This window comes from Phlebotomus argentipes, unplaced genomic scaffold, assembly GCF_947086385.1.
Source record: "Phlebotomus argentipes unplaced genomic scaffold, Phlebotomus argentipes genome assembly contig_33, whole genome shotgun sequence".
Classification (NCBI taxonomy): domain Eukaryota; kingdom Metazoa; phylum Arthropoda; class Insecta; order Diptera; family Psychodidae; genus Phlebotomus; species Phlebotomus argentipes.
Genome location: NW_026776167.1, coordinates 1 through 241048, shown reverse-complemented (window position 1 = coordinate 241048; position 241048 = coordinate 1). Strand labels below are relative to the sequence as shown.

General features: G+C 38.9%; 12 protein-coding genes and 1 long non-coding RNA gene across 31 annotated transcripts; 6 read left to right on the top strand and 7 right to left on the bottom strand.

Moving 5' to 3' along the window:
• Nucleotides 1–3130: 3130 nt before the first annotated feature.
• Nucleotides 3131–30767, top strand: LOC132256980 (phosphatidylcholine:ceramide cholinephosphotransferase 1-like). Of its 9 annotated transcripts, none has more exons than XM_059753632.1 (7): nt 3131–3312; nt 6715–6776; nt 27154–27307; nt 28204–28414; nt 28491–28765; nt 29253–29320; nt 29390–30767. In XM_059753632.1, exons 2-7 carry the CDS (start codon nt 6765–6767, stop codon nt 29651–29653), a joined length of 984 nt encoding a protein of 327 aa, XP_059609615.1. In that variant the 5' UTR covers nt 3131–3312; nt 6715–6764; the 3' UTR covers nt 29654–30767. The 9 variants fall into 9 exon arrangements, with proteins under 9 accessions (XP_059609615.1, XP_059609610.1, XP_059609611.1 ...); XM_059753627.1 differs by lacking the exons at nt 3131–3312; nt 6715–6776 and adding exons at nt 19844–19951; nt 23091–23243; XM_059753628.1 differs by lacking the exons at nt 3131–3312; nt 6715–6776 and adding exons at nt 19855–19951; nt 23114–23243.
• LOC132256982 (uncharacterized) lies at nt 4183–16264 on the bottom strand. 2 transcript variants are annotated; one of them, XM_059753635.1, is made up of 3 exons: nt 16164–16264; nt 4536–5268; nt 4183–4472 (listed from the first exon to the last, which is right to left on the bottom strand). In XM_059753635.1, exons 2-3 carry the CDS (start codon nt 5153–5155, stop codon nt 4265–4267), a joined length of 828 nt encoding a protein of 275 aa, XP_059609618.1. In that variant the 5' UTR covers nt 5156–5268; nt 16164–16264; the 3' UTR covers nt 4183–4264. The 2 variants fall into 2 exon arrangements, with proteins under 2 accessions (XP_059609618.1, XP_059609617.1); XM_059753634.1 differs by lacking the exon at nt 16164–16264 and adding an exon at nt 16003–16077.
• Nucleotides 30768–30955: 188 nt separating the features above from the next.
• Nucleotides 30956–39660, bottom strand: LOC132256923 (irregular chiasm C-roughest protein-like; the record flags this gene model as incomplete). The annotated part of the gene is made up of 10 exons (XM_059753532.1): nt 30956–35145; nt 35907–36184; nt 36445–36811; nt 36890–37307; nt 37809–37936; nt 38159–38261; nt 38337–38513; nt 38787–38987; nt 39152–39303; nt 39366–39660. Coding segments are annotated over 10 exons (2481 nt in total), but the record flags the coding sequence as incomplete, so codon positions are not given.
• Nucleotides 39661–39731: 71 nt separating this feature from the next.
• Nucleotides 39732–67512, bottom strand: LOC132256912 (uncharacterized). The gene is made up of 4 exons (XR_009468230.1): nt 67468–67512; nt 54784–54809; nt 44215–44282; nt 39732–39823 (listed from the first exon to the last, which is right to left on the bottom strand). It is a non-coding gene; the product is annotated as an uncharacterized LOC132256912 (long non-coding RNA).
• Nucleotides 67513–119305: 51793 nt separating this feature from the next.
• On the bottom strand, nt 119306–178907 carry LOC132256922 (hornerin-like). The gene is made up of 4 exons (XM_059753531.1): nt 178779–178907; nt 126758–126868; nt 126662–126716; nt 119306–123472 (listed from the first exon to the last, which is right to left on the bottom strand). The coding sequence occupies exons 1-4, from the start codon at nt 178905–178907 to the stop codon at nt 119541–119543; spliced, it is 4227 nt and encodes a 1408-aa protein (XP_059609514.1). The 3' UTR covers nt 119306–119540.
• A 17029-nt stretch (nt 178908–195936) lies between these two features.
• On the bottom strand, nt 195937–200636 carry LOC132256844 (uncharacterized). Its single transcript, XM_059753414.1, has 5 exons — nt 199454–200636; nt 196837–197536; nt 196655–196775; nt 196313–196597; nt 195937–196251 (listed from the first exon to the last, which is right to left on the bottom strand). Exons 1-5 carry the CDS (start codon nt 199933–199935, stop codon nt 196154–196156), a joined length of 1686 nt encoding a protein of 561 aa, XP_059609397.1. The 5' UTR covers nt 199936–200636; the 3' UTR covers nt 195937–196153.
• A 1175-nt stretch (nt 200637–201811) lies between these two features.
• LOC132256904 (uncharacterized) lies at nt 201812–205194 on the top strand. Its single transcript, XM_059753499.1, has 3 exons — nt 201812–202168; nt 203474–203717; nt 204171–205194. Exons 2-3 carry the CDS (start codon nt 203488–203490, stop codon nt 204982–204984), a joined length of 1044 nt encoding a protein of 347 aa, XP_059609482.1. The 5' UTR covers nt 201812–202168; nt 203474–203487; the 3' UTR covers nt 204985–205194.
• Nucleotides 202500–206618, bottom strand: LOC132256905 (vascular endothelial growth factor A). 2 transcript variants are annotated; one of them, XM_059753501.1, is made up of 6 exons: nt 206508–206618; nt 205421–205605; nt 205217–205319; nt 202895–203424; nt 202727–202786; nt 202500–202659 (listed from the first exon to the last, which is right to left on the bottom strand). In XM_059753501.1, the coding sequence occupies exons 2-5, from the start codon at nt 205583–205585 to the stop codon at nt 202754–202756; spliced, it is 831 nt and encodes a 276-aa protein (XP_059609484.1). In that variant the 5' UTR covers nt 205586–205605; nt 206508–206618; the 3' UTR covers nt 202500–202659; nt 202727–202753. The 2 variants fall into 2 exon arrangements, with proteins under 2 accessions (XP_059609484.1, XP_059609483.1); XM_059753500.1 differs by lacking the exon at nt 202727–202786.
• On the top strand, nt 206611–209805 carry LOC132256903 (F-box/LRR-repeat protein 4). Its single transcript, XM_059753497.1, has 5 exons — nt 206611–206683; nt 207537–207836; nt 207907–208506; nt 208569–209525; nt 209632–209805. Exons 2-5 carry the CDS (start codon nt 207588–207590, stop codon nt 209710–209712), a joined length of 1887 nt encoding a protein of 628 aa, XP_059609480.1. The 5' UTR covers nt 206611–206683; nt 207537–207587; the 3' UTR covers nt 209713–209805.
• A 1153-nt stretch (nt 209806–210958) lies between these two features.
• LOC132256956 (E3 ubiquitin-protein ligase Ubr3) lies at nt 210959–233386 on the top strand. The gene is made up of 13 exons (XM_059753570.1): nt 210959–212036; nt 216951–217435; nt 217954–218217; nt 218470–218698; nt 219035–219447; nt 219547–219702; nt 227678–230498; nt 230559–230765; nt 230831–231063; nt 231132–231515; nt 231594–231725; nt 231934–232073; nt 232139–233386. Exons 1-13 carry the CDS (start codon nt 211805–211807, stop codon nt 232254–232256), a joined length of 5814 nt encoding a protein of 1937 aa, XP_059609553.1. The 5' UTR covers nt 210959–211804; the 3' UTR covers nt 232257–233386.
• On the bottom strand, nt 220115–226567 carry LOC132256957 (uncharacterized). Of its 9 annotated transcripts, XM_059753571.1 has the most exons (7): nt 226399–226567; nt 226001–226328; nt 225530–225850; nt 221662–222159; nt 221339–221559; nt 220888–221268; nt 220115–220827 (listed from the first exon to the last, which is right to left on the bottom strand). In XM_059753571.1, the coding sequence occupies exons 2-7, from the start codon at nt 226259–226261 to the stop codon at nt 220509–220511; spliced, it is 2001 nt and encodes a 666-aa protein (XP_059609554.1). In that variant the 5' UTR covers nt 226262–226328; nt 226399–226567; the 3' UTR covers nt 220115–220508. The 9 variants fall into 9 exon arrangements, with proteins under 9 accessions (XP_059609554.1, XP_059609557.1, XP_059609556.1 ...); XM_059753574.1 differs by lacking the exons at nt 225530–225850; nt 226001–226328; nt 226399–226567 and adding exons at nt 222277–222878; nt 223892–224380; XM_059753573.1 differs by lacking the exons at nt 225530–225850; nt 226001–226328; nt 226399–226567 and adding exons at nt 222277–223009; nt 224010–224380.
• Nucleotides 233387–233665: 279 nt separating the features above from the next.
• On the top strand, nt 233666–237078 carry LOC132256959 (kelch-like protein 26). The gene is made up of 4 exons (XM_059753580.1): nt 233666–234135; nt 234251–234402; nt 234952–235854; nt 235917–237078. Exons 2-4 carry the CDS (start codon nt 234312–234314, stop codon nt 236750–236752), a joined length of 1830 nt encoding a protein of 609 aa, XP_059609563.1. The 5' UTR covers nt 233666–234135; nt 234251–234311; the 3' UTR covers nt 236753–237078.
• Nucleotides 237079–237104: 26 nt separating this feature from the next.
• On the top strand, nt 237105–239010 carry LOC132256960 (oocyte zinc finger protein XlCOF6-like). The gene is made up of 2 exons (XM_059753582.1): nt 237105–237546; nt 237613–239010. Exons 1-2 carry the CDS (start codon nt 237169–237171, stop codon nt 238741–238743), a joined length of 1509 nt encoding a protein of 502 aa, XP_059609565.1. The 5' UTR covers nt 237105–237168; the 3' UTR covers nt 238744–239010.
• Nucleotides 239011–241048: the final 2038 nt, after the last annotated feature.

The following is a 241048-nucleotide window of genomic DNA, read 5'->3' as shown; positions in this document are numbered from 1 at the left end:
TGATCGTCTCTTTCCGTACCATCAAGATCTCACCTCTCTCGCGCTGCTCTAACCAATTCATTCAGCCAATTCCATCGTGAGCGCCAAGAAGCCAACAATACCGTCATCTCACTTGCCCCGCCGTGACCAAGTCATCACTGAATTTCCACTTTTCACACACCATCCAACTCACACACACACCCCAGCACCAATTTTGTTGGCTGAGGGCATTCTCGGACGTACAGGTCCAATGCGCTCTAACGATCTCTCTCACTCACGCGGCGAATGGATATCAAAAGCTCAAATTGAGGTTACACGTTGAGATAAATTTCAATTGAACACAACATACACCTGAGAAGAGAAGGAGGATAAGTAATACATTTGAAAGTCCAACTCATAATATTTATGACTCAGGAATTTATTAATTGGGATTAAAAGAAAATCGATCATAGAAGTTAATTACTTGAATTGACAGAAATAAGAATTGCGTAAAGGAATAAAGTTAAGAAGAACCGAGCATAAAGTTAGAAGAAAAACTCTAAAAAGGACCTCAAAATCTTTGAAGATTGGAATTAAAGCCTTTAATTTTTGAATCCGAACTATTTCATAACAAAATTGCTCGATTTTCAGCAATTGATCGCCCTCTAAATCATCTCATGATGCTCATAGTCTTCTCTCGCCAGTAAATGTGTGCTAAGGTGAGAGAGCACGAAAGACATCTGTGGAGGTGAAAGAGAAGACACAAAATCATGTTGAGACAGTGACTGTGTAGATTTCTAACGTAACTGCAGCCAGTGAACTTCTTCAGAAACATTTTAATGCATAAATTCAACAATGATTCTCACTTCATGATTCCTCCTGATGCTTAAAATTACAACCTCCTCTTTTTCTCTATTGAAAAGCTATTCTCGTGTAAGAAAATACCATACATTGGCTGTTTTTGCGTCCCTCACGCGCCCTTTTCATAGTCAATTCGAACAAGTGACTCTAAATATTCAAGCACTCGGCGCGCGCATTAACCAAAGTGAAATCCATACCCAGAGAGACTGAGAAGAAATGCAATTGTTCCTCTATATTGAAATACATATTCATATTGTGGATATTTCTGAGCACATAAATGAATTATACCGAAAAAATACCCAGTGACAGATTAATTTTGGGATGGCACAAAATGCGTGCGAGAAAACGCAAGATGAGAGATTAATTAATTGTGATAATTTGTTGGCACCTCTGTTTTGTCTTTCGCCCTCTTTCACTTGGTAACCCAGGTACATTTTATGTGTAAAAGTATCCCACACAATTAATGTAGACAATTCCCACGAAGATGATGAATATATTTGGTATTTCCGTTGCTCTTGAGCATTCAGCCAACCCGACCAAATAGATGAATCCAGTGAAAAAACTATCCATGGAAACTATGTAATTATACCTGTGACTTTGTTAAGCGGTATAAAATGTCACTCATACAGAGAATTGGGGAGTCGAGGGTATATTACACTTTGTGATTATAAATTGAAATTCGCCCGGCCAGACAAAATACCCGAAGAGAGACAACTCACACATCTCATTTTAATGTGCATACTGAAATTTTATAATAAATTCATTTGAGTTCAGTACTCAGAGAAGCTGGTATCACATGTAATTCTCCGACGTCCAAAGAAGTCGATGAAACTTTATGCGATAGAAGGTTGAAAAAATGAAGAAGACACCAAAGAAGATATTCAGGCAAGAGGACCACAGAAAACCTGTTTTCTCTCACTTACTCCTTTGCTCACCTCCCTGGAGCATCACTCGAGTGCTTCTTCATCTCTCTGATCACATGAAAATGCCGTGTAATATAAATTTTCGAGTTTTATTCCCTCCAATCATTGTGGACCCACAAGAAACATCATCACCCAGCGAATCCCCAACTGCACTCACACATGCGAACATGTGGGAAGCTTTTGAAAATTACGCCAGGTGGGAAAAGCTGCACATGGTGCTTGTCTCAGCTGAAAAGGCTTCACTTCAGTGAGGTAAATTCACTCTTTGCGAGACACTGTCGCGCCTAAAGTACATCAACTGTCTGAAAAGTGGCTGCGGGTAAGCAAGGTGCAATGCATGCAATAAATTCAGTAGCAATCATAAGGTTAAAACGAAAGATATCAACTGATTGTGATTGAGTGTCATTAAAATTTAATGGCATACTCTTTTCAGTGTCACACTCGTCTGAAATTGTTATTATGCATACTTCTTATGGGAATAAAGCTATATAATGCTTTCTTCTAAAGACTTGTGCTCTCTAATAAAATATATTAGATTATTTCAACATAGAAAACAGAAATCAACTCACGACACATTTATATTAGCGACATTTCCTGTGGTACTCTTCACATGACCCAATCATATGAGCAGCAGAACATTTCACTCTGTGACTCTAGATTTTGACTTAAATACAGATAAACACCCACAGCTTCTTGTCAATCGATAAAAGAAAATCACACAAGGTAATTTTGGAGATGAGGAACCACAGGGAGGTGAAAATCACGGAAAAATTTCAAGTTACACAAATTACTGTTGTTCCTGGAGGCAGTCATAAGTAGCACTGGTCCATTCTTGTTCTTCTCGCGACACCCAAACGAACATCCATCCACTGTCCCCCATTGCCATGTCCATTCCCGGCTGCGTGAATCCATCATCGTTTGCAGCAAGAGTCACATAAATGCGGATATTGGTAACTTTCGTATACACAAATGTACTTTATTGTAGTGCCTCTTCTTCTTCTCAATTCTTTTCACTGTATTTTGCCCACTACAACACTTCTTTTGGACCTCTTCACCACTTCTTACAGGGCAGTTAAATAGTAAAAATTGCCGTCATTTGCTGTTCATTGTTATATTAATGAAATATTCTCAAATCAGGCGATTTTTAAAATGAATTTCATGCCTCACGGGTGATTTTTTCATATTAACAATGAACATTTGCACACACAATAGTAGCGAAACGCCATAAGTGGGCGAAGAAGTCACAAATTCACTACACAAGCTTGCAAAATTTACTCACTTGTAAACACGAGTTAAATGGCCCACAATAGGGAACTTATCAATGTATTGACGCGCCCCATGAACAAATCAGAGGGAAGAAAATTGGCCTGACAATTGCACACCACCACCATTTGTGAAGTGATCTTGACGGAAGCTGACGATCGCGGATAAAGAGACTGCCCAGCGTGTCAACAAAATTCTCCAAGTGACAGAATGTGCAATGATACTTTCCAGACAACACAATCATCTGCCTCCACCACAAGCAAGAAGTACAGGAGACACCACAGGTGACCGCATCTCTGTAAGCCAGGTAAGAGAGAGTGAGCAGGAAAATAAAGGGAAAACAGGCGCTTCTTGCACGACAAAATTATACAAAATGAATCAACTGTATCTGTCACAAACTGGTTCAGCTTGATTTTGTGTCTTTCTCAATTTTTACACAATATTCATATATACTTACGCAAGAATATTAGGTGTAGTGCAAGAACCGATTTTCCCCATCCCTACGATCGAAATGCTATATAGTAAATGACACATAAGAATGCATTGGTATAGACGTCGATCAATTAGCCATCTCAATTTTCTACCCGAAAATCCACAGCATGTAATTTAAAATCATCGTCCCCAACGTTATCTTCAACACACTGGCGAAAAGCGAGCGTTCAATACAGATGAGACAGTTTGCAGAAGACAGAAGTGTATATATACATTGACAAAAATGCACCAATAAACATAGTGTTAATGATGATGATGGTGATGTTGGGAGGAAAAATGAAAATTACAAACAAGCAAATGACATCCGATTAATGTTTCATTACACTCGTGCACATTTGTAAAGCAGCGACGCAAATTATACTTTAAGAGTGCAGTGTATGCATATAAAGTGATAATTTTCATGAGAAATAACATGACACTTGAGAGACGATCTTAAGTGAAACTCCTCAGCTAGGCGATCTCAAGCAGATCAACGCGAGTCTTTCGCGCGGTGATTTAAAAGCTGTCGAGTTCATCTGACGGTCACGTACTTGACCATCGCTGGCACGATTGACCAAAAAAGGGTGACTTTCTCCTATCTTCATCTCCATCTCTGTGATTTTTGAGCAAATTTTTTGTGTGCATGACGCAAAGTGGGGATAAAATTAATCAAAATTTCCACTTTGCGGCTTTGATTTCTCCCTCCGATAGCAGTGGGTGATAAAAATTGATTATACACTTTACCGTGACTACTCGTGTCCCTAGAAGCATTTTCTCTTCTGATGAATTCACTCACCTGTTGATGACTGAACACTACGCCGCGATCCTCTGCCACGCAGCGGTAGTGTATAGATGGCCGTAGCCTTCTGGAAGCGATGCATCCTGGAGTAGGAACGCTGCTCAGGCGGCGAATTGCTCTGTGGCTTCCTTGCCAACTCCTGCCTTGGACTGCGACACCGCGAAAGTCGCCATGAGGGTGGGGCGGAAAGAGAGGCGCTGGAAACGTAACCGGAAGTGAGAAATGAATTAATTGAGACACCGCAATAATAGTCGTCTTACTCCATGGCCTTCTTGTAGCGACAGAAGAAGTCAGGCCTGATGCGATGCTTGTACAGGAACATCTCGCATGCTCGGAGGATGTCCAAATTGGTGTGCACGGAATTGGTCTGATGAGGCTCTTTGGAACTATTCTCAGGACGCGTGAATGGCCTGAGCGGTTGACCGCAAAATTCGGGGATGTTGTTGAAGAAATTTGTTGTCCTCTCAAAGTCCTTCGGTGAATTAGATCTCGAATGATTTTCTGTCGTTTTAATTTTCTCTTCTCCCTGCAATAGATCATCATCACACTCTCCCGATTCGTCATAATCGTCTTCTGTGTCGTCATTCCTTGTCTGATCAGACGATGATGTCGCCGATAATTCAATTGATCTCCTACTAATGGCACATTCGCTCTCAATCGCTTCACCGCCATTATCCATGCTTCGATGTGGCTCATGTCTATCTTCACCATGACAATCGCCTTTAGATGACTCTTCAATTGGTCTCTTAACATCAATTAATAATATTTTCTTCGCCACTTCAGATGACTCGAGCTCGAGCAGTTTTTTCAGATGTCCTATTGAGGCCACAATTTCTTGGCCACTTAAAACCTGTTCGTATGTTTGATCAGGAAGCAACATATCTCCATTGCACTACATCAAATCACTGAACCGATAGTAGATGTCTTTCTCTCCTCCTCATGATAATTTCAGGCGACAAGGAAACTATTTGCGATTAACACTTAAGATTGAGTCTGAAAATACAGAAGGAGAAGGAAAAACAACACGGTTATTTCATTTCATATGGTTTAGCGGAAATTTTTCGAATAATTCTTTTTAAATAAAGCCGCAGATCTTTCAGCAAAATACCGTATAATCACGAAAGAAAGAAAAAAAGGTCCCAGTTCTAAAAACATTGACATATAATCATAAATCATCGGCAAGTCTAGAGGAAGTGATAACAATAAGACTTGAATACCACCTTAAATTCCACCTCCTAATTGCTCTTTATGTGCGCTTTTTGTTCAATTATAAACCAAGCTTTGGAGAGTCACATTTCATGACAGAGCAACAATATGACAATTCCCTGAGTGATTTATTCAAACAAGTATTATCGGAAAGTAGCAAAGAACTCCGCGAAGATGTAAATCTCATGAAATAATAAAATACCGAAGGGAAGAGAGAAATATTTTGAGGTAAGAGGCATGACTCAGAAGCCTGTTTAATCTTTCTCGTTCAGATAAATTGATGTACATCTGAAATTATCGTAATTAGAGGCGCACACAGGTAGATTTAGGCATAATTGCACACCTCATCGTCGCAATTACATACTCAATTGTTGCAAACATAATGTAATTTCACTCATCTTCAACTGCCAGTAAATTGAGTGCTTATGCACGACTTATTTGCTCTTCAATTTGTCAGAAGTATTTCTACAATTCACACACATACTCAACAAATTTCACCGTTCACTTTTCTAAGTCAAATAAACGGATAAATTTTGATCACCACGCAAAGAACTCAAATTACATCTGGCCCGAAATTCTTTATGTGAGCAAGAATTTCAATAAAAATAACTTCATATGCATTGAAGGAAGTTGTTTTCCAGGTAAAAGTTTTCTCGTGAAGATAAAGGTAACATATTTCCTATTGGGAATTTTAATTTCTCTCTCCGGAATGAAATCTCCCATAGAAATTCTTCCATATGTGTAAAGCCATCCTGGAGAGAAGTAAACGATAAATCAATTAGAAACCACATTCATTCCATTCATGGTGAGCGGATCATTGGTATAGAGAAGTGTTGTCTTCAAATGTCTGTATTTACTCCCATTCCGGACAAAAAAGCGTGCGTCTGATTGCACATCTTACAAAGGAAAAGTGATGAGATTGCATAATGGTCCGTGCACGGACATCACGCATAATCATATTGCTGATTGAGATGACTTTCAATGTGACTTGAATTGTTATCTGCCATCTACCTCCGCATTCACTTCACCTGCACTATTTTATGCATTCTGCCAGTCTAACTGTACCACAATGCACCTTTCGTTGAACCATCATCAAAATGCAATCGTACTTTTTCAACTCGGCACTCATGAAGCACGCCATACACAATTTGTGAGTGGAAAAAGTATGATTTTAGCCCATTTATCCACATTCCTTGTTCTTTACTCTCCCATTTCACTTCATTTTCATTTCAGAGGCACCCAGGAAAAGTGAGACGATCGGAAAGCTAATCAAGAAACTCAGTATGTCAATTCCAGTGAGTGAAACAATCAATCAATTATACGCAGTTATTTGTTAATCCGTCGTGAGTGAATCAGAACAAAATTGTAAACAGTAGAAGAAGGTGATCTATAGGGTGGCAAAAGTATCAAACTGTCACGTCTCATTTCCAAAGAAAAAATGAAGAAATCTTCTTGTCAAGATGATGACAAAGACAAGGCATTTCTAGTTGAACATTCTTGACCTTAAAAGTCACCTGATTTGTACAGTTAAGAATAAAGTGATTCCTCAGCAACTTATTCATTTACTACGGTCAATCTTTTGAATTTAGTCATGATAAGCAAATCCTAATCTGTGTAGTCAATTGCCCAAAGCATTTCCAAGGGGGAGATATGATTAGTAAGGTCGCACGAAAATATTCTATTTCTTTGATATACATACATGTATGTATGTGTGAGATTGTGTACAAATTGGAAGCCTGAAGATTTCCCCCTTGGTAATCTTTTGATCACATTTGAGAGATTAGAAGTGTACACAAAAGCAACACAAAACACCCATAAAGATCCCACAAAGCGGAAACTCAAGATCGCTCCTCGAGAAAAAGAATATTCCAAAGAAATCATGCTGTAAAAAGACATGTAAAACCAGAAAGAGACGAAGTTAATAGCTCTGAAAGAAAAAAAAATACGAGACTGGATAAATTAAATTAAATGTTGGTGAAAAAAGCCAGAATGGCTGTCTCTTAGTCGTATGGCTGCCTCTGCAGTGGAGTTATTAATTTTATCTTTCATATTATTCATGACTATCTCCACCCCCACAAGCTTTGAAAAATTCTTTTGGGCGATCGCTGAGGCACTAAAACGCCTTCTCGTGCAGTGCTCTAAAAGGTGTACTCAAATCCTAATGATCACTATATATGTATAACACAAAGAGACTCTCCATATAACTTCAATGCTGCCCAATTGAAGTCTGCACAAGAGAGAATTCAATATAGTCTTACTTGAGTACACACCAAAGGTATAAATGGAATCTTCATGTTGTGTGTAGTCTCCTTGTTAGACAAACATAAATTGCAACAATTGAAGCTAAACAAATCGTTCTATATAAATCTCCCTTTGCCTTTGCACTCCACTTCAGGCTTATGTGCACTGGAAGAGGAAGCTTTTCTGCACTGTAAATTTATCTGCCATGAAACGCACAACAGAATGGCCAACAAATCGCACGATATCTTCACCAATTTGACAAATTCTCCGGAGGAAACAACAAAATGTCTTGTGACTTCCTATTTAATTGTGATAAATTGGCCAAATGGAAGGTGTACAAAGGGGAAAGACTAACAATCTTGCCAACAATATTATGTGCAGATGTATGTTTAAACACAAAATCTGAGCACTGTAAATCATATAAAGTGACTATGATGAAATTTCTGGGAACATTTTCACGGAGAGACTCAATGAAACCGTCACAGCTCGAGAAGGAGTGGAACGACTAAGCGGATCATTTTAATCCACCCCATCAAACCATCAATCTGTGACCAGCTTAAGAATACCCCTGAGGAGCCGCACGGGAATGCATCTCAAGGAACTCCAGCACTAGCTCAATTTGGTGCTTATTGTCGGCTGGCGAATGCCAGAATGATCACCTCTTCTCAGGTAAGTCCGTGGCAAACGACGATGGCTGTGCTCGGTATAAAATACGCGAGAGATGACTTTTCTTTTTGCCATGCCTGGAAGAATAAATCGTGCCGCTGCAATTATTATTAAACATAGTCTTCCACGTCGAAAAAGAGACTCCATGGCCTCTATGCTTCCCCTTCTCCTTGCATTTCGCCCGCAACAATTTCGAACAGTGCGATTCCTCACCCGCGATTTTCTCCTCGTGTTTTTCGTCTGAGTGTGCAATTTATCAGCATATTCTATCTATAATGCTGGATTGTGCCAAAGGATCTGGAATAGGAAGAGATGCATCCATTCACGCTGTAAGATATTTGCGATGCCATTTGTTAAAAAGGTATGAATTTCCTAATTAGTAGGTCACAACACTGCGTATCTATATGCAAGGACAAATTGAATAACATTGAAAATTCCTATCGAATTCCTATCTTCTCCCTTCCATTTTTGCATCTTCTCCTCAATCACCCGGAATCTCTTAACGTTTCCTTTCCACCTCCGATGCAACACACGCAGATCACGATTTCCAATTATGGGATTTATGCGTGAGAAAATCCATTGCCGATTTTACCTCATAGCATTTTCAATCTTGTGGTTTTCATCCTTCTTTTTTACCTATTCACATCTTCCCTTTCAGCTATGCGCAATATTCTTAACAATTCAATAAAACAATTGGCGTTTCGTGTACTTGGCCACTTATGGTGCATATATTAAATTGTGGCTAATATCAAGATCGAACTGCAAAGGAACACCCACAAAATGAATCTCTCTGTGAGAAAAGTGCTGGACAAAGACGGTGGAAAAGGAAATTCCTTAATGGTGTCTGGTATGAGTGGCAAAAGTGATGCCTGTAAAATCTACAAAGGCACACAACTAACTTCTGCACATGCAGTAAAAATTAATTGCTCAGCTCTATAACAACCAGAATTCACTTCATGCACACTTTTCATTACTTCATTGACTGAACTTTCTTGCTAAAAATGTTTGACTCTTCTTTGCGCCGACAAATTCAATTTTAAAAGGCTACAAGATAATAAATGCACACATCTGATGAATTTCTGATTCAGAATATTCAAAGATCTCTTTGAAAACGTCTCAAACTAAATTTATTGTCCCTTTTAAGAAACACTTAAGCAGCGAATGAAATAAGAAGGAGAAGTTAATATCAGTGCAATTAATTTTATGGTGAATTTTATATACGACGCTTTAATCGCGTGACGATATCAGGCGTAAAAATCAATATAAAACTCATTTTATTATTGTCTCACCATCAACTCACATGGCATGAAATTCAAATCACCATGGCAAATATATATATTTCCCCAGGGAAGACACCAATAAGCAAATGAGATAAACTGAAGAGGATGAGAGAGACTTCCTCGGCGCGACAAGAAGGTGCAACAAACTACCCATTACGAGATAGCTCACAAACAGTCCTGTCGAATTAATAATCAATAAATTTTCCCACCCAAAGTCACAACCGGCGAAGGAAATCTCTGGACAGAGGCAATGCAGCGCACTCAAGAGAGCTTTTTAATGTGCCACAACGATTACGGTCGGATTGATATAGGCCCAGTATGAGTCCGGCCACCCATGAACTGAACAATACATCCAACGCTAGACTCTTCCTCTATCACCCAAACACAAGATAATAATTTTTCACTAACCCACATAATCTTCACACTTCAGACTCTTCACACGACACCTGGGAATTTTTGCCTCATAGAGTGATTATATATATATTTTTTTTTGGCAAATTTCATACTCAGATTTCTACTCCTCACGCTATAAATTCCAATTAAAAATTCCACCTGTAACATATAGAGATATTTTACGAAAATTTAAGATATTTTCGTCATCTCATTCCTTCTAGGTGGTCATGCTTCACATAAAAAATACTTTCGGATGTCATACTCGACAGTTATTGCCTGAGAAATATGATACTCTAAGGTGATTTCGTTGGAAGTTCTCTCAGGGTTCTAGACAGATTTCTTCACGAATATCTTTATCCCATAAATATGACTAATCTTTTGCTTTAAAACTTCACTTGAAGGAGTTTCAAATATTTCAAGGAGTGTAATATAACAATAAACATTGCATTTCTGAAAGATCATAAATCTAAGCATGGCTTTTACCATCAGCACTAATCATCGACTGATTCGTTTTACTTCTGTGCTGTATGGAAAGGAAAAGACAGTAAAAATTCCCGAAAAAAAATTTAATCTTTCAAACAGGGAAAATTTTGTGCAGTTTTTTATGTTGGTTTTTCTTGAATCAAATTTTATTTCAAGCCTTGTAGTGAGCAAAGCAAAAACGTTAGATAGTTTCGTTATAAGGTGAAAGAAGTGAGTCTTCTCAGAAAGGAGATCACAAGCATTAAGTTTTCCGGAAATCGATGGTTTTTTGGGATTACTTATTGTGAGATGACACACTTTTCTCATCATTATATCAGGATATAAATGCAAAGTCATCCAAAGAAATCATGCGCAATAAGACATTAATAGAGACACAATTGTAGGAAAACTGACAAATACGGAGGTGTAGCACCACGCATAACTGTCTCAAAGACAACCCATTCACGTCAATTGACGATAATATCTACTCAATGAACCACATTTCCCTCGCACTCCAATCACCTCAATTCACATAATGATCATTTTCGTGCTAAGCTAATACATTTCGTGCCGCCGTCCAATTCCAATTCATACTCAAAATAATAATCATGAAGCAAATTAAGTTATATTAGACGCAAAGTACATCATCAATTAAAGTGGGAGTACACTTAATGTGGATTTATCTATGGGAATTCCAATTTCTTTTTATGATATTAACCAAATTGAGGAGGTGAGAAATGGGTAAAATATATTAGCCTTAATCGCCACAAGATCTGGTTAAATCCGCAGCAGTGCAATTGAAACTGTACAAACATCAATTTTGCACATCATCCATTATATGATTGCTCTACACATCTCAAGTGTGAAATTGTTCACCTCTCTGTGGGACAGAGAAAATGGAGCAATTCTATCATCACATATTTATGCGACTAATGCCAAACAAATAAGTTGCCTGCAGTGAGTGAACATGAGAAGTTAATTAAGGACAAGTCGTCAGAAAAAATACGAGCGAAAATATTAAGAGATACATATTAGTAGTATTGGTTGTGTGTTATCCATATATGAAGTATTACATATAATAGTTCAATGACTTAGTATAATATTCGATAAGTATCTCTTTCTCATATTCTGCACACTATCTTCTCTTCCAGCGGCACGTTGCAATGGATTTTATGAGCTCGAAGCAGAAACCCATTCTCACATTTGCACTCGCAACGTGCTTATGGACAAAAATTCACATGGGACAATTGCGGGAAAAATACATCCAAGGGATGCACTTGTGGCACACCAGAACAGCATGGAAATGTTTAATGTTCAATGGGGATAAGGAAATTCAACAAATTAATGATCCAGCCTCCCGCAAGAGTCCAATCGAATTGCAAAGAAGGATATTCTCTGCAGACAACATAGTATAAGACTAAATGGCAATTAAGAACTATTTGCAATCTGTACGAGATCAAAATCAATTTGTAGCAATGTTGCGCAAATAAAGTATTGACTCATTGCCAATAAGAGAAAATGTTTTATGGGAAGCGCGCACAAGGAATTGTCTGGGCGAGAAGAGAGCGAAAAGAACTATTGTATCAATAATCTGGATAGTTGAGTAAGTATAACAGGTTTCTGGCTGGTCTGTGCAGATGAAAAATTCCTAAAGATTATGATTGCAGATTTTATAAGTTTTTCCTCACACCACTTGCTTCTCTTGGCACTCACATCCCCTTGAAAGGATCCATTCGCGTATTGTGATTAATATTCAATATTCTCTTTGGAATATGCTACACTTCTGACGTCACGTCCGATGGAGAAATATAGGTTTAAATGGTTGCAAGGGAAAGTAAAATAAAGTTCTCTCCATTATGTGTTAAGAGATAGACTATGTCAAATGATCTTGACGCAAAATCTGTGATTTTATAAGATGAAATTTCCTCTCATACCAGAATTTGTATCATTTCTTCTGTTTCTACACTATTTGTCTTTCATTTTCATTCATTGCATGTTGTCTGCAAAGAAGTGTGAGATCAAGTAAAGAGGAATTGAAGATTCTGATGGCAATTATGAGATATTCCAGCGATTTTCACGGCCACGCAGAAATGCACTTAATTTGTCCTGAAAACTACAGTCGAGGAGCATTTATAAAGAAACGATTAAATTGATATAATTTCGCGTAAAAATTCTTTAGAATACTTTCTTGGTGTACATATATATATATATATATATATATATATATATATTCGTTGAACATCATCAGTTCAAAGGATGCTATCTTTTCAGAAATTTTATCTAAAGTTTCAAGTAAATGAAAGATCGCTAGAAATGCAAATGCCAAATGCCATGTAAAGTCTCACGTGGAATTTCTGCAATATGAAGAATGGTGTGGAAAGTTGTAAAATATTTTTTAGCATCACGTTCTTACGCTAATCTCCCACTTTAAAATCCCTAAGATGCATTGAATGTGTGAGCATAACAATACATAACGCCACTGAGATGTATAATTAGATGATTTTAGAAAGATATGTTAGGAGTAAATGAAAACACAAATGGTTTAATTTTTATTATTATTCCATTCACTCGTTCTTATAGTCTTCGAGCACAATTTTATGATATTTTCCTTGTCCCTTAATTAAGATGTTTAATGTCATATTTCGCACACTTGCATTTCACCCATTGTTAGGTAAAAAAGATGGGAGAAATTCACATTTCCATCAAAACGTTGAGCGTATGAAACAAGGTGTGAGCAAAAGATGGGCAAAAAATGCTTAATATTACAAGGCACAGTGTGAATTTATTTTTCTTCCAATAGACAAACAATTGACGAATGGAATGCATATGGAAAACACCGGGGAATTCGAGAGAAAGAACATTTATATTTCTTTAATTGTCTTTGAGGACGTGAGAACTCCTCGCGGTGATGATTTGTGAAATTATCAGGTATGATGAACGTATTAATGATACGTATTTTGAGCAAATACAACATTTAGTGCTTTATTACTTAGAGGGCAGGTCCCGGTTCGGCCTAGCAAATAAATCAGTCACTCGCGCTGAAGCCATGGGCGAAAATCCCAGCAGCAAACAAGAGTTGGCAAAGGTGCAATAATGACCAGTAGCAGAGATGTGACGCTTTTGAAATGCACTGCAACAAGACCGCGTCTGACCACATGCGGCAAACTTGAGACGCATCTCGCAATATACTCATCAATTAACTCCAATCAAATACTATAATTATTATTCACTTTACTCTCAGAAGATTCTTGTTGAAGGAACTTCACCGCGCTTCTTGTGTATTTTCTTATAAGGAAATACTTTCTTCTTTCTCCGCCACTGAATTGCACCTCCTACTCGAAGCAATTGCGCTGTGTTGGCTTAATTTCATTGAGTGTGGAAGTTAGTACCCAGAGATCATTGTTGGACTATTAAGACAGATTACGATGCAAAATTGGCATGAGCATAGGATGAAACTTCACCACCACGAGAGGAAAATGCCAATTCACTCTGGATCCATTTGATGACCACTGATGAATGGCACATCGTCATCTTACATCGCGGTATTTTCATCTTTCCAGCCAACACACAGAAGGAGCGAGAGAAGAAAAGAGATTTAAGATTGGAAGCCACGGATGTCAAGAAATATTCATTCAATGAGCTGTTCACTGCATTCGAAAACAGAGTTGATCATGCCAAAAAGCGATGATTGAGATTAAGATCTTGATGATCTTGGATGGACCGTGCTGTTCTTAATATAAAAGTTATCTTACTTACTGATTGTGAGTCGATTTTGTAAATTTACATTTGAAAATTTTGATTCCATTCGCTTTAAATCTATAATTTTTTCAACTCTTCTCAGCCCATGATAAAGAAAAAGAACTGCATTTCTTCCCTCAGCCTCCGTCCTCGCCTCTCGCTCCACCATACCCAGACAATATAATAAATAAAGTATAAGAATAGAGTAAACGGCTAAATAGGCGCCTAATTATCGCTGGCGGTCAGATTGGATTCTCAAGCCAGATGGCGGAAGACGAAGTATTTTCACAGCATCAAAAAATTGTTTGATTTAACAATTTCTTCCTCCAAACAAGTGTTTAGTGCGATATATGTATATATACACACACAATGTGAACTGATAATAAGCGGAGTGAGACAAAAAAATTTAATTAACCCTTTTTACACGAAAGGTACGGATAATGACGATATAGATGGCTGAGAAAAGTTAAACTCACTGATGTTAATAATGTTATAGGAAAAAGGAGGAAAATGTTGGTTTTTTTTCTCTCCTGGTAAGTAACAAAGCATGGCAAGGCAAAGTTGAGAATGGCATGAGAGCAGAGAATTCTGAACATTCTTCACTTGTTTTCGATCGATTCAATTAAGAAGCTGCCAAAGTGAAATACTGATTACACAACACTCTTAACACTTCTTCCACAATTCAATTGCCTCTGTGCTTCACCTCCGGTTAAACGCAACATCTCACTTTACTCATATGGCCTCTCGAAGTATCGCCTCATCCAATTAGACAAAAGAAAGCAATCAGAACCGCTGAGAGAAGAATAATTTGTGACGCTGAACATCTCTATATCGACAATATTCACTGATGCGGAATGAAGCGCGTTGTTATAAATTCACTTGCACAGTGTAAATAACAATTAGTACTTGCTCCACTAATGACTCTCTTTTTTCCCTAACTGGCAGCCAATAAATTTAAATATACGATTTGTTTAATTTTCGTGCGCAATTCATTGGAATTTTCATGCTTTTACGCCCCATCGTGAACACTAAAATTATCCACTAAATGCAAATTGACCACAATTAAAAGGTACAATTAAAATAAAATGAGAGAACAACACATACACACCATTCCAGCGTCCAATAGAGGATTTACCACGTATGGACAGTGAAATGTATTTAAAGTTGGCAATTCTTCCTCACATTTAATCGGACAACCACAATCAGCACCCAGAGCACTGCACTTGTAACTTGAGATGTTATGCTTCTGTTGCTGGAGCCTCTCTCTCTCTCCCTTCTCCCATGTCGTTTTTGTCCACACGCTCATACAACTATTATTACATACTTGTGACACTACTGTTAAACTCCTGCCATGGCATGTATGCATATTTCATGCAACTAAGGGATTGGATTTTGACTACACATTGGGGATTTAAACATGATTAAATTCCTCACTAAACCGTGCACTACAAAATGACCAATGAAAACCCTTTCATATTACTTTCCAACTCCATTTCTTCACCATCTCCCGCTCTCTCTCTCTCTCTCTCTGTCTCCCTCTTTTAGATCTGAGTTCTATTCACAGAGCAGTGACACGAATCCCAAGAAAAATTGAGGGAAATTAAAAATTCGACAACCTTATTAATTATTTAGAGTAGAATAGAGATAATGACACCTGCGAGAAGAGACACTCGAATGCCAAGAAATGTTGGACAAGATATTTTATTGAGATCACATGTGTCATGGTGAAAAACTTGCTCACCCAAATTATATGTTTTAGTGTGGAAAAATTCTTAATTGTGCCCCTGCGGCTCAATTAACACAATCCTCGGCATTTAGTATGTTTCTCATGCCACTACTCGTCTTCATTAAACCGACACTTCAAGCAATTTTCACTAGATTATTATTATAATTAGAAATTACCGACAGGTAATGCGCACAAGTCTTCATAAAGCTGCACCGCCTAAAATCACTTTTGCCAAGTCACTTTCAGAGTTTGTTTTTATTGACATTTTTTCCACCGTATTTTCATCTAAGTTTTTCACGCACTGTATTTACTAGATGAGTGTAAAATCAACGTGATTCATCTTTGGCTTCTCAAGAACAACAGTACACATTTTTTCCACCACACAAAAACCACATGTGAAATCCCCGTGAAAGCCGCGTGATAAGCACGAAACGAGTGAGAATCCTCAGCTAATGCCATTGAAGACGTCCAACCAAAGCGGAGTCCGAAGACTGTCTGATTTTATAATTCCTCCTCTTTGATTTCTTCAGTTTGAGTTGAACATTGTGTATTTGTAGGCAGAGGTAGCACATATATACATATGTACATATATAGTGGTATATCGCGTCTTGTTGAAAATGCTTTTCGCTCTGTCTTTTGTGACTTTAGCTTCCTCAGCTGCTGCCTCGTAACTCTTCTTTTTACCTTCTGATTCTCCCGGATTTTCTCCCAGCAAACTTCAGACGGTTCATAGCGATTTCCTTATATTCTTGTACTGCCATCCTGTTGCCCAGCAAAAGGAAGCTAATGTCACCCAATCATTGGCAAAGCGAAGGAGTAAGTATGATCCATGTCAAGTAGATCACGAAAAACATGTTTGCCTTCCTCACTCAACCGTCTAGTCCGGCTCAGAAAGGCTTATGCAGCGAAAGACTGGTTAGAGATTTGCAGTTTAAATAAATCTAACATTTTCTTTTTCAAAAATATCCACACTAAGTTGCTGATTAATTTATAATATTGAATGGTTAGTAAATTTTCTTTATTTTTTATGCTTGATGTGAAGTGTTGTTATATCTTGTTAAAATATTTGTAAAAAAAAATCCTTGATTTTCTGAACTTTTAAGTATTTGTAATTGAAGGCAAAATATATTAAAAAATACAGATATTAAGAAAAATTTTAGAGTTGATCTTTAACTATACCTGGTTATATTCCAAAAAATAAAATATACAAAATTTTTTGTTATAACAGTGTAACTTTATAGAATTGTAGAATAAAATTCAGAATTGTTTTTCTAGCGTATAGATCAAAAAAGAGCTTCAAAATTGAAAACATCACTATGTGGCTGTCTGTTTTGATAAGCCGTTTCTAAATTAAGATATTCGAGGAGACATTTGTTTATTATAATTAAACTTATTTATGCAAATCTCTACACATTCAAAAAGATTTTCTATTGATTGACAGCGAGCCGCGATGTCGAATGAGTGGCGAAACGTAGATAACTAATATTTGGCTGTCCAAGTACCTAATCTTCACTAATCACAGCGTTGTGGATAAAATCAATAAATCAGTCCTAAAAGGCTGATGCATTTTTAATAAATTCAACATTGCACGAATAGTGTGTAAACATCGCCCATATGTCTCGATTGCGTGTCTCACATAATCAAGTTGGAAGCCTCAATCATATAGGATGTTTGGACGTCCAGTGAGGAATCAATTCAATATTATATAGGTGGTGGAATATTGAATCTCCCTCCTTTTATGGACTCTTTCTCATAAATCGAGTGCTACACCTCAAGAGAAATTCACTTTCACCCTCTGTGGTCAGTGACTTGTACAATTTCAGCGTATGCTGAACTTGGAACTTTCAATTGCCGAATTATTTGGACTCCCCAATTGCCATGAGCCATCGTGACTCTTTTCACCCTTACTTAGGTAAGTTAATCGCCACACTTCGAGGCAAAAACAAACCATTTTTTATCCAAAAACTGCGCCGCAATTTCTTAGAGTAACATCCGCGAGACTCGAGAAAGAAACCAGAAAAGTTTTTGTCAAGGTTTTTGTCTACACAAAACATGGCAAGAAAGAGTTGTCCAAAAAAGTAAAACCGCATCAAGCTCACCTTCATTAAACGAACGAGAAAATTTTCATAAAAGATTAATGTTGGATGAATTTGTAGTACCACAACTGTCAATCTGTCTTCATACAATACCAGATAGGACAATAAACAGAAAAAAATATTTCTCATTCATATGCACATAGTATTTGGTTGGCAAATAAGAAGTAGTACAAAAAGTATCAATCAGTGAGGATTAACTTTTAATCCACTCTGACACATCTCTTTCTTTCTGGCCTCAGGAGATGACCGTAGAACAGGAATCACTTTATGAGATACAAAATCTGTCGTGCATGAGGTTTTTATCTATAAATCTTGAGCTTCGTGTAGGTGAAACACCTGAATATATTCAAATAAATCTCGCCTTGTCTACTCGTCGCATCTCCTTTTTGATATGATTGACTCAAATCTTGAAAATATTTTGACCCAGTCCACAAAGAAGTTTCATGGTGTCTGTGGAAATATTTCCATCTCTTCTATTGCCTTTAGAGTCTTCACATCAATTGTTATTGGAATTAATATGAAAATATATAGTATGGATAAGAAATTCTTCAAATCAAGATCGCAGTGTCACTACTATTTTGAAGATCCACATGAAAATTGCTGACTGGCAACATTGTTTCCTACTATAATACAATCATTAAAAGGTGTCCGTGGAAGTGCGAAAAGCAAATACAAATTCCCCAGCCAAATCGGAACTGATCTCCATCTGAGAGCATCGTGCAACATAACTATTTACTCACACGACATACCGATTAATTATTCTCGCAAAGACGCGGAAAAAGCGTATGTATGTAAAAATTTTCACATACCTCCGATGGGTCGATACGATAAGTTCACATCGTCATCATTTGTATAGCATTATGGGAGAGATTTCGTGGCTAAACGTCTTGAAGATTTCCACCTCATGTTTTCCATCGGCTGAATAGTAACATTAATATTCTCGCGTTTTGCCGGGAAGTTGGCCGAGGGATAAAAAGTCCACAGTGATAGATGATTCAAATCCAGACTATGTAAATTTTCCCTCGATTCTCTCTCTTGGTTTCCCAACCGACACCGCGCGCCTGACGATTCATATCTTGGCATTTATCTATCGACCAGACGGAAATCTGAGAGAATGGAAATCAATAATAGTTCTCCACTTTGTTTTCGTCCGCCTCTGTGTCTTTTTAAGTGCTATTCTATGGCGAAAATGAATCTTCGTTGAAAAAGACATTTCAGATCAATTTTAATGAATTTTTTCGTCCATCTAAACAAACACTCATTATAATTCCAACTACCTTAATCGATTAAAGCCACTTAAAACTGTCCTTGGTCGATCAGGTGAGTCGTAAAACTTTAAATTATGTGTCTTCAATTAATGTGACCGTTTAGCATACACCCCTTCCAGGGATTGAGCTGGGCGAAGCACACTCTATTCATGTGTCTGAATGCCTTTGTAATTATTCCTACTTTTCTTATGCGACAGACATTATACATATATATTTTGGGAGTGAGAAATTTCCCTTCCTAAACAAAGACCATACACAATTTTACTTTAATTTCCTCCAATTAAAGTTAGGTTGAAACAAATCATAATATCAACTGCTGTTTTTTCAAATGCTTTAAACCTCACTCTCTTGACCAGCTTTGGGCGCAGAGCTTTCAGCTTGTCGATAAAGCAGTATTCACCTGTTAACGCGGAGAAAGTGCTCATGGCGTGAGCAATCAGAGTGGGGAGACGACCTCAGAACCCCAACGAGCGCTTCTACTAACTCTCCTTTCAGTTGAAGTCGACTCTTGGTCGTGTGAGTGTGTAATTTTCAGTTCGATTCTTCTTTCTTTCGCACCAATCCACATGTTTTGACGCCTCAATTGTCATCAAGTGTGGTGTATGATTTGTGTATTGAATAAGATATTAATAAAACTGTGCAAAAATCTGTCGTGATTTCCTGAAAAGTCCTGTGGTCAAGGTTCTGCAATCGTGAATTAGTGGACTTACACAGGCAAATTGTATTAGTCATCGATCTTTTTGTGAATTAGATCAATCATTTTCTTCGTGTCCAATCTGTGTGACATTTCTCAGGCACATCCGTTTTAGTCACACACTTCCAAATTTACACTTTAATCAGATTCTGTATTTAGTGAGGCTTAATTACGAAAAATATGGTGCCATCTTAAAGCACATTCTCACAATTCAAATTAATTTGTTTTATATATCTCGTGACTCATATTCTCACTCTCCCAATTACTCAAGATAGTCAATAACACTCATTAGTTTTTATATCTGTTTGTGGCCAAGCTGAAGTATTCTAGATGAGCCAGACAATCTTACATATTTGCTCTCAAACAACAACAGAAGAATTTATATAAGCTGTCCAGTACAAATTTTCCCGACCTACAATACTGTAATTTTTGCATGTGTGTAATTGTCGGAGAAAAGTCAATAAATTTTCATTTGTGGTGTACTTCGAGGGTCGCAGACGTCACAGTCACATTTTACGCCGCCTCACCCGTTCTGTGGATTTCCTGTGTTATACAAATTGAATTAAATTCACGAAATACCTCAGATGGGGAGCAAAAAAGAAAGTTAGGTGTGTCTTTCCGTTTTTCTCACCCATTAATACGGTTCTCCCAGCGTATAGAGAGGGTGGCTAAAAGGAACAACACGGTAACATATCGTGCAACTCTTGGCTTTGTTGCTTCGGCGGAAAACTTCATAACACACTATACCAAGAAAAACACACCGCTGCCCTAATTTAATACGTCAAGGTTTTCCACCTATTAACTCTTCTCGGCGAACCCCTGAAAACCTCCCCCTCGGAAACTCCAGTTGTATTGAGTTCTCCCGTCGCGACATCGTTTTTCCGCCCCGAGCAGGGAAAGTGTATAAATAAATTATGTATAGAACTCTCACTTAACACAAACAATATCATTACATCGCATTAATGAAAGTTTTTGTTGTTTGCTCGGGTAGTTTTTCCTCACAGAATACTCTCGTAGGGCGCAGCATTATTGTTGAATTATTAAAATTCAATTTTGCAAACACACCCAATTGTTTCATGGAAAAGGAGTGCAATGAGTTTAATTAAAAGTTACAGCGTGGAAATTATAGGGAAATGCGGGGTAGTTTTAATTCTTTCAACTATCATGATTGGTTAGACACTTGATTAAGCAAGTATAACTGAGATCCTAAATTGTGACTGTGTAACATATTCAAAAAATACGAGTCCATATTGTTTTTTAACCCTTTAACAAAAAAGCATTGGACTGAAGATCAAGTATACACAATTGTCTTCTCTCTGCCTTAGTGCCGTTCCCTTGCTTCGCGATTATCTAATCATGAGGCTAGAGAAGGAGAACTGGCAGAAAGTAATAACGTCACGCAATTTCAATTACGTGTTGCCTCGCGAGGCTCACAATTGTGGGAGGATTTCGACCATCAGGGAGTCACTCTTCCCACTCTCTCTGTATAATTGTGTGTTGTCTATTTCCACCCTGTTGCGTGTGCAAAAATGAGCGAAAGCCATAGGGATATAGCAAAGGATGAAGTGCCATAAAAGCACCACGCGTATGTCATTTGCTTTTCATAGAGAAAATTTCTCATCCCTCTCAACACAACTCTCAATGTCACTCTTGAAGTGGACTTTTACTGGTGGAAAAAGAATACTTTAGTACATCCTAAATTTATTATTAACTTATGCTAAAAGTCATTGGCTTTTTCCTTCTGTGCTGTTATCAACGAAGCTCGCAGTGTTTGAACAAACATATTAGTCACTATTTTGAGGTCGACCCTATTTATGTAAATACACCGGCGTGTATTTTTATATTGAAACTACGAAACAGTCACACATATTTTCCTTATCATAGAATTTTCACATCATGTCATTTCTGTTCTTCCCCTCTCTGTGCATGTGTTTGTGTACACACCATTTACACGGTTGACCAGACTGAGCACAGAATTAAGTTAATACAATATTGAAAGAAGGAAATTACATGTTGACAAAAGACATTCTTTAACAATTGTGGGCGAAAATGAAGTTTCCAAAATAACATGAAAAAATCTGTCCAAAGAGATGAAAATAGAAATCGTTTTATTTGATCAAGGCTCGACAATTTTATAAATATAATATTAACTCTTTTGCCTTGGGACCGGCAATTTTCAATTTTATAGTAATCATGAGGAGTTTGAAAGAATTGGGCTGAACAAAAGACATAGAAAATAACAAAGGATGTGTTGATACTTTTGTCAGTCACTGTGTAAAGCAAAACTACATGGATTGCATGTGATGCATATTATCGGAAATTTCATGTCAGTCCGTATAAAACACGAAGCACTTTCGTATCGTTTACTCGAGTGTCTGCTAAATGTCTCAACCTCGGACTTCTTCATATTTAACCATTCATTCTTAACTCCTCGCGTCATTGAATATTTAAGATACGTTGCTTTTTTTATAGCACAATGAAGACATTGCAAAATGAATCTATATCAAGCGAATTGCTCATTAATTAACCTTATTATCTACCTTCAAAGTCTTATCACTTATGTATAATGTATGTCTATCGCCTTGTCTATCGTTCACTTTGCTATGCAGACTGAGCGGAAAATTTTACCAATCAGACTAAATAGAGTCCCTATCATTGCAGAAAGAAAGTCAATGCTATAAAGAAAACCGGCGGAATTCTACCAAAGTATATGACGAAAAAACCGCAAAATCTCAGCAATACCAGTGGCTTTTTCTATATGCGAGACATCGCAATGTTTTCCGAAAGAATATGTAATATTCCCATTTAAGTCCCTGCAGATTTTGCATTAAAATTTTGACACACTTCAAAATTTATTATCACCCTTTTAAGTGCTTTCGTGTTGGGTACTTTATTGTTGATTTGTTATCTTCGGACTGTAGCATTGAGAATTCATAGAGCTCTCTATAAGTTTAACTGCTTCAGGACGGCAGGAAAACACGACATTTCTGCACACACTATAATTAACGTAAATAACTTTCAAACAATCATAAAAACAAATGAAAGGTGTAAAATACTCTGCTGAACAGTTACAGTTAATTAAGTGTGATATATAATAAATTTGGAAGGAAAATAAGAAAATACGTGATTTCTATATAAAAGTGAGAGCACAGGAAATAATTCAGCCTCAAAATGACTATCCAAAATCGAGATAAAGAGGTAAGTTTGGAATTAAGACACTCTAAATAATTCATCATAACAATACCGACAAAATTCATGAAATATTCACTGAGAGAGGAGTTTTAGGGAATTTTGGAAAACAAGCTTTCTCGTCAAAGTTCTACTCACACATGATGATTTTTTTTGTTGATTTACAATGAACAATACGGACAATATCAGCAAATTTGTTGGTGTTTGCTAACAGTTTTATGATCGTTCTTATTGCATTGAAATTATCTAATCACCCAAAATTTTACGTCTCCCACAATTTATATCGATTGATTGTGACTATTTATGATGAGCAGTGTGTGTAATTTGGGCAATCGCAATCGTGATAGTGGAATTCTTTTCCCCTAAACCCGTAGTACTTCTTCGCCTGCGTCCTTCAATGTTCATTTGCCTTCGTTCAAACTTCATGTACTTACAGATAGCACTGTGAATTTTTGCACGCGCCACTTGAACGTACTTATATTTCAGGTCAGAGTAAAAGTTCGTGATGTTATCTAAAATTTCTCGATAGCAGCGAATTGGAAGAATCTTGAGAAGGAGGAAATCACGACGCTAGTAAAACCGCAACATGTTTCCTGCACTCTCGCTATCGACATCCAAAAAACATGTCAATAAATGGAAAAGTTTTGTGCATTTGTGTGCAGACTTGATTAGAACTCTTACAAAACTTTACAGTTTCTTCACACACGCATTGGATATTTTCTTTGGTTTGTTGAGTGCTCTAAAAAACACACACTAAAAGAATGCATACTCTTTGGTTTTCTTGATTTCTCTGCGTCTCGGCAAATAAAACCACGTCAAAATTACTCTCTCTCTCTCTCACTCTCATACTGGTCATGTACATTTTCTACACTACACATTGTACCACGAATGGTGTAAAGCGTGTGTTCGTGAGACTCCCCATTTCAATACAATTGAACACGGTGAAACAGAAAGTCTCTCAGAGGCAACACAAGCACGAGAACTGAACAGTGTTTTAGGTTTAGTGTGTAAGTTACAATCAGTTGAAAGACATCCGTCGGACGCCACAAACGTGTTTTGTGCTCATTTTTTGAATAGTGGAATCTGTCCCATAGATTCTCCAGATCCAACTCTTTCTCCGAAAAGAAGGTTTTGAGACAAGCAAAAGACGTTGAACACAATGCAAAGTTGAGTTTTAATCACCGTGAACGGTTTAGTGAAGTTACCAGAGATTAAAAGAATGCCCACAGTCACGATTCATGGGCATTGACGACTCAAGTACAGTGAGACTGATCAGTGCGAGTTTGACTAGTTTGACTTCTTGCAAATTGTTTCGTTTGCCAAAAAATTCGCAACGAAAGAGTGAAAAGATTGTCTTTGTCGCGAAGACGCTGTTTTTCCGAAATGGCAAGCAATGGACTACTGTCGCAAGGCTTGACTAGACTAAATAAGCCCTTCTGCAACTACTCGTCCTGGATGCGAAGAAGACAATATGAAGTATGTAGATAATTGTCTTATGTATGTAGCTTTCATGCTCAACTTCACAAGAGGGTTCCATTGAAGGAAAAAAGAGTGACTTAGCAATTGGGTTTAATTTTTCCATTCTGTCCGTGTGTCTCTCTCTCTCTCTTCACACCATTTGGCTACACTTTGCTTGGTAGAGTCAACAAGAAATGTGCCCTCCCGGAAAGTCATATGACATCGTGCTCCTCATCTGAGACTGTGGAATAACACTATCAAGCCATAAAGTGCTTTTTTCGCGCATTAGTTTCGCAATTTGTCCGGCTCAGAAGAAAATTTTCCAAGGGAAAAGTTTTTCCCGCCACTTTTCACACCAAATATACTATGCGATTGAGTACGCAATGGATGAAATGAAATCATAACCTTTCCGCCTTCTCTAGCCACCACTCTTGATCATGTGGAAATATGCGGACAATTTAACAATAATGAACTAAAGTAGTAGAAAACTAGACATGGTAAAAAAAAAGATAATTTCAACATGACGTCGTTGCATAACACCGCACTGCAAATTGCACTTTCATGAGTACACATCATCATCGATAGGCGACAAAATGTTATGCCTTTATCTCTCCTTTATTATCAAATTTACAGCCTTCTCGCTGAACAGATTTTTCCTGGTTGGCGAGAAAAACATTGGTAACAGAAAAAAGTCAAATCACTGTCTCGGCAGAGAAGCTAAATTAAGCGCACATCATCTGTCTCTTTCGGTATTTTTCTCTCTTTCAAATGAACTGCGTCTTTCGCAAATTAATATCAAAGAGTGGGGAGATGCCAAACAAGCCTCATAGACGACATACTATTACTCCAACAGTAGGCGAGTGCACGTGAACTTGAGAAACATCCGAAATTGCCTCTCATTCTTAACTGTGCGCATTACAAGAGGATTAAGAGTATAGAATTCAATGCAAATATTGCCATTTCTCGCGTTTGTGTGCAATTTGTCTTGAATTTCATTGCAGTGAATAATGTGTGCTTGAAGGCTTCATCAGCACAGCGCGAAGTGAAACATTTGTGACTTTGTGGAAGAAAAAACTCCGGAAGGAATGCAATAAATGTGGAGGGGAAAATGACGAATGTTGACACACAATTGGATTTTGATGGAGAGAAAAATGTGTCGAATCATCCGAAAAGCGTAAAATCACTACTAAATATAGAGATTCACTCGGAAGTGGGTATTACTCGATGGTATAAATATATCTGGTAATCCAAAGAGGACAATGACTGTGTGGATAGACGCAAAATTCGTTTAGCGTTGTATAATCTTGTGGAAATGTGATGTCAAAACTTCAGTGACGTCGGAACTTCTTGGAAAGCAATCCGTCTTGAGTTGTGCCAATTTGACGTGACGATTTTAACTGAAAACTCACTGTAAATACGCAAATTTCTCGTATGCTTTCAAATGTATTATGTATCAATAATAACGTGTACATCCTAAAATAATTAAATTTTCATCGTTTTAAAACAGCATTTTTAACCACTTCGACTGGAATGAGTTTTAATTAATTAATTAATCTTTTGTGTGGTGGAAATTGTATGTAAAAGAGTTACGTAAATTCTCTCCTAATATCTGCAACCTCAGAGGTTCTTAAGTTTATTCACGATTTAATCAAATTACTAAGCACCACTGCAAAGTGTACATTTTAATAGTCGAGAAGAATGAAATTGCATAATTCAACTACGAAATCTTCCATCTGACTTATCTCTCCATGTGTGTTTGCTTACATTGGCACAGAGTGAAAAATAATGCTAATTGACTGAGACTGAATAACAAACTCTCCTCGAAGTGGCATCCAGAGCAATGTCATTGAGTCATGAGTCAATCTTCAAGAATAATTAATCAATTTGGATGGAGAAATTTTCCTCAATAAATCAATGAGGAGAAAATTATGCTTTACGTGTGGCACACCCTCAAATTACAGACTGGCTCGAGCCATCTGAAATTCTTTTTCTCACAGTCCAGACTCGCGCGTACTTTCGCTCTTTCACTCAAGTGCACAATCAGGGGTGTTTTTTAGGTGTGTTTTATGTTGCTGGAAATTCGATGCTTTATCTTTGACACCCACGAGTTTGGCTTCTCTCATATCGAAATACAACTGCGTCACATATCTTCTTATCATTTGACGCTATCACGAGGTGGAAAAGCATTTGAAAAAAAGTGAATTGAATATCTCTAAAACTTGATGAATCACGCTCGAGTGGAACTCATGGTCAAAATCTTATGACTTCTCTTCACTTCTCGTCTCGTGCGCGCCTTTCGCAAGAGCCACAAAGTATCGGAATCGGAGAAAAAATTCAAATGCCGATAAGGGAATCATATTATGATAACGCGCAATGAGTACACGATTCCACCATATTTTACACCTCTAATTAATAGTCGCGCAAAGTGATCGAATAACAACACAACTCTTTCTTTTCGCAGGAAGTACCTGACGAATTCGAGCTGCCTTACCACAACAACCATCAAAGTGAAATTGTCGATTCTAGCGGTCAACCTGTTATGATCAAAATAGACGTGCCAGTGCCTTTACGTGATGAACCGCGATTCCCGAAGGAAAAGTGGAAAACATTTTACTGTGAGTCAATCTAATGTTGCTCTCAATCAATGTATTCTAATTCCCCACCATTCGTTATCTTGAATCAAACATTCCGATATTTTGTTTCCTGTTTCGTCTCGTTGCCACAAATTGCTCAAATGCATTGAGTGTCATTGTGCAAGTGCAGAGAAGAAGTGTTTATTCTCTGTACAATTTAATAAATTGACAGTGATTTAGCGGTTTTCGGTTGTATAATTTGTTGTAATTTGTTCCAAAATAGAATGACGATTACGAGGAAAAAGCTCTTGATTGTATAGTGAACGAGTTCATGAAATAAAAAAACTGTCAATGTTCTGCTATGACGATTCTGATGTGAGTCATTCTGCCAGTTAACCAAATAAACAATTATTCTGCAAATTGAGCAACAAAAGCGCGTTACAAAAATTGTGATTATTTATTCAAGTTTATCAACATTTTCACAGTAGAATGGAGTGAGTTTTTAGTACAACTGCCAATCTCTTCTCCTGTGAAGCGGAAGAAAAGGTTAAATTCTACACTCAATATGCAAAATATTTACCACTTGTTCGATGCAGAAAAAAAACTTCATTCTAGAGCGTATTTGAATTATTTGGTTAATTGCTGAGAAACGTAATGCAATCCAACATGAAAACTTGTACAGCTTCAGAGCTGTATATAGATTGAATTTTGCAACTTTTCCTTTTTCCGTCTCACATTCACATAATGACGAAGAAGGTGGTTTTTAAATTGTGAATTATCTTTTTACGCTGACTTTGTGGCGACTTATTGATTTTCCGCTATTCAATTTTAAAGTAGTGAAGGAAGCACAAGCCATGGACAGTATCAATGTTGTGTGTTGAGTGGTGGAAATTCACACAGAAGGCTTTGTCTATAATAACACATTCATCTCTTCACAGCATTTGTGATATTAGTCGTCAACTTCATCCTGGCCACTGTATCACTGTCGCTCGTGCACGAGAGACTGCCGGATCGGGAGAAGTATGCGCCCCTGCCGGACGTTGTGCTGGACAATGTGCAGCAAATGGACTGGGCGCTGGATGTCAGTGAAATTCTCATCATGCTCGGCGTGAATTCCTGCATCCTCCTTATCATATTCCACAAACATAGGTAACACTATCGCAACCCCAAAACCCTCTTATCAAGCAATATAATTTATAACCTCTCGTTTTTTCCATCTCTCTAGGTTCATTGTAATGCGTCGCGTTTTCCTCCTGATGGCACTTCTCTACCTCATGCGCTCCATCACAATGTACGTTACGGTCTTGCCGGTGCCCAACACGACGTACTTCTGCAGTCCAAAGTCCAATTCAACGACGCCGCTCTTGATCGCCAAGCGCGTCTTTCAGCTCCTCTCCGGCTTCGGGTTGTCCATCAACGGCAAGCACACCTTCTGCGGTGACTACATTTACAGCGGTCACACTGTCATGCTTGTTCTTGCCTATCTGATTATCAGCGAATGTAAGTCGTCAAATCATGGGAATTTTCTTTCAAATGATTCATCAGTGATTTTTACGACATGCCATTGAAATTGGTCATTGTGAAGCACAGACAATTGTTTAGCTGAAGATTGGATGAATGAAGCCATAAACGTAGAGACTTAGCTTAATGATAAACATCAAGATAATAACTTTAAGACTACTAGAAGAATTTGGAGAGTTTTTTATTTTTAAATTGATACAGAACGCCATGAAATCCTGATTTTACTCTCAACGGAGTCATTTTTCAGAACTCGCAAGTTTTCAATTTCACAACTATGAGACTCATTTACGTAATCACAGCTCTTTAGGTCAGAAAGATATTGTCGAGGTCAGTTCTAATGATAATTTCCATTGAGAATTTTTACTATTTTCTCTGTTGTGTATTTTATTCAATCTTTTAAGACGGCAATGCAGAAATTATAATGAATTTTTTGGAGAATCTTATTCACATGCTGTTTTTGTTCTAGATTCGCCGAAGCGCTTCTACATAATTCATTGGGCGGCTTGGCTGAATGCTCTTGTCGGAATTATAATGGTAAGTCTTTCTGTCAGAGTCCACTTCTTAGCTTAGTTTCTGATTGTCTCCTCCTTGTCACCTTCGCAGGTTCTTCTGGCGCATGGACACTACACGATCGACGTACTTATTGCATACTTTGTGACAACGCGCCTCTTCTGGCTCTACCACACGCTGGCCAACAATGGCCAACTCCTCAAGCAATCCCCCAACAACTACCTGTGCCGCGAGTGGTGGTTTCCCTACTTCCGGTACTTCGAGAAGAACATTAGAGGTCCCGTTCCGCGACAGTATGACTTTCCCGTCTCGTGGCCGAGGCGATTCTTCAGCAAACTACCGAGTCGCGAGAGTTAACACGCGTCTGTGCCACGATTCTGAAGACAATGTGATGAAATTGTGTGATGCGTGGAACGATTTTCGTCTGTTTGCCGCATAAAATGGGAGAAGGTGTGCCACAAAAGTTAGAATATGGAATAGTAATTAAGTATAATGTCTCTAATAATTGTGAAAGTGAGACAAGAAAATTTTCTTTGCAAAAAATACTTCATTATTTAGGTGACAAATTGTAAAAAGAATTAGAGAGAGGTTCCAAGTCATTGTTAAGCTATAGCTTCGAGCTCTTATTTTCCAAATATCCAGACTTTGGGCGATTCTTACGTTGTGCAAATTTGAATTAAATCTTCTTTAAACTGTGGAAAAAATGTGCAAAGTATTTTTGACGCCTTTTTCAATGCTTTGAATGGAGAATATGAGCTTGACGACGCTTCGCAAGAGGCATTTTCTACCTCAAAGAACATCCTCAAAGATATTCTGATGCAATTGATAGAGAGAGAAAAAAAGAAACAATGGCAGTTGTTAAGGAACTCACAAAGTCTGAATTTATTTTCTAGTATTTCCGCCTTAAATTTGTAATGCTAGCCGTAAGTAGATATACAAATAAACTTGTTATAGATATTTAAAAAGAGATACTTTGTATATCTTTTAAGAAAGACAAAGATCATAATTTTATAAGGAATTGTAAATAGGATAAGAAAGAATTATATATGTTAATTTGGGAAGTGAAAGAAGATTTGGAAAAGTGATTGAGAGATACAAATTCCTCTTGTGAGTTAAGAAAGCTTTAGTCTATGTATATATCAGTCTTACAAAAATGTTCAAGACACAATTTTATCGTGATTCAATTGACCAAAATGACGAAATCTTCATCTACATTCTTATAATGTCTGTACAGGTTATCATAAAATGATCAGCAAATATGTAAAACATTAATTGAGAGATAATCCTGAAGTAAATGTGCAATTATGTTAGGAAAAGAATTGATGGTGCAACCAAAAATATTGTCATTGACTCACCTCAAGTTCATAATAATCTTTATGAGAAAATTACCTTGTCATCTCTTCATCTAACATTTTTGTTAATAAGAGATTCTGTATAAATAAAGTAAAATAGTATGCATTTCAAACATAAATGTTTCATGCTTCGTTTTATCAACGAGTGCAAAATCAGGTAAGTTTTTATATTTATTTGATAATCTGTCTACACATTTTGTAATCCCTTCGAAGGATCTCAATGATTTCATATCTCTTAAATTCACACTTGCGGTCAGTTAACGTCCAATGGCTGTTTCAGCCTCTGTTTCCAGACAGATCTTCAATCAAGTGGCACAATCGATTCAATTATGAAGTCGAAAACCATGCTCTGTCATTCTCGAGAAGTTCCTTGACCTCGACCTAGTGTGTTCAATTAGAGAAGAAAGGAAAAAAAAGAGAATGAAGGGAAATCTCAATAACAGTCGTCTGAAAAATATTCATGTTGAGTACCGAAATCGCCCACAAGAGGTCAGCCAGTTCTAGCCAAGACACATACCACATTATTATAGTAAAGCTCTGAATAGCTCTTTTCCTATGAGCTTTTGGGTTTGAAAAGCATCAATCCTGAAGAAGAAACGAATCATCATTGAGTAAAATACAGTTGGTTCATTTTATAATGATTTTATTATATAATATTTCTTTTCTCAACTTTTTATTCGTAAATTATGATTATTCTTTTAAAGGTAAATCTAACCAGAAAATTTTCTTTATCCTTATTCTAAAGCATTTATTAGCTAAAAATCTAAATTTTATGTATGACTTTTTATATGATTCAATTCACGATTTTCTTTTAACATCCCTTTTTTTATTTTAAAGTGATATTCTATATACAAAGTCTCCTAAATTCTCTATATTAAAATTATTTTGTTTACTCCTCTTAGTCAAACAATAATTGATTCGTATAGAATTGACTTATGTGTAATGAAATGGATCTTAATATATACATTATAAGAAAATTTCTTCTTTCTTTCTTCCTCCATGAGAATGGAGAATTATATACTCTTTAGTATCTTCCGTAAACATTACTCACGCTTATGCGGTAGGTAATAATATAAAATCGATTTCTTAAGAAATACACATTATTAATAGAACTCATTAAAAAAGTCTATCTACATTTTGCATTCCTTATCTTATGTACATTATATATCATTTTATTTTAAATCTTTTTCACAAATCAGTCGAGTTGTTTCTTTAATATGTATTCTAAGCAATTATTTATAATAGAATTGAGGGAAAAATTCGTAGAATAGTTTCTTGTTACAAAGATCTCTGTACATTGTGTACAAGAAGTAATATCAAATGCCTAGATTCTAAATTAAAATATTAAAGCAATCATAATGTTTCTAGGAAACCTAAATGTTAGGTTAATCAGTGTGACAAAAATGCTCGTTGACATGTTTGGAATTGAATTTTAATTGTTATACCGAATGAAGAGTGTGTAATTTTTGGCTTATTGGCAATCATATGACAAGTTCGTAGTTGAAGCCTTATGAAATAATTTATGTATGCGCCTAAAACTGTCCTACTTTTGAAAATCGATTCAGAACTTTCGCAAATATCGACAGATTTACATAACAGTAAAAAAGTGGATTTATGTATAAGGAAAACTGCATATGCAATGTTGAAATTGACTCAATAAAAATTTTATCATCAGAATTTTTGTTATGAGAGCCCTCAAAGTAATGCAACGTAACGTGCCAAACATACATATGTTTTCACATTCACATACTTTTGTCTAGTTGCAATTTGCTTGTAAATGGAAAAAATCTGTTTTGGTCGATAATTCTGAATTTTTCATCAACAAAGTTTGTCATTTTGTGAAATTCAATCAGAAGTATTACACTATCATTCTGCTGTTATCTCGCCCTTTGCACTCATCGAAGACCACGCATAATGTATAAGCTAAAGAGCCTAAGATATTTGTTCTTCCAATCCTAACTATAACGTTAAAGTAATGTAAAGCACACGATGATGATTTCAAGTATTTAAAAACTTTCTTAATTTGTTCAAGTCTGATATGAGACAATGTATATTATAAATGTTTCGACAATATTCGATTCAATTTTTCTTCCTTTTCTGTCTATTTTAGAATCACATTATCTGTTTTTAGTAGTCGAAGAAATTAGCAGTGAGGAGGCAACACGAGATTTCTTGTTTTAAATTTCTTTATCTCATTTTTCCTAGTAATTTTTCTTATGTACATATTTACAATACAGGTTTTTTTCTCAAAAATTCTGTCAGATTCTTTTTTCTACTTAAAGGAGAAAATTTAATTTTCTTCTCAAATGGTAACAATTTATTTTTTCATACTGTCCAAAAAAAATGAAGGGTTTTCTTTTCGGGTGAATTTGTTATTTTTTCTTACAATACCTGCAAAGAATATACTTTCAATGAAATCTCAAACATTAAATCCAATAATTCATCTAATATAATACTCATCAATTTGTAGATAAAATACTTTTTCGTCATAATCCTTAACAAAGGCCACGCAAAACTCTTGCTGAAGTTTTTTAGTTTCAATTATTCTTTTCCATTTGTCTGTTATTTTGCTGCTTCAATCCTGTGAGAAATGGAAGGACTTTTTCTTTGCAAAAAATATTTTTGCACAAAAAGCATTCTATGCTCCTTCATGTGTAAATTCGAGAGAAAGTAATTTCCTTCAAATTGACACACTTTCAAAATCGCCTGTTATGTTCATTTTTTTCTCCTTATTGCAAAAATTGTGAATAAATGTCTGTTGTAAAACCTTTCAGAATGACATATCATCAATTTTAACATAAAATTTCGATGACTTTATCAATTCGCTATCATTGTGATTCAAATGACAATCTCGTTGATATGAACCAACATGCTTGATTAATAAATTTTTAATTTACTTGGCAGAACTGAATTGAATGTATATACATTAGTATTAAGGCCACATGACAATCTTTCTTTATGTAGTACATCCATCTGCATACATATTCACATTACGTCGTTTCAATAAATAGGGGATATTATGTACAGACATTACATTACTTTAACCGATAAGCACACGATTATACACTTAATCCTTACAAACTCGTTCGTCTTAAATTTCACCGAGATGTTCTATATTTCCTTGACCTTGATAAAGTCAATGGAAATGCACGAAACACTTAAAAATCGAGATATTAAATGATGCACTTACATTACACGCACACGATCTTGTTCATAAGCATCGCCTATTTACGGTTCGGATTGAAATATTGCAACATTTAATTAAAGAAAATATTACCTAATGCAAGATTCCTTACGAATAACATTTGTTCTCTTTTTTTGTTAATTAGGAAATGAAGGAAATATCACTCTACGCACTGAAGTTTTCTTTTCGAACATTTTTTGGCATTCCTTATCCAGCTGAATAATAAATAGGTCCTTATGCAGTAATGAAAAATATATAATCTGAACTTTATGCTTCAATTTTCCATTATTTTAAAAATTTGGGAAATTATTTATATTGTGTATACTTTTAGTTTTAAATACGATTTAAATAAATTGTGTGAAAGATTTTTTATAATTGAAATCTATTTCAATCCGGTGTAGTTCGTCATTTATTTTTCTTCCATTGTCAGATCGAGGCATACAAGAGAGAGAAGAAACGTTTTCGAAAAACGGTTTTCTCTCTATTTTCCTTACTTTCTTGCTTACAAATTCATATGATTCTAAATCACGCGAAAAAGGTGATTTTTGTACGTTTGCCAGCTGTTTTCAATCACGATTTTTGGAATTCTTGAAAAATTGGCAAAATTTCCCGAAAATACTTGATATTCTTGAAACAATACTTACATTTCTGGATATTCGCAATTTTTGACGAGAGAAATATTCGAATATCAATGAATTGGAAACGTTAATCATTCTCCTCTGTAATGTACGCACTTTCTCTGCTGGACGAAAGAACAACGATTTCTGTCAATTCGTCGACTTTCTAGTCTTTTTGCATTCGGACCTCTGTATGGAATTTCAAGAGCACACGCGACGCCCTTGGGCGCACAGAAGGACCTCCTCAGAAGTTGACCTTAGTATTGTCTTTGACACAGATTAAACCACTCAATAGCGCTAATGCTATTATCACATATCGACTTTAGCTGGGCTTTTAGACGTGCGTCGCGAGCGCGCCGGTCTTCTTCAGGTTGCCGTTGGCCGGCAGGATGAACTGACCCGAGCTGCTCGCCGACACTTGGCTGGGAAGGAGAGTTGTTGTGCTGCCGCCGCCCAGGCTGCCCACGCTGCCGAGACTGATGCCACTGGAGCCAGATGTGGTCGTGGTGGGCGGCGTCGCCTGTGTGAGCCGCGTGGCGGCATTGTATGGCGGGGGCGCCGGCGTTGCGGCGGGATTAGCCGTACTGGGCGGCGGGAGGGGCGGGAGAGAGGCGTTCGATGTCCGAAGATACGGATTTCCGTATGTGGCACTGTATCGTGGATCTATACTAAGGCCGTTCTGCAGAAGTGGTTGTCCTGCGCATGGAAAAGCGTGTGAATTAATTAGTCCATCAGCTAAAGGAGAGGTTGAATGTTTATCAGTTAAAGTGTCGCTGTGTTTATATAAATTATCGGGCAGAAAGGGTGAGTTTTATGTAATTATCCAGCCCAGTAGTGAACGGAGCATTTTACAATCGGGTCGGATAATGAATGAACAAGTGAATTTATTCTTTGTAAAAATAAAAATTAATGTCATTGGGTCACTTTGCCTCATTCCACCCTGCGAGGTTAACGTATTCATAAAAATTATAAAGTATAAAACATTGTGTTTGTAAACTTTTATGGACAATCTGTACATGAATATTTAACGTCAAATTGAATGAAAATATTTGAGGAGAATTTGAATAACAAGGCAACAATCAGAGAATTTAAAGGCTTTGAACGGTTTGAGCAGCAAATAAAGCTTTCTATGGTGGAGAGCAGCATAAGGGTTATTTTGCAGGGTGGCCGAGCATTCATAGTTTTGCATATGGGCACGAAGCATAAACACCTCATTGTTGCCCCACACTTTGTTCGCCACATTCCGTTGAGTGTGCGATCTCAAAAGTGGAAATTGAACCCAAGTTTTGAACGTGTTGGTGTGCCAACTTCAGCTGACTCAACAAGGATTTTCTTGCCAAACACAGAGTGAGACGAAAGTCATTTTCATGCTTCCCGTTTCTATTCTGCGTGTTGGAATACACCAAATGTTGGTGTGCATTCATACAATCCATCTCTCGTCCACATTGCATACTTACCGAGAAAACCATTCGGGAGCGAATTCAGACTATTCTGGACACTCGGTAGTCCATTATCTTGGCGCAGCTCCGTGGCTCTGTGGCGATTCAAACTGAAAGTGCCACCAGTTGGCAATTGGCCGTTCATGGCGGCACTCGATGTCCTAAGCGCCGTGAGAGTCTGCGGTGGTGGACTATAATCTCGTGCATAATCCACATAAGGTACATAGCCATTGTTGTTCTGGCCAGACTTCAACTGTTGCAAATGTCCTAATGGGTCCGTGTAATCTCCAGAGTACCTATAAATATACATTGGTGATTTCAGAGGAGCCACAACATCAGACAGTGTGCAATACTGCATGCCGTATACTAAGATAACACAGCATAATTATTAATACAGGATTGGCATTGGAGAAATCCCCTTTGTTCTCAATGAGATATGTAACTAAATGCACATATGGCAACGGTATCTCATCGTGCATGTTAAGCATACACAGTGTATCAATCGATACTACTCAGGAGAAAAATCCAACTGGAGGAATTTCAAAGATCGTCTCACCGATAGTCGTTGGGGATTTTGACTGGACCAGCGAGCGGAACGCCTCCGACTGTCGTTGTTCCTTGATTGGAGCCCAGAATGTTGGCTGCGAGGCGAGTGGCGATGCTGTCAGAGCCGGAGCATGTCTCTGAGTAGTCAGGCTCGCAGGACCCAGACCGAATGTCCACTTTTAGGTCACTTATGTTGGAAGAGCGGTCACTCTCTTTGCACCCCTTCTCAGAAATGTGGTGCTCAGGAATCACATCGGCCGGTGGCAGTTTCTTCTTGCCACGCTTCAGGAAGATACACAGGAAGATGACGACGAGAATTGTTATCGCCACCGACAGTCCCACACACACGATAATTATCAGGGAGGGTGCTATCGTTTCTGCATAATGATATCCAATTAGTCACGTTTTGTGCGGTTCAGCTAGAGCTGATATGATGTAAACGGGGTTATACTTACGTGGCAGGAGGTCAATTTCCAAGATATCATTGCCATAGTCATTCACAACGGTGCAATTGTATCGACCGAAGTGGCGTGATTGACTCTCACGGATTATCAGGGTGGATTTGATGCCTTCCGGAACTGGGTCTTCCAGTATTGAGTAGTCCTGATCGTTGCTCGTGTTGATTTCTCGCCCATTGAATGTCCACGAGACGTGGCGAGCCTTGGGCACTGAGAATGCCACACACTCCAGCCTCGCATTGTCCCCCACAATGCCATGCTGACGCTGGGCTGACGATATCACTGGCGGTCCCTTCAGGTACACCGTGGCTTCGGCCCCAATCTCCGGGAAGCCCATCACGCTCGCCTTGCAATAGTATCGCCCGGCGGTCTCTTGTGTCACGGTAACAGTGAAATTCGACGATGTCCGCACGACCTGAGGAAGAAAATTTACCTTTTTCACCAATAAACACGCATCAGTGCAAGAGTCATTGCAAGAATCCGAGAGAAATTCGTTTAAAATAGTTCTAATTTGAGGAAAGGTTAAAGCTGTCCTTTGGTTTAGATCTAAAATTTAAGTTTTCTTAGAAGAAGTGTACACAGAAACTGAAGGCATCTTGATTTAGGTCAAATTGCACTTCAAGAATAAATATGCAGAAAACGTTGAAAATGTGTCTTTATCTTATTTTACTCTAACAGAAGGAAGACAAACACAAATTTTGTATGAATAAACAACTAAAAGAGTCGTGAAGAATGTGGAAAATGTTATTTTATAGTCAGCTTCCAAATAATGAATGCCACAGTTATTGCTATGCATAAGCAAATTTCCTTTCACAAGTTGTGCCATAAGTGAATTTGTGAGCATCTCTTTGATTTCCAGCATTCATCATATGGTAGCTTGATGTTATGCTTTGTTAAATCATTCAGGGAAACTTACTCGATCCGCCGGATCGTGGATCCACACAATATCCGGAGTCGGATTGCCGTCAACGTCACAGAACAGTGACACCTCTGTGCCAACGTCGGCCTCCACGGACTTCGGGCGCGTCCTGAACGCTGGACCATCTGTATGGAGAGAAGCGGGGGACAAAATGTGAGCTATATGAGAATGATGAGTTTGCCAATTAATTATGGTGGGTTTCCACGCAATATCCCTCTAGCATGTGATGTTTACAATAAACACAAATGATGAGAAATGGACTGGGACGGGAAATCATCCCCAATTTTAGGGGGCGCACTTTGTGAGAAATGCAAATCAATTGGTGACACACCATCCCCGACACTTACAGCTAATATCCAGAGTTTCGCTCTCCTCGCTCTTCCCAACGGCGTTGTGGACTTCACATTTTACAATGGCATCGTGAAATTTGCGCGTGATGTTGTGGATTAGCTGGAAATAGTTACGAAAGAGGGACAGCATGAGTGACCAGGAACAATTTTATTTGAGTAAAATGCCGTTTTATACCATTTCGGTCGTATAGTCGCCCACCACAAGCTCGTCATTGATGTACCACCGATACGTCAGATCGTTGGGATTGGCGTCCGCGTGACAAGACAATCGCACTTCCGCGCCCTCGGGAATCCGACCGCCAGCTAGAGCGCCTCCAATCACAGAAACTGTCACTTTTGGTGCATATTTCACCTGCAAAAACACAATTCTATGGTCAATATTAACGCCAGACAAGATTGTTTTTTTCTTGCCACTGATGAGATCATTTCTGAGCTTTCAACGGGAAAAGTGTTAATCGAGGAATAACATATTTGTGTATGAACATCATTGGCCCCTGACTTTTTTCCCCATCCTGATGGTGTAACTATTCTGTGCAAATTGAAATTCCAGAGGAGTGATATGTGTGCACATTTAGTGGTTTTCCTTCGTCAAGCTACATGTAATGGATTGCACATATGTACGTACCTCCAATTTCAATTTAGCCGCTCGATATGTTCGATCGGCGGTGTTTTGCGCTTGGCACGTGAATGTTGTGTTATGATGCTCCTTCTTTGGAGTCAATTTCAACACTGATTTCGCAGTGAAGCGTCTCGAATCCGGCAGTGGTTCCTTCATGTAATCTATTCCGGCCGTGAGTACGTTTCCCAAGCCATCAATCCACGTAATCTAAATATTTCATAGAGAGAGGGAGGAAAATCGAGATGAGCAAAACACTTGAATGGCTATATCAACGTGAGAGGAAATTCTTATCACAGGAATTCATGTTCTCGCCTCCCTGGCTTCTGGACTGGATGTGGATATCGGGTGTCTGTGAGCAAAAGTTCAATTACCTCAGCCGCTGGCTTTCCCCCAATAGAGATGCACTCTAATTCTATTTCACGATCTTCTGTGGTCACCATAAAATCACCTTGAATTATTTTCGGTGGCTCTGGCGGCACGAGAACCGTCAATGTGGCAAAACGTGAACGAATTCCCAATTGACCTGCAGGCAAAACACCAATATTCAGCGACCACTATATCTATAGCAAGGGGCAATAATCATACCATCTGCACCCGGTCCGACTTGGCACTGATACTTGGCGTCATCGTCCAACATAACGGGATACACGTCCAGCGAATAGTCACCCTCCTCATCGCTACCCACCATCGAATATCGGTCGAAGCCGCTCAAGTTGCGATGGGTGCCCAGGCCAAAGTCGTCCTTTGTCCACTGAAGCATGCCCACCTTGTCAATCACGCGACACGGAAGCGTCACGCGTGACCCGACGATGGCAGTCTGGTCCTGTGGCTCCATGGCGAAGCGCTGTCCATGCGACTTCCCATTGGTGCCCACCTTAGCGCCCCACGTCGTCCGCAGGAGCAGCACCAGCAGCAGGATGGCGCCACAATGAATCCTCACGAATCTCTCACGTTCAGTCGCAAGCATCTTAATGGTCTAGAAAATCCCTTCGTTGACTCTGAGAATAGCACTTTTCCCCGATAAATGCTCTTCACCGTTGGAACTGGAATTGAGGAGAAGACGGAATACAATTTGATGTACATATTATGTATGAATGTAGCAGAAATACATAATTTCAAATGCAAATTTAATGTTCTCGTGTAGAGTTTGGTAAACCTAAAATATTAAACTGAATCTTATCTGTAAGATAATGACAGTGAAGCAAAACTTATTGATTTATACCATGTTATAACAAAATTTCCTTTTTGATTTGTAAATTACGAACTATTCCTAAATAAACTACACGATATATACTGGCAAAATCTGCACCAAATTTCATTGACTTTAAATTGATCTTCTGAGAATTTATAGAGCTTTTTACTAATCCTTTATCTAACTAGTGTATTCGGACAATATTATTGAGATGTTCCGAGAATTGCAATCATACTTTGGCTATTAACCCAGTAATGACGGTTCAAAGTTTGTATCCAACTTTCAATGAAATCTGCCACAGCTTGAATTGGTCTCCAAATTCCCATGAGCTTATGCGCAGCGAGTACTAAACTACAATTCTATTTAATATAATAACCTTTTCATGACTTGTGACAATTGCAAATTTGAAAATGTTGAACATCTAAATCAAATCATAGCCGTATTTCAATGCCTTTGATGTGCAAAATCCTCTATGGGGAAATATATAGAAATATTAATTAAGCTCTACACTCGTGATGGATGACCATAATCCGATTATGGAGATAATATGTCAGAAACTGGTTGAGCTTAAGTATTTCTACGAGAGCCAGTGTGTTGCTCTAAACAGTGACGGAATAATATTCTCTCCACTTTCCTAATAACCTTTTAACTGGACCTGGAAGATTTATGCAGATGCATCGGTGGTGGGTTTTGGGGGTTTCGGGATGGTTCGGAGGATGCACAGCTCCTCACTCGTATCGTATGCAGAATTGTGAGTTTAATTAAATTCAATCAGAGCTTAAGCTCTCTCCGCACACACAAATATAGAGACTTGCAAGGGCTCATCTTCCCCGTCTCGCACTCCTAATAAATTAGAGTTAACACCAAAGTGTTACAATCGACAAGATATTTTCTCCCATCTCAAATGAAGGAATTGGGGATTTGTACGGAACCCACGTGAATACATGTATGAATTTCTCACATCTCCCTTCACTTTATCCTATTCCAAAAACAAGAAATTCCATCGACTTAATATATGATTATGGTCGTTCACCGCACAGCATACATACATACATATGTATGTGCGTCTTTTGAGGTGGTGTTTGAGACTACCTGGAAAGTCGAGAGGGTGGCTGAAATATATTTTCATGGATCGATAATCTACATACAGTGAGAGAAAAATCACCTCACCTGGCGGACAAAAAAAAGAGAAGTAAAAATGCCACACAGTAGAATAAAGCAAATAAAATGGGAGGAGGAAAGTCTTATAAAGGCCTAAATGGAAAAATGTGGGTTGCTCATGACATGAATGCGCTACACACTCTCTTACCATCCGTTTTATTGTACTAAAATACAGCACATCAGGGGTTTTAGGACACACAAATCGCTTGCTGTGCCCTGAGCTTTTAAGTAATGTACGTTCTGGCCTTTTGTCGCACTCTTGTTACACTATTGTAACAACACGTAATTTCATAGACACTTCAAGAGATTGCGAATCAATTGTTATTGTTTATCACACGAAGGAATTCGTTAAAACTTTTCAGCATTTTATCACTTTTTTTCATGATGTATTCAGCTTTCACGCTTGCCTACATAGCATTGTAAATTAATATTTTTTTATTGGCATTAGCCCTCGTGTGGGTGTGCTTTGGGGGCGGCCATCCACTTACAATCCCTATCTTTTTGCCAGACGATCCACAATTGAGGTGCGTTCTGAGCAAAACACGAAATACATACAAGCTGAAATTATGCTGTGGCAATTAATATTCTTCGTGTTTTTGCCAAAAAGAAAATCAATTTTCATTATATTTTGAGGAAGAGAATGAAAAATGGAAGGAAAACCATGTGAGAAAGTAGGGGTGGCAAAACGAGCTTTCGTGACGAGCTAATTGGAGAAAATTTGCATTTTATCGCACATTTCCCTGATAGAATAAAGAAATACACTTATATACACTCATTTAAGTGGAATTGTCGAATTTAGGATGCATCGTAGATACACAAAAGCATACATAAGTGGTGAGAATGTACGAAAAATAAATAGAAAGGAGGAATTAGTTCTCAAATTTAACTCTTCTTGTATGTGCGGTGAGAATTGTTTGCTGATAAAATAATACGCATAATATACATTACAATATATTGCTCTTTGTCATATAAGAACCATATTACCCTTCACTTTTCTATATGTATTTGACAAATATTTGATCACATATATATATAAAAAAGGCCTTATTGGTAAATATTTTTATTTTCACCCCATCGGAAATATTGTGTTGAGGAAAATTTATATGTAGTCTCACAAAATGTGCCACACTAAATGGGACTTAAATCTTTTGGCATCGCATTGAATATTCATATACATATCATCTCGAGCACATCGAGAATTTTGTTTGTTTGGATGTGCTTTCAATATCAAAGTATAGTGTGTATTTGAGTATCATATCAATTTTCAAATTTTGTTTACTACCACGATTCTTCGATGTATATTTTAAGTAGGGTGTGTGTGCATAATACATGGAATTCATCTGTGGGAAGATAAATTCTGCTGAACTCATTCCAAGCACACGTGCCTCTCATTTTTAGCACGGACAATATCACCAAGAGGATCACTTACACACAAGCTCACGTGTTCCTATGGGGATTGAAGGGTTACAATTGTGATACTTCTTGCGCTCGATATCAAATTCCTTTCCAAAGCTAAGCTGGGAAGCGTAGATAATATGCATCATGAATCATATTTGTTAGTTGTATGTAAATTCTCACCCATTTGCTTTCCTTTCGCATTGTGTACACACTTGGTGGGGGATTTTAAGGGGTCGACAAGAGATAATATTCTGGATAAACTATTTGTATGTAGTCAGACAGCAACAAACAGGGTGTCTTAATACAGCTTGTCAACGGTCAAATCCTGTTCTATATTGCTCGGGAAGCTTATAAAATTCATCAATCTACGGCAGACATCTTTGTCATGCACGATAAGACTTATCAAGGGCCAAAACAGCCGCACAGGACGCAGGAAATATTTAAAAAATGCAAATTGTTGCGCTTCTGCCAGTGCGTAAGCCATGAAAATATTCACGCGGGGTCACGTAGATAAATCAGCGATGCTATGAGTGACATTTGCATATTGAAGGGGTGTGTGACTCCGAGGAGGGCTCTTGGCTTGAAAAATGCACATTGTTTGACATGTTATTCACATAAATCAAGTGGTTGCTGGTTCTTGTGTTATTTACCATGATATAACAATACCATGAACCAAAAATCTCATGCCAGTGGAGAGTTTTCGATGTCATCGCATCGCGATGGCATCATTTGGTTTGTTTTACCCATTCTCGAAAGCTTTCATCCCTCTATCGTGCACAAGAGTGTACATATGTCCATATATATATATATGGTTGAATTGAACATCAGCGGCGACAGAGTTTGCATTTTTAAATCGCACAACATCGGCATGACGGAATGGAGAACATGTTGGGGCCGCCGTAGGGGAAAAGGTTGAATGGAAAATATATTCTCTGAGCCACATTATGTATGGATAGGGAATGTCGAAAAAGGGATTTTCCACTTGAAGAGTCTATGGAAGAATGTCAACAGTAGTTGTTGTGAAAAACAAGACAAAAAGCAAAAAGCTCTACGTGTTACCTCTCCAATGAGCAATTTTAAAGTGTCCCGTTCTGCTTCGGTGACTTATCTGAAGCTTATGAGACTAGGATTGCAAATTCGAATCAAAATGCTACAAAACATACGTATATTGGGATATACAAATACATTCAGTACAGCGCGTGGCTAAAAATTGGGCAACTTCTGTTGGTTGGAAAATACTAGATTGAACAATAAATTCTGAATACACCCTCATAAAATCAAATCACATAGTTTTCTTCTAAACATTTCTATACGAAACTATCTTCAAATTCCCTGCATACCTATAGCTAACTATATTTTTACGTTCAATTTTACAGTAAAGTTACAAAGTTGTTAGAAGGATTCTGGAATTGTCAGATCATGAATTCAAGGAAATTTAATTACTAATCACTCTGATTTTCTATGCACAGTATAAATATTACTTTACATAATCAATTGAAATTTTTGAGTGCTTCATCGGTCGTGAAAAGTTCTCTTGAAATCGCCAGATGAGACCAAAAAAAAGTATTTAAAATATAATTCACTTAACTTCAACTTCTTGTGTTGTGAAAAAATTCGAGGAATTAAAAAACATTTTTTGAACATAGAACATTCAGAGCAAATGTTTTTTTTGGTCAAACTTACCGTAATTGATTATCATATAATGAAGTTTAGATCATTGCATTCTATCATCTCTAAGAGCCGCAAGAGATCTGAAAAGAAGAAGGACAATTTTAAAATCGCTGTTTTTAATTCACAAGTGAATCATCAGCACAAATTAAGTATATACAACATATTTAGGAGAGTCATGACGTGTTATCTTGAATCAATATAGGAATAGTTCACTTCCAAGAATACAAATATCTGTTGCTTCTTTAGAAACAAAGAAATTAGTTCCAAAAATTCACCTGTCAAACACAATTATATTTCATTCACAATTTACATATAAATCCATATATGCACATATGGAATTGTGTACATTTCTATGTATATGTATTCTCATAGAATATTAAGCAACCTTGCATTTTCATGTGACTAACGAATGAGAAATGTAATAAAAAGAAATTGCACACCCTTACGAGTTGGTGGAAAAAATTAACGCAAGAAATGTACGAAATGAATTTAACTTTAACAAGTTCCATTTATAGCTGTAAACAAAGTTTACTTCACTGGAACTTTCTTCCCATTCACCTTGTCGCTTGCACCATAACTTTCCTCTAGCACTGTCGCTTCGCTTTCCGCTTTGCCCCAGTCCAACACCTTCCCCAATGGCGAATATAACTCTGAGTGGGCTTCTCTTCCGTTACCTAAAACTGTGACAATTTGTCGGCTACAATGCGGAATAATTTCCGACTCATGGCTTGAGTGGTGATAGAGGCGGGGAGTTAGATGCAAGGCTAAAAAAGCCCCTTGTGAGTCATATCACAGCGAGGTGGGCAGATTTATTTGCACTTCACTGTCATTTAAATATTTTCAGGACTGTCTATCATGCTAGAAAAAAAACTGAATAAGCAGTATGATTGTTTTTTGCTGCCATTAGACTATTTGATGACAACTTAGAAAAGTCTCGCACCAAATATGAGTAAAAATGTGCATGTCGAGGAGTAAAAAAAATAGTAACAAGAGTTCCCCATTTATACATTGCACATTTTACATAAGCTATATAGAGTATATACGTACATATGTGCTCATAGGACAGGGAAAAAGTTCATCTTCTTCTTGTTATGCTATATATATATACAAATAACTTTTCAGCTCATTTTCACCATTGAGAAGTGGGATAAAAGGGAAGATTTCTCTAGGGTTGTGGCACAATTTTAATATTTCAGAGTGTTATAATTTACATAAAGATATATTCTCTTTAAATTAATTTTTCGAATGGCTGTCGGAAGGGTTCGCTCGCCCCATTGTTGCTCAATTGAGATTTGTGACACAAATTAAATTGTAAATTTACTGGAAGAAATCCTTGACTGATAATGTCATGTCTCAGCCCCTTTAATATTCGGGGAAGAGCTCCTGATTTGAACTGGAGAAATTTTCACAGAGCTCAGGAAAACGGATGACATTGCAATTAGTTTAAGCTTATCATTTTCGTTTTTTCCACGTCATCATTTTACTTTGGTTGAGTGACTTATTGTCACAGACACGAGAAGAAAGGAAAACTCCTTCAGAAAACTTACAGCGTCAGACAATATTGAATTGCTAATAAGACGAACTGTTATTTTCTTAAAACATGACTTTAACGAAGATGCTGAAATTGGAGATTTTGCAGCAAAAAAAGTGGAAAAGTTCGGCAAATATCTTCAAGCATCAAAGGATCAATTGAGTTGCCGCCCTATTAAGACGCAACTTTGTTGGCTGAACACTGGACATACAGATGCGAAAGGGCAAGGCCAACAAGTTCATAACAATAGTATTTTGATTTTATGACGCTACAATAAATATACGCACATTGAAGTAAAACAACTTTTGCTGAAGTTGAGTCATTCAAGAAGACAACTCATAGTCTGAATTGAGTTGTCATCATTCTGACAAAACTCTGACCCACTCACCCTGCCTCAACCCCTGCTTCTGGCGACTGAACCACAGATGCCTGTTGTCAAAGTGTCGTTCACTCTCCAATCATACTAAAGGCACACCATATCGTGCCTTCACTTGGATAAATTGTTGTTAGAAAGTACTTTGGCAATAAGTTTTGTTCAACTACAATGAGCCAAAATGAGAGTCTATTCGACATAGGAAGTTCAAATATATAGACATGCATATTAAAGTTTGCCAAGCAAAAATTTATACAAGTTGATTTGTCATTTGATTTTGTTCAAGAACTCCGTTCGTGCTAACGGAACTTGTTTGTGGTGAAAAGCTGCTAATTTATTTCCAACTAATTCTATACATAGAATAAATTTCTCTTCCATTCCTACGCGTTATGAACAATGTTCAATATTTTGGGGATTAAGTTAATCAGCTCTTATACACTTTCTGAAAAGTTCCGAATGGATATCTGCACTCTCGAAATTTTAATACAGAGCTGTTTGTAATAACGATAAAGCGTAAATAACTTCCACTTTCATCCCATCAGGCGTTCAGGATAATACTTATAAGGCAAACTACTAATAAGTAAGGCGGCTTTCATTGAAAATTTAGTTCAGAGCAACATTCTGTGAGACTGTCGCAACATGAGATAAGTATTATGAGATTTTCAGCGGGTAAATTTTCCACATAATACACTATACAAAAACAGTACAAGATATCAGGACATTCCTATTGAAATTAGGCATGAACACTATACAGAAACACTGTCAAAATTGTGACAAGTTGTATCGTTGACAGTGTCGGTTGACCAGTTTGCGATTGCAGGTCATACACAGTAAGTTTATCTCAAGAGATTACGTTCCCATTTCATTTAGAGTAAATTGACATTTGAACTTTATAGTCTGTGTTGGAGGAACCAGAAGCACCCAGAGTTCTGACATCATCTCCCCGAACCCAAACTTAATTTCTTCACGAATTTATTCATATTGTTGAATTTCCCCTGCTGACTAGCGAAATCTCTTCTGAATTTCACAGGGATTTCATGTAATATAATTTTCGTTTGTATTATCTTTTTCCCTCACTGGGTGTTCCATCCTCTCACATTCACTTTTGCAAATATGTTTTATGATTATGTCACAGCGGAGATGCGATGCTTCTGCCATGGTGGGTGTGTACCTTAGGGACAAAGGAGGAAAAAAGACGTTGCCAAAGTAATTGTCTTTCACCCACATTTAGCTTATTGGATGGCACATAAAAAAGGGACCCCGAAGAAGCACCCTTGCAAAATGCGTACGCCAAAAGATTGAGAGGTGGAATTGGTGGGGCAAAGGAGGCCTGGTAAAGATATACTTAACAAGAAGCCAGAGAGGTCTCTTTATTTATTAAAAAATTCGTTTGTTCCCTTATTTTCTAACAAATTGTTTCATCCACTTATACCCCCAGTTCATATTGAAACGCGAGAACGTTCTGTGCTTTGAAAACACCTTCGGATAAACTCTCATGTACAGACTGAATTTGATAAATCATGCAACAGTTGTATGTAAATAAACGCCAAAAAAAGATTCGATACAAAGAGATGGAAAAGAAATCAAAAATATCATTAATAACAGCATTAGTATATTAAATCATAGGGAAATATGTACATACATATGCACATATAACTCATGTGCTCTAAAATTAAACTCTCGCCTTCTATGTGCGTGAGGCAATTGGCAATCTGTCCTTTTCCGTATATATTAAATATAATCTGGATATCATAAAACGTTTTTTATATATATTTTGATCTGCCTAATTGTAAAATAAATATATAAAATGCTGTGTGGCAATATTTATCCGTGCAGAAAATACCGCATCTTTTACAAATCGCAAACTTTGCAGTGGAGAGAAAACTGGAAAAGGAAGAGAAATCGTGTGGCTTCAAAAATTTCCTTAAATCCGACAAATCGATAGAATATACTCAGGAAATCAATTATTCTCTCGAGACCCCTCAGGCATTGGCAAAGTCAGAGAATTCAGTGCCATCAGAGTCTCTGTCGTATGCAAACAGGACAAAATATTAGCCATTTTCCACTTTTCTCTATATTTGTAATCCAACAATTTCTCCATAGAACTTTATCAAGCTTTTTGAGTGGTTGAATTGTAAATTTAACTTATTCCATATTCTATCTTTCATTTTCTATAAAAATTCGTTCACCAGTGGCTTATTTACAAATTTTGCTCACGTTTCACCTTCGCCATGAATTTCCAGTATATTGGACAGGGAGTTCAGTGTAGAATGCTCATTTTCTCCCTCAGTTCTTCACAAACTATTCTTGGATATTCCCAAATAATACTGGGGCTCTTGTATCATTGTTTTCGTACATATTTCGATAGTCCCTGCTCTTATTCAATGGCTTAGGAATGTGCTTTCTAGCGAAATAGCAAAATTTGTCAAAACATTGTATGCTATATGATCTCGCCTCGATGAATTCTTTAGTGCAGAAACGTGCCAAGATGTGACTACGAAATATTCATGTGAATAATATGTATTTCCAATGGACAAGGGATGATTTCAAATTTTTTTTCACCCACGTGTCCAATTTGGTGAATAATTTTCGAGATATATCCTAAGCACTCAGCATGTTTTGCATTCTGAATGAGACGAAGGTTCAAATGAACAAAAGACTGGTGAAAAAGAGATTGACAAAGAGGTCTGAAGAATTCTCAACATGTGCACACTCATTAAAATCATAAAGTACTGCACATTGCCTTCAGAAGAAACACAAGGGGCGGATTACAATTCCTATTCAAGTATTCGGATTCCTATTGTGAATTTCATCATCTTTTGCCAATGTAATGTTATATGCGCGAGTTATTAAAGGCCCTTTTAGGCATTTAATGAAACACAGCGTGGGTGGGCGTCAAAGAGGAAGCAATGAAATTGGAATTAACGATCAATTTATACAGAAAGGCATCTCTTGAGGGACGCAACAGTGAATTGTACGATTTTTAAATAAAATTCTACAATACGCATTCTTTCTCAGAGACACTATATATACAATACTCTTGTAGGTATTACATATGTACATCATTCGCTGAGAATAATGGGTTTATTTTGAATTTTTCATCAACTCTTTTTCGGATCTCACTCTCGAAAGGTTTCAAAATTCACTCATTAATTCATCATGAGCTTCTTCGTAATGATTGAGTGTTGCTCAGACCTTGAAAGACCATTTCTCGTTGACTGAGTGGAAGCCCATTAGAATTAGAACTGAGAGGAGAAAGAGGGACACGCGAGTTGTCTGTTTAGTTATAAAAAATGTACAACACAAAGTTCACTTGCCTGCAATTCACCAAGTAATCATAGAAAATGAGGAAATCGTTGTGTCACAATAATGAGTATATAAAGGGTTTAGCTGATGTACTACAGATTTTTTATCACACAATAAGGAGTAAAGAATTAAGGACACAACTTCGTTTTCATTTCAACAAGAGAGTGTTTCACCCAAGCATTTTTACTGGATCTTTTCATGATACATTCGGGGAGGTTTTGGGGTGAATTTAATGCGAAATCACTGCATGAATTGCGTGTTTTGTGTGTCAGCTTGATAAATGCACATGTCCTCCATCTAATATACTCACCATAGTGTCCTGAGCTTCATCTTTCACAAGGCCGCACGTGAAAATCCAATAGTGACAAGTATATATTTCCCGTTAGCTCTACAAGTCTTATATAAATCTGGGTACTTAAGTGTATGGTGCATACAGCTCGGTGTAATTTGCATTTAGCATTTCTCCCCCACAACAATTCCCTAATACACAAGTTGAGTACTGAGGCAGAAGCAAAAAAATGAAATAAGCAAGGCATGTGACACCATTATGTGATTATTTACGTAATTCGCTGCCTTTTCTCATTCACTCAATTTGAGGAACAATGAAAAATGTATAAGTCACAAATTCTGCGCATTTCTCAAATGTGTCTTTGTTAGTAAATATTTTTATACAGCATAAAGGTGTAAGCATAAAAAAGAGAGCTTCTCGGTGAGATTGTGAGTAAATTCAAACCGTAAAGGAGATAAGGGTAGAAGTTAGACTATAATGTAATATTGAAAACGTTTGACTTGGCTTTCTTATTCAGTTATTCGCTCTGCAATTTTCTCATCTTCCTCTCTTCCAATGAGATGCAAATATATGTAAAATGTACAAAAATACATGGGGGAAAGGGAGTGATGGGAAGAGCGGATTAAAATAACGATAAGGGAGAGCGCTGCAGGAAATAGGAAAAAAAATTAACGAGTTCCACTCCATCGAAGAGTAGTCAAAATACGAAAGAACCGATCGAAAATGCAAAATATCCCAAATTTTCATCTCTATTTAAATTGAAATTTTGAAGACCTGTAACATGATTTTCTATAAACAGAAAAATACTAATTTTTAATATAATGATGCTGGACATTCATATTTCCAGAAGTGTTTCTCTTTGTTATTGTTGTTTAGGAAAACTGAATTGTATATCGGAAGATGTTTTTGAGAATAAAAGATGGTTAGGGCTCGGCCATAACGAAAGGTTTATTTGAAAGGATAAATAACAATAAAGGACAAATTAAGGATAACAATAAAGGAAAATTAAGGAATTCCGTTGACTGCGTCACGTACCCATTTAACGGCGTCCTCATTTGAGGGGATCATCTTCTCTCACTCTCCCTTCTGTCACACATTTATCCCACCGTTCTGGTTAGGATATGGATGTTGGCAGCAAACGGAGAGAGGAGGAACACTGTAGGGGTGTTGGAATGCTTCTCACTCGCACAATTTCCTCCTAAATTCGCCCCAAAATAGAGTGGCGTCATAAAAAGGAGGAAAACCACCTGGTAATTCGCTAATTCGCGATTTCATTAATTTTCCACCCCCTTCGCGCAGCTAAAATGATCTCTTTTCCCAGGAAAGCACGCACATTTCCAAGTGCTGACTGTGAAGGTGCGTAAATTACAGATCAATTTACTTTATACTGTTGGAAGGGAGGCTTTTTTCTCTCTCAAGTATTTCCTACGTAATGTCTCGTTAGGAAATAGTTTTAGATAATTTTGATAATATTAGAATAATCCCCTTAATTGCCACTGCCAAAGGGAAGTTGCAAATCTCTTTAAAAGATTGTCTATGAATGAGAAACAGAAAAGGGTAGCAAAATATCTAACCAAGTTTTTCCGATTCTCACAACTAAGTGAATTAGAATACATTTTCATGCTAAATCGCAATTTGCCTGTTTAATATCCGAAGTAGGCTTCACAGCAGAACAAGTGCCATTTTCTCTCTCTAGTTGACGTTGAGATTGTTCAATAATTCTTCTAATAACTGGGCAGATTCCTTTCAAAGAGGCTTATCTCAAAATCCCTTTAAGTCGTAGCAGTATGCATATTTAAACATTAAGTGTGCATGTACTAATATTCATAAGTTATCCGAAAATGTATATAATAATCCCGGTATATTCTTTTGCCCTTTGACCGTGTCGACAGTGTTAAAACTGCCCAAACGACCGCATTTCGGCAGGCTGTGAGCTAATTTTCCACCACATAGTGAGCTTATATGTTGTATATATGTATGTCACCACCCTCCGAGGTTGACGAGTCCGAAAAGTATATCCACGTAGAAAGTGGTTGTTGAAAAAAAAGGGGATAATGTCATGAACATACACCACAAATTCTGTATAGCATTCTGCCGCAAGATTTAAGAGGGTTGTGTGGGTTTAATGAAAACGGACTTGATAATTTTTTACCCTCTGTCTTGGGATCATTAGACCGAGGTGAGTATGACAGACATTGAGGTGACTCAATTTTTTCTACGCCCTTTATTCATCATTTCGCCGCCACTCTTTGTACACATGCACGAATGTTCATGAATATATTTCCAGAGAATTTATGCAAGAAGATTTATGGAAGCCATAAGAGATTTATGGTATTTGCATCATGCACTTTCAATCCATCTATAGCTGCTTTTCCTACTCTGTTCCTCACTATATACTTTTTGTTTGCTCACGATTTCAAAGGATAATATCCTTTGAATAATATCTGTCGATACTTTTTCAATTTCAATTTTTAAAGCCACCAAAATGTCACGTCACTCTCACTCCCCTCTCAAGTGCCTATTATTTTTCACATTCTTAATTGGATTTTGCTCAAATGCTTTGGTCAAATGTCTGAGATAAAGGAAAATTGCGGGAAATGTGCGAGTGTCTAAATGGAAAATTACTTTCTGACATTTACTGGCAGAGACTGTGGAACTGAGTAACCCTTTCAGTGTTCAGCATTCCAGCCCCTAAGCAAAATGGGGTGGCGGCATAGCGTAAATATGTTTGGGGAAGTTGTAATTATAATCTAATTATAGTCATAGCTATTGTTGGTCGTTATCATTGTGGCACGTACAACAAATGGTTTATGTGCAGAAAAAAAAACTCAGCATTACATAATAAGCAATGAATAAAAATGAACTTCCTCAAGTTTCCAGGTCTAGAATATTTGCAGGGTTTCTTGAAATAAATATCTTAGCTATACATATACGCACGTATGCTCCCATTGCATGTGTGATACTTATAGTATTTTTTAACTAAAAATTCTAATAATGTAATTGTTAGCCACCTACTTAATTAGGACCTTCTCTGAACGTGAAGGTGGCTTCGTGTGTCTAGCAGGTCGAAAGGAGGACTTACATTATCTACGGGGAGAATTAGTGTAAAAATTCTATTGTGTGGCATTAAATTTGTGATGAGTAATTGTCACCAATTAGTCAGTGACTGTCGTCTAACACGTTAAAGAGAGAGAGGGAGCATGACGGAAGGGGAATGCAGACACACACAGGGTAGCGTGATGGTGAAGGAGGAAAAAAGGGCGGGAAACACACCCTTCACATTTGTATGTGAACCATTTAGTCCACCCCCGTCCTCTGGAGGCACATAAATACGTTCCTGTGGCACATCTTTCCCGCCAGCTTTTAAATATGATTCATACGCGGAATGAATGGCATTTTGTTTCCATTTAATTTTGGGGTTTCTCATACAACAAGACAGACAACGATGGGTACTCTCCGCTCATGTCGGTGGATGAGATTCAGCAGGGGGTGGCGAATGTTCGGAAGAAATGGCTTTGCAGATCATTTGTCAATGTAGACCCGTCGAAAAATCATTAAATCATCCAAACGCCACTGAGTCGGGGGTGAATTTGAATTAAACTGCGATTACTTCAAATGGATGGAGGATGATGGAAGAGCCGGCATCGATAACCCCTCAAAAAAGTACCCCAACACATCGCTTCATCGAGCCACCCACCATTTTCCATTTGCCCGGGATTCTCTCGTACAGAGGAGAGGCTCTACCGAAAAATTACTCAAAAGAAATCCTCTCGAGAGGAAAATTTCTCTCTGTATTCCTTCACTCCGCATGCCATACGGAAAATCCACCCAGTTATACACGTAGAACTTAATCACAACATCAAACTTCTCCATTTTATCCCCTTGATACTCCCTATTTTTGTTGTTTCTTTTTTGCTGGCAAAATTGCGCTGTTTTATCTCACACTCTCCTGCATGCCTTTCCTGGGAATACATCAGCATCATAACCCTCTTTGCAATCTACCGCGAAGACAATGAGTATGTGTGGTGGGAAAAACACATAGAACTTTCTGCCTACCCAGTGGCTCCGTTTTTTCCTCGATGGTAAAAATAGGATTTGATTAAAATCGTGTTATATGTATGTGTATACAAGTACGTATGGATGTGTATGAAAGGAAAAATCTCATAATATTTTCAATCTCTTCAAGAAAAGTATGAGGAGTTTGGGTGGTGATTTTTTCCACCTCTTATACGTGAGTCGTTCGACATGTTCTCTAGTGTTGAGAAAGCCTGGGAGAAAGCTTACAATGCTTTTATACTCCAATAACATGGGTTTACAAATATTAATCATTGAACAAAAATAAAGCGTAAAACGTTTACTTTTCCTCGTAAAAGAGCGAAAAATGTTCATTATTTGGCAGGTGTAAATAGATAGAATTTCATATAATATAAAATATACAAAATTACGTAATGCAAGTGGCAAATAGGGATATGCATAAGCCTATAACTTTGCTTCAATTTGGAACCCAATTTTTGCTGATTTTTACGCCAAATTGCATGTAAACACGACATAATTGGGCCAATTTGGAAAAGTGAGGTAGTTTTTAAAAAGCTGTCAGCATTTCCATCAATTATCCCAAAGTAGCTCCATTTATTGGAAGGACGATCGAGAGGAGCAATAAGTTGATCTAAAACTTGAACTTTGGCAAATACTTTTTTCCACTGCCATTTGTAGTGCCACAGAACATAAGAGTTGACCCCAACCGAGTGTTTTTCTCGGTTTTTTTTTTTACTTTTCTCCACACAAGTCGAGGAAATTGAAAATGTGAAAAAATATTTCTACTTCTGGTCACAATGGTGCTTCGTCATTCTGAGTTGTGGAAAAATATACTTTTGGTTTTAACTAGCAGAACTGAATGGAGACATCACAAACACTTTTTATCAATAACACTATTTTTCACGAAAAATGTCACCCATGCGGTGATGGGGAAATTCACAATAACAAGGCAATACTCAAGCGTCGTCCAATATCGCAAGAATATCAATTTGGAATTCCATGAAATGTGGAGTGAGTGTCAAAATAGTTTAGATTAAATGTTCTTACCAAGAGGTCTCGGCGGCAGAGATAATCTGGAAATAAATGGAGAAGAGAAATAAAAATTGCTGATATGTGTATTTTATCACAATTTTTCATGTTAATTCGAATGGTAGCTTCTCGTGAGAGATCAATGTCTCCCCAAGTGGTGGCATTGGGAGTCAAAGCAACGGAAGTACCTAATGAGATGTCAGGAGTTCTTGTATCTCGCTCTGCCACTCATCATCGCGTCTTTAAGAGATTTGTGCAATAAAATTTAAATTGGGAATTATTTCGAGTGAAATGTTAAAAATGCGTGACTAAATGATGCTACACTCTCTCGGGTATTTATTGGATGGCTGTAAAAGCCTTGATTGGTTCCCATCAAGGTCGATCCAATTGCTAATTTAATTAATTAAATTGTTTCCACCAGATTCCTCACCAGCGCGTCAACCGGCTTTCAGAATCTGCCGAGAGCTAATCGAGATGGGGATTAGTGGCGAAAATTCCTCAGACACATTCATAGTCCGCACCATGCAAACTCTCCTCGTCACATGCTTCAAATTTCGCACTTTGTGGAGTGAATTGAGTTTCCTCGCGTGAATGTTATTTTCACTTTTCTCTCCTCATGTCGGAAATTGTGCGGATTCTTTTTTATGCATCGCAACATCGACAAAGTATAAAGCAGAAGATGTGAAAATGAAAAAGGGGAGAATTTATATATAAAATGAATATTCCACGACGCGAGAGACGAGAGGACGCGTCGCTCTTTAGGAATTGCGTATGGATGCGGGTCTTTGGTGTACAATGACGACGACGGCGACGACTCTAAAAATAATGACACGGAAATTCAAAGGAGAGAAAAAAAGGAAGATTGTTAAGCGCACAAATAAAGAGCAGACAGACAAACATTTGGGAATTCGCACGAGATTGCTAGGGGAGAGTGCTTGAGAGGAGGCAAAAAATGGAGACAGAAATGCAGCCAATGAATATTCCCCAAATGTCTCACGCTCCCAAATTGCAACGTCTCCACCATATGGCCAATATTCCAAATAAGCTTCATTCACTGTTTGGTCCACCAGTGAAATTCCTCCGTGTGAATAAGTAATTTACATGCTATCATTAAAAACGACCATTTTCATATCTGAATCTCTCTTCCGGCGCTCACACGAGGATGGTTAAAAATATAACACGAAATCCAGAGGAATATGCAATGAGCGGAGTAGAAGAAAAATGTGTCTAGTTCGTATTAAATATTTAAATCCATTTGGATAAAAGCCACCGTCAGTGAATGCAAAGTACACAAGACACGAACTTTAACCTATTTTGCGGTATGCGTCGTGACGCTTTGGAGAAAATATAATTTGATAGAATTGGGTACACCACATTTTCTTGTCACATACACTTATTCGCCAGCCAGAAGATGATAATATAGAATGCAGTATGTCTACCTTTAATCCGCATTCTGATTCAGCAAGACAGAGAGCGTGTCTCTTTCAGACCAAGCTCAAGGGTAATAGTTTTCTTGTGCAATTTCTGTTGTAATTGACACTCAAATGACGAAATCGATGATGGCGTGAATTGGACAATTCTCAAGAATCATCATTGACACACCGAAAGTAAATTCTATCACTGCTGTACTCATACAAGCTGTATATAGCAGAGAAATTCCTCCACATAATCCTAGGTGAAGGAGCTTAGACACAGCAGTGGGTGGGAAGGGTAAGAAAAATAACAAACCACAGAGAATCGATTGAGCGACGTAGAAAATAAGTGTCATTGTCGGATATTTTCCACCCAACAATTCATTCGGAACACTTCTTTGCAGCCCACTTTCCACCCCTCACTCAGGTCGCCCTAATGCTCTCCATCAATCTGCAGAGACCAAATATCCTCAATATTGTTTTGCACTGGCTCCAAAATGAGGGAAGTTGTCGATAGAGAAATTATGATGAGCAAACACAGCACAAAGCTTAGTCCGGAGAAACAATCCCCAAGTCCAGCAAATCCCCCTGAGAAATGAATCACGGTGGAAAGAAAAAGGGTCGCTTCTAGGAGGATGATTTGCGGCATATATAGCAAATATATGTACATTATTGGCGTCGATATGTATGAAAGCACAGCTGATTTATTATTGGGATGGTGAATCAAATATTTTCCATTCACTGCCATGTTTGATTATCTCTTTCTGTGACGGGTAACACTTGTCATAATTTCACATTTTTTCGGTAGAAAATCTGTAGAACGTCAGAAAGAATTAATAGAATTTTTAATAAACGCTCGGAGAACAGTGTTAATAATTTGATTTTCAGTCAACCTCATAAGTGCATTACCATGAAAGTTGCAAAATATTCTGAATTCAACACACAGCCAAAAAGCTCTGTTTTCCACAGTGAAGTATAAAATATATAAAATTACTAAACTCTTTCATGTGGCTTAAAGTACAGAAGGGTGTCAGGAAATTAATATTGTGAAGTCTCATATCTTCAACTGCTTCAGCATTTATTACATTGTCTGCCACTCTTATAAAGAGTCCTCTTGAGCGTGTGTCTGCCAGAGTGGGAAAGTTGATGATGGCATTTTCCGCTGTACAGGCTGTACATACGCATGTATGTATGTCTGTACATAAGTCTTGAAATATGCTTTTTCTGCAATTTACAAAACAAATATGTCGAAACGTGGGAACAATAGACACCCATCGCTTCACAGAATCGTCGGCGTCGTGTCCTTTTGAGTCACTCGGCATCGCAGGATGAGGGCGTCGAGTTTGGAAAAAGGGGCGCCCCCGCACCTTGCTGTCTATGCTATTATTCTGTCGCCAAAGAGGATATGAGTCAGCCAAAGTGAATGAATCACTGTAGAAGAAAACAATAAATTTCCGAGGGGCTGAATTCACATTACAACTTTTCATGTGTATATTTTCACCACCCCAATCCGTCTGAAAGTGTATTTGAATACTATACGAATAATTGGGGTAGTTTTTTTTGCTTCTCTCCATGAGTTTCATTATTTTTGCACAATAATGAGTCATGCTCGATTATATTTTTAATGCATTTAATAGCATTTAACTAATTGGGTCAGTTTACTTTAATTCACATCTTTCTATGACACTTTGTAGCATTATTGTTGTGTGAAAAATTTCATGTTATTTCATCCTTTTCCCACTTGTGAACCAATTTTACGTTGTGGGTTGACATTTGTGAAATTCAATTATATTAAATGGCTGTCTTATATAGTAGCTAATTGCTCCTAATTTCCAACATAATTCATAAGATATTATTCTTGTGTATAGCTTAGGTGATATGAATTCTCCGCCAAAGTGTGTAGAACCAGAGAAGAGTGACATTCTTAAGCATACACAATGCCTCTGAAATCGCCCTTCTCTCATTTCGGGGCTTTGTATGAGGTTAATTAGAGCTCAAATAATAATTAGTTGAAGTTAGTCACTTTATTTGCCACTTGTCGTTTCTGGCTCTCGATGCTCGAGATATGCTACAGAAATCGTGTTCGGAGAAGAAAGAGAAGGAGTGGTCATAATATGGTCTCCGAGTCAATTTAATGGGTGGGACAAGATTCGACAGCATTTTCTAGTGAAATGGTTAATTAAAATAATTGAAATTTATACATTTTAATTACTCAGGCCTTTAAGTATTTTCACCCCCAGAAACATGCATTTTGTGACTCTTTCGCTACATGTTAGGCGTTTCCGCCTTTTGTGATAGCGAGGCGAATGACCCTCGATATCATCATCATTATATGCAGCGTGGAAAAAGTTATTTGTTGGGGGCATCGCGTTGCGCTGCACCAGCTCTTACATGCATTGAAAATGCAATTAAAATCCCTTTTTTCAGAGATTCTCAACATGATTTGGAAAAATGTAAAATCTCTCTCGAAAATCAACATTGAGGAGTAAAAGTTAACAGGGCGATAATTAAGGCAATGGAACGATGACACAAATGGTGAATTTGTGAAAAGACGAGAGTCAGTGTTAACACCCTGGCGGCATTAACTCGAGGGTGTAACCACACATGAGGTGGGTGGAACTGGGCTCCACATTAAGTGCTCCACGATCGTCCATTTGGACCCCACTAGCATCGGCAGGAAATAGACATCAGCCACTGAACAGAGATACATTTGATGAGAGGTCATGTGGCTGATTTCTGGGCTACAATTGCTGGAGGGATTAGGTTGTGGCGCGTAGGAGGCAACCATTAATGTATCGGAACTAATTTTCCACTACAAGTTCTTTATCGCTTGATTCATCAAATCATTATGTTTCGCTCGTGAGATGGAGTTATGCTTCTGCTCCTGCGGCAATACCGTCTGCGGCTGGTGGAGTGGAAATGGAAGGGGGATGAACAGAGTGCACTTGACTATCTCTCTGAGAACACTTCTCCAGGCATTGACTTTTAATTGAATAAATTAAACATTTAATAGTCTCTTGTGTGAGAGGGAAAATCAATTTGTCGATTAGTCCTTTACACGTCCATCAGAGCTCTCAAAGTGTCCACAGTGGCCACCCATCTATATTTTTCATGCTGCCCATGTATTCACTGGATTGTGTTCAAGTGAATGGACGGAAATTAAATAAATAATTTCACTTGCCGTCCTCTATTCATATCACCATGTCTGTTGTGGGGAAAATTAGTGCAATTCCACGAAAATGGGGAAACGGTGATGAAAAAACCATGAAATGACATTGGATTGGTGCAGTGGCTGTGAAACTTTTATTCCTGCGAGTGAAATATTACATTTCACACATAATTTTCGTGTTGCCGGAAAAAATGATTGAAGTTTCATTGATGAATTCTCTGTGAAATTTTACACTATCACCCAGTGTTTGTCCTTCGACATGTGCAATTTAGTGATATTTGCCGCTGACCATTAAATTAATACTTTCCACAAAGTGAAATTGACCACCCCAAACTCACTCTGCACTTCACAATAAATGGGCACTCTCGAAGTGCAGCAAGAAAAATGATGCACTTGCCACAGAATATACTTTTCTCAAGAGGATTCATCGCACAATAGAAATGAAAATCCATTTCGCCAAAGCTCAAGTTTTCTGTGAAAATGGATGAACTTCAGAACGCAAGAAGTGCAATCACAAATTTAGTTTTCACCCAATAACCTGAAGGAGTGGAGAAGAGGAGAGAAAATATGTCACAACCAGAAGTGGTCAGATCTCAATATCCCGTAAATAGAACTATAAACGCCTCATCCTAAGGCATCGTTAAGGACTTCTTATGACTGCTTATGTATTTTATCTGGTCACGAGTCAGCCAATTGAACCGAAAGTGCATGAGTTTGTTGAGAAAGCAGAACTGTTGAATGTGAAATCAGGAATGTGTTTAATTGACTGGCTTCCGTATTACTTTTGCGTAACCCGCAATTAGTATAAAGTTCAAATATTCATTCGCGTGAATGGTGTAGAGCAAAAAAGCCCATTAGAGACATTAAGATGAAATGGTTTGAGGAAAAGTACAGCGCGCGCAAGAAAACATGAACTCGTCACTCATTCTGTCCAGAGAGTTCAGTCCACCGATATGGATGTGATAATTTGTAAGAATGCTCACAAATCCAGAACGCTGGCAGTTCGATTCGTTGGCAATTGGGAGCATGGGTGGAAAAAAGGCAACATTAATGTGTATATCTCTTTTTCACCTTTCCTCGCGCGCTCTTCATTCCTCAATTTTCATCATACAAGTGTCAATGTGTTGTTGTACTAACAGTTTCTCGGACAACTTGTCGCTTTTTGCTCAAGTTTATTCTGCTCTTTCCGGTTGATTAATTCGACTGTTGGCTGAAGAAACATCTCGAGATATTTTTCACTATACACCGAAATTTCTTGATTTGCTTCTTTTTCCATCCAACCAACTTCACAATTTCTACTAAAAACTTCCATTTCAGGTTGGATTGTGGAAAAAAGATTTAATGTACCGACCATATATGTATTTCCTCAGCTTTTTGGCCGGTGAACACGAAGGAAGTTCTTTGAGAGAAAAGTTCAGTGGAAATAGCGCGCACGGTGATTTTGAAATATCGTATGTTAATGATGCAAATGACTTTTGGATTTGAAACTTTTAAAACATGATGGAAGATGAGAGGTTGAAAAAGTCTTCCCAATTAATTACACTTAAAGGCAAATTCAAGAGATTATATCTTAATTAATTTCTCTCATATCACCTTCATCGTCTATCATTATTTTATTTCATCCAATTCGCCGATGTGCTGCTTGATGGCGAGATGCTAATACTCACAAAAGATCCCATTGTCGGGACTGAGAATCAAACAATCGATTGATGATGAAGAGATTGATAATGGCCAACGGAAGAAGGCATTCCACTGCGAGTGCTCCAATTTGATATTCAAGACACATAAAAGCGCTACGAAACATCATGTCAAAAGTACGATTTACACAAAGAAGACACACACCGGTCGCTACATCAAAATTCCACACCAACGGTACACACACTGGGCTCATTGAAGTTCAGCTTCGGTTCACTATAATCATGCTGTAATGTGCTTTCTGCGCGGGTTTGTGCATTTTGTCTAAGTGAAATCACTTCAATTCCCTTGAATAGCATTCTGATTTCAGCCAAAGAACAAATCCTGTCAATTGGGCCACACTGTTATCAAGATTCCATTAAATTCTTTAAAAGAATGTGAGCAAAGTGAGCGGATTGCAGAACAGTTGATTGCTTCATTCATTCACCTTAGCAATAAATACAAAAGTGCATGTATCGAATTAAGTATGAAATGTTGCGTCTTTATTGGTGTCTTACTGATAGATGTCGGCAATTGATTCGATGTCTCTTGCCAATGCTGCAATTTTACAGAAGTCAGTCAATTGAATATCCGCCAAGTCATATGTAGATGAACACATCAACCGTCCATGGCCACAAATTCGAACAAATCTCGCCCATATTAAGTCTATACTGCCAAACTAAACCCGTATCATTCCACATGTTCTCAAGTATTTATTTCTTTTATATGCAAAATACAATCAAATATTGTCTGAATGGACAAATGATGGGCAAAATGTTCAGAATGATAAATGATGGAGGCTCTCAGGATCCTCAAGACGAGAAATACACGCATATAAAATATAAAATATAAGGTGATATACTCTTTCGGACACCATTGTTGACCAATGTTTCATTGTATTAAAAGGGATTGAAGAATTCAAGTCACATTCGAAGATAAAGAGGAAAAATAGATTCAGTTGGAATGTTTTTAGTTCACACAACTTGAGAACAAATCCTAATCGTTCGACTTACAATGGGCAAATTCTTTCATCCAAATGTTTTGGATCTTCAATCTTGGCGGTTAATTGAGGTATTAGAGAGAAGAAGGGAGGGGCCGAAGCAAAATATAGATAAAGTCTTCAATAGAGATATTGGAGTACACGATATTATCGTTGATATTGCAATACTAATTTGATCCAAATTTACTTTTCTTGTTTCACTATCACTTCACTTCCAAACCACTTAATATCATTATATCACTTCGTTTCGTGTAATTTGTTGCTCGCCGTCAGATATTGTTGGGTGTTTCGTGAATGACCAAACTCAGCCTAATCATTGCATTTGGATGAGAAAAAAGAAGAATTAGGGAGGAGAGAAGAAATGAACCGGCATTTAATTCAAAGGACTGAGAACTCTTCAACTCGAAAATATTGGATCTCTCTCCATACCTGTCCTATACGGTCCCAGGAAGCTGACGATTTCGTGGGCCATTAGGGACAGCCAAAATAACGCCGCCTATATATTCTTTTCTTACATATATACAAAGTGTCTGACATCAGAAAAATTGAGACAAGATGGGAAATTTGTGTTTTTTTTCCTCATCGTCCACAAAATTTCTCGTAATTGTACTGGAAATTACACGTGATGGCGAAGAAAAAGGATGGATAAAGATAGTTTCATGTTTGTTTCGATAAATAATGTAACATGCGTGCTATTAGGTTGATTTGTGTGTCTGTGTGTGTATGTAAATAAGTCCAAAATCAACTAAAAAGAGCCAACAAAAATCGAAATATAAGAGGGAACAAGTAAATTTGTGGCCTCACGCAATGGATTTATACATATGCACGTCTCAAATTACAATTATCAGATTGGGCATTTTAATTTGTCATCTATCTCCAGAGAGCGAGCGCCAAGCGTGATGATAATTCATGATTTCCTCTCTTTCACGAAAACATTTCACGTCACTATAGGTGGTCATCATCAGTGATTAACAAGTTGAAATGTGTCTATAAAAACGATTTTGATTTGAACGCAATGCATTAATGGCAATTTTACTACTCACGCCGAGTCGAGGACGGTATGCTTCGGTGGAAAAGTGAGAAAAGTACTCCTACACTGAATGTCCCAAGCGCTGGAGCACCATTGGGAGTTGTTGTGAATCGCTGTGATTTGAGGCATGCTCGAGAGTTGAGAAACAGAAGATAAGGCATCCATTAAATCAATTCGATAGAGTGCAGATTAATTTTACGACATGGACCATCCAAATTTCTCCCTCTTCCACCGTACGGCAAAAGTCATTGATTTTCCTTAATCCTCTAGGGTTCACTTACAATCAATTTCACCACTTACTAGAACGTGTGTCATTTTTACACACAATTTGCACTGACATTCGCATTGTTCACAATGCTTAGCTTCTGTTTCCATTGAGCTACAATCCATTTCAATAAAATAACACCAATTTTGATCGAGAGACTGCAAATGACAGAGATAATACTATTTGTTTCAATTTAGCATCTATAGATAATTGAGAATTTGCTGTAATAGCTTCCGGACTTCAGCTCATCAATCATTTTCATGAGAATATATCAATATTGTGCTCTATAGAGACAGACTTTTAACCTATTTGACAGAAATTTTGTACAAATTACTCTAGAAAATTTACAATAAAGTCTATGTCATTCCCATTTCCATAAAGTTAAAGTCATAAAATCTTCTGAGTGCTGAGGAAATTTAATAGACATTTCTCCCACTTAGTTTGACAAACCTTTCACCCTAAATTTATTATAGTTCTGAGCAAATGTAAACCTCCAAATTGTAGTTGTTTTTACATATTTTCATTACCTGTAAGCATATCTAAAAATACCCATTTGCATTTAATGGACTTTCTGGGATCACATTTATCATGCTGGCACTTTATTTTGAGTGAATTACTGTAAATAGCATATGTCACAAAGTTCAATTAGGTAAGTACATTCATGGGTTTTGAGGGTTTCGCGTTAATGTGAAAATTGAGGTCCTCGTGGCAATGAAAGTGTCTTTTGGTGATAAGATGCTTTTATGATTTTCTTTCTATTTTTATGTGCACTGTTCGTAAAAATAACTGGGACAGAATAACAGTTTTATATGCAACATATTCGTAAAGAAATTCTGGGAAAAGAAAGCATTTCTCCTCTGTGAAAGGATTGAACAATGCTGTCATATTAAAATACATTCCATAATAATATGCGTTGTTCTAAAACCTAAAACCTAAGAGTGTGACGATGCGGACTATTCTATCCGGTGTAGTGAGCAAATGTAGACCATCTGTCTGCATACGTAGTCATATTTTCCTTCGGTACACTTGAAACTTTTCATCTATCCCAAAAGGGGCAACAATTACTCGTTAGTGACAATGAAAGTTCCTAAAGAATCATAAATGTATAACTTCTGGCTGTACCGTCACTTCCCATTCTCTTTCGATCTGATAAATTACGGAAATCTCTCTCTCTACTGTACATATGCATGTCACACTCTTCAGCATATATTTTTCTGTCTCAAGTAATGACTCTCGGACGAAAGATTTTCCTCCCAGCAGAGTTTATTTTTGGAACCAGACGCAACTATGCGCAGAGATGTACATAAGCTGGTGACAGTGTGTGTATGTCTGGTAATCAGGATGAAAGCATATGTAGGCAGATTTCGCAAAAATCAACACAAGAATGATAATTAGTGGCCTCATAAGTGAAATGCTTCCACTCCTCATACATTGACAATATACTACATATTGTACACACATCGCAGCGGCACCAACAATTCATACATAACATATCCGCGGTATTTTTAGTCTCCATCGCGAATATCTCTTAGACATCATTGTCTCCCCGATATTGCCGTCTCATTCACACGTTGTCTTCTATATTTGGCGAAAATACATAGAACATTCCTTCAAAAAAGCATTTGAAACGCCTATGGGACGCTAAAGATATTTCCAATGTATAATATCGTTCTATTTCATGCCCACGAACAAATTACAATCAATTTATGTGTGCAATAAAAACACAATTCCGAAGAGGTCATGGAGGGCGTGCAAAGACACCGCCTCATTTGAAAATTATTTAATACCCTATTTAATTTCAATATTGAGACAATTCCTCGTGAAGTTTTCACATTGATTCTGATAAATTCAAATTATATTGCTTGAGTATATTTCCTGGACGGATGTCAACTCATTTCACTCCAATCAGATATCATTTGATGGTAGATTGTAAAAAAGAATTGAGCAATTGTGGCACTATACTTAGAAAACTCAGGTCTAAACGCCTTCCACTTTACATACAAGAGTTGCTGCGTGAGATCTAATGCAGAACATGTCGCCATAACAAGCACTCTTAATTGCATTTCCTTCAGATAATTTCATTTCGATTCCAATTACCTTCACAGCAATTTAATACATCACATCTGTAGATATAATTGCACATTCACCGTTGCAAATTAATGTAAAACTCCGCAATTCACCAATACGTGACAAGGTCAGTATTGTTCGAAGGAAAAGAACATTTAGCCCAGCGGAAAATTTAGGATTAACTGTTATGGGGCTTCTTTGCATCGCGGGCTTGAAGGGCTTCATTCTTGTCGAGATTCTTCAGATTGAATTTCTCTGTGGCGTGTGGGGTAAAAAAGTAGCAAAAATATTCACCGCCAATATTTTACACAGGCATGAATGTGTGTTGGCTTTTTCCTGCGCCAGCACATCTTGTGATGCTGCCGGCTGCAACAATCAATTGCGCAAAGCCTCCGCCGAAAATTACTACTGGCGACTTTTGCGTGATGAATGCTTGTGAGAATGGCGTGGCAAAAAAGCCAGAGAGGGTCTCTGGAGGACATGGGCTACATATATAGAGGAATAGGATGATGGCACAGAAAAACGAGTCCGATATGTCGGTGTTGTGGGGAGAATTGCCGAACGAAACACCTTTTGCGCATGGGATGGAGTTAATCGGATCCACTGACCCCACAGAGAAGGATGATGGTGCACTTCTGGGATCACGATGATGTGGAGATGCAGAGGCAGGTGTTTGTATATTATGAGGTCCAATTTGCAAAAGGCGAAATGAGAAAGAGAGAAGACCAGCGCGCATCTCATGTTACCACGAGCAACGATGATGACGCTGAGGAACCTGATTCCGCAGCCTCTCGACAATCTCCACGGTGTTGGTCTCTTCGGTAACCGCAGCACCACGTCGCCCAGAAGTCCTCCGCTGGAGCACACGGAGTCTCATTTTTCCAGAACATCCACTCCAGCGCCGCGCTTGCGATTGCATCAACTTGATTTTTTGTATCACCTTCTTATACATCATTGACCTGGGCATCATTAAACAACAAACAACATCTCACTCCCTGCACGATGGCTCTTGTGGTGCTTCTCGCACGTCTCTCTTTTCACGTCAACGCTGCTCGCTGCCCATATCTATGCTCGAGACTCTTCATATTTATTAATATTTTACAGTCTCCCATTTAACTCATTTATACGCTGTGCCTTCATCGCATCGACAATTTCGAACTTAATTCAGAGACATTTTTCACCATCAAGTAGAAATTTAAATACGAATATTGCTGCCACATATGGTATAAAAATGTTATTTCCACTCATCTATTTTATATGCTGGCTTCGCAGGAGCAGCAAAAACGCCTTTTTATCTTCCAGTCATTGAAAAATCTCTAGAAGATAACACAGCTCATTTACTGTGCTATAGACGTTTGTGAGATCACGAAACTAGAAAACCCTTGTAAACTTGGACAGCTTCTTTGCGCTGTGATTCAAAGTGTTTAGCAAACTATTTCAGGGCAAAGAAAATCATTCAACGCTAGAAAATTGACAATTTGACAAGATAGTTCAAAATGTGTATATTTCTGCCAAAATGTAGACTTTACATTTACTTAAAAAATCATTACTTAACTATTCTGAGCCGTCAAACGATGACAATATCTGTCACTTGCCTCAAATCATGATTCATCTTGAATCCAACAGCCAGAAAAAAGTGTATTTCGTCTTCCATTCTCAATCCACCGTCTTCAATTAAATTTACTTTGTGGTGAATAAAATTTATTGTTGATATTTTGTTAGGAATATATATGGCAAAAGACATGGAATGTTTTGAAGAAAGCGCGCGCGTAGAGGCGACAACGAATCACAAAGGAAGCCAATAAACTTTTTTGTGTCTTCACTCCATAGTGTTGTTTCACCTCCAGTGCGGAGAGTGTAACAGTATATAAAATCGAAGATTTCGTGAGAGATGGTCAGAAAAGTGACAATAAAAAATTGAAGAAGCCAACAAATTATTTCTCGATGAAATCTCATTGGGGACTTATCATCTAATATCTCTATATATGGACAAAAAAAAGTTCTTATGCTCCATGATCACGAGATATGTTGCATACCTATGCAAGCGCGTGTGTACTTTAGTATTTTACTGTTCTTTTCACTTACTGTGTTCGCCTAAATACTGCTAAGAACCATATTATCCATACGATCTGAAAAGAAAAGACATACAAACGCTAATTAATATATTAAATAATTAATTCCTTATGTTTCGGTGTTGTAAATTTGCCACGTTTTACAAGGATTTTCGTTTTAAATTGTGATCTTTCACAGATAATCATCCTGACTTTAAGAATTAATTAGTTCAATGTCTAATCTTAGCTCGCAACACAATTTGTTGAAAAATATCGCGCTGCAACTCAGTGTGTATCAGAAAATGAGAAATCCAGAGAGACTAAGCGACAGAGTAGAAAGTTCAATGATCCATATTCGCATGTTATATCAGAGTTTTTTATGTCTTCTTCCCAATTTAAATTTCAAATTTTGTGTTTTCTTCAGCGACGTGTGATTTTCGCCTAGAGTCATCAATCGAGATCTTGACCATGTAATGAATCTCAAGATGAGAGGAAATAAGGTGAATTTCAAACGAAAATTTGCCATTTAAAAATCCCGTCTCCATTCCCTGAGTATTTGGGCTGCGAAATGATTAAAAGGAAGGAAGGGCGGTGCGACCAGTTTGGCATATGTTTCCCAGAACAAGTTTTTATGAAAGGAAACATAAGAGAGACACAAAGGCAATTACATTGGATGCTGCTTAAAGTGAAAATGGTGTACAACATGAAGTTTCGAGAGTGCTGAAAATACATATTGAGCATGTGACTGTTACTCTTGCGCACCGCATCAGACCAAATGGAGGGAGCGAAAGGGAAAAGAAGGGCGATAAGTAACTTATTGAGCTTTGAACCAAATCGCAGGAGAGAGCAAAAAAATAATACTATATGTAGATAAGCTCTTTACATTTCTTTCATGCTTTTTCATTCTTCCTCCGGACTTTTTTCCTTGTACTCTTTGTTGCATGTAAAATTGGATTGTTGATTTTTCGTCTCCTTGTCATTAGAACTCTCCTCGTGGCTCTGTTCTTTTTTTTGATACATCTTTTTGCTACTTCCACAATCTCCTGTGATGATTATTTGGTGATGTTTTTCCACCACACTTGCAATTGGTGGCGAGAACATTTTTCCGCTTCTCTTTTCTCGTAGAATTTCACTACATTTTTTTGTATTAAGTTTCGCACTCACACTTGGAATTTTTTTTACTCGCGATATTCAAATAACAACAACTTTTATTAATCCCCAACCGCCAGTGACTTTTTCTCTTTATTATAGTGCTAAAGGGTGACAGAAACTCAGCAAAGTGAAGAGATTGAACGGAGAGAAGAGCAAAAATGAAGAAATTCAATAAAAAGCAGAACTACGACAAAGAGAAGAGATTGATGAAAAAAGCTCCCGAGAACCTGAACTGTATAATTTGTTCTCGGTCTTTTTCCACTATACTACATTACCATAACCCAACATGAAACATTCTCGAGGAGACTTTCATTCTCAGGAAATCATTATTGAACTGAGGCCATAAAAACAATTAAATGAGAATTCTTTGATGCAATCATAACTTTCTATCTCCTTTAATAAATTTCAAATACAATCAGGCTCATACATATCACAGAGGGTTAAGGAGATCGCTTTTAAGTTTTCATTTTTACATGTGTGTTAAATTCTCCCTTAAGACGATTTGATCCAGAAAAGTGAAAAACTTAAAGAGATCTCTATTGACGCCAAGTAATTCTACGTCTAATTTAGATGTTTTTCAACTTGAGTCCTTATTACACCTTAACAAATATAGACATTAATGGTAAAACAGGTACGAAAGGTTGAAAAATGGGTAGGAAATGAATAAATTATCAAATCGAGAAAATGAAAACTGTGTACGAAGACAAGAGTGGCAGGAAGAACATTTATTATTAAGACTTGAGGACAATTATTTTCTCTTCTCATTTTCCAACGTCTTTTATTATTTCGCTGCAGTCGGACGCGTTCCGATAAACTCGTCCGAAGATGAGATTAAATCATGAAATATGGCCATCAATGATGGAACAGAGCTGTTGTTGCAGGATAAGAATACACATGTTTGTACATATTCATGTACACATTGTTAGTGGGGCAAAATTTAAAAGACACCAAAGAATTCTCTCGTTAGTTTATTTACTGCATTTTTCCTCATTCAGTAATATTTAATGAGGGCACGAGATGTGCTACTAAAAACCGATATTCAACACGTCATAATTCACCGAGTTCCCTTAAAGTGATTAATACATATCTGCGTAGAATGGACTTTTATTAATTTGCTGCAGCATCCATCCTATTAATTAAGCTTTCATCGATTGTCTCGCAGCTCCATAAACAGAAATCAATCATTTTGGGACATGTTATAAATTTTTTATTCATCATGCCTACATATTTCATTCCTGGAAGCACTATTTAAATATTCCCTCTATGCGCTGTGTACATTTTTTGTCATGACGGAGTGTTCATTACAGATGAGAGGAAATATTTTATATCTGCAATGAATGTCATTTGGGGTTGAGAATAACACTCGCACACCAGCCAAAAAAAGAATCACTGAATGCATGGACATAAATGAGAGAGCATCCAGGATTATGGGCGCGTATTGTGAACAAAAACGCAAAGACCGCATCTCCAGATGTTGAATTAATGGGGTCGAGACGGTTTGGGAAAAGTCGGACTGCAGGATCCATTATCGTCACATCAGTTTGACGATGGAAGGGCGCGCAAAGAGACCGAAAGAGCCTTTAAGAAAAAGACTTAAATGTCGTAAAAATCGACGGAATAGCGTCATAATAAAAACAACGAACAGAGACTCTCCTCAAATACAATCATGACTCTGCAATATTGTAATTAACTATGTGTAGTGTCATGTGAATCTCTCTGTCAACAATTTCCTCTCCACATTTTCGACGCTCTCGTGAAACCATCGTCTTTTTTTCTGCATCCTAAAAACATTCTTTCTCTATTAGACACACGGAGAACCGCAGAAGCCTTGTTAGAGCATAAAAAATCATAGACGAAAACCACAAAAAGTCTTCTCGAGACACACCAAACTTTGGTTTCTTCGGCACAACTGGAAGTCGTTTGTAAAGGTGAAGCGAATTTGGTCGGTTTATAGAAGTGAGAGAAGTAACACTATGAGAAATTTCATGTTTACAAGTAGTCAAAATGCAACCATTCATAAGATTTCCACAGATTCCTCTATGATCTTACAAATGGTCGCAATTGAACCCGTTTCTCAGTGTGTATCTTGTCTGCTTATTCACTTTTATTCTTCCCTATAAGTCAACTTTTCCCAGACTTCTCTATTTCCATTGATCCGTCAATTGGGCGAAATATTGTGCTGACGAAACACACAGTGTGTAAGTGATTAATGTACATATATAGTACATTGTACAAGATGTTAAGAAAATTCGTCGCCATGGTCACAACGATGGGAACTCCGAGTTAGTTTCTCATGTTATCCAAGAAGAAAGGATGAAGTGATGCTGGGATGATGCGATGATTAAGCAATTTGATTCTCTTTTCAGTTTAATTGCTGAGTTTACCAGAGTCAAAACACCAATTTGAGGCACAGAAGTGACTCTCTCACAGGTAGAGATGGTCTATGATTGGGACAAAGAGGTCTCGCTGCTTGATTGTGAATGGTAGTTTGAGGTGTGGAGAGGTCAAAGTGGGTTATTTGCAAGTGTTTTGTGTCTAAAGACCGATGACGATGAGAAGTAGTCCAGGAAACTTGAGAATTGTGTGCTTTTCTTCTCTCCACTCTCGTCGCTTTCTTTCATCCCCCAAATTGCTTCTTCCAAAATGGGAAGTGCGCAGAGTTCATTCTTTTACTCAACCAGCAGCATATTGTGCTTCATCAGTTGGTGGCTTTGGCGGAAATACCAGTAAAAAGGACGTTTATGTTCGAATGATGGATTTTTAATGAATTTTTTATGTGTTTCTCAAGAAGAAAAATGCTGCTCACATAACTTTTCTCAATGTTTACACAACATCCACACTGGGTGGTGGGAAAGGAAGAAAATCTCCAGCGTGAGGTCTAACACAATGTAGCAACAAATTTTAATATGTTCATTTAACTTTTTCCCAGTCGTGTTTGAGCATTTTCCTGAATAGCCACAATAAAAACTTTTCCAGCGTCAAATACTGCACAATTTTTATTCAAATTGTTTATGTGGCATTCTAACCAAAAATGCTCCATCATAGATACAGATTTTTTTTGCGTGCAAAAAAAAACAAATGTTGGACATTCAGGAAGCGCGCTTCGTCTGAAACTATTGAATGTAAGTGAATTTATTTGCTAACAAACCTTGCTAAATTGCCAATAAATATTACTTTGCCTGTCATGCGTTACAGTCACATAAAGTGGGTATGAAAAACCCTCAAAATTTTTTTTTATGACAATGTTAATTCTCGGAGAGTTACCAACACTCAAATCTGCGAGGCCCATTCATTTCTGATTGGCCGTCATTTTTCAGCCATAATTTTGAGTGCTAAAACCACAGAAAGCAATAAAAGATGCAGAACTGCGCAAGTGTATGTAAATCAGATTTGCATTCATGTATGCGGTCATGGTGTGGACTTTACCATGATAATCACACCTGCGGATAAATAAACCAATCCACACACTGGGCACTGGGTAAAGCCAAAGCTCGGTAGATAGAGGAACAAGTTAATTTCAATATCTCAAATACAGATCTTATAACTTCTCTCTGGTCTTCTCCACAAATTGGGATTGAAAAATTTACTTCAGGTAGCTCAACGAGCCCTTTTTGTGTTCAAATACAGGGAGCGGCAGAAATATAGTGACAAAGATGCCTAAAAATGTGTCATCAATAGATGAAGATGTGAAATATTCTCATTCACAGAATTTTAAAATCAGATTTCTCTTTAAATTAGCAGCTAGACTAAACTGATTTTTTTAAATCCACTTGATCTTTGCTTTGTGTCAAAATTTGTCTTATAATGTTGAGTAAATCCTGCGCAGTGATGTGATCAAAGCCGCACATCATCTCTAGAACGAATTGAGCGGCCTAAGCGACACATTGATTTAAATGCCGAACTCGAGCGGAACCTCCTGCCAGAGACTGTGCATGATCATTCAGGACTGAGTGCATGGAGTGGTTGAAGGTGTTTTTCTTGATCTCCACTCGATGCCACCACTCCTGCTGAGGCTGGCATCTCATAATGATTCCCATGCACGAGATGCACTGCATTGAGGCTGGCGGACCAAGAGCCGTCGTGGCCTCGAAGACTTGCGATCGCCCAACGAAGACCTTCTGCCACGCGAACGGGCAGTGCTCCTGTGTGTGGCTATAAGAAGTCTTGTGATGCTCGGACTGTCCCCCTCTCGCTTGCTCCATATCGACCTTGTTTGACCTCACGTCGATTTAAGAGCACTCCGCGGCTGCCGCTGCGATTCAGGTTCTCTGTCCGATCAATACAGATGAGGAGACTTCAAAACGAGATTTCGAGAGCCGCGCTCGGAAACTGGCTGCGCACTGGACGCAGGTAAGCCAGAGCGTGTGTGTGTGACGCTGATACCAATAGAAGAGGCGATCGAGATCAAAACACAACGCACAGGACGTGAGGTTGGGCGCGATATAGTGTGTAGAAAAAGCAGCGACGAAGAAAAAGAATTCAATAAAATCCATGGGCGAGAGAATAGTGGATGGCGAGATGTATGAAATTGAGAGGAGAGGCAACGGAAAAGAATTCCAAACTGCTGGAAGCTGAGATGAGACCCGCTGTTTATTGAAGCTTCTTGTTATAATCTCAAAGCGAGATGTCTGGGTGATTATATGCCATCATTGACTTCAATATGACTTTTATTTGTGCTACATTAAATCATGACTTTGTTCGATATGACGCTCAAGAGACACAAAACAACCTTTCCTCCGCACTTTTCTTGCGGGGCATCATCGAGGAGAGAGAGAGAGATCTACGGACGTGCAGAAAAAGAGACACTAAAACTGCGAACAAATTATCATTAGCCGGGCATTTTTCTCCTCTTGGGCCTGCCTTGCAGTTACGCTATGACCATATAAATATCCCTACAATAATCATGTAATAATACTCCACGTACATTGACGCCACAACAGTTGCTCTCCGCGATGGTGAAATAATTTCAACGAGTCGAGAGAGCAGCTCGGGACTGGCGCCAAACGTTGAATTGATTAAGTGGTCAGTTGTTGTCGACCGAGTTGACTGGAGAGATGGTGAGAAAATTCTTTGAAATGAGATCGAGAAAATCTATTTCCACCTTCCATTTCTGGCAACTTAGGCTTTCATCACGTCTCATATAATTGCAGTTTATGTAATTCCTCGGAATTTTATTGCTGGAACAAATAGGCAGCTCTCTGGCATCACATCTTGTCTCTGACAGGAATTTGGACATTACGCTCAATTACAAAAGATCTATAATTTCACACGGAGTGAAAACTATTTCACTAAACCTTGCGGAGAAGCATATCTTGAAACCAAATCTTATCTGTCTGCAATGGCCTCAATCTTTCTCACGGAGAGATGCATGGCGGAGTTCATATTTTGCCGTGCCACAAAAACAAGACACAATTCCAAGACAGAGAAATGTCACAGGAAATCCATTGAGAATATTCAGAGGATGGTATTTTATTCAGTGTGACAACCACAAGAGTTGCAGGAAGAGGTGTAAGTTATCAGGGCAACAAGGATTGCGACAAGCTTCTCACTTTATGTGTTCTACATAAAAGTCCTTTATTATTTTATTATAATGTACCATCATTTGTTGTGTATTTCTCAACCAGATCTGTGAGATGACTTTTTGTTTCCCCATTCTTTGGTCTTTTTATACATCCCCTGAGGAAATATATAAGTTTTGCGATGAGGGTTCATTCAGGTTGAAATTTCAAGTTATCTCGCTTTTATGGGCCACACAGAGTGTCTTGTTCTGGGATTTTCCACGCATTCATTGTTTCGTGATCTCTTTCTTCATAAACGACTCTTTCACGCACTATCACAGAACTTTCGCAAGCTCTCCTTGTCTTGAAGCATTTGCAGAAAATTAAAGGAGATTCACTCTTTTTACGTAGTATGAATGAATAACTCTGGCGCAGCTCGGAATTGGCCCATGAAACGAGACTTGGAATGGAATTGAATACGCACATATGTACCTATGTACATATATATATACGCATTTGAGTACCCTTGCTTGGGGAAAATCTCATTTCCGCCTACCGCGAAGGCTGTGAAATTCGAAGAGAAAGCTTTAAAAATTTATCGCTGCCAAAATGAGCACTTGAAGAGAAATGTCATCAATCAGGTACAATTTCAATCTTTCATTCGCCTCTTCGCATCATCCTTTGTTTCATGTCTCGCGGTGTAAAAGTGAGATGAAATTCCATCTTTAAAGCTACTACTCATGTGCTTATTCGCAGTGCGTAAAACCATAACAAGCTGAACACTTTGATGAACATAAGCAAATTATTTTACTGCTTTGCAGTGAAGACTTTGAAAATTGAGAAAAGAATAGAATTTTCAAAAAATGCCACAAGATAAATACAAATCATAAGTCTCCTTGTTAAAATCTCACACAGAATGATTGCAATTAGTCAAATTTCATTTTAACAAAAAACAAATTTCTAATGGAATTTTTCACTGTCCCACAAAGATTGGTGATGAAGATGAAAGATAAAATCTCCCCCGGAAATTTTCTATTGGCCTTCTACTATGTACATTTCCTCCCATTTGCCACATCTTTCACTATTCTTATCTTGAAGACATCATCAAAAGGTGAAAGAGAAAAAGAAATGAATGCCTCAGAAGCAAAAAAACAGGTAAAGTCCAAAGTAATAAGTCGACATTCCAAATTATCAATATTCCCTTTTGTCACCGATGAGAAACAGAAGAGAAATCTTGATTTCTTCTAAACAATTACTGGATGTTGCTCAGTTGGAAAAATCATCAAATGCCAATATTAACATGATCTGTGGGGAAAATTATCTCCCTTAAGCGCAGGAATGTGGAGTGTTTCCTGGCAAAAGAAGAGAAACATATTGGCAATTACTGTACCTTCTGAGAAAATGATACACATAACGATACGCCATATAATTTCTCCTCGAGCGCTAGTAATAGAAACATGAATTTTATTGGGATAATTAGTGATGTGAGGATGAATTGACAGATAACCATAAAATAAATACATCTTAAATTATAAGTAAATTCCCGCTGATTATTTTATTGAGTTTCTTTTAGAGAAATTAGTTCTTGAATTCAATTTTCATCTCAATCTCGCCTCTTTTTCTCTCATGCACACAAAACAGTTTTATAGAATAACCTAGAAATAAAATATAAATTATCGAAAAATTCAATAGTAATAAAAATTCAAATGCCGAATGATGAAGCAGAGGCAGCAAAAGAATGGAGAAATCCACATAAAATGCATAATTTATCTTTTATTAGGAAAATATAAAAGTTTGAATTGGGGAGTTTAAGGAGAAATTCTTGACATTCTTATTTCAATAGAATAGAAAGAGAGAAAAAAAATTAACATGAAGCATTTACGAGTTGCAAGTCCTCAATTCTCTGTTAGCAAATTTGCAAACTCTTTTTCTTCTGTGGCCACAAAGTGGGTGTGCCGAGAAAACACAGTGAAATATGCTGAAATGATTTCAATAAAAATATTTCCTTCTTTCTCGAGGCTTTTTTGTAACTTTCTCTCTAATCCAAAAAATTCAATATGTGTGGTATTTTTAGAGGGATATTCGGGAAGAGAAAAATCGTAAATCTCATCGCGTGTGGATGTGTCACAAGCAAAATGTGCGAAATAAAAACCAGAATTGAAGCAAACATGTTCAGGGCATTTTTTCACTCCAGGGGGGTAAACAAAGAAGTTGATTGGCTCTACATTTTCTTCATAGAACATTTGCAATATGATATTTTCTTCAGCACACTCTATAAAATCAAGTTTAGCTTACGCAATGGAAAAAGATTTTTTATTCCACTAAACAAAGGCTTGTAATCTTTGCGAGTGAGTTTTTTCTCAACCTTTCCCTTGGGAAAGTTTAATTTTTTTTGTGAGGAACCAATATTGCTCAGACTTTCCACAGAGAATTTATTTCATTTTTCCATTTCGCCCACATATATTGCATGCCCACGACGAACAGGTGGTTATCAAGTCAATCCCTGCGGCCATTTCACTTCCTGAAAGTGACTTGAAGACATGACGAGGAAAATATTTGATTCCATTTTAATATAAATCACGAAATTGAAATGCAGTCATTCATAGTCATACATACACAGTATATGTATATACATATCAACGCTCCTCCTTTCCCAGCTTTCCCACACATCCAGACAAATGCGCGACGAATGAAAAAATACGAAAATAATATGATATGGAAAATAATAAAAATCTTCTGTTATATTTGCCATTTTGTCTCAGACTCTGCCACCCTCGAAGCTGATCATCCCCATTCAAGTGGCTTATTTTAACCTGTGCTGTTCTGTAGGGAAAATATTGATGAAAAATATCCACATGTATAGGTAAAAATTGCGAAATGGGATACTATCTGGAAAGCTGCCAAATGTGGAGACAAGAGTTTTCTAGCATTCGCTACACGGTAAATAAATAATCCATACAGATATACGTGTATGTTCAACAAATAGACGTTATTCACAGTTTTGTTTTCTTAGAGAGGAAATTTTATAGATTCCCATCAGCTGATTCAACACTCTTTTTCTAACCAAATTGCCAACACGAAAATATTCCTCCTAAATCTTTCTCTCACACTCCATGCAATGTCCAAAAATCCTGCGCAATGAAGGTGAAATGGAAATAGTAACACCAAAACAGAGGTTTAAAAAGAAATTTAAAAAAAAATCCCCAGAAACCAGCACAGCAGTAAAGAGAAGTCATTTTCACTGCAGGACAAACGCGAAGAAGTTGCTTTTAAATTATTTGTTTACGTTTCCATATGGCAGTGAATGCAGAAGATCTGATGATTAAAAAGAAGAAGAAAAAATCAATGGATATTAGTTGGCTGTCCGTTTCGAGTTAATATCAAAAGGCTTTCAGAAGAATTTTCTCCTGCATTTATCTCTCTTTGACATCTCAATAAAGTGACACAGAAATACAATAAAATATCATTTCTTGGTGCGCTATTAAAAGAAAATATATGGGGAGAGACGTGAAAGGCTGCAGAGCAGCAGAAGAAGACATTTCATTTGACTACCACACATATATATTGGCTCTCAACTGGGTTGAACCCTCTGCCATGCAGAGCATATTCCGTAATATCTCTTAATTAATTTAAAACTCTGAGTATTTAATTCTCATGGCGCTTGCCAGCACTTAATTTACAACATTGAGTGAAACTCAAATACAAGTGTACTTGGAATCACATTAAATCTATAGATTGGAAGGGAAGCTCAATGCTTAGGTATATTTATTTATATCTTTGTGCAGATATATAATGTATAAATGATGTTGGCTATGGTCTTAAGTTGATTTGACTTCCCCTTCCTTTTCGGCGACACTATGCACTGTGTTGCAATTAAAACAGTTTGTCTGGGTGTTGAATTTGCAAAGCCACTTTGCGTCGGGCTTTTCGTGGCTTAAAATTACACCCAAAGTTTCACCATATGTACATATTGTCGCTTGCAGTGGGATAATTAATTGAAACTGAACTTGTCCTTCAGTCCTGTCGTTTGGGGGTCGAGTGCGGACAGGTCACCGAAATGGTATCATGTGGTTACTCTACATATAGTCTCTTATCACTTTTCGCATCTGTTGATTAACTGACGCTTCCCCTGCTCGCCACGGCTTATTAATTGCTAATTAAAGATTCAGAGGATTCACAATTTTTTCCGGATCAATGATAAAAGAATATTAATTACTCATGAAATCACCCAACCTACAACATTCACTGCCTTATTATTAATAGTTCCCACAATACAGTGCAACAGTATATTGTTCATTCTGGCAAATATTCCTGTGTACATATAATTTTCACAAAACTACATTAAAGAGAAAATGTTGGGTATTAGAATTAGAGTAAAAGCGCACAATTTCACGTAAACCCACTGGCATATTCCAGTAGAAATAGACCTTGATGGAGGCAACATAATATGAAAATATCAAGGGGTAGATATAATGGTCAGGAATTGTGTACTTATCCAGGCATGCGCCTTGATAATGTTTTCTAGATTAATTGATTAAACTCAGAGACTAAATACCATCCTTAAACATAAAATATTACGCATGAAATTAAATTTATTGCAACTTTTCGCCCCCTTCACATATATTTATATGTGTAAAATAATGTGTTTTGCCATGCGAATATTATTCTCAAGTTCTGATACACAAATTCAAATCACAATAGCATCTCTCTCTCTCTCTCTCACACAAAATTATAATAACACTATGACTTTGTGTTCATTGACTGACCCGAAATAAATCCATTTCCGATCGGTCTGGTCGCTCTGCACCTTCATTAATATTTATATGAAATCATTATAAATTCTCTGTATGATTCATTTGCCACATAGCCGCAAATAAACTGGATAATATTCATTGTGATGATTTATGCCATGTGAAAAGGACCGCGAGTCCTTGCACAATGGAGTCACACCTGAAACTAATTATGCACCCTCGCCTTTCTTTGTGGAATTTTAAATTATCGAATCACAGCAAAAGTAATTTCATTCAATTTTCCCTCAATGAGGGGAAAATAAGGGAGCAGTAAAATGTCACCCCCTTAAATTAATTGAAGTCACACGGCTCTCCCAATGTGTGTGTGTGTGTGTCTGGGGTTTCAGTTTGAGGGTGACTGATCTAAATTGCTTGAAACTTTTTCGGTGAGAAAATGCGCCATATGCTCTACTGGCAAACTTGTATATTTTACACAGTTGGGAAGGTTCGAAGAAATTAATTTTCCCCACCTCAGCAATGCATTTTACCCAGCGTCACATTCGTGAAACTCGTTTTTATCACGACAATGATCACTTCAATCGGCATGCGCTGTATATACGCGGATTAATCCTTTTGTATATAGTATATCATGTATACAATTCGTATTCTGGATGTGCTTTATTGTTCGAAATTGCAATTTTCCCGCGTGATCATGCGTCAAATGCTCCTTTTCCACTCAAGTGAAACACAAATCACTACCTTCAGCTCCTCAAGTATCTCATTACGGATTATGAAACCTACGAATTAGCAAACTATCATGCGTGGAGATCGAGAAATACCGAAAATCATCATTTCAATTATTTTCCGAGAAAAGACAAATTAGCACAAAGACGGAATGGTGCCAAAATATCGGAAGGTGAGTATATTTCTTAATCCTATTCTTCAGCGATTTGAGTTTGCCCCGGAAAGTGTGGAGAGGACGCTTGAGAAAGGCGTTTCAACCCCATTCAATTCAACTCACGCCATTAATTCTCTGGGATGATTGTTCGAGCCCATAGTGAGTCAAAGTGAGTCACACAAAAAAATATCACGGGGTGGTTGAGAGAGGAGAAGACGCGCGCGATTCACCTGTGAATCTGTAATTAAGGCGTTGAGTGCTTTTCGGCACTCTTGATGCTCCTGCTGCCCCAACATCCAACAGTCCGAGCACTCACACACAATTTCACTCCACACCATATAATTTCTCAACTTCTTGTAGAGTAGATTGTAATCACAATGTGAGGATTTTGATTCACCCAATTCTTTTCTATGCATTTTTTGCCACAAAAACCTCCTTCCGTGTATACTTCCACGCTGGCGAAGTGGGGATAAAACGCGAGAGGCTTTTTTGCCTCTATTGGTTATTTCAAAGTCGAGACTAACTCATCAAATAAAATTGCTCCGATTTATATTATGGAATCATGAAATTCAACTCGCCAGCTTGCCGTGGAAATCAAGGTTGAGTAGCTCTAAGGAGGCTTGTATTGTTAGCAAGAAGAGATTGAATGCTCGAGCATTTGCCAATCAAGAGAGAGAGAACATTTGATATAGAATAAAGCTGGCTTCTGGCTCAAAATCAACCAAAGCTCTGTCCTATTAACTACACTATAATTTTAAATTCATTCCCAAAATTCACGCGCAGTACGAGTGAGCAATGAGAGCAAAATGAGAACTCTATTTCGATAAATAGCGGATAAGAATTGAAGAAAAGAATGGGAGGCGAGAGATATTCAGTGTGGCTTTTATGCATGATCATATTGGAGGTGGGTCATTATGCCAAAGAGTACAACTTCCAATTACTAGTTCAAATAGCACCTCACCAGAAGCTTGATGGAAAGGCATTCTTTTTTTTAATTATGAATAACACCTCAGAGGTCCATTCGATGAATTTAAGTAAAATTGATGAGTTAATTAACAGTCAGTGTGATAATTGTGGACTCCGCATCATCACTGGGCGCAAATGTGGCATTAATAATAATTCTTTCCCATAACTCGGCATTAATCCTCACTCTCACACTTTCGTAAAAGATCCCGAGTCATCATTAATAGAGGCATTTCCATTTCTTCGGCTGTATTAAGCCAAATACAAAGGTTTTTTCTCTCCTTATGAATACACTTGTGTGGTCGAATTGACACACAATTGGTTCAAAAACCGGAGGGGATGTCATAAAAATGTCCGGCAGGACATTTTCAGCCATGCTTATCCCGGTGAATGCAAAATGATGCAAATGTACAGATGGGTGAACAATAAAAAATTTTGTTAGTCAAATTTTAGTGAAACTTGTGAATTTTTCATGCTGCCAGGATGAATCGATTTGAAGAAGTTTTGGTAATAAATGGAAGACGATGTGTGTGGCACTGAGGAATTCAAATCAATTAGTATTCTATCTATCATCTCGATGGGCCATGGATTATGCATATCGCTTGCATTATACATGCATTTGCATTTTCGGCAATGTTTCATCCTATAAATCTATTGGTTTTTGTATCAATTGTGGGACTTGTCGGGTTCACCTTGTCTTTACCACTTTACCTCTCTTCTACGAAATTCAAATTTTATCAATTTTCCCTCTTCTTCGAAATAGCACAACCACCCGAACCGAACTGCTCAATTTTTCAAGTGCAACTGATGTAGAAGCTACAAAGCTATGAATTGCAAATAGGGTGTGAAATGAGAAGCAAGAGTAGAAATTTATGAGGGTGGAGAGTCTCTGAGGAAATCATACACTGTCATTCACCCTTAGGCTGATCCAAGCTTTCTGCATGGCAGGGAAAAAAAAATGTGACGATTGTGCCATTTTAGATCGTCACACATCACTAGAGCCACTTCATGTGAATTTCAAGAGTGTACACTCATTAGTTGTGGGTTGATGCTATTTATAAAGGCATTGGCCATCGTGATGACAATGCTGCTATGGACTTTGACAGACTTAATGGCCGCACACACACTTGAGCTTGTTACTAAAATCTTTATAAGTTCACTCCACACAACACCACTTGACTCCTCTTTGCAAGTCAGGAACTGTGACATGAAGAAAATTACATAATTCACCTTGTTTATCGTCAAATTACAGAGTCACACAACTTGTTTTTCACCCCTGTGTGCAGTGCATCCCCAAAAGGCTCCCTTTGTCCAATGTCACACACTGTGTGTGAGATACGATACTGCAAAAGAAGGGCTGACTGAGGGTTGTCACGATGGGATAGTGGAAACTATTATAATTGTATGCACCATGTAATTTACCATGTTCAACAAAATTCTATTAATTTCGAAGCTACTCGCCATTCTGTCATGTCCGGGTAATAATTTGCTCAACTACGGGCCTCTTTTGCCCCATTTTCTTGTCCACTTTGGCTTCATATAACACAGCATACATCTGCATAGCATCTGCTCCGCTATCACAAAAGTGAATATTGCCATCCTTTAAGTAAATTCTAACTGTAGAACTTTTCCAAGAACAAGTCTGTAGAGTCATGATGAATGGATTTATGCTTGGGTTTATGAGATCCTCAAGCTGTCCAATGAATGTGTATCTTTTGAGCTTTGTATAAGTTAAGCACTCTTCTTCCGAACTTTATGATGATTGTGAGTGAGTTTCAGCAGAGCTTTGCGCTCCTTGTTATATAGGCCATGGCGCTTTAAGCTCCGTGTCGAAACAAATTTAGATTGATTCTCAATTATGCCTCATTGCAAGAATCTGCGATGAATTTCTTATCATGCAAGAGGCAATATGATAAAAGTCAACCTTCTCTTCTAAACTGAAAGACGTATAAAACACAGTCAAACAAGAACTTTGACTTCGGAAACTTTCAACCAGAGTTTAGTAATTTTTTAAAATTATTTCGCATCTACTCATACACACATATGTTTCCCACAAAAGATCACTCAGAGAAATAATTACTACATACATGTAGATATATTTTTGTTCATATCGAATGACCCTCAAAGAGTAATATAATATTTGATCCATCATCTGATTTCATCTCCGAAAACACGAAAGAATAGCATCAATTACTGCATGGTATCAAATCGAGGATGGGGAGGTAAATGTTTAGATAACTATTAAAAACGAATCATTTGATTTTTGATTCGGGATACTTGTAGGTATATTAGAACACAATCATCATCAATTTTATCTAGGAAATCAGGTAGAGAATTAAGAGACGGCAGTGAATAGAAAAAAAACTGGTTTAAGATCTCACTCACTCTCCGTTTTTCTCCACCATCTATTTCATTCTCATTCTTTTTCTGTTGGCATCTTCATATTTTATTAATTTGATCTCATCTCTTGATTTTTCAGACTTTATAATTCCCGAGGTTGTGCTCAGCCGCCGATCCGGTTTATCTTTACCTCCTGTTTCATCTTCTCTCATTTTGTGGACCACGCTTATTATAATTATGAAGTTTTATAGTGTATTTCAGCAAAATAACTGCGAATGTACATATGTACGTCTGTGAAGTGAAGGCATTGGCATAGGAAAGTGCAATTGGCAGAGTTATAGTAGACACTTTGCAATAAGTGGCGCAAGATTTGCCATATGTAGAACTGTTGGGTGTTACAAATGAACTGCCAGGGCACAACAAACGTATCTTGCGGATGTGAGTATTGCCATTCTTCAGCTGGTAGCGCAAGAGCGCGGCAACGGCGGAGAGTCGAAAGGGAGTGAAATCACATCTCGCGCAGCGTGTTTGGTCCGGATCTCGACGGTGATTGGCTGAGCAATACAGGTGGACACACGTTCGCGCTCGGGAAAAGAGCCCAAGGTATCCCAAGAGTCGAGATTATACAGAAGACAGCAGATGAAGAAGTGATTCTACTTAGGCTTTTTATCTCCGCTAAAGAACGCACTGGACTTCTTGCTTTATTAATGCCCTCTCTCCTTCATCTGCGACGTGCTCACTCTCTTTGCGCCCAGAGAGGCCACTCCACTTATGTTGCTGTCAGGCCAACGGATGCAGTCCGGCAACATCCCTCGATTATTTATGAGATCTCCAGACCGTCTTCTTTGCGTCTCGCATCATCATAATGCAACATCACACATTTATATGCGCCCATCAATTCTCCTCATCGTCAATGAAACAAGGTGTAACTTTTATTGTTCCCCACTAACTACTATCCGCACTACAAGCAACACATACACACATATGCCGAAAATGTTGCGGATTGTTATGGGATTTTGTCATCCCCCGCTCACAGAAATACCTATCCAAATATCGCATTTGCAGGGAAAAAGTGAAAAGTTCATTAGTGTCTTTCCCATGAGCTTCGCGCCGACAAGATTTCAATGGTGGCTTCCGTGAAATTTTCAAATGGTTTAATTCAATGATGCAGACCATACCAAATGAGGCGACGAGATAGTCAATTAATATTTCATGCTTCATTAAGTGTAATTACTCCAACGTAACACGAGAAAGGGAGAGAATAAGCAAACATACGGAGGAATACCAAATGAAGAATTGATCAGTGGTAAAGAAAATGAGCTTGTGAAGCGATTTTTCATTCTCATTCTTGGCTTGCAACCGCGATGAATTGTTAATTTTTTTCTTCGATATGAAGCCCTGGCAGGTATAAGACTTTCCCAGTATGTTTTCCTTTAGCCTCATTAGGCCTCCATTGTCCACACTATTCAGCATAATTTGTGACTAAGTCGCGCTGTTGGAATTTTCTCTTATCTCACCACAGAAATTTTCTCAAATGGACATGCAGAGAAAATGTGGCGTTAGAAGAGTCAATTAACTATGACATTTTATGCAGTCAAATATGTGCTGGTAGTGGCAAAAAAGTTCATGAGAGCGAGGTCAAGTGATAAAAAACACACTTGATGTTCTTTATCATAAGCACTATATTACATCATAGCCCCATGTTTAAATTGGTCGCCCAGTGAAAAGAGAGAAAGAGTGAATATGAAGAGCTCTTCGAACATGATGTTTTGTAATTTAAAACAAACAGTTGCATGAGGTCAAAGTAGTATAATTAAATACTACATCGCACATTGGAAAAATGTCAATTAAACACGTGTCTCGCTGTACTTGAGTGAAGTTAAGAGTGCGATTTACTGTGAGCGGAAAAAAAACAGTACAATATTGGATAGGTATGTCCGAATATGTGTTAATGACATTGTAATCAATATTTCATTCTTAGAAAATAATTGTAACACGATCGACAGTGCGTGAGAAATGGCGTTAAGAAAGCTAATCGCACCCTTAAGTGTAATTTTGTTGATTTTACAATTAACTTTTTCTACATTTCCAGTCAATAGCACTTCAGGATAATATTTGGTTGTTCTATTTACAAAATGAATGACTGGAAAATACAAACAAAATACGCAATTTTCCTCAGGCAAAAAATACACGATGATACCGTGACGAGGGTGAAATACCATAAAATAATTGTTTCATTTTTACCCAATACCGTCTGGGATATTTAATCACATTTAATTACATGATATCACACATGTGGTCTTGCATGCTGCCCACACATATTTCGTTTGGGGGTGATTGTGTGGCACGACTGAAGAGTTTATGAATTGAAATGGTTGTATAGATTGCATGGAATGGTAATTTGGAGAGGTGCACACAATATCATGGCTCACTGAGCACCTTCGAGAGCTTTTCTCCATTCAAACGCACCGTTTGCACACCTGCAGAAGGAAGCCTAACACAAGTGGGGGCGGAGATTGTAAATCAATACCAATTCAGGTGGAAGTAAACAAGAAGCAACTTTAAATAGTTGCCCCATTCGCAAAAGGCTACACTTTCAGCGTCAATAGAAGTTCATGAAGTATAAAGTGGGAAAATTTACGCTAAAATAGACAAATATCTTATATCAAAAAATTATAAACAAAGCAAACATAAGAATATCTGTCGAATGATTTCTTCCGAAAATTCCACCTTTGGAAAAGAATTTCTTCTCGGAAGGCTAATCTTTTGCCATTTAATCGGCAAAATAGATATATATTTTCTTTTTGTCTTCGTTACTTGTCTGCTGAGATATATATCTTGTACTAATGAGCAAATTTTTTAAGCAGATTGCTTAAATCAGCAAGCTTTTTTGGAACATATCGAATAAACAATAAAAAAAAACTGTTGAATTAATACTTCGGTAAAACACCATCCACTTTCGTTTATTGAATAATAAAAAAATGAATGAATTTTAATTTTCGTTCGTCTGTAAGAGTGAAATAATTCGCAAGATATATATACATCCAAATATTTAAACCACAAGGTAATTGTAACCTATTTAACATCTCTTCGTCATATTCTATTAAGAGTTCAGAAACTCTCTGAAAATTCACTTAAATATAATACAATAGAGCCAAGCAAAGTTGGAGAGACATAATAAAATTGAAAATATTTAGACAGGAGCAAAATAAATGAAGATGTCAAAGAGGTTAATTGAGTCATTGGAATTTGGATTCTCCTACTTCAGTAATATCTTCAACTCCTTGATGAAGAAACAGTGGAGCAAACTCAACTCTTGAGACTCCCAATTTCCTACTATTGATACCTTCTTTATCAGATTTTGTTTGATTAAAGATTAAAACAATTTGTGGAATTTTTCCCCATTCAGCTCTCGAGCAACTCACTGAAATGATGACGCCTAAGGAATCCGACCTCTTCCATCTCCGCATTTAGATTTGGTGTTAATTGAACTTTTTCCTCTGCTATCTCGCCTGACTTTGGCTCGCCTCTTAGAATTTCACCCGAAGCATAAATAATTAGTCCTGAAGAGGTAGGAAAAGAGCAACTTTTCTCTCTATCGAGCACTCTTGGTTTGGATCTTTTTTCGGTCCAACATTTCTTCTGCGAAGCCAGAGAGAAGTACAAAACTTTTTCTCTTTCACACAACTCTCGCGCTTTTTTGGGGTTAAATTTACATTTTATGCAAATTTACTGGCTGCCTCATTATTAGGCGCTATGTTTTTTTTCACTTCTTCGCGTATATGATGTATATGTGTTGAATTGGTAACAATTTATGGGGTAACTTGTGTTTCGTGCACACACACACATTCACACATGAGGGAGAAGTAAATAAAGAATATTTTTATGCTCTGACACAAAGTTTCTGCGAAAGCTTTTTCTCCTGTGACATACTTGACGATGTCGACTTCGCCACTGCTCAAATATAGTTACATGGTTGGGGCAACAAGTGGGCGGTAGATCAGGGGTCTGATGGGAGCTTTTTTGCCCCTTAAATGAATGAGGATGGAAAAGCCTAGTGACGAGAGAGAAAAATCAAAAATTTGCATCATCTCCACACTTCATAGGTCTTGTGAATATCACACGAATGCCCAGCACTGCTTGTGCTTTGCCTCATATTTTCATCAGTATACTGTATTTTCCGACACATTTTCGCCCACATCCCCCGCCCAATGAATTGAGTACATGAAGATAGCACCGTACCAGAAACACCCATGAAAAGTGGGCCGAGTTGAGATTTTCCCTGCAGAAGAATTTAATTAAATTGTTTAAATTAACTAATGAAATTCCTCCTTGGCACAACTTAAGAGACTCAAGTGCAGAAATTTGGAATTAAACTTCAATTGGAAGCCCAAGAGCCCTACATATGTATGTATTGTACATACCCAAGACCGTTCCGTTGAACGGACGCTGCGAAAAGGGATGGGAATGGCCGATTTGCAAAGTATTTTTATTTGTGAGGCGCCTCTTTCGGTTCTTTTATCTAAATTAAACAATTTCATCAGTGGATTGTAGTAGAGAGCTTTTTGCAGTATGAACCAACGAGGTCCATTCTCAGTCTAATTTCCCTCTTGAAGCAAGGAATTCACCCCCTCTTACTGGAGCCAATCGGCGAAAATTCCATTTCAGTGCGATAAATGAAAAACACTTGCTATATCATCATTTCAATTGTAGCATTCTGGACTCTCTGTTATGCCATTTTTCCACTCTCTTCATTTACAGGAAAACTTGGTGAAATAGGATCAAATATTCACGATGTTTATAGATTGCTGTTTTTCTTGTAGTTCGTGAGGGGCGCATAAAAAATGAATTGCGCATAACTATGTCAAGTATTTGTCAATCATGAGGGAAAAAATGTGCGAAGAAAAAATATTTTGCTGGATTTCATTCTTCGATCTCCATGAAGAAGTCCCCGAAGAAGTGTTATGAGGATTATATTGAAGTGGTAAACAAGTTAGTAAAGAATTGATGAAGGTTTGCAGGCAGATAGGATATTTTTTCTGCCGCAAAATGCTCATTTCTCGCTTGAGTCGTCCACCCACACAAATTAGAGTGAGACAGACTGTGGATGGCAAATAAAAGTTTCAGTTAAAGGTCTCCGCAATGCTGCGGAAAATATGGTTATAATCTTGACAGAGGAAAGAGAGGCACCGCAGTTGAATTCATGACGATGATATTTTGTATATGAAGCATAAATCATCGATCTCCATCAAAAACGTAACCCATCCCATTCGACATTTCTGTGCTCGTGCACAAGATCTGGAGGAAGCAGAAAAATTCATTAAAACCAATTTATCGTCTGTATAATGTTTTTGTTTATGGATTAGAGACATTTTTGACACCTATTTGTATTAATATTAATAAAATGAATGGCTTTTTACCATTTTTATCAGTAATTTTGATCAATCCGAGATCTCATAGCTCATAATACACCCATTCTTTATCTCATATATTATACAACACCACAAATATGTACATATATACATGTTTGTTTATGAGGCGCTTTAGTATAGTTTCGAGGGACGATCTGCTGACTTTTGACTTTTTTACCTTTTTCGGAACGAAAACATATTCAATCAATTCACAACTTCAAAAATCCACCCATAAATGACTAAGAGAGACATAAAGAATGCTCAAAAATGCAATTATTTAAAATCCCCCCGAAAAAAAATATCTCTTAAAGAACTCACAAAACCACCCACGCGCCGAATTTCGTTTTCTTTGTGCTTCCACGAAACTCCCAGAGGAATTCAAAGTCGATAACTATTTCTTAATCATTTATCAGCTTTCATGGTACTCAAGAGAGCTCTTTTCTGGCGTCTCTCTCTGTGCTCCAGTGAAAAAAATTAATTTTATACTGTAGAATGGAAGACTGGAAATGGGGAGTTTTCCTCTGACAGACGCGCTTCAGCGGATAAAGATTACAAGATGAATTTCACAGTCGCGTAAAAAGTTCAAAAAGAGAACAAATTTTATGCAAATTTTTATTAATATCACAGAATAACAAAAATATTGAGGATTTCGATGCATTTTCGATGAGAAGGAATTCTGAAAGTTTTCAGCCATGATTGATAAGTGGAATGCAAAGAGTAAATAAATTTGAATAAATTTCGCATGGAACTTTGCAAACAACCCAGATTATACAGGCTGAAACAATGACACACAAGTAAGATATCACCGAGCGGCGAGATAAAATATTACTGCCCATTTCTACGTTGATGTATAATAAGCAGCCTGAGAGGAGATTAAATCAAAATTTCTGCGTGATCTTTCGTCACATTGATATTAGAGCAATTTACCAACATAATTTAATTCAATAGAGCGAGAAAAAGACCGACGCTTTTCACAAACAACAAAAAAACGTTTATTCACTTTGTCAAGCCTCCCGCTCATGCAATCGACTGTGAGGCATTTTTTGAAAAGAAATTTTTAACAAGCAACGCGATTATGCTAATTTATCTCACGATTTTTTTTTATGTAAGCCGAGTAAAAATATAGCATTTGCCGAGACGTGAAGAAAAAGAGTTTCGCGCTTTTATGTCTTTCTCTCGTGTGTCTCTGTCATTTTTTTCTTCTTTTTTCAACACAATGTGAAATAGGTTGGGGAGAGAGACAGACATGCTGAATGCCGCCCACACATGATTTTGTCGAAAAGAAGAAATATTATTTAAATTGCCTTCAATCCCCAATATAAGAAAATTGTACACAGGATTCTTTGACTTGTTGTTCTCTCGTGAATATCGCATTGAGACATGAAAATGTCTTTAGGTCAGGGGCTTAAAAAGAGTGCGGAGGAGAGAAAATCAATACAGTTCCGGGTAGCATTTTTCCATTACGTGTAGAATTGCACTTATGACTGCTTATATGTATGAAATGATTCAGGAAGCTGTCCCTATTTCGCCATAGGAAATACCAATTGGATTATATGAAGCTGTTTGCAATATTTCGCCAAAAAATATCAACAATTCTATTTGTGTTGGGACGACAGAAACTTCCCAAGACTCAGTGAATAATTCTACCATTTTTGTCCAGTTCATGTAGCAATATAATCAAATTTCACGATTAAAGCTCTAGAACTACTTGTTGGCATGCCAATTGAATCTGTAGTACAAGATGAGGAGTATGTTAGGTCTCTTATTAAGGTCAATTATCTAGTTCTCCTGTTCGCTTTTTGTAAAAATCAACTCTGCAAGTGCAGAAGAACAAACTTTTGTCGTCCTGTGCATTAAATTTGTAGAAAGATTTGAATTAAAATTCAATATAATTCATTCCTTCATTTCTCCACTTGTTGATAATTAAAAAATTATATGAAAATAGCTCAATAAAGTGTCACTTGCAGTTCACCCGTGAGATTATTTTTCACTTCACCTTTGTCGCGATACAGAGAGAGAGAGAGAGAGAGAGAGAGAGAAAGGAGAAAATATAAATTCCAAGATGATGGTTTTCAAATAAAGAGCCACTCTACAAGAATCTCTTGAACATTAAGCCTCGTAGTAAAATGCTGAGAGACATCAGCGCCGTTGTAAAATAATCGATTAATTATAATATGTTAAAAGATTTCACGATAGACGATCAGCACGGAGCATGAATATTAAAGTTCACCTAATTAGAAAAACATTTCTTCAGACCCATGATTTCTATGTGGATCACCGCACGAATTATTTTTGCCTGCGTCTTTTTTTTTTACTTGATTTTCGATGGAGGAAACTCGATGACTATCCATGGCGCTGCTACACTTAATTACCATATTTTTCCAATGACAATATTTTACATTTGCTTGACACTATTAACAAAATCCAAAACCACAAACATTTTTTGAGGATGGCGTCTTTCTCGCTCCCAAAATGCAAATGCAAAAGACGAGAAAAGGTCGTTATTGTGTTTTTCCCTTTATTTAAGTTTCATGAACAAGATGCGAGAAAATCCTTTACTTCGTGTACAAAAATTAAGATCTTCAATTGTGCGTCATGTTAAAAATAAACATCAAGCATGATGTTCGCAATGTATTTAAGTCTGTCGATTTTTTCACTTACAATGTGCAAATCTTTTGGCATTTAACACTTCTTGCAATTAAAAGATTGTTATCTGCATTTACTTGATTATAGTATTGATACTTATACTTATCTGTGTAGCATTTATTGAAATTCAGGACAAAATAGAACTTACTTAGAAGCACGAAATGTGTATTTATGTGACAAGCAATTTTGATAAAAGTCTAGAAGGCAAAAAGAGACGTAAAATAGCTTTTCAGTTTGTGTGACGAGCAAAAAATTGTAAAGTGGAAACCTATAAGAAAGAAATTAGCGTTTAACATGGAGAAATAATTGTCATTCTCCTAGTATTTGACTTTAGCAATTTTTCGCAAAAGACTTGTTAGCATAAAATCCCAATTATCAAAGGCAAGTCTATACATGTGTATAGCTATACGCTGACACATAATTAGCCTCTCGTTCATTCCCAGCCTCCGTTTTTCAAAAGTATTTCGAACCGGGAGGAGGCAAAGAACACTCACAATAGATATAAGTATAAGCCCCCAGTCGGAATTTACACAAGATAATTTTTTATCTCACCAAAAACAAGAGAGAGAGCGGCCAAAAAATGGAAAGACAAACACTGAGGACGAGATAAATTCTATAAGGGGACATTCAAATTAACTTTAAATGTACTGATAGATTAGCTCCGCAGTTTTTTGCATGCATTTCATTTCTGCTTGACATTCTTATATCGCCTCTCTGCCGCCCAATAATCAGATTCGCCCAGGGAGTTGTGCTGGGGCTTCATGAATTTTATAGCGAGCGTCACACGCCGCAATTCACTGCCTTCGCGCACTTTTGCATCCCACCCTCTGTCGCCTGTTCACTTTGTCACACTGTGATACTTCCCAGTATATATGTCTCACCCTTCGCTTCGCTGAATTTTTATGGCATTATCAATCAGTGGGTGATAGAGAGAGAGCGTGGTGAATCACATCGTCATCTTGACGCTAAATTGTTGCAGGATGTTAAAAGAAAGAAGACTATTTTATGTTTCCGTGATATCTCAATATTCCCGCCGCAATATAGAGCGCTCGCTGGAGAGGAATTGAAGTAAATGATTCGATAAATTGCCCCCCTCAGACCATGTCGAAACGACCAGAGGAAAAAATGATGCTCCTGTGTCATATCTTATGAATTTTTCATCCACTATTTGCTCAAATTTACAGCTTGCCTCTCAGATGCCACAGCAACTTCATATAGCAATCATATTAATGCATAATTATGTATACACACACAACTTATTAATTTGCCAGCGATATTGAGCAAAATGGCAAATACACGCATCGAATTTGAACTTTTGCAATAAATTCAACAGCCAGACAAGACTGGGTAAATTAAAAGATTGGAAGATTTTCGCTCCTCTCCCAATCGTGTGGCGTTACGGCTTTGAGGACGCCTACGCGCCAACATTCCATACACACATTAAGTGATGCTTGATGTTTCGGCAACTCATTCGATTTCCATGCCTTCTCGCTCGCACGCACACACTCCCTGTCTTACTTATGTTACCTGGGCGAGAAGTGTGAATATTATAAAATATCATATTGTATCTGCGTGTGCATGAAAGTGTCTTGTTATCGAACTCCCCAGTTCGATCGCAAGTTGAAAAAAGAGGGAATGAACAAGAAAAAAAATGCCATGTAAACCAATCAACTTTTTATATGCTGGACGTCGTCGCAAGGAAGGCGCCAACAGTCTTGACGACCGCACAGAATTACCACACCAAAAACATACAATATATAGTAGAGAATAACTTAGGTGAAATGGGAGAAAAACGGTAAAGCGATTCTTCACTATTCCAACTGCGATGTGACCAACCAAAAAAATGCTCAGGTGGGGAAGATTTCTGGCACACGACTCTTGGCAGAGAGAGAGAGAGAGAGAGAGAGCTTTCGCCACACAGAGAGTCAGAAAGCCATTGAAGCTCGCTACTGCACTTTCTCAGCAGCGTTTTACGATCAAATTATGTATGTAAACCTTTATCAGAGTTCGGAAGATAATTACCACTGAGTCAAGTTATTGCTTAATCCAGAATTAAAGGATATTCCAAAGGCAATCTAGAGAGCAAAACTGATCTTTGTCTACTTTCTACCGTGGCCAGAAAATGTTGATAGTCTCTCCCGAGAAACATATATCCATTGAAGATGCATTATATGTAAACAACAAATATTTGTCCATTTTATTCTTTGTCAGAGACAACAAATAAGACGCCATAAATACGATGTCCATCAACTTATGTGCCTCTTAGCAATAGAGCGTGGAATTTCATCCATCAATAGCACTGCTGTGTGGCTCCCGATGACGAGGTCAACGCTATCAAGTGAACCTCCTCCCGCTGCACAATTTTCATATACGGTATTTTAATTAATAATTTCCTCTGGGCGATCAAGAGAAAACGCGCACTCTCCATGATAAAAAGCACAAAAAGCTTGTTTGTTCTCGTCAGAGTGAGGAAGTTTCTTCTTTCAGCCCATGTTGTTCAGGTATTTATGCTCTCGGGCAAACGACGCAGAGGAGAAAAAATACTTTTTGTCACCTAGCTGGGAAAGTCAGGACGATGCATGTACATTACATTCTTCTCATCCCGCTGCGAACTATATATACAATCAGTCCGCACCTTGCCATCAACAGTGCGGTCCAATATTGTAGCTTTCAGCGACGGAGCGCAAGGCGGACTGAGGTTGAGTAAGTTGTGTTGTGTAACAAGAATCGGGGGAAGAAAAGTGCACAGGAGCCCATAATAGTTTTGAATGCTCGTTAAAGTTCCGAGTAAAGTTCCTCCTGTGCTTTACTCGTCGAATAAAACAAACAAGGGGATAAGTCATTGTGCCAGCAATGCTCACACACAAGACGGGAAGTTTTGATGAGAAACTCACAAACTCAAATACGGCATTTCAGAGACTGTCTCTCACCCCTTTTTTTCTCGCAATCCACACCGACTAAAGCTCCGCGCCTCAATGGCACTGGCAAAGTGTTGAAGTTGATACTTGCGTCGGACAATATTTTTCAATTCCCTTTCATCTCGCACTTGGTGTTTGTCAATACGATTGTGTATTCCATCATTTCCAATTATTCTGCATGGCAATCAAACGGCGAATATAAGCAATTGTCACTTTAGTTTTGGTGCAGACCACACAATTGGTGGCACCCACTCGCAACACGAAAATTCCACACAATTCCACCCCCACATGTTCGACATTCGCAGCCCACATTTCGAATTTTACCGCCCACCGCTGGGGATTATTTCAGTATGCACACAAGTGCAAAAGAACACCCCCTCTCTCACTGCCCCACATTGCCAGTACATCCAAATCACATTTACAACTTTCGCGCTATTCCCATCCACAATCTACACACCTTGATCTGCGTAAGAAGAAACTCCGCCCGCGGGGTGTGTATATTCCCAAATTGGTATTATTTTTAAAATATCGATCCACTCACATTTGCTCAAACCGTCAAACCTATTGTGGTGGCTAGAAACCCACGCACTTCTTTAGCATCTAGCTAGTAGATAAATCCCTTCTGAATCCGCGATGTGTCTTCAGAAGGTCTTCCAAGGTTTAAGCCTACACTTTACAAAGAAGATAGGTTGTCTTGAAATAATCCTAATCTGTGTAATTAAAAGTAGTTTGATGGAAGAAATATTTATTAATTACCAACAAGAAAGAATGGGACAGTTTTAACCATAAAACACAGGGTAAGTGGCAAATTTGATTCACCCTAAAAAAATCAACAATTCAAACAGAAATCCTCGGACCGTAATTCAATGAGCTAAATGAACTTATTAATTGCATTTTCTCGTAAAGAATGGTCGAGTGTTCATTTGGTTTCAATGAGAAATTTGAGAGTTTTGTACAAATTTACAAAGAGGATCTGAATTCCCAATCAAGCCACTTTCTTAGATGTATCTTATCCTAATGTTTTTTTAAACGCTTTATTGTTTCTAAAATATTGGCATAAGATTATAGCTATAATTTCTATGCATACATAAGTAAATAAAGGACACTTTTGCTTGCGTGGTAGCCTAAAATGCGCCTAGTTAATTCCGCTCCACTTTTGCTTAATTAGAATGCATAAATAATCCGGCGATCCCAGTGTTTTGAACTTGCACTTGTTTTCCACTTTCCCCAGAAGGAAACAAACTTGCCACTATTAAAGTGTGTACAGGCTGGAATATTAAATTGAAAATCGATACGAAAGCAATAGAGTGAATGGATAGACAAATAATAGGTGTATATATGCTATACAGAATTTCCACATGACCGAACATTATCATTAATTTATTAGGCTCACGGCGGTAACGATTTTATATTATGAATTGGGTGAACTGCGACTACTGTTCTGACCCTCCGAACGACAAGGTCAGAAAAGAAAGTAACATTATCGCAGTCCATCTTATATCGATTGTCTTCTCTCTCTCTCTCTCTTCATTCTTAGCCGGAGAATCCTCTCCACACTTCGCATCTTCGACACTGGAAAACCCATTGAAATTCACTCTTCGTCCCACACGATTAATCAATAAATTATTGGAAAATCTCCAAGTTAATATTAAATACAATACCGACAGACAACCATGGTGAATGCACGGAATTTATTAAGATTGAGGGAGGCCTAAATAGAATTCAACCCTCCCCCGTATCGAGCTCACATCGTGGGGGAGCGGGTGCTGACTAAAAGCTCCGAAAGAGGGATCAATTAGATTGCCACCATTGTGGTATCTTCATTCATTTAGTTTATGGAATCAAGCCAGTCAAAATTGACGAGAAAATCTATACAGCGCTCAGAAATGCCCTGATAAATAATTCATAATCGTGACTTGCCGCCTTTTTGAGATTATTTACAAATTCAATTAACTAAAGACCTTTGGACTAATTTCTGCTCTATGTTGTAGGAAATTGTAGCTTCTCACGTTTTCACCCTGAGCTTCTCGCTTCCACGCTCTGGGAAAATAGAAACCCCTAAAGTAGATTTTTCTGCTCCAACAACACTCCATGCTATGTACATGAGTGTGGCCATATATTGAAAACTAATAGACACTTAGTTTTCTTTCTTCACGCACTAAACGGATAAAGTTTCAAAAGTCAAACTGCTATGAAACATATTATTTTGATCTCTGGAAAAGCCAGCAATTCAAACAAAGTTTCAAATTGACTATCAGAGAAAATGTGGGACAAAAGAGTAATAATTCAAAGAAGTTAATCAGGATATCGTTCGTTATCTACAATTGAACATGTGTAATAAAAGCTTTATATTCGGCATGGATGTTTGCAATGTGCGATAGCAATATTTGAAACAAAAAAAATCAACTCCTGAAACCATAAAAATGCATAATCGCTGGAGAGATTTAAAATTGAATTAAAATTATGTAACTGCAGAGTAAAAACACGTGATTTTACATTGAATTTTAATCCCTTGTGCACACTAAAGTCACAATTGTTCAACGCATTATAAATATGCTGCGATCTTTTTTACACATATTCAAAATCACCCTTCTTGTGTGAAAATGTCGTGTGTGACTGTAATAAATTATAATCCGCGATGGGTATTCAACATTTGAAATAGCAGAGTAATACTTTAAAAACCAAATCATTTTATCCGCACATCAGTGGTGAAATAAAAATATAGTTAAAACTGCAATGGACATTATGTGATAAAATTCAATTAAAATAAGTGGACCAGAATATCGAGTTCCTCTGAAACTAAATTGTTTTCTGACCAGCAACTGAAATAACAGCCAAAGTGAAATTTGCATTCAATTAAGCTCTTTGGTGGACAGGAACCAAACATTCAATGTAGGGATAGAAAATACCCTTTTTCACTTGTAATGAAAATGTAACAATATTAGAGATGTTGTTTGAAATGTGTAATTGTGATTTTACACATAATCATTCTCTGTGCAGAAGTGATTTTCATTCGCAACTCGCTGTTTTGTAATGACCAAAAAAAACAATGGGTCGTCAAAAATGGGCTAAAGAGTACTGAGATAAAAGTGAAATTGGCCTGTCATGGTGAAACTGAAATGTAGTTATTTACCTTAATGATTTTATTTGTTATTATTCGAACGTACAAATGGCTTCAAATTAAATTTTCATTGGGCCTCTCACACGGCTGGCTTTCTGTGTGAGAAAGTGCCCTCAAGTACATGGTGGGAATGTACTTGAGCGCCCAAATTGCAGGAGCGGGAGTGGAAAAAATAAATAAAATAAAATTGTTCAAGGGGTATGGCCCTCAAGGGTGGTCGGGAGGCCTGGAAAGGGACTCAGTGGGGTGGAACATTATGGAAATTCTGGCTCATTTTCACCCCCTGGCGCACCCTCTCAGTCCCCGCCATCGAGAAACATTTGCCGAGTTGATATTTTATATTTATTCTCTCAGGTCCCAGACACATCCCCTGAATTCAACCCCCCGATGAATCCATCCCAGAGTGTGGAATGGAAATTCAGAGTTGTGCTGTTCATGTGGTGGACCGGTATGTGCCAAGAGAGCCCACCCTCATGAGTTGTCGTCAGTATTTGAGGCACTATATTGCCGTCATCCCTTGTCTCTTTATATTTCAGACTATTCCGCACACACACACACACACACACGCTCGCCAAACACCATCTTCAGACATCCACTAACTTTCACTGCACGGACTCTTCTTCCTGAGTTTTTATTTCAAATTATTCTCCCCTCCTTCCCCCGAATGTCAATCGACAGCAATCAGAGGGATTTTGCGCTGAAACACTCTCATCTCTGGAATTCTCACTCTGCATCCCAACACTTGACACTAAAATTCAGGCACTCCCTCTCTCCCAAGCTAATTTTACATATTTCAAATTCTCACAAGAAGAATGGAGATGAAGGAGAGAGTCAGATGGAGTACACGAGAAACTGAAAATCGATGAAATTGGAGATAAAGATAAAATGTATACAAGAAAAGGGTGGTTTTCTTGCTTGGTCTGAGACACTTTTCACCCGTCTTCTTGTATATCTCATGGTTGAAACTTTTCAGCAGTGTTACATGAAAATAATAAAAGTTAGACGCCTTATAAATATGCATCTCAAATTTGCGAGTGCCCTGAGGATAATTTCTGAAGGTTAAAATAAATACAAGTAGTTGAACTTTTTACCGAGACTCTAGCATAGAACATATCAATCCACAAGAGTAACTTCGCTATCTCGGCATAGTCAAGTTTTCACATTAAGAATTCACAAAGGATTCATACGTCATGGAATATAATAATTTCACACAGTGGAAAATCTCTGTGCTTATGTTTCACATCAAAGGTACTTTTCAATAATAAATTTATGGATTAATGGAAATAGATTTTAATCAGAGCAAATTCGGATTATTTACCCTCTGTTTTCGCGATTGGTATTTTCGCCTAAATACTTCTACCACAAATCTTTCAAGAATTAACCCTATCGGATCCCTGAAATTGAAGAAATTTCAGGTGATGATAATGAAAATGATAGAGAAATGAAGTCTACACATGATGCTTACCGAAAGCTTTTACGTATGACACTTTAGAGAACTCCAAAATTAAAAATCCGTCACAGTTTCGGTCGTTATACGCTAAACTGCTCGTCGAACTAACTTTTACGTATGAAGCCTTTAAGGTGAGTTTCCTTGTGTGTCAAGAAAACACATAAAATATATAACTAGAAAAGTTTAATAAAAATTTTAATATTGTGGAAAACTCACAAAACTTAGACTAAATAACATAAAATATCCATCAACTAAGATAAATGCGCATAAATTTTCATCGCGCTTTAGTCGGTGGGTAGAATTTATTGCCTCAACCCTTATAGACATGAATGAGATCGAATGCATCGGTGGTTGAGGGTGGATGATTCCAAGAATATATGGACTTGCCTGCACTATGGAGTCTCTGCCACAATATGACATTGTTCTGTGGTGAATTTATACATCATGGCTTGTGGCTGAAGGCAGGGCGAACAGGTGGAATAGGTGCGATGTTGGGGCGACACTTCAGTTGCAAGGAGTCACAAAGTTTGCCAATGTGTGTTTGTGTGTATGTGTGAAATTGGGGGAAATTTATGAAGAAAAGTTGAAGATAAATTCGACGGGTTTTCACCTCTCCCTCAATTGGGCTAAACTTGCTCATTTCACCTGACTGGCGGAGCATTCGGCACTCCCCTGTTTTTCTCCCCGGTATCTTCCGTAAATATTATCTACCCCGCATAGACTCATATACAATTCCTCGGATACATATTAAATATTAAGCACGAGATACCGTATGGAATGGACCGAGTGGAGAAGTGAAAATGTTGTCAGAGGGTAAGATGGGAAAACAAAGACGATGAGGTTTGGGTACACTCTTTCTGACCTTTTCGAGGGGCCCTTCCTCATACATGTGTACCTCCTGGCGCCACGGGTAGGAAAATTTATGAATTTCAAAGTTTTTACTCGAGTGCAATAACTCACGGGATTCGACCAAAAAACACTCTCACTCAAAAAGATGGATTCCACCCTCTCTCTCTCTCTCCCTCCCCTAGAGAAATATATAGTCCACTTATGGTTATGTACTCACCAGTCGATAGGCTGGATATGTGGAGTTTCACTGGTGATAATTTCTTATCCTTAGGATATATGATTAGGGTCCCTCGCGCCACAACACAAACTTTCACCAATTCCCACTTAAAGACACTGCATTCGGGGAATTCTGGAAAACACTCTCGGTATTTCACCACTTCCGATATGCCAAACAACTTGTGTGTGTGTGTGAGAAGAAATGGCAAAAAGAACTGGAAATACACCGGAATTCACTTGGTCACTTGCAGAGAACCTCCAAGTTACGATGAGATTCACAATTGATATGGTGCGGAATTGAGGTTGTTCTATTGATTACACGCATTTGCTAGTTAGTTTCGATCACTGCACATTACAGGAATTTTAAAGTATACCCGCACCGCAAAACTTTCACCCTTGGTGAGATGCCAGTTAATCTCGATTTGCACTTCCGTTCCTCTAACAGTACGCTTTACTGAGCGAAGGGGTTGCACTGCAGGAAGCTTAAGTCGTTCAACTGATTACTGTTATTAGAACTATTACAGCACACACACACGAGGATTACAATTTGCCCCGGAGATGCCTTGCAAATTCAACCGATTGTGTGTGGGCTCCACTCAACGAAATTGCCGATGCAATGCCTAGTTGAGTCCTTGGCGCGGTTTTGTGGCCCGTCCCAATATAAGGCAATTTTTCACCTCTTGGAAGCATGAAAAATGTATCACGAGTACTAAAATTTTTGTGATGCTTTCGTGTGTGCCTCCGTGAACTTATGTATGGCAGGGTGACAAATGGGAGATGTGGCTGTGCAGTCTCCAAACCGCCGAACACAACCCCATTCGACTGTCGAGGGGACGTCGACTCCTTACAGTTGCTGATCCTGCGGCGAGGCACGCACTCGACATGTAGATTTTATACATGTGAGAGAGAGAAATTTATGGATGGTGCTGGGAAAAGTGCCTCCACGAAAAACACGGTAAAGCTTTTTAAAAGCTCTCCAAGGTGATTTCCGCTGTGCCGCCTAGAAATCTCCCTTGCGCGCCCTGGCAGCAAAACTTTTCTTTATTCCGCACCGTGAATTGCTAATTAATGCGGATATTCACACAGTGAAATTGTCCTCTTTCGCTTCCTTAATACCCGCGCCACTAGCACGGGGCCAACGTGAAATATCCACTTTATCCACAATACTCACACTGTGTTTGCTCTTTGTCGCTTTTCACGGAGCAACACCGCACCGAACACACAAACTCAGGGAAATAAAAAGGCGAGGGATCAACTGAAAATTATGACTCTCCTCGTCCTGTCCACTTTATCGCACGGCGCGTCGGCTTCCTGCTCTGTCAAGTGACACTCTGACCCCACTCAAGCAACTCGATGTCAATTCGCGTAGGTTGGGAAAATTCAGGCCGATTCGTTACACTTTCGATGCACTTTCTTCCAATGTCCAGAGAGAGATTGTCGTGTTCTCTGCCGAGCCCAGCACGCAACAATTACCCTAACACTGCGGAATTGTGGGACAAACTGAAGACACATCGCGAGTCAGTGCTCTGCAGAGCCCGGAACGCGCGGCCCGAAGCCGAGCCGGGGCCACGACGAGTCGTGTTGCGCGTGCCCGAACTGCAAGCACCATAGTGTCTTCCATCGAAAGAGCGCCGGCCACAGAGACTCTCGCCTGCACTCTGGCATCGCGATGGTAGCCAGCAGTGCCGGATCTGGCCACAATTGCCCTTTGCTCTCTTTTTCGGAAGCCTCCACCTTCTCCTGCGGGTGTTTTCCTCTTGTCGCGTATTATCACCTTCACCCACTCCCACGATCCATATTCAAAGCTCCGATGCACTCCGCAATCCGCCGAAAGAGCAACAGTACTTCACTGGGATTCGTCATATCGCCTCTATACTCCCACTCCACGACCCAGAGATCTTTAATGTTGAACATCACTTGAGCTGACCGACGAGGAATTAAGCTAAAACAAGAGTGAAATAGTTAAACTTTTGAACTCTACGGCAAACGCTTCTGTAAATTTTCTTGTCGACAAGATTAAATGTGAAGAAGTTGTGACATTCCTTATACGTAACGTGCTACAGAATCGCAAACTTATTACTTATTCATTCTAACTGCAGGACAACTCAATTTTCATGATTTTCATCCAAAAGTTCTTCTGTCGATATTTACCAAACTTCCTATCCGATATGCATAAGTAGCACTGCTTTATCAAGATGACTTCACAGGCTGTAATTTTACATTATGGATTATATATGATTTTATCAAGGGGGAGATAATACGCTTGGAATCTATACATCATTTTCGGGCACCTTCACAATCTCTGTGCGGAATCTTTATCACTTCAGACACTTTTGATCACTTTTCAGGGCATTTTTTTTAGACTTCTTCAATAGTTTCTTGCACTCATTTCTAGACTTTTCACAATCTAATCCGGATTTTTTTTCGTCTCAAGAAGTTTAAGACTTCAGATTGTAAGAACTGATCTGAATTTGGATTGTCTCGAGGTTTATTCATGAAAAATTTTTGTCTTGATTTTCTAGACTTGTCTTCGGAAAATATCCAGAAAAACTCCGACTTAATTTTGAGGTTATGAATCCATCTAAAAAGCTCTTCTTGGGCTAATTTTAGGCCTTTTAAATCTGGAAATGAGGAAATATAGCGGATATCACAGTTTTTAGAGCACAAACTGCGGAAATAGTACAGCAAAGAGACATTCTTCTAAATTAAAATGGCATTTTTGAAGTTATGATTAACTTTTGGGCTATTTCCAACTATTCAAATTTAATTAATATAAAGTTTTTTTTTAAACCCAAATGCTCAACCAAAAAGGTTTTTTGTCACTAATTCCTGTCATGGTTTCAGCTGATTGTGGGTATCGATAGAGAAAGTGCAAAAGATTTGGTGAACAATGAAAGTTTGGAAAGTATATTTGATTAGAATAAAAAGTTTAGAGCAACCCGAAGAGATTTCCCTTCAATTAAGTCGAAACGTGGCAAGGTTTTGCATGATCGAGATCTGCCCAATGTCACACTACTTCGCCTCATTATTCGCAAGCAAATTTGTTTCTCCCAGCCCCGGAGGAAAGTGTCTTAAAACAAGAACAAACAGATTCGGCTGTATGTTGTGCAAAGCTCCACTGAAAGGTGTTGTTCTTCACACATCTGATGATGTCTATTTTTCCTTATTCATCGACGGTCGCCGAAGACGCAGAGAATGGCGAGCGTCAGAGTACAGTGGCGCTTTGTCCATATTTAAGTATTGACTGCAACTGTTTGATCAGTGGAACGTCTTCAGCAACAAGGCACTGTGACATGGCGAAGTTTGCGGAGTGTTGTTTGTCTTGCGCGCGACTGCGAGGCTGAGAGTGGTATGTGGATAATTCATTGGAGGGAACTGGATTCCAGAGTAATAGCACCATTGGCAATTTCAATGAAAATGAATGGAGCTCTTGAGAAATGTCCTTTCTGGTGAAAAGTCTTCTCAATTTCGTTTTCACACTCGATCGGTGACAAGAGGGTGGACGGAAAGGTGCGAGATTGGAATAAATTTTGTATTTTGCTCGTGGGACAGCTTTAGAGGGCTCAGAATCAATGGTTGGGGTTGTAGCGGAGAAATTCTGATTGACAGATATCCAGGAAATGGAGGACATCATTCATCGTCTGAGTCTCTTCAGTCCCATCAATTTCCCTGAGAGTGCCTCTTGTCCATCTTCGCACCAGCCTCCGATTGAATCTCAATGAATCCTCTCGTGCTGCGTAATATGTTGGGGCGCGTCCCTCCAGTGGATGTGATGGAGGCAAGCGGCGTCTGAAAAGGGTTAACGATCCATGGGAAAAAAATGAATTTTCCCACTTGCCCATAACCTTTCTCTGTCTCCTCCTGCAGGAGAAGCTCAAAGAGAAGGAAGGACTCTTTTTTTCTCCTCACAGCATCCCAATGAAATTCGTGACCCACATCATTTGACCCACATTTAAATGGGTTTCCATTCTATTCGGCCTATCTCTCCGATGCCCCCCATTTTCCCATTCAACTGAGTGTTACTCCATTCACACAACATGATATAATGAATAAATTTCCATAAACTGCACAAACTCACACACCATTTTTCCCTCGGAAATTTACAGAATTTTTCCTCGTGACTATTTTGTTGTTACACTCCTCTCAAATTGCACTCAGTGCTCTCCATTGTTTCATTCAGCCCCCAGTATATCACACAATGCATCCATGAGACCATCCAGATGGAGTGATGACGGCGATAGAACTCTTCTCTGCATTTCCTCCGCCATTGCTAAATGATGCAAAAACAGTGGGGAAAAAAACACTTGAGATAACAGTGGCAGAAACGCTAAAAGTTGACTGTTTCTTTCGCATAATTAACGCAAAACAAAAAGATATATATTCAATACAGTTACATAAGCATTAGAGACCCAATTTTTTCGCCTTCTCACCGCGCTGCTCTTCTTTTCTGCTTCTTCCCTGCGATGCAGGTATAAATTAATAAATTTACAGTATAATTTTTGTTTATAATACCATTTTCACACTCACCGCTCTTTCTTGAGGTGTGCAAAGAAATTGCTGAGAGAAGTAGTCACTTAGGAATGTATCAGATGGGAAGTTACATTTTGTATGTTCATCTGCAGATCAAGTACAACTCGAATGGTTTCTGTCATCTGTAAAACCAGATTAATAGAATTTCATGCTTTTAATAATATTTGATCAATATTGCAGGCAGAATAGTAAAAAGTGATTGGAATAAATTCATACGACGGAAAGTGTGCATTTTGAGTGTATTTGCTTGCCCAGAGCGCACATTTTTTTTCAATATGTGACAAAAAAATGTTCAAACAGTAGAAAATAAATAAGCACTGAAATACTCTGAATGCACTATGCATGGTAAAATGAATTCAATATCCATTACGTGTACATAAATATGCATATCAAGCTCGATATCAAGAGACATGTGCGATATTTTCTAATGACCCTATTATTCTCCGTGATCTGAAGACTATTATGTCACGTACTAATGCAGCAAATAACCTATTTAGAGCTGTTCTGCAGAAGTTGACCCCGACCTTCACCTCCAATTAACATTCCAACTGCTTAAGAAGCCCCGGCGATGGGAAATCTTCACGAGTGAATGCTGAGAAAAGAGGTGAAAAAAATGAAATTTCAAATAATAGCAGAGTTACTAACCATCATCAATTTTCTCACCGTCATCAAGTGATAGCAACAAAGTGATACAGAATTCTAACAATGGAAGCTAAGAGAACTCGAGCAAGTTGCGGACAAAAAATTTCAAAGTGTGAACTTGCTGAGTGCTCGAGTGTTTGGAAAGTTTTCCTCTCGCTCTGTGAATCCAATGTTTTCCTGGGTTGAAATTCCTAACTTCACACTCAACAGATTAACACATAAAAGATTCTGCCAATTTCCATTAATCACCTAATGGTAGAATTTCAACATTTTATTAGTTACTTTATGCTTACTTTCTTGGGTGAATTATCATTTATTTCCCATGTCCAAGTGCCATAATTTGAACAAAGAGACAAGAAATTCCTAATGTCTGATATTAAATCACAATTACGTTGACTCTATTGAACACAAAAAAAGGCTTCATGTGTGTAATTTCTCAGTGATTATTTTTAACAGCAACTCCCCACTTATTGGATCTCACTGTTCTTCTCTGGCGTGGTGAAGGATTTTTCAAATTCAACCCATTCAGTTGTGGTACTTTATTGCTCAACCTGAATGTAAGAGAGCCATTTTTTTTCAGAAAATCTCTTCTCCTGCATGGAGAAATTCTATGGAATTTTTATCTGAATGGTGGTACTTGGTGTTTATGTTGGTTTGCCCTATAAATTGCCATGAGCATTGAGAACCTTTTTAACTGTTCCGCATTGCCATTTAATCAACACACGATTATTTCGCCTAATTCCCATCGTTACTCATCAACAGAAATCATTTGCATAGAATGAATTTCTCGTGGGTAGATAGATGCTTATGCTATGTGTATCAGAACATTGGCTGAGGAAGAGGAAACGCTCTCCCAGATGTAATTATACCATAATGAGAGATAAAATATCCCATAAAGATTTTAACTCTATAATGTTATGGACTCTGCGAAGCTCTGGATATTCCAATTGACTTTCAAGTAACATTCCTGTAAACACTCTATTATAACGTATCTGACAAACTAATTCAATCAATTCATTAAAAACTGGATAGTCTTGAAAAAGAAGATTCAGTGGGAAAATCAATAGTTAAGTGAATATCTGGATTGTATAGTGGAAAAGTATCAAGTTACACTTTATGCAATGCCTGGCAGTTGTGATTCTTCTACGGTGTCCCTTCAATCTGGGTCACATCTAGCATAGAAAATTCATGGAGATAATTAATCTAAAACTGTGTTGTTCACCCCTGAGTGGATAGAATAAACAAACACGCCAATGATAATGATAAAAGACAACAAAAATTCGAAATTACGTAAAGCAATGTGTCTTCATCCACTATATAACCCACACGGAAAACATTCAAGCCAACGTTGAAAGTGTTCCGCCCAACTAACTGCAGCAAAAACATTGTTTTTCGAGAGGGTGCAGAGACACCCCATCGCATCGAGGCGCTCGACTTTGAGCTCTGCTTTGGGCATAAACAAAACGTTAATTTGGCTGCTCTTCGGTACAAAGCAATAAAACGGTGCGCCGAAGAAGTTGGGAGAAGAGGATCGCCGGCGTTGGTGGGCAAATCAGAGTCAATTATGACCGCCAGCGGGCCTAGTAGTTGTTCGGGGGTGTTGGCACAGAGCGCCAATACCAATTAAGGGAAATATCGGTGTGTTTGCAAAATGTGCCAAAAGGGAGAGACACACTTTCCTCTCTGCATCCATCAATTATTTTCCATCCAATTGAAATTGAAAGAATGTCACACGTCTAAAAATAAATGGAGAGACACTTATTTCCAGGCACTTGGGAGAGAGATCCCCATTCCCAGATGTTTGTGCGTGATGGGTAATTTTCGGATCTTTCATCGTTTTTTTCGCCCGTGCTTCTCGTCCACGATCTCATCCCTTTCTCGCATTTCACATAGCGCAGCATATATGTATATGTTATGTGTATTTTCTATAACAAAAATAGAATGAGAGAAATGAATGGAAAAAGAAATCCTCCTCTTGCACGCTGGGAGTTTCGTCTGTGTATGATTCCCCAATTTGTCTGATAGCTCTCAATTACTTTGAGTGAAGAAAGAGAGTGAACTAAGAAGAAAAACACAGGCTGCAGCAATTTCACAGGCAAGAAACAGTGTCAATCACGAAATTCGTACTGAAAATGCTTCGTTCTTGACATAAACTCAATTAATTACCTAAACATTATTGCAAAAAAACCCAGAGAATACATATAAGGAAATTATAACTCTTATGAGGTCCACGATTTCCCTTCATTTCAACTACGCCACCCTGTTGGTGGCATGGCAAATGAGAGCACAAATTTGCCAGCGACTCTCTACTCTCGAGATCAATCAGTTTTTCTTTGGTACTTCACCTCGGGAATGACTGGTGGTAAATTGAATTTAAAACATTGTATGCGGTTCAGTTAACTCCACTGCATTATTCCAATCATAGGACGGCGTTTGGCTTCCATACAGACATAAATTAACATTTTGCTGCCCTCATATCATACCATAGTCATCTCCTTCTTACATCTCTCTTAGCAGGCCCCTTTATATCACACAGGAGACCGCCTACAACTTCCCATATTAACCATCAGCTCCCGAGAAAATTGATTGAGAGATTCAATGAGTCCATTTATCATTTCATATACATCATATATGAATTTCTCTGTATCTCCCATTCCATCTATATTTAATTAATTCGTTCTTTTTGCCCTGGCTCTGACCACTCACAGGGCAGTCCGGTCATCAGCGGAAAAAGGCGCTCTTCTCACCTGATGCTGAAAGGTGAGTGAATGAGAGGAAGAAGATAGGAAGGTGCACACATGGATGCTTTCTGTGTGATTAATTCAGATCACAGTTGGTGATAGTGACTCGCATCTGACCACCATTCAAAATACCTCCGAAGGCCTTCTAAACGGTGCGTTTTTCAGGCTGGCCGCCACAAAGAAAGCGTATTCAAATGGATCAATAAATAATGATGTAATGAAGGGGTTCAATCTCCATCACAAGATTGTATACAATTGTATCTTGACTCTATATTTATTAATTCGATTATGATTTCTATATCACTTGATTTCTCTTTCATGCCGCGCTCTTAAATGCAAAGCTCTTTCGAGGGGTGGCATTAGAGATTATATGTTTCGTTATTCGGTGGCTTGAGTGGCGAGGCAACAAAGGATTTTTACTATGACCTCAAATTGTCTGTATTTGATGTGCATAAAATCAATTTTTCATGCATGATTTTTTGATATTAAAGTAGAGTTTGTCGTAAATTCAGAGATTCCCAAGCGAATTCTTTCAAAATAGTTACATTAAGCACATGAACGGATTTGATTTGCGTGCTATCAAGTATTTACTCCAGCACATTTCAATTCGATAGCCTCAAAGATTTGTTGGGAAATTATCTTGGAGAGGAAATCTCCGGTCTCCCGGCTGTAAATTGGGGCAAAAAGTTGGAAATATACAGGAAACATATCATTCAGCGGATCATTTACTGCGACGAACTGTACAAACTTGGAGTGATTATTCCGCCATATGACAGAATGCGGGATGGAATCATTGCGTGAATGCTTGTCAATCATGTCTCACCCCTCGAGGAGCTGCCATGTGAGGAAGTTGAATGTTTGAAGCTCAGGGAAGATGAAATCATCGCAACGCGACGGCGACATTTCAGACGACAAACATACAAAATGATAGTGAATCGACGCCTCTGATAGACACCCTTCATTTCTCCCCAGCATCGCATCTGAAGGAAAATCTAGGAAAATGTGCGTTTCTATTTTTATGTACTCGCGCGACCCCTCTGAGAAATGCTCCCTCGTTGCTCTCCAGTAATTCCTTCGATCGTCCTCCTGATGATAATGCCGAATTTACTCTAAAGTTCATTCACCATTCCGCGTGATGCCTATTTAAGGTAAAAACATTCCCCCTTCGCGCACATAATTGAGGAGGATCAAACAATCTTCGCTGCGCTGTGTTATTTTTCATGCCTATCTGTCTTCTCCAAGCAGACACTCAGAGGGTGAGGAAGTCTGAGTGAAAAATTCCAGCTAGTTTCGAGGGGGTCCTAGGAGTTGTATAAAACAACAAATCCATTACACCGGGAAGCAGAAAAAAGAAAGAATTCTCCTCAGAAATGGGGAAAAAGCACATGGAAAAATAAATATCCGAATTTGTGAGTGAGAGGGAAATTATTCGTGATTTATCCTTCATATGGAGCAACATTTGAAAGATTCACCAGTAAAAATCATTTCACTTTTACCAATGTTACAGCAATATGCCTTCGATGTTACTTAGATATCAACTTTTTCCGTCGATTGTGAAACATCAACAACATTCTTGCTGATGCTGCTTCTTGAGATAATAATCACTCTCATTATTGATTGCTGTGCCAGAAGCAGCAAATAGTGAACAGCAATAATAAACTTGAAGGAAAAAGGTTTGTCTGGCTTGTATTCCTTTAGATTCTTCGAATATACTTCAATTAAATTTAAATCATTCATCGGAAACATTAAAAAATAGAGGTAATAAAACACTTCCACAATATCGAGGAGTGAGTATTTCACTCTACGCTACACTGAGGAAAATTATGATGAGAATATGGGAGGAAATTTAATTATCTCCCTCATTATGCATGAACAGAGTGATTTTGATCGATTGTTCATTGATAGTTTCAATGAAGGCCTTCTGAGCATAAGCCAAAGATGCCCTGAGTTTATTTGAGTGTATAAAATTTCATGTCTGCATGCAGAATAGCGAAGAGAAAATAAATTTTCTCTCTCTCGTAAAAATTCTCCTTTTCCTTTTGTTTTCTGTGCTAACAAAATGGGCACCATTACGAAAATATTTATTTGTCTGATAGCAATGAAAATTTCCATAATGTGGAATTATATTTTATTTAATAAGGCATAAAAGATTATAAATGCAGAATAGAGAGCAATTCCCAAATGATTGCTCTATCTCTCAAGTTGACTCACACCCACTTCTCAGTTCAGCCACCCAAGCAATTCTGAATGTCCCTTTCTTTGGCGCACTCCTGCAGGAAATTCTCATGTAACCTGCATTACAGGCGGTATTCATAACTCGGTGAATGGAATTACTTCCTGACTCTCTCTCACTCTCTCTCTCTCCTGAAATAGTGAATGTTCTTCACATTTTCGACTCTTGGCGGAAATTTTAATAAATTCACCCCCACAGCGTGTGAGGATGCTGGCAAAGAGAGTCTTTATTATCTTTGACAAAAGTCATTGAAAGGAATAAAAATGGGAGGAATTAAGTAAGAAGTGAGTTGAATTTTTGCAAATCCACACAACTCTTGTTATGTAAAAGAGTAGGAAACTATTTATTTAGCAAACATTCAATGAGAAAACTTTTCATTGTCCGGAACATGGGTGACTTTTTTCCATGCTTAACCCTCTGCTATGGCTGAAAATGGGGATGCCATCGCCAAGGCAGAGAGTGCACCAAAGGGAAACCTGAATTTACGATAATTACACACGGAAACTGCTGTTACCCCCTGATATTCGTTCAAAAGAAGTATTTCCACGTTGTATTCAAGAGGCAATCGTCGGCAATCTCTTGCTTACACATACCACAAATCATGGAATTACAGTCGGTGACAAAACACACCAAAGCGAGTGAGCGTGAACCCAACGAAACAAGAATTAGGTTAAGACCAAAAAACTGTGTTGCGCTGGGCAAACAAAGAGGTGCAGATCGAGAGTGTTGCTCAAGAGAATTGTGGATGAGCGCGCATAAAAAGCCAGCAAGAAGATGAACATCCTTGAATTGTTGATTGAAATTCCACGTTTTTTACTTAATGAGCAGAGAATGACGGCAGAACACATGTCAAGTAGTGTCGCACTCTTTCCTGAGAAAATATTTTACAGTTTCCTGTTTCCATATTAACGCATAACAATCTTTGCTATGCAATTGCTCATCCCGAAGCGATAAATACTCCACAACGCACTCTCAATTTTCCAACTCATCTCACATCCAATCAATGGTTTTTTGTATGAAATCCTTCACTTGGTTCTTCCCTTGATTTGCAACAATTTAAATATGGCAAAATAACTCTTGGGTATGTTGAATTTATTTCATCTCGCCTCGGGTAGCACAAAGCTCTCTGATGGCCTGTCATCAAAATATCTGATTTTTTCTGGAATTGAATATGAGCTGAATCCTCCGTCAAATTCACTCGTATATTATTAATATGGGCCAGAATATTCCAGGAGCACCTTGAGGGAGAAACATCTGCACTAAATCGATTTTCGTGTGTCTCAATACAATAAATAATGTCACGAGTTGAATTTCCTTCACCATCGCATTTTCTAATACTGCAGATTTTCTCTGTTTCCGGGGTGAGACAGCGTATAAATGTTTTATTGTGAGTTGCCCTATAATTTATTAATATTTTCATAAATTCACATCATTTTATGATTATTGGAAAATCTCGTCCGTTTTCTCGTGCCAATTTTTCTCCTTTTTTTCATCCTGCACAACCGAATTGAATTTCCAAAGAGATTCGCACCATCGAAAGTGTGAAATTTTTCAAATACGTGCAACAGTGACGTGCAAAAATATAAGTACATCCAATACATTATAGGAAAATGTGAGTATTTTAATAATTTCACTCCAAGTGGGAAATCAATAGAGTGAAATTTGAATTAAGCTGAAATTCACGTTATCTATCACTTTTAGGTGCTGAAAGAAGAGAAGCACAGCGACACACTTAAATTGTTAGTCATGAAGAAAATTGCTTTGACACATTTTTATTGAAAATTATAATCTTTCACATTTTAGTTTGGGGAAAGCGCCGAAAATTGCACTGCGGTTTGGCTCCGAAAATGGCACGAAGTTGTAAAGTGTGTTGGCGCTAGGGAATAAATTTAGTGGGAGATTGGCGAGCAATAAGAGACTGTTATCATATTCTTATCACGATGGCAGGCAATTTGCATAATGTATTCTTCAATAAGCGATTAATTCAGACGATGCACCTTCGCAGTTAGGCGCCTGGAGTGTGTCTTTGCCAGTGACTTATGAGTCCGTTTCCCGAGACAGAGAGCAGAATTGATTGAATAATGCAGTTGGCTAGATTATTCAACGTGGGATGACAAGTGATGAATCACGTTTGAAATAGTACATATTGTTGCAGGTGCACGTAGAATAAAAGGGTCAAAGCCCGTGGCAGCGAATATGCGAGGATGCCCATGTGATATTAGCAATTCATTGTTGGATATGATTTGATTTTCTATCTAGCACCATCACTGACGACGGTATATAATCAATCTTTATTTATGGGCTCTGACTTGTCGCTACAGCTCCCTAAAATTTTCCGGAGATACTCATCTGCTCAGCGACTCTCCATTCGTCTATTTGATTCCGCTACGGATCATAAAATGGCTCAGATGAATAGTAATGATAAAGCCATGCATATGGAAATTGCCTCTCAACATTCGCCCACACATTCAACTGATCTCATGCTGCAGATACTGAATCCCGACTGACAATATAGCCCTTCAGACATATTAAATACAGCAAAAAAGGTCACATTCAAAGTATGTTAGCAGGATTATGGGTCTGCAAACCGCACAGCATGAGTTTCGAATTTTAAAAAAAGTCTGTTTTCTTTCACTGAGTGTGGAATTAATTTCAGATTTTGCTCTGCACAAATCGATTTATTTCACGAGCACAGGACATTATTTCCCAATTAGCGATACTTCAGCTTGTAATGAATGACTTTGAGATTGAGAAATTGGGAAAGTGTGCAAATGATAACAATCGAAATCGAACGGACAGGATGAATATAAGGTGTAACACTTTAAATTAATGAAAAATTGCCAACAACTAGCAGCGCACCAGCCGGAGTTTTTCATCTCAAAAGGAAAATGTGCGAGAAGGAGTGAGTAGAGTGAGATGGAAAGTAACCCAAATCCATGAATTATTACACTTTTCACTTGTTCTGATGCTCGCACAGAGGAATGAGAGACATTAACAGTAAAACAGTCACGAAAACCTGCCAATGAGCCATTAATCTTGTTCTCCTTTTGTGTGAACTCCACACCGATTCTTCCTTGTTGCCCCAGAGAAACTGGGGAAGAAGGATGCGTGGAGAGAGCGAGAATCCCACCTTCTCTATATAGATTTCCTCCAGAGTTCACAAAACAGAAAAGATTATAGCGCTCCCAGAAGACATTCTGTTAATACACTTCTTCCGGATATCCTCCATTCATTCTCCAAGTGGGATTTTCTCTAAAGTTACACTCTTCTACTCAGCTTTTCGATACACAAATAAAATCAATAGGAGATGAAAAGTTGAACAATCCGCACAAGCATCTTCCCGTGCACGAACGTGGAAATTTCGCTGTGTGTCTTCAAAATACTGGCGCGATGGGTAGTAAAATGGAATTCTTAATGAGAGAAAATCCATTAGAAATTGTCTGCAAGCGACTTCCAATGCAAAGCCCAATCAAACATACACAATTCCTGTCAACATATTTCACTGGAGACCCTTCGCATCCGCTTCTCAGTATAATAGTTTTTACGCCAAAGTACTCTCCATTAAATTTTCTGGCAGCATCCAGTGCGAGAGTGTCGTGCAAGAGGGGCAAAATTTGCTCACACCCACCCAGTCTAATGTAATTGTATCATTTATCTTTTTTCTCATAATTTATTTGCATACAACTATAATGCCGTACAACCTCGTGATGTAGTAAATTTCTGAAGTGACTCGGTGATTCTTGTTACAACAGCGATCATATTTAATTTTCATCTCCCAGTTCAAGTGTTGGGGAAGAAAGGGCAAAGAGTGTTGTGTGTGAGATGGTGGCACCCCAGGAAAAATGGTCTGAAGCATTTTCTCTGTATTTGTAGAAAGTGTCTGCTTAACCCAAGGTAATTTATGAAGAACATTTTCTCGCGTTTCCCTCGTTATTCTAAAAGCCAGACAATGCTCTAAACACAAATACACATTCAGCGCGATGCTTTCGAGAAAATTGTACGTGAAAATATGTTTCATTGCTCTAATTGTTGAATTTATAATTACATACACTCGACAGCACGTATAAGCCATCCTTTGTCATCTCATGAAAAATTCCCCGTGGGCGTGATCCGGCACTATCTGCAGCCATTAATTCCCTAACTTTGTAATTGAATACAAATATTGAATTCCACTGGAAACTATCGATACGTGCCCAATGTCCAAATCGTCTGGAAGACTTGAAGCGGATACATGAAGTGTACACAAAGCGTTCAGGTGTTGAGGCTGATATAATAAATATATTGCGTGACAATTCCAGAACGGACAGCAAATACATGCGATGATGGAAGAGTAGAAATTACTTTGCCACTGTGCAGAAGCACGATGAAATATAGTGGGAAAGTCACTGGTTTTAATCCTGGAGACATGCATGAATTTATGCAGCAGTGCAGAGAGAACATCCCGCTGAGACTTGGGCACTTAATGATAGTTTGATTCCTTTCAGGATCACGCTCAATCACACAGGATGCCCAGGAGTCTCGAGGGAGTCCTTTGTCGACAAAGCCATCGACAGTTTTATGTACGAAAATATCTCAAATGGAGAGGTTCATGCCAATATTGTGTCAAATTTTCTGTGTCTTCTATTGTCATCAAAATTTTACCACCACTCAGCAGTGCATGGAAGTTTTTTTTTATTCAAAAATTCCTCTGTACATTGTCAAGGAGTGCACGAAGGTATTTCCAAGCACTTACATCGCAAATACCGACGAGCACAAAAGGTAATAAATTGATTATGCGATGAAATATTTCAGTAGCTTGACTTGAATACTAAATGTGAGAAAAATGCTCTGTGTTCTTTATTCTCTTATTCTTGAGAGAAAACGTTGATAAAAAGAAATATAAAGCAAATGCGGTGTAAGGTAAATGAAGTGGAAATATTCCCTTATAAATTTTTATTATATTAGCAACTATAAAAGTTTAATTGAATAAAGGTAATTGGAAAATTGCTGCAAGAAACTACATATATTGCACAGAGGAAAATCCATGCTTTACTTTACTACTAATCTGAATATTCAAAAATACCCGTAGACAACAATATCTTAAATCTAGTAGATTTTAAGATTTAACACGCTCTCTCTCACTAATTTATCTAACATGTACACAAACACGGAGTGCCATTACACTCCCTCGGAGGTGCATTCACGACCTTATGGTGCAATTTGGAGGGCTCATGAGACACATCACTAACTTTGTGCTGAAGAAGTAATGAAGCTCTCCTGTTACACCGTGTGACAAAATGCAGAGTGGAAAAACACGAGAGATTTTCCATTTTCAAGGGCTTCCTAGAGCATTTCACCCAGGAAGTGAAACTATATAGTCTGGGGTGTTCGAGTATGAGGGGAAGCGACGAGTGTGTATCTAATATCATTTTAATGAAAAACTTATGTTTGCGCTCTGTGTGAAATTTTAGGAAAATACGTCGCATGAATAAATTTGCATTAAATTTACTTGTGTGTGAGTGTGTGTGTGAGTGTGTGTGGTCTCCTCCCCTTAATTCTCCCCATTTTACATCTCTCCCTACCTTGAGGCTCCTCTATTCTCCCGTTCTGCAAATGTATGTTTAGCGAGTGCGAATTTAACCAACATTCCAAATATGGTTGAATGTGATGGAAATACAGAAAATTCGTGAGCTTTGTGCGCGCAGGAGTGCGGGACGGAGGTGAGTTGGGTGAAGATGTTTAACACTCTGCGGAACAATAAATAACATTTATGAGAAAATCTGTGTGCAAACCACAAAAGCCACGCTGAGGGAAAACTTTCAAGGGCGCCCAGGAAAAGCCGCGCGCCACAAATGTAGGTGACATCCTTGCTTGGAACATGATGAAAAATTGCTGCTCTGCGTGTGGATTTTTTCCAACCGCCCTCCAACTCCTCAGGCCAACCCCACACTCAGCCCGTCATCCGGACCACTCTTCATTGCGATGGCAATGCGAGAACTTTCCGAACTCATCCTCCTCTCAAATCCCTGTTTGCGCTCTCTACAGTGTGAGCAAAAATTTTAATTTGATTGTACATGCCTAGAATGAGTGAGACAGGAGCCTCAGAAAAAGTGCGCGGAGATTTAATATATGTATGTGTATGTATGCTTAGGTGTTCCTAGAAAAATGGTGCGTCGCCCTAGCATACATACATGACATGTGGGACCTCGCGGCAAGGAGACGCACATGTTTATTGATGTAACAAATCGATGTGTCAACAGATGTATCAAATTTCGAATCGTACTCACATCGTGATTCATTTGTACACCCCTCCAGCTCTTGCCTTTCAGTCCGCCTTTATCCTTACATCCTCTCTTGGAAATTAAACGGAATACCAAACAATACATCTAGCGAAGTGCACATCGAGTTGAGAGCAATGAAACATCCAGTGAAAATGATATGATTTAAATACCGTGAATCTCTGAACGGTTCTATACATACATTATCAATTCAATATATACATTATATTCCATGTCAAAATGCAGAAATACTCAATAATTCACAGTGTTAGGTATTAAAAATTACCAGTGCCGATTTAGAAAACACCTCACGAGACATCATTTGAGCCTCTCTTGAGCGACACCCCGTGAAAAATATAATTTCACCATCTTTACTGACGCTCTCCGCTTTTTCTCTTTTTTTCTCCAACCCCAAAAATTTCCCCCAGATTTTTTTTGCTGCGCACCAATCCTCTGAAAACGAATGGGTGACAAGTAAGGCGGCAATGTTGGCGGGATATACAAATGGAATTCATAATCAAATTGTAATGTGAGTGACAATTTTTCTTTTTCATCTTTTTCCCCAACTCTCTCTCACGTGTATCCACGCCTAGGATTGCACAAAGAGATTTTCACGAGGAGAAAATCTATTTCCCATACGGCGTCATCCGGCACGCAAATTCTATTTCGCAGCGTAGTTTCAGTGACAGTGGCAGTTGGAAAAGAAACATAAATTCTCAATTTTCACCTGAAACTTTTTTACCCAAGCAACAAACTTTGCCATATTAATCTGTTTGTATATAGTTTTAATGTCTCCACGCTTTTGCAGTTGCGTTTATATTTAATTTTCTATATTCTTCTTCGCCCTTCTGCATACATGCTAATGGATATTTTCACTGGAACTTTGCGCAAATTTACATAAAGTCTCATAGTCATAAGAACTCAAAGTATTCTAAATTTTATCATTCCCTTAGGATTTACGTGTGACTATCTTTAGTCATGACACCAAAATTATCTGACTTCACGTGCAAAACATCCTCTATTTTACATATGCGTATTCAAAGGACACTATAATAAAAAATATAAATTTCCCACAAATCTGAACTATATAAGCTTGCGGACAGCACGGAGAAATTTAGGGCAAGTCCTTCAAAATTTAAATGCCACCCACGCATCAGGAAACCCAATGACCTCTTCTTCAGTGTTCTGTTGGTGCACAAGGAGGTAAATCCGCCCACGTTCTTTCCGTATAATATTAGTTAAGAGCAACTTTTGCCTGCAAATTGAATCACTAGACGATGGAACTTCATGGGTGTTTCGTGTCCTACTCTTTGTCCTAGCCCAATACAGAAAAGAACTGACAGTGAATCCCAGAGTCAAAACTTTGCTCGTCTACCTGGCGTGACAAATTGAAATATCGCTTTGAAGAGGAGACACACAATTCACAAATTTTTCCTTTTCTCCATAGCAATATGACTAATGCTTCAGCCAATTATGTGACACTCTATAGCAATAAAAAATAGAACAAAGACGTGATAAGAGAGTGAGATTCATTGACCAGCCCCAAAATAGACCATTCAGATACTATTTTAAGTGCAAATTCCTTAGATTTATCACATGCCGAGAGGCTATACACACATCCGTTTTCTGATAGTCTCTTTTCTGAAGAACAAAAATTCCTTTCACGTGAAACTCTGTGCATTTGGGACGAAATAATAAAAAAAAATCATTAGAAACTGCATAAAAATGGGGGAAGAGACTCAAAACAGCAGTTGGATTGAACTCAATTTAGTGTTTTACCTCTTTTTGTAGATTATCTTAAATCAAATTATTATTGAATTGAAACAACAACGGAATTTGAGTGCCAAAATTTACCATTCTACTCAAGAATTACGTAATTTCGACTTCATGTTAGAGAAAGTTAGGCTAAAGCATGTGTTCTGAAAGTGTATTATTCGAAATAAAATTCAATATTAAATATTATGTAAATTGCTCAATTCGATGAACCCATCAATAACATGAAACGACCGTTACCTGATCGCAAAGAAGTTGCTAACATGTTGCGTGAAGAATGCTTGGTCGTCCAAAATATCACACACACTCGTACATTCATGGCTAAAGACGGGAGGCAAATGCAAGATCATCCGAAATATTAAACAGCCAGTAAAAAAACTTTTTCTCTGGTAAACACGCCATTGGGCAGGAGGTATATAAGAAAAATCTTGTGACCGTGGACGCGATTAATGTGTCATTTATAGATCGCTGCTGTAGGTAAAAAAGTCACCGAAGAATTTAAATTTATATGCTGGCTCCAAGGCGGGCCATCCCTCTTCACGGTTTTTATTACTCTCATCTGCTCGGTGAGATTCAGCGGTCTGCTCGTAATTAGCATAATTGAACTATTGATACATATATTAATATTCATCGTTTGGCGCTACAAGCAAAAATAGGAATATAAATTCAACTTGTTGATTTGAAGATGATCCCAAGACTACGCGGTTAGAGGCCAAAAATCAAAATTTCTCATTGAAATCGTAATCTTTGTCTTCAGTTGACATCGCATTGAAGGTCGAACGTCGGCTATGAGAACAGAACCAGAAGTTAATCGATTATGTATTGATCTTCTCACAGCAGAAACCAGAAGTCGATAATAGGAGTGGAAATATGTATGTACTTTTCAGTGAAACCCGACAATTGCCGGCATTGAGTTGAAAATGAAGGGGTCAAGCGACTATTAATTAAACATTCAGACAAAACATCTTGTTAATTACTCTCCTGTCTCACCGATGTATTGAATTTTATTGTCCATCATCGTCGTTTGACGAGGGAGAAGAGACACAAAGCATGAGGCGAACGTGAAACGGTAGTCTGTGAGGTCTCCATAAAGATGAGTGTGAAGGTAAAAAAGGAACTCAATAAACGCATTAAGAGATTTGGGTGAAGGTATGTGTTTAAATTTTGTTCAGAATTTAGAGAAAAAGGCATAATCTTGGGCGCGATAATCTTCCATACACGCTGGAGGAAGAGAGAGGCAGACCATCTTGCACAAATTAGATGGCTTGAGTCTACTCGCGGTGTTAGGAAATGAATTTTGGTAAAAGAGATACAAGTAGTTAATTAATAAATTTCAAGTTCATTAGCGCAGTGCTGCGAACAAGACCGCGGCAAGAGATATGACGCACAGTGATCATCTGTCTTTTCTTCTATCTCGACGATCCGACCAGTGAAAGAGATGGAATTCAGCATGTTCAGCATTTATTTTTTACATACACTTTATTTTTTATTTGCTTCTATAATATAAGGAAAAGGTATAAAAAGATAATTTATAGTTCATTAAAAGACAAAGTACCTAATATTAAAAAAAAAGTTTATAAGCTCCGTTATAAGATGCAATAGAGGAGCATTTATGCAGATTTAGATGTTCTCACAGATTCTTACGCTAACCCATCGAATATCTTAGTCTGTATGGCAATTCTGGCAACCGAATCAGAGTGGGATCTTAGAGAAAATCCGTCATACCGGAATATTCAGAATTACTGGAAGATTGGTCGGCCATCGAATGTATCCTGATCAATTTTGATGCTGCTTTGAGTTCCAATTTCAGCGCCTAACTTATTAGGTGGGCTCACAGATCCTTCGAATTTAGTCAATCCTTCAGCAGCAGCATTGCTGCCAAATTGATTCGATTGACTCTTAGCCTGAGTTAGGGAACCACCTGTTCCACCTAGTGCACCAAGTCCGGCGGATCCACTCTGTGCTCCGGAGAATGAGTTAGCACCAAGAGTGCCAGAACTGGCTGAAGAGGAACTTGCAACGCTTCCAGCTCCACTTAGGTTAAAGCTGGAAGATTGGCTTGAAGATTTGGAACCCTTCTTCCCTCCAGGGCCTTCGAAACTTTCACTGACTGCACCACTAATCGATCCAGCTAAGCCACCGTTCGGCCCCAGATGCTGAGATTGGCTCTGACCAGCACTTCTAGATCCCGCCTTATCTGCCTCTTGATAAGAAACAGAGTCTACTTGAGAGATACTTGATGAAGTTCCACCAGCCAAACTTGTGAGAGTCGCAGAAGATCCACCAGTTGCCTTACTCTGCTTGCGATCCCCTTCAACTACTTGAGTTGTCCCGAAATTGCTTTGGGTCAAGGCCGAGTTCCCTAGACTGTCAAAGTTTGCAGACTGACTTTGACCGCTGCTTTGTTGACCCGATCCATGAGGTGTTTGATAACTTTGATGATCAGTGTTAGCTGCACTCAATTGCCCAGTTGATCCACCTAGGTTAGATGCTTGGCTAGATCCCGAACTTTTGTCCAAAGTTCCAAATTCGTCCACTGTGTGAAATGTCATTGTGTTGGCGCCACTTTGCTGCTGGCTTCCGAATGGTTTGTTTGGTCTAATTTGAAAGTTTCCCTGTTCATCAATGTACACTTCGCCACCAGAGTTACTTTCAGGTAGTTGATTATTTTGCCCACCGGGAGGTTGAGGTTTCAGAACTTGGCTCTGTGATCCGCCATTAGTTTCGGACAAAGATAGCCCAGGACGCTGATTAGGACCTGGTCTTTGACATAAACCTCCTCCACATGAGCTAGCTTGAGATCCTCCGTTAGATTCCGATAGAATTACGCGATCATTAGACCCTGGACGTTGAGCAGGTCCACCAAATGGATAGTCCTGGAATTCGTCATTTGATTGTGATAGAGGCAAACCAATGTTAGATCCTGGTTGTTGAGGGTAAAATTGCTGATGAGAGCTTCCAAAAGAGTCACTTTGCGTTAAGCTGTTGGCAAAACTTGGTCCTGGTGGAAGATGTTGTTGAATAGGACCAAAACCACCTCCAAATTCTTGTTGGAAATTTCCTTCGCCATATGCTGTTGGATAATATTCTCTGTGGTGATGATGCGCCCTGGGATGATGGAATTGGCGTTCTTCCTTTACATTTCCAAATAAACCAAGAGCTCCTCCAATTCCTGAAATCAGTCCCCCAAGATCGAATCTGCCCTGAACTTCTGCGCTAGATTCTACGCCCCTTCTCTTTCGTTCGAATCCTTGGAAATCCGCTCTTACATCAAATTCACCGTCATTTCCAGCTCCATTGAAATCATTACTTCGTCTTTCAGGAATTAGAGAAGTAGGATTGGGCGTTGCAGGTAATGCACCACTCGAAGGCGGTTCTACAGTAATACCTGAACCTTCACTCAAGGTTGGAAATGCAGCAGGTCCTGAGGGCTGAAGTCCACCAAGTGAAGGCGGAACAGTAGTTTGCATGTTGCTTAGACTGAGCACTAAAGAACTCAAACTTGATCCTTGGTTATCTCTAATATTGCTGCCTAGTGGCTGTTGTCCTGGGTTAGGAAACAGTGACGCAATAGTGGATTCTAAATAATCTGGAATTTTTGAAGGTGGCTGACTGGAACTAGAGGGCAACTGACCAGAAATTCCCGAACTAGATAAGACAGAGTCAAGATTAGATCCTGTATTAGACGAAGATCCACCCGTGGTGAGTCCAGAGCTAGGAAAAACTGATGGTCCCAGATTTGACCCTATATTAGTTGAAGATCCACCCGTTGTGGGTCTAGAGCTTGGAAAAACATTTGGTCCTTGATTATCCGGAAGTCCAGAACTAGGAAACACGGGATCAAGGCCTGATCCTGTGTTAGTCGAAGATCCACCCGTTGAAGGTCTGGAACTAGGAAAGACGTTTGATCCTTGATTGCCAGGAAGTCCAGAACTAGGAAACACTGGACCAAGATTTGATCCTACAGTAGACGAAGATCCACCCGTATTGAGTCCAGAACTAGGAAACACTGGACCAAGATTTGATCCTATAGTAGACGGAGTTCCACCGGATGGCCTGGAGCTAGGAAAAACATTTGATCCTTGATTACCAGGAAGGCCAGAACTTGGAAACACGGGCTCAGGGCCTGACCCTGTATTAGTCGAAGATCCAGTAGTAGGAGGTTTAGGTGTCAGCGGTCCAAGGCTAGGAAAGGTGCTTGGTCCAGGAAGTCCTCCAGTACTACCGCCTCCCTGTGGTCCTGGTGCTGGAGATCCAGGTGGTTTGGCAAAGCCTGGATAGCCTGGGCGATTGTGATGATACGGAGGTCGAGGATAGGGTCCTGGATGTTCATGAGATTCGAAGGATTCATCAGATTCAAAAGATTCTTCTGAACTGCCGAAGGGATAGTGTCCATGTGGCGGATGACGGTGATGCCCATGATGGTGGTGGCCAAAATCGTGATGTTCGTGGCTATGATAGCCTGGTTTGTGATAATCATGACCAGGAGGTCCGTGACCGCGGTTATCATGGTCATGCCCATGAAAATCATGGTGATCATGGGGCCGATGCCCATACTTATGATGACCATGATAATCGTGATGGTCTTCATGAGAATCGTAATGTCCATGAAAACCATGGTGGCCGGGATGTCCATGAAGATCATATTCTTCATGTGAATCATAATGTCCAGGAAAATCATCTTCGTAAGAGCCGTGATGTCCATGAAAATCATGGTGATCTTCGTGAGAATCATGTCCGTGGAAATCGTGATGATCTTCGTGTGAATGTCCATGAAAATCGTGATGATCTTCGTGAGGATCATGTCCATGGAAATCGTGGTGACCTTTGTGAGGATCATGTCCATCAAAATCGTGATGATCTTTGTGAGATTCATGATGTCCATGGAAATCGTGATGATCTTTTTTCGGATCATGGTGTCCATGATCATCATGATGTTCCTGCTTCTGTTTCTGATCGAATTCTACACTGGTATGAAGTTCTGATGGACCTTTCTCATATCCATGCTTATGTTGCTCACCAGAAATATCATGAAAACCTTTTCCAGACACAGGTCCAAAAGGCAATGGTCCATCAATGATCGCCGTTCCGCCAATCAGCAGTCCACCGAGAAGTGCAGGTCTTTTGTTATTCTTAGCAAGACCATCAAATCCTGTCTGAGATGTTGCTCCAGAAGTTCCGGCAAATGCGCCTGTAGATCCATCAGACGAAGATGCCTGTGACTGTGCCTTGGATTCGAATGATGTAAGTTTAATAAGTCCAAAATTAGTTTTATCAGTCCCGGACACACTTTGAGAACTCGATACAGGATTAAGGCCAGTTGCAAAGGATCCGGCCTGTGCAGTTGGCTGAGTGTCTAGTTGGCGACTAAGTGTAATTGGCGGGGTTTTATCTTTTGAAACGGATGTGGCCACACCTATTTCGCCCAGATTGAGTTCAGGGCTAGTAGATTGACTGTTGGACACAGTGTTTGAAATACTTAGGCCGCCAAGATTCATGGAGTTCGTCAGCGAACTCGTGCTCATTTGACTTTGAACACCACCAGTTGCCGTTTGAGATTGACTGCTTGCTGCTGTGGTGGAAATATCGAGCAAACTGCCAACGTTTAGCCCTTTAGTAGTACTGTCACCGCTAGCACTTGAAAATGATCCAGCAAAGAAGGGTCGTTGAGCTGAAATAATAAATAGGAAAGTTTTGTAGTTACTGATGGAATTTGGAACTGTTGTGAGGATTATGTCTTTATTGTTTGTTATCAATTAAATTAGAAATATTAACGCAAAACTTTTTTTTGTATATTCATCCTTGACGACATTCACTTTAAAACAGTTAAGCAAATGCCTTTGAGTGGAGTAGAAAACACGCAGAACGAGAAATGTGGGCTAATGATATCATCCATTTTTCCAGATTTTATGTTATTTCGGGCATTTCTTAAAGACCGCGCTCTCTTGACGGAAATCTACCCAATTTTTCTTATTGTTTCTCCTGCCGTAAATTAGCATCTGACTAATTGAATCACCCATGACTTTGAGAAACGAAATTTCTACCTTTCGGTTATTGAGTTCACGCGTCGTCGCACCTGATGTGAATGTAACGTGTCGAGCTCAATTACTCAGTCATTGATAAGACGGTGGTCTTAGTTCTCCCATTTCGTCTTTGCCTATTAACATATTTTTTGTACATACATGTATGTGGTCAAAATGTTTTCCATAACTCTTCATGATTTGCCCGTGAGACCCACAGAATGGTACATCATTTGGAGAGTCTCTCTGCTCTTAGGGGTTTTCAAGTTCAAAATAATTACCAAACAAGTCCACATATGCCGCGATGGTATTCTATTTATTTTTCTATTTAAATAAATCGTCAGAATGATTTTTTTCTCACCTCTTACACGCGGAAACCGGTTGCAGAACAATGTGAGATGAGAGAAAAAACAGATGAAATATTTGTTGAAGCTTCATTTGAAGGCTTTATCATAAAAAAAAGTATAGTGCAAATCAACTTAACAAAGCTCACAGATTGTGGCACATCTTATTAAATGACGCTCTTCTTCTTTTATTTAGACTTGCAGAAATTCAAGATTACTTTGCATTTTCCTTTTTAGAGTTTATCCTCAAGCTTTCTCAACCTTGAATGGTCATATTGAACTGGTTGTTAGCACATACGCTAAGATTGAACTCATTTACTTGCACACGAGATAATTTCACATGCTCTGTCTAAGCAAATTTACATGAAATTTTCTATATTGCGCCCAACAACCCCACAAAATGCCATTACATCATGAGCGGTATTTACAGAAGCACATCACTTCACCTCACACACATCACAAAGCTCATTGTTCGTAAGTCTCTTTCCAGAAAAAATATATGGTAAGAAAGAGGAATTTTTCATTATACGGGCATTCCTCATGGAAGAGAATGAAATATTCCAAGAAAAATCCAATAAGTATACTCACCAGAAGAAATACAAAATATTTCTGCTAAACTCCAAATGAGAACGATATATTTGAGCATTTTCACGGTTTTTCCCCAAAGCGCACTCTTGTGAAATAGAATTTCGTTCGTCGGTGAGAAAAAAAAATCAAACAAATAATTGTTGGATAAAAACTTCACACACTCAACTTTAATTAAATTTCTATCTCAAAACGAAGTTTTTCTTTGATATGCACAGACGGAAAAGCAGAGAATATATAAGAGCCACTTTTCCGATGCAGAGAGAGCACACGTTTTCGTGCTCTGTCTGTTGGATGCTATATCGACTGCGATTCGAAAATCATTGGATAAAATGTTGAGAGGGAACTTCTTTGCTAAATCGTGTTTTTTTTATCTCTCACAGCAACACAAAAACGCGCGCGGGTGATCCAAAAGCTCCCCTGCATACTGTTTATATGACAAAGTTGTACTGAGAGGCAAACAAGAGACTCGCGCGCATTGAGTTTCCCACTTGGGGGCCACACTGTAGTGATTAATGAAGAATCGGGGAATACCTGAGTCCACATACTCACATTGGATGTCTTCCTTGGAGTCTCCATACGCGTTTCCAGTCATAATTAACATAATTCGCCAGCAGAGTCGTTGGAAAGAGTCAGCAGAACCAGTCGCAACTCTTGCTCTTCACTCAGCATTGAGAACTGTGATTCTATAGTGAGTGACATTGAGTATCATGAAAACCCAAAATCTACTCGACCGTGAGCGCACTAATACGCATATTTGATGATAATGAGGGTAGTTGTGCCATGATTAGACCGTTCCACATCAATCAGTGCATGAATTGGCGTGATTCATTCGCCAAATATCGCTCTTTAGTACATTGTGGACAAATATTTTATCTTTTCGCAGAAAAAGTTTGTTTTTTTTGGGCTTTTTTCTTTCTTCACAATGTACAACTTGCTTGCTGGACAATCTTTTTTATGCGCTCACGCGCAAAGATATCGGGAATACCGGAATTCGTAATGATTGAGACAAGGGAAAAACCAGAGATATACAATGAACCTCTCAGTCTTAAACATCACAAATTGCACTGTCGCCAAAAACATTTTTTTCCCAACCTTAACTACATACTGGTTTAAATCAGTATCAGGGAATTTTAAGGGGTATTTCCCGAAAATACGGTTAATGGTCGGTTTTACTGGCTCTGCATGTTCTACACAGTTGTAGACCGGTTAATGCTCCTTCCGAAATGTCATGACATTTAGAAATCTGTTCACGGATAGTGCCATCATAAGTGGCTAAGTAATGAAGTGTATTAAACGCATAAAAACATGATTAGTCAAACTTGGAAACTCTAACCATAAAAAAGTGATGCTTGCCAGGAATATACAGCATGTAATTTGATTAAAGACAATATTTGTGAAGCAATTGAAGTCGCATATTCCCTGTAAATTTAGTGTCTAAGATCCAATATCTTCAATCATAAAACTTCTGTGATGCGGAAAAATATCGAAACACTTGCAATTTCCAGCGAGAATAGCTGCAAATTTGTAATGTCAGTGCTTAAAAATATAGGAATCCATTTGCAAATTCAATCGCACAAGATATATCTCAATTAATAAATCTTCAGACTCCCCGACACAATTTCAGCCACCTCACTCCAGAGCCAGGAGCACGAGATGTGAAAGCCGAGGAGCGAGAGCTCGCCAGCATAGCGTCTGAGCATGTGTGGAGGTGTGCCAAAAATGGTACAGCATAAAAACCATCAATTCACATGCCCCCAACAAATGGTAGTAAAGTTGTATGGTGTGGAATAAAATTAAATAAACATAAAAATATTACAGGACACTATCATGGGGGATGCCTTTGGCAAATTCACGCTGCACATTATAGAATTTTTTCGTTGTTGTTCCGCCTGTTGTCGCTGGTCTTACGTGTTGTCTGCAGAGGCACATTTTGAAAAGCATCCTGCCAGATCGCTAGTGGAGGCTATAAAGATGTCACGAGACAATTCAGTTTAGAAAATTTACAGACTTTGACGGTCTTTCTCTCTCCTCGAGCACTGCATGCTCTGTGACACTCCATTCTCGCCTGCCCCCAAAGTCCCCAACCGCGCACAACTCGCGGCAGCACAGGAGACGCTATAACAAGTCATCGGGGGACTTTGAGGCCAGGACGGAGGCACTCAAGTGAGGCGGAAAGTGAGAAATAGAGATATTGGAATTATGAAAATATTTATTAATAATTTGACATTAGTCTGTGACAATTATAAGTTAATCCCAGAAGAGACCCCGAAATGTGTCAATCAGATGCTACCACAGAGATTACTCAATGATGGCATTGATGAAAAGACAAGAAGCCGCGCGCGGCCATGCGAGGAAGACAAACAGTCTTACCGAGATTCGGATGGATCGCTTCTCATTCGTTTTCTCCACCAATTTGACAAATGACACCCAAAAACTCGTATTTGTACCATGAAGAAGTGATATTAATGCTGACTTACGCTACCATTGACACTTTTGGACAGTTTTTAATGGTCTCTTAGTAGGTAAATTTGTATCAAATCCATCCACTCCGCATTCGTTTGCCGCGCGTATTCAAGTCTGAAAAAGACATTTTCCCCCGCTGGAAGTTTAGAAACTCTTTTTATTCGCGCCCCGCAGACACTTTGTATGTGGTTTCAATGATTCTTCGACGTGTATTAATGGCATCTCATTGAACATTACACCCACTCGCATTGACTCAATTGAGCCATCCTCAGCATCTCTTATCGTGTTTTTCAAAATCAAAATGTCTGGGCGAAATGAATTTAATGGCATTCAATAAATTTTTTCTTGAATCAATTGCTTTTTCTCGCTGTATTTTGGATTTGAATTTAAAGAATTTCCCCAATGAATCTAAGGATATATATTTGGATGATGATATTATAAATTCAATACAATTTTACAAGTTATTCTTGTTGCATGGCTGCTTGATTACTCCTTAGAATTGCATTTTGTCTGAAACTGCCTACTTCTCCCTATTATTATTTTCACAAATTCCATTTTATGGATTTATTGCATAGTCTCTGTTGAATCTTTCAGCATATATCGATTGCAATGTGCTCGTAAGCTTTCTTATCACATACTAAAAAATTTCCTGCTTTATTCATCCGAACCAATATTTAATGTGCCCCCCAGAGAGTGAATCTCAAAGTTCACTTAATAAAACATCGTCAAAACCTGCATTGCAACCAAGCTTACAGATGGTATACAAATATATATTTCCTGTGATATATTTTTCACAAGTCTTGGCAAATGTTGCTCCGTTAATTTCCATGACTGATTGCATAGAAATGCCAATGCAAGTTTTCCATGTGACTGAAGAGAGAATGTGTGTTGAATTTTCCTATGGATAAAAATCACTAATGGGGCTAAGTTCTTATATGAAGTTGCTGGCATCAACAAGAGCCAATTGCTGTTCTCTCGCTCTGTCGAAAGTTGCGCTGGAATTGCTGCGGGGAGTGTGAGAATTTTCGATATTCATGTAACATTTTGTAGAGGGACGTGAGTAAACGATTCAAATACAGTCTAAGTTTCGCATACACACGTCGAATCACGAGAATATTGATTTTGCAATTGAAGCGAACACCCAACTTTTCAATCTGACCTCTCTCTTGCTCCCGCAATCCACCTTCTGGCTCGCACGCCACACAGCTTTGGAGGATTCCTCGGGGGGTGGCGAGTTGGCGCCCAAAATAATGGAAGTCATATTGGCTGGGTTGAGTGCGGTGTTTACAAATTCCTAATGGTCATGTTGGCTTGCAGAAATCGATAGAATTGTGTGTTATAATATCTCTTGTACTTTAACCCAGAGACGCTAAACTTAATTTATGAGCCCATTCACTTATGCCCAGACCGAAACACACACTCATAGCACTTAATTCACGTCTGCCCAAATTTCCTGGCGCTCCATTGCACCAATTGCGAGGAGGGAACTTTCGCTGTGCGGCGCTTAATTCGATAAAGTTAAATAGCGTATCGCCCGATTGCTAGACGTCTTGTCATGAATTTTGGGTGAATCTAGGTTTCGACTTTCTAAGGGATTTGCACGGAAATTTTGTCTCATATTATGTACATATGTAGGCACTAATTGCACATTGCTCATCGCCCTCTTCGCCCGCCCTATCAACACCCCCCAGTTAATTGAGTCACGAACTTAGGCTCATATTTACAATGGGGCCTCGCTCATGACTCTATTGTGACAATTTCAATTTTCATCGTTTGGCATTCCGTAAAAGTTCATCAAATTCAACCCCATCAGCTTTTGTTACAAAAGACAAACTCGAGAATTCTGGATATAATATCGGATTGACTAAAATCCAGAATTCAGGCTGAAGTTCTTCATCGGAACTCAAGCAATTTGTCAGACATGCAAGAAAACTTCCTTTCATGCGCTTTGGCTATTGGCTATTGGATATTTCGTGAACCGCACTTACGCATCATTTAATACATGAAACACCAGAAGCAATAATTACATACACAGATTGCATGTACATTTGCCAAACAGCTAATTGGGTCAAATTTCACCAAAGTCACGAATGGTTAGTGGGAAATATTATCTATTTAAGTCTCATAGTGATAAATCTCCGCCCTTATTCTCGTCGACATGAAAGTTTTCTCCCATGTTGTGTGTCGCTTGGATCTGAGGGTGGTATGCAGAGGTCTAGCTCTCAATGGAAGAGCGCTTCCAGCTGTTTGCCCCTGTTGCTCCATCATTCAATTTATTCAATTTATGCAATTTACCACCTAAGAACGGAGGAGTGCTCGTGTTGTACATGTTGTTTGGATATTGTGCCATGTTTTTTGGGAGGGTGGAATTATTTTGACACTGTCACAACAACCATAACGCCCGCCTCGCTTTCCACCTTCAGCTATCACTGCAAAGTGTAATTAATTCTGGCAGACGAGAATGCTCCGCGCTAAAGAGCTTCGCTGAGAGTATTTTTGCAGGAAGCATATCATTACAGACAATATTTCTTATATTACATCGCTTGCCATCACAATGATAGCAATTTTTTGCTGACTGCTTTCGCTGGATTGCAATCTCATGTCGAATTGACGATGTCTCGATTTATGCTGTCTAGGGTGAATTGTTGGTCTTATATAAATTTGATAAGATCCTTCCACTCCCCATGCACACGATGTCTCCTTCGTGATGGCTTGAGAAAATGTCGCGAGTGAATGACTCCAAACCAGAAGTAATAGTAATTGAGGAAATTGTCGATTTCGTTTAAATTGCACACATTCACGGTGCCGTGAAGTAATTCTATCCGTGCCATTCTGCCGTGGTTGAGTGCTCGAGAAAGAGGCACAAGCCTTGAAGGACTGGCAAATGCATGAAAATTCAATGAACACACCGAGTTTTGTGGGGGTGGAGGGAAGAGGGTGAAAAAAAAACTCAATGAATTTCGCGTGATGCTCCCGCGTTTTATTTTCTTCACGTTTATTAAACGACCGGGAGAGATTGTGTGCAATCGATTGAAATGATGGAAATGGCTGAATGTCTGTCTCTCTCGCCGCACTGACAAAACCATACATAAAACCTTATAGTAGATAATTCTTCTAGGAAACAATAAAGTTTGCCTCTTTTTCACGAGTTGGAAATTCGCGAAAATTTTTTATTGATTGGAAAATAAAACGGAGTGAATGTAATAAAACGAAATGCCATTTATTGTTGTTTGCGTGTCATTTGTGAATTCTCATTTTCTACACAAACGAATTGTACATAATAATGTTGGATAGAAATTGCTCGCTTTGCAGCAACAGCAGAAAAAAATGTGTTGATTTTGGGGCGTTGCGAAGAACACGGCAGTTTGGGGTGGTGTAATGAATTAAATGGCTGAGAAATATTTCGTGGGCATTTAAGTGAATTGAATATTGCGAAAAAAAGACTGCAAACACTCTATTGGCTAATTAATTTGTTTCAAATGTGCCAGAGATTTTTTCGAGGCCTCTATAATGTCTGCTTTTTGCTGTTCAATCTCGCTGCGTTGAAAACTAAGAGAAGAGTGGAGTTGATATTGATCGTTTTGGAAGAGTTTTATTTACTGAATTAACACTTTGAACGAATAGAGGCTAAAAAAGCGGAAAATGTGTTACACATAAGTTGTTTCCCGAAAGATTATTTAGTATTTCAGACTGAAATTCTGTGTTTCATTGCACAATAAAGTCATCACCGATCAATATTGCAGATGTTAATATTAATCGCCTATATTGGACAAAAATGCCTCAATTATAATGTAATCAATTGTGCAGTGATTGTGTGTGCTCTGCAAAGTCTCAAGCCTTTGTCTCTGATCGTTTTTTTGCCCCTCTCGGTGGTTGTGCCTTGGAGGTTCTCTTGTACGCATTCCATGGGTGAATTTGAGGCATCGAGGCGGAAAAGAAGTGACATTGAAGTGGAGCGAATGTGAAAAATGAATTCCACCAGAAATGGACAGCGATTTATTTTCGATTTCCGTTTCTATCGCACATAAAACTGTGCGGGCCAGGGGAGGAGGGGTCACCCTGAGAACCGTCGCTATGGGCGCTTCTGCTCGAGATTTTCCCATGTGCGTGTATCTCAGCGCGGAGTTTGTAAGAAATTGAGCATGTGTGGCTGCAAGTGAACTGCAGATAAGATTGGCATCTCTGTGAGACTGAAGCGAAATCAATCGATCACTGTAATTGATAATAATTGTCTGGAATAAGTTGATGCCTCAATTTGCAGGAGGGCATTAATATATACAAGCTGTTAGATGACTATCAGGGTGTATCAAAATCCAATTGGATCGGGATTCTGACGCACTCTGCTCATCATTATTATCATTGTCGATGTTGATGTGGACTGTGGCGTTGGAGATGGTTTTGGGTGTCGGGAAATAATGCAGAAGCACATTATGGGCGATGTGTGACCAGAGAGTACCGCAGCGTCACCCTCCTGGAAATGGGTGGCAATTGGGCACCTGTTGGGATGGAACGGTGGGCTTCCAATTGTGCGGGCTATATGTATGTGGCGCATACACACACTTACACACCATGGGACAAATATGAAGGAAGGAAGGAAGGAAGGAAGGAAATAACGTATATAGCTATAGATTTGTGGCTCTGACCGTGTATAATTCCTGATTGGATTGCAATGTTGTAGTTGCATCAAAATTAATTAAAATTGCCGGTGTGCAATACAGCGTCATCTCCATTCTATGGCCCCATTGGCCCACCCACAGGTTTCGATCTACTACCCCATTTAAACGATAATGATGGGGTTTCAGATGCCAAATAGGAATTTAATTGAAATTACACAGAAATTGCAATCATTTGTTATGTGTTTCTGGGCATCCAAATAACCGCATTCTATTCATCGAATTCTTTATTCCTGATGCTCGATGTGTGTCTCTCATTTTCTCATTAGTAACCATCCAAGGAGGTGAATTTATCACCGGGACACACATTCACCTAAATTACGCTTCGGCCATTATTGTCACACGAAAAAGGGGTGATAAATGTTTCGGTTTTACTCATACGCTATACGATTCCATTAAACCCATTAAACAATATGCTACAGGATATTTTTCCCACAAAGCTAATTAGGCGACTCAATATTTAACTAAGTAATGTGACATCGTGCGATTCCACTTTACGGATCTTATCTTATAATAATCTACTCAAGTGAGAAATTTCAAATTTCGTCTTTTCAGCAAAATAAAACGCCTAATAAACTTGAGAGCATTTTTCAATACTCGATGTTTTTTTTTATATAAAACTGATATCTTATAAGATATCAATAATATGTGGCATCGCATCCTGGATATTTCAGTTTGCCGATTGTCGTGGTAAACATGCATCTTCATCGTGATGCAGCTCTGTGTGAAAGATGAGATATGCTGTCAGTTGAGTCCTTTTAGTCGTTCGCGAGGCAGACACCATAAATTGTCCTGCGAAATTGCACAAAGCATTATATTATTATGCAAAAACATCAGCCGTCACTTTCTGCTCAAACAAATAAATTTCCATTGCATCCCATTTTTATTGGGTCATATTGGGTCGAAGGGTGGGCCACGAGGAGCACAGTGATTCAGGGTATTGTCTGCAGCAGAATCAATGGGCGACAGGATCATAAATACCGCTAATCAATGCAATAAACAATGACACTGGGGGGCATGAGTGTTCAAAAAAATGTCTGTCAGTGAAAAAGCATACCAATGCGAGGATGATAAATACAAAAAGGATGCCTTCAGTGTGTGACGCCGGGAGGAGTTGTAAAAGTATGACTGTGCGTCTCTGTGTGGAGAAACGGAATAGTTTGCGGTGACATATAGAAGAAAAAGGATTCGCAGGCAATAATTTAGAACTTGATGCAATAATAAATTATGGTGGGAAATTTAAAATGAACTTTTTTCCTCTCCTTACGCGATAGTCTTCCGCCTTTTTTGCTCGTCTAACAAATTACCGCTGCATTTCCTTCCACAGCGGAAAAGGCAGTGGAAAATTATCTACCCCACCTGCGGACATTTCTTAACATGGTCGCCAAGTAGGAATTGAACAACCCAGACACCCAATTCTTCCAGATAACCATTTATCAAGGTGTCCAGAGGCGGAAGTGTAGCCGGAAATTTCCACCTAATTGTTGTAAATGATGTCAAAATAAATACGAAATTGCTCTACATCTACGTGTAAACATAAAAACCAATATATTTTTACATATAAATATATCCGTCAATGCGGACACACTCATCGTCTTTTGCTCCAACTTTGCGCAGAATGTTTGATTTCTAAAATGTAGGACGCCTAATGAGGGATTAGGAATTGTTGCCAACCATCCAATATCGGCTTAGAGAGCAATTGAGAACAAAACCTCAGTGTTGAGTGTCTGAAGGATTGAGCAAGAAGGATTTTCCAACTCACTGAATATACATTTTACACTTCCTTGTATCTCTCTCATGTTGAACAAAGTCAGACATCACTTTTCTACCTTCTTAACATCTTTCTTTCACATCCCACGACACCAAAGTCGTGGAGAAAAAAAATCTCTAGTGCAATTCGTCATCCTTCCAATAGAATTACTTCTCAGTAACACTGAAGTTCGTGTTCACTCGCTTACCCCCCCACCCCCCTTGACATTTATGTTTAGCCCTGATATGAATGACTTGGGATGATGAAGACGAAACAGACGATTCCCCTTAAGAAAGAAACTTTTCCCCAACAATAACCTACAGCCCTATTCTTGAGAAATGTACACGACAACGGAAAGTGCTCTAGAAGTGGAAGGAAGACACTATGTATAGTGGCAATGATTCAACAAGAGAATAGACTTTCATCAGCCGGAAAATCTTGTTTATTTGAAGATGGCAAAAGTATATTTTCTGCCCCATTGATTGATTCTTCAGCACCCTTTCTGGGCGTGCAAAATTTCAATACCTCTACAGTTTAAGAGATGCCATTCTCATGTCAATGATTTCTTCGCCCCCCCCCCCCCCCTTCGCCAAAGGAGTGCTGAAACATCCACTTCTCCAGATGATATGTATTTAGTTCTACAAAAGCATGCTAAAGTTCCTCTCATTGTTATTCTTACATTCTCAATTTCACCACAAAAGCGCCTCAATGGTTGGTGTGAAAAACATCCGCAGAATATCGTGTCAATGATGACAAAAGGGTTTTGGTATTCAGAAAAGCATGAAATTCGTGTCATATCTTGAATAATGCTCAAGTCTCTCGTATTTTTCCCCACTCAATGCGTGGCAAGGATGAGAAAAGTGTTTAATACTTAAGGATTTCTGTGCAATGATATCAGGCATTGTTATTCTGAGAGACACTGTACGTTGTGAATGTGGCTTTGAAGTCACGTTTAGTTTAGACACTTACTTCCAAACCAAAAATATAATATTGATTAATAAATTTAGAGAAGAAAAAGTGTCCTGAACAAAATATAAATTGCTTCTGTTTTCGTATGGTAATTCCTCAATACATAATATATCAGTTTCTGTGGCGTATAAAGTATATTATAAAACAAAAACATTATTGCGAAAATTTATTCAATTGCTCATACATTAACATTATCTGGGTTTTGCATGGCAACCGTCTTTCTACTGCTCTTGTTGTCTTATCAATTTTTTTTCTTTCTAATACAATTTTTCTGCGTTGCTGGGGGAGTGAAAGCGAAATTGTGCTCATTCTGGCAAATTAATTCCTATCACACGATACGATGATGAGGCACAGACATGGGGGCGGGCGTCTCAAAAGGCGGACGAATGTGCTCAAATAGACGAGATACATGTCCAGAATATCATAGAGAGATTCTGAATCTGGATGGGTTGCTAATTGGGACTTCAATTAGGCGCTTACGCCCTGGTGGGGAAACGACAGAGGGTGAACCCAAGAGTGAGTCAACAACAAACGTGGGAAGATTCGTCCTATGCCATCTTCCACTCCCCATTCGCCATACAATTCTGTAATGGTTTCGAGTGATCTTTAGATATACTGGGAGAAAATCCTCCTCCACACTTAATTTTGTCATCCTTACTGATTGCCAATTCGACTGAAATGGCACTTTTTCTGCACACAATTCCATGCCTACGCTAAGGGTTTGTGGACTTTTTTAGCACACGCGCTTTTTTATATGCCACTCCAAGTGTTCTTTTTAAATTTTGTTAAGCAATCTCCCAACGTCAGCTTTAAGCTGCACTTAGGTAACTATTTTTGACAAAAAAAATTGACATGTTGGATTGTTGGTGGTGACAGTTTCATGTTTGTAAACTTCACGTGAGTTGGAGAGCTTTGTTATTTTTTCAGGCCTAAAAACAACTTACCTTGAATAACACTGTAAAATTCTTTAATCTGTCCATTCAGCGAATATTTCTGATGGCATTTGATAGAGTAGATTAGATTTTGAAGACAAAGGAATTAGTTTGAAAAAGGGACCCAAAGGATGAAAGCTCGGCAAGGACTATTCATTTGTAGAATGAGTGGCACTGATTGAAATATTTTGCTTCTAAACCTTTTGTATTATTTTTCAATTTAAAGGGAAATTTTATCGGTCTTTTGGAAAATTGGGGCTGATGGCAGAATGAGAAATCTCGAGGGAGGGAAAAAGCTGTCCACATCCTCATCAAATATACACACCTACATTCTGCAAAGGACTCGTGATAGGAGGTGGAAATTCAAGAAATACCTTGAGAAGGTGGATGGACAAACATAAATCCCACACGCATCCAGCTCGCCAAAAGGGAAAGAAGGGAGCGAGGTGGAGAAAGTACGGCAAATCTCTTAGCACACAAACTCACAACAAACATAATTTTGATGTACGAAGGAGTTTACATTAATCGGGTGAGTGAGCATGGGCGGTAGTTGGGGTTGAACAGTGAAATGTGGAAAGTGGGTGAGTTTCACGTGAAAAATTGTCATCTAAGGCTAGAGTGAAATTGCTTGAAATTTATATGGCGAAATTTCCCACCAATTCGCCCAATGTGTGAGAATTTTCCTCCCTCATTTCTCCCCTACTGCGCCCCTATATTGCCAGCACCACCCCCTTAGGAATGTCACACACTTATACTTTTCATTCCATCGTGGTGTATATGTTTGACTGCCAGCGCTGAGGAAAATGATGATGTGAAAATTGCCCGCATTATTCTCTGTCACATCTCAAACCCATAAAGCTTTCTTGCGTTTTTCTTCCATTCTCCCGCCTACTTTCGAGAAGCCCGCGCTTTATACCCTCTATTGACATACAAATCGCACCACTTTCAATTCACAACTACACACAGAGGAACGATATCAGCATCCCAATTTCGCATTTGACACATCAATCAAGTCATTAAATTCACCAAAACGCTTATCGGGCGCATTTTCACACGCATTATTCCATAGTGTTGACAGTAATCGCAGCATGAAAATAAATTTACATGAATTAAAGGCTAACCTTAAATATGTTGCGTAATAAATTAAAATGCTTTGACGAAAAAGTTAGTTTAAATGTGAGATTTTCGAGATTTAAAAACAATGCTCAATTTATTGAAACACATTCGTTAACCCTTTTTAATCAAAACTCGAGTGAAATTGTACCTTAGAAATTTGTGGCTTAAATCGCGTCACATTCATTTAATTCAGAATTAACTGGGATATCTTTTATGCTGTCACACAATTTACATACATTGCTCTGCACTTATCTGCCTTCATTGGACCAATTTAACTATTCATATGGTTTTCTAGCAAATACATAATTAATATCCATGTGTTTATCGTCTGAAAAAGTTGGGTGGAAGAAAATAATCAAACAACGGGCGTTTGAAATAGTTTTTCTCTCTCCTTTTGTAAATTATATATGATTTGTCACAATGCTTTTTTACTCCCGGGCATCCTTACAGGCATCTTTCTCTCTCTCTCTCCCCTAAATGTGTACACATGAAAATTCACCCCCTTGAACACGAGCCAGATAGTGAAAAAGATTTCGAGTGCACGAGTATAAGAATGTGAAGAGACAGTCGGAGAAACATAACTCTCGAAAATGCAGTCATTGCCCTATTCTTGACGCCCCGACGAAGAACTTCAGTGCATGTCACAGAGGGTTGACTCAGAGTCATCCTGCCACCCTCTGAGCTCAGAATATATCAGTCATCATGTGTGTCATCCCTCAACCGAAGCACCCATTCACTCCCATTGACGGAGCACGCGAGCATTTCGCCCTCAGACTCTCGTCTGTGCATTAAATTAGGGGGTGGCTGTGTGAATAACTGGAATTTTTCTTGCTCCACCCTCATTTATTGCTTCATTCTATATAATTTGAGACTTTCAGTGCCAACAGTCAATCCCCAGGAGCTGCAAAATTCAAAACAGCTCCCATCTAAGCTGAGTAGATGGAAACATGCTGACGCATATCTGCTCTGAATCCATGGCATGCAATAAATATCAAGAATGTCTGTCTTCGTCATTTATGCTCTTGAGCATAATCAAATGTAATTTCCAAATGAAATTATTTTTGACACTTATGAATATTGCTTCTCATATGTATATGCACTTCTAATGTTTGCACATTCTGTCACAGCCGAGACTCTTGATAAAGTGCGGTTTAGATTAGATTTTCGCAGCACAAGTAAGATTTCAATACAAATTGCTATGTTCTTGCATTATTATAATGCCAAGGATGTCAAGTATTATGTAGATTTTCAATATTTTTTTCTGCATTCACCATGGAATTTCTGTCTCTACGGTTTTTGCCCTCTGCATTATGCAAATTGGTGAATTTGAATACTCTATAACGATAGATGCATGTAGATATAAACATCTCATGAATTTTATTATGCAGAAAGAATTGCTATACTCACTCAAATAATAATAGTCAAAAGAGAATATTCAACACCAAATTTATTTTCATCAAGGCCATTAATATGAACAGAAGCTCCAAATTCATATAAACCATTATCGCCTCGTATATTTCACACGATGTTCCCCAACATTGTGGCCCTCTATCATCCTGCCTGTAGTCAATATATGTACATATGTGCAGAAGGGTGGGGAATCGGGAGCCCTATTCTGGGCGGCTCGTAAGAAAATTAGTGGGAATTTTATGAAATATGTGGAAAGGAGGTTATGATTCATAATATGATGATATTGAAGTACTTTGTGGCATCACGGGGAGGATGAAAATGTGCAATAAAGAAGTGCTCTGTCATGTCGATTCAGCAAATTTAATTTTTTTGCCCTAGAAAACACTGGCGTCGCCAGTTTATTTCATTTCTACTCAGTTTGGTTGGCAAACTAGGGTATGAATTTCTATTAAAGTTTCCCAATGCATTAAATTTTTCCTGAAATTTACTTATTATCGTGCATCATTTATAAATAGATAATATGTGCATGCTTTAATTTTTGCATAAAGCTATTCGCAATCGCATTAGAGGATTTCAATAACATTTATCCTTTTGAATATAATATTGAATCAAATTCATCTGTATGCACTCATAAAGGGACTTTTTTGCTCCCTTATATTTTGTATTACAAAAATTGATTCCCAATAGCAATAAAAGAGAATTATATGTGAGATTAATTAATAAAACGGGTGCTCATATGCAGAAATATGACATTTCCAAGTGACATGGAGGAGTGACTATTAATCCTGATGGCATGATTTAATACTTATCCATTTTATTTCAATTTATTTTTAATATTTCAATTAAACTTGTTTTATTCGCGTTTTGTAACATTTTTGCGCCATTCATATTGAAATAACGTGTGTGTGTGTGAGATATGAAACTTTGTCTGCAGTCAAAATTTAACTGGCAAAAAACTGCAATTAATATAATTATTTTGCATTACTGACGCATAATTGTTGTTTTATCATTTTCCTTGCAAATTGAGATAATCAAAGGACAGTTAAAAAGAAATAAACATGCTCTGAGCGAGAACACTAATTTCTCAGTTTGACTTCCTGTGCAAAAAGCATCACTATATACATATCGAAGTGCCTTCTTCCTAATCAGAAAGGCATACATTATATACGGGCCATTACAAAAGGGTCTAAAGAAAACACCCATGATGGCATAAAGTTACTTCACGTTGTCGCAATAAAATTTTATTCACGAAAACTCGAAAACGAGACGTGAGTCATTTCCCGAAGCATAAGAAACTCATATACATAATGACATCACACAAGAAGTGTCAGGAAGGTGTATAAACAATTTTAAGAGCACAAATTTAAATTAGAAAATCTAATGACACCTTTCTACTAGATCTTTCCATTATTCCCACGAAGCGTGGGTGGGTGAGACAAAGCAGTGAAAATGTTGACAAGAGGAGAAAGGAACACAGTCCCCAATCTCACGAGGGAATCCATTGAATAAGACACTTTTAATGCTGAAACCCCTCGCTCTCAACCATCAACTTTTGCATCCCGAACAATGCTAAATACATGAGCTCTTCATTACGATGACATCGATTCCCACAGGGATATGAAGGATATGATTGTACACAGCAGACTCAATTCAATACCTTGTTCCAGTTTATACATTGGACTCGAATTGCAAGCTGTGAAGCACAGCATTTTGTTTTAATTGCAAGTGAACTTCATAAAGATCAAATGTCGATAATGAAATGGATGAAGTAACATAGGAGAATAAATCACAATTACTCAGTATGCGTTGCAAATAAGAATAATATATACAACACAATGAAGACGAAAATAGTCAAAAGTGCTCGGAATGATAAAGTTACAGTTTTTGGATTTGCATATAAATTTTGCGGCACGAACTTGATATAAAGAGCGTGACACATTCTTTTCATAAACGCCTCACATCCCATGGAGATTCCAGCAGATTTCATTTCCCCCAATGGTGAATTTTTATAAAAATGCTAATTTCTTCCCCGACACCCAAAGACTCTCACCTCAGCGCCGCTTTGACGCCTGCAACACTTTCACTTTAGGGAAATCTTTAGGGATTCTTTGGTTATTAGCTAGCGCTTCAGAAAGTAGCGCAAAGTTTTCCAATCTGCCAAGCAATCATTTTTTTATACGTTTTTTCTTCTCGTTCACATGAGAAAGGGAAATTCTATCCTGTATCTACCCACATGATTTTCCCATATTTATCTCAATTTCATTATTATATTGGCAACATTTCGTCTTAAAGGGCGAAAATATAGTAGTTTAGTCACTTAAATTACCGTATAAGTTGATATCCTGGCCAAAACATGTACCAAACATTATACATGGGTACATAATATTCATATATCAATACACATAGCAATACATACATGAAACAAATATAGATGGAAAGGGAATCCCTTTGCCATAAATATAAAATATAACTTGTCCTCCGAACGATAACTTTGTGTATATTATAAAGAGGAAATATGAAAAGCGACAGAAAATAATGTCCAAAAGGCAAAATGATAATGTGACATCTGCTAAGTCTTTGGGGTGTTGTTGTCCATGTCGTCCAGAAATCTTCCCCTCCGCTTGGGGTTGTGATTTTCTTGTGAATGGGAAAAGAATGCCTACAGAACACCGAGAGACACAACACATAACAACATTTACAGTAAATCTCTCAACAGGAAAAGGTAAAAAAGATTTTTTTTTTTTCGTCATTTGACATTAAATTTTCCTAACAGTTGAAAGGATAAAGTGAATTTGATGGCTTCTGCAATCACTTTTGCGCGTATTTGTTGGCTCTTAAAAATTGCAAATCAACCTCACATTTCATTATTTGTATAATTCAAATTTATTAATTTGAAAATATGCATAACTGGAATGCATTGAAACTGACGATTTGCAACGATAAAATCGTTCCGAGAATCAGAAATAATTACGCATTAGTCAGACAGTCCAATCAAATATTGAGTGATTTTTATTCGTCTAATTTGCGAAAAATTTCCATCGGCAATAATGAAAATACTTGGGAAGTTAATTATTTCAAATTAAAATCGAAATGCCACAGCTGTACACATTCAATTGCGGAGTATTTACCAAATGATACCTCAACATAATTGGATCAGTGTTAATGCGGAAGAGGGTCCTTATTTCTTGCTATTGCAAGTAGAGAATTTCGAGTAGGGTTAACGCTGGTGGAATTCCCAAAGTGGCCATCACTCGTTGTGCACTAAATTTAATTGAAAATTCTAAATAAATCCCAAGAGGGCATTAGATATAATCGTTTCTGGGCGATGCAGCTGCTTTGGCTGAGCGATATGCGAATATATGGAGAGTTTTGGCATCACTTCATGCTGAAATTCTTGAGATTGTACAAAATTGGTGAAATTCAAGTGTTGACCAATTTACATAAATACACACTTTATAAATGTACATAATTTAGTGACTTTAGCATTTAAATAAATCCAATGAAATTCAACACTATCACGTAAATATTTAATTGAATGTGTAATTCTAAACCATATATTATACTTGGGTTAAAATGTATATTTTCCCAATAATTCTTTTATGCACCTTTTAAAAAGCAGGAGTGGCTAATTGATTAAATTTTTCTGCACTGAAATTCCACCAAATAATGTGAAAAAAAATCACCACTGCCGCTATTCCATTCTCATCAGTGGCACTAAAAAATATCCTGTTACGCTATATTAAACAAATAAACCACTCTTATGTTTCCAACTGATTTGGTGATTGAGTCGATTAATTGACTCACTCGTTTTTTGTCTGCTTCACCGACACTTCAGCCATCATTGGGACTTTGCAATTTCTACCACACGCTTCAATTGTGATTTGCAATTATTCTTGTTTGACTGTAAAACAAGGTTTTTGCTCCAAATGAAAAAGTCAAATTGAAAGTAGATTTCCGTCAATTAATTGTGTTTTTATTCCCCTTCAATGACTGCTTCGCTGCACTTTTGTGCCACTTTATAAGTGGCAATGCAAATTCACTCAGAATAAATAAGCAGTTATTGACTATTCTCTTTTGTTTTAATGAATTGTCAATTGAAAATGTAGGCTTTCAAAAAGAACAAAAAGAAAATTATTTAAGTTTTTTCTGGGTACTTTTATTGTATTCATTCTCGCAAAATAGATAAAATAAATGAGTATTTGGTCGGCTTTCCTCAGTTTTTCGCTAGTCTGGCTATTTATCTAGCGAATGTGGGGCCTTCGATGGGATTTATGTGACAAAAAACTTCAGCATATCACGAAATCCGAGATCGAGAATCAATACACAAGCTGAGAAGGTCGGAAAAAACGTAGGAAATCATCTTGGGGTTTACGTTTGGGTCAACATAGCCAGCAAATTATGCCACCCTCTGCCATTTTAATTCACCAGAGATTCATGGCGGTAACCAAGATTTATTCCCCAATGTCTACTTCACTACGCAATTTTCTCCCCTGATTTGTTCTCCGTTGTTTACAATAATTTTCTCTGATTGATTCTATCGTTTGGTGGCCTTTGGGCGGGCTTTTTTCCTGCCGCTTTCACCGGAACGCCGCGCCCAATCGATCCTGAGTGACCGTGAGATGTGACGAGAAATCCTTTCAGAGCCCCATCGGCACAGCAGGGGAATTAATTTGTCTCCCCATCAAATGAGGGATTTTATTCGTAATAAATGACACTAAATGAGCCGATTTAATTTAAAATAGCACTGCAGAGGATATTGCACGATTGTGATTTCACACATTCAACCATATTTACAACGATTACTCTGCTTGCCATTGCATGCTCTTTTTGCATCCGAATTATTTTCATCCCTTCGGTGGTTGCAATTAATGAGAAGTGAAGTGATTTTTCTGTCTGTAACCCGAGAGCTTTCCGCACTTTTCGATGTTATTTCAGCTGCGCCAAAATTAAGTGGGCACATTAAATCTCCCTGTACACAAAAAAGTAAATTCAATGAAAATCCAAGCGTTAGTTTGCACAGCAATGTCATTTCGTCAGTTTCTTGGAATAGTTTTGTTAAGAGATAATTACCAAAAGTAATTACAATGAATCTCACCTATACAATTTGCTCTAAAACTATTTAGTCGTCTTCTATTTCAGGTAGCTTTACTGCTAAACTGATGAGCAAACATTTAAACTTTGGCGCTAATGATTCGCGAGGGTGAATCTTTCCCAGCTATTTTCTGCTGCGGTGGCTGAAGAGCATATCAGTCTGGGGGGGAGGGGGGGGGGGGGGGGCAAGAATGGGGTTTCGCGATAAATTCGCCGAGCGCTGCCACTCGCGAGCCAAAGGATGGAGATTGACGTCCGTGGAAGGATCTCCTCATCTGGATTAAAGAGTGTGTGTTTGTGTGTGTGTGAGTGCAGAGAACAGAACTTGCCACTGCTAAACCCTCTCATGCTTGACTAACCGTAAAATTCTGCCAATTAGGCAAACATACCGTCAGCCAGGCATGTAGCTGTGAAAACTCCAATTAATGTTGTCTCTCTCACACTCTACGCCTTTCCCTTCGCACATCCATACACTTTATGCTCGTGTCACATCATAATGCTTTCATATCCAGCGGCAGCTACAACAGCCGCAGGGTGAGAGTTTGTGTGAAAAATTCAGCAGCATCCATAAAACCATGTGAAAATAAGTGGAAATTTTAGTTAGCAAAATTCAAAGTTAATTTTCACAAATAAAACCATCCCCCCCCCCCCACACACACACGTTGTCATGCACATAGAATTCTGTGCGGTTTTCCTCAGCAACGGCTATCCTAAGTCACTAAAAAGCTTCCCAGCAAAAAAAAATCAAATCGCCCATAGATTCAGGAGTATCAAGAAGCATGCCAAGGGGAGAAGCCAAGAGAGGAAGAAATCATCAAGCTCAAGAGTGGAATCGCCCGGAGGAACTTTTCCTATTTTCTCCACACTGACAAATATCGAGTATGAGGGGTCACTGCCATAAAATTTAAACGTCATAAAAGCACCACACAAACTCTCCCCGACAACGCAGAACGTGTGATGATTTTCCATCTCGGTGGGTGTGAGCAAAACATGCGGAAAAGGTATGGAGGGAAGGAAGAAAAAAAGCTATTTGGCATCCACAAAGGTGTTGAGTTTTAGGATCAATGCTTTTGCCATTCTTTTTGTGCCACGTTGTTGCTTTGCGGGACGATGACGATCAAATGGAAAGCATCTGGACAAATTGTAGGATTTGATACGACATTTCTTATTCTTTCGCCACACCATCGCAGTATATGTATGTACAGCATATGTATATGGATGTGCTCCAGTTGAGGTGAGCGAAATTGATAGGCGTACCTGCTTAGTGGCGTCTGGAATTCTTCCAACATTCAAATGCTTTATTTATTGAATGTTCGTGAGGCGGCATGAAAGTTAGTGGAAAGAATTTGTTTTTCTCATGTATTATGTGATATTAAAACGTGACTCATTGTTTTGCGTTAATGCTAAATACTGATAGTTGTCTTAAGAATCTATCTTAACCTCGTTGAAGGATGGGTTTCTCTGTATTTAAGGTAAAAAGCGTAAAATACTTCCTCATAAGCTACAAATACTCAAATAAAATGTCAAGGATCTATGTATCTACTAAAGGATTTTGCATATAAAAAACCAGCCATTTTGCATCATTCTAACATCTTACGACGTTTTTCACTGAATAACTAAGATTTTGGTGTACAAACATGTATGAAAAACGTCCAATAAATGCCGAATACAAAGGCCAACAGAAGAGTATCACCGTGCAAGTCGTTTCGTGGATTTTCCATTCTTCCTTCTTTCTTTCCCAACACATCTTCCATCATTCTGCTGAAAGAACATTTCATTCACACAAACGAGTATATAAATTGCGTGATCTTTCACAGAAAAGCACCATCGAACCAGATAAATATTCAATTAAAGAATAATATTGACGAATCATCTCGATAGGCGAATAAACAGTTCAGCTGAGTAGGTACATAACATTCAACAAATATTCCTTCTCTCCACATCCAGAGAAGAAAAACGATAAGTGGATAGTGAAAATTAGAGACTTTCTGAATGACAAAAAAGGTACATTATATATAGCAACATGATTTTGCGTCAATTGTGTATTCAATTGACACCGAGCGATGCGGAGAAGAGGCGCAAAAAGAACACCCAGTCATTCAATCTCGCCGTTGTCGTCCCTCCGACCTGAGACACGACGGATAATATGAGCAGCATTCCTGGGCGACAGGTGTTGCTAAGGTGAGCGCTTTCCCGTCCCCGCCTCGGCTCTCTCCTCTTGTAATACCTTCCAACCTCTATCTGTGCGAAGTTCAACCATAAAACCAATAATACGGCGATAATACTGCCAAAGAGATCACAAAAGGTGGAGTTCGAGGCGAGTTGCTGGGTGAAAAGAACAGAGAGTAAAAGGGAAATGTTACAAAGAGAGATTTTCCAATAGAAAACCATCTCCCACTGTTGAGAAATAAAAGAATAGTCCTGTGGAGCATGTGAAATCAGTAAAAGATGTTTTATGCCACTGACGGCTGACGGGGTCAGGAACTAAATTACATTTAAGGCACGGAGTATCTTCGCATCATCTGTAAATAAATGATAAATACAATATTGTATTACATCATATATCCAATTTGTTAGTTAGTAGCGTTTAGCATATTATACACAGTACTTGTTGTGAATGCTAACAGAATCACACAGAGTTGATATTCTAACCAATATACGGAATTTTAATGAAATTGATATTCAATATTTGCTATGTAAAGTGAAAGAAAGTGTTTGTTTGCTGCCCTTATTGATTCAACTCATTGAAGATCGAAGTGGCGAACACTTGACTTGCTTACTCAATCTGAAAATCATTATTTTGGACATTTAACACCTCTAGAGTTGTAACTTTAGGAAAGGACGGACAGGCGACAATTCCCTTTTTCTGTTTGACTTCTGACCTTTTAAACCTACAAGATAACTTTCATAAGCGATATAAACAGAATCACGTGTTAATTGAGTACGCATAAAAGTTCCCCTTTTGTGATCTTTTTCATGCAACAAATTTCATGTTTACATATAGTACAGAACACAGCGATAAACGCTGAATGTTTTGGTGCAAAATTTTTCCGAAACACAATTCTTTATTGCGAATTCGGGGCGAGTCATGCAGATGTTGTTGGGGGGATAATTCGCATCCGGAGGATATGTAAGAAAATCCCAGGCAAATAGGCGGCAACGGAAAATATTCAACAGAGGAGGAAAACCGTCAATTCCAATCTATTCCGATGGCGTAAGCATAGTCAATGTGAAGTTAGTGAGGCGCAAAGTGGTATTTTACAACAAAAGGCCCTCAGTGGCTGTGCATCATAACTCCCATATAAATTCTCACACAGTGTGTGTGTAGCAACATTTGCCTGAGCCAAAATCAATAATTGGGGAGAGAGAGAGCAATATTTTATTGAATTAATGCAGAATCATAAATTTCAAATGGCTGATTTTTATTGCAATTAGCAACAAATTGAAATTCAGGGAATTACATTAAATCTCAACAATACCAACACACACTGCTGAGTTCCTGGACAATTCAATTTCATATCATTTATAATATGTACGGATATTGTCAACGATAAATCCATAAGATTTATAATGATATTGTATACAATTGCAGTATAAAAATTATTATTATATATATATTTTTATCTGTGCAACTGCAAGAAGGTCGCATTACGATGTGCTAAAGCCGCATTTTATACTCGATATGCTTTTCACAAAATTTTAATTGTCTTACATTGCAATTGAGTGCTTGTTGCATTTGGAGGAATACATAAATTGGCATGTTTTATCATGCGAAAATTCATTTCGTTAAGCATATTCCATTGCAACTCATTCATTGTCAATTTTATATAATATGCGGTATAATTTATGAATAGACATTAAATATTTTAGATGATGGCAAACAAAATGTATATGCAAATGAGGACGAATCCGATGAAATGCGCTACATACTATTATAATATTGAATATTGATCATGAAACGAATTAATTTGCTATCGTTTTGTTAATTATATCAGAGTTGTTTCGCATCAGAGTTGAATTGAGCTGGAAAAATCAATAGCCTGAGGAAATTTATCTCAATTTTAGTGAACAAAATCGGTTAATTTGACCTAGAACATATCAATATCGCAACTAAAAGTTCAAAATTTTGCTGACACTCCCAAAGAATCCGAAAGCATCTTATTATACTGGCAAAAAAAGCAGCAACTTCATCAAGTTTTCGATCATTCCTGTGCTCTGATGGTAACAATTAAGAGAATATAACTTGGAATATAATGTTGAAACGAGTTGAGCGCGCATATGAAAATGCCGAGAAGAGTGAATTCCTAATCGGAAAATCGCGGCATCGGTGGTGAATAAAAGAAGAAATGATTAGCATGTCACAAGTGACTCGATACAGCATATAATTAATAATTCTATGCCACTTTGTTGTTAGCTACATTACATTAATAATAGGTAAGAAGAGCAAAATGCGAAGATGATCATTGTCCATCTTCTGTGGTCGCGTTGGGAGCGAGAGAGAGAGCTGCGCTCCTATGGAGATTGGCTCCAAGGCGATTCTTGGCGGTCATTCGTGGAAGAGGCTCAAGTGTTGAAGAAACTGGTTTTATTTGCCTCTGCTTGTCGTGCTCTTGTGGTACTCTTTTTTCCAGGTGGTTCCACTTTTTATCACCATCCGAAGGTTCTTCATCATCATCATCATCAGCATTCAGATCACTGCAGATCACACTGCGCAATGCATACCCTCGTCAACGCTGGCTTCACATCTTCCTTTTCGTCCGATATTTTGCGCCTCTCAAGTCTGAGAAAACAATCGAAATTAAAATATTTATAATTTCACGTCAATATAAAATTCGAAAACATCCGTGGGTGATGGGAGGTGGGATTATTGGGCATGAAGTGAGGCTCTAACTTCGGAAATCTGTCCAAGATATGCCAAAAGGGTCAAAACTCTGAAACTATGATTACAGATACAGTAATGGAGATCCCAAAGATTGGACATAGGAATCATAAACTCAGAGGGATTTCTTGAAGTGTTCTGATAGTGAAGACACAGAAACAGAAAAAGCTCCCACATTGACCTCAAATTAATAGGATAATAGAATTAATACATTCACATATGTGAAAGTTTCAGATTTTGTGACTTAAGTGTCAAAATGTTGTAATCCGTTGAAATGTCCATTGAAATTGGGAAAATGCTCATAATTAAAAGATGCAAAATATGAATTCCTTGAATCACTATATTTTTCCCAGTGAACCCTTTTTATTCATTCACTCGATGCTGGCTGAGGAAATAGCACGGAAAATTGTTTTGACCCCCACTTTCTCTCTCTTCTACATAATATGTTTCGCAACTGTGGCGACAAAGAGAGAGAGAGAGAGAGAGAGAGAGAGAAAGCGTTTTCTGATAGTATAGCACCTCTCAATGGTCTTATAATATGAAAAATAATGAAACGGCAAAGCTCACAAAGTAACTTTTATCCCAACGTGAATACACGAATGCATGTTCGGCGGTGAGTGAGAGAGACCGACACAGATAGTGGAAATAACGTGAAAGCTTACACCAAGAGGAATGCATGTATACATAGCGTATTTATGTGACGTGTGACGAGTGAGGGCAAAAAAACTCTCCACCAACAACGCGAGGGTGGAAGTTAAATTGAATACTGTGGAGAAGGGAGTTCCGCTGAGCGAGATAGAGAGGAATTCTACATGTTCTTTTTTGCTTGCTTTTTATGGAGGCGAAAAAAATAAAAAATTAATATTATGGCATACGCAGAGGTAAGAATATCATGAAACAGATTGCAATTAAAAAGATTTATGCTGCCTTTGAAGATGGAGAGAGACGGAAAATTGATGGACGGGAAAAAGTGAATTTTATAATATTTTGTAAGGGATTTTATGTGCTGTGTAGAAAGGCGAAGCGTGCAAAAAAGTTCTTTCTGATGAAAATTTCATTAACACGAACTGATGGCTTTAACTGGTGTGCTATTCCATTTCAATTTAGTCTCTTATCATATAAAAAAATTCAATCTTTGTCACACCGTTAAATTATATCAATATTAATAGTCTATCTAAATGTATTAATTACGAGACTATCGATTCGCCAATCTTCACGTATTCGCATTGAATAAATAATTGACTACCCAGAATGTGAAACCCTAATAAATTCATCTGTGCTGTGAAGAAATGTGAGAAAATCTTGATACCGATTCCATCAGCTCATAATGTAGGAGCTAATGAATAAAATTTAAATGAAAAATGTTTCGGGTAAATCATTTTATAAATCGAAATTTTCATTTCCATCGATTGTGTCTCTGTGTTTCGATAGAATTTACGATTCTTCAGGCATAGTTCCTTTTTTACAAACAAAATTCCATAGTTAGATCCAAAGAGAGACAATCAAAGCGATGTGTTTTTGAAAATTGTGGCGCTTTCAAATGACCCAAGAGGTGAAATTTATATACTTTTGTGGCATTTGTTGTTTTAGTTATTTTCTTCTCCCACAAATATTTATTTTTGATAGTGTTTTTTAATCCTCTCGCGTCTTCTGCATTTGGAGTTTATAGGTGAGTAGCGGCTATAAAAAAAATTACAAATTGAATCTATCGATTTGGTGTTCATTTATCACACGCAATTCATTCTATATAAAGAAGACGATGAACACGGGAGAGAAAAGGAGAATCACATTTCTTATTCACGTATTAGATGACTTATGAGAAATATTAATGGGAAGATGAGCCATTCCATCCACTACTAATATTTATTACAATTAAGTGGTTTCCTTCTTTTTGATCACTGTGAGCGCGCATGTAATTTATTATTATCAAATCCCAGCAGTTTCCAAAAGGCCAACACAACCAGCGAGAGCTATTCGAGGCAGCGCCAAAAGAGTATTAAATTTCAATGGGTGAATTCTTTATCTGTTCATTTGAACGGAAATTTCGAAGCAACTGCCTAAAATTATCAAATTGTGGTCCATTTGGATGTTTCTCCTCGTTGTATACGGGGCGTATAATTATGATAATTTGCCATTACATAAATTAATTTGGAGGAAAAAATTCAGTGCCGAAGACCCCCTCGTGATTCTCCTTTGACGGCAAAGTTGGCTTTCTTCAGAAGATGAGATGGAGAAACGAGATTCATTTGAAGGAATTAATTAGTTAAAATATTCCACGATTTTCGATCTTGTAAATCTTACTTTGGCGTCATCAACTGCCCAAAGTTGAGACGTGTTGTACACAAAATGCTTGTCGTGTTGCTCTTCGTTCTCGATTTGACAAACACATCAAGTCGATTTGTAATCAAATCCATCAAACTTATTCCCAGACACATCGATGAAAATCTTTTTCTCAAATACCCCAGCTTAAAGTTTTTTAATTCAAATGATTAAACGGAGTAATGACAAATGTTCTGTTGAATACTTTACTCGCGAATCAATAACTCCCATGCAGACATTCACTTTCACTGGATCGCCTTTTAAAAAATCGGGTCAGCTAATTGATCTTTCAGACGTCACAGATGCCCATTAATCTTCTCAAAGTGAATATGCATATGTCTTTTGCACACACTCGTAACACAGAGCATAAGAGCATGCGATTCACTTCGAATATAGTGCATGTAATATTTTACCAGGAACATCACAATGATCATGGACTATTCTCTTGAATATTAAGTGAATTGTGAAGATCGCCATATTTCGCACTTCATTTTCCCACCAAATTTTTGTCATTCGTCATCGTTAAAATTGACGTGTTGTCGCAATCGTACGTGAAAGCTGGCAAAAGAAACCAATGACAGTTTGTTGTATTTCGAGTGATTTTGTGTAATAATTCTGTGTTCAAATTTAAAAATATTTTACTCTAAATGAAGATTAAGAATGCCTTCGATTATGGCTACTATTTGACAAAACTTCTACATATATTCTCAATCAAATACATATTCAATCCTACTTTTAGTACATAATATGGTGTCAGGTTTGTCGAGAGCGCATAAAAAAAGAATCTCGTGTGTCCACTTTGAGTTACTCTTGGCGTGCAGTTGAGAAAAAGGGCCAGAAAAAAGCAGCTTCGTAAGACAGAGAAAGAGATAATTTAATGTAATAATGGACCACATGAAATTTGTGGCACACACCTGCTCCAGTCCGCGGATTTATTTGCCATTGCCATTTACTTTCATCATCGTACGCCGCAGATTCGTCTCGCCCATCCTGTCTCCCTTGAGAACGAGTGCCACCGATGATTGCCTCTTTGGTCGAAAAGCGCTGAAGGAATGGTACTCGTATACTTAAAGTAATTAACTGAATAGCGGTCAACAGTGTTTGAAAATTATGCAGAAACATATAAAAAGAACATGTTCATTTGCATCTCAGCGCGGATGTGGATTATTTCAAAGTTATAATGCCAGGGATCGGAAATTCTTGCAGTGCTTTCCTCTGGTGGGCAAAAAAGGTCATCATGTGTTTTCTTGCTGAAAGTCCCATGAACCACATAGAAGACATCGTCAATTGTAGTGGCAATTTATTAATCAGAAACTGTCATTAGTTATATTCTACGTGTTGGATATTTATGCCTGGATCTGGAATTTTTTCTCCCTCAGCCTCTATTGGATGCCCCCCTTCATCAGCCACAGCGATTGTAATAGCCATTCAGTGTGGATATCATTACTGAGCAATGCGGTTAAATACCCCGTCACTCTGCATATGCTGAAATCCATCTACCTATGGGAGACTGAAGTGCTGCCCGAGAGCAGAAAGAAAGTCCTGGTAAGCTCAGACGTTTTGCGGTGTGTAAGAATCGTAAAAGAGCCTCGGATGATTCCCTAAAGTAAACCAAAAAAAAAGGAATCACTTTGAAACTCTCCAATTTAGCTCCTCACCCAGAATATGAGACTTATTGAATTGCAGGAAAATTACCCATAATTTTTCTTGCACTCTGTATTTGCTTACGAACACAATAACTGTGAATAAAACGTGAAGACAATTTGCATGCCGAGGGAAAATTGTTGTGGTAGAAGACAAGGAGGAAAGAAAACATCAAGAATGGATAACATGGGACATATTTTACATACAAGAAGCATTATTCAACATTCGCGGATTATTTGATTGTAGTGACACGCAGAGGCGTTCATATTGACAAGGCGAGCAATAGAGATATTGTATTGAGAGGCAAATGAAGACGTTTACCTCAATGCTATGTCTTCTAAAACACTGGCGGGAAATGAAGCACATCTAGCTAATTTGTTCTCTGTATATTGCATATTTTGACCTTTCCAAACCAGCCAACAAATTGCCAGATGCAAATATAGTTCATCATTGTAGGCAATTTAGATAACAATTCATGAACAGTTTTCTGCTTTTTTGCACAACAAAGCTTTCCATTTCTTTGAATAATTTATCAGAGAGTTCCAATGTACTGAAAAGTTTATTATAATTCAATATATATTGTTAAATTGTATTTTCGTGACAACATTTGCAGGTGAAAAATGAAATTAAAATCCATTTTCGGTCTCAATTAACACAATTTTTGCAAAACTACCTTTCTGTCGTCGATAGTGTAATAGAAAATTCATCTATTTATCGATAGAATGTGCATCAATTTCATCAAATTCCAGTTGAAGGATGAATAAATAAAAATTCTGCGGCGCAATGAAATTTCTACCATATTCTCGCGATGAAATTTTCAGAGAATCGATAGAATATTGTTGGAATATTCTGAATTGCCTTAATGGCTATTATCTTCAGTACGTACTAATAAAGTGTTTTATAGTAGATTATTTTCCTGGACAAAGAGTGTTATTTGAAAATTAGAAATAACAGTTGAGTCTGGTCTATTTTCAAAAGCTTGAACTTAACTGTTCTGAATTTATATATGAATGCTGATTTCCGATGATTCCGCAGCACATTTTCGATCATATTCGAGCATAATGCGTGAACGGAATATTGGCTACAGCCACAGTTTGCTTTGGAGGGCAAATTTAATTCCCTCGGACCCTTAATACCACTGTCAGCGTGAAGTTGTTTGGAAGAAAAATCACTCGCACCTGTAACGGAAGATTAAGAATATTCTCGGCTCAGGTAGAATGAATTCCGTGGGCAAGACGTGACTGTGATTTTTTGTCTCTCGGGAGAAATTTTTCGCACATCTCACCACTGAGGCAAACCATCTGGATTCCCTATAATGATCTTGAATGATTTCTTAGCGATGAGAAGGCATTAGCGGTGAATGAGTGGTGGCTAATGAAAGAGAAATCTGAGCGGAATCCTCAAGTACCTGTGGTGGCTCTTCTAGCCATGGCAAAAACAATCTTTCCTCCATCAAACCCTCGATGGACGGGGGGCGAATTCTGTGAAGTGGAATTTTCTTCACGCAGAAGAAAGAATGAAATCGTATTGAGAATAAATAAAAATACTTAATGGGATGCTCCCAAAATTGGATATCGTGTCCAAAATACTCAAATAATTTCTCGATCTCCCTCATCTCAGCACTCACAGACGCATCCGATGATGTTTGATGTGGAAAGCGAAGTCTGCGAGTTAAATTTTCGTTTTAATATTGAGGTCTCATATTGATTTTTCTTTAATTTTTACCGCTTAGAATGCTCTGAGATGATCCAAAAAGTAAATGTGTTTGTCTTGTTTGGCACAGCATGTGGCACGCTTGGGATTGATCTCGATAAATTCCCGAATGGCTGAGATAGTCGCCATGGAAAATAAATTACAATAATCTGCCAGATTTAATTAAAAATTCATTTAGCGTAATTTGATTAGAAGATTCTACAAACACCCACGAAATCTTATCGCCCACCATTTTGTGCCCAAAAGGCACAGGCGTGTAAAATTGATAGAGAAATTTTCATATTAATATGATTATTAATTTAGAATGGGATGTTTAAGAAACAAATCACTTCTTTCGCACTCTTTATTGCTCACAACATCAAATATAGTCAAGTCATTATTCTGATAGAGACACTCAAGACGGTAAAGCCTCTCGCCTAATTCAATTTGGCCACAACAATCTTCGTCATATCTCTTTTCGGAAGGTGAGAGAAGAGAGTATCAAATGAGTGGTGTTACAAAAGGCACGTAAATCTGAGGCAATATTAAATTTTTCCTTTTCCATTGACACTCTCTTGAGCATTAAATGCGGAGGCTCGAGAGACTGAAGGGTACTTGGAATGAAATTTAATCATCTCTCCCTTTTAACAAGATTAAATCGCACGTCAATCCATAAAGTTAATCAATAAAATTCGAGATTTCCATGGAATTATCGTTAAGTTATTAAATTTATACAATCCACTAAATTTTCTCTTTCACAATCATTCAAGTGAAATTGAATTACGAAAAGAGGATTAACACTAAATTTTCAGGATATTGGGAGAACCAATAAAAGACCGATGAAGAGAGATTTACATTTAGTCCGACAAAAGAGGGACAAAAACAACGCGCGCGGTGTTCATTAAAACGGCGAAGACAAAAAGAAATCTCCAGAGATTTGTTGTGGATTTCGTCACCTCTGGAGAAGGAGATTGATTTGATGGGCGAAGAATTCAATCGCGAATTAAAATGCAATATTTTACAATATGTAAATTTTGGCAAATTGGTAGCATTTCGTCAGGAATGTTGCGTCTGGCGTTCGCCATAAAAGCTGCGGACTGTGTATCGCGTGAATTTGATTTGGCCGCAATAAAGAGCGAGAAAGATTAAATCTAAGGGAATAGAATTTCGCGTCATCAACGAGCTTTTATTGGTAGAAGAACACTTCCCAAGCCATTTTATGTGGCCATCCAGTGCGCGTGCAGAGCAATTGTCGAATACCTCCGGGCGCGAAAACTACCGCGTGGCCAATCACTCTGCAGAAGTGTGTCGATTGAATCGTCAACAGACATTTCATGAAGCATTCAATGTAGATAAAAGTGTCCATGAGATGATTTTCACCCATTATTTATGACACATCTCAAATTTTAATTATCCACGCGGACACCTGGCCAAGCTCCAATCACGAAAGCAATCGCTTCAATAGGCAAAATTCGTGCGTGGGTGGATGCAAAATGACCTCCACTCTTACAGACGTGCCTCGTGTGTCTTTCGACTGAGTCTATTTTGAAATTCGTCTCGTAAAACCTGTTGATATTGCCGCCAATTTGCCGACATGGAGATTAATATTAGAAAATACCTAATGAGGAACGAAAAGTTGGGAAATATTCATGAAATTTACTTCTCATGTTACCAATTGACTGATCATTTAATATGTTGCGTGTGCTTGGCAGAATTTTAGAGGTTAGATTGCTTTTCCACTGAATTTTCCGACTTATAGCATAATATTTCAGAGCATAATAAACTTTTTTAATAAATATATAGTGACCTTTTCCAAATAGAGGGAAAAGTTGATAATAACAAATAAATTCGATTCAATTCTCAAGAAATAACATTATGAGGTTGATCTGAAAATCAAATCCCTAACTTAGAGCTTGACTTTCGTCGATTCACATGCTTTTGGCGACGATGTTTTTTGTGCTGTTTTATGGAAAAAGCGTCTGACTTATTCATTTCACAAAAAATCAACTCTTAGCGAAGATAATTAATTATCATACGGGCGAGAAACTGCAAGCAGAGTTGACGAAAAACCATCAACAGCGCAGTTGTCTCAAGTCAAGTCTCAAGTATTATAGTAAAGAGAGTTCGAGAAACGAGAAACTGAAAAGTAAAAAAACACTCATCAATGCCAATACGGAAGGTTAATCTATTAAATAATATATCGAAATTCTTTCCTTGCGTGAGTTCACTCTCTTTTTCTGTTGTGCTCTCATAGGCATTTTTGTACGGAATTGGTGGGACATAAAGAGTCATGTCAACCGTATAAATCAACCTTTTGTACAATATTTGCTGTGTTGAAAAAATCGATTCGACACAGCGAAACAGAACAAGAGAGACAAGGCACCTCGTAAAATTATTACTAAATAATTTCCTTTTATGGAAAGTTGAGATTAGGTGTTATTTTTACGTTTGCTCTTTCCAAATGGCGCTTGTTTTTCTGACCTCCGCTTCTTCGGTGGCTTCAAAATGCTAAAATTACGCCGAAGTGACTCTCAGCGGTCGCATTAGCTCTAAATGGCTGTTCAGATGCCCGTGAATGGGTAGCAAATTAGACTCTTGTCCAATTTATCTCAAGTGACGAAGAAAAATTTCGTATACATATATGTACATCTATTGAAGAAATCAAATTTCATCCTCTGTGATCCCAACAATGCCATTAAATCCATCATATTATGTATTTTGGCTGCTTGGAACAAGTCTGGGGAACAAATAACAAGGAATCTCGTTTTGAGACATGAGTTTGCTTCATTTAACTTTCCTGACTTCTTCTCTTGGCCTCCTACATTGTCCTAGGGACATTTTCCAGTGGAACCATTTTGTGGTTTGGTCATCTAATAAAATGAACCAGTCATCCGTGAAGGCTCTTCGATTTTTCTTCGTCTCTCAAGCGAAATTTGATAGCAAATCTCCTTGCAAGTCACCCTCGTTTGGAATCTCCGTTTCAATCCTTAATATTTCTCTCACGACCCGCCACATGCCCCCACCCTCTGCGTCCTGACACACTTTTCCCCGCCCGCAGGAGCATGAAAAACGACATAAAGTGTATTGCATTGCTTTACATTCCTCAATATCATCAAGGGAATCCGTTATCTTTCAAAAAGACAAATTGTCGACTTGCCGGCGCACGAAATTGTGTCAAAATTGCAGTTTAGATGTCGCACAATGAATTTCCACCCTCTCCCGTTGAAGCCACACATGAATTCCTATATGATTTTCCTTATGAGCGAGAATTACGGCACGCTTGCAAATTGACATAGGTACTCCATTACAGCATACACACATGTTTGAGCTCATTAGAGAGACTTTTACATCAAAGAAAATTACGCAAGCTTTCTACTCAACGTCTTTGGCACAATTTACTCCACTGACAATTCACCTGTGTCATATCGTGAATGCCAAACATTTTCCGATACATCATTAGGCGGGAATTACACGGAAAAGGGGAATTAAGCCAATGATGGGGCTCAATTTGTGGGGAATAGAATACAGAGAGAGCTTATAAATGAGTGTAAGATTGATTTGAAATCGTATATTAAAATTTTATGCAAAAATTGAGAAAAGTTGAGTTTTGAGTTTCAAAATGAACTATTTTAAAAGTCTAAAACCGATAATCTTATCTATAGAATCAGAATAATAAAATATATATTTTTTATGATAAATTTCAAGCATTAAAACTTGCCATTTAAGTTCCATTTGCAATTGAATTAGAGATTCTATGTAGTACTTATTTTGAAAGTTGCTACAATTGTCAGAAATTGCAGTCCCATAACGATAAATTTCAGCGAAAGTTATCGAACTCTAATGATTTATGTAGTGAGTGAAGGCACACAAAACTTCTCCGGGACATTTTCTCTCTATTAAGTGAACAAAACTGGATGCAGGCCATACAATATAGGTTTTGAGGTTTCTATGGCGCTGTTTTGGGATTATTTGGTTTAAAGAGCGTCACTGTCAGCGCTTGAATGCATTTTGGGGCACTTTTAGTGGGTGGTTGGGTGGAAAATTGTGGTTTTCATGTGAACTTTCGGCAGCTTTTGTAATAAAATGAGACACATGGTGTGAGGCAACATAGTGAGCTAATACAGTAACAACGCGAATCATTCACTTACAGCCAATTTTCCTATACGAATAAATTCTTCTCCATCCAAATTTCCATTTAGGTAGGAATAAAGAGAATGTACCGCGGTGACATAGAATCTTTAGGTATATAAGTAAGTGTTCTTCGAGCAGAGCTGAAGAGACTCAGCAATTATAATATCCTTCCCTCGAACTATATATTCATACAGCTATGCATGTGCATATATGTATGAATATTTCATGCTTCCGCTTTTTCCACATTCTCCATTGTTAGCCGTATTGTGTGTCTTGTGAGTCTGTTCCTTTGTGCACAAATTTAAACAGTCCCCAGTGATTATTGAGACAGAAGCTTGTTTAAAGTTCTCCTCCGAAGACTTTTTCTCAAGAAAAACTTACATCTCACAATGACAGTATCACAAAAGCTTTAAACAATGAATCACATCATGATACTGTTCGCCTTCCTAAATTGCCCTTTAAGGTGGAATTACTCCACAGAGAGTGAGGAGAAAATGAAATTTAATGGTTCATATAATCGATTTATGTGTGTTTTTCCGAGTGTCTTGGACTCAAGCAGGTGAAGGAGAAAATTCCATTTCTAGAATTACATTGTTTATTAACCATTTATGAGAAGAACCATGGAAAAAAGTACAAAAATGTGATATAAAAGATTTCCACAAATTAATTTAATTAATTTAGATGAACTCTAATCTAATCTATAGATTTATATATAGTTACTAATTAGGTAATTAGGAAAACCACAACAACGTGTCGTCTAATTAAATAGGCAAGTGAATATAATGAGATTTCAAGTGTGATTTTATACATAATTCTGTTCAGGGGAGCGCATGTAATGAGATGACATATTTTAGAATTAAATGCTTATGGAATTCGTCAAAGGTTTACGCATCTCTGTAAATCTACTGTGGTTTGTTTGCCGCTCTAATTTCTTGTTCCAGTTTGTATGTTTGTAATCTATCCGCATGACTCATGGAAGCTTATTTTGGTTACCATTTTACCTAACATCTTCTGTTTGGCCTATAATTATCATAAAGAGACGCTTGGCAATGTTGATGTCTTTGAGTAATTAGGACACTATTCAATAGGTATCGTTTTCTCCTTTGCTTTCGCCGGTATCATTTGTCGTGGGTGTTTTCTCATTTGGGAAATAGATACGCTTTTGGAAAGCCATGATTCAGAGAAATTCATCCAGTGAAAAAATCTCTCGTCTAAAGTTGATTGATTTATCTTGAATTTCAAGCCTAATTTGCTTGTGTGCGCACAATGAATTAATCATCTCATGATGAACAAGAAACTCCACAGCAGTCAGAGGCTTATCAGAAATGGAGCTCCAATGCAGGAATGATGATAAAAATTGATTGTAAAGCTCTAAATAAACCCTCGAAGATCTCTCAATCAAAGGTCAGAATATGAATCTCGATGATTAACTTTTTCAGAATCGTACTGTACGTACGGAACAATTTGTTAATCAACTCATTACATGATTGATCAAGAGGCCACACAATGTATCTTTTATTGGGCAAACTGACAGATGATTTCTCGTGTGAATTTAATGGAGCCAAATTGACTTTTGTGATCTCACGCTGTGAGTTTAATAGCTTCTTTTTTGCCCCCATATCGGTCGAGACATGGGGTGTGTTTATTGATTTATTAATGCAAAAACACGACCACTTTAATGCTGCTTTATCACTCGTCATAATGCTAATTAGCCATTATTCACCCACAAAGAGATGGAGTTGCATAATTTACGCGATCTGTTTCAACGATAATAACAATGTTAATTATGAACTATGTTACATTTGCGATTGTATGGGTTATGTATCGGAATAGCAATTAATTAGCGAAATTATTAATGTGAAATGGCTTCATTATTATGTTTGTGAATTTCTACATCCAATAATAGACTCTCTAACTCTTTATATAGCGTCCCATGCGTAAGCAAATGATGATGGAGGTGCCATAGGTGAGCTATCAGGAACTCAATGTATCTTTGCACACAGCAAATACGTTCTATATGTATAGCCTGAGTATATATGTAGACATTATTTTGTGAATTACAATAGTTGGAACGCAGCTAATGGAAATATTTGCAGTATAATACAACATCATCTATAAACACTCTAAATTTTAATTTGATTTCAGTCGCAAAATGTGCCAGTGTTGTATAATTTAATGGTAGCTGTTTTAAAATTAATTTTACGACTGGTCTAAAATGAACACTCTGTTGGTTTCCTGTTGAGATTAGAATAGCCGGTATTTGGACCATGAATGCACACTAAATTTCCAAATGGAATTTGAAGACTTTATTATAAAAATAAATATTCGATAAACTTTAAAAGAAGTGACTTTAAGCCAAAAACATAATGAAATCGTGAAAATGTGAGCAACAGATATTGCATCTTCTGCTGCTATTTCTAAGTGCATTCTTCGAGTAGAGAATGAAATTGGCAAAAATAAGAAGAAAAAAAATGAGCAACACAGAGAACTTTGAGGGAATTTGCTCTTTGTGTCCCATTCAATGATGTTTTGGGGTTAGGGAAAATGGCAGAGAAAATCAAAGTGAGAGCGAAGAAAAGCAATTCATTTAATGTTTTTCCGTAGTGGAAATGTGTGCAACCTATACAATTCCATCCTCAATTGATGCTGAAATTCATTTCTGAATTTACGGGGTTCATGGAAAAAGTTCTTGAAATTTGGTCCGGAATGGAATTAATTCAAATGAATCCTAATGAATGTGTCTTGTATATTATATGAGTGCATAATACATAATCTTGAAGCACAAATGTACATTTAGTCTAATACCAAGAAGGAAAGTTAAAGAGAGATAATTAATTTTCATGGACATATAATCCTAACATTGTTATTAAATATTGAAGAGAATATAAATTAATTAATCATAGTGTCAACAACTGAAGATTTGCTAATGCAATTAATTTTGGCATATACAGAAATGTTCATGACTTGATATCACGAAATGTTTTAAGAGACCTCAAAAGAGAAGATCACAGAGTTTCTTCATCGAGTGAAGTAAGAGACTTCCGACAAGAGTGAGAGGCAGCAAGTGAGATAATTTTATGCTTTTAATTTTGAATTGAAAATATGTTGTATATACATATATGTGTATGATAGAAATAAAATGGTAATTTTGGAAATTTCATTAGAATTCAATTTAAACTCTGTGGTATTTTATTGTTTTTTCAACCTCACACCATGGCAGGCCAGCGTGGATGAGGGGAATATGTATGTGGGGTGTGTATTTTAGGGATGAAAATGTGGGGCAAAAGAGAATAATTGTATGGGTTGTGCTACGTGGGAACCTTTGAAAATACAAATTGAGATTGTTGATTTTGTATGTATTTCACCTTTTGGCCCACCATGTCTTTCTTTCCACCTCTAAAGGTCCCTCTTCTTCCGTCTTGACTCCTCCACACCACCCTTATTGGCGGAATTTTTCACCCCTGTATAGAAGACAACTTACAGTGCCACGATTGTTTCGAATCCTCCGTGGTTTTGTACCACAATTTAAATTCAATTTGTGCTTAGGGATATTTTGTCTCACTGTAGAAGTGGAATTAAATAAATAAGACTGGTGAAAAGGCGTCCCTGAAAGGAGCTCCGAACGTGGCATTTAGAAGGCGAGAAGTGAATTTATGTTATATTAATATATGAAATATTATATGTAATTGTACGGCCGGATTTGTGAAACAATAGGGGTTTCCATGGCGCATCCATTATAAAATAACTCCAGTGTCGCCAGATGGTTTCAAATTTAATTACATTTTAAACATGTTGACGTTCGGTGATTTTAATTTTCACCCAATGTTAGAAGCACTTTTTCACATCCATAATTCAGCAGTGAAGCGCGTCAGAATGGGTGGGTGAGGGAGTCTGATACTTGGCGAAAAATTTATATCTAGCCACTTTCCTTCAAGGCGACTAAGCGCGGTATTAGCGCAGTTCGGGTTTCAGGTGTGCAATACATATCATATGCATGTATAGCAATATGTTTCCTCGTGTGTTGTTCTAATACATTATACCTATATTTCCCCACGAATGCGAGGAGGGAAAAAATGGAAAGTTCTGCTTTCTTACAGAATCATAAATACCAATAAGTTCTTCTCCGCATAATATTTTTAAGTGGAAAAATTAGAAGGCTGTTTCTTAACCACACAAGCACAGTCTCACTGTCATGGACTGAGAATCACGATATCCAGTCCGAGGACAGACTTTAACCACCAGTTAAATCACGGTTAAAATGCTGCTCTTGCCTTCCACTTTTCATTTTATGCATCCAAAGTTGGAGCGCGTAAGTTAAATCGCCATTTTCCCTCTCGAGAAGAAACTTCAAACTCCATGGCATCTCTGAGAGTGGAATAAGACGAAAAGGGTGCGGTTATCCATCAAGATGAGTCCTCCATATCTCTAGCAATTCCATTTTTGCCGGTGTAATTTGCAAATATATAAAGTATTTTCATGGCTGAGAGATTTTCTATAGCTCGGAAATTTTTAACAGGGTCAACTTTCATAATAGATATTCAAGCCCGTAAAATAACATTTTACGACAAGGTGAAACTCACCTTTCGTCTTCCCCACATCCGTGCGCCTTGATCTGGCCTGGGCTCACCTTTTGTGCGACTTGCTGAGGTGGGAAAGGAAATTTTGAGGGTTTGCTAGATGGCGAATTTATTGCAAATGGAGCAAGACACTTTCACAAGACGACGAGCATTTCGACCTCCTCCGCCATCGCTGCGCGCCCCTCTCGCAGATTATTGTAGGGCTTCACCCTCGCTGTGTCTCCTTGCTAACACATTTTCCCATTAAATGACCTGAATTTTATGTGAGGACAAGGCAAGAGAGGCGATGGCGAGAAAAAAGAGCTCGGAATGATGGCGAAATTTTTGCCTCGGACACTGAAATTAATAAAATTAATTCAATTTATTCGCCCGTCTCTCGTGCTTGTAAATTTCACTCACTCTGCGTACACTCGCGCCCATCGTAAATAATGAGATTCTCGTCCATGATAAGATGCTAAAAATCTCACAGATAAGACACTGGAAGAGGGTTAAAATTACCGCTTTCTAATTTTTATGATTTCTCATCAACTCCCCCGAAGATTCGTCTGTTTGTACATCAACACCCCAGAGAATTTCATCCCTCTCTTTATTTTACAATATAATATATCATACCGCATTTAATTCTGGGGACTGTTGTGACTTTTTAAATTAGATTTTCTCCTAATTGTTTTCATGGCGTTACTTTCTGCTGCCATTTGAACATTTCTTCAGATTTCTTCATGTACATTTTTTTACGCTTTAACCACACCAAAAAATGTGTATAAATATATATATATTTGAAAAATTCTAATTCACGTGTGCCAGAGATAAAAACCTTAACAAGGCGTAATAAGACTAAAAACTTCGTCCTCGCTGGAAGTTTGGCGCTGGAAGGAGAAAACACTCAGGGAAAATATTGTGTGCAAATTTCCAGAAACTTCCATTCTATCGAGAATGAGAAGGGCTTGAGACGCATGTTAGAATAAATGAGGTGGGTGGGCAAGAGGAGCTCTCTCCACATGTATGCTGAGGTGAATTTTATGGGACTGCGAAAGAGAGAAGAGATACAAAACTCAAACAAGCTTTTCATGCTACTTCACGATAATAAGTATGAAAAAGTTGAAATTTACAAGTTGATAAAAACCACATACAGAAAACCACCTCGGGATTCTCTTCCTTGTGCACTTCTTTCACTTGCCACAGCTTTTCCCGAGTGAGCGGAGAGAGAGAGAAAAAAAAAGAATTACACTCGCTGTGTATATACGAAGCTTATAACCCAGCAAACCTCTGGAAGTGGAAATTCCTAGAGTGAAAATTTCAAAACATATTCACCTACCAATTTTTCCAGCGCTGAACAAAAATGATATTGAAAAACTTTCTTTCACCCTGAGTTTGATTCGCAAAATCCATTTTACTCAATACACCCCTCGCTAGATTCTCTAGGCCCATCCCCTATTCCGAAACAATGCTCCAAGAGGTAACTTCCATTGTGCCGAAGGAAACTCCCAATGTGTATTATCAGGATTTCTTTGAAAGATTTTTTTCTACTTCCTCTGCCTGCCTTTTGTTTTCTTCCTAAATCAAAGAGTTATGTAAATTCGCCAAAACTCCATATTTCTCCGCTACACATAAATATCACTACAAAGAGCATATTTGCGCTCTTCGCCGCGCTCCTCAATGGCACTCTACATCAGCACCACTTTTGGAAACAATGGGAAATAAATTTATATGTACATACACATTTGCGACATTGTCACACATATCACCGAAATTTCAACTCCGAACCTCCCTTCAATGTGACTTTTAACTCCCAGCAGTACAGCTCAAGGGTATGAAAATGTACGTCTGCGGAGAATGGAGAATGTGCGGTCTTGAATGGTTAATGTTACTTATGTCGCTACATTTGGACGATATATAGGAAATGCGATGTTTGGAAAAGATTTCCGTGAATTGTGTCTTGGAGATTTTGCAGATTTTCCGAGACAATGTATAAGAATGAACTTTTGCACACCAAACGCTCTTCAAATACATTCAAGGAAAGTCATTGGAATATTTTCTACGTGGAAAATTTCATGAAACACTTCTAGGATTTAATTAGACCTCTGACTGTCTGACATTTGCGATAGACTGTAATAAGTAGAATGATTTTGAGTTCTGAAAAAAAACACAAGAGATTCCATAATAGCTTTACTTCTGTATATGGACTTTAACATCCCTAAAAGAAGTGTAGTGTCCAAAACGACCCCCTTCTTTTCAATATAATATCACTGATATCGTCTTAAACATAATTATCTGGTAATTTCAATCCCTCAGATCTGTGATGGAGCATGTAAGAATGATTTTGGGATACACGCTCACCAAAAACAGTGCGATGGCATTGGATAAAACGTCGATCTACCACAATTTAAGAGCAAGCTCAACCCGACAAAAACAGAGTGAGAGAGAGAGTGTGTGTTTTGTACTATCAAAATTGCCGATGTGATGATCATATTTTATCGAAAAATCATCCGGAACCCTATTTATGGGTTGCGGAATTTTCCCGTGGAGAGAATTGTGGAGTAGGAAGGGAAACAAAGAAGGGATGATGACTTAATTTACGACATGGTCTTGCTTTATTTATTGTAGCTACAGCCAGTCAATGATTTCGGGAAAAGAGTTCAGAGGGGATTCTGGTCAGCTTGACTTCTCGCATCCAACACACGCTCTTCGTCCTCCGCAAATGGATATGTGTGTGCGGCGACAGACATTTGTGGAGACCAGAGAGAATCATGCTTTATTGAGAATGAATGTGCAGATTCTATGATATGTAGTGTATTCAGATTCTAGGGTGGCTATTTAATGCGATGCCTCATGTAGCACTTTGGAGACACTTTGCCATTTTGCTGCAATATTGCCTAACGTTCCTAAGTCAAATGGGACACAGATGTTAATCAGGCAATTGAAAATGTCCATAGGAGATTTATTCTGTTGACATTTCACTGGCTAGGTGTGAATTCTGCACCGAATGTTCTTGAAGTTGAAGATAAGGAAGTAATGCTGCCTTGATGCTGTTTTGAACTTATTAATTTCTCCAAAATGTGATCAAGTTGAGTGTATTTTATTCAAAATGTTGCTACACCGCATGATGAACGTAGCTTCAATTCACTTTGGCACGTGAAGTGTGAGAAAGTGTGCGGGGACTTCTTCAAACAGTCGGTTTACCTCACTTTCAAATGCACTTACATAATTACTGAGTCATGTAAATTGACAGTGCGGAGACAGAATCACCTGCATTTCCGGAAATACGGATTAGTATGCATCGCAACGCCTAGCTGAAGGTGCCACTAATTCTGGACTCAGATTGGGAGTGCGATTGTGCTTGGGGTGTGAGAATGAAGAAGAGTGTGCTGCCATAGAGGCCATTAACATAAATCATCATCATAGGGAGAACACCCAGTTTATCTCTTCATTGACACCCTCGCATGAATGGCAGTCGTAGATGGAAAAGTGCGTGAAAAAGACAAGGGAAAATGGTGCTAATGTACTGATCGAGTTTTATGCGCATAGAGTGGGTTGCTGTCCACTTTTTTCCCATTACGCGGAGAGCGAGCCACCAAGGCAAAAAGCGACTGGTTGGAGGAGAATCTATGGCGAGATGTGTGAGCTCCTAAATTCCCTTTGAGTTGAGCACACAGCCTGGGTATCAAATTATAAGTGAAAAGCTCACTCACGCTCCACAATTTCGGGATAAATCAGGATTTATTCCATGTAACACATGAATGACACACTAAATCGTGTTTTGAATATGAAATAATCCGTATGTAAAATCTTCAATAATATTTTGAATTGATGTGACAAATTCCGAGACACATTTCTGCATAGCATTCGCATGGCTTTTTACAGCTCAATAAAATGTAACCGGAAAATCCACGATTTTTCGCTATTTGCTATCATCAAATCGGCAGATTTTTCACTACATATGTACAAAAAGCATTGTGTGCTTTATCGGCTTTGTCAAGATTTTTGTTTAGGAAAGTTTGCAGAAGCATTTCAACTGGATCAGTGCATGAATGCCTTCACCTAAAGCCGTCCCAGTAAGCTAAGCACCCCCAAAAAAATGTCTCCACATGGAGCAATGTAATTTTTCGGGTGAAGAAACGCAGTGGAGGGGAAAGAAAATTATTTGATACGTTCCATCAACTTATTGCAAACCTTCTTTTCTGGGGCAAAAGAAGAGTTGAAGGCAAACTGGATAATATTCTATGGACATCAGTGCTTATTGCATTTGACTTGAACGAGGGTTGAAGCGTGATCAAAATTGACAAAGTGAACACGATTTCCAACACCTCTAAAATAACACCACCGACACCGCATCAAAGTGACGTTGCACGGAAGCTCATTTATGAGTTATATACCCGGGAAAGTTATTGGGGTGGGTATTGTGAAATGCTCGCTGAGGGTGTGTGGATTGGGATACTCAAATTGGCTCTCGAAGCACCGCGAAATGAAGCTTCCAATTCACCTTTTCTCTCTGTTACTCGCAAAAAATCCACCCCGCCAACGGAAATAACAATTGAAGACCATCTAGCTTTAGAAAGGAGAAACAGCAATATCTTCTGTCTCCCCTGAAATTCTTCATTTGCCTTTGCCATTTAGACGTGAAGAGGGAAAAGGTCAGCAAGAGGGGAGGAAAAATAAATTAACACCTTGTGTGCTTCCGCTTGTTCTGGGGAAATGTTAAAAATATAAAGTGAATTTTATTCAACTAATCTGTCTGAGAGTTGTGCAGCATGAAAAACTTTCAAGGCATATATTTGAAATCAATATGACGCGAGCGGCTTCGTGGGTTTGGGGAGAATTTTCTCATAAACCCACACAAACTCGCACTTTGAAAGCTCATGAGATATGTCAGCAAAGTGGGTGGGTCTGGGATGAAAGTTTCAAAGCGTAGCGCGAGGATGATGGTTCGTGAGTAATTTATAGTTATGCAGAGAAATCGTGTGCATTTGCAGGAGTTTATTGGCTTCACTCACTTGTACCGCCGACACTCCACCCGCACATACTATATGCACACACATATATGGGAAACTTTCAAAGGTGTGAGCTTTTTGAGGTGTTGCACTCAAGAAGAAAGTGCTTTCTTTGATGATTCCCTCACCATGATGCACGGTAACACGCGTTGAAAGGTCTCGTGCCTTCGTCGAGGCGAAATTGGCTCAATGCTTAATAAGAAATTGCCCCCTTCGCAGCAGTATGCAGACAGCGGTAATGTAAGTGGGAAACAAGGGGTGTATGCAATCCATTGAGTTCAAGTCAAAAGATTTCTTTGCGCAATAAACGAATGTGTGCTGAACTTTAAAAAAAAACGCAATTTCGCCCTTCATAGTGCGAATGTACTTGCAGAAACCCTTCAACCCCTCAGAAACCCTTCCTACCTGCAACTTATAGTATAATGTAGTTTTCTAAAGTTAAGACGCAAGCATGTAAGGAATTTTACATCTTTATGAAGATTCTGCAGCTCTTTGTGATATTTTATTAGTGTTTTGAGAAGTCCCAGATCTGTTCTAAAAGGCTTTGGCAACCTTAACACATTTATTAAAATAAAACGTCCTGAAATATTGAGCATGTTTTTTTTTTGATAATATATCGAAGAGTGTTGGAGAAGTGAATACAATTTGACTTTTCTCCTAATCTATGTATTATTTCAGTAAGACCAACTCTGCCCCTCGACGATAAACAGCATTGCGAGAGAGCAAGCTTTGCGCAGCTTTTATCGCGACATATTCTGCCCACTAATGCGCACACGTGTCTCACAATTTCTCAGGTGTCATTTCGCGTGCATCATGCTCTCGGGCTAAAGGAATACCACAATTTTTCCATGGCTGTTCCTTCACATCCTCACCAAGAGAGAGAGAGTGCATGCAACACGAACTGCATCAGAGCGATCGGAGTGCAATTCCATTAATTTGCCACACGGTGTTTATATAAATGGGCACCATCTCCATTGGGATGAATTCAATTACATAATAAATATGGTTGTACGGCAAGGATGGCAGTGAGGTCTGGAATCTCTTAAGAGACACCATGATTGAATCACAATCATCTAAAGTGCAAATCCATTCTAGTGTTAATTTGCACTAATTTGCCATTATATTCATTAGTGAAATGGTTTCAATTTATAATTGCACGGAGTCTTGAAAGCACAAGCTTTAGTTTCACATGATATTTCACAGTCTGCAATAAGTGCACAGACAGGTGACATTGTTTAGGGTTATTGTCTCATCTGCTCAGATGCAAGCGTGAGCGATGCTAAAATTGTAGCATGCTTTTCTCCGTGTTCATTACCTAATTGCTCATTTTGGCCCATTTAGCAAGCATTCTGGAAAGTCGCCCACGAATAAATTTCTTTCGTAACAAAGCACTAAGATGATTAAGTGTGTAATATATATGGATAATTACCGATAGAACATTCTGCATCATAAATTAACCAATGGCGCAGATAGCATAGACCTATCATTTAGAGAGCTTTCGGTTTCTGGAGCTTACGCTCAAGATATATTATTTCACCAGCAAAGTCTCTCACATAACCACATTATCTAAAGCTTGAAGGTATCGCAAAATATCCTCTGCAACTTCTTTTTTTCTCTAAATTATATGAATTTTTTTCGCTTTTTCTATCCACCTGTCCTCAAATTGACTTCTCATGTCGCTCCGCGGCAAGTTTGTAATTCAATTTACTTCAACATTCAATTAATTGAGTGTGAAATATTTGTTTTGCAACACAGTGAGGGAATTGAAATGAAAGCCAAAAAAAGTTGGATTTTTTTTGCAGACTCTCCATTGTGCTCAATTTAAACTCTAGTCCTGTTTGGTTGTGATTGACTGTTGCTGTGAATTCATTTGCAGAAAGCCAACACACACACACGATGGGAAATCACATCCTGGACGGGGATGAGCTTTTGATGGAGAAAAATGGACAAAACCACAATTTAGATAAAATTGATGGATTGATTGATTGATTGTGGTCAGTGAAATGGCAGAAGGAGGATTTGGGGCGGATTTGGTGTATGTTGAGGAGAGCCTCTGCGTATTTTGCCTATACTGAACCCATCCATCGATTTTGACTATAATTTGATGCGATTAATGGCCTCATCGGTTTCAAAGGCTCCCAGACAGAGCCTGTGCTGCCCACATCCGCTCCAGCGGTCATCCCCATTCTGGTGCGGCACATTCTCCTTAATCCGCACCAGAAATGCCTCTCGCCTTGGGGGTTTCATAATCAAAACTCCGTTATCTACCCTGGCGTGGCGCTGTCATGTCGCGATTTCGCACACAAAAATAAATTTCAGTCCCCTCGAGGGTGCCGAGATGGGAGAGGACAAAAATTAATTATCCAATGTTAATTCCAATCGTGACTCAATTCAAGAATCCTCCTGCGTGTAATTGGGAATATTCACGAGAGCCCATGTACATGAGGGTGTGGGGGCGATATTTACAAAATCAATTGATTAACAATCACCAATTGAAATTTCGATTGTGTTTATTTAGGACAAATAGATTTTCACATTTATGCCGTACATGTGCATATATAGCAACGGCCCAGAGTATTGAAATGTCGATCTAATGCTAATAGACAGAGCTAAATTTAATAGGTAGATGTAAAGCGGCGATGGCACGTAGCTTTTAGCAGGTACAAAAATTTTTTTAGCTAAATTTATTATGAGCTTAATTTAATATTTCCATGAAAATTGCTATTGTTTTACTTAATTGTGGCAAATTAGTTTTGCTATTTACGCTGTTGACATATGTATGAATACAGTGATTAGCATTGTATTCGATGGCATTTTAAACTGTTTGTTTAAGTTATATTTATTATCTAGTAATCAAGAATTTAATAAATTGCCCACTAATTTTGTGAGTTTGGAACTTGTTCAATAATTTGTGTCCCAGATTTTTCAGATTCAATTTTATCAGGGAATTCAATCCTGTGACAATTAAATAAAATGACCAGTTCGTCACAGGCAAGGTCGCAGGTTAAAGAGTCTTTTTGTGGGGAAAAATGAAATCTGCCATGTGAAAATTTAATTGAACATGCAGAACTGAATATTTCGGCAATAACCCGCAGTATTTCACTTGAATCCACAAGCCGTCTCCACTGGGTTTACATACATTTAATTAGAAGTGGCTATTTGCAGAGTGGTCACAGGCTATTGAATAAATTCTGGTCTCGTCTAGAATGTGCTAATTAATTTGCGTGAATATGACGTCGCGAGCATGCTCAAATATAGTGTTGTGGTCAATTTAGATGGAAAAGAAAGGTAAAATGCTTTGGGGTTGACTTGATTGATGGGAAAAGTGTGTAAAATGCGGAAAATTTGTGATAAATCGCGCCATTGGCCTTTGGCACGAATCCCTATTTAACTCACAACTCACATTTCCCGCTGAGACGACGCAATGCTTTAGGAAGCCAACAGGTAATTTATTAATTCGTCTGACTCTTACTGTGTTGCTCTTTCTCATATTTCTTCCACAATTCTTCCAGTTATTTATTGCTTCCAAATACCCACAATTTCGGTTTCGCGAGCATATTTACTTGAGCACATTTCGAGGCCCAGTAATCTTCTTATGATTCGCAGTGTTTTGAGGTTGAAAATTAGTCGCCAAAGCCTGATGAATCGGAGTTCAATGAGAATATCATGTACGTTTACTGATAAATTTGTCAAGGAATCACCCTATAATTCCATCTTTTCCACTCGCAAACTTTTCCCCGAGTGACTTTAATAACGTAACACAAATCAAGAGAAAACAAGTCCTTTATATAGCGAAAGCGCCTTTGCTCTACCCTTCTCGGGTGGGCTATTTAACTTTGTGCCTTCCACGTCTTCGGTCGCCTTCCCGCCCAATTTATTCCGCTCGTCCTTCAAGCACTCCGAGGAACTCTCTGTGAATGGCAAAGGGAAAGTTTTCGATTAATGATGATCTGTGTTTCACCTCTGAGACACAAAATGTGAAGTTTTTAGAAAGTTTTTAGGGAAAAGTTTTCATTCTGCCGTTTTCCGTGCTTTGGATTCTACATTGCAGCGCAAAAGGGAAAAATTTTCTCCACAGTGTGTTACTCTTTTTCACTTATTTTGCTCAGATTAATAAAGAAAAAAGAAAACAACACGAAACACGCCCACAAAAATAGCAAGAAAATTAAATTTTCATGTGAATATACAAAATATGAGTCTGAATTTTAATCCGACAGCAAAACAAGCAAAAAGTCCATTGAATATTAGGTACATAAGTTAATTCTAATGAAATACCTACTTATGATTTTAAAAAAATCAGTTAAGAAATTGATAAAAAGATCTTTATGCATTGCTACAAATTATTGTGAAATTCTTGAGATGAGTTTTTTTTTTCAAATTATATTCATGATATCATTTGCTATTTTATTGGACTAAATTATTTCACTAATAAAAATCAAATTCATGAATTTTCACCCAGACAATTCGTACGGTTGAATAAATACAGAAATAATGAGTGAGTGTCATTGCACAATTTTAAATAATTATGAAAGAGACTACTCACATTTCCCTCTTCTGAAGCATAAAATATAAGTTTCTTGATGACAATTCGTGCTGTTTTCGGTGTAATCACACTTTTTCTAACATTTCTGGTGGCTCCACAAAAAAGCTCTGGGTCGTATTATAAATTTGTCATGAAATTTAATAAAAGCGCCACAAGCAGCACACGCCAATTTAGGCTAGCAATTAATGTTGAGAAAGGATGGTTATATGAGTTTCAATGCCATATTTATGGGCAAAATATATGAAAGAAAATTTGGTGTTCAATTCTATGTGCACTGAATATTATATTTGCCACGAAATTAAAACACATTTGATAAAACGCAAATGGCCATAGAATATTTTGAAAAAAAAGGCAAAAACGGCGGCCGTTTGAAAATGAGTAAATCTAAATTTCTTCAGTAGTATGAAAAGGAACTTTTTATGTTAGTATTTTTTCCGGTATTTGAAAAGGAATTATGCGTTTCATTCCTTTGTAGAGTTTGTTACAAAGCAGAAGGTTTTGCAATTATAGCAAAATGTGAAATCATGCATGCTCGTTCTGTGAAGAAAACGGTGAAAAAAGATCTTTGATAGTGAACTATGTAGTTCAACATAAGAGGAAGTCTGTTAATATAAAATTTCTTATGAAGAAGACTTTCAATTTGGTGGAAATTTCTCATTTAACTCGACTCTCGCATTCAACTTCAGCACATCCTCTGTGGAAACTTTCCATCGTGTCTGTAGCGAGAAGTGCACTTGTCTCAAAGCACATGTTAAATTTATGGGATTTTAATTGAAATGTATCAATATATTGTGGGTGTATGAAACTGCCATAGGGCGCTCATTGAAATTAAGTGATTTGAAATAGTTGGTGGGAACATGGTTGAAGCTCAATTAGGTTGAGGCCCTCAATTAATCATAATTCACGAATGAAGAGAACACGGGGGAGCATTCCATGTAAGTTTGTGCTCTCCTCGCCAGGGTATTTCAGGACATGTAGAGCGAGGGCACTCCGTGAGTCGTGTGTTGGGAACCTTGACAAAAACTTTATCCTTGTTAATAGCCCACAATGTTGAGGGCGTCCCTAATTATAAATTGTGGCCACTTGAAATTAGACTAATTTTGCTCGAGAACTTTTCGTTTGTCCATTGAACTGCAAACTTTCTCTCTCTCTCATGGCTTTCTTCCGAGCAAGAAATATGTGAGTGTGTGAGAATACAAATGATTTTCATCCTGTTTTTGCGTCCCATCCCGGCCACATTGCTTCCTCGAACGAATGGGCGTGGTATATACAGATGAATTGTGTCAAAGAAAACAGCAAAAACTTCCAACCATTAATCTTTAATTTCTCAAACTCTTCTGCAGCAGATTCGGACATGGTTTCACTTGAATAATCCACACTGTGGCGGTAAAAGTTGAAAAGAGCTTAGTCAAAGACCATCACAGTTTGAATAAGTTTCAGACACACCGACTTGAGCATTTATCAGGATTTGATTTTCACTGACAATAGATCTCCAAAATATAATCAATCCTCGGGCATTTATTCACTGAAATATATATACAATATATCCTTTTCTTTCACACACTCTCTATTGCGATAATGAGAAAGTGTTCAATCGGCTTTTTTAGCATAAATCCCACTCAATCCAATAAAACTTCCATTCCCATCGTCACCAAAAACTCCATAAACTTTCGGGTAGATTGAAGGAGAGTTGAGGGGTGGAAAAAGTGCAGGGCACTCTGCTACATGACTCGCTTCACATCATGCCATTTGTGGTTTAAGAAACTGTAGAAGCTCATTTTCGCTTACATTCACTTGGCGCACAAGTGTCTCTCGAAGTGACTTTTCCAGTACTAAGATTTCCTCTGAGATTTCCCCCCATTCTTGCCACACTACAACCGAGCAGGAGAGCAATTACGACAGGAGACTGCTGAAAATGTCTTGGAAGATTATTTAAATCTTTTTATTTCGCACCATTTGAGGTTTTGATCCTTTTGTGTGAAGTTTATTGTGTGCTATGAAAGAGTTTGACAGTTTTATCTGCAGAAGCATTCTTAACAATTTCGATTGAAATAGCATGATGCCAAAATGGTTTTATTAATCCGCAAATCCTCAAATGAAACCTTTGTCGAAATATTTCTCCGAGAGGACGCATTTGGAGTGCTTTCTGTGTTGAAAGCGGTAGAGCGAAGGGGGAACTTGCGTCAACGTTAAAAGCGCGATATAGTGTAGCCACACAAGGATTGTAGGTTGGTTAGTAGACAAGAGGAGTATTAGCGATTTATCTGTGAAAAGCAGACAGAGTGGGGAGATAAAAGGGAGAATCGTAAATTACAATTTAATCGCCTGTCGTGTCCATCTCATTCCACCCAGGACAAATTTTCTCTCTCGCAACGTGGCCAATTTGGCGACTTTGAGCGTCGCACATATAGTTTCTGAATGCTGGCTTTAGTTGCGGTCATAGAAGGGCGAAATTTGCCGTCGATTCAATAATAAGGAATCACTGAGGCATTTTAGCCTTAAAATAAAATCCATTTCCAATATAATTCCCGAAGAGATCAAATTTTAAAAGTTTCCGCTCATCTTCTGAATCCGCCCCAAATGCCAACATTGCGATTTTTCTGCCTCTTCCTCTTCTGATCATCAAAGCAAATTGCCAGATTAAAACCATCCTTATTGGCGTGCTTGAGAAATTGAAAGGAATTATTGTATCTAACAATTTCCGGATTTTGAGCATACACACACGCACGCAGAAAATGTCGAATGGGTGTATTTATTCGGGTGGAAAAGAAGTGCTAAGCCGCAAGAAAATCCTTAAACATTTTATATAAGGAGATCCTCTCTCACAATTTACCCTATGAATCTTGAATTTATATACATTAAAGTCGTATTTAGGAGTAAAAATTACTCACACTTTCGCATAATTTGGAGTTTAAGGACTTTGGGTGAAATTTTCAATGAGCAAATTTTGAAATGATGAGAATAAATTGTTACTTCAAATCTCTTTTCGAAACAATTTCGGTATTATATATTTTACACTATATGAATTTATGTATTTTGTTCATGTGCTGTAGATGACAATGTAATTATATTGTTGTTCTACAAGTATTATTGATTTATTGATAATTGTTGCTAATATAACAATAAGATTACGCTCTGGAGATTGTTTTGTGGAACCATTGAATATTAATTCAATTGAGACTCTCAACATATTCGCATGTTGTACAGTAACAGCATGTTAGTATGCATATCAATCCAAATCCACATAATATTCCACATCAGCAATTTTGTTCAATATAAGCAAGAATTCCATTATAAAGGTGGGAAGTGATTAGGCAGATATTTAGATTTGTGTAAGACGGGTTTAGCGTCAAAACAACAAGCATTGAAACCAAATTTCACAATAAACCTTCAGTTCATGCAAGTTACTTAAGACAGAGCATAGTTCGTTGGTGATCCTAGAGAGGCAAAAGATGCACAAATTGGAATGACTGTCGATTACACATTGGAAACTATATAAATTTCCCTCTGGAATGAGCTCTTGTGAGCGTCATATTCACCCTTGTAAGTCGACCAATTGTAAAATGTAAGTTATATATGCAAAATCCTGGAAATTCAATTAAAATTTCAGATAAAGCGAAACTCCAGTGACTTGGTAGCTAATTTACTGGGTACAAAGAAAATACCGTCGCAGTGTGTCGTAAGACAAGCCCAAATATATTGGATTTGAAGTGTCTGTTGGAAATATTTCTGTGTGCAGAGCGAATTTTCAATAAATCGCTTCGTTGCACTCTAATTGAAAGAAAAGGCACGATATTGGTGCAATAGAGGCAGAATGACTAAAATCGGATATGGAAAAAGCCATGGAAAAGCTGGGAATATTGTGTGTCTCCATGAAAGTTTCCAATTGCATTATTTTGGATTCCATTGTGCAGTTTGCTTCTCTGCATCCAATCGCTTAAGTTTCAATCAATAACTTCACCATATTTTATGCGCACAAGTGGTAAAAACGTGTTGTGCTGTAATTAAATAACCCCTTTGTTTTTACGATTCGCGACTACCTTGGGTCAATGAGAGAAAAGTTGCTTACAAAGTATGTTTTTCGCTTATAAAATCACGTGTTTTTGGATTATCATAAAACTTTTCTTATGCTCTTCATCGTGTGGCGTTAAGATTGCACTATATTCAATTCTATGTGATTTAATAATTTCATCTGCTTCACCTTGAGTTCAATTTAATCTAATATCACTTAAGCCATGTGGAAAATCTTAATTCCAAGGGTAAGGAAAAACATGTTTACATGACACACTTCCGTCTATGTATTCTTCGCTCATCGGTGTGTGTTTAGATAGTGCTTCACGGGAGGAAGGAAAATGAATTGCCTGAAAGAGATACCTCACAAGCGATATACCTTAAGTGTTTAAGGGGATTTGCAGCATAGCTGCGAATGAAATAAGGAAAATGGGATTTTTCCGTGTGTCTCATTACGAATTTTCCCAGAATTTTCCAATTATGTAATTCATGTGAAATTTATGTGTGCTTTGAAAGAATGCGCGTGCCATCGAGAGTATGAAAATATGCCGCTTGTTTGCTGAAAAGCTGTGAGCATTGCGTTGGGGCGGGGAAAATGGAATTTTTCACAAGTGTCCATTCATCTTTGTGACGCTTTCGGGGCGCGTGATTTTAAAAAGATAGAGTTGACATCACGGAGTCGGAAAGGAGATAAAATGCTATTAAGCACATTTAAAACTCCCTAAAACTGGGAAAGGACAAATGACGTGAAAATTGCCAGTATTATTCTTTGTCACGTATAAGAGACATCCTATCTCAGTGCTCTTTGCCAACGCAGAAGTGTTGGTATCACCTTTTGGGATGTCTCAAGAGTTGAGATACATCGTGATGGGGCTCTTCTTGTCACATACAGCATCTAAAGCATTGCGAAGGAGTTAATACTTTGGCACATCTACACTGTCGCATACTGGATGACATAGTATAATGTAGCGAAAAGATAAAGGGCAGAATTTCTACAATTTCTGACACGTCCTAATCACATCATTTTTCCCACCCGTGGAAATCCACTTATCTATCCCAAGAATATCTTTTCAGATGCAATAATCATGAGAATCTCCCTCGCAAGTGAGAGTCACTGCAGTTGGAGAAGTAGACTTCTTGCAATTTGCAGAAAGAGAATGGTCGTGTTGGGAATGCAAAGAGCCAGACAAGCTGAAGGAATATTGAAACAATGAGATTGCATTTAATTTTATAACACTTTGAGCAAAGATACCATGTAAATTGTGGGTGGAAATTGAGATTACAGTTCAGTAATTTAGAAGGTTTGCAAAAGAAACCGCACAGAACAGGTTTGGACTTCTTTATCATCAGAAATCATATAATTCGATAATAATATTCTCATACTTCTCTCTATATGCAAGTATTTTCCAGAAAATCCATATGGAATCAAAACATGCACTAAATTGTGCCATTATTTCTCGCCTCAGAATCCGGATCACTGTGTGGCTTTACTTAACGCGTGGATATTTTCTAATCCCATTTCCGGGTAAAGTATAATATTTGTACCATGGAATTTACCTCTCGCTGGCAAATTTTCCAAATTGGGATACTGTGCGGAGAGTGCACGGAAAATTGCATGAGACCCGAATGATACACGTTTTACATAGAATATTATGTGCATGCATTTCGTGCATTCACAATGAGATTGCCTGAGATGCACTGTATGAAGAGGAGAATGAAGCCGAAGAGCACAAAATATAGTGTTGGGGAGCAAGAATTTAGTTTGTGCAAAATTATTTAGGGAAATATTAAAATTCCAGCTCCTCTGAGCATTTTTTTTTGTCAGAATATGACATTAATTAGGAAGACTTTCAGTAAAATATGCTGATATATTCTGATCGCTCCATCGAAGTGGGCGAGATTTTGAGCGGGATGATTATGCGAAAAAACAGAAGGGTTGCGGATATTTTGATTGAGTACCTACTAAAATAATTATATATTAAAATCTGCATAATTCCTCTTGGTGATGATCCCATTTAATTTTCATCGAAAGATTTTGAGTCATGATAATTTTCTGGTTCAAGCCGAGAGTTAATTAAAATGTATAATAAATGGTTATTTCAAATTATGAGCCTCTCTCTCTCTCTCTTTCATTTTTTTTCTGTGATCTCTCGTGGTCTTGTTGTGAAGTGTCGGCACAAGAGAAGAGGTAATTTGATGAAGGATAATTCTAATGAATCCCACTCAGACTTTATTAATGGCGGCTGCCGAGAAGCCACTTATTGAAATAAGCTGACCAAGAAGTTCTCCTTCCGTGCAAAAGGGCTAATCTCTCACTGGATTCTTGCAACTTTCTGAAGATCGTAATTTGCACTAATTCATCATGAATCATCTAATTTCACTCCACCCCGCATAATTAAAATCCTCTTTCATTGGATCGCCAATTGAAAAGAGTGAGTCATCCACTTCTGCAGTCATTGTGTCACGCTTCCTCTGTTCTAGCGCGGCTGAGAGTGCGATTTGTGGATTTAATTAAAGATTTCAGGTGAGAAATATGACCTCTCGGGTGAATAAATCCATTACCTTTAACATTTCTGCAGTGTCCAATGTGCACAGTGTGATCGGGGGCAGGGAGACCTTTGCAGAGACTGTGATTCGGAAAGTGGAGTTGAAAGAGGAAGATAATAGTAAAGACATTGACAGTTCCCCAGGGTATTAGTCGGTGCAGACCACATGGGGGCTCAAGAAATGGAATTTTCCCCATTGTTTCCATTCGCTCCATTTAACCCTTTGTACTGGCTCCATCACACCGATGCGATAGAATGAAGGACTGTCGAACATTTTGTAGACATTCATACAATCGAATTTGTGCTGCTGATGCTCCAACCACTGGATTTCGCCTCGTGTTTGAAATCACTCCCACATAATTCGTGCGGTGGTGTCCACACGAGTGTCACCCCCGCTGTGATGTCACCCTTGGGCGCCATGTATACTTGTCTAGAATGCAATATAAATTTCTAATTGTATTTTTCGTCCGCTCCAATTGCTCGGGAGAGTTGGGCATCTTCGGGACTCTGGAATTCTTAAATCGCATTTCATCCACCTATAGGGCAGCTGCTGCTCAGGAATTTTAACTGAAATACTAGCCCAGAGTGAGGAGAATCAAACCTACAATCAGACACAAAGGGGGATAAAAGAGTGCAAACGCTGCTAAAATATTGCAACTTCTAACGAATTCCCAATATATGTGAGACGGAAGCGCAAGAGAAGAGGATCAAGAACTGTGGAGAAGCATACACAGTGCGGTATCATTTCCAAATTCCTCTCGCAAGGAGCACACATTGTCCTTTCTTATGCGTCCAATTGAGTAAAGTATTCAATGAGGTATTTCCGCATCAGCGCATCATTTCTTAAAATGGATTACTTAAGAATCATTGTGATAACTTCAAAACAACCATCTCCAGAAGAAATATCTCAGAACCAGCATTTGCCATTGGCGGGAAGATAACATTTTCAAAAAATACACTGTCAATAAATTAATATTGCGTGAAACATGCCATTCTCTCATACAGATCAGATTCTTAGCAATCTTACTTGCCACTTTTCAGTGCTTTCAAAGGATTTCCACTTATCGAGCGGAAATCGAATTATGTCGCTGAATAGCAACATCAGGCAAGTTCTATACAATTTATTCATGTGTCTGCAGAGGATTCGAAAGCTCTTCAAAGCCTCCGCCGAAACTCAACGGCAGGCAGGAGGAGAAATGGTACGACAACAAATAAATTGTGCGGAAGATGCTCAGCGATGGGAGTTTTCTCGGGGCGTATTTATGATGTTTGATATGTGACATGAGCGTGGGCGCAAACACTGGGTCACGCACTCCTGTGTGACCTATTTGTCACCCAGTGTGCGCCGCCCCACGGCTTTGCTGGGAGCTTTTGAGGGCCCCACTTGGCGCATTTGTACGTCAAATGTGCCGAAACCCCTCAACAATGGCACTTCATTTTGCATGGGAGCCGTGAGCGGAGTGGATTTCCATTAGGAGGCGCATTTTATTGCGGATGAAGGTGCTAAAGCGAAAAGGTAGCGGGAAAACTGCAATGTATGGGGCACACAATAATAATACACAGAATGGAAATGCTGAAACGACACCCACGCGGGGTGAAGATTCACTACTGTGGCTGTCTGAATTTATCTATAGCGTGTAAATAGAGACATTTCTTCTGAGATTTCACCACCTTCTGCCATGTCGCCTTCCCATTTGTCGGAGTGAGATTTTTCTCGACGCATCTTCCTCCAGAGCATTTGCTCAAAAGAGCGGAAAACACACCTCCTTTGCGCTTCTTTAATTTCATTTTCTTCCACTATGACTCGAGGTCGACATTAAGTAAGACCATCAATATCAACGATCCTCTTATATATTATTATTTACTGGATTTTCTGAAAAGTTTTTATTTTAAGTATACAGCTTTTTGCGCCTTTGAATTATGCATAACACTTGCATCACTATTTAACATTTCATTCAGCAGAATTTCACACATCGATCGATATCGTATGAAACGTATAAATCAAACTAATGTCAAGGTATGTTTATTTTCCGTATAATTGTTTAGTATGGAATAGTTTGATGCTTTGTTTTACTTTAAAACTTTGTAAACACCGCATCTGTTGCAAGCTTTAGCGAGCTTTAATAGAGTGGTTTGCCACGAAAATATATGTATTTGTTGTATGAAACTTAAATGGATTTTCAGCGAGAGATAGCGATTTGAAACACATTTAAGTTCATTTGAGATAAAGATTATCGATTAAGACAGCTGATGATGCTGTGAACTTAATAGTGTATTAATTGTAGCGGAAACTCTATTTCATATTACTAGATATTTTTCGAAAAATGATATTATTTCAATTTTCTTTACAAAATAATGGAAATGCACATATTGAAATAACACATAACAAATGAAAGCGCAGGAAGAATGACGTCTGTGATATTACGTAAGTAGTTGTGGGAGCTTTTAAGTTGTACAAAACCTTGAAGTTTCATATTTCTGTACAACAAATGTTCCGAATTTTCAGTTGTGTTACTCGAAAAGTCTACTATCTCTCAACAGAATCTCATTAGTGAGTAAACTTTTGAAATTCGTCTGTTGTGAGTTAATCATTTAGCAAGAAAGGGGGAATAGGTCTTTCATTTTGGTTCACAACATATGAGCTTTCAGTTCCATATCCAATTAGAAATCTTCAATCCATCATCTTTACTGTGTCTTCCGTATTATTCATGCTACACAGATTTTCAGACTCTTCTGTCTTTGTTGTATCACATGTGGAAGCGAGTATGGAATCTGCAAGACTGTATTTTGCCCTTGACGAAAAGGTGCAATTCATCATTATTTAGAGAAGCTGGGAAGAATACAACTGAGACTTTGATGTATATGCTGAATTCACAACGATTACAAAGCCCTTTCTGCAGTCATCCGCTGTGACTTGAACCCTCTTCGGAGTCTTTATTACCCACAAATATTCACGTGACTGTTAGTTGCATAATTTCTGGGAAAAATTCCTCCAGGACTCTGCAGTCGGTAATTATCACAACTAAATTCAGACAGTCAGAGTGTTATATGTATTCACCGGGCTGACTTGACGCACTACAGGAGGACATGTACAGGAGAAATGTTCAGGAAATGAAACAATATGGGAAAAGTTGTTTAATCATGTTACAGTATTTTCCATGGTTGAGATAGTGTAAAAGGAGTGCTGTGGAGGAATCAAATTTCCACGAAATGGAACAAACTTTTCATTCACTCCGCTTTATTTTAACTACATTTCCCTGTTATGTGGTTTCGTGCAAACTCCAAATCCTCATGCTGTAAGTCAATCCAATGAATGAAGGTAGGATTGTGACGAAGATAGATCAGATATCGAATTCTCTTGGAAATTATTCAACAACACATTATCCACAGGTTTCGAAAGTTAAGTGGCAAAAAGTTCTCGTGTAACCTAATACGATGAGTAATTAACTTTTAATTGACTTTCGGCTCAAATTTTTCAATTCGCGTAATAGAGACGTTCGATAGACTGAACAGGAGTTTCAGGAGTCCCGAATCCCTCAAACAGCGAACCTTCTTTCACCTTTTTCGTGTAATAAGAAATATGTTTAGTATCTCAATCCCAAACGAATTCTTCTGGAAATCAATTTTGTAATGACCTACGCGAATTTATAAATGACAGAATTTACTGTATTTCAAATGAGTAAAGACTCCGGTCAGTCCTATGCAAACAATTTCTCAAGTATTTTGCACCCATTTAAGAATTCAGTTAAATTGCTCATTGAGAAGTTGGCAGCAGAATTTGCGGTCTGAAGAAAATTCAAAATACATTGAATAATTTATTTCGAGTCGAAAGCAAATGAATAGGAAAGTTTCCCTCGACTCTAGAAAATGTCAACATTTCATTTATACTTCCATTATTATGAGCACTTGTAGATACACGAAAAGCGAGTGAAAGCCGAGGAAAATTAATTTGCTCAAGAAAGACACACTCACAAATATAATGTGAAAATGCTTAGACACTGGAGCCCATTATTAGTCACAGTTGCGATAAATAATATTCACGGGATTTCCCTCTTGAGGGGTATTCACTCACAAGTGGGGAAGAGTATCGCATGTGAGTTGTTTAGCAGGACTTTCTTTCAATACTTTATGGAATTTATGATGCGATAAATCTCGATAAAGATTCGTTCCAATGGCAAAAGTCCCCGGCGTATATGGTGCTTTTTATCTCTGGCCCCTTCCTTCGCATATTATGACCCGTCGCACCAGCAATATTCCCCCCGTCATCATCCAGGAAGGGATATTGAGAATCGATTTTTATTCGCATATGAAGCCAAAAGGGAAATCTCTCGTGAATGTGTAGTGCTGGCGAAATTGGCGAAGAAGGGTTTTTGGCTGTACTGCGGGAAATCCAATCCTCTCTCTCTCTCGACGAAGAGATACAAAATCAAAAATTCGATGCAACGCCGTATGAAAGAGAATAAACCGGATTTAGATAAATACTCGTAGTTTTTCGATAAACCCTGCCGGAGAACTCACAGTTCCGGCATCACTACCGGATGTCGATGATATCCATTTTACTCTTCATGTGCAATTCACTGTGATGCTCAATTTTTCATGAAGCTCAAATGACCCATCCACTGCTTTTTTCAATCTCACTGGGAAATCTCCATGCATGTATGTATGTATAGCCATTGATACAAGAGTCGTTATTTTTCACATCGCCCGACAAAGAAAACTTCAGCATGTTAGTGAACAACATGCAAGAATTGCTTTCACCAATTCAAGGCCAGTTAATTGGAAAATTCTTGCAATTTTTCCATCAAAATCTCTTTGCATGCTCCAAATCCATTGATGGAAGGATGTTTGTCGAGAATTGATGCTGGTTTCGTCCCACTTACCAGCACTTATCGTCTCGGGAGCTTTAATTAGAGGAAAACATCCTGTATTTCTTCCCACATACATATCTACAGATATAACTCATAGGCGCGCCGTTCCTCCCTGCATTTGGAGCTCCTCGCTGGGCAAGTGGGTGAGCAAACATCCATTCTGCACGAAGAGAGAGGCTATTTAATACGGTTTTTCCTACTGATAAAAACTTTCCGTTCTGTTATCTTTAGCTACACTACGAAGACAAATGGTGAATGCGCTTTGACAGAAGAAGAAAACGAAAGGCAAAAAGCAATTCACCACACACACAGCCCAAATGACCAACCACGAGAATTTTCACAACGCACGGATTCCGCTCAATTTATGCTGTGCATTTAGAATTTCGGGTTGAAAATGCCTAATGAAATAGCATAACACAGAAAATCAATTACCAATGAGGTTGTAACACGGGAAACCCATGACATTCAGCTGTGTATGTGTGAAATATGTATGTGTAATGATGTACAGATTGGTTTGTTTCACCATTTATATCTGCGGCTTTGATTGACATTTAGGCATAGGAGGTGGGGGTGCAAGGAAATATATTATGGAGACAGTGTTGCTACATTGCGTAACACCTTTGGAAATCCCCAGTAGACACATTTTGACATTAATTAAGCACCAAACTCATTTATCCACCATCATCATCGTCATTGTCAATGGGGAGACACACACACACGATGGAAATGTGTTAATTATCCTTGGAAAAGGAGGATATCACGTATATATTTGCCAGTTGAACGTAACATTTATACCGCACCGAAATCAGCTAATTCGAATTTATGTACTTCACAGCCATTTCAGGATTTTCAATAGTTAGAAATACCTTCTCGTCCTCCGATGTGCGGGTAAACACTATTCAGCAAAGTTTGTATGCTAATATTATGCTGATTGTGAGTGATTTTTACTCGCCTCGTGGCGCTGAAGCTTTATAACATGTCATGATATCATAAGGAAGATCTTGAAAGAGAATTGCATGTTGTTCAAATGCTTCTACCTAACAAATAAGAAGGTCATTTGGAGATTAAAAATTCATTAAACAGACCATGTGGACTCATCTTTACGAACGTCACGTCATTTTATAGGCTTTTTTAACAAAGATGTTTACAGAATGCGCAAAGTGAACTGAATCTATTGAGCTTGGAAAGCTTCCACGGAGCTTAAAATTTTATATTACTGACTTAGAGGGAGAATTAATGGTTACATAGCGAAATTAGATCTATTTTTCTGGTTTCCTCAAGAGTCTCTGACAAATCAAAAGCCCCGCCCACTATGAGACTCCGCTTTACTCACTTCTCGGAAAAATGTTTAATTATTACCTTAACACTTTTGTATGCTTTTCTGGGAATCATTGGAAACAAGAAGAAAACAAAGAAATAGCTCTAGCTTTTATTTATAGAATGATTCCATCCCACATTTGGTGAAGACAAATCTTAATAAGGACAATATTCCAGCAGTTTCACTGACTCTTTATCTAAATGAAGTCATAGAGAGAATAATGTTTGGTGCAAATTTGTGCGATGTGCACACATCTGGAAGTGAATTCGACATAAATTAAGTCTTTGTACCACAGTGTCTTGCTATTTCACCAAAAACTTTCCCAAAGAATTTCCCAGAATCACATACTTTTTCGCAAAGTTCAGTTTCGATTGACTTGATTTCAAAACCCCATAATTCTTTGGCACAATAACTGAATGAGTATGATTTCTGCACACGAGTCTTCAACTTTGCACCAAAGTCTTTATAAGAAAGATTGAAACGGTTGGGAATATGAAAACCAGAAGAACACCAAATCTGTGAGAGAAATCGAGAAAAAGTTTTCCACTTTTGGACTTTGGCACTTTTCGTTCCATGACTTTTTTCTCACGATAAATCAAAAAATATATATGGAAAAAATGGCATTTTCTGCGTAGCATTCATATTTAAACTCTTAATTGAATGAAAATTGATAGAAAGTTTAAGATATTTTTTAAATTGAGAAATTTGTGAGATAAAGAATGTTATTAATTTTTTTCTCTGAGAAAATTAGCAGGAGTTTGAGGAAGATGAAAACTGTTGGAATGGCAGAAGATTAATCAAATACACATTGTGAAGGAATTTTGGATGAAATTTCGTGCAACAATGGATTTGAGAGTGAGCGATAAATTTTTACGTCCGTGTGGACTTGAGTGAAAATGTGATGATAAATCTTAATTAATTTCTTTGGGAAACACTATAATGCCTCGGATGAGCATGGAGGTAGCTTTGAGACGATGAGTAGAGGCCCATGAGAGGAACATCTCCATGATTTTGTGCATTGAAATACACCGGCAAGCGTCTGCAAAATGCCATCCCTTGAAAGCTTTATGATATACACAAAGGATGTGCGGCTTTCAAAATTTAATTCCAACTTTTGGGAGAGAAGTTATTGTTGGCGTGGCTCCTCTTTTGGGTGTTTTCCACACGGAGAATGCCTGGCCCTGTTGTTGCTCTTCCTATATGGAACAATTTTGGTTTGCCAGAATCGCGCTCGTGCTGTTGATGGTATTCTTATCCCACAGCGTCTTATGTACAGTGCTAGTAAGCAGGAGTATGCGAAGATTAAATAGCAAGCAAGAGTATGATCTTCACGCTCACTGGCAATTTCAGTTGCAAAAAGCGTCTTCCGCCGTTGTCTTAAAGAAGAATTGTTTGTCTTCCGTTTTATCCACAAATTTTCCACGGCGAAACAATATATTGAAGAAAATACAGCGTGTTTCATGTCTTTCCACTTTCAACATTTTCATTATATCCAATGCATTATTGCCAATTTATTGCAATTGTCAACACATGTGGCTCAACAATTCACATAAAGCTTTTCTGTTTATATATTTCTACCAAAAACACCCCGCAAATTATCAGAAAAACACACTCATGCCATTCTCAATTTCCTAATATGAATATTGGATTAAATTCTGTTGAGAAACACAGTCATTTCTCTATTAAAGCATAACATTTTTGGGCAAACAATCAACAAGTTAAGAAAATCCTACACATACTACACAGCTATAAATAAATATGTTGAACAATCGTGGAGGAAATAGAGAATCTCTACATTGCTGTGAAATTATGCACAAAATTACACCATAAATTCTTCTCTTCCTTGATCTTTGACAGTTTCATTTCAACTTTTCTCAACAATGTAATAAAAACAACAATTGCAGAAGCACAATAAAGTAAGAAGTGAAGCTAATAAAATCACAAAGGACTCACACAAAGAATACATCTCAATGTCAAATATAATTTATGTGAGTACCTTTAATTTCACTTTCACATGTCATAAAGCGGCAGAAAGGATTAAAATATTATAACGATAATAATCTCAGGACCTATTTTAATGTAGAGGAAATGCCAAAAGCACCCATACATATGTATATTCCTATGTTGAGTATCATAAGCGACAAACCGTATTAGAAGTTGAGATATGTGACATTTCAATTATGTGTCTACTTCATGTGCCGTGAAACTTAATAAGAACACACATGAATTCAGTTTTGCAGCACAGTATAAAATTGGAATTAAATTTTTTAGCATTAGAATGAGCAGCATGTGCAGATTAAAGGAAAAAATTTATTTCCTTAGTCAGATTCTCATATAAAATGCCAGATTTCGTGAAGAAACATTCAGTTCGTTCAGTAACATTAACCTAGTCTCAACTGAATTCTTACGGAAAATATAAACAAAGTCGTGAAAATGAAGTCCATTGCCGTTACTCTTTGCCTTGCTTTCATCCTTCTGGGAACGGTAAGATATTTTCTGCTTTTATGTCTCTGTTCAACTAATTTTCTTTCATTTTCAATTTCTAGGCAAATTGTCAAACTTCACGAGCAATCTTCGAACTCGTTCTTCCTTGCGTTATGGAAAATCCGATTTCCGGAAAAGACATTAGCTCTTTTCAACACGGAAATTTTGCAGGTCTATCTGGTCTTTGGTCTTGCACAACTGACTGTGTCTCTAAAAGACTTGGTTTTGTTGACAAAGAATATGTCTTCCAGACTGACAAATTTAAAGGAAAACTCGATAAATTCCTTTTGCCAGAACGTATTGAAGAATTTATGAACACTTGTAGTGAAAAAATTGGTGAAGGAAAGTGTAAAACATCTGGCAAATTTTATTACTGTATACTTTCGATGGTTCTGCAACAGATCTTTAAGGAACAGTGACTGTAAAAGACATTATTACAAATAAAGTATGTCAACTGACATTATTTGTATCACTTTTGGTGGTAAGTCAGCGTATAAAGTATGGATTACTTCAACGGAAGAGAGTTTTTTAGGCTTTTGATGATTTATAAAAAAAAAATAGTTTTGAAAATCAAGCTCAAAGTGATTAAACACTCTAAAAAGCATTGTTAAAAAAAGTGCACAGTGAGCTTAAAAAGTTTATGTCTCTTAAAATGTGTTACATCATATCCAATTTAATCTTCCTTCTATTAGTGTTTGTGCTTGATATTTTCGTACATATCGAGATGTATATACAGCGTCTTTGATGAGAAGATTGTTGCATTTTCCGCTGATGAAGAGAACGGATTATACTCGTCTGCTCCATTGCTTCGCTCTTCCACTTCATCGCATTCTTCTCCAATTAACTTTTGTGATGGAACTTCTTGCTCTTTCCACAGTTGAGAAATGATGTTCTGTTTTCGACACACACACAAACTATGTATCAAAGTGCTGCAATCACTGCTATCTCTCATGTGACAGTGTCCACACAGTGTGTGCGATGAGTGAGTGCGTCGTTAGACTTTCCCAAACATTTCTGACGTTAGTGTAATAATTTCGTGTGACTTCGGAGAAAAGGGTTGAGGTTTGTGTATAATAAATTATTCATTTTCCCGCAACAGAAAGATGGGACTCTGCGGTTTCAAAAGTTTCTCCTTCCTCCTCTTGTGTAAAACGACAAAATTCAAAGCTATAAATCATATTTCCTCCCCCTCTCGGCGTGAAACTGTAGCGACATCCCCAAACCCGAGTGGATACTCCTTGGCGCGCAAAAGGGTCATGCAGAGTGACACGATGGCTTGGGTGAAAGTCGAGCCTGTGTATGTGACTTGTTTGCCACCAATATCGTGGGGGAGGCTCAAATTAGTCAAAACTCATTTCCCGTATGTTTGTTTATAACTCTGCGGTCGAGGGTGAGAAACTATGTGGCAGCAAATCTTTCGGTTCTCCTTGATATTTAATGGGTATTTCGATATTAATGGCCAGGGAAAGTTGAAATACTTGCGGCAAAAAATTTTTGGGCAAAGCAAGAGCGTCTGCAATCCAAACATTTCAGCAACGAAATTGATCATTATGAATACCCCTCTGCACTTGGGGAAGCCTTTCAATATGTACGTTATTTGTATTTCATCTTCCATTGAGTAACCGCAGAAATATTTGTGGAGTGAATATCTCTGGAGATTGGGCAAGAAAGCCTGCTTTTAGGGCTGCTTTTTGTACCTTTACAGATGGTGAGAGTGACTTAAATCGATGATTTGTCGATAAGTCACAATGATTGATCACGCTCTCCGCTTCTTTCAATGGCCTTTTCCCAGTTTGGACGGTGAAAATAATTTTCGCCCTTTTGGAAAAGTATAGCATTTGGACCAGTTTCAATTAATATGAATACCAAAATGCTTCACCCTCGGGCTTTTTCAGCGTATCCATCGTGACTCATTAATCAGTTCGACAGTATTTTGTGAGGAAAGCCATACACAACACCCAACTTCCTATTTAACACTTTTCCACCTCACTCATGGGGATATCGGTAAATGAAGAGTGCGGAGAAAAGGAAATATCAAGTGTAATTCGAGAGCTCGCCCCTTTCGAATTACTCCACCCCACATTTTGTGCTTTTACACGCCCAATGGTAGATTAAATATACACCTATTATTTATCCTGTGACAAAATTTATTTATGATGAATTTAATTTATCTGAAAATGTTGCGTGATTAATTGTGAATTATTGTTAATTCGCCTATCGCAAGGGACATTTTCGGAGGGGAGATTTTTAAATATTCATTTTCCAAAATTGTCTCCGCACTGCTTTCGCACATGGCCATGCTGATGTTGAACAACTTATTGCCTTGCAAACTACGCATTACGTGCTCTTTTTCTTCCCATCACTAGCATGGAAAGCCTGACACTCTGCGGGGATATACAACATATAGCATAACACAGGGAAAAATCCATTGTGGATATCGTGCCGAGAATAGTCAACGAGGCCTCAAACGATGAAATTCTCTTGTCGAATGCGCATTATATTTTCCATCCAACAATATTTCCTCCTTTTTCCTCATCACCCCATTTCGCCTGAGCTTCACGGAAGTGTCACAGGAAATCACACCCATGCCAAATACAATCCACAACTCACACTCTCAACACGGAGAGTTCGGTGGGGAATCTCCGCAGAGTATTTTCGAGACGTGGAATTTTGAATGTGCGATATTGAGGGTGATTTTTTTTTTGGGGTGCGCAAACCGATTGACGAATAAATTAACATTCACCAGATTCTGACGGTTACTTCCACCTTCCTTCACCCGAGCTGAATTCCAACTGTGGCTGACTCTGAAGGGCGTCCCGGAGGATTACTTAAAATCTAAATGAAATCAGTGGCAAAGTCACCTTTAGAAGTTTCCCATCTGAGCACAAAAGCCGAATTAGAGGCCGCAGTTTTTCCTCTCCTCAATGGCTCTGGATCAACTGGTTCCTCACAGTGATGATGACAAATGGTGTCTTAAATGACAAATGATTATCACAAGGTTTTTTTATTAAATTCACCTCACACCACTGCGCAGTCTTCGCCGAAGCACTGCATGGGATCATAAATCAATTAAATGGATCTCTGCCGAATTTTCTACGCTCATTTCCACATTTGACCCAACGAGATAAAAAGCTTTTTATCAGCTGTGGCCGCTTCAAGAAAAGTATATGATGGGATATAAAGTGAAATATTCCGTTGCGGTGTTATAGTTGAAAACGAGCCTCCAAATTAGACCCGGAGGAATATTTGCCCAGGGAAAAATCTCCACTCACTTTGGGGTTGAAGGTAATAAAAAACTTTGTAATTTCTACATAAAACATACATTAGAGATAAATGGATGAGATTTCTGCGGAGAGCTTTGAGCAAAATGTTCTTCCAGAGTTGATTTTGCATAGAATTTTGCAATGATTTGAGCCAGAGTTTGCATAAATGCGGCGTTTGATGTGCATTGCTTCCATTTTGGGAATTGCCAAATAGGATTCTCAGTGCGATTTTAGGTTAATTGAAATGGATACTTCAGAAAAAGTTATTCTGATTAGAAAAGCACAGATAAGATTTGCTTGTCTATTTAGGGGTATTACAACTTTATATACTTCCTTTACACCAACGTACATTCACGTAAATGTTTCCAACTATACACAAACCAGTTGGAAAAACTCAAAGTCCTCTATTCAATGACTTAAAACTTTGCTCACCGGGAAGTTAGAAATCATTCAGCATAAAAACTCATCTACTGACTCTGAATGATGATGGACTCTTCTGCATTAACTGGAGCACTTCATTTAGATGTGAAGCAAAAAAAAAAAAAGAACTGATAATTCTCCGGAGTTTCAAGCCAAGATGCGTGTATATTGTGTGATTTGCACTTTGACAGAACTTTAATATTGCATTTTAAAGTTCCTCGAGCATCACTTTGGTGTGGTGTTACGAAGGGGGATGCGAAAATAAAGGGGTGTACGAGCTGGTATAGCGTTAATGTATACCATTATCCCTTACAAATCCAAAGTGAAATGCCGCTCGTGCGTTTGGCGATGTGTGGAGGACTTCGGGATGCTGGAGCGCACAACAATTACTGTATATGATGGTGGATGGGTCGTAAAAGTTGTCATGTTATAGGCTGAGCTCAGAGCTGCGAGGACAATCATGCCACAATGGGGAATCCACGACAATATCGTGACCTCACCCACCATTTCCGCAAGTATTATGAACGAAAATGTTCCAATAAAACGCAAAATGTCGCACTGGCATTGAATCACCTCAGCATCAATGACACTATAGTAGTACATTCTTATCGTTTAATGACTGATACAACATACTAAAAGTAAACATCACTCGCATCATATTCAATATCGCATTATCATCTGCTAGTACTTGATAATATCAATCTCTCACTTTGGCTGTAGTGAAAATGGGGGTGCAGACAGTTAATTTTTTTAGTTTTACAGCATAGAAAAACATATAAAGCCAATTATGAAAAAGAAAAGTTAACGACAGATCGAGAAAAAATGTCTTGGATGATTTTATCTAATTTTCTAATTGCTTTTCTTCCTTTCAGTCATCCGTGGAATGACATTTTTCCGGAGTTTTTGCTCACGATTTTTCACCTTCTTATTTTACACTGATTCGTTAAGACTTCCCCGCAAAACTTTTGTTGGGAGAAACTTCTGCACACCTCTAATGCCTTATTAGAGCTTCGAATAGGAGTTTACAAAGCAAATCAGTAATAGAGACTGTATTATTGCCACCCTCAGAAGTTGACTCAATCATCTTAATTAAGCTCTGTGGCAAGTGTAAAGGAGAGTCTGTTAGTAAAGTGGAGGTTTGAGGAATAAAAAGAGACGATATCAGAGAGTAGTGGTGATAAAAGGGTGCCGGCGGTGATGAGAAAGATGATGGAAATTTCTCTGCTTCGTCCATTTGCTTGATGAAAATTAATAAAAATTAAATTCTCTGCATTAGCTATTCAAGTGCCAGCTGGTGTGTCATTGTTTGTCATTCAGAACTGCGGGGTGTTCTGTCAGAGGAAGAGTTCAGTGTGCGGCACAAGGTCTAAATCACCCCCAGGATTTTTTGTCTACTCGCCTATTTCCAGTCATCATCGTCAACCTTCCCCGGAGTCTGGTGGCACTCTTGCCTCAGCTGCAGATCTTTTGCACTTTCCGCCATGAGGATGTGAAAGATGAAATTGCATAAACATTGAGGAACATCTTTCAAATTTCGCCAAGGAGCTCTCGCCGCTTTGCCATGGCGCCAGTCGTGAAAATTAAATTAAAATGTAAATGACCCGAAGCAAGGAGTCAGGAAGCACTACGTGGAATGATATGGCAGGAATGAAGAATGTGCTCTGCCAACAATTTCGGGGCGATCCCTCTGCAGCTGTTCTCCACTAAAAGGAAATCACTTTTTTACGAGATATTGAACCAATCCCCCAACTTCGCCGCCAGCCAATCAGCCCCAAAAGTCCTTGCCAGTCCTCAGTCGGGAGCTTAAGATGGATTTTCCTATACAAAAGGCCAGCATTTTCGTCTATTAGCAGCACACATGCGAATCAATTTCTTTTTTACGATAAATTTAATCCATTCCTGTTTGAAATTCGATTTACCATATTACACACACGCACATCCACCAATTCCGCAGTCTTACGGAAATGTGTGGTATATCATGGCAAAGAAGGTTCACCAACTAATGGTTCGGGTAAAGAAAAAAAAAGTTTTTGCTCCATCAACTTTTTCGTTACACATTTTATATGAGATGCTGTATTACTTTCAGAATAACAATTTGATTTCATCCACCTCGACGTGTACTTCTTTTTGCTGGTGTCAGTGGTAAGCAGAAAAAAATATTAGGGAATTCCCTACTTTGGCAGCGTCCTTGTGGGCGCCGTTCAGTAACACAGGGATAAGTGAATGAGTGACTAAGGAATTAGGTTAGCCGAATGATTCTCTTTTGGGTGTATCGATGCCGCAAAGATGAATTCTATAATACTTTATTTTCACACACAGCGCTATATGTATTACATTATATATGGTTGGAATTTGCAAGCTCTTAGTAGATTAAATTTGGATTAGCCACATCCAAGCGCAAGACTCACGAGGATAAGAAAACAATTCCACGGAAATCCCTAATTTTAATCGTGAGAGGAGCGCATTCGGTGTGATAAAAATATATTTCCTCGATTAACATTCCACTTGCTTCTTATTATCAGAGGCAGAATATTTTCTTCTGCCTCCGTGCATATATTCCTCCTTATGCCATGAAGCCTCATGCGGAATGTAGGCCGAAGGGTGTGGAATTGAGTTTGCGGCAGAACTTGATGTAGCATGAAATTTTTGTGACAGTGCTAATGTCGTCTTGGCGGCGAATTAGTAATACGATTGTCTCTTAAGCGACAATTTCAGCAATTATCTTCTAAGAGATAAAGTGCGTTATCTGTAATTTTAAGTGTGAATTAACACTGTTCAAGCCAAAGTTTAGACCATGTAGAGTTCAACGACCACTTGGGCATTCTTTAGACGATAATTCCACCAATTTGTTGCTAATAACTAACTTTTTGAGTTTTCCGTTAATATTTAACTGCGTCAAATGACCAAAACGCTTCTTTTTCTCTTGCTTAGACTGAAAAACAATATTTGATCCTTAGAGCAAACTTCTTCTATTCTTGCAGATCAACCTTTCGATTTTGCATGGATATTTTTACTCAAAAAGCTTTTATGATTGTGTCACATTTATCTCTATAGAACTTTCTAAAATGCCCTGTAAATATACTCACCAATCAGCAATATATGGGTGTGGACAAATTCTCTCTTCAATGCTCAAGTGAATTTCTTTAAGAAGTTTGTCGTCTTCTTCCTAATGATTCAATAGTCAAGTTGATCAGTTTGATCCTGGCAGTTAGATATTGTACACCCTTATGTAAGCAATCAATAGATTTTTCGATTTAGTCACCCTATTCTTTGGGAATGAAAGCAAAATGCCAGGCGATAGAGGAGGCACTTGAGATCTCCAGTGGAGTGAGTGTATCATCGTGAGGAGGGAAATGGAAGACGTGGCAGATAAAGTGAAAATAAATGATTTTGTGACAACAATAATATGTTTCTTTTGGGGATGCTCGCTTCGAGAATGAGTCCCGTAAGTCCTTTTTCCACGTACGTATACTCGTGGCATTAGCCATAAAATGATAGAGAAAAGGGGGTTGATTTAGAGCCAAATTAACTATTTTTAATAGTATCCCTCTTCTTGTGCAACCCCCGGAATGCCTCGCAAGAAAAGCCTTCTCCGACTCAAGGGGATTTACTGTGCGAATGAGGCACAAAATATGTTGAGCAAATGTGGAATTGGGCGGAATTAATTTGTCACTAAATTGAGCTGGCGGAAGTGACGCATCCGGGAGGAAAGCTTTCAATTTCGCTTGAGCCAGCTAACTTTAATGATTACACAACGAAATAACAATTTAATATAATGACACTGGCAAATGACTAGGTGGGAAGCCAAAATCTGCATATGAAGCTCTTCAATTGTTAAATACTCAAAGATTCCCACATGCAAGACACCCAAATAATGATCCCTCAGATGATTTTCCAAACTTTTCCATCCATCCTCCAGAGTTTCACCGTCAACTTTTGCCAGCATGAGACAAAATCCACCCAGGATGTGTAAGTTGAGGGTGAAATGTTCACCCCCAGTGGGAACTTTTAACCTTAGCACCACACACACACACACACACATTTGCACATTTATTTTTCCCCCGGGGGTGAAGAAGTGCGGGGAGGAAAAAATATTATTAAATGCCATAGGATATAATGCAATAAATTCCAAGTTGATAAATTAAGCAGCAATTTATGTTGAAACTTTCCATGTTTTCGACAATAATTCAGTTGAATAAGTTTGCATTTCCGACTCTTATCCTTTTCTTACCCCACCGTCCCCTTCCGACTTTAAGTCCAATATTCACTGCGAATTTATCCACGGGGAGACACGCTTCGCAACTTCCATGCAGAAGTGCGGCATCTGCATTGTCTTGTCAATTAAATTCAATCCATCAGAACGAAGTTGAACACGCTCACCTTTCATCTCTTTTTGAATATTTGATTTGGTTTACAATCAAAAACTATGAACGTGACTTCCTCTTCACTTCTCTTTGAAGTCAAAATAATTTTGTAACCAGGAAATAAGTTTACTTTACAATCTAACAAGCAGTTCCCATACGATAAAGTGTCTTTTTTATACTCAATCCACCACTTAGCTACATTGAGCAAATTAAACCATTTTTATTTCATGAGTTTAGAATGGGGTGCGCGACATATTTTTGAATATTCCATATTCAGTCTTTTGGAAGTTTCAGTATATCTGTTTCGCCATTTCTTACCCGCCACAGCGAGGCAATGGCAAATTGTTTTGTGTTAGGAGTGCCAGCAGAAGAGAGAACACATTTTCATATGGTGTGTGCGATAAAATGTGAAGCTGTTTATTTATTTGTAGGATTAAAATCAACTTTAATGTCATTATGATTGTTGCCAACGACACGTTGTACCATAATCCCTCTCCTAAGATTATTCTCGCGTGATATTTCCGATTGCATAAGAAAAGGGATTATAATTTGCACACGAAATGTGTTTTTATGTGATTTGTTGTTATATTTCCAGTCATTCACACCACAATTAATGTGCCATTCAGGATTGAGATTGCGGGAAAGGATGGATTCCCATGACAACATCATAGGCACGGGGATTCTCCTGATTTTCTGCCGTCTAAATAGATTTCACTCGTGTATTCTTCTAATCTCTATTTATTCTTGATATTTACAATGGAAATAGTAAAGTAAAACAAATAACAAGAGGCAAGAGTTAAATCTCTCTCAGTCCACAATAACATCTCATTTCAATCAATTGACCCCAATAGATTCGCGATCGCTGATGATTCGACACGGAAACACAATGAGTTGAAATGGTTCAAAGACGCAATTGAATGACAAGATGACCAAATTGAAATTATTTGCACTATTGTCCGAATGATGATATGCTCAGTCTCTCCTCGCGAACTCTCCTGTCTGGTCGCACTTGAACGTTGGGAATGAAGAAGGACAGGACGCCGCAAACTGCAATGCAAGAGTGTTGAGATGATAAGAGAGATTAGGAATGAGGATTCAGTTCACTCACGGATCAGAGAAATCCCAGACATGAGAAAAGTCGCCTCGCAATTATGTTCAATTAATGTTGCCACGAGATTTGACCCAAAAACGCTTCCTAGACGACCTAGCATCAGTGAAATGCACACTGACATGGCCCTCAAGTGCGTTGGGAAGAGATCTACAGTCGCTGAATTGACAACAGTCACAGCTAGGCCGCAAAGCAAGAGAATCACGTAGAGATAAATGGAGAGGAGAGGAATAGTTGTGAAGACACATGCGATGCCGCAGAGACCGCATCCCATCAGAACAAACACTGCAGTTAAATATTCAATTAGGTCATGAACTCTTGAGTATATGTTTCAAGGCTCACCAAGAATTGCCAGTTTGCCCACTGCATTGATCGTCACACCAATAAGAACAAATCCCACAGCGTAAAGAACTTCCAGCACCAAGGAATGCTCAAAGGCTGAGATGTCCAGCGTGACATCGCACTGAAGAAAAACATAAATAGTCAAGAAAATAGTGCATTTTCCACTGAAAAGCCGAACTCACTGCGGCATCACTGGATATGATAATTTCACTTATATCGACTTTTGTCTCCTGAACAGCCTGACAAATTGTCGCCGTGTAATTATCTCCAGACTGATCCATGTGCGTGGCGATTCTGTTCAGGATCTCCGGGAAAAACATGTACATTCCATTGGAGGTGGTGAAGATCCCAAACTGAAGGACACACGCAATCAGAGTCTTCCTCAAGTGTTCTCCCATGAACAATGGCGCCGTCTGATTGTACATCGATCTGAGCACTCGACAAGGTCCTTTGGCATTCTGTTCGTTGTGCTTCCGACTGGCGAGGCTCTCATACTCCTCAATTATGGCACAAATCTTCAGAGTCTCTCTATCTTGTCCCGTGTTTATGGCATAGATGCGCTGCAGTATCTTTATCGTGTCGCTCTGACGGCCCTGCGACAGGACAAACTTGGGACTCTCGGGCAAGCTGAGCAAGGAAACGGCACAGAAGAGATTCGGCAGGCCGCAGACGACAAGGAAGAGGCGCCAAGGTTTGTAGGCGATGCCAAGGAAGGGAATCTCCAGCGACCAGGTGTTATTCATCACCAACCACGCCAATGCCGGCATCAGCATCCCGCCGAGACCAAAGATGGTTGAAGCAGCCATAATGGCTCGCGATCGCGTTTTCATGTTGTGAAATTCACCCAAATATGCATAAACCGTTGCAGATGATCCAGAAATGCTGTAAAGAAATATTCCAATAGTACAAATTCATCTTCATAAAGTCAATAAAGTAAAGTCAATGAATAACACTGTGCAACACTTTTCTGCCCTTTTTTGAAGTGTGGATTTTCTGATTCCTTGAGTCATCAGCTTTTCAACGGTACCTTCCTTTTTTCTCTAGACCCTCAAGTTTTCCTTTTAGAGCCTATTTTCCATTTTCCACTATTTTCACCCACTTTGCCGCACTTATGTGCTCATATCTCGCCCAATTTTCCACGGATTTTCCTCAAATTAGTCTCAAATGATAGCTATTGAAATTACCTACTACTTTGTAAAACATTGTGAGTGTTTTAGATCACTCCTTGTTGGTCAAAAATGATCTTTTGTGAACCACTAGGTAAAAAATTCGCCGGATTTTCACCACTTTTTTCTAAATATCTCCGAAACGAAGAAACTTTTATGTTGGATTATTTTTCCTATGTGTAGAGCACTTCAGGGGATGCATTTCCTCCATACATGCCGAAGTGATATCTCTTCTCTATCTGCCGGAAAAACGAGGTTTTTCCTCGACAAGTTTTGCTTTTTTATGCTACGCGCACCCGCTAAAAAATTGAAAGAAGGTACATTTTGCTGTCAACGCACTCATTTAGATGATGATAATGCTTAGATGTTAAAACAAAAGAGAAAAAAGGCCAATATCTCGACTTTTTAGCTATTTTAGGTATTTTTTTGGTCTTAATGACAACAACTCCTTAAAAAACACGAAAAATTCACGTAAAATAGCTAAAAAGTCGAGATATTGGCCTTTTTTCTCTTTTGTTTTAACATCTAAGCATTATCATCATCTAAATGAATGCGTAGACAGCAAAATGTACCTTCTTTCAATTTTTTAACGGGTGCGCGTAGCATAAAAAAGCAAAACTTGTCGAGGAAAAACCTCGTTTTTCCGGCAGATAGAGAAGAGATATCACTTCGGCATGTATGGAGGAAATGCATCCCCTGAAGTGCTCTACACATAGGAAAAATAATCCAACATAAAAGTTTCTTCGTTTCGGAGATATTTAGAAAAAAGTGGTGAAAATCCGGCGAATTTTTTACCTAGTGGTTCACAAAAGATCATTTTTGACCAACAAGGAGTGATCTAAAACACTCACAATGTTTTACAAAGTAGTAGGTAATTTCAATAGCTATCATTTGAGACTAATTTGAGGAAAATCCGTGGAAAATTGGGCGAGATATGAGCACATAAGTGCGGCAAAGTGGGTGAAAATAGTGGAAAATGGAAAATAGGCTCTAAAAGGAAAACTTGAGGGTCTAGAGAAAAAAGGAAGGTACCGTTGAAAAGCTGATGACTCAAGGAATCAGAAAATCCACACTTCAAAAAAGGGCAGAAAAAAGTGTCATTTTTGTTGCCTAGTGTAATATAGATGTCTTTGAGGAAACATGTTTCATCAAACACATACAGATATAATAAATGAAATAAAATTTTACTACAAATTGTCACAAACTATAAACGTTATAGGTACTCAAGGTAAACTAGGAATTTTTCCATAATCAAGAGGGTTCAAAAGCCCCAAAAGTTGAATGAAACTTGAATCCAAACATAGCCCATGAGTTTCTCGGCTTTTGCGTATTTATTTACATGCAGAAAATGCAAATAGTTTATGATTTGGTTTGTGATTTAAAAAAAAATAGTTAAGACTATAATTTTCTGTAAATGAATTTTTCTTTAACAGACCTGAAATTAATTATTTTTTAGGCGTATAAAATTTTACAAGATATTTTGATATCATTAAATGACTTACAAAAAAAATGATTGTATGTATTTACGTCATGAAAAAAGCCAAAATGAAACAATCATGAAGCTTTATGACAACAAACATAAAATCTAAATGGTCTTAATTAGCATGACTTTCACCTCTGTTTTATTACTCACAAGAATCCTGAGAGGAAGCGCAGCACGGCAAAGACCCAGAAGTTGTTGGTCAGGCTGGACAAAACGGTCGTGACGAAAGCCGTGAAGAGCGACGGCATGATCACAGCCCGTCGGCCCATCGTGTCGGCCAGGAAGCCCCAAAGGTGCGAACTTATGATGATGCCCACGAAGGCGATCGCACTGAGGACTCCCTTGTCCCTGTTCGTCAGCTCCAGATCACACTGCGCCACTGGCGTCACAAAACTGATTCCCAGCGTCTCCAGCAGCACCGCCGCCAAATTCATGCCGCACACGAAGATCAGGAAGCAATTGAACTTGCCGAACGTGACTTTTGTCAGGGCATCCTCGAAGGCAATCGGGCGATCGCGCTTCACCTCAACTGACGCCCGCGCTTGCTCCTCATCCTGCGCCCTTTTGCTACTCTCCCGATTCTCACTGCAATCCCGATTTTGTCCCTCATTCTCACACACGCTGTTTCCCATTGCGCGTTCGCTGAAGCACTGTATCGAAGCACAATCAACTCGATCTCATCGCGGAACACAAGACAATACACGACTATATGGGAGTCTCGTCGGATGTGTCATTTATATAAGGTAACGAGATGCGAAAAGAGCCACCAAGTGATGCTTTCGCGCAGCTTCTAATCTGGCTTCATTATTTGTTATTTTATTTTATTTTCATACAACATTTTATAATCATTTGCGAATAAAACTTTTTTAGCTATTATATACACATTGACAAACACCTGGCTGAGTAAGTAGTTTTAGATCACGAATGAAGTGTCTAACATTTGTAGAGGTACATTTTGAATGTCATTCATTCATAACTTTAAATTTTTCCCAAGACTTTTCCTCTTTTAGAGAAATACAAATGCTATATTTTTCTCATATGCTCGCTCATCTTGATCATCATATATTTAAAATTATTTTTTATCTTCCTCTTATTATTAGATTAGATTAGAAATAGAGGTGGTGGTACAAGAAATCTTGCTCCACGGCATCCATCCACCAGGCCCCATCTGACGGGCCCTTTTTTAAATGCATCCCCCAGGAAAATTTTCCCATTTAAGGGCCAAGAGACCCAAAGCTAACCAGTCATCATCCATCCATCCAGTTACCTTTCAGATGGTACACACACACAGCTTTGGCCTGTGACTTTTCATTGATACCTTATTTTTATTTATGTCGGCCCCCCCCTCCCTCTCCCCCGCCCCTCTCTTCCCCCCGGTTATCCTTTGATTTTTCCCACTCAGAGTGGCAACAAGGCTTTTTCAAAGTGAGCCAGTCAAATTCACAGACTAGCAGAGCTTGGCCTTGGGCGTGTTTGCAGACGATATCGCTTATTTACAAGCGACACCAGTCTGGTAGTGTGCCCATCTATAAGTAAGGACAGCTGCGAAATACACTTCCACAGAAGTTTCTACTTCAGTTGGAACATTAAACAGCAACCTTATTTTGGGCTGGAATTTTATATTTGCCATTGAAGGGCTTAATAATTTTCGCATCTGTTGTGTTTGATCATTTGCAAGTGATGGGGATCGAGAACACACGACCGTGATGTCCTCAGTCTGGCTCTCTACCGACTGCACCACGGCCGCCACTCCTCTTATTATTAAGTACGCATATTTGTGAAAAATGGAAGATTTCTATCCAATTGAGTGAAAATTGCTCTACTAAATTTACGCCAAAGTGTTTTATTTTGAAAATTCACGACTTGTTGTGTACATTATTTGTTGTGAAAAATAATGTGTAGACAATATTGACACAGGAATAATTCAAAATATAATTATCGTTTCATGTCTTTTGTCGTATGTGAATGTTTTTCCTTGGCATAACAGCAGAGTCACAACTTCGCAAAGCCACCAAAAAGCAGCAATTTGTTATCAGTTCACCATTGTGTTATTCTGTCCCTGTTGCGAGATGAATTGCACATCGTGGACAATCCGTCCGAGCATCTTCCGAAGCCAAGAAAAAAAGCCTAAAGTAGGTGCTAATGATGCACAAACACGCTGGCTTAGTTACACATTTATTCTAATGATTTACAATTGAGTTTCGCATGTGAAGACTGTGACATTCTGTTGATCTTTCTGGCTGCAGCGCTGCAGTTGCTCTCAAAATCACTTGCGACTGATGATAAAGAATCTCGATAAACAATTAAGACAAGAGTATCGCGTTTGTCGCTAATTATAGTGACGATGAGAAGTTATTTCTCCATTGATTGTTTCTACATTGAGTCATTCAAAGAAGATTTTGTCACAACACAAGTAGGAAGCTACTTCCTGACTTTTCGACATAAACAACGCATGAATAAAGAGGAGTTCTTATTGAAATTTTCATGTTTTTATTCAGTTTTCCAGTCTAATTTAAAAATTTCTTTTTATACATGTGCATACATAAAAACACATTATGCGCCTTTATATTTATGTGTAATATATCCTCTGTAAATAAATAATACTACAAAATGAAGATGAAAGTAAATAAAAACATATTATTTTTGATAAAACATTAAACTTCTTTGGATGTCCGTTTTAATGCTGGGGTTTAAAAAAGCTTCGCGTACGCCCTCTTTCATAATAAAATGGAATTTGACGGACGTGACGCTAGATCGCGTTTGTTATTGTTTGTGCATCGATGCAATGTTTGATATTTTCGCTCTTGCACAGTACAATTGCCATATATTTGTGCTAAAACAATCTTACTTCATCAATGATTTAGCGTAAGTGTGTTTTTCTTAGTTTTCATTCAATCCATTAAGTAGAAAATTGTTGTATTGTCAATGAAAACAACTCGGGCCAGATGTGAGGTTATGTTTGAGTGTGAATTTATGGAGAATCCTGTTTATTTCACATATTTCCTACTAAATAAGCCTCTAAATAGAATTGCAGTACATCAAGAGACATGTGTTGTGCAGTAATAACATAGTTTGAATTCATGGAATGTGATGAATGTCTTCCCAGAAGATAACACTCTGACCGTGAATGGCTTTCCGAGAAAATCCACTCCCAGACGCCCTTCATTGATGCAAATATCAAAGAATCATCACACTCTGCATTAGTAGTATTTATTGGGTGGCCATGGCGAGCTCGCCGGATACTCAGGCGTCACTGTATGGTATCTGCTATCTTCTCCGGGTGTCACGGGACGCGCCTTGATGATGTACTTCTTCCTGTCTAGGATGGTCTGGTCGCTGGGACGCAGTACTGGGAGCTGCAAGGAGACAAGAAAAGATGTAACATTAATCCAATTTCGGGCAGTGAATGCAAGAGATACTCACTTAAAGGCTAGTGAATCTATGCTTATTCTACTTTCTATTCCCAATTGTGTAAAAATCATTCTACAAGAACAAAACAGGAAGAGAAATATGATGTTATTTAGTCGTGCATCATGCTCTGTGTCTCTCAATACCCCGCCCAGAAATCACAAGAAGCCTATTTGCTCTTACCGGAATGCATTTGCATTGGTTCTCGTCGAAGAACGTGCCCGTTGTGCAACCCTTCGATTCGCGACAGCGACAGTTGCACGTGCTGCTGTCCCAGATCTTCAGCTCACTCTCCTTCAGACACTTGCTCTGGTCCTCCAAGTTCGTGCAGACACATTTGCACTGGGAGCTCTCGTAGCGCTGGAAGCGATTGCAGTGCTCCTCCTTGACGGCGCAATTGCAGCGGCACTTCGTGTGCTGCTCCACAATGATCGGCACTCGCTCCACGAGCTGCATGCGCGTTCCGCCCGTGTACTGCGACTTGATGATAGTGAACGTGAGCGTCTCCGTCTCGGTGGGCTGACAGCTTAGCAGCCGATGCGAGCAGCAGCCGCCGCAGCGCTTCACGCGCGTGCACTGCGGATAGTACACGACTGAGGGATCGTTCTCCGAATTGACGGGGATCAGCGGCACCAGAGTCATCTCTGGCGTGCACAGTCCAGGCTTTGGCGTGATTGCCAATCCTCTCTCCACATCCTCGCTGGCAAAATGTCCTGCAACAGGGAGAATAGAACTTAACACCATTTTCTCTCCACTTTCCAGAGCGTCTCAGACTAATGGATCCCAACGTCGTGCTGCGCAAGTTCGTGGATCTGTGTAATAGTCGACAGAGTGATCAAATCTCGCTGTACTTTGCATCCAATGGCATTGTCGATTGGTATGGCAGAACACTGAAAGGGCCAAGGAAGATTACGGACTTCTTCCGCTTCAATAATCAGTACAATCACAATTTCGCCGATGGAAAGCAGTGTTCGCCATTTGAAAGCAGAGAAACCCACAATTCCACGTAAGTTTGATGCTTTAATTTATTCTATTCTCCAGTGAATAGAGTCATTTTCGCAATATGCATTCCTTTATCGCAATCGCATGCCATTTAAACTCGATTGCTTATTCTTATTGGAGTGATTCAGTGTTTGAGATTGCTTTGCTCACAAAACTATTGGAAAGTCAAATAGGACTAAAAATTGAGTGTATTAAACTCTTATAAAACCTGCACAAAAGTAGTATAAGGAACAAATTCACAAATCGGGACAATTCAAAGAAATTTCAAACCAAACTCAAATAAATAATTAAATAGAGAACTTATATCCTTGATTTAAAGAAATCTTGCATGTGAAATTGAACTGCATTGGAATATATTTGGCAATGTGCTGATTTATCAAGGCTCAAGTGGAAGGCAAACTGGTTGGAAGAGTTTGAATGTGAATCTAATTTGTATCGCATCTCTTTCATCCTTCAGACGACAAATCCCACCGGAAAACCTTACGGAACCCAGTGAAGATCGCACTTCTGCAGCGGATTCCGCCGAGGCGTCGAGTGATAATGTGCCATCCAGCAGCGGCTTCCTGACGCCGCCGCAGCAGAGCGGCGCAATGCCGCCGCTGCCCGCGCTGACGCAGGGCCGCGTGTTCAGGAAGATGAGCAGCAGCGACGATGAGGACGACGGGCTGTGTTCGGTGCGGAAATTCCAGGCGGATCTAGAGGAGTCCAGCACGAGTGGTCTGGTGAGCATGGAGTCGCAGGGCAGTGTTTCGCTAAGCCGAAAGAGGACGGCGAGTGTCGACAGTGATGTGCCGAAGAAGCGCTTCAAAGATGCGGACTGTGATAGTGGTGTCGTCGAGGGCGGTGATTGCGGGCAACTGACTGATCTCTACTCGGAACTGAGGCACATCGAGGCGTTTGGGCGTCTCGAAATGGTGCGTAGGACTAAACACCGAGGTGTTCACGCGACTCCGTCGACGAGCCACGGCGATTCGCTCAACTCGTCACACTTTTTGGAGAGATCGGACGCTTCGCCCGAGGCGACGTCCAGTCAGTGGGTGAAAGAGACGAAGCTGAACATCTCCTATCGGTTGCACCGCAATCAGAGTGATATTCAGTTTGCGCTTGTTGTGTATGAGAATCTGACCAAGAGACCGACAACCAGGCGAAATTTGATCAATGAATTCGGCAGTCTCGACGTTGATAAGACACCGAAAAGTGTATCGCCGCGAGGAAAGAAGCCTGACAAAGTGAGAAAATGTGTCACAGCCAAGAAACCACTGAGATTTTGAACCAATTTGCCATTTCGACATCCTCCAAGAAGGACCAATTTTCTAAAATTCATAAGTAGTTGTAAGATGAAATTTTTTCATATCTCTAATTTCGCTAATGAAAGTCGCTCAGAAATTTGTCGAAATTTGACAGATATCGTACTAAAAGTGTGTTCTTTTCCGAAAAGAATATAATAATAACTTTCAAATTAGGAATATTGTTCAATAAATTGCACATTAATTGTAAACTTACCGGCAATTTCGCGCGAATCCACAGAATCCTTGTCGATGAACTCGTCCACAAATTGTGAGATGTTTGTCACGGTGCTCATTTTGCGGAGAAGATCGACTGGAATCTGCAATGGAGACACGAGTTGTGATTCATCGCGCGATTGCGGATTGAATGGGTAATGAATAAAAGCGCCCTGTGAATCACTGGCGGGCAGCAGTGTTTTACCTCCATGCCGTCGTCGGCGATCGAGAGCGGCAGATCGAAGGCGGGGTCGTAGCTCGAGCGGCGCTTCACGTTGACACTGGACTCGGGGAATGCCACATGATCGCCTGCCAGTGTTGTGGCCAGAAATGTGACCGATGTGCTAATTGCCAACACCAAATTCCACATTGTCACGCCGACTGCAGAGCCTGAAAGAGGCGCAGATCATTAGCGACACTCGGGGAGACTCTGTTTTCTCAATAGAATTCCATGGGGGCACTCATTGAAACGCAAATCTCCACCGGAAGTATATTTTTGAATATCAAACGCGACCGTCGCATGAGCTGAACTTTAGGGGGTTTATCAGAAAAGAGTCTTGCACTCTTTGATTTCACCAAAATAATGCAAATTTAGTGAAGTGAGATTTGTCACACAATCGTCAAGTGTTTAAAAGCATTAATAACATATTTATGAGTTAAATTTCTCTGTCGTCTTGCATGTGAAGAGAATATAAACTTAACGACAAACACTGAGCAAATAAATGCTAGAAAATGGAGTGAAAAGAATCGCACAATTTCATCGCTTTTGTCGGTGGAAATCTCACTATTGTGAACCCCTTCATTGAACTCCAGTTAAGCCAATCGTCCGGACGGAACTTGTGAGGTGAATCACAAAGAATACTACTGTGCGCCACTCTATTTACAATGCTTATCAAATATTATTACACACTATATTTTCTCTGATGTTTTTAAGCGCGCGTTGTTTTTTCACGACACCTCAAGACGGTGCACGTAGAGGTGCTGTGTGTGTTTAATTAGCAGCACAGCACACAAAAGTGTCTATATGAAATTGATTTGGAACAACACAAAATCGTGATGACCTGCGTCATCGAAAAGTGGGCAAAAGCGGGCAAAAATGTCGCGTGGGATTTGGGTCAAGATGCTCGAATCTTGGGACAAGCCGCGCGATGTGAAGTAATTGGTCTTTTGTGCACTCGCGGTGACAATAGATTCGGGAAGTGTGACCACATTGAGCCCAAGGTCGCGACCTCAGGGAATGCCTGACGGAGCGACCAGAGGGGGAAGAGGGAAGTGCTCGCATTCCAACGCACCTGTCCAGCGCCTTTTCCTCACAGGTAAGTCACTCTCCGAAATCTCGATCACAGACACAGTGCGCGAAAAGCGTCCCAACGCTCACGAGACCTCAGAGAAACTGCCTCGCGAGTACTGAATGAAAAGTGAACAGTGCAAATTGGCGAGAGTGAGACAACAAACTTTCCACGATCAGGTACGATCACAAGGTGCTTGTGCAGCGCAACACCTTTGCGCTATATTGGACTCCATTCACACCGTCAAAGCGCCAAAGGAAGTCCCCATCTGAATTGCGTTCCAATATTCATTCTCTAGTCGTAAAAATAGACACACTATGGAATAGAACCCTGTCAATTAACATTTCTAATCACAGTCGTGGACGTGAAAAAAAACGTCATTCTGGGAAATTTCGCACATGAAAGATAAGAATGCAATGTAACGAAACATTATTTTGTTATTGATGTTGTCTAGAAAGCATGTTAGAGAATTCCATCTGTGGAGCATGTGAACATGTCCGTTATTATTCAAAACTTCTTACCCATCAGAGAAATTCTTCGCTTCAATTTGCAAGCATATTAATTGCCCAATTTATCCGTACCTTTCTTGGAAGAGCGAATTAATTATAGAATCTTTATCAAATTAATCTTTTTTTTATTTTCATTATTTCAATTCATATTTAGAATAAAAAAAGCCAAAAATTCAACTGTAAACGACCTTTGGCCTCTTAGGCAATAACAAAAACAAGGGGGTTTTAATGTAGCTGGTCAAGAGGTATTGTTTTATGAACACTAGATGATTAATTTTTCCATTAACCTTATTTCCCAACTGAAAAGTAGTATTTTTAGTTAACCGAGACCGTTGAGGAAATTTCGTGGGTCGCTTTTCGCTAATATTGAGCATAAGAGGCATCTTAAGATAAGAGTTGCCTTCGTAGCAAGACTTTGAACAAGACCCAGTCAGCTGGGTTGACGTTTTGTTGTGTTTTCACTGTGGTTGTCAGACAAAGAGAGTTTCTTGGTCAACAATTCTTTCTCTATGATTTCTCCCAGTTTGTCGCACTCCTAATTGCTCGTGAAAGCCCGTGAAACTGCGTTGGCGTGATGTTCAGCGAGACAGACACGTCAGTGACGTCGTCTGAGGACTTGACGGCGGAAGAGGCTGCGCTGGATGAGATCCAGGACAAAAATCTGGCTCTGGAAGAGGTGATAATCAACCAGTATGCCCAGAAGGTGATTGACTTCAGTTCACAGTACGGCAGCGACACCAGCATCTCCTACACGGCGTACAACATCACGGGCAGGCCGTCTAAGTTCCCGGATTACGGTGACTTTCCGGAGACCTTCGCCATGGTGAGAGTTTGGCTGATAATCCAATTTGTGCCGGGGCGATCGATAAGGGTGACATTTTGTCTGCTTGCAGAGAACATATGGGCCGTGGTGGGACATCGCGCCGTCCACCATGCGCGAGCTGCAGCCCAGCAACATCCAGGACATTCCAATCCATGACTTCATTGTGGTGGAGTTCGAGGAGTTCGTCATCCCGCACGCGATCTCCATCTATGAGACTTACAATCCCGGCGCCATCGTGAAGATCTGGGCCTTCTTCAGCACCACCGATACCTGGCACTGCCTCTGGTCGTCCTATCCCGATCCGGACGTGGAGAAGTGGCCGCGCAAATTCGCGCCGGAAATCAAGCGGATTCCCCTGCCAACGAAGATACTCCGCCTGGAGTTCAATCACGTCTTCCTGGACTACTTCACGGAGATTGACGGGATCGAGCTGACTGGGCGGAAGTGCGATGTACGCGATGTGAGCGATTCGGCCACGCGGAGGAGCAAAAAGGGCCCCATTCAGCGGAAACTCGAGAGCGTGCAGTTCAAGCTGCGCCAAATTGAGAACCACACGGACATCCTGAAAGACTTCCTGGCCAACGACCTGGGGAACTTCATGAAGGAGGCCGGACTCGTACCTGAAGAGATTGAGGACAATACTCCACAGATAACACTTAAAGACTTGCCCGTGAGTGCAAAGAGGAAATCTCTGGTTTTCAGATACTTTTGACGCTGTATCCTTCGTTTCAGTGCGAGATTCTATTTAAAATCCTGTCCTATCTGGACCTCGTGTCGATATTCCGGACGGCGCAGGTGTGCAGGAAGCTGTACGACGTGGCAACGGATCCCTTCCTCTACCAGGAGATCAATCTCAAGCCCTACTGGCACTCGGCGTGCGATGAGCTCCTCGCCACGCTCACGAAGCGCGCCACGCTGTTGAAGAAGCTGGATTTGTCCTGGTGCGGCCTTTTTCACGTCATCACGCCGTCCGTGTTTAAGGAATTCGTGCGCAACTGCTGCAAAAATCTCACCCACCTTCGCCTGAACTCGTGCAAGTTCATCAATGCTGGCTGCATGGAAATCGTGGGCAGTGTTTGCGTGAATCTGCGTGAGCTCTGCCTGCGGAACTACACAAAACCGCCCAGCGTTCTCAACTTCCACTGTCTGAAGAATCTGCGCTGCCTGGAGAGACTCGATCTCTTCCGCACGCAGATCGACTCCGACCTGCTGCTGATGACGCTGCGCTACAATCCTGCCCTGAAGCATCTCAATCTCGGCATCTGCAGCGCCACGGTCAACATGGACGACGTGGCCATCCAGATCTCCAGATACAATCGCTCGATGGTATCGATCGACATGTGGAAGTCACACTATCTCTCGTCCGTTGGCCTACTGGCGCTGTCGCAGTGTCACGACCTCGAGGAGGTGGACTTCGGCTGGTGTCTGCGCGAGGAAGCGTCTCCTGGGGAGAGCCTCAAGATCCTCCTCAAGAGCTGTCCGAGGCTCAAGAAGGTCTTCCTCGCCGCCATTCGTGGCATCAACGATCGCGATCTGGAGAACATTACGGAATTCTGCCCGAATCTCGAGCAGCTGGACCTCATGGGCGTCCTGGGCATCACGTACGACATGTGCTACAAGATCCTCAGCAAGTGCCACAAGCTGAAGGTGTTGGATCTGAGTTTCTGCGATCAAATAGACGAACTTCAGGTGCGTTGAAATTTTAAACATCCACGAAATACTCAGATAAATCTTCCGAATTCGTCTTTTTCTTTCGCTTGTTTCTTCTCACTGTAGAACTATTTTTCTCTTCCAGATTGCTCTCTGGCGCGACGTCTTTGGGGTCAGTATTAAGCGGAATTTCGAGCCCCTGTTCACCTCTTTCTCCCTCAACTAAAGTAGTCAATTGTGGAATGGATATTTTTGCAGAAAATCAAAAGACAAAGCTATGCGTATTTTTATACCGTTCACTTGTGTGCATGTGTGTAATCTTTGAAGTCAATTTACACGATATTTAAATCAATAAATATTAAATATATGATTGACGAAATGAGTTTTCGCGAATTTAGGAATTTTTTAATGAACGCGCGGAGCGCCAAAAGTGGTGAATAAGATGCGGTGTGAAGATTGCCATCATCACTGGTGCCGCCATGTTGTTTGGTGAAATAGATCGAGCCGTCAAAATCTCGGTGGTTCAGTGTGAAGTTGTCCCCTTTGGCCATTGAGGCACCTCTTGGAACTGTGGATTTTTCTCTCTTGGATTTTCAGTGGAAAACCTCCATCGAGACTTGGAATTTCTGTATGAAATACATCCTCGGACACTGTTGAGGGTGATGTGAGTGGAAAACTGTGTGGAAAGCGAGTGCAAATGTGTGAAAAAGTGCTTGGAAAAAAGTGACTCCACGACGATGACTTGACATTACTTTTTTTGGAAGGTACCTTTTGTGGCTAAAATTTCGCCTCTCGCCATCGCAAGGGTGGCTCCTTGTTGTGCTGGGGTTTCGCCCAGCGGCGCCCGCCGGGGCTTTGTGGGGCCAAAGTGGGACGAAATGGGGTCTCGTGGGCAGAGGAGAACGACCGAAATAGACTCGCAATCTTGAGCAGGTTCCGCAAGATGGGCCACTTTTCTCGGCCTCAACCGAGACTTTGTGACCTTTCTTGGGGGATTTTCCGGCCCACACGCGCACCCGCCGGGAGTAGGAGCCCCAGCTAGTGGGATTTTGGGCACCTCGAGGCACTCACTCTCTGCCTCCTGATACGTGTTCCATGTAATCGCGTTAATTACTTTGCGATAATTAGTCGTAATACGGTTCAGGTGATACGCCAAGACATTCCGTCTCTCTCGGGCGCGCGCTCTCTCTCTCTCACCACTTCCTGCCCACGGTGGGGCCGCGCTGCCCGCGACTGCCAGGGATTTCGCCTCGATCTTGCCCTTTTTCGCGCGTCCGGACGTCGGTGTCGGCGTATAAACAGGGGCACACAGAGCAGCTCGGTCTAGGTGCTCCACGAGGCTTTTTCGCCAATTAGACCTCATCATGCTTCTGGCTATAAAATGCCACTAAAACGTAATAATTTGTCGCTTTCATCGGCTAATGTCATGTACATTAAGACTTTTTTGCGCTTAATCAATTTTGCTGGACGCTAGAAGAAAAATGAAATATTTTCACTAAAATGTGCGCCGATAGCGCCACTAGCGGCAAGATCTTGCTGTTATTACTGAAAATGATCCAAACTTTTCAGCAGATTCTTCTCATTTTGATGAACTTCCGACAAAATGTCAGTAGAAATATGAGAGAACATTATGTATTTTGATGTAAAATGACTGGAAAATATCTTTTTGTCGTAACTATTCTCTAATATTTGCGTAGAAATTGGTAAAAGCAAGACACAAATTACATTCAGTTTCTTATTATCTCCAGTCCAGACAGTCCATTTGATGATTTTCTGTCCTTACAAACTTTGAACAGTCCAGAAGATAGTGTTGTTGACTGTGTGATGAGTTTCTGAGTATTTCTGCAGATTAAATTTTGCATGGCATCTTTTCCAAAGCGCCAAATTGCCCTTTTTCCCAATATCGATGGCATGTGAGATCGGAGAGTGGAATATCCGCTGAACACCTGGTGCAAGCCACGCTGCGCGGTGGAGATTTTGACGAGAAAACGGCCGGCACGAGACGTCTCGCGGGAGTTTGGTGGAACGGAGATCACCCCTGGATGTTGGGGAGCATTAATGTGGAAATGTACGTGCCGGGGGGATTATGGAGTGTGTGCAAGAGGTGCGCTTGTGGCGAAAATCCATCTGAGGATTTACTGTAGTGCATCGAATCGGAGAGAATTGCGCGAGTGTCAAAAGGCGGGTTGAATCTCTCTCCTTATCCAATGTGCTCATACGTCTGTGGGCCTCTCTTTTGCAGTGTGAGAGGAAGATAGTGGTGCTCGAGGAGAGGAGAAGTGATCATCAAGACAATATTCGTGTCCATATGCTGAAACATGGAATCTTCTCAGTTGACTGCCCAAATAATAATGCAGAAGGGCAAAAGAGGAGCAGCCGCCTTCATAAATGCCGACTGCACGTCAAATCGGGGCGGGCAGAGTGTCCACCTCGATCTGCTGCTCGACAATCTGCTCGATCCCGAGAAATCAATTGACAATAGTGAGACAATTGATTGGTGCAAGTGGTTGATAGCAGGTGGACGAACGCCGAGCGAATTTTCGGCCATCGGTGAGTCTTTTACACTTTTTTTGTGCAGTTCTGCAATGCTTTGGGGGATTTTTTTAATGATATAATGGTCGGTTTTGCAAGAGTTGTTCTATTTTATGTCAATGCTGATTAGCATTTACATTGGCCGATAGTTGCACTGAACGCACGCCGAATGCGGAAACTCACCTTATGTCCCCACCAATTTCACTGCGATTGTTTCAGTCGAGTGAAAATCAATCGCAGATAAGGGAGATTCCATTGAGGAAATATCTCTTTCATCCACTTCTTGGTCATGCTGGTGGAAAAAAAGAGCCGTGCAAAGAGATGTGGAAGCAGTAGCACGTGTGTAGATTCACATTTATTTACTAATTAAATGGGGAAGGTCACTGAACCTCCAATGTACAGCTCTTTTGCTCTCCTCTTCAACGCTCGTTCTCTCTCTCGCGCGTCCGTCGCGTAATTTTGCCGTCTAATTTGACGGTGAACCAGAGAGAACTCCATCAAATTAGATCTTCATCAAATCATCGGCATCTCACGTGAGAGAGTTCACTTTTTTTCCTGTGAGATCCTCAGGATCCTTTTAGATCTAGACTGCGAGAGTATTGAGCATCTTCTCATGCTGAGAATTATGTAATTCAGCGCCTCCTAAAGGCAATAGACTTTAGCTATCTGATTTCATTCATGGGGATTAAAGGCATTCCTTCATTCAAGTCATATTGCGTCCAATAAAGGCATTCATAAAGTGATAAAAGACAAAGATATTTGTAGCTCCTGGTTTTTACCACAGATCTTCAAGCCTATACTGCTTTTCAAAGGTCAATAATTTCCTCCATTGAACAAGCGAGAACTCAGCGATGTTCTTCAATATGTTATTGTTGCGTGAAACCAAAAGTTTGACTGATGATCACTTTTCCCATGTGATTATTTATATTAAAAGGCTATTGAATTGAAGGGAAATTCCGCCACAGGGCAGAGTAGAAAATAAGGTTATGTCCATCAACGCGATCTACACACAACTTGGAAGTTCAATAAACTGTCGATCAGCATCTGATTTTATGAGACTTCTTCACAATCTGTCTCTTTTCCACACACAAGAGCTCTCCATCTCAGCAAACTATTTACAAGAGCGAGCCCGTGAGTTTGTAACAAGTGATAAAATGTATTTGAAATTCCGCAAGTTTTACCTCTTCATCGTGTTATTATTATTATTATTATTTTGTCCTCCCTCTTTTCTTCTTCCCCAAAGTAGATTATTTCAACATCTCTTTGCTCTCTTGGACTGTTTTATTGAGGAATTGATCGAGAGCTTTGTTGCCGATGGATTGTAAGAAGAAAGAATACGCAAAAGACTAGCAATTGAGAGAGAATTTTTCTTCTCAAGTTCGCGGTCGTTCTTATTGTGTTGGCAATTACTGCAATTTTTGACAGTGTATTGCGTATGCATGCAAAAATGCGAAGATTTTGTCCGTGGAATTTTTATCTTTATGCATAACGCAATTTTGTGGCAATGCCATATGAATGGTTATTTAACTGACGCTGCGAATACGAAGGATTTCAGTTTGATCTTCTAATTATTCATTGCATTCATTCCAGTGTTGGTGTTTTGTGGAATCGATCGATATTGATTGGATTCATTTTAAGTGGTTCTCGTGCATTATTGAGTATCGAAAGTCCAGAAATGGGACGAATTGTAATAATGCTTGACAAAGTGGGATGTTATTGAATAGAATTGCTTCTTTAAGCTCCAAATTTACTGTTAAAATTACCAACTTGGCACTTTTAACTCTTGTCATTCCTTTAAATTGTGTGTATTTTGAATACATCTTGAGATGTGAACAGGCACAATTATTGTATATATTTTATTTCTGCACTTCAAACTACTGAACAGTGTTTAAATAATAGGTGATTTTACAAGTACATTTTAGATGGTTATATTTATTTGGCAAATGATTCACTTCACATCCTCCGTTTAGAGCATTTTGCGACAATGTAATGGAATGTATTTCATCACATTGTGTGTGAAATAATTATTATGCTGACTAGTCTAAAATTTGTCAACGCTTGAAGATAAATTTAATCATGACGTTAGATCTGCGACTAAGCATTTTATGACTTACAAGAAAATCATTGTGGGGTTTTTTGCCAGACATTTGAACTATCGATTCCATTGTCACGGAATTATCTTTAATTTGCTAAACACGATTCGTGAACCAATTGTCATTAAAAGGTAGATTTTTTGACAGAATATTTTATACCTTGACAAGGTCACTCACACAAATTAGGCGTGCGCGAAAGAGTGAGAAAGAGAGGCAAATAATAAGACAGGTGGAATTTAAAGATTCATAAGAATATGTATTTCGTTATTTTTTGCTTGTCTAAGAGCTCAAAAGAATACATATATATGTACAGAGGTAGACAAAATGTATATTTTGTGTTTATAGAAAAAGAGGATTTTTTCAAGATTTGTGTGCCGAGAAATGAAACTTCTTGGGGCTCTTTTATATAGTGTATTTCCGGTTTCTACGGACCGTGCAATTGATTTTCTAGAGATCACGAAATCACGGAAATTCGCGAACTTTTGGCGTTGCGGTCAACGCAAATGAATTTCTAGCCATTCTTGCCTTTTTGTCACATTCGAATGGGTCGCGTTTGGGTGCAAAAGAGTGAGAAAGAGACATTGGAAAAAATTGCAGAAGGAGAAATTTCTGTTTACTTCCCAACTTGTCATTTTTTATTAACACAAAATTTTCACCATCAATGTGTTTCTCTGCGGCCGGTGTGAATTGAATATGGTATGAGGCGAAGATAGAGCGAGAGAGAGAGAGAGAGGGACAACAAGATATTGAGGGGGTCGTTAAACTCCCAACCCGAAAACGAATATTTGGAGATTTTCTCGCTTTGGAATTCTCTATCTCACTCTGCTATTTACTTTTATCTTACTCACTTGCAAGGCGAAAATCCAATGCGATATTCGTTGTTTTATATCCTGAAATATTGTCTCTTGCCTTGATGGCTTTTTACATTCTGTAGGATGGACAATAGTCAATCTGTGACTTCTTCATCTTGTCACTACATTGAAAATGTTCTTTATATGTAAAGCAGATTCGCTGCTAAGCAGAAAAAAGTGTCTATAGTTGAAATTGAAGCACGTTAACCTTAGCATTCGGAAAACTGACCTTTATCTGCGTCTGCCGTTTTCATGTTACTGGCAAGAAGAGACTGATGAACATATAATATACTGCCAAGTATATAAGTTTTTTTTTCTTCAAATTTAATTATGTATGAAAACGGTCACGGAAGACCTCTCAATGTGCTAATTTTATGCGAAATTTAATTATTTATATCACTTTTTGTTGTCCACCAGCATTTTCTAACTTGCCACACAAATTTAAGGCTTAAGAGAAAAGTTATAAGTGAAATTTCTTTTCTGGCGCATTTGTGGAAGTTTCTTTGATATGTTCTAAAATAAATTACAACTTTGTGAAAACAAGTTTTACACATGTAAAGAATATAATTTTGCATTTTTCCACCAATAAATTGATGAATATGAATTTTTAGTCAATTTATGTGTTAAATAAAATATTCAGAGAATACAATAAAATGATTAATAGCCGGTTTTTCCTTCTTAGAATTGCAAGTTTCAAGAATTGATTGAGTGCTTGGCAATGGAGAAAAATGGGTGAAAGATGATTCGAATGTTAATTTGAGTTAATAGGGTTCAAATTCAACAATGACATGTGAAATTATGTGCTTAAGTAATATGTTAAAGAGCAATAAAATAGAAAATTTATTTCTTTGCCTCTCTCATCAAAAATGAATGATTTGAATTCAATTTCATTCCCTTTCATCACACTTGTCGCTTTTCTTCTTGCCTGTGGTTCTTCTATTTCCCACAAAATAAATCCATCGACCGGGACGAACTGGTGAGCGGGGGGAGGAAATGGTGAAGACATTATTAAAAAATGTTATATTGAATGTGAAATGTTCCATCGATCACTTGGTCACACAATTATTCAAACAGACGAGAGTTGGAGAAAAAGGGCCACGAAAGAAAAATGAAGAGAGCAAAATAATGATGGAAAAATGCAGCCAGAGAAAGAGAGAATGATAGAGAGATTTAGTCACGGTTCTTGGATTTCAATGGGCGATTACACGAATATATTCATTGACAATTATGGTGGAATCTTCAGTATATTATTGCTGGTCGTGTATTTTGCCATAGATTCTTCTTTATCCACTTCCTCGTGCATGTTTCGTCATGCGTTCTCAATTTCGTGATTCTTTATAGTTTGCATATTCTTTGGGCTTTGGAGCAATGAAAGAAGTTAAATATTTGTTTAAAATTTCAGGTAATTGATTAGAATTATGTAATTATGGCACTTTGTGCTAAAATTCTTGGAACAAATAAAATTCATTATGACTTTATCTAGAAGTGGAATCACAGCGTGAAATGGTGAAATATAATTTGGAGTGCATTTCATTAAAATAAAAATTTTCTGTAGTTCACAAGCCCTTCAAAATGCAAGTTTACGAATCTCGACTATTAATTCATGAACGTAAATTAACAATAAGATCTTAATCTTTCTTCACATTCGGCTAAGGAAATGAATTTTTTGTTAAAGTAAAGCTTAAAAATAATACAAATAATATGCTTTTTTATCTAATTTTTGAAATCTTTTTAAGACATTCATAGAATGTTTTTCCCATTAACTTTATTCGGAAACATATGCAATGCATGGAAATGTGTAGAATTCGCAGAAGTTTTCCTTCTGTTTTTGTGTTTAAGAGAAAATAAAAGCCAATAATGATATCTTGTGGGGTATTTTGATGCGAATAATGGGGAACAAGACACAAGGGACTCACAATTTCCGTCCATGCTTGCGAGCAGTATTTCAGCTATGTAATGTTTACCCTTCTCCGAATGTGTCGTTTCAGTTCGTGGCTTCGATAATCACGCAAAGTGTGGCCTGGTGTGGATCCCTCATGTGGTGGCGTATCGATGCCGGACTTGCGGCATCTCGCCGTGCATGTCAATATGCCGAGAGTGCTTCAAGAAGGGCGACCACTCGACGCATGACTTCAACATGTTCCTGTCGCAAGCCGGCGGAGCCTGCGACTGCGGCGACACGTCCGTGATGAAGGCCGAGGGCTTCTGCACGGACCATGGGATCAACTATTGTGCCAACAATGCGCCAGTGCCGGATGATCTGATGTCCGTGGCGGAGGCGATTATGCCGCGGCTTCTGCTGCGCCTGCTGCAGCACTTCCGGGAGAATGGCAACATCCGTGCGGCTGATCCATCCTACAGTTACAGCAAGGCGGCCAACGAGTGCGATGAGTACTGCAGTATGTTAATGGAGTTTAACAACATGGGCGAATTGATGCGGCGAGTCATGACCAGAGCATTAATTAATGCAGAGGTAACAAATATAATTTATATATATAGAAAAAGAAGTGTATTCAGAATAAAAACATTATGAAGTTAGTAATATTGCACAACATAATTTTATTTTTATGTTCTTCGTATTCTTTTGCTTATTCCCGGTTTTTTTTCTCTCTATTCACCTTAATGCAAATTTATTTAGTCTCTTATTTACCTTTTTACAGTTGAGTGATCACAAAAAGTCCATAGTTTTTAGTAAAATTGAAAATATCATTGAAATGCAAATTTAATTTACTTTGAGAATCAAGCCAAGAAACTCTCTTCCTTACTTTGTTGTATAGTCTTCACGAGGAATGTTCCATATGATATGATTAATTGTAGTGTTTCCCTTGAAAAGTTGCAGGATATCATGTAGTTTGTAAATTAATCATATCATTTAATACACTTGTGCAATGGTTAGATAGTTTGTAAGATAGCATAATTATAAATAAAAAAATGCAGTTCTTTCTCGGGAATCACACATCTACATTTAATCTGTTTGAATGCTTTTTGCAGCTGTACAAGCAATTAGTTGAGCCACCATTTCCTGACAACAAATACGGCAGATATTTGGCATCCAGCAAGAAGAAGTACGAAGACGCTGTGAGGGCGTTCCCGAGTCCTGAGCCGCCGAATGAATATGAGCATTTGCCGGCACTTGGCAGGACAATCGCGCACATCACGCTTCTGCAGGAGTTCATCTTCTGGACGTTTAAGTTTGAGTTCCCGCAGAATATCGTGTGCTTCCTGCTCAACATGCTGCCGGATCAAGATTACAAGGTGAGCGCAATGAAGATGTAATGGGCGTTGTTGTCTTTGCTTGTGTGACGGAGAGTGAGTGAAATAGAGAGTGATATGTTGGGAATCAGTGGGAGTCTTCCCTTTTTTCATTCACGAGATTCTCTCTCGTTGATTTATGATGATGATGATGGTTGTGACAGTGACTTTCATCAAATTAAACATTTACATTTGCTGTGATATAAGAATTCTCCCGAAAACATTTACCATTTTTAATATTAATGATAATTGCAGGAACACTTGACGCGAACCTTTGTGATGCATTACAGCAGAATTCCCAGTGTGTTGGAAATGTCCAAAGACCCGGACACTTTGAGCAATAGAGTAGTGCACATGAGTGTTCAATTGTTCTCTAATGAGAGTCTGGCTCTGAAAATGGTGGAGGAACTGAGCCTGCTTCATGTTATGATAATTAGTCTCAAATTGATGATGTCGAAAATTCTCATTCTCAACACTCTTCATGGTAAGTGTTAAGAAGCATTAAGATTGCCAGAGGCATGCGCAGAGACATTATTTCGTGGCGGCGATGAACATCGCGTGTAAATTAAAGCATTTTCGTTTCATATGAAAGAAAGAGAAAAATGAGCAATAAGGAGTTTGAGGTAAATTTATTGGTCAAAATGCACATTTATCCGACAATAATTTACCACAATCGTGACGCTTTTGGACGGCTATTGGCCGGATAAAATGTTCATGCGCAAGTCTCTAATTAAAAATGCTCTGATCTGATGGTAAATTTTAAAAAAGTGTAACATTTATATTTAACCAAGAAATCTTTTTCCCATCTTACTCTCGATAGATCCGGACAAGAATTTTCACTTCGTCATCGACTGTGCCAAGAGAGTAATGAAAGAGCACTGCTACTGGCCACTCGTGTCGGACTTCAACAATGTGCTGTCACACGAATCTGTGGCCCTTGTCTTTCTGCGCGATGACAATCTCATCGATATGTGGTTCCAATTCCTCTCGATGCTGCAGGGCATGAATGTGAATGTCCGCGAGACTGGGAGTCATATTGAATTTGAGCCAAGTTCATATTATGCTGCCTTTTCGTGTGAATTGGAGGCCAGCGCATATCCAATGTGGTCAATTATTTCACACCTTCGCGATTCGGCGCATGCTGATCTGGCGAAGAAGATCATGAGTGTTTGCGTGAGTTATCTTCAAGACTGGTTAGAAGCAATTAATTTTTATCATCCAAAAATCGAAAAGGTGAGACTATTTCCAAGAAGTTTGAGGAAAGCGGAAACAGAACATAATTTTTTTACTCACTGTCTTTATCTTCTTTCTTCCCATCTCTTTCTGAATTAGAATGAAATGATGCACGCGTCTTTTCACTTTCCATTACATCGATATCTCGCTGCGTTCACATGTCAAGCGGTTAGAACAATGGGAATGCCACTGAAAGACATTCTGCCTTCGCCGGATCTCCTTGCACTGCTCATGATGCATCCACTGCGTGTGCAGGTGAGTTTTTCATTCGTTTTCACCTCTATTTCTCATTCTTTGCTTACTTTGGGCTGACAACTGTGGCAAAATACTGAATGTATATCGTTCATATTAGTCACTCAGCATTAAAATTTTTAGGTCATTAAATGGACATTATCGTTTTGTAAGCGGAGTTCATGTCTGCACAGCGTGTTTGTTAGATAATTGACTCAAATTTTATGGTTTAGTGAAATGTGTACTGAATTTCTTTGCATAACTCACAAGAAAATGGGTGTTTTCGATAATTCCGGTGACCATTGATATAATGGGTTTTCTCTACTCTTTCTTTCTCTCTCTCTCTCTCTCTCTTTTCCGTCTGGAATTGCCGGTAAATGATCTTTTCCCTCTGACTCATTCAACAAGTTAGGGAAGAGGATTAAATACAAAGTGATCATGTTGTTTAATTTATTGTAAATACAATTCCTATATTCTTCACTGTTAGTTGTATTCAGTGAATTACACTTATTAATCGTTTTCTTCACAATTCACATTGAGGTTGTTGCCTAAAATACCATTTTTACATGACAGAATCTGAACTTTATTGTTTACACCTCATTTTATGCTGATGTTTTCGTACAATGTTTCAGCACAAAAAAATTCATACGTGGGAATGTTATTCTTGTGATTTCTTCTGTGGTTTTTTATACTAAAAGTGTGACACCCACTTACTTGAATTGGCTGTAATCATCTTCATTTGGCAGGTGATATTGTTGATAAAGGTTGCATATAAAATCTCTCTTATTCGTATATTGCTTAAATACATGGTTGAAAATCAATATCTTTGCCTATCCGTACGTGTCCCAGAGATCCTCTTGTCCGGGTTTCGGTGTGTAAACGTGTTGCGCCATGTTGTACACAATTATCTTCGGCGCCACGTAACCGCCAAAGAGTGGCAATCCTTTGTGATAAATACCGATGCCGGAAAGTGGCACTGGTGGCGATGAGACCACATCTTGGGCATCCAAGAATGGCACAGTTGTCTGCGCTGCATCGGCATCCATGTCAGTGTTGGTAAATTCAATGAATTGATTAGGCTTTGAGTCTAGCTGTGAACGGGCTTTGGATCTTGTTGGAATGTTGGGATTTCGCAGGAAGATTTGAGTCCTGACAAAGAAAATAACATTACAACTGTGAAATTTGATCGATTATCAGGGAATTCCTTACCTTTTATTAGCGCCGTGTCCAACTTCTGTATTGTCATTAGATATCCAATTGCCAACTTGATCCAATTTGCCAGTTTCAAAGTTGAATTCATGCACGCGAATCTCGAGATTGATTCTAGCACCAAATATGCGGAATCTAACTCCAGTTACGACGTGACCGGGATTGGCTAAGAGATCATCAAGATCAATAGCGCGCCTATTCCACTCCATTGTGTGATAATCGACGCCATTCTTGAGTCCACTGTCCAGCAAGCGATAACTATTGATGGGTTTCCAGTTCACCGTTGATCCATTGATCATTCCGCGGGAAAGTAATACACCCTGTTGGATCTGAAGATGCATGATTCGGTTGATCTTCCGGAAGCGAATCCCAACGACAACCCTGCAAAAGGTTTAAGTTATGATTACCGATTATAAAACTGATTGATTTGGGTATTTCTTCAGCCACTCACTTGTTCTCCTCGATGTCAGACACTGTGTCCCTCAGATTAAAGTATCTGTCAGACTTGTAGCCCTGCTCGTCGCATAGGCAGAAGCAATAGCTGCAGTGCCAGAAGAGCCAACGCCACCACGAGTCGACCTTTGTTGTTCCACGTGCGCACGTGCTCTCTTCACCCAACACTCGTCCATTTTCATAGCGAATGTACTCGTATCGGCGATTAGTGTGGAGTTTCTGCAAGGATTACAGTTGAAATTATTCGTATCTTTGCACATTTTTCGTTACTTTCTGAGAGAGTGTGGCAAAAATCCTAGTATAAAGTACAATCATACTCACCGATGGACAGATCCACATGTCAGAGTCCACATAAGTGCAATTGAGAATGCGTCCTTTGCACTGTGGCTGCTGTGCACAGTAGAGATCTTTGAAGCAACCGTGACTCTCGCTGAATGTGTAAGCGGCACAGTTTTCCTTGCACGTCCCATCGGTGTTCATGTCCACTTCATTCTCCACGTAGCCTTGCAGGAGTCGTGTAAATTGCTCATATGTTTCACCCTCAATGTGTACATCTGGATCGCAGCGCCACACCTCACGATCTGCACGCTCCAAGACACGCTGTACCAGCTCCTGTGTCTTCTCGGTGCGATTCTCGAAGCGTTGACGCATCAATTGTGGCTCTTGTGTGTAATTTCCTTTGCCGAAGGTCTTCAAGAGCATCCAACAGAATTGCATCATTGCATAACCCTTGAGTTCTGTCAGCGACACGGCATTGTACATTTGATAGATCACTTGTTGGGCTGCCTTTTGACTTGAGCACACTTGATCTTTCACTTCCTTCAGAGAGAAGAGTGGAAAAAAGAAAAAGACACAGTTAATATATAGGCAATAACTACTATTGTGGAATGAGAATTAAATGGGTGTTATTTTTTAGGTTTTGGAAGCAATATTTACCACCATGGCTTTGTAATACAATCCCTGATTAACCATGATGTTCTCAATTTTATCAAATGTCTCCGGAATTGGCCAGTGTTTGTCTTCAAAGACAGTGTCTGTGAAATCAATTGCTGACAATTCATCAAAATGATCCATATTTTGGAGGGGTTTCTCTAGTTCCTGACGAAAGACCTCAAAGAGATTATTGACCGTCATGAGATCTGTTTCGAGTAGTTTCCACTCATAAATCCGATCAAGTGTTGTCAATTCGTAATCCTCCATGTCATGTGTGATGTTATCAATGGCAAATATTTTGTGCATTTTGTACACGGGTTTCAGTATTTTGTCCGGATGGTGAATTCCAGCGCCACGATTGACAATTTTCCATGAGTGATCCTCGATTGAGAGGTAGTAATCGCGCAGTGTATCGATCACTGTGGCTCCCTTGCCAGCGAGAACACCATTGTCTGATCTCGCGATTAGCACGATCACTGCCAAGACACTTATCCACTTCATTGTGCTGAATACTTCTTTTCTCTTATTCACTCACGATGACACATTGTCAACACCTTCTTGGTGACTGTTTTCCAACTGTATTATTTGTCTAATTTGTCTCTGTCCTGTTTTTTTTATTGTATTTCCGAAAGCACAACAAGAGAAGGAAAAAAAACCTGATTGCTATTTAATATATTGGCGGGTATATGTATATTTAGAAAAAAAATGCGATTTACAAACACTGGCTTTATGATGTCTGCAATGAAATTAGTGTGTTGTGTATATAAAAAGATTGAGAAGGTAATTGAGCTTGTCTTCTTTTTCCTATTCTTCCCTCCTCTATATTAATTCATAATTTAGAGAGAATGATATAAAGTGAAGAAAATGACTGGGAAGTGCCTAAAAGTTTATTAGACGTTGCGCAAAAGAGAGAGACACTGGTTGAGAGAATATCGCACATACAAAAAAGAAGGCAAAAGCAAAGAATTCTCAGAATATGATTATCGAATGTTTTCACATATTTTTTAGCTGCCTTTTCGCAATTCATACACAGTGAAACGTGAATTAATTCAGATGTGAATTGTGCTTATGCGTTATAAGTTTGAAACAACACTGGTATAAATGTTGTTAAAATACAGGGTCGTTCAAGTGAATGATCGACAGTGAAATTGCTCAAAAAGCATGATCAATAAAGTATTTTGCGAGATATGATTATTAAGAAATTCACACGATGTTTAATGAATTTAGTAATTATTTCTATCATGAGATCAATTTCATTTCAAATATTTTATTATTACTAATTCTCTGTGTGTGGACAGTTGTGGTAAAAAAAATTGTGCACATGTTATCAGTCATAGAGTTAAAGGTCTAATGAGCACAATATTTTTCCATATAAATATATTTTATGACAAAAATACATATTTATTTGGCTGTATTTTCACTAAATTCGCGTAAGTAAGAAGTTAAATATTTCTCATCTCGTCGTCATATCGACATAAATGGATAAATAAAATAAGTTTATCACACACGTCTTCTGAGAAATGTGGGGAATTTCCTGTTCTCATTGATATTTGTGACAAGAAGGAGAAACGAAAAAGAGTGGATAAAGAGTTGGCATTTTGCTTTTGATCGAAAACACCTGCAAAAATTGATAAAGAACAACAGATCACTGTGTTATAAAAGTCTCTGTCTCTCTCTGTCTCAAGCGCAATTATTTAACGTCACAAGTGGAGGGGAAAAAAGTGGAAAATTCTCACAAATTTTCACACGGGGTTTTTTTGCACACAAGAAATGATAAAACTTCACATTTCATCGATGGTTTTCCCGAAAAAAATAAGTTAGAGCAGCACAATTGCCGTTAACCGATATTCGCGGCGCACAAGGGAGAAAATCACAAATTGTGTATTTCACTGAATATTTCCTCTTTGATACTGAGAATCACTGTTGATTTCGTTATCCGTTCGAGCTCTTGTTGGAGGTCTCTTTTGTTCACTTGTATACATGCAATATTGGTGTTTATGACGATGTGAGGAGAGGGACATGATTTTAAATGTGAACAACTATAATACATGAGTTGCTGTATGGGAAGAGGGAGAGCGTGTGTGATGTGAGACAAAAAAGACACACTAATACAAGTCAACAAAATCAGATAGACAGAGTCAGACTTTACACCGCACTTATTTAAATATATCAATTTTGGTCGCGGATTGCAGAGACACAGACACAGAATGGAGTTTTTCAATTGCCCCTACTCAACTGCACTGACTGATTGCCAAAGCGTGAAAGACTAAGAAGAGAGAAAAAAATGAAATTCATGGGAATAATTATTGCTATGGTTAAATATCACCACCTGTGTGTGCATTTTACATATACACATGGATGGAAAAATCGATGAATCGTGTACAGTTTGAGTCATCCCCACTCAATTTTTGCCAATGCACATGTTCTGCAGCATGCAGCATTCATAGAAATTCTTTAAGTACACCAGAGTCTCTATATAATTAATTCTGATTTTAAACAGTGAATCAATTATTTATGGGGTGAAGGAAAAAGGTTTTATCTGGAGCCTTCAAGTATCTCTCTTGAAGTGCATTCTTCTAAATAGTTCAAATTTATTAATAACTAATGAGCTGGCATTTGCTTTGTTTGTATGGGCTTATTTAGAGAAAAATCATATTACATGAAATTGTATCTTATTTTCATTCTTTCGAGTTTAAACATAAAGAACAAAAAGTACAGTCTGTGGTGAAATTGATTTTTCAATGATGTGTTAATAATAACACTGATAAAGGCAGCTGAAGTGGAATTATTGTAACTTGAACAACCCAAAAAGGGAAGACAATAATTAAGAAGATTTATATCACTGCATATTTCCATTAAAATATTATGATAAACGATGCTTCATAACTGCAGATAGTGTTCTGCATTTCTGCTTCTTGGTAAGAATTTACCTCAATTCTTAGTCGCAGAGTCAAATTTTATTCTCTGCACCATAAAATCCGCACACAAACAAGGACAGATGATGATGGACAGTTTATGCACAGATTATTTTTCCGAATTTCTAATAAGATGTGTTCTCTGAGATCTTAAATGTTCTTTGAGAACATTTTGTGTAGCAACATTACCTGTACACAAATGTGTGCTGTGAAAGAAATGGGGTTTCGACGTGTCAGCATATTTTGGCCACTCTGTTAATGGATGAGTGTTGTATAACGAAAGAATTTGCACTGAAGATATGAAAGTAGGTTAGAGAGTGGGAAATATTGGGCGGATTTACCTTAGTGTAGTGTGCCATCATTTGGAAGAGGCCACTTCTGCCGATCAGCTTGAGATCGCTTGATCCCATGACGAGCAGATGAATCCTGTCCAGCCAGCCTTGAACTGAATTGGAATTGGGCGAGACGATGGATTCTGTGTAGCGCAGAAGCGTGGTGGGCTCCAATTTGTCCACATGTTGGGCATATTGTCGCATATTGAGGTCCTCAAGGGTGATCATATTCATCAGATCACTCAACTCGTGGAGACTCCACTCGAGCTTGAAGTCGTTGTGGACGAATCTGTTGATACTCTGAATGGTCCATGTGGCTGTGTTGATGGTCTTGAGTGGCGGGGTTTTGTTATGTACACATATTTGTATTGAGAGGAGAAGGGAGAGCAGGCGAAAGAATAACGAGAAAAATGTATGAATCATCAAAATGGGCAATTGAAAGACAGGAAGTGTGAGAGATTATTTTCTCAATCTTCATACCTCGAATTCCACATTTTGAATTTGCTGTGAGATTTCTGTCAATCGATGCATTATCTTTTCGTGCTTGTGCTTAATGAAGGGCAGATCAATTTGATCACCGAGCTCAGTTTGCTCCACAAGATGCCATCCTTCAGCGACACTGGCGAACACCTCCTTAAGTAACCGTGCAACATCAATTGCATCCTCAATTAGTCCATTTGACGATCCTATGAGTATCACTGTGAAGACTAGCAAGATGTTCAATCTCCTATCTCGGGCCATTGTCTCTTCCTTGTGTGTCAGTCTCTTGGGATTCACCCCAAATCTTCTCTGATCGCGCTGCTTAAATCTGTTTTCAGAGACAATTCATCCTTGATTCATCCATTGATGTCCATGATGAAAAATTTCAATGAACTCACCATGAAAACTACAAGATCATGCTTTTATCTAATTGAACAGCTCACTTGAAACTAAGTGTTTGAAAAATCCACGAAATTGAGAGACTGAGAAAATCACACTTGTTCTGTTTGATGGTGAATCAACAAATGCGAGATTCATATTCATTGGTGCTGAGTTTTAAATTGAACTTCTTGGGAATGGTGTTACATGACACAGACATACAATTGAAGCTAAAGCGAGAGAGAGGAAGAGTGATGATGAAGAGAGAGAGAGAGTGTGTGTGTGTGTTGAGCGAGTCAGAGCCGCCGGGCGAATGAATTTTTATAAAGATTTTATCCACCACACTCACTCTACACATTGTGTGTATGTTTTTTGCTAAAAGTTACCACACTTTAGCAACAGAAGTCACAAATTCAAATGTGCTACTGATTTGATAAACGTTTCGCTCCCATGACAGAAGGGGAGTTTGCATATCATTGAGATCGTGGCTGCTGATGATTCAGGGGCGGACTTGGACGAAGCAATTCTAGTCTATCAAAACTATAAGTATTGATTGAAAAGCGAATACGAAAGGGGCTCTTCACATTATGCAGTATTCATAGCTTTGAATTGATAAAATATGTATTAAATGATTTTACAGAGGGGGAAGATAAAAAAGGGAAATAGTGATAAAAGAGGCGGTGAATTAATTGATAATAATAATCCACAGAGACATGATCGATAAAGTTCCATATATAATTTTGAACAACGTCACTGAATGAGGGTTCCACTGCACGAGAGAATTGAGGAAGTGACGTTCAATAATAACATGACTCACAGAAAACACAGCCGGTCGCGTTTTATCGTTTTAATAATGTAAGAAGAATTAGAATAAATTTGTGGTAGGTTCCATTGTCCCATATTAAAAGATTTATTTGCTTGACGAGACACAAATAATAGCGTGATAAATCTGATACGAACACTCAAATATTCAAATGTTTCTTATCAGTAAAATTAGAAATATAATGAGTCTCGAAAAGCGTCATAAGCTCATGCTAGCTTACTTTATAGAAAACTTGGTAATCAATGAGGAACCGATAAATTTAATACTTTCTTCCCTATTTTCTGATTTTGGAATTATCTTTCTTCTTGAATTCAGCAAGTCGATGAAGTGTTTTATTCTGTTGAAGACAAGTGTATTGTGATTAGATGGATTCAGAAATGACCATTTATGGTTTTTGCAGGCGGAGCATCGAGAGGTGCGGGGCATTTGACAACTGCTTTCTCTTTTAACACGTACAAACTTCTTTGCATTTGCAGAGCCTCTTCTATGAGATTCTATCGAGCATCTGGGTGCGCAACGGTCTGCAAATCAAGGGCCAAGCAATGACCTACATCCAGGCGAACTTCTGCAATTCAATGGTGGACATGGACTTATTCTTCCTCCAACTGTGCGCCACTCATTTGCCAGCTCAGAACTTCTTGACCACTGCCATTGAGGTGTTTGGTGTGAGTGAATGGCTGGGAATGGGACCACTGACGTCACCACAAGAAATTGAGCAGGATTCGATGCTTGAAGGATTGCTGACTTTCATTGCCACACTCGTGACATCGCGCACAAATCTGGGCAATGACGAACCGACGCAGTGCAAGATTGAGATCAGCGCGCTGCTGGCGACGGGCGACAGGACGCACAGTCAACTGCTGGAGTTGATGCCGGAGCGTTCTGGGAATGCGCACACGAGGAATTTTGAGAACTTCTTGAAGGAATTGTCTGTGTATCGTCCGCCACCGGTGGGATCGGAGAATCTGGAGCAAGGCTTGTTTATTCCAGTGCCGGAAGTGTGGGAAGTGTACTATGATCCACTGCATGTCCTGCTGAGGGCTGTGCATCGGCGTGACTTTCAGAATTCAATGGACAGATTCAGTAATTATGTGAAGTCGGAGCAGAAGATGCCGAAGAGTGGCAATCTCTGGCCACCATTCAGACTGCCGAATGCCGTTGGTGAGGCTTACAGTGACCCGAGTTCGTTGCTGACATCGCGTGTGTTTCACGCGTCGATTCTCAGCATCTTCCATCGGGCTGTTCACTCGCACAATGTGTCGGAGCACTTGATTGCCCTGGCGGTGTTCCTGCTGGAGATTGCCGTGACCAATGCGGAGAAGTGGGTGAAGAGTTCGGCGCTGGAGTGCGGCAGAATGTACAGCGCCTTGAGGCCTGGCCGTGATCCACCTGAGCTGCTCAATTGCTATCCCGGCGATTGTCTGAGTGAGAATCTGAGACACATCGTAACGCGTGTGTCTCTGACACCGCCAGAGCCTCAAGTTTCCCCTGCAAATTACAACACGACAACCTTTGACAGTGATCTGGACTGGGATGTTTCTGAGAGTGACACTCTGCCGATGCTGGTGAGTGGCAATGAGATGGACTACTCGAATACGTCGGTCATTGTTATTCCATCGAATCGCGAGGTGGCCGTTCCACAGGATCTCTCCATCGTTCGTCCAGACATGAATATGCTAGATGACACGTCCTCCACGCACTCTCTGCCGCCACTACCACTGTCCGAATCCATGCAAGCCATCACTGAGTATCCGCTCAGACTGGCACTGCCCTCTTCCACGCTGCCTGAGAGCCGAATGGAAGTGGCGATCAGGAGAGATTTGGGCTTGACGGCTGGTGGTACAAGTCGCAGCACAAGTGAAATGTTTTCGCCAACAAACAGCAATGGAACTGGCATGATTCTTCCCTTCCAGCGCGTGCAGCCTGTGGCCGTGCCAAGTCGCACGCTCGACGTCGTGCCGACAAATTCTGCAGGTCCTCGACGTCTGGCTAACAAGAAGCGCCAAGTCGAGGGCGTGAATTCTTCAGATTCAGACACTATTCTTATTGAAGAGAGCATTTTGTCGTTGCTGCTGAAGCTTCACTCTCAACTCAGTGGTTCTTTGGACAGTTTTTCACTCGACGAGAGTGCGGATAGTGAGGAAATGGTCGAAGCTGGACCATCTAGTCATGATTTGCCCTCAACATCGACTGGCATCACCACATCGACGTCCACAAGTGTATCGATGCTGTCGGACACAAGAATTGGCGACGGCCCGCACTTTATAGGGAATCTGCTGAGGAAGATCGCCCGAATGGACGAGGCTTGTGCTGTGAATATCAATGAGATACGGAGGAAGTTGTGGCCAAACCAAAGAGAGCGCCAGGCGGAGCAGCGAGCGCGTGAGGTGAAGGAGAAGGAGGAACGCAGCAAGCGCGCCAAGGAGCGCCAGCAGAAGCTGATGCAGGAGTTTGCCAACAAGCAGAAGCAGTTCATGGCCATGGCGGCCGAGGCGATGGATTGCTGTGAGGATGAGGAGGAGGTTGAGCAGGCCAGGGAGAAGGAGTACGTCTGCATCATCTGCAATCGCACAAGTCCCAGCACAGAAAGTGATCCTATTGGCCTGGTGGTGCTGGTGGAGTCCAGCAGTGTCGTTGGGCATCGGCGCAAGACACCGGAACGCTTTGCATTGCCGCTCAATGATCAGGAGAAGAATCGTCCGGGACGCAATGTAAGACTGGCGCATGAGTTCAACAGACGCACGGAGATTCTGACGTGGAAGTTTGGCGAGACGTCGTGGTATTTGTCGAACAATCTCGCCTGGGAAGGTGGGGTGCATGTCCAATCGTGCGGTCATCATGTGCATCTCACCTGTCACGATGCCTACCTCTCGTCACTGTTCTCTTCGCAGCGCCCGCAGAGTCTCAATGTGGAGCGCGGGGAGTTCAATTGTCCGGTGTGTCGGCAACTCTCTAATTCCGTCCTGCCGCTTAGTCCACAATTGGATCGACCCACACCTGTTGTTCGCGTGCCAGCGCCTCCGTACACCACTCTAGTCACTGAGCTCACGACACTGATCATGGAGAACGAGCGGCCCAAGACGTCCACAAAGCTGTCAGAGGCAATGGGTCGTGCCATGGAGGACATGACGAACAGCACACAGCGCAGAGCCAATAGAGTCTCACCGACACTCCAAAGTCTCATTCTCTTTGTCACCTCCATTGCCAGGACGAATCTGGAGGCGGAGATCATCCAGCGCGGCGGATCTCTGTGCTCTGATGAGTCTGTGCGATATAAGCCCAAGAGGGACTGCATAGGTAAGTCAAAAACAATTGAATTGGCCACAGAAGTGTCCTAATTTTGTCATTTCTTTTCAGTTCCCCTCCTTCATGTGCTGTCTGTGCACGTGAGAGTGTTGATTGAGTGGCCAGTGTGGCATTCCTGGGCGAGTCTCTGTGGAATTCCAGTGGCTGGCGGAACTCCGGTTCCAGCATATTGTCGTGAATTGATTCCCAGCCTTCTAGCCGATCCGAGTGCCCTTATGCTGAAATTTATCCTCTTAGCTCCGCTGCATTTAGATCTTGGTAAGAATACTTAAAGAAAATGGTAAATTCATGCAGAGATTGAGATTCTTCTCTTTCTTCTCCAGCTTACTTTACCTGCATTGTTAAGGCGATGTTCAATCTGCTGTATTATCAAGTGGTGTTGCAAATTTGCGTGACACTGACCGAATTTGAGTGCAATGACATCTTGGACAGATGGAAGATTCCTGAAGATGGAGCACAGATTAACAATCTGGGAATGGCGCTGGCATTTGTTCTTAGCCACACGGATCGTTGTCGTCATCTGCGAAGAGAGTGTGTCGTCGATGAAACTGCTCCGGTAAATATCTTATCTTCTGCATAAACATATTTTTTGTTCTAATTTCAATTCCCCTCTTTTGTGCACAGTCAACGAGTCGTATGAATTTGCAAGCAATGGAACAACAACTGCAGCGCCTCTGTCTCCCATTTTTACGCATAGCTGCACTACTGAGGCATCACCTGTACCATCAAGAGCTACCTGAAGTCGCGTCGCCACACCTCGAGTTTGTGCGCCTCGTGTACTTTCTAGAGTTGGTGACGAGCGGAATGGATTGGGATGTGTTCAATGGTGCAAAGGCGCTGTGCTTTGTGCCGGGAACGGAGAAGACACTGCCACAACTGTGGTGTGATCAATTCATGGACATCAAGCCGCCATACAACTTCATCCAAGAGCTTGTGGTCAATCAGCATGCTGTGTGGTATCAGCCGAGACTCCTTCAATTGCCACGCGAATACGAGAGACTCTTCACTGTGAGTTTCTTTTTCGGGTTACTGTTGTAATTTGTGAATATCTTAATACTTATGTGTGATTTATTGTCATCTTTGCAGTACTATCACGAGCAGACTTGCCAAAAATGTCACCAAGTTCCTCTGGAGAGTTCGATTTGCCTACTGTGTGGCACAATTGTGTGCCTGAAGCAACCATGCTGCAAGGAACAAGAATGTTGCGAAGCTGTGAGGGTGAGTTATGAATATGAATTCAAAACTGGCATCAAACTTTACTCTGTGACGTTTACAAAAAGAACTAACAATATAACAATTGACAAAGATTTGCGGTAATTATCGAATGTTATGAAAATTATTACCAAATTTTTTTTTGTTGACTAGTCAACTGATTTAAAAGATTTTTCACGACTGGTTAATGAAATTTCAACTTTCTACTTTACAGCATTCAATCACTTGCGGCGGAGGAACTGGAATTTTCCTGGTTGTCACGTCGACATACATAATTGTTATTCGAGGACTCAGAGCTTGTCTGTGGGGATCGCTTTATCTGGACGACTATGACGAGGAGGATCGTGATTTAAAGTAATTATTTGTCGCTCAATTCTCTTTGCTGCTTTGCTTAATGTCTCTTTTTTTGTATTTTACAGACGTGGCAAACCATTGTATCTCAGCGAGGATCGCTTCAATCTGCTCGAGTCGCAGTGGTTGTCGCACAGATTTGCTCACACGAAACATCCTTGGGTTTGGCATAGGAATTCTCTGTAAATTGACTCTACAAAGAATGGAACAGAAAGATCGCAAGGATTGTACAGAAAACTATTTAGTTTTCAGATAGATTGTTTAGCTTTGTTCAGAGAAATGTATGTTTTTTCTGCTGCTTTTCGGTTTATATTAAGTTTGTGTGTCAGGAAGAAAAAAAGAAATGAAAAACTAATTAGTTTATTGCGAATAGTTGCATTTTGGTCATTCTCGAAAAGTATCATTTTGCCTTAATTGATATGCATAGAAAAAAATCAGTGGAAAAAATTAAGTAATATCGTTTTTTTGCGCAGAACAGAGAAATCGAGACAAGGTGAACAAGTTTGTTAATACAATTTCTAATCATGTGATATTCATTAGAAATTTAGTGCGTGACTTTGTGAAGGAGTCACACTTATTTTACCAACTTCTTGGCTATCCTCTCGCATTCTTTTCACCATTTGTTTGAAACTGTGTTTTGTGATATATACTTTCCCTATGACATTGTGTTTATTGTTCACGAAATACTGCAAAAGTGCATTCTTTAAATGACGTTTCTCCTTATTTTCACTATTATTAGATCGTCGGGCGGCGGAACGAATTTGATATCGATATCTCGTACGAATCTTCAATGACTATTTAAATATATATAGAAGTATATTAGAATTGAATATTAATTATTGACTTAATTTTATTGAAATATTCACACAGAAGAACGCTATGTGTAAATAAATTCACAAGAGAAATGTTATCTATCTAAAAAAATATGTGTAACTAAAAGGGAGATAAAAAGGGAGATGCGTGTGTGTGTGCGTGTAAATAGAGAGAATCAAAAGCAGTGGAAATGAATTCTCAAGATATCACAATAACTTTGACTATATATAGCGTGCAGAGAAGCATTTTGAGCGGGAGAATTTGTTAGACAGTGGAATTTCGACTTCGAGTTTACGGATAAGATAATCGCAAATTGAAAATTGAATATAAACGTGAGACATTATATAATTTTGTTGAGACATTTTCGAGTTATATACCAAGATTCGATGGAGAAAGAGGCACGATTAACTATGAAAAGAACTTGTATTGTATAATTATCGTTGTTTGAAAGATGCTGTATTATCCATAATAAACATTTACAATATATATTATGATGAGAGAAATCACGGTAATATTAAAATAATTGAGAAACTTATGATATTGCGTTTTACTTAAGGTAACGCTTCATTGAACTTGTTAAACTCTGAGCTTGCATCCAAAGTTCTGAAGTATTCACTAAATCTCAACTAACTTTGTCTAAGAATCTTTAATTTTTCTTTAATGTGTACCAATATATTTGTCAACCTCTGTGCTGAAGCGGAGATTCAAACCATCAACGATATTCCCGATTGCGGCGAATAATGGCGAACGCGGCGAAGATTGCATTGAAATGTCACAAAGTGAATGTCAGTGAATGTGTTCAGTTCGTTGTTCTCTTGGGGGAAGAAATTGCATTCTCATTTGGATTTCTGCCTGGCTTTGGCACAAGTAATTAGTGGCTTTCCTTCATTAATCACCTCCTCGTGCGCTTCACGTGCGGCTGCGGTGCAGAAGATCGGCAGAAGGCAGCATTTCAGGAGACGCTCTTTGTGTCCTACTTTTAATTGCGGACTCTTCTAGTGGCCGTCGCATGCTATAACACTTCTCGCCACTTGTGTGTGTGCACTCGTTGGCATAATTTCGAGTTCCTAGAGTTTCTCCCTCTTGCTCGAGAAACCAGCCGCGCGCTTGAATCTTTGGACATTTTTGCCCAAGTTCAGCAATATTGCACATCAGTTCTCAGACGAAGAGTGCCGTGTCAGCACTTCGTGAGTGCACATTGCGACATTTTGCCAATTCCCAGGGCAACAATAGGGATTCCCATGCCACTTGAGTAAGTCGAAGAGTCACAAACTTATTAACTCTGTGCAATAAGAATGCATTAATTGAAACATTTTTTTTCTCTCCATCTCTTTCACTGCGCGCTAATTGCACGGGAAATTCCACAGATGATTTCGGAGTGCCGCATTTTCTCCTTGGGAAAACTCACCATCACATGAATGGAAAATCATGCTGGACAGAACACTCAATACGATTTTCTTTGAGTCCCTCTCGCACACAAACACTCTCCTCAACGGACTCAATGAGCTGAGACTCAATGGTGAGCAAATTGCCCGTAATTCCGTGTGAATTCAGCATCTACACTTTGGCGTCTTTTGCGAAAAACCTTTACTTTCGCCATTGTTTCCTTTCGCTAGCGAAATTGACAGTTAATTGGCAACGCTAATCATAGAAATTAGCTCATTATCATTAATCCTTCGAGATCACAGACCGTAAAGAAATCAATTCATTTTACATAAAGTCTGACGTGTGTAATAAAGGAATAGCTTTAACTTTAGAATGACTTACAAAAGTTTAGAAGATCAGTAGTATAGCTGTGATTGTAATAAGAGGGACGGCATTTTTCCTTATTAATCAATGACAGAAACTGATTGAAATTAAATGCTCAATTTCTCAGTCTTACGGCATTGCTTTCGGGGCCTAAATATTAAAAATCATGTGATTCGACAAATTCCAAAATGTTCCACTAATTTTCAGTCTATCTTGATGTTCAATTTCAAGGGTGACGTTAGGAAAGCGAGCTATTTTACGGCCTTTGAACTTAATTAACATGTAATTTACGCTTTCTGTTCTTCTGCTTCATTCGTAGGACACCTTATTGATATTACGCTGACGGCCAATGGACGCTCTTTCCGTGCCCATCGAGCCGTCCTGGCGTCCTGCAGCGAATACTTCCGGGCGATGTTCACGGACGCCATGAAGGAATCGCAGCAGCACGAGATCAGCCTGAACGGCGTCACGGCGGCCGGCATAGAATTGCTCCTCGAGTACGCGTACACTTCCAAGCTGGAGCTGAATCTGGCCAATGTGCAGGACGTCCTGTCGGCCGCCAGTCACATTCAGCTGGACGCCGTGGTCGAGGCGTGCTCGAATTACCTCCAATCGCAGCTCGACGTGGACAATTGCGTGGACATCGTGAGCATTGCTGAGATGTATTCGCTCGACAAGTTGCGGCAGCGCGTCTATCGATACATTTGCGCGCATCTCAGTGAATTCGTGAAGACGCACGAGATTTGCGTGCTGGCGCGCCACCAGCTCGAGCACATCCTGGCGTGCGACTATCCTGTGGACTGTTCGGAAGTCGTGGTGCTAAACATTGTGCTGCAGTGGATCACAAAGTCCGAGAAGACGCTGCACGACGTCCGCACGTGCAGTCGCTTACTGGGACTCGTGCGTCTGGCCGAGGTGTCGCCGAGTGATGTGGAGAGGACTCTTCAGGCTGTGGGAGTGTCGTCGAATTGCGCCTTGTTTGGCCTCACCAAGAGCCTGGCACAGTCGCAGAAGCGCCTCGTGGTGCCGGTCAGCAGTCAGGAGAATGCGCTGGTGAACTCGCGCGGCATGGAGTTGGCGCTGGTGAAGGTGGGTGGATTCGGCCTGGAGGGCATCACCAACGACATCACCTACTATCTGCCCAGCGTAAAGAAGTGGCGACACCTCACGTCCATTCCACACGTGGAGCAGTGCAACTACGGCATTGCCACGCTGAGAAACGGTGAGTTTTTGAGGGGAATGCTTTTCTTTGCCTTGATTTCTAACGCGTGACTCTCCCTGCAGAATTGTACGTCGTCGGCGGATGCTACAATGTGTGCCTGAAAGAGTATATCCATCCCTTTGGCTTTCGCTTCAGCCCGATGTCCAACAGCTGGACGACGATCGCACCGATGCAACAGGATCGGTGCCGCTTCTCGCTGAACTTCGTCGGAGAGTTCCTGTATGCCGTGGGCGGCGCAAGTGAGGTAGACGAGATCGAGGATCTGGATCTGGACGTGGGCGATGTGATCGAGCAGCAGGGCTCCACTGCGGAGTGCTACGATCCCAGCACGGACAAGTGGACCTACATTCCCAGCATGCCGGGAAATCGCACACAGCACGCGGGCGCCGCGCAGGATCACTTCCTGTATGTGTCGGGTGGGCTGGACAGGCACCGCGTGTTGTCGTCTTTCTATCGCTACAACACGAAGATGCAGGTGTGGGAGCAGCTGCCACCCATGCTCACGCCGCGCGCCGACCACATGATGGTGTCCATCAATGAGCGCATGTACGTGTGCGGCGGCTGGACGGAGCGCTCCATGGCGGACTCGCGGACGCTCATCGACACAATTGATGTGTACAATAGGGACTCATGTACCTGGGAGGTTGTGACGCACATCCCCACGCCGCGCTTCCACGCCGGCATTGTAGCCGTGAACACGAAGATCTACATCATCGGCGGCTTCTATTCCGACTCGATGTTCGACCTCACGCGCTCCGTGATCGAGTGCTACGACGTGGAGAGCAACCAGTGGACGAGCGTGGAGCGCTATCCACAGAACATCTGGGAATGCAACTGCATCGGGCTGTACATACCCAAGTGCCGGGACGACATGGAGGTGATCGTCGACGACTGCTGATGCGGGTGGGATCCGGAGGACACTAGTCAGGATCTCGCCCGTGCCATTCCCCACTGCCTCTCCGTCTGCCGCGCCAAACACACAGCGCGGGCAGCGTCTTCATCCTGGTGCACTCACCGGCTCTTCCTCACCCCGTTTTGTGATGACTCCTCACTGTCTTGTCTTATTTATTTGATTTTCTACACTGTGAGCAAATATACTCCATGATTTGATTGAAATTCAAGACCTTCGAGAGAATTAATCCTCCCAATTTGCTGCGTGATCCGAGTGACTATAATCGTATCAATGAATTCTTGTGGTAAGAATTGGTTCGATGTGCAATCGCGAACTCATTTTACTTTTTTTAGTGTTGAAATCAAGATTGGAACCGTGTTTGAAGTGTAAAATCCTTTTTTGCTACACTTCAAGCGATAAAGATGAAACGTTGGACGAAACTTATGGAACGTCACGTCGATATCCGACGAATTACAGGAACAATCCGCTGCCACATGAGAAGCGAAATATTTGGTCTTATCGGGCGTGAAAAAGAGTCGAGGAAAACAGCTGATTGTGACATTTTAGTTTGGAACGAAAGTAAACAGTTGAATACACAAGACTCTTTGCTTCATAAAATCCTCGAAATACTCGATAGAATCTTACAAACAACTTCAGTTCAATTTCCCACGATGGCTGTTGCTAAAGAGGAAGTCATAGAATTGTGCAGAATTTGCGAATCCACAGATAATTTGCTGGATATTTCAACAGAGGAATTTGCTCATTTGAGTATAAAACTTCACAAAATTGGTGATTTTCAAGTGAGTGGATTAAAAACTCTTGATTTCTCAAAGAAATTTCAACATTCTTCATATATGTTTATTCAGGATCAGGACACCAGTTGGCTGAAATTCATTTGCTTGTCCTGCAGTGCTAGATTGGAAAATGCCTTTGATTTCAAAGCGCAATGTGAATTCACTTACAAAAAAATCGTCGATCAGATGAGAACGAGCAAAATTTCTTCATTTTCTGATCCTCTGACAAATACTTTAGCTATTTGCTTGCAGGAAAGTGTAAAAGTTGAGATATTTGAAGCCCAATTTGATGTTTTTAACGATTCAGGAGGATTTGAGAATCGGACACAGGAACCTAGGAAGAAAAAACCATCAGAGCTGAAGAAGTACGCAGTAGATCAGTACACTTTTACATGTGCATTCTGCAGCTGGACTTTCAGGAAGAAGGATCGACTGAGAGATCACATTGAAGGGCGGCATTTAAAGAAATTGCGATATTCATGTGAAATTTGCAACAAAAAGTTCATTTTCGCTCCTTCGCGCTACAGACATCGATTAATTTACCACAGCAAAAAGTCATTTGACTGCGAAATCTGCGGGAAACCATTCAAGACGCAAATGTACTTAAACAAGCACAAGAAGAGACATTCGGGCACACGAGAGCAGCAGATCAGGCGACATTTGTGCCACTTGTGCGGCTACAGATCCAAAGACAAAACCCATCACGTTGAGCACATGAATTGGCACGCCGGCATCAAGCCGTTTAAGTGCGATGAGTGCGGAAAGGACTTCGTGCGGAAGGACGCATTGCGGACTCACCGGAAGACGCACACAGACGAGAAGCATTGCATTTGCCAGATATGCTCGAAGGCCTTTCGCACAAATGCACAGATGAAGACTCACCTCACGACTCACACCGGAGACAAGAACTTCAAGTGCAAATATTGCAGCAAGTCGTATTCGCAAATTGGCGGCCTCACTTATCACATGCGGACTCACACTGGCGAGAAGCCTTTCGAGTGCCCGACGTGCTCGAAGACATTCTCACTGAAACATCTTCTGCAGAGACACACGTGGATTCACACGGGCGAGAGGCCGTTCCATTGCAACTCCTGCTCAAAGACCTTCAGATCCAAGTCCAATTTGCAGAGACACCAGAAGATATGTGCCCAGAGTTCGACAATCCCTAAGAATTTAGAGGAGTCTACTGAGATTACAGCATGAGAAGTCGCCCAAAAACTTCGTTAAGTTTAAACATCACTTATGGCCAACTGCAAAGTTATTTTCCTGCATTTTCTCACCATTTACATACAAATTGTGGGTAAATAAATTTTATTGCGAGTTAAAAAGCCAGTTAAAAGGACATTTCAATGTGAATCCTCACATCTCATTAATAAATCACAATATAACTAAAGAAATGACTTTTGTAAAAAGAGAATTCGTGGACGTTTGCAGAGTATGGGAATCAATCAATATGTAAATAAATAAGAAGCGAACAGTAAAAATCACTGGAGTGGGTGGGGACGGTTGCTGACTAGCTCATTGGTTAAAGCGTTTAATGTTCAATGCTAAAATCATGTGTTTAAATCCGCCAATCGCGAAAATCTTTGAACACAGCAGAGCGAGATAAAAAGTCCGCTTCACGGGCAAAAGAGCAGAAAAGCGCGAAAGCGGGTGGGGGAAAAGGTGTGGGTATTTCGAGAGAGAATGTTCTGAAGGCGGCCGTGGTGCAGTCGGTAGAGAGCCAGACTGAGGACATCACGGTTGTGTGTTCTCGATCCTCTTCACTTGCAAATGATCAAACACAACAGATGCGAAAAATATTAAGCCCTTCAATGGCAAATATAAAAATTCCAGCCCAAATAAGGTTGCTGTTAAATGTTCCAACTGAAGTAGAAACTTCAGTGGAAGTGTATTTCGCAACTGTCCTTACTTATAGATGGGCACACTACCAGACTGCTGTCGCTTGTAAATAAGCGATATCGTCCGCTTCACGGGCAAAAGAGCAGAAAAGCGCGAAAGCGGGTGGGGGAAAAGGTTTCTATTGAGAATGTTCTAGATGTGAGACAACAATTCGCTTCACCAGAATTGGCTTGCACCTCTCTGTCTATCAATATGTAAATAAATAAGAAGCGAACAGTAAAAATCACTGGAGTGGGGACGGTTGCTGTGTAGCTTTATTGGTTAAAGCGATTGATGCTCAACGCTAAAATCGCGTAAATCGCTAAACACCATTTTGTGCTGCAAAAGACGCAAAAGAAAATTATATTATACTGATTTTTTTCAGCCGGAACAAGGCTCAAATACCTAACCAATAGTTGATAATGACAAGTAAGAACACCATTTTGTGCTGCAAAAGACGCAAAAGGCAATGATATTATACTGATTTTTTTCAGCCGGAACAAGGCTCAAATACCTTACCAATAGTTGATAATGACAAGTAAGAACACCATTTTGTGCTGCAAAAGACGCAAAAGGCAATGATATTATACTGATTTTTTTCAGCCGGAACAAGGCTCAAATACCTTACCAATAGTTGATAATGACAAGTAAGAACACCATTTTGTGCTGCAAAAGACGCAAAAGGAAATTATATATAGTGCACAAAATGGTGTTTTTATTTGTCATTATCAACTATTGGTTAGGTATTTGAGCTTTGTTCCAGCTGAAAAAAATCAGTATAATATAATTTTCTTTTGCGTCTTTTGCAGCACAAAATGGTGTTTAGCGATTTTCGCGATTTTAGCGTTGAGCATCAATCGCTTTAACCAATGAGCTAGTCAGCAGCCGTCCCCACTCCAGTGATTTTTACTGTTCGCTTCTTATTTATTTACATATTGATAGACAGAGAGGTGCAAGCCAATTCTGGTGAAGCGAATTGTTGTCTCACATCTAGAACATTCTCAATAGGAACCTTTTCCCCCACCCGCTTTCGCGCTTTTCTGCTCTTTTGCCCGTGAAGCGGAGTTCATCTCGCTCTGCTGTGTTCAAAGATTTTCGCGATTGGCGGATTTAAACACACGATTTTAGCGTTGAGCATCAATCGTTTTGACCAATGAGCAGCAGCTAGTCAGCAACCGTCCCCACTCCAGTGATTTTTACTGTTCGCTTCTTATTTATTTACATATTGATAGACAGAGAGGTGCAAGCCAATTCTGGTGAAGCGAATTGTTGTCTCACATCTAGAACATTCTCAATAGGAACCTTTTCCCCCACCCGCTTTCGCGCTTTTCTGCTCTTTTGCCCGTGAAGCGGAGTTCATCTCGCTCTGCTGTGTTCAAAGATTTTCGCGATTGGCGGATTTAAACACACGATTTTAGCGTTGAGCATCAATCGCTTTGACCAATGAGAGCAGCTGCTAGTCAGCAACCGTCCCCACTCCAGTGATTTTTACTGTTCGCTTCTTATTTATTTACATATTGATAGACAGAGAGGTGCAAGCCAATTCTGGTGAAGCGAATTGTTGTCTCACATCTAGAACATTCTCAATAGGAACCTTTTCCCCCACCCGCTTTCGCGCTTTTCTGCT

Excerpts from the sequence above, each read along its gene's own strand:
- LOC132256982 (XM_059753635.1), bottom strand. The coding sequence starts at position 5,155 with ATGTTGCTTCCTGATCAAACATACGAACAGGTTTTAAGTGGCCAAGAA. Across the intron at positions 4,473-4,535 it reads CGCTACAAGAAGGCCATGGA|CGCCTCTCTTTCCGCCCCAC; the intron begins GTAAGACGACTA and ends TTACGTTTCCAG.
- LOC132256980 (XM_059753624.1), top strand. The coding sequence starts at position 24,618 with ATGGCAAGCAATGGACTACTGTCGCAAGGCTTGACTAGACTAAATAAG. Across the intron at positions 24,711-27,153 it reads TGCGAAGAAGACAATATGAA|GAAGTACCTGACGAATTCGA; the intron begins GTATGTAGATAA and ends TTCTTTTCGCAG. Across the intron at positions 28,766-29,252 it reads CTATCTGATTATCAGCGAAT|ATTCGCCGAAGCGCTTCTAC; the intron begins GTAAGTCGTCAA and ends TTTTTGTTCTAG.
- LOC132256922 (XM_059753531.1), bottom strand. The coding sequence starts at position 178,907 with ATGGCGCCCAAGGGTGACATCACAGCGGGGGTGACACTCGTGTGGACA. Across the intron at positions 126,869-178,778 it reads TCAGCAGCACAAATTCGATT|CGTCTCCTGTGCTGCCGCGA; the intron begins GTATGAATGTCT and ends GACTTGTTATAG. Across the intron at positions 123,473-126,661 it reads TGTGCCTCTGCAGACAACAC|CTCAACGACCCTTCTTTGCT; the intron begins GTAAGACCAGCG and ends TTATTATTTCAG.
- LOC132256844 (XM_059753414.1), bottom strand. The coding sequence starts at position 199,935 with ATGGGAAACAGCGTGTGTGAGAATGAGGGACAAAATCGGGATTGCAGT. Across the intron at positions 196,598-196,654 it reads GGGCAAACTGGCAATTCTTG|TGTTTGTTCTGATGGGATGC; the intron begins GTGAGCCTTGAA and ends ATTTAACTGCAG. Across the intron at positions 196,252-196,312 it reads GTCTGGGATTTCTCTGATCC|TTTGCGGCGTCCTGTCCTTC; the intron begins GTGAGTGAACTG and ends CTTGCATTGCAG.
- LOC132256904 (XM_059753499.1), top strand. The coding sequence starts at position 203,488 with ATGGATCCCAACGTCGTGCTGCGCAAGTTCGTGGATCTGTGTAATAGT. Across the intron at positions 203,718-204,170 it reads AGAGAAACCCACAATTCCAC|ACGACAAATCCCACCGGAAA; the intron begins GTAAGTTTGATG and ends TTCATCCTTCAG.
- LOC132256905 (XM_059753500.1), bottom strand. The coding sequence starts at position 205,585 with ATGTGGAATTTGGTGTTGGCAATTAGCACATCGGTCACATTTCTGGCC. Across the intron at positions 205,320-205,420 it reads TCGCCGACGACGGCATGGAG|ATTCCAGTCGATCTTCTCCG; the intron begins GTAAAACACTGC and ends TCTCCATTGCAG. Across the intron at positions 202,660-202,894 it reads ACCAATGCAAATGCATTCCG|CTCCCAGTACTGCGTCCCAG; the intron begins GTAAGAGCAAAT and ends GTCTCCTTGCAG.
- LOC132256903 (XM_059753497.1), top strand. The coding sequence starts at position 207,588 with ATGTTCAGCGAGACAGACACGTCAGTGACGTCGTCTGAGGACTTGACG. Across the intron at positions 207,837-207,906 it reads TTCCGGAGACCTTCGCCATG|AGAACATATGGGCCGTGGTG; the intron begins GTGAGAGTTTGG and ends GTCTGCTTGCAG. Across the intron at positions 209,526-209,631 it reads ATCAAATAGACGAACTTCAG|ATTGCTCTCTGGCGCGACGT; the intron begins GTGCGTTGAAAT and ends TTTCTCTTCCAG.
- LOC132256956 (XM_059753570.1), top strand. The coding sequence starts at position 211,805 with ATGGAATCTTCTCAGTTGACTGCCCAAATAATAATGCAGAAGGGCAAA. Across the intron at positions 212,037-216,950 it reads GAGCGAATTTTCGGCCATCG|TTCGTGGCTTCGATAATCAC; the intron begins GTGAGTCTTTTA and ends GTGTCGTTTCAG. Across the intron at positions 218,699-219,034 it reads CATTCTCAACACTCTTCATG|ATCCGGACAAGAATTTTCAC; the intron begins GTAAGTGTTAAG and ends TACTCTCGATAG.
- LOC132256957 (XM_059753571.1), bottom strand. The coding sequence starts at position 226,261 with ATGGCCCGAGATAGGAGATTGAACATCTTGCTAGTCTTCACAGTGATA. Across the intron at positions 222,160-225,529 it reads TGATGGCACACTACACTAAG|GAAGTGAAAGATCAAGTGTG; the intron begins GTAAATCCGCCC and ends TTCTCTCTGAAG. Across the intron at positions 221,269-221,338 it reads TCTGACATCGAGGAGAACAA|GGTTGTCGTTGGGATTCGCT; the intron begins GTGAGTGGCTGA and ends AACCTTTTGCAG.
- LOC132256959 (XM_059753580.1), top strand. The coding sequence starts at position 234,312 with ATGCTGGACAGAACACTCAATACGATTTTCTTTGAGTCCCTCTCGCAC. Across the intron at positions 234,403-234,951 it reads CAATGAGCTGAGACTCAATG|GACACCTTATTGATATTACG; the intron begins GTGAGCAAATTG and ends CTTCATTCGTAG. Across the intron at positions 235,855-235,916 it reads CATTGCCACGCTGAGAAACG|AATTGTACGTCGTCGGCGGA; the intron begins GTGAGTTTTTGA and ends CTCTCCCTGCAG.
- LOC132256960 (XM_059753582.1), top strand. The coding sequence starts at position 237,169 with ATGAAACGTTGGACGAAACTTATGGAACGTCACGTCGATATCCGACGA. Across the intron at positions 237,547-237,612 it reads ACAAAATTGGTGATTTTCAA|GATCAGGACACCAGTTGGCT; the intron begins GTGAGTGGATTA and ends ATGTTTATTCAG.